The sequence below is a fragment of the Dermacentor silvarum genome, chromosome 1 (assembly GCF_013339745.2).
Source record: "Dermacentor silvarum isolate Dsil-2018 chromosome 1, BIME_Dsil_1.4, whole genome shotgun sequence".
Classification (NCBI taxonomy): Eukaryota; Metazoa; Arthropoda; class Arachnida; order Ixodida; family Ixodidae; genus Dermacentor; species Dermacentor silvarum.
The window spans coordinates 73333156-73591497 of record NC_051154.1 but is presented as its reverse complement, the minus strand read 5'-3'; the positions used below and the strand labels follow the sequence as shown (position 1 = coordinate 73591497).

At 43.8% G+C, this 258342-nt stretch overlaps 10 protein-coding genes across 27 annotated transcripts; 5 read left to right on the top strand and 5 right to left on the bottom strand.

Annotated features, from left to right (window-relative positions):
- Nucleotides 1-19937: 19937 nt before the first annotated feature.
- On the bottom strand, nt 19938-34170 carry LOC119466022 (uncharacterized). 3 transcript variants are annotated; one of them, XM_037726515.2, is made up of 4 exons: nt 34116-34170; nt 27385-27478; nt 25039-25104; nt 19938-20418 (listed from the first exon to the last, which is right to left on the bottom strand). In XM_037726515.2, exons 1-4 carry the CDS (start codon nt 34129-34131, stop codon nt 20232-20234), a joined length of 363 nt encoding a protein of 120 aa, XP_037582443.1. In that variant the 5' UTR covers nt 34132-34170; the 3' UTR covers nt 19938-20231. The 3 variants fall into 3 exon arrangements, 2 of the variants coding, with proteins under 2 accessions (XP_037582443.1, XP_037582451.1); XR_005194991.2 differs by lacking the exon at nt 34116-34170 and having other exon boundaries at nt 27237-27526; XM_037726523.2 differs by lacking the exon at nt 25039-25104.
- Nucleotides 34171-34356: 186 nt separating this feature from the next.
- LOC119466015 (protein C19orf12 homolog) lies at nt 34357-53940 on the top strand. Its single transcript, XM_049669683.1, has 2 exons — nt 34357-34900; nt 49543-53940. The coding sequence occupies exons 1-2, from the start codon at nt 34741-34743 to the stop codon at nt 49800-49802; spliced, it is 420 nt and encodes a 139-aa protein (XP_049525640.1). The 5' UTR covers nt 34357-34740; the 3' UTR covers nt 49803-53940.
- Nucleotides 53941-60163: 6223 nt separating this feature from the next.
- LOC119466007 (uncharacterized) lies at nt 60164-69867 on the bottom strand. The gene is made up of 2 exons (XM_037726492.2): nt 69580-69867; nt 60164-62558 (listed from the first exon to the last, which is right to left on the bottom strand). Exons 1-2 carry the CDS (start codon nt 69752-69754, stop codon nt 62263-62265), a joined length of 471 nt encoding a protein of 156 aa, XP_037582420.1. The 5' UTR covers nt 69755-69867; the 3' UTR covers nt 60164-62262.
- Nucleotides 66106-99392, top strand: LOC119465958 (tumor protein p53-inducible nuclear protein 2). 4 transcript variants are annotated; one of them, XM_037726450.2, is made up of 5 exons: nt 66106-66233; nt 87521-87683; nt 88895-89027; nt 90088-90311; nt 97580-99392. In XM_037726450.2, the coding sequence occupies exons 2-5, from the start codon at nt 87566-87568 to the stop codon at nt 97756-97758; spliced, it is 654 nt and encodes a 217-aa protein (XP_037582378.1). In that variant the 5' UTR covers nt 66106-66233; nt 87521-87565; the 3' UTR covers nt 97759-99392. The 4 variants fall into 4 exon arrangements, with proteins under 4 accessions (XP_037582378.1, XP_037582383.1, XP_049525605.1 ...); XM_037726455.2 differs by lacking the exon at nt 66106-66233 and adding an exon at nt 70192-70489 and having other exon boundaries at nt 90247-90311; XM_049669648.1 differs by lacking the exon at nt 66106-66233 and adding an exon at nt 70204-70489 and having other exon boundaries at nt 87525-87683.
- A 6624-nt stretch (nt 99393-106016) lies between these two features.
- On the bottom strand, nt 106017-115760 carry LOC119465921 (uncharacterized protein F13E9.13, mitochondrial-like). Of its 6 annotated transcripts, none has more exons than XM_037726413.2 (7): nt 115482-115536; nt 115328-115410; nt 112906-113130; nt 112361-112547; nt 106774-106924; nt 106551-106678; nt 106017-106304 (listed from the first exon to the last, which is right to left on the bottom strand). In XM_037726413.2, the coding sequence occupies exons 3-7, from the start codon at nt 112957-112959 to the stop codon at nt 106108-106110; spliced, it is 717 nt and encodes a 238-aa protein (XP_037582341.1). In that variant the 5' UTR covers nt 112960-113130; nt 115328-115410; nt 115482-115536; the 3' UTR covers nt 106017-106107. The 6 variants fall into 6 exon arrangements, with proteins under 6 accessions (XP_037582341.1, XP_037582350.1, XP_037582327.1 ...); XM_037726422.2 differs by having other exon boundaries at nt 115324-115410; nt 115482-115515; XM_037726399.2 differs by lacking the exon at nt 112906-113130 and having other exon boundaries at nt 115482-115758.
- Nucleotides 115761-116300: 540 nt separating this feature from the next.
- LOC119465906 (uncharacterized) lies at nt 116301-163616 on the top strand. 2 transcript variants are annotated; one of them, XM_037726390.2, is made up of 20 exons: nt 116301-116485; nt 116551-116723; nt 116816-116925; nt 116997-117058; nt 117128-117185; nt 119735-119912; nt 123679-123792; nt 126341-126435; nt 130664-130730; nt 138526-138640; nt 138725-139009; nt 139107-139241; nt 139320-139442; nt 139509-139597; nt 147485-147573; nt 152808-153227; nt 155339-155387; nt 155475-155588; nt 159022-159087; nt 163499-163616. In XM_037726390.2, the coding sequence occupies exons 1-20, from the start codon at nt 116455-116457 to the stop codon at nt 163559-163561; spliced, it is 2436 nt and encodes an 811-aa protein (XP_037582318.1). In that variant the 5' UTR covers nt 116301-116454; the 3' UTR covers nt 163562-163616. The 2 variants fall into 2 exon arrangements, with proteins under 2 accessions (XP_037582318.1, XP_037582310.1); XM_037726382.2 differs by having other exon boundaries at nt 126335-126435.
- Nucleotides 163617-164291: 675 nt separating this feature from the next.
- Nucleotides 164292-165096, bottom strand: LOC119465995 (39S ribosomal protein L13, mitochondrial-like). Its single transcript, XM_037726480.2, has one exon. It carries the CDS (start codon nt 164959-164961, stop codon nt 164416-164418), a length of 546 nt encoding a protein of 181 aa, XP_037582408.1. The 5' UTR covers nt 164962-165096; the 3' UTR covers nt 164292-164415.
- A 314-nt stretch (nt 165097-165410) lies between these two features.
- On the top strand, nt 165411-173840 carry LOC119465947 (eukaryotic translation initiation factor 6). Its single transcript, XM_037726431.2, has 7 exons — nt 165411-165607; nt 166158-166243; nt 167046-167221; nt 169004-169114; nt 169873-169938; nt 171505-171686; nt 173691-173840. Exons 1-7 carry the CDS (start codon nt 165501-165503, stop codon nt 173698-173700), a joined length of 738 nt encoding a protein of 245 aa, XP_037582359.1. The 5' UTR covers nt 165411-165500; the 3' UTR covers nt 173701-173840.
- Nucleotides 173841-173842: 2 nt separating this feature from the next.
- On the bottom strand, nt 173843-179282 carry LOC119465976 (cilia- and flagella-associated protein 418-like). Of its 3 annotated transcripts, none has more exons than XM_049669603.1 (7): nt 179036-179282; nt 178911-178974; nt 178757-178809; nt 178619-178684; nt 178377-178525; nt 178146-178298; nt 173843-174160 (listed from the first exon to the last, which is right to left on the bottom strand). In XM_049669603.1, exons 1-6 carry the CDS (start codon nt 179152-179154, stop codon nt 178201-178203), a joined length of 549 nt encoding a protein of 182 aa, XP_049525560.1. In that variant the 5' UTR covers nt 179155-179282; the 3' UTR covers nt 173843-174160; nt 178146-178200. The 3 variants fall into 3 exon arrangements, with proteins under 3 accessions (XP_049525560.1, XP_037582396.1, XP_049525562.1); XM_037726468.2 differs by lacking the exon at nt 173843-174160 and adding an exon at nt 177325-177541; XM_049669605.1 differs by lacking the exons at nt 173843-174160; nt 178619-178684 and adding an exon at nt 177325-177541.
- Nucleotides 179246-254835, top strand: LOC119465875 (zinc finger protein ZFAT). Of its 5 annotated transcripts, none has more exons than XM_037726355.2 (21): nt 179246-179316; nt 180854-181092; nt 181665-181826; nt 187132-187299; nt 193357-193525; nt 197459-197624; nt 198704-198977; nt 207101-207348; nt 212736-212936; nt 215451-215651; nt 215816-216010; nt 220875-221070; nt 224567-224745; nt 232318-232566; nt 233337-233564; nt 233977-234257; nt 237430-237586; nt 239476-239631; nt 240398-240550; nt 247991-248309; nt 254643-254835. In XM_037726355.2, exons 2-20 carry the CDS (start codon nt 180921-180923, stop codon nt 248300-248302), a joined length of 3867 nt encoding a protein of 1288 aa, XP_037582283.1. In that variant the 5' UTR covers nt 179246-179316; nt 180854-180920; the 3' UTR covers nt 248303-248309; nt 254643-254835. The 5 variants fall into 5 exon arrangements, with proteins under 5 accessions (XP_037582283.1, XP_037582290.1, XP_049525543.1 ...); XM_037726362.2 differs by lacking the exon at nt 179246-179316 and adding an exon at nt 179372-179648; XM_049669586.1 differs by lacking the exon at nt 179246-179316 and adding an exon at nt 179731-179979.
- Nucleotides 254836-258342: the final 3507 nt, after the last annotated feature.

Genomic DNA, 258342 nt, shown 5'->3' with positions numbered 1-258342 from the left:
ACGTCCCGTACAGAGCGACAGTTTTGGTTACGCACGTGGTATGATCGTGGTATGTAGCGTTAAAGAAGCCCGCGAATACACGCAAAATTGCCGCGCGACCTCCCGCTCGAGGCACTTGGCGTGTATTCGCGGGGTTCTTTCACGCTCGGAAAAAACACTTTTATGTCGCACGTATTCACCAACAGAAAGCTGTGTCGGGAGTTTCTCATGTTGCTCTACAATTTTCTCATTCACACTTTTCATCTCATTATAATATTTCATAAATTGGTTAATTAATTAAAGCTAATTGCCTAATTCTGTGGAATGATAAAAAATTATCTGAGTATCTCCAAGTAATGGCAAAAAAAAACATTACCTTGGTTCTGTCCAGCTACGTAGCATTTGCATATATTTAAAGTTTGCCCCAAGTTAAGTGAAACACCCTGTATAGGTAGTAGTGGCCCCGTGAGCCCGAGCTCGCAGAGGCCTCCATCATGCATTCGATGTTTATCCATCGACATCGCTTTTTAAGAACCACCTTCACACAGAGCAGTGCGCGACTGCCGCCACTCTTGTCACGTTGCCTCTCTACGTCACATCACTGCGCTGCTTATTTCCCGCTCTGTCGCGTTCACTCCACCTCTGCTGCTCCGCCGAGGACATACCTCCACGCATCGTTGAATGCCAAGTGTTGATCTGTACAATGCTATCGCCTTGAACGACACCTTTGAGGAGACAGATACCGTGTACTGGTATCAGGATCGGCCCACTTTATTAACGAAGGCCAGTGAGTGCCCTGTATAATTCTATCGCATTAAAGCAGGTAACGATATTTCACGTGCTGACGTGTTTCTGTCAGTCAGAATAGCGTGTATTGAGCCAGCGGCGTTACACCGCATGAAAGCCTTGAAGGGTGCGTTTACAATTATCATGATCCTGCAAGCTATTACAAAGTTTCATCATAAAGCAACTTCCGACAACGGGGCTTCTCCCGCTCAATACGAGCAAAAAAGAAAGCAAAGATTTCGTGACTGCAATAAAGTTTCTAGAAAGTATGTCTGCACCGCCGTTAAGAAATTGGATTTTAACGCGATAGCGTTAAGGGCCCCGTGTCGCAGAAAATCCGGCGTCGGTGTTGGCGTGGATGTCGGCGTCCGTGGCGGAGAAAATCATCCCGAGCCACCCTGACCGCGCAGGCCCTCCGCGTGGCGCAAGTTGTTAGTGAACAAAAATTGAATTTCTAACAGTGAAATCCGTCAGAAAAATAGTGAAGTACGACTTAAGCACAATCTACAGACATCGCGGCGTCGGACTGTTATTTGAATGCACGAGAAAACATAATTCTATTAGGAGGAAACTCAAACACAAACCCCTTTTGCCAGAATTTCTACCATAGCAACAGCGGCGCGCTCGGGTATGCTACTTGCGAAAATGTTATCCAGATGGCGCTCGCATCCTCGGTAGGTCAAATTGGGACTTGGCCTGTCTAATGCGTTTTGGACACGCGCGCGCGTCGGGGCAATAGCAAACAATAAAATAATAAAAAGGTCCTAGGGCATTCACATTTTAGTATAAGACGACTTATATTGCCCCTTGAAAAACGTGTTCCCAGCAATGCATTTCTGTTTAAAAGTGAAGCCGACTTTAAAGGGACACTAAAGAGAAACCGGAAGTTGAGCTTTAATGGTAGATTATCCTATCACAATCACAGTCATACCATTCTTACGGCGAACAGATGTTTAATAAGCGAGAAAATAGCGAAAAACTGAAGGATAGGTGCTGACGCCCCTTCGAATTTCCCGCACTACACGCTCGTGACGTCGGAGATTACAAACGCAGGCCGGTCGCTATTGGTCGAGAGCGATTTATCGCTGTTAAAACGCAAAATGAAATACACCTTAAACGTACATAAACAACATTTGCCAACTTTTTAAACCGTTTCAAGCGAGGAAGTACAAGTTTAGCGCAAAATTAAATAAGAAAAAATGGCATGGCGATACATCCGGTCGTGATAGTTTCGTAGTTTCGTTTTTGGTCCATGCATCATCGCGCGCGCCTGTTCCGCTCTACAGTGTTTGGTTGCGTGTTGCGTGGCTCGAAAAATGTTGATTTCGCGGGAAACAGCCAGAGAATGCCTCGTGGGTGTAGTGTTGAGGGCTGTATAAATGGCCCAAGGCGCTTGCTCAGGGGCAGCGGCAGTGTTGACTCGATTGTGTCCTTTCATGTGGTGCCGCGCGGTGAGCCCCGGCTCCCCGGCGTTCGCAATGGCTCAGTGCTCTGCCGATGATAAAACGGCAAAAGAGCCAGAGAAACCGATGGTGTGCTCTCTGCATTTCTCGCGCTCGGATTATGTGTATAATCCTGCCCTCGGAAAGTATCTTGGTGTGCCCCAGAGGCCAGTCCTTTCTCGAGCAGCTGTTCCCTCAATGCGGCCTTCATTAAAACCCCCTAACGGTGCCCCTGCAGCAGCAAACTGGCGGCTCGGTGAGTGCTGAATGTCATTAAATAAAGCCACTAAATAACCATACCGAGTACGTGCGCAATTTTCTACGCTTGTTCTGTCGGGAACATCGTCGCCTGGCGGACCGGACACACGCCTTCCGCCGGCGAGGCCTGCGGCTCACTGCCATCGCACGCGGAAACACCTACCGCTCGAGCACGAAGGATCATTTCGCGCTCCGTTTCACTGAATATCGCTGAAATGCAGTCCTGCTTCCCTGGCGAGCTCTTCGTTGCAAGGTTCAGCGGCAGCAACGGTATCCATCGCGGCGAACGCAAACGCAGCGACCATGCATGCAGCCATGGTGCATCCAGCGCCTCGGCCGTTTACGCAAGCGGTGACGTATCATGGCGCATTCTGATTCGCTGAGAGCAATGAAATCTGTGACGACACTGCTTCAGCGCCAAATCTGGGGTGAGAGAAATTGACGAAGAGATATTTGGTCTTTGTTTACGAAATTCTCCGCTAATAACTCATACTTTTGCACCCAACAAAAACTGCATGCATTCCTGAAGGTCCCTCTTTTATTCCAGCTGAACTTCCTGTTTCGCTTTAGTGTCCCTTTAAGGGGATCGGTGTAAGCTTGGTCTTTGTAAGCTGGCTTTCCCACGTTCTGTGTTGCAGTGAAACCGACTCAAAGAAAAATGCGATGCGAACGGGTCCCGATAACGCTATCGCGTTCCACTGTTAAAGGCGAAGCTTAAGCATCCTGCAATTTTTTTTTTTTTTTTGAAATGAGTGCACTCAGGGGTCCGATTCACAAAGATTTTCATCATTTATAAGTGTTTATCATTGGTATGCTGCCTTTGCTGTCACAATTGTCCGACGGCCATTTTTGCGAATCGCACTAGAATAGGAAATACACATACAGAGTAATATACTTCAGATATGGCTGACCTCTCTGCCTTTCCTGTAAATAAACTATCATCCTACTGGATATTTACTAAACACACGAAACCAACAGCAAAAATACTTCGCGATAAAATTTTCATATTGGCGCGACCATGGCCATGCACGCACGGACTGGAACACGTCACTATAATCACCAATTTAAAAGTCGAAGTCGATAACAATGTTAATAGCGCACAACACGACACGTTAAAAACGACAATCATAGATGAGAAATGACACAAGTCCATTCCATTTCGCTAGACGTCGTATGCAAATTGAGGGCGCCGATCGCGATGGTGGGCGTCTGTGTATTCTGCATAAACACGCCATCATCTGTGGACATTTGCGAGATCCGTTTTGCACGCTTTCGTGTGATAGTGTCACTATAGGCTCCCTTCAATGGTCAGGCGGCGCAGCGATCGGCTCAGCCGTCAGCGCCGCCGTGTCAGTTCCGCGAAACACCGAGGCGGCCACTTCTACGAAGGCATGCTTCTGCGGCGCTCATTTGAAACAAGTCGGGCGTTCTAAACTGTAGTTTTTAAAGCAATTGAAAACATTGAAGCCCATTTTCGACCACCGACACTCGAGAGAGGACGTCAACTTTACGACAACAACCATGTATATCGTGTCAAAAGAGTAAAGAGGACGGGCATCGCAGCAAAGTTCTTGTCACGACAAATAAAGCACGTTTACGACGTCGAACTCAAAGTAAGTGAACAAATAAATAATTGATTCCGCTTAAGGGGGCAAATACGGCCGTAGACGTTTTTCAACTTTCATTTGTATCTTCAGTATACTTCGAGCGTGCCTTGCTTATCACATTTGTCGAGGTTTTGGCGAGTTGGAAGGTAACTTGAATTATTCTTTATGGCGCTTTATTCTCCGTTGACAAAGTGCCTCGAGCATATTCTGGTGTTGTCATTCGGGCTCCAGTGTGAGAGGTCATCATCGCTGAAACATAACAGAGAGCAATCAGCTGACACTAAGCAACACCTGAACAAATGTGTGCTAGCGTGCGCGAGAGAAGTGCTATTTTGCGAATACTCGATGTGTGCTGCGGTGCACTCCAGCCTTAGTTCTGTTGTTCTAAACGCGAGAAAACGTCGGCATGAATGAGCCCGGTTTCAGCAGTCGCGTCTTGATCCAGGCGCAGAAAGGAGCTGCACGTTGGCTTATTAATGCACAACAAGAATTACAGTGCGTACAAAGGTCCAACGCGGAGCGCTTACGAAGCTAGATTTGACACATAACAACCACTGCGCATTTGTTTTGGAGCGCGAATAGCTCACCAATTATCCAAACCAATTTACAGCAGCGGGAATCAGATCACGCGTGTTTATGCAGTTGTCGCTTTATTGTGCGTTTTCATGGATGCTGCCTTGTGTTTTTTTTATTTTTTAATTTTGCGTTTGCGTCATAGTTCAACAGAAATTCGCAAGAGCGACTCTTACTTGACGGCCCCAACCACGACGATCCACCTTCAGCCACCGGGTTCCTCCCCACAGCCTTGAAGGGAAGCGGCACAATTTGATGCCGACATCCCCTTCGCGGTTGTGAAAATACCTAAAGCAGCAGTATATGCGCATGTTATTTTTGTTCACACTTCTCACGGAGGAGCTGCCGAGTGGTCGCGGTGAATCCATTGAAAACTCTGAAAAGGAAGCTTTCAGGCAGGCCTGAGCGCCATACGGACCAAGGTGAAATGGCAGTAAGGGCCTACTCGCGGGTGCTCACCGCCGCTGCTAGGTGGCGCGACATGTACAGCCAAACTGCATTGCAGGGTGCCTATAGCGTGCAACATGCTGTCAATTCAGCATCTCGACGCAGAACTTGGCAGAAATAATTCTGTAACGGCGTCATCAGCGACACGGCGCATTACCAAAATGAAAACACATCTGCACCCTGCTACGGCTCGCCTCTGTAATCAGCATACGTGTCACGCGGTGGTGGTGGTGGTATAAATGTCTTTAATAAAAAAAAAACTGTGTGTGGCTTAGCTCGGCTATGCCAGGATATACGTAGCATTAGCAAAGGTTCAGCTGAAGGTCCGAGTCGCACTGGCGCTTTCGCTGAGTTTCACAGTATATTCAGTCGATCGGCGAGCCTTGACGTCATCGACGGCGTTTTGTTGTTGCTGCAGGGGTGGTCGGGCACGTCGCTCAGCCTCCTGGCGACGCCGCTTTGCTAGACGTTCGTCCCTTTGCTCCAGTGTCTCCGCAGCACGTTTAGCCTTCTTCTGTTCATTCCTCCTACGCTCAACCGCTAATTGCCAGGCAACTACTTCGGGATCCGATGAGTCAAGCTTCTCCGTTCTTCTGCGCTGTTGAGCAGCATTTGCGCTCTCCTTCTCCATGGCTATACCACACTGGCAAACGCCAGTCAGAAGCGCAGCGGCTCCAGCGCCGTGTCAGACGGCGACTGCACAGCGAGCGCGCCGGCGCCAGCGCGTCTACCACGGCTACGACGTCACTCCTCTGGAATGCGCAGACCGGCGGCGGTGGGTCGCGGCGGCGGCGGCGGAGTGCGCGAGAGGTGCCTGCTGCGGTGGCTCCGGTGCGCAAGCCGTGTGACATCACTGATCCTTGCGCATGCGCAGCGCGGCTCTTGATGTGCCGCGCGAAACGGGCTTGGCTAGGCCAGTGTAGCTAACGCTACAAAAAAAGAAAAGAAAAAGAAACACACACAAAGGCGCCAGTTGCTCTCGTGCGCTTGTATATGGCGGCCCCAGCGCTCCCAAACGCGGCAGCGCCACTGCGGCCAGATCGAGCATATTCCCTGTGTTCCCTTGTCGGCGCATTGCCCGTAATGTATGAAACTCTATGCTTGCCGAGAGCGGCTTGGATCTCGAGCCCCGCTTGCTCTTTTGTGGATACCGAAGGATTAGCAACATTAACGATCGAGAATACTTCAAATGAAGCTGTTTGGTTTGTGGTGCTGACTGTGCGCCGCTAATCACATATTTCGTGATGGAAGAAATCAGCAGTGCCGCACTTCGAAAAGTGCGTGGCACAAATAAAAAGCGTGGAATACGACGTGCGTTTAGACGTGAGCACACTGTTTTCTTGCTATAGAAAGAAAACAGTGTGCTCACACACAAAAACAGCTATGTTACGATAATTACCGTAATGCCTACAGGCATTACGGCTATTATCGTAACACCTGTTTTGGAGTGCTTGCATTTTACAGCGAAGCTGTTAAGGGCTAGTTCCCCCAGGATGGTGTCCGCGTGTAGAAAAAAACTATCATCATTGGCATTTCGGCTACATGCGCGTGGCGGTTTCCCGCCAGTTGTGCCTTAGCACAGGTGTCAAAACGGATGACTAACATGACTGATAGGTCATGACATCAATAACATCACACGCTCATCAGTTACGTCACGATTAAGATAATAAAATCACGTGTGGCGCATACCCGCATTGGATATACCGGTATGAGCCAGGCATAAGGAGGAAAGAAAGAAGGAAGGAAAAAATAAAGAAGGAAAGTAAGAAAGAAATCACGTGTGGCTCATACCTGCGTTGGATATGTGGATATATGAGCCGCCGAGAGCAGGAGCGGGAGAGATCTCACAGGATCCTGACGCTGCCGTGCAGTGTGCTGCGGATATATGAACGCTGTGGCTCATACGCTAGTCTATGACGATGGGGCGAACTTGGCGCAGCAAACGCACTACTTGGCCATCGCGCCGGGCGAAAACAAGACGCCGGTGTCCTTGCTATTTGACGAACATGCCGAAGACGCTCAATATAATCAATAATGATAATATATAAATTCACTATAGCAATATTCACTAAAGCAGACTCACCATAGGCACAGCTTCACTGTCTACCATCTTCACAGTAGTGGAAGGGCTCTGAATTTTTAGAAAGGTATACGTTTTATCGCTAGCTTGGCGCGTCCGCTTCGCCCATGCACGGCACGTATTAGCTATAGCACGCTGGCGTATTAGCTAGTTTGGCGGCCCGGCCCGGGCTCTACGCTAAGAGAAAGCGGGCCATGCCCGACCCGAATTCAAAACACTTTTCTTTCGTAAGTGCTCTTTGCTGTCGGGCGGCCGCCGTCGCTAATACGTTGTGTGTGGGTGGGTGTGTGCGCGAGTGGGCGTGTGTGTGTGTTTAGATCATACAGAATTTTTTTTTAAGTCGCTTGTGGCAGAAAGCGTAATTGTAGTCCTTGAGCTGGATTACTCGAAGCGGTGGATATTAGCCGCACGAGAAATCGAAATGCATAATTGACTAATTAACAAAAATTCATGAATTCTCTGACAGTGCGTCAAAATACATGTCGCGGCGCCGGCGCGGTACCCGGTGGGCACAGCAAGCCGTGTTTTTATAGCATTCCATTATGACACCATTCATTACAAGTTATGATTTCGTAGCCCTTATTATGGTGGTTAGAAGGGGCAGTGTGAGCGCCGTGGGAGAGGAGCGCACACACACACACAAAAAAAAAAAAATGTCGCTGTTTCGCCCGAAAGGCGAAGCATCGATTGCGATAGCAAATTAGAAGACTATACTATACGAACTAAGGATAGTAGTTTTATCGGCCGTATAAACTTGTAAACACCGCTTACTAAATTATCAAGCACGGTGTCACGCGTGCACAGGTAAACATGAACACATCTCGCTCTATAACCGTGGAAACTGGCTGTCAAAACGCTGGAGTGCGGAGGCGCGGTAGCAGCAGCGAGCGAATTGACCTTCGTGCCGTCACTCGCTTCAAAGTGAACTAAACGTCGAAAGCGCAGCGCATACGAAGCTACCGGAACTAGTTGCACTTTGTTCTTATCGCAGATCGCTTTCAAGATACGGCGGCCGGCCGGGGCCGTAAGCAGCCGCCGCCTGAGTAGAACGCCCCCCCTCCCTGTGCCTCAGGCGCTTCCGCCCCGCCTTTCTCCCTCACGCGCGCGAGATTGAGCCGCGATGATCGGCTGACCCTCGCAAGCTTTCTCTCGCACATACAGCGTACGGCACGCGGCGACGATGTTACCGTGTTTGGACTTTACACAAATCCTCGCAGCGACGTCCACGATTACGGCGATGGTAGGAATGCGCTTGGATTGTCCACATAATTGCTATCGCAATAAAATGCGATGACAATTTTGACCGCCGCCAGGGCTGCTCGGGGGCGCTGCCGTCGTCGGGACCTAGTAGGGCGTAGGGTCCCGAGCGCGGCGGCCGTGCGCACGTTGAGCCAGCGCGCCAGCGTGCTATGTGTTGGCGGTATTCGCGATGTGCACCGTTTACTGAACGCGTTACTTTGTTGTGTGACGCAGAAGTGAGGTGTAGCAGCGTCATGCTTTAGAAAGCAGGCACGTGTTTTGTACGCGGCTGAAAAAATAAGTACAAATTGCGTGCAAAAAAAAAGTAATAAAGTGATGTTTTTCGAGCTCCGAAGGATGCTTTGCGACCGAAGTCGGCCCATAATATAAAACGGAGATACACAGAACTCATGGCTGCGTCGTTTGTAGACATCACTTCGAAGCAGCGTTCATCGAAAGCACTTATCACCGCATGATCAGTGGTGAAGTTGTGGAAATACCGCACGATCAGTCAGCCGCATCTGTGTTTCCGTGTGCGCCAAAATATCATGCAGAAAAGAAAGAAAGCGCTGTGAAAAAGAAACTGGTGTAAACTGGTGCTGCTGACTTTCAGAGATGTAATACCCCTACTACGGGGTCTTTAAGGAAATGAAATGATGGGGATGGAATGTAAAAATGCTCGTCTACCATACATTGTCTGCACGTAAAAGAACCCCAGGTGGTCAAAATTATTCCGGAGCCCCCGCTACGACATAAAACTGCACATAAAACTACATAATTTAATTTGAAATTACAACATCCCAGTAAAAAAAAAATGCTCAAACCAGTTGGAAATTTCCAATCGGAACGAATGGGACACCCATTGGAGAAATCCCACAGGTCCAATAGGACGAATTGTTTTTTGAACACCCAATTGGTCTCTGAATTGGACTAGTTGGGACCCACATGAAAATCAAAGAAAATAGGGGGGCGGGGGGGGGGGGGGGATATATTGGCCCCAACCTTGATTTGACACACACAACGCGCGCGCGCGCGCACCCGTCACACTGCATACCCCTTCTGTAGCCACCATACTATAAACCACTTTTCCAAGGGCGCCCGCCATCATGTGGGACCCTACGTGGTTGCTTAGTGGCTATGGTGTTGGGCTGCTAAGCACGAGGTCGCAGGATCGAATTCCAGCCACAGCGGCCGCATTTCGATGGGAGCGAAATGCGAAAACATCCGTGTGCTTAGATTTAGGTGCACGTTAAAGAACCCCAGGTGGTCCATATTACTCCGGAGTCCCCCACTACGGCGTGCCTCATAATCATAGCGTGGTTTTGGCACGTAAAACACCATAATTTAATTAATTAATCATGAGGATGTGGCCTAGCTCATTCACGGCCCCATCTAACGTCGAATCGGGCACGGCGTCAATCCTTCGAATACGTGCAGCCGGCAGCAGTGGTACTTAGCTGTGAGAGAATATAGTCATTCCACAAGGCTGTGCTACCTTTAGCACGACATTTAAAAAAAAGTATTGATCTGTATCTTCACGCCCACATTTCGATATAATATTATTTTCAAGTGCGTGCTGCCTTGCGTGCTATAAATAAATTCTCAATGCTAGCGCAATGTTTATTATTCATTCTTCAAGCACCCATGACGGAATATACCTTGGCAGTCAACGGATTTCCGGTGAGCTATCCACAGAGTCAAAGACAATTTAATGGAAGCTAGGGAGTGACATATGAATTAAAGAACTTGCGCACAGATGCAAGCTGCACGTTCACAACGCACACACATCTTTATTTCACCCCACAAGAAAAAGGAAAAGAAAGCAAAAGAATGAAATGCGGATTGACTGAAAGATTTCATCTTGCAAAGAATGGCTATCTGAAGGGGGAAGGGAATTGTGTCTTTGGAGGGGAAGGCGTGCTGTGAGGACTCAGGAGTATGATCTACAACCAAAAGGGAGACTCCACTCCTCCGTAATTCGGCGCCTTATTCTCAAGGAAGGGCTTTCTCCACGCCGTTGACGCAGTTTTGTAGAGTTCTGTGCACCCCCACATTTTGGATGTTTCGCGCGCATTCGCTCGTGTCGTCCCATGTTCATCCTCTCCAGCGAGAAGAAGAGAATGGCGAATTGCTACTCCTACCCCACACCTTTAGCAGTTACCGCGGTTTTAAATGCGTAAGCATTTCTATGCATACCCAACGAGGAGACCCGTCCGTCACGTAAGACGATCGCTTTCAAAATAGGGCCTGAAGCAGCGAACGAATTGACCTTCGTGCTGTCTCTCGCTTCAACGCAAACTAAGCGGCGAGAACACAGCGCGGACGAAGCTATCAGCACTCGGCGCACTTTGTCCCCATCGCAGATCGCTTTCAAGATAGGGTCCACGCTACGTGGACTACGTGGCTATGATACGCCGCCGCCGCCGGAGTACGGTTCATAATAGTTCGACGCGGATGGACAAGGCGCTAAAGAGCAATAACGGCTTATATAATGATCGGAATGTCATCAGCGCACCTGGCGCCGCTACCTGCAGTAGTTTGCGTGCGTTTATCAATTCCCCTTGCGTCGCCGTCCGCAGCAGTTCGAGTCGCAGCAGCGCTGTCGTTTATACTGGTCGGATCAAGTTTCATAACATTGATAATGACACCTGGCTTCGTGGAGATGAGTAAGTTGCAAAATGCTATACGCATGCTTAGACAACTCCCAGAGGAGTTTCTGCGTGAATTTTTTTTTCTTTTTCTATGGTCACTTTCTCCTCTTCATTCCTTGCCCGTGAAAAAGGTTTGTTCTATTCGTAGCTGTGATGCCCATTTAAAAAACTGACCATTGACTTTCATAATGGTTTTCCCACTTAACCACAATAGCCGATTGAGCCGATCAAGGCAAGCAGGTTAGTCAAGGATGCTCTGGGTAAACGACGACAAGATCTAAATTGTATTTAACCGCTCTTTCTTGCACATGCGTGAGGAGCTGTGGTTGCGAGACGGAAATGGGCGGACTTTTGGTCCTTGAGATCTGTCTTCGCCTAGGTACTACAGGGGAGAACGTCGTTTGCTCCGTTCGTCCCTAGCCGAGCTGGCAGCACAGAATGCGTGGCTGGCGCGGCTATGAAGCCATCATGGAGTTTTTTTTTTTTTTTTTTTTTTTCCTTCCTCGATGGAAGCCATGCCCTAGGTTAGTTTGGTGCATTTGTTGCTACGGTAGCTATTGTGGGCGAGCTCCACCACTGGAAAAGCTGGCGCCACCGTCGGCGTGACGTGGTGTGACGTCTGCTCGGAAGCGCCGAAGGGAGCTGAAAACGAAAGTTTAAAGTCCCACCTTCCTTCCGGTTCTGATTAAGTGGGGATGTCTTCCCGCCTCGGGTGTCCGCTTGACAACACTTGAAAGCACTATAATAGGTAGTGGCTGCCTTTGAATGCGTCCAAAATGGTAGGCCACGGCTCGGTGCCGCAGCGCCGGACGTACGCAACGGAGCCCTGTGTCAGCCTTCACACGTACCCGCAGGCCAAGAATCTGCGTGTACCTTGGATTGCGAAACTTAGAACCGGCAAGCAGCCATCTACAACTCGGGTGTGTAGCAAGCACTTCCGCGAGGGAGATTTGTGCTATGGCGTTGGGGCTGCGATGTTCGGCGAGTAGCAGAAAGCGCACACTGAGAAGTTCGCCCGCGCGCGCTGCCCGGTTAATGCCATGACGATTTTCTCTATGAACTTGTTCATGCTAGATACTGGCAAGTTCACCATAATGGAAAGGGAACGGTAAGAAGCACATTAAAGAAAGGCATGGCATATGCTCATGTTTGTGTGAGCACCAAACAATGAATGTACTGGATTAACAAAGCGAAGCACCGGGAAATTCCTCGCTGAGAAGACCGACCAACATACAGTGCGACGCAACTTGAGAAATAACGATATTGAAACATCCAAGAATTTAGAAGAAGAAAAAAAAATGATTGAATCGTCGCGATGGCACATCACGAGTAGCCGTATAGCGTCGAAGTCCCTAGTTATAACGAAATTATTTTTGAACAGCTCTGATAGCGTCCACGCAACAATGGTTGCTTGTGTACAGTCAAATGTTCATATGCTGCGGCCTAAAGCTCACGGCACGGTGCGAAAACGCGCGAAAGAGAAACATTGTGCGCGGACATGCATGCATGAAGCGCAGTCGGTCGCTGGGAACCCGTGCGATCGCTGCATTGAGGCTTCATTCTGGAATGCTCCATTTGGTTATACAGACAGCACACTGTAAGAACATATTTCATATTGTCTGCTCTTTCCCGAAACGAAGACGGCGTCACCAAGAACGGAAGACGACGTCACCAAGAACGCGCCACCTTCGACAGCTGTGATCAAGAGAGTATTGTCTTTCTTTAGAGACAATGAACTTCGGTTGTTACTGAGTGACTATAGAAGGGCGGCTTCGTGATAACTCCGGCTGCTGTCTTCAACAGAAAAGCCATCCAGGCTGTCGACAAGAACTTCGTTCTGGCAAACGATAAAGCTCAGAAGGTAAAACGCAAAGCCGTTTCTTTGTTGGAAAATATAGGCCTCACCAAGACTGCGAAAGAAAGAGCCCCCCCCCCCCCCCCCCCCCCCCCAGCAGTGTCATTACCGGAGTTCTGTTACCCACATAATTTGAGGATTCGTTTGCGTTGCCTCTAACTTTTCACTTATGTTGTGGGCGCGGACGTGCACGGCTTTTAATTTATAATTTCGCTTTATTTCGGCAAATCCTGACAATAGGAGGACAAGCGCATTAGAAGCACCAGCGGCGGCCACCTCATCCGTGTTTCCTGACTTCAATGTTTTTTTTTTTTAATTTTCCGCTGAGAACACCATGCACAAACACAATATATTTAAATATATATATATATATATATATATATATATATATATATATATATATACAAGCCAAAGTTTATTATATTTTTTAAAGCGAAGGAGGTAGCCAACTAAATGGATAGCCTATGCCTAGAAAATGAATATGTTGATGTTTGTTCACCTCACTTCAAGTTACTTTGCATGCTTTTTTGACCCTGAAAAAAACCTGCAGACTTCAGTGACCCCTTCAGCAGAGTCTTCTATCAAAGGCGCGTGAAAAGCACTTGAGTGATATGTGTCACAATATTGATTCTCTTTCCAGTAAGCAATGCTAACGACTGGCGACAAAAAAAAAAAAGCAAAAAAAAAACTCTTCTAATTATTACAACATTTACGCGTTAGGGATGGAAACATCGCCTCTTGCATGCAGAGGCCATAAATACGGGTGTGTCAGCAAACACTTTAAAAAAAATGTTAAAGTTGTCTGTGGCAGATAGCACAATTCTAGTTCATGAGCTGGTCTACTCGAAGAGGCGGACATTACTTGCACAAAAAAAAAAATTGAAATGCATAATCGACTAATCAACAAAAATTCATCAATTAGTTTTTTAACATATTAACTTATGGCCCATGTTGCAATTTACAAATTCTAGCCGTGGAGTTTGCAAGGCGGATGCACTAGGAACTAATTCTCAGGATGGCACCAGTTTCGAGATATTAATTCCCGAACATTGCGGAGACATGCATTGCCGTTCCAGTTACTTTTGTGCTAAACCGCCGTGGTTGCTTAGTGGCTATATGGTGTTGGACTGCCAAGCATGAGGACGCGGGATCAAATCACGGCCACGGCGGCTGCATTTCGATGGGGGCGAAATGCTAGAACACCCATATGCTTAGATTTAGATGCACCTTAAAGAACCCCCAGGATGGTTTAAATCATTCTAGAGTCCTCCACTACGGCGTGCCTCATAACCAGATCGTGGTTTTGGCACGTAAAACCCCATAATTTATATATCTATTCATACTTTTGTGCTTCGATGCATAAAACGACGTTTTGTTAAGAAAGTGACTGGCACGACAATGCATTTCTCCGCAAAGTGAGAGAATTAATATCTCGACACTGGTGTCAGCCTGAGAATTAGTTCCAAGGGGATCCGAACTCCACGGCTAGAATTTGTGAATTGCAACATGGGCCCATATGGTAATTAGCTAAAAACGGAATTGGTTTATTTTGTTAATTAGTCGATTAAGCACTTCAATTTTTTGTGCAAGTAATGCCCGCCTCTTCGAGTAGACGAGGTCATGAACTAGAATTGTGCTATCTGCCACAGGCAACCATTAAAAATTTTGAAAGTGTTCGCTGAAACACCTTGTACTCGTATATAGAATTCACTCAGTAGCCGAAATGATGCCAAGCCGGATTCACTCGAAATCAGAATAAATAGAAATCTAGAAGTCATGCGCAGCAGCGCTTATACTCGGACTCAAAGTAATAAAAAAAAGTGCAGTTTGGTCGGGAAGGCGAAGCAGTATTAGTGATAGCGAAATAGAAGACAATTACTCGAAGGAAGATTCTTGCCGTGTAAATCCGTGTAAGGATCGCACCTGTGTAAGGGCCGCACCCACAACTTGACAGCCAGTATTCAAAAAAAAAAAAAAAAAAAGACATCCAACGGAGAAGCAATCGCGTTCCGTGCGCAGATTCTGATCGGGCTCAACAGCGAATTGTCGCGCGCAGCGTACTTTCGCGCGTCGCTACTGGATGTCGTGAGGAGGCGATCGCGGAAGTTTACGGCGGATTTCATACTCGTAGTCGGAAAAATGAGGTCATATGGCCCGGTCTCTTGAACGGCCCGTCAAAATCGCGACAGAAAAGTGCGGCCTTTACACGAGTCTATACGTTAATTAGTTATAGTGGCCATATAAATTGTAGTAAACATCCACCTAAAATTAAAATAGCAAGCATAGTGTAATGCACGGACCACGGACGCCGGCAGCGGAGGCGAACGGTTCGTACAGCCGCGCGATTCACCGCAACTCCCAGCGCGAAAGACTAAGCAACACCCCAGGGGCGCTCCGTGCTAACACGACCATACGATACCCCCTAACGCCACAGTTCTGCGGAGACGAGACCACACTTATGCCACATGATCTACGAGCAAGAATCTATGTGAACCCCATCCCACGTCATATGAACCCTCACTTCCACGTGAAACGGCGACAAGCCCGAGCAGCCATCCCGCGCGAAAGGCAGGAGGACGCAGACACATACTTTACTGACGCGGGCTTATACCCCCGAGGTCAGACAGCGACTCCTATACTTATGCGGCTGTCTCGACAAACCGGGGGAGACCGATCGTAGCAGCAAGCGCCGCGGCGGAATCCGCGGCCATAGCCCTAGCCATCCGAGACGCTGAGGCCAAGAGCCAGTCGGCTTATATACTCACAGACTCGCAAGACGCCTGCCGGCTCTTCCTTCGGGGAGTTCTACCGGCCGGGGTCCTTTGCATACTAGAACCAAGCCTCCAAATGCATGGACCACGGGATAACCTGGTGTCCCGCGCACACCGGAGTGGAGGACAATGATCGGATCGGATCGTCTGGCTCGAGTTATAACAGGCTGAGCCGCGATACATACCGCTCGAACGGACGCCTCTCCGACACCCGGCAGCACACCGAGAGACATACTTGAGGCACAACGACTAGGAAGACGAACCAAAGCTCCATCTCACCCCAAGCTCAACAGGCGACAGGCTAGGGACTGGCACCGAATATAGACAAACACCTACCCACACCTACATAGACTCAACAAAATGTTTCCCGACAAACACAGCGACATATGTCCATGGTGCGACTCCACCTCGACACTACAACACATCACTTACCAATGCACGCAGCGTCCGGCAGACGCCGTCTCGCCGCTACTTCACGACACACTCAGCAATTGGTCGTGGGAGGCACGACTCTCCGAACTGGACTTGAGAAGCCAATTGGCGACCCTCGACCAGGCCCGGTGCGCCGCAATAGCCAGTGGGGCCCTGGAAGAGGGGCTCCACCCACAGTAACCAAGCACGATCTTTATTTCAATAAAGTTGTTTTTCTCTCTCTCCGAAAATTAGATTCATCATCATTATCTGCCTATTTTATGTCCACTACAGACGGCCTCTGTCAGTGATCTGCAATGACCCCTGTCTCAACTCTGCAACACTAGGGGCTCGGAAAGACAGCCCGGCAAGGAAGACGGCGGGCATGAAGTTAGCAGCCATCCCTGCTCGCCCTTGATCATTGCACCCACCAATGATTACCCACAATTAGATATGGCACGCGGGCCGCATAAGCGTCAGCCGCGCACAGTCATTCACAGCTATATACGGCAGGGCTAGAGGAGAAGACGCGTGCTCTCCCTCCATTCGCGTTTGATTACGTGACCTACAACTAACCCGAATATTGAGCGCGTGGGAAGATAATGCCCATCAAGCCGCCATATTTTTTCGGCTCACTGTTACGTGCTTTTTCCCACTCCCACAGTGTATGGGTCGCTCATTTATATGACTTTTCGATTTAATACGAAACATCACGGCGATGACAACAGCGAAAATTTGCCTGGAGTGTCGGTATAATTACTTTCGCCATAAAGCGAGAAACAGAAAATTGTTAGCAAAGGATATATATATATATATATATATATATTGTAAGGCAGCAGCACAGCTGTTGTCTCGACGCCTTTATTCGACTGAGCCACGCGCTGAACGAAGACGACGCGCACAGTGATCATGATTATGTACAGGTGAAGAAGATGAAGGATGAATATTGTGCTCACTCTAATTACCCCCTCGCGCGGAAGCGGCCAACCTGGCAGTTGCTTATAGCGGTGCGGTACGCCGTTGGAATGGCTTTAGGCGCGAAACATGGACGATTTCTGTGCCACGGTAGCGGCCATCGGAAGGCGTGACGGCGGGAGTGACGCGGTAGTTGATGTACATGGATATTGTGTCAGAGAGAGTTCGATGAAAGCACTCTGTGAGGCCATTAGTCTGAGGATGGTAGCATGGTAGTCGTCTTATGGATGGTGTTGCATGTGCGGAGGACGTCCTCGAGTAGCTTCGACAGAAACGCCTTGCCACGGTCACTGAAAAGGACCGTGGCTCTATGTAGTAGAAAGATGGCTTCCAAGAAGAAAGTCGCAATCTCCTCCGCGGATCCTGAAGGTAGCGCAGCTGTTTCGGCGTACCTGTTTAAGTGGTCGACTGCAGTGACGACCCATCTCTTGCCGCTAGCTGATAATGGCAGCGGTCCGTAGAGGTCAATCCCGATGACTACGAATGGAGCGTCAGGACAGGGAAGAGGTTGCAGCAGTCCAGCCGGAGGTGAAGTGAGCCGTTTGCAGCACTGGCAGAGCGAGCAAGAAGCGACGTATTTCGCTACGCAGGTGGCAAGTCCAGGCCAGGAAAAACGACCGCGGATGCGTTCATAGGTCTTGTGAAAGCCAAGATGACCAGCCGTGGGATCATCGTGAAATGTCTTCAATATCTGTTCCCTGAGTGATCGAGGAGCGACAGGAACCCAATGCTGTCCTTCGGGGTGGAAGACATGCCGGTATAGGATTGAGTTTTCACACTTGAAGTTCTGTAACTGGCGACGGGCTCGTGCGTTAGGAGGAGGAGATGGGCCGTGAAGGCGTTCCATAATTGAGTGGCAGTAAGCGTCGTTGCGTTGGTGGGACGCAAATGTCTCAGGGTGGAAAGAAGGAAGACCGTTGAGAGCGGCAAGTGAAAGAACTGCAGAGGAGGAGGAGGAAAAAACTTTATTAAAAATTTCAGGCAGTAGATCTGAAGGCCTTGGCCTCTAGGTTGCCTCGGTTGAGGCGACCTGCAGAGCCCAGGTCGTAAATTTTCTTGGACGGTCTTAAGAGGGCCTCCCAGGATTCCTCCGAGGGAGCTGGCAGTAAGTTTTTTCGGAGGGGGCTTGGCAGAGCATCCCCATAAGATATGATTTTGGGTGGCCAGCTGGTTCTGGCCACAATTTAGGCAAGTTGGGTCCACCTGTCCGCACGTAATATATGTCAATCTGTGTGGGCAGGGGAAAGAGTCAGTTTGTATCTGACGTAAAATCGTGGCCTGTTCCCTGGATAGCTCCTTATTAGGAACTAGATAGATTTTCCTAACCTCTTTGAAAAATCTGGCAAGTTCATTAAATGTGGTCGCTGGCTCGCTCCAGAAGTCCACCAAGTCTGAGGAGCACCCCGCTCGGTTGTTTAAAGGGCAACTCCGGCGATTTTTTGACCATGTCGAGCTAATAAAATATTTAGGTTCCCGAGACCCTCCTGTGACGCACCTGATAGGAGAATTGTTCCGCAAAGTCGAAAATAATTTTAAATAAGCAAAAAAGCGCAAAAACGAAACCGAAACCGGAGCAAGCAGCCGAGCGAACCTCTGCGTGTGACAGACGCGCGTGCCACGGTGGCCACGGACGCACAGCAACATGCTGCTCGCTGCATGACGCGCGCGTTTTTTGCCGCTAGCGTGGCCGTACCCTTATAAACGGAATATCTATGAACCAAAACCAATTTTAGGGCCACAACGCGTCATGGACACCATCTTTATATAGCAAATACAGATCTCAAGGGCCATACTTTTGCTGGCGGAAACCGAAAATACGTCATAGTTGTCGCCCCCAGCACTTTGGGCGGCTAATGCCATCGTCAAGCCACCAAGCCAAGCGACATGAAAAGTCAAAGTGGCCGCTCAGGCCGGCGCAGGGTGGCAGTTCGCAACGTATGATGCGGGAACGGTCCCACAGTTGCGACGCAACAGCGGGGTTACCAATGCATTGAGTTCTATGGGAGCTGTGCCGGGACCGGTCGAAAACGATGTAACAGCCAGGCAAACGCAGCCCCCGGGAACGTAACAGCGAGGTTCTAATGTAACACTATATGACGCTACGACGCCATCGTGACGCTCACTCTTCGTTTCCGATGCCTCGCGCTTGTGCGAAACGACACGCGTCCACGCATCCGGTACCTGGTGTGACATTCCGAGGATGAGTGCTTCGACGAAAACGGAAAACGGGTGCGCGTTACAATTGAGGGCGCGTTAGAATCGAGTAAATACAGTAAACGTTTATTTTTCGAATTTTCGTGCCGAACCTGCATATAACGAAATCCTCTTTATAACGAAGTTTTTCGGGAATTTGTCAGTTTCGTTATATCCAGGTTTAACTGTACATGCTTATGGCCTGACAGTATCCATGGGTGCAGACAAGCACCCCCTCTCCCATTAAAAAAAAAGATAATAATAATAAAGGCAATAAAAACAAGAAAGCAATGCAGCGCTGCATTGCTTTCTTGTTTTTATTGCCTTTATTATTATTATCTTTTTTGAGCATAAAATCTCAAGTATAAAAAAAAAAGAAAACCAAACAAAAAAAAGAAAAGAGAAAATCCACGTGCACTCATAACCACAACCAACACAGGAGTGCTTGTCAGTCTGATAGTGCAGGCCACTGTCTTGATCAAAAGTGACATAATGCTTGCTAAAGGTATTGCTCCTACTTGCCTCTGAGTGAAATTAAAGGAGTGCGCACGTTAAAGAACCCCAGGTGGTCTAAATTAATCCGGAGTCCACCACTATGACATGCCTCATAATCAGGTCATGGTTCTGGCACGTAACACCTTGCAAATTTTTTAACTGGAGGAGTGCTGATGAAAGTGTCACGGTGGTTTTCAATGGTAACGAGTTCCAATAACTCTCCTGACAACTGGTGCTAGTAATTACGAGTGATGAAGTAGGTGCTATGAAATTGCAAGTTCCATTTGTGCTGTCGTTATGTGGTGAGACAATTGGCTTGCTGAAAGTAATTTATTTGAACCTATGTGCTCTCTTGCAAAGTCATTAAAACATCTGTTGGTTTGTCCAATATATACTTTACCACAAGACAAATTGGGCTGCTCGGTTCCCTGTCTTCTCATCCATGGCTTCTAGGGTGGAACACCCGGAATCACCTGTGGCCCTGCAGTTCAGCTTCATACGGAGACTGCTGCAGAGCCCATGCCAAGGCTTCATCTTCTGTCTGCAGGTGAGACACACTAGCACGCTGGCTTTGTGCTTCGCGTGTAGACACTGCGGCCACTCGCTTGAGGACGGGGCTGGAGGCTTTCTGCTGAAGTCTAGCCACTGCGGCAGCACTGTAGGGCACAAGAAAAGCGTGCGATTTTGGGGACGTTCATACAAGCAGTACTGTACATCACACACTCAAGCGCAGAGCCACCATCAACTCCGGCGCAGCAGCGGCGCCACAAGCGGGCGTGTCACGTCCGCGGGCACCACAGGGCACCACCCCAACCAGCACCAGCACAAGGTAATTCAAGATAAATTTTTACATTAAAATAAAGTTTTACTGATGCATCTGGTAAATGACATCTAAAGATAGAATGTTAACGTGTTCTATGTTCTTTTTTTGCAAGACTTTTTGCTCAAGAGCACCATTCACCAGAAAGCATATAGGCAAAGCACAAGTACACAGCCTTGCTTGGGGCTGAAGCGACAATGCTGACACCTGCCCTCACTGCAATTCTTAAAATTGTGAGTGAGCCCATTCATGTAAGGCACGACTGCAACCTTTTATATATATATATATGCTTGCATAAGGATTAGGTACAGCCTCCCGCATTTTTAGCTATATCACGCGAACGTCCATCACGCACCATTTTAGCGCCTTTTGAGCGGCGACAATCAGCGAGACCGACAGAAGTACTCTCAAGTGCACTAATCACTCTCTTGTGCAAGAGTCATCTAATGCGATGTTCTCTTCAGGATGACGTACGACCATATTATAGTGTTCTTGCGCGATATATGGTAGTTAAAAATGCGGGAGGCTGTACATTAACCTTTCCTGATTCAATGATTCTGGTAGGAATCATAATATCTTGCAAGAAGCACCCAACACTGACAAAAATAAACAACAAAAGTACTTTCAGGAATGTGGGTGTCAGCAATGCTTATTACATAATTTGTTGGCTTTGTCCTGCAGATAAATATGGCTCTTGAAACTTCACAAATGTCCATAGGTCGCATCACGCTGAGGTTAGGTCTCTGCACTCTATTTTTGGAGCCTGCTGCTTAACCCCTTAACCGTTTTATTATTTGGACAATTTCTGTGCCCAAACTGCTTATTTTTTTTAAATTTGATATTAAATATTTTTCTTCTAAAAATCAAGTTATCAGTGTCGAAAAAAAATCAAGCACATACTAAGTCAAATTAGCATATTAAAGTATATTATAAAGGAGGCCAGCTACCTGCTAGTAATCAACAATAAAAAACAGAGCAAGAGTGCTGTTCGGAAAGCTTTATCAAGTCATCAGGTAATGTTATATTGAATGCCCTTACCAGGGACGCCTAAAACGGAAACCGAGGAGCCTTTGTAGGAATGTCCTTCACATCGATGCGCCGCCAATGAGGCGCACTCGTAATACTGTCTTCTGAGCAGTTTTTTTCATCTGATGAACTGCTAATTTCGAAGTCATCGCTATGTTTCGCTTCCAGAAACGAAGCAAACTTCGGTTTCTGAATCATTATCATCCAAAGAGTTGGGCGACGGCGAAATGCTTCTTTTCCGCGACGACGGACCAGAAACGCATGTATCTCCTCCACCAAATGCCATTTTTTTAAACACAAGTTTCCCCCCAAAGAAATGTGAAATGGCGGTTGAAAAAACAGAAATTACCTGCCCAGTGCTGCCATCTGCAAAGCGACACACCAACTAGCCCATAAACGAGCGTGTCTCGTTCAAAACACTCATCCAAAACCGTTTTGGGACAGTTCGGCAAAGACGAGCCGTGCTTGTCCGAAACGGTTAAGGGGTTAATATAACGTGCCTTGGGTAGCACAAAAATGGTCTTCGTATAATCTGCAGCCATATTTCATGCCATTAAGATTGCGAATTAAAATGTCTGAAGAATCACATGTCGCTTACAACACATATCAATTTTTGGCAGTTTATGAGAAAACCATTCGATTCATTGCAAAATCTACAGTGGGAATTCCTAAAATGTTTCTTTGACTCTTGACGTTCAGATGCCCGTAATATAAAATTTTCAATTCATTTAAAAAAAATTGGACCGGGAACAGTTAATGCACACAGCCTCATATTTGTGACATGCAGTGCCAGGGTATCACATGAAGAAACATTTAGAAAGTCATCACAGCATCTAGACAACACTCTAATTCACGATCTAACTCAAGCACTGAGCCATGTGCTTGGTTTGGTTAGTCAGTGCTGGAACCACCACAAACCTACGCACCTCAAAATGCCCAACCACAACCTCATGCAGGTTAACCAATTCTACACTTTGTAGCCATTCAGCTGTTGCAGTGGCCTCAGCTTTCAAGCAGGACAACATGTAATTTGCTGATTCATGCCTCTGCCAAATTTCTGGGGATCCAATTGCCCAGTGGTTCAAGAACTGAAATGCAAAGGCAAAGGTTGATTCTTCAATTAGTAAAATACATGTGGGATGTGGGAAGCAATCGGCTTCATGAATATGCATGTTGTGCTTTTTCAAGAAAGATGTTGAAACTTCTCCTTTTTTTTTTTTTTTTTAAAGGAAATACTGCAGTAAAAAGTGAAAGTGCACAGTGCCGTAGAGATGATGAGGAATTGCAGAAAGATTTCAAAAGAGAGGCTAGGAAGGACATTATACAGTTAAACAAGGATATAACGAAATTGACGAATTCCCGAAAAACTTCGTTTTAAAGAGGATTTCGTTATATGCAGGTTCAGCACGAAAATTCGAAAAAGAAACGTTTACCGTATCTACTCAATGAATTCTAACGCGCCCTCGATTGTAATGCGCACCCGTTTTCCGTGACCAAAAAAGAGGGGAAAAATCCTTTACAGTACCGCGAAGCTCATGCTTTCATACAGAAATACAACTATCGCTCAAGATTTACTCCCAATACACTAAAGTTGCGATGAACAAAAAATTCCCAGTTTCGCCCGAAAGGCGAAGCATTGATTGCGACAGAAAATTAGCAGACAGCTATACGAAGTAAGGATAGTAGTTTTATCGGCCATATAAACGTGTAAACATTCGCTGTTTAACTAAATTGGTAGACTACTAAGCACACGTACTACAGCACATGGTCGAAGCTACGGGAGCCTGGTTCGAAGTATAGTGTTCTAGAATAGTACACTGTACTCGAAGTGCGTAGGAGGTGGCCATATTGAAATGCCGATGGCGATATGGTAGCGCAAATTTAGGGTCGCGCAGGCAATTTTTGGAGCCGTTTTATCGCGAGCGGGAAAGGTCACGCCCGTGGCGGCAAGATCGCATGGTCGAGGAATGCAGGCCCGCCTCGCGCACACACGCACCCACGCACACGTGCGCTCGGTCTCGCCTCACAGTCGCCGTGAATTCGAGCGCGCCAAGCACGACGCCGCTGCTTTGCATTTCGTCGCGGCAGAGAAGGTGCTTCCGGTTGCTGTTCGCGCAAAAAAATGACAAAATTTGGGGTGAAATCTCTACGTTGTCGGCGGGGAAAATTCATTATTTTGACGCAGTCTTCCGCTGCCACTTCGTTATGTAGAGGTCTCAAATACATGTGCTTCTATGGAGTAACGGCGGGGAATAGAAAAACTTCATTATATCCAGGAATTCGTTATATGGAGGTTCGTTATAAGCAGGTTTAACTGTATAGCTAAAGCAATACAGCAGAACCATTAATCCTGAGGTTCTAGGCCTTCCACTGACTCACAGTGAGGACTTGTGGGTAAACGTTGCAAAGATTGCCATGTCAATTGGTACTAATGTTATAGCTAATAACATAACCATCACACATCATGGACCATAAAGGAATAAAAACAAACACGATTTATCGCATAAACACATAATTGATATGCGAGCAGGCGTGAACGGCATGAATCGTGATATTGGGTGTGGTGACGGACAAGTCGCACTAGCCAGTGTGACCATTGGTCGCCAGGTGCAGTCGATCACGTGACCTCTGTCAATCACCAGTGACAATGCAGCCTTTCACACAATATGTCACATCGCACTCTAATGGCTGCTTGAATTATTTCAAAAGTTGGATTATGAAGGTTAACATCCTGAAACGTACTGCACAGTGGATTATGAAAGATGCAGTAGTGGAAGACTCTGGATTCAGCGAAGCATTCAGATTTCAAGCAGTCAGCAAACTATTGGGAACCACCATGCAGGCACTACTTTGACACACATAACTCACACCTAATATGGCATCCCCATCACATCAAAATGCATTGCACATATTAGATGGCAGCTGTGTTGGCTAGAGGAAGTAGACAAAACAGTGCTTATGTCCTGCTAGGGAGCAGGAGCCAGAACTGGTTTAGAATAAAGGATGAGTCAACAGCTAGATTATCCATGCCTCAGAACAGAGCACCTGAACATCTTTGCCCCTGGCAGTGTTGAGAGCATAAGACATGACACCAATGCAAAGACCAAGTTGCCTGGTAAAGCCGACTCCAACTCATGAGATTCTTGATTTGTAAAACGCTGAACATATTTGGCTCCGAGTCAACTCGCCACCTATCAACCATATAGTGGTTGATAGGTGGCATTCTGGCGGAATGCCACCTATCATGTTGCTTGCAACTTTTGGAAGGCTGGGTTTGCCTGCAGCAAGCAACACCCCTCCTCCTCCTTTAGATGCGTCCATCAGCAGAAATGCTAACATTCTCAATGTATATGTTCAATCTTTTTTCCACAGATGTGCCTCTTACTGCACTGTCAACCCAATCAACAAGCATTATGTCATCGGTACGTACCTCTGCACTTGTGCAGTAACAGGGAGAGCTGAGTACCCAAGTGAAGCTTTGTGAGGTGATTCTTGGCTGGATTGTGCAAAGCAAATTAACTAATTAGCCTGATAGCAGATACAAGCACAAGTACACAACAGGAGTGTCTGTCAAATGTCTCAGGTTCACACAAATGACAGTACCCCAGGAACAATGATTTTCAGGTAATTTTAATAGAAAAAATTACTTTGAAATTTATGCACTAAGTACCAAAAACACTGCCTTTCAACTATAAGCGTCTGAATCACAATGTGTCATGTAGGCCAGCTGGAAAAACATCACAACAGGATTTTTCCGAGTGTGAAGCAGATATAGAGACAACCAACACTCCTCTGCCTAGGAAACACCTATTGAAGCAATGGCTCCTAAGAAAGCCTGTGCCACTATCCAAATAATCAAGAAACAGCAATGAAGAAAAATGCAACAAAAAGATCACATCAAACTAGCTCAGAGTATCAAAAATTGGCCAACACTGTCAGGCCTGCCTGCTGGAAAATGTGTTGCAGCAAGGTTCAATCAGTACAAATGATATGCAAGGAAGTGATGTCAAGGTTCAGACGCTGAGCTCTGCTTTTCTACAGGACCTTGGTGATGGAGCTATAATAAATGCCCTTCTGACTTTGCCATTGTTTTGACTACTACTATGGTTTCCTGGAAAACTGGCCTTCCTGGCAACTCAAGAGGTCAGGACATCATTGTAGCACAGTTTCAAGCTAGTACGCTGTCTTTCACTTACGCTCTCTGACATCATCAATTCAGGTCATCTGACAGCGAATATTTCCCACAGGACATATTAGCAACCATGGTATTTGGTGAGGTAAGAAATGTGGAAAATAGCTGGAGGTGGAAGCAGTTCTTTTGATCAAGTATTTAACTGAGCTTTTAACTTTGCATGGCTTACATGTGCAGTTATGTCTTCGTCATATCTAAATTTGTACTGGGTGAACGCTGTACTTCTGATAGAGAAGTCAGATCAAAACAACACAGTGGCGTGATGAGGAAAGTGGACAGTACAATTGTTTTAAAGCATTCTTTCATGCTGAGTACTAAGTCGCAAGTTCGGTATTGCCAAAAAGCAGCCAGGTCAACTAGATCAACAATGGACATAAAATGCCAAATTAAACGGCAAAAGTATGAAACAAGACCTATGAGACCTATAAAGCTGTGAAGTTCTTTGAGGCATGTGTGCACTTTGGGAACGTGGCAAATGTGTGAACTTTCAATGAACAAACAATTTAGTCATTGAAAACAACTTATTGTCAGGTATAATAATTAAGTTGTTTGGCGCCAAAGTGAAATTTCATCACACAGGGTTAGAGGCCTGCCTATAAAAAAAGAAAAACTAGAAGCTCATTCCCTTACTTAATTTTGATACGCTCGAGATTCCATACCCTGTGATTAAATTGACTATGGTACCTTTATCAAGTCATCGGGATATAAACCTAGGTAAGAGAGACTTAATGCCAGTGATTGCCACAGAATAGGCGAAAGCACAAGAAATAATAAATGGCATGCTCTCACCTGAACGGTAAAAAAAAGAAGGAAAGAGAAAAGAAATGACGGGTGTGGTGTCAAAGAATGAAAAAGAAAAAAAAAACATGGAGAAAAAATTATGGAGACACAGTCATGCATCATGCGAAAGGTTGTGGTTTCTGCAACTGTTCGCACAAGCCTTGACACTGTACATCATGTGCCAAAAAATGCTCCATAAGCGGATGGCTCAATCACTTTGCAGTTGTCCTAGCCTTAATTTGTGAGCAGCAAGAGCAGGACGTGTCTCATAAAAATAGCTGAATTTGCAGTGCTTGCTTGCACTGAACCACATGTAGCATCCTGTGGCTCCTGAAGTGTGTCGGCTATCTCGAGGTGAAATGTACCATTAAGTCTGATGCAGGACAAACTCTGATACACATGCATTCAGCCAGATCTTCCAGATTCAGAAAAGAGTGAAAGACCAGAGGAAAACTTGTAAAACTACAAAATGGCAACCTTATTTGATAAATCAAAGTTGTTTCCACTAAGAAGCACCTGCACCGACAGAAGCTGTAAGTTGCAGTAAATATTAGACTTAAGAAAGTGAGTGCACCGATATGCTACACCCAATAATAAACACAATTTCAATGCACGGATAAAGGCAGCCCTGCCTCGTCTGAAAACATTGTTCTCACCTTTTGCTCGCCTGTTTGCCACATAAGGGCTGAGGATTAAGACAGAGTCTCACTGTTTAGTGCAATGCCTTTGTCACTGGCTGGCCACAAATTAAGCATTAACAATGAGGTGTAATATCAGCATTAAAGTGTTCTCTTCAGCTCCTACTTTGTGACTGATGAGCCCGCTGTGTTTCCATAGGGCCGGATCCAGCTCCGCAGGGTCAACACTAAATTCCAGTTTTTTACAGGAGCATGAACACCTGCATAAATAAAGTTTTCTATTTTTTACACACTGCAAGTAGGTGCCCAGAGTTTTATTGCGATAGCAATTATATGGACACTCAAAAGCAGATTTCTGCCGTCGGCGTCGCCGTCGCCGTGAGGTTCCGTATGACGTCAATGGATATGAAATCGTCGCCGCGCGCCGAACGCTGTATGTGCGAGTGAAAGGGCGCGAGGGACGCGCGCTCTCACGGGGAGTGAACGCACGGCGGAGAACAAACGCGCGTTCTGCTCTGTGCTCCCTTAAGGGCTGCAGAAGTAGGCGTCTCTTTCCTCCTCTACAATCACCATATATGTAGAGCAAACGTGCCTTCTTCCGACGCACGAAAGGCCGTGGGGGGGAGGCGACGTTTAGCTGCGGCACCAAGTGCCTATTTATATCAGAGGCTCCGGCAACAGTCACCAACGCCGCAAGCATTTTGAGCGAACGCGGGCAAAACGCCGACGGCGTCGACAACAGTTCTGCGTGTTGCCGGTGCCGCTGCATGTCCAAGTTTATACAGCTGATAAAGCTGCTATCATTACTCCGTATAGCTGTCTTCAAATTTGCTATCGCAATACATGGCTTGCACTGACGTCACTTCCGCCAATGCTGGGTTAGGTTTCCGCCATACCGGAGCACCCGGATACGCCACCCGGAGCACCACCATATGGCACCACGCTGTTAGTCGTATGCGAATGGCACTGTTTTGCAATGGCTATTTGCGCAGTTGTTGGGTGTTGCAACCGCAGTAAAAGCAGCTCGAGGAAGGAGTCGGCAAACACGAACCTTTTTCGGCTTCCGAAGGTTGTGGAATGGCAAGACGAACGAACGAAAGCACTTAGCTCGAAGCGGCGCAGCCTGTGGCTTGCGCGTATCAAGCGTGCTGATCTCAAGGGCGATCTCCCAAACATTCGAGTGTGCGGCGCCCACTTCGTAACAGCTAAGCCTGCGCAATATTACATAATGCGCACTTAACGCTGCACTATAGAATCACATTTGTTTGCATTTGTAGGAAGACCGTCCAAGCTCTGAAGAAACGAACCCGGACTGGGCGCCAACGCTTTTGCTAGGCTACAAAGCAAATAATGAAGGCACTGCGCGCTACGAGCGTGCTGCAAGGCGATGGTTTAAACGAACGACTCCCGAGGTTGACGCGGTGACCGCTGCACCGGCAAGAGCTTTTGGAGTCGGCGAAACGCCACCCGAAAACCGCTACGACGACGGTGACGACGACCGCACATACACAGACAGCCCGTTGAAAACTGTTGAAATCAAAACATGCATGTAAACAATGCAGAAATATCGATCCAAATAAAGCATGGAAAGTACGCACATCATTCTCCCAGCCACAAAACACTCGGGCAAGCTGCATATCCTGTTTGAAAATTTTCAGACCCTAGCACATAAACTCCGCTTTTACGGGATTGTTAAATGGACAGTATCAGTTCGTTTCTTCTCTGCACCAAGCTCCAATCTTGCGTGTCTCCTGCACGTACCACTGACTAACCAGGGAATGCCTCTGAATGTTATAAACAAAATGCGGCATGGAAAACGGGGGCTGCAGCCTGCATCTCCTAGTAGGAGCACCTTTTCTCCTTGCAGCCGCTTCGCCTACAGTGTTTTCACCCAACCGCTTGTGAAGTAGTTGTGGGATTCAAGCGATTTATAAGCCTTCATTTCCTCTAGTGTCGCGAAGCTTGAAGAGAAAACTAGGCAGTTTACATTGCATCCGTGTGAGACCTCGGGGAAAGCGCTAACGTCCATCGTCGTATCCGCACTCAGTCGCAACGTGTACGGGTCCACATCGTCGCACAGTTTCACTTTTTCTTGATATCGTGCACGCGCCGAACCGATCAGTCCTGCGTAAAATGCCTCGTTAAACGCAGGCCTACTGTAAACGGGTGGCATTTTTCGCGAGGAGCGGTGAAATCCGCTTAGAAAACACAGTGAGACCGCATAAGCGCACGCGATCAGATGCGAAGGCGGCGCGCGCGGTGCTCCGGCATGGCGCGGACGCAGCGGCGCGGGCGGACGTGACGTCACGTGCAAGCCATGTATTGATGCTTCACCTTTCAGGTGAAACTGCGACAACTTTTTTTATCAATCTTTTAAATCATGGACACAGGCGTACGTTATCCTTTTTATTTAATAAAGAGGGGTAAAGATCGACGAAAATCTCTTGAACGTGAATGTGTTTTCAAGATAGCGCCAACCTTTCCCTTTCCCTCAAGAACCACTTATCATCATCATCATGTGTTTTCTATTTGTAGTCACTTAGAAGGCTCGAGCTACAGTGGCTAGAATAGGGAAGTGTGATTACCGCCCAGCGGCTCCTATGGCAACCACCGTCGCCGCTTGTGATGCATCCGCCAGGGGGCGCTCGCACTCGTTTATACAGGGTGCTTATAAAATGGGAAAACAAGGTATCTGGGCCTATAGAGATACAGCAGGGGCTTAGGCAGGGGTGCCCTCTGTCACCTCTGTTGTTCATGCTGTATTTACAAGGATTAGAGAAAAAATTAGAGAGGAGCGGACTTGGCTTCAACCTTTCCTATTTCAAGCAGGGAGAATGGATTAAACAGTCATTACCAGGACTGATGTATGCAGATGACATTGTACTTATGGCTGACAGCAAGGAAGACTTGCAGAGATTAATGGACATCTGTGGTAAAGAGGGAGATAGCTTAGGTTTGAAGTTTAGTAAAGAAAAATCGGCAGTCATGACTTTTAATGATAATCAGGGCAGCGAGCATAGGATACAGGAGGTTACGCTGGAGGTGGTGGATAAGTACAAATATCTTGGAGTGTGGATAAACAATGGGGCTGAGTACCTAACGGAACATGAAAAATATGTGACGGCTAAAGGTAGCAGAAATGCAGCTGTGATGAAAAATAGGGCACTGTGGAATTACAATAGGTACGAAGTGGTGAGAGGGATTTGGAAAGGGGTGATGGTCCCTAGTTTGACTTTCGGCAATGCGGTCCTGTGCATGAGATCAGAGGTTCGAGCAAGGTTGGAAGTTAAGCAGCGAGGGGTAGGTAGACTGGCTCTGGGAGCACACGGAAATACACCAAATCAGGGGGTACAGGGTGACATGGGATGGACGTCATTCGAGTGCAGGGAAGCCAGCAGCAAGATAGAATTTGAGGAGCGATTGAGAGAGATGGCAGAAAAGCGGTGGGCAAGGAGAGTTTTCAGTTATTTGTACATGAGGAATGTTGATACAAAATGGAGGAAGCTGACCAGAAAACTGTCAATCAAATATTTGGACTGCAGGAGGGGTGCAAACCAGGAAACAGCGGTTAAGAAAAAGGTTAAGGAAACAGAGAGGGGTCTGTGGAAAACAGGGATGCAGACGAAATCAGCACTGGGCACATACCGAACTTTCAAGCAAGAAATTGCCAAAGAAAATATCTACGATAATTCTAGGGGAAGCTCTTTGTTGTTTGAAGCCAGGACGGGAGTATTGCGGACTAAGATGTACCGAGTCAAGTACCAAGGTATAGACACGTTGTGCTGTGCGTGTGGAGAAGAAGAGGAAACGGCTGAACACCTCATACTTTTCTGTAAGGGGCTTAACCCTACAGTGCAAAGCAACGGGGCTGATTTTTTCAAAGCATTGGGGTTTAGGGACAGTGAAGGCAAAATAGACTTTAAGTGGGTAGAAATAACCAAACAGAGGTTATCTGATTGGTGGATAAAATTAAGGCAGGGGTGAAATTTCACCCACCACAAAGTACAAATTATGTTAATAGCCATGGCTAGGTGGCGTATGCCACCGCCCGATTTAAAGGGTTCAGCCTCATCCATCCATCCATCCATCCACGTCAAGCTGCGCGCCCGATACGAATTGGTCCGCGAGTTTCTCCCGCTTTCTGTTGGAAATTCTCGTGCGAAGTAATGTTTCGTGCGGTGCCGACAAGTGCTCAGGGATGAGCTGCCGTCAAAGTCACTGTTTTGTGCCTGTCTGCACGACTGGTTACAAATCGTGCAAAAAAAAGTCGCTCTTCGGGGTACCGTAAGACGAGGAGACGTACCGAAAGTGGCAGCGCAACATACCTCGGGTGGACAAGCCACTCGAACGAAATGCCGCTTTGCGCGAACTGCATTTCGATCCGCAGTTTGTGTCGCGTCACTTTGAACACATCATCAGTGGTGAGCTGGTGCGCCTGGAAAGGAGCAGGCCATTGCTACAGCCGGATGCGATACTGACGATCTTTCCAAACGTCCCCAAGTACATCTCCAAGCCAGTGCCTAAGAAAAGTAATCCGAAAGAAATGTTGGATCCACAGTTTGCACCTCCACAAAAAAGAAATAGCGAATCGACGTGGCCTCCCCCGACACATATCGGATGAAGCACCCACGCTTGCCGCCAACTCTGAATTACCAAAATGTGATCCTGCCTTCCAATCAGTGGGGTAAGCACGTTTTTTTCTGAAACTTCCCTTTTTGTCGCATATAGCGTCTGCATACTGGGGCCAATCATGAGCTTGCTTCACGCCCAAAAGCTTGTGCTGTTTCGTTGTGGGGACAGCATGATCGAACACTAAGTGTTTGTACGTGGTGTCGAGCTCTCTCTTGATGAGCACTGCGATCATCCATCCCTCCTAGAGGCTGTTGACAGCATGCAACTCTGTTCTGACGCTGCGCGGTCGGTGGAGTTCCCTCTTGCGCGCAGCTCCAACATGACAAGCTGGTATGAAAGCCTCTACCCCACGAAGTGGAAGGGGCTTGTAAGTGGCCCTGAGAAGTGCTGCATCGCCTCCAAGTACCTCAGAAGGCTATTGCTCAACCAGAGGTGTCGACCTAGGCAGCTAAAGCGTAAGGAAAATTACGCCAGGAAGCTATAGGCAAGGACCCAAGCTACGGTGTGCCGCCTAAGAGCCAAAGCGAAAAGCTTGGACGAGGCTCTCGCGCAGCAAAAACAGGCAAATCACGCGATTGAAGAAAGTGCACTGCAGAAGAAGATCGAGAAGCTCCCACCCAAACAGAAGGCAGCAATCATGCAGTGCTTTGAAGCTGCAAAAATGATCAATAATTGCACCATATTTTGCTTATAACATACCAGTTTTCAAGAAATCTTGCAAACGTGAAAATATTGAGCGAGCCAAGGCAACTTTTATGTAACATAATCATCGGTGCATGCCAATTAAGGGCAGTTACATATATTTAAGTGAAATCCGATTGCATCTTTCTTTAACGAACAACTCGGACTCAATTCATCTTTGTAAGCAAGAACAGTTGTTTTCGTTCAAGCGTGCGTTTATAGACAGTAATTTGGCGCGTAAAATAAGACCGCAGTGAAGCAAAACTCGAGGCGTGTCCGCGCGGCCTCCGAGGTAAACATGCCAAGACGGCCTAGATCTCGCAAGCAAATGACGTGTTGTACGCGAATTTATAGGGCGCATATGTCGCTATAATGTTGCGGCGATCTTCGCGAACACGAGTGGCTGAGCAAGATGTGCCATTTGAGGTAAAGAAAAGGAAATTCGCATCGCGAATCGGGGCGCTTATCCGGCTAGTCGATCGTCGGGCCTGGTCGGGCGACGTGATGATGATTTATTGGCATCCCCTTTGAAACGGGGCGGCGACAAATAGTCACCTAGCCTGCTTGATTTAATCAGGTATACTATACATGTTCTTTATCTTGCATTTTTGTATACCTATCATTATTTTTCTTTTTCAAAAATTTACCTTGTACTGCTGCCTATGATTTTAAGAGATCAGGTCGCATCCATCTTTTCCCTACTGAATACAAGCGTCTACGTGAATACAAGCGTCAGCGCCGCCTTGCGGCTGCATCTGAAACGCGCACGCGAGCGGCGGGGCCTTCGTCACACTTCCCTATTCTAGCCACTGTACTCGAGCGTTGCATAATGCCGGTTCCTTACAGTCGCAATATAGGTAACCGGCTTCGCCGCAATGCATCGATGTTACGTGGTCAAGCACACGCAATGTATTGCAGTGAAGCATAACAAGAGTGTAAAGGGGCGCACACCGGCCGTCACGTCTCCTGTCACAGTACAAACACAGACACGCCTAATAAATGTGCTGGCAGGCCTTCAGATATATTTCGGACGTGGCTATATGGTGATTTGAGCGCTTGTTTCGGCCACCTAGCCGGAGATTAAGTACGCGTTCTATAATATACATGTGCACCTTAGAATAACTACACTGTAGAATAACTACGAATCTGTACCACGTAGTCGACCAGTGTTGCTGTACAGCTTTCGCAAGGGTCTACATAAACGGCTATATAATATTGCATGACGGCGTTCATTTTTCTTACTTTAACATACAGGATACGAAGTGTGTTTCAATTAATCGAAGCGTTTTCGTAAACACATCGGCGCGGCGTAATGCTTTGCCAGTGTTGCCGTACAGCTGTCACAATGGTCTACGGGGCATGGCGACGTTCAGTTTTGTTACTTTCACATACAAATATGTACAAACAGTTGCATTCATAAACTGTTTCCTGAAGTGTGCGGTATGCTCAACTACATTAATAAACATGCATCGGCACAACGTAGCCATGATGTCGTCCAAGAAGACACCTGGTTCTAAACGTATCTCTCTGCGACTATCTGATTTTAATATGCTACACCGTCGCAACAAAATGCCACAAGCTCACCTGGGCACGGCTTCATCGCCGCGCCAGCCACGCATTTTCTGCTGCCAGCTCGGCTAGGGACGAACGGAGCAAAAAACGTTTTCCCTCGTAGTACCGTAGTACCTAGGCAAAGATCTCAAAAAGTTCCCACATTTCTCTTTCACAACCGCTTCTCCTCACGCATGCGCAGAAAGAGCGGTTAGATCAGTCGGGGAGGCGTTCGTCGGGGGTCGGAGCAGCTGGTTCTTTATTACATTTGTTTCAGGGTGAGTGACGTCAGCGGAATCACATGGCGCTTGTTTACGTTCGGCAACGGCAAGTGTCGCTGAACTGGCTGAAAGGCGCTTGTGTATAGTTTTTGTTGTTTTGAATGCCTTGGCAGCGCCTCATCTGGTTGAGTACGGTTACACGAGACTCCGCATTTGCTTCGTTCTTCTCAAGGAGGAGAGGCGTCCGCCAATGAGACGTGGCAACGTCGCATTAGTTTTCCTCGAAGAGTTGCGAGGTTGCGACGCATTGTCGCAATTGCTTCTGCTTAGGAAGTACCGGGGGGGAAAAATATTTACTTTTCCCCAATTCTCTTCAGCACAAGTGGACCTCGGCCGCAGTAGCGACCCCGGATCTTCGTTGCAGATTGACCACAGACATGCCTGTCAAGAGGGACGAGATGTTGGATGTTCTGTGCATGGTGTCAAAAGAAGAAAATTTACGAGTGACATTCAAGCATTCAGCTAAAGGAGGTCTTATCACTGGCGCAACTGCAATGGTAGCCGGTATTCTCATGGGACCAGTCGGGCTAGCTGTTGGTGAGTGCTTTTACAAGTTGTTCCAGTATCCCATTGAGCTATCTTTTAATGCGTTGGATAAATAATGCTCGGCGCTGAACGATATTTCTTCGCTGCAACATGAAGTACGAGTCTGATCTGGAACCTTCGCATGAGGTATGTGTGCTGTTAAGCTGCACGCTGCGTACAGGGAAGAATCAACTGTTATGTGCACGTGTTCGTCATTCACGCTTTGACATTATTATTATTTGTGTGTGTGTGTGTGTGTGTGTGTGTGTGTGTGTGTGTGTGTGTGTGTGTGCTGCTTTTAACGTTGACTGACGCCTGCATCAAAACGGTGGGCTGCCTATCCTCCCATCTCATCCCTCATGACCCTGCGCTCACTTGCGGAATGTAGCACGTACGTACCTAGCTCGTAAAGGGTACAGCCCTCGTTATTTTGAACGTGAATATGTTTTAAATAGAGTGTAGTGGGACGAGCGGCAGGGGCGGCGCATGCTTTCAAGTGAGGCGCCCGACGTGGAAAAATACTGTCATAGAATAAAGACCAACTTTGGCGGCGCTGCGATCGAAGGGGGCTTTAAGTGAACTTAAGTGAATTAGGTTGGATGGATGGATGAGGCTGAACCCTTTAAATCGGGTGGTGGCACACGCCACCTAGCCGTGACTGTTAACATATTTTGTACTTTTCGGAGGGTCAAATTTCACCCTTGCCTTGATTTTAGCCACCAATCAGATAACCTGCGTTTGGTTATTTCTACCCGCTTAAAGTCTATTTTGCCTCCACTGTCCCTAAACCCCCAATGCTTTAAAAAAGTCAGCCCTGTTGCTTTGTATTGTAGGGTTAAGCCCTTTACAGTAAAGTATGAGGTGTTCAGCCGTTTCCTCTTCCTCCCCACATCCACCGTACAACATACATCTTAGTCCGCAATACTCCCGTCCTGGCTTCAAACAACAAAGAGCTTCCCCTAGAATTATCATAGATATTTTCTTTAGCAATTTCTTGCTTGGAAGTTCGGTATGTTCCCAGTGATGATTTCGTCTGCATCCCTGTTTTCCACAGACCCCTCTCTGTTTCTTTAACCTTTTTCTTAACCGCTGTTTCTTGGTTTGCACCCCTCCTGCGGTCCAAATATTTGATTGACAATTTTCTGGTCAGATTCCTCCATTTTGAGTCACCATTCCTCATGTACAAATAACTGAAAACTCTCCTTGCCCACCACTTTTCCGCCATTTCTCTCAATCGCTCCTCAAATTCTATCTTGCTGCTAGCTTCCTTGCCCTCGAATGACGTCCATCCCATATCACCCTGTACCCCCTGATTTGGTGTATTTCCGTGTGCTCCCAAAGCAAGCCTACCTACCCCTCGCGGCTTAATTTCCAGCCTTGCTCGAACCTCTGATCTCATGCACAGGACCGCATTGCCGAAAGTCAAACTAGGGACCATCATCCCTTTCCAAATCCCTCTCACCGCTTTGTACCTATTGTAATTCCACAGTGCCCTATTTTTCATCACAGCTGCATTCCTGCTATATTTAGTCGTTACATATTTTTCATGTTCCATGAGGTACTCAGCCCCATTGTTTATCCACATTCCAAGATATTTGTACTTTTTCCACTACCTCCAGTGTAACCTCCTGTATCCTATGCTCGCTGCCCTAATTATCATTAAAAATCATGACTGCCGATTTTTCTTTACTAAACTTCAAACCTAAGCTATCTCCCTCTTTACCACAGATGTCCATTAATCTCTGCAAGTCTTCCTTGTTGTCAGCCATAAGTACAATGTCATCTGCATACATCAGTCCTGGTAATGATTGTTTAATCCATTCTCCTTGCTTGAAAAAGGAAAGGTTGAAGTCAAGTCTGCTCCTCTCTAATTTTTTCGCTAATCCTTGTAAATACAGCATGAACAACAAAGGTGACAGAGGGCACCCCAGCCTAAGGCCCTGCTGTATCTCCGTAGGCTCAGATACCTTTTTTTCCCATTTTATAAGCACCTTGTTACTTTTATAGATATCTTTTAAAAGATTACTTACTCCATCTTCCATATCTAGAGTGCCCAGTATGTCCCACAAATCCTTTTGGATTACACTGTCATAGGCTCCCTTGATATCCAGAAATGCGAGCTATAGGGGCCTGTGTTCCTTTTCCGCTATTTCAATACACTGTGTCAATGAGAACAGATTATCTTCTAACCTCCTTTGTTTCCAGGGCCGCAATTTTGTAGCGATGCCTTATGACTTATTTTGGAATAGTCTTATCATCCACCGCTCACAGCCGGCTGATCCTGTTGATAACGCAAGCGGGCCGTCGCTCTGACCACTGATAAAGCGCGATAAGCCATTATTACTTTAAAGGCATCGCTACAAAATACCGGCCCTGAACCCATTTTGTAGTTCCCCCAGCAACTCCTCGCCCTCCACCCATGCCTGGAGTCTGTCCTTTATAATCTGCATCACCACCCTGTAAACCACTGACGTCACTGTTATGGGATGGTAGTTGTTTATGTCGGCTTTGTCCCCCTTTCCTTTATATGTCATGCTCATCCTGCTTAGTCTCCACCCGTCGGGGGCTTTACCATCCATTATCATTTTGCTCACTACCTCTCTTAATGCTTTCTTAGGTTTTTGGCCCAATGTCTTTATTAACTTAATTGGGATGTCATCAGGACCTGTCGACGTGCTACTAGGAACCCCCTTCTCTGCCCTTTCCCACTCGCTTTGTTCAAGTGGAGCCACTGCACTAACCGGTCTATCCTCACCTAATTGAGCACATGCTACGTTTTGTTCTTTAAATTTTTCTGTCATCATTGTTCTTATATGTTCCATTGCTTCATCTCCCTCTAGTTGAACACCTTGAGCTGTAACTATAAACCTCTGCTCTAGGCTAGTCTTATTACTCAAGGAGTTGAGATGTTTCCAAAATTTCTTCGCTGTTTTTCTATCCTTTTTGTTTACTTCTGATAACCATTGGGTCCCCTTTTTTCTAATCTTCTCATTGATCAAATGTGATGCTTCCCTTTTACAGTTTAAGAAGTTATCCCACTTTCTGTCTACATCAACTTCTGGTTCACCCCTCTGCTTTGAATATCTGTTTCCTGGATGCTTCCTGACGTTTCTCTATGGCCTTCTTAATCTCCTCATCCCACCAGCTCATGGGTTTATGTCTTCTGTTCCCTTTGGGCCTGACTTGTACCTTAGCAAGGTCGAGCTCAAATAGCCCTGTTTGACCCTTTGCCAATTCATACTTTTATGAATGAATTCTCCAATTCCACCCCCTTTTCTGCTGCCCTCTGTTGTATTGCAATATTCCCATGCATAGTCAGGATTACAGGATGGTTGCTCCATATCTCTAAGATGTGTCTCTACAAACGCACATACCAGCAGCTTTTCTTGCCTTACTTGCTCGTCTATCTCCTTCCACTTCAGCCTATTCCTGCCAACTTGCATGTTAATATACCCTATGTCCGAAGAACCTTGCCACTGGTGCCTATGTCTATTTCTTCTCCTACAGACTGTACTTTTCTTGAATATGGGGCCTCTTCGGGTCCGTCTTTGTCTACACTGGTGGGCTCAGGGCTCTGGGTCCCCCCAAAAAGCCGTTGCCGTTGGAAACTGCTAGCGATACTGCGCGGCAGGGTCATTCGTACTACTTCGCGCGCTGGTATTTGCGTTCAGACCACTCAAATGGTGTTCATAATTGCATATGACATGTATTTATGCCTTAAGAATAAATTCCTTTCTTTATTTTCTTTATTTTCTTTTTTAATGCCGCTCGGTGATTGTGCGTGCATTGCGGCCGCAGTGTCGGCTTTCATTCTACTATGTTATTGTATGGTTCCCTTTGCAGAACAAATATTTTTCTCGTTCTTCGAGCAGCATGTATCTCTTGTGTGTATTGTTGCGCATATAGTTTTCCATCGGTACGTCTGGGGAAACGCAGACGAAGAAACATATGTAACCCTCCTGCTTGCCGCTTCAAACAAGTAAAGCATATCTGCTCCATCCGGCGCCTCGTACTCAGATTTACGGGAAGCATTGTTATAGATAAAAAAAGAGTAAACTGCAGCGGAACATTCTATTAAAGTTTCCGCCTACCTTGCATAACAGAATGCGGAGTAATTGGTACGGGGTCATTTATTGCGGTCGGACCTCGAGCGCGGAAAACGGTTTTAGTTAGTCATTCTATATGCTAATCTTTGGCCGTAAGCCATACATGTAATTTTTTTTTCCAGTCGATACTTCAAAAAAAAGAAAAGAAAGGAAGCCTGCGCGGTAGCCTAATTAGTGGCTATATAGTGGATATGGCGTTGCGCTGCTAAACTGGAGCTCGAGGGTTCAATCCGTGTCGCGGAATTCGACGGGATTGAAATGGAAAAAGACTCGTGGTACTTCTATTTAGGTGCACGTTAAAATCCCCAGGTGGCGAAAACTAAACTGGGTGCCTCATAATTATATCGCAGTTTTGCCACGAAACACTGAAGAATTTGTTTAAATAAAAAAGAAAAAGCAGGTGGCTGCGTTCTTCGACTTTTTTCTAGGGCTGTAAACAAAATAAATTATTCTCGTGTCTGATTTCCGAGAAAAACATGTTACACTTATATATATTATACATAAATGTAATGCTCAACTAAGGAGCTTGTATATTATGCACGGCTGCTTTCAGTTATCCAATGCACTATCATAACGACCATAATGAAACAATTAAAGGAACGGCATGCCTCACATACAAATAGAGATATGTGCAGATCTGTTGCGTTTGTTGAAGTGTGGTACCACATGGAGCACCCAGTTTTAATGGGTTGCAAACAGTTTTCCATGTCCGAATCCAGTTAGCAGATTTACAGGCTGCCCCAAAACGGGGCGTTTATATTGAATGACAGCTAGGAACATGTTAAGTAGGACTTAATAACACCCGTGCATTAATTCTCTCAGGAACTGCACCTCTGCGCAACAGCCACGACTCTCCGGCAACACAATCATTCGGAATAACAGTCTTCACTTGCATCGGTCACTCACCTTTGAGACTTCAGTAGTGCTGTTCTGCATTACATTCGAACGGAAACGACTATTCGGCGTCGTACAATATATATATATATATATATATATATATATATATTACGGTTTTGCCTGATATGAGTATTATTTCTGCGAATGAGAGTTTTAAGTGCAGTATTCACTAATAAGTGTGTTTGTTACTGCAAACACGTGTGCTTATTCCGGTCAGGAGTACTCACTTTTTCAATTAGTGCATTTAGAATATTTGTTACTTTTTCCCTTACATATATATCATGAATATATATGTCTATGTACCCTTTGATTTAATTACCTAGAAATACATTCGCCATTTTTCGTGCCACGCAGTTGATAAACCTGGCTTATTTCACTCTAACATTGTTTTCTTCATTCATTGTCCCGGATCAATATCCACCAACAAGAAGCGCGTGTAAAAAAAATGACACGATATCAATAATAAAATTTTGTTACGTAGCTTCATGTTGCAGAGATACCAGTTGCTTTTAGAAGACAGTGGTAAAAACAGCAGTTCACCTGGCTAAAACTACATTTGGTACTGGCCGTCAAGAGTCATCGGCAACTAAAACATTTAAAAAATGTACTGCACAGATGTGCGAGAAAAACTGGGCATCCACCAGCGTCCGCGTAGCGAACACGCACTCGCTAGCAGACGACGAGCTTGACAACGACAGCAAAATTGAAGACGTCGCGTTGTATAATCCATGCCTCAAATATATGTTTCGCAAAATGGTGTAAGCAGAAATTTGCAGTTGAAATAAAGCACTACTTTAAGCGCGTACTATGCACAATTGGCCTCGGCGCCTGTACGTTGAATTTGCTGCGAAGCACGTCTCCGCCCCAATCCAATTCGCTTGCAGCGCCCTCGCACAATTTTTTCACACGCGGTGCCTTAGCGGGAAAGCGCCGTTCGGCCCACTCCACCATTGTCTAGTACACTCTAGTTTTCAATCAATTTTTTTAAGTTACTGATGACTACCAAGTTCTATGCCAAGGACACGTGTGTGTGTGTGTGTGTGTGTGTGTGTGTGTGTGTGTGTGTGTGTGTGTGTGTGTGTGTGTGTGTGTGTGTGTGTGTGTGTGTGTGTGTGTGTGTGTGTGTGTGTGTGTGTGTGTGTGTGTGTGTGTGTGTGTGTATTGTAACTACATATATGAAGAGACTGTGTTGCGAGAGTTCACCGTAGCCCTTGAAGTAGGGCGGTCCACCAACTGAATTTGTTAAGCAAATAAGATATATAGAACGCATTCATAATTGTAAACTTCCTCCTTGCTTGTATAATACTTGATAGTCCTTATAGAATACACCAGCATAATGTCAAATGGGCTCGTTGAATAAGCTGTAATTGCCAAATTGTATTATTTTTCTCAGCCTCTAGTTTGTAAGAGGTCAACAAAACTTCTATCGACTAATTGATGCAGATCTCTTAAAAAAACTAACATCAAACACAAGGAAGGCGTACAGACAAGTGCTATATGAGATGTATGCATCTATAAAAACCGTACGAGTCAGTGCTTGCTAACCCTTCCTCTCTGAAGGTAACTTGTCTCCTTTCTTCTTTCATTCTTTCTTTTATTTTATTTCTAAGATTTATATCAGAAAAGCTTGATGTATGTTCTGATGTGCGTCCTGATCGTATGCCTAATTATACACCTGTATGTCATCTCATGCCATACGCACCAGCCAGAAACTCGAACCTCTCCAATTTCTTTTTAAAATTGTGGCTGTTTAGTAGGTCAAAAGAAATGCATTCTCAAAATTTTTTGCGTGAAAAAAATTTTTTTTTCTCTGCCTTAGCGCCATTTGAATTCTACCGTTAAAAGCAAAACATGATGCTCAAGAAAATATACAGGGTGTCCCAGCTAAATGTAGCCAATGTTTTAAAAATGACGGAGTGTGCTAGGAGGCTCAAACCAACTCAGTGGTGTTGAGTATCGTGTGTCCTAGTCTGCGGTATTTTTTTTTTCGATTTGCAAAGTCAATTAATTAGTATAGACGAATTGCCTAACTTTTTAAATATTGGCTTCACCTAGAAAGTGCCAATACGAAAGTTGTAGATCACATTTAAAAATGGCCGGCTGAAGTGTTTGCAACCAAGTACTATTGATGGAGCTTCTTGTAATTGCCTTTAAAGAAAGCGCGTGATAGCACCATTATTTCAGAGCCCCCGGACGACCGACCAGTAAAGGACGTTGTTTGCATGCTTTTTTGAGACACTCGCTTGCCCTGTCGCGATCGGGCGCATAGAGCGAGCGGTGGTGATGAAGGTGTGTCGCGCTTCGAGGTGACATGGCATAAACATATCATTCGCTCCAATTATGGAGCGAATGATATTCGCAACATTCACAATCCTTGTTGATTTGATTGTTTTATTTCTTTATTTGGCTGGATACAGTCATTGCCAAATGAACCACGTTTGAAATTAATATCTTTTGGATATGTTCGCAATCAAGTACATCTGTTAATTCTTCCTCATTACAATATTAATCCTTTATTAGCATGTACGACTATGCAGAAACAGTATTTACTGTTTTCCCAAAGCAATATATATATATATATATATATATATATATATGTTATAGTTAATAGTATTTTTAATGAAAAACGTTAGGGTCGAGGAATCGTCAGTTTCCAAGCACGTTATTGAAAGATTAAATCACTGGGAGGACCGGCTGACTTAAAAAGCAACGTTCGTCAATGCTTTCTGCAACACCATGATACTCATTGTAGAAGCTTCAGCGTGCGCAATCTGTCTGCAGTGTGCATCATCCCAAGTGAAATCCACTGCGCCGCGTCTAAAGCGGCCACCACGGCTTCACTTACTGCGTGTTTCATGCCGTTTCTGTTCGTTGTTGCTCAGAGTGGTCGGCTGCGAGCACGAAGGCGCGGTGGCGCCACTGTGTCTGCACAGAACGGTGTCTACTCCCGTCGTTTGCAGTCGCCAACATTTCGTAGGCGCATGCACGTTTGCACTTGCCATCTGACACTACTAGTGCAGGCGCCTGAAGGGAGCTGAACAATAATTAAACAATTGGTGACCGTGCAACAGTGAAATTTCGTTACAGCCAGGCGATCATAAATCAACTACATCCATAAGCTCAAAGCAACCCACAATGACGTGAAAACCAAATATTGTTTTACGCTGTACACTCGCCGGCAAGAATTTTTACGCTACAGAAAAATACACGCACATCCCTTGCGATCGGTGCTCTGTGTCAGTCTTGTCGAGATTACCCACACCGATTAGAAATTTTTAAGCTCCATAGAGCCTGGCACCCTTGTTTTTGAGGGCAAGGTCGGCAGACAGCCTCTACAAGCTATTAAAAACATAAACAACATTTTAAAGCCACAAAATTTGCGATAATAACCAACCTTTTACAGCACAGCGAAAGCTTGCGATGCACGTCTTTGAGCCCATAAAACCCCTGCTGCCCCCTGGCGACCAGACTGTCCTTCATGGCAAACTCCAAGACATTAATTGCTCACTCGGACATACTACAGAGGATAAAAAAAAAATCCATGCTTATTTCAACTGTACCTTGGCTGTTGAGTTTCTAAGGTAGCAAACTGCTCAGACTGCTTATGCTGACGAACAAAATTATCTTACAACTATGAATTGAAATCAACAGGCATATTACTTCTACAAAAATGATTTAAATGTGATACGCAATCCACTCTCTCTGAAAAAAAAGCAGTTTTCTGGGAAACTCGTGACATAGTTGCTTTGGAAAACCTAGGTAAAGGAGCCTTATATATATATATATACTGAATTAACAATGCTTGTTGGTGCACACACTTTTTCTCCCCCCCCCCCCCCTTCCCCCTCATTTTTTGTGATTGATACATGGCTTAACACAGTTTCAAACATGTGCATTAACATCTCTAATCCAAATCGGACACATCTTTCAGAGCTACCTGACTGTGCTTCATCTGTGTATGTGCAAGAGTACACAGTTGCTTCATCTTCACTTGTCAGTCTGCATTTCACAGTGAACCACTGAGCTAACTATTGTGTGACAGACATACTGTTAACGTCCGTTTTTGCTGGTGCCCACAATAACTGGTGCGATACATTTGGCTCCAAGCATAAACAGAAAATGTGTATTTGTTTATTTTATTTACAGATACTAACGATCCGAGACAGGAGCAGGAAAATAATAATCATTCAACATACAATACACAGTAAACATAACAAGAAAAAAGCAATGTAACCATAATCCTACTGTTGCAAATATTAAAAAAAAAGAGCAGAAAAACATTTGTGAGTTCATGCGGTTACAATGTGTGCTGGAAGACACTTCCAATCACTCACTGATGAAATAAAAACAAGTGTTTGTAACAATTTTTCGAAAAAGTTTCTTCCTTAATATGTCTATCCACACGTGATTAGAACTCAAAAGCTTGTCTTTCTGACCTTACTAATGCTTAGAAACTTATAAAGGGAAAAACTGGCATCCACTTGGACTGTAGCATGATGCTACAAAGGATGGTGCATGTGGGTTTCTCAAAAGGAAAGCTTTGAAGAAGTTGTCCTGGTCCGGGGATTGAAATCGGGACCAAAATCATTCCTGGGTGGTCACTCTACCATTTGAGCTAACCAGGAGGCAAGCAGATTGCAGGGCGAGGCCAAATTGACAACTCGAGCCATAGAGGTACTGAATATGGCAAACCAGTCCTACGGAATACCGCAAGGTATTGAAAAAGTTTTACGAAATCTACCTTGGCAGCCTTCCACAGAACTGACTTGTCATGTTTAGAAACTGTTTTTTCCTTTCTGACATTTCAACCTCACAGAATTTATTACCGTGCCAGCATTAGGGGCCCCGTGTCGCAGAAAATCCGGTGTTAGCGTCGGCGGCGTGTTCTGCACAAGAAAATAATCTCGAACCACACTGACCATGCAGGCCTTCCGTGTGCCGCAGAGGTTCTGGTGAGCTAATTGAATTTCTCAAAGGAAAATGCGTCAGAAAAATCGTAAAGTATAACTTAACCACAACCTACAGGCATGATAGCGTCGGATTGTAATTGGAATATATGGGAAAACATAATTCTGTTATGCGGAAACTCGAGCACAAACTCCTTTTCCAGCATTTCTACCATTCACACAGCGGCGTGCCCCAGTCGGTGGTCCTTGCAATAACGCCATCCAGATGGCGCTCGCCTCCTCGGCAGCAGTGCGTCGAGACCAAGGTGCAGAAAAAAGAAAGCTGTAGTTGCTGGGAAGCCTGACAGTCGGGGGTCTTTGAATGCTCTCGCGTTCCACTCTTAAAGACGAAGCTTAAGCGTTCTCCAAATTTTTGAATTGCCACTTGCCTTGCTGCCATTTAAGGATATCTCATGGACTTCTTAATATCTCATGGATCACTTAACACACCTTGATATTATTTAGCCATGTAAAATTTTGCATCTAGTGTTAGCTTAAGTCACTAAATAACCACTTTGGATAACCTGTATTGCCACAAAGTTTAGTCTAAAGGCTTCACCTTGTACCTTGAACCCTGCTGAGTTGGCCACTAGGTTCATTATAGTTGGTAATCATGCTTGAAAAGCAGTGAAATATAGTTGTAGTGGATTCAAAGCTTCAGTAAAGATTAGAACTCCACCCCCAGAAAACAGATCACTGACATTTTAAAAGGGTCGTGCTGCCATTGTCATATTTAGTCTTTATCAGGCAAACAACAAACAAGGTGGCCAACCAAGTCGCGCTTAATTTTGTGGTCTTCATCATAGCTCACTTTGGTTTGAGCTGTCTGCAGTGTGCTGATGGCACTTAAAAAAGGAAATAAAGAAAAAGAACATGCTTTGGAATAGGAGACTGTAAACTCACATTGAGAGGCATAAGGCAAGTACACTTTGCAAAGATAGCAAAGGTGGTAGCTAAAGTGCGCCTTACTCCATAGTGTTATGGAGAATCAACAACAGTGCGAAGACCTTTCTTTTTTTGTGGCGAAAAATATGTACGCATGTAGATTGCACAAATTTTCACAGAAAACCAACCACTGAATGTGTAGTTAACTTGTTTAAAATGGCATTGTGTGGTGCAGAGTGTTAAGATAAATGTTTGCACCACCTGATGGGTCATCCTGAATGTACTTACAGCGCAAAGCAGAACATTGACAAAAGCAAGAAACAACATAAACAGCATGTTGTCTATAATTTCCGTCCGTGTCCGGTTTTGCAACGCAAGTGCATTCAGGGTGTAAAAATTTCATTATATTGACTTTGTTTAGTTACAGAGACTTAAGACAGTTGCTTGATCAAGTGGAATTGTAAACTAGGGCTGTGAAATTGATCAATTAACTTTTTGAATAATTGGTTGGAGCTTTAATTGTGATTAACGTTGTTGATTGCAGAGAATTGGTCAAACTCACACAAGCAAAATCAGGCAACTGCCAGCCCTGACATACCCATTCCGCTTGCTCGCCAGCAAGGAAGGGAATGATAAATTGAGCTACAACGTTACGACCACGATGACACTTGTCGGTTTCTCTGGACAAAAGCCACCCATGCACATTGCACCTCAAGCCAGCGAAGGAGAAAATCAGACTCTGCTGTAGCTAGCTTATAGTACATGGGTGTTGAACAAATTATCGGTGACGCACTAAGAATGATTGTCCTTTCCATGATGGGAGGATGAGGAAGTCTACTGCACCTTTCAAAGCGTTTTTGCAGAATGCAGGTGTCCAAGTGCCTGGAACACAAATATCTTTACCTCAGCACGAATCATCTAGCAGAAAGCAAACCTTTAGTGCCTCACCAACAGTAAGTGGCTTAGCAAATCTGCTCGTTCGCTAAAAATTTCTGTCCACATGCAGCGCTCGTCCCATACAGCAGCATTACCTAAACTTTCTTGCCATTGGCGTGTTTCTCTGCACCGCTGGCGTTTTTCTAGTGTTCAGCAAGGCGCAAGAATGAATGAATATAAGAGCATGTTTAGTCATCTCGCAGGAATGTTTAGATTTAGAGGGAACTCCAAGCTTGAAGTTAGTAATCCTAGACAAGTTTACTGCGTTATATGCAAAAAGGCATTTTTGTGCAGTGGGAGCATCACTATAGTTAACTATTGCATGCAAGTGAAGCACCTAGGCTTGCCAAAGTATCAAAAGTCGCATGAGAAAAAGCAGGCAGCCATAGACACCTACTCCGGCCGCTCGCAATCAGTCCAGAAGGAAGAAAGTCTAGCGCAAGCTCTTACTTGATGGATCATTTCTGTTAGTCAGCCTCTGACTATTGTTGAAGACGCCATACTAGTGAAAGTTCTCCAGTCAGCCTTGGACTCTCCATACCAGCCACCGTCAGGTCATGTGATGAGTGCTAATGTGGACACCCTGTTCAACGCAAAGAAGTGGAGGCTTCAACAGAAATTTTCCACAGCCAGTTCCACCAGTTCAACAGCTGACTTATGGACTTCAATCACTAATTATGCCTACCTCGGCATCTTTGCGCATTGGACTAACGATGGGCTGGGTGCTTCACTTGGAAGCGCTGCAGGTTGGACACGTAAATTAATGACACACAGCTAATCAATGTGTCCAAGAGGTCTTGCAGACTGCTTTAGAATGGGGAAGTGATAAAAAGGTGGTAGCAGTCTGCTCCGACAATGTGCTCCACTTCTACTTTGGAATAGAAAAGGCCATTTCCGGAGTCCGAAGTGTGCAGTGCACACACTGCAACTGTGCATTCACAAGGTGCTTGATGGGACGGGCATGGATTGGCTGCTAGCTATCAATCGGTGCATTGTAAGCCATTTAAGCACGGCTCCAAGCACCAGTCATTCCTTTCAAAGCATTCAGCAGATCTAGGTGCACCTCGAAAGAAGCTCCAACAAGACGTTGCCACATAGTGGAACAGTAGATAGAGATAAACGGCCTGCTTGAACTTATTTAGCCTTTGTGCCACACTATGGAAGATCATAGTGGCAGCAAGCCTCCAAGCCTCACAGATGTGGTTTAGGACATATTAGAGAAGCTGCGGGATACCTTGAAACCTTTGCTTGATGTGACTGAGCTCCTTGGGGGGAAAAAGCATGTGACTCTGTCTGTTTTGATACCGGCCTTAATGTTACTGTTGGGACTCGGGTAGCGTTTAGGCCGGTGATCCTTCTGCCAGATGGATGAGTACGTCCGGGAGTAAAGCGAGACAAAAAAGGGTTTATTCTACATATTCACAGTGGCTCCAAATGTGGAAGCCCGCTCCATGGGAGAGCACTTTGAAAGTCTTGAAAGTCACTTTTTTGTTAATACGTTTTCAATAATCCCACTCCATGCATGCCCAACTTTGTACCCCTGTATAGCACCACTGTACATGCCCGTCGTTTTGATGACTTTGACATGAGTCATTGTATGAGTTGACATTCATGACGACACGAAATCTGTGCACGCCTGTGGTCATGGGCTACTCACGATTTACGAGCTCGTTTTCACAGCCTTGTTGTATTCACTTTTTTTAATAATTCCACTCTGTGGACGCGCAAGTTTCCATTTACGTGTTCGTTGTATTCTTTTTTTTACTTTGTATTTTCTTCTTTTTCACTTTGTATTTTTTCTTGTCTCTTTTCACCCTTACGGCAAAAAGGTATAAATTGAGCTCTGTGTGCTTGTACACGCACTCTTGATGAAAGCCGGACCCCGGGTGAAACGTCAGTAAAGTCTTGTTATGTTTTTCCTACGTGCTTCTATTTTTTGAACTACTTCTGTGCCGGCTCCTGTTACTCTTTACTTCACTAATATATGTATGTATATATATATAATGTTTCTTCTTTTTTTCCTGCGACCGAAAGTCCCCCTCCCCCCTTCGCTTTACATTTGTGATCCCATTATTTACGTGCAAATACGATATATCTTCAAACTAGCCGTGCTACAGTTTTTTTTTAAGCATATGGGAACTTAATTGTACTTGTAGTAAGGGAAATTAAGTACTAGAAGGGCTGTGGCACAAAATGTGATAGCAAATCCATATATTGCAACACAAAAAACTGTCTTGCAGGATGCCCACACGATATGGAAATGGAAAAAGCTGCTTTTTTTTTATTATTCATGGTTGACAGACGACGATACACACATTTATTAGCAGGCAACTGTGACTGCCTCTCGGACTAAACTGCAATGGCAGCCAGTGCCTGCTTGAAATAGTGAGCACTGAAGTATTAAGTAATTTATGGTTTCTTAAAGGCTAACTGCAAGAAAATTTTACTTTCGCTGAATGGTTATAAGTGTAATGTATATACTATTGAAGCAATCATGGCAAAAGTGCAGGGCTGGTAGTTGTCTAATTTTCCTAACAGCCTTTAGATATCAGTAGCACCTTAGCAGATGACGCGTGCACCTAGTGGTTAGTGGATGTGCCACGAAATCTTGGAGGTCATGTCGATTAGCCACGCTGGTTCTTAAGATTCTAAGTTGTGCATAATTTCTAGGGAGTGGTAATGTCAACGGGTGTTTTTATTTCAGTTTTAGTACAACAAACACCTACTTTTGCTAGTTTTGTGTTATGCATCCATTCATATTAAACCGTGAAATTTTGAAGGGTTAAGCAATTGTCTTGAGAATGGTCTTAAAGCAATTCACCTTCCCCATCCACAAAAAATCGTCGGGCGAGTGGAAAGTGATGCACCTGCGTCTTTCTTGCAGGTGGGGCTCTTGGAGGCTGTGCAGCTGCAATAATGATGCAAGACAAGTTTGTGTCCGCTGCTGAGATTATCAGCAGCATGTCTGATGACCAAAAGGATGACCTCATCACTGCTGTTCAGCGAGCTTTCGCTGAAATTGAAGTTGCGGATGTTGTGGAGTTGGCAGCTCTTCTATGTGGTGATATTCATATCAAAAAGCGGATCATTCGTGCTATAATTGACTATTTTCACAGTCAGATGCGCTTGGAAATTATTGACTGAAGATTGTTACCTTAGAAACACCACTTTCTGGAGTTATGCCGCCCATGCTAGCATGATCTCCTTTGTTCTAAGCTGTTTTGGTGTGTACATATGTAAGTTCATATTCATATGTGAGCAGCCATTTTCTTTTACAACATTGCTCCACAATCGTCTGAAACATGCAACATGGTCAACTAGGGAGGGAATTTTACCTCCATGCACTGGGAAGAAAATTTTGTGAGTCAAATGATGGCCTTTAAAAATCTTGCTGATTACCATTTACTATTCAAATTCAAAATGTTTAATACAGAGCCTGCTGAATAAGTCACTTGAAAATTGGCGATATATTTACATGTGTATTAAAGTGTCAATTTTAAAAGCTTCTGTTGAGACACTTGGCCAAGCTTAATTCATTGCTATGCCAAACAATTAAATTTGAGGCATTTAGCTTTCAATATATGCAGTGTGACCATCATTTGATGAACAAGACTTGTTCATGCATTTCATTTAAGCTAAACTCGAAAAGCAGTCATCAGTGCTAAAGAAATCCAGGCTGCTTGTGCAGGCATCAGCTAGTGTGAAAGAGAGTGAAGCTGAAAGAAAAAAAATGTTTGAATTAAAGAATATCGCAAGGTAAAATAATGTTTGAGCATGTGAATGTGCAAGGCACACACTAGTGCCTATCGTAACAGTGAACGTGCTGTCTCAGGCAGCAGTGGCACATGACACTGCTGATGCTTCTGACTAATCTATTCAGTTCTTTTAGGGACATGAAGGCACTGAAGGATCTATAATGAAGCATAAATTATTTTGTATGTGTTTTTTTGCATGTGACAAACTGCCAGACTTCTTTAATAGAGGGATTTGGAGCTATCAAGTGAATCAAGTCATATTCATCAATATGCACATCATAGTATCATAGTAGCCAGCACCTTGTATGGGTTTGTTTATATTTTGTTTGTTTGCATCTCATTGTAAGTTTCTTTATTTCCTAGTGTACCTAGTAGCAGCAGTTTGGAGGCTATTGGCAGGGTGCAGTGCGACAAATGTTTTGAGAAAAGGTGAGGTGTCAAATTGAACAAATTTTTCATTACAATTATGCATTATATGATTTTAATTAGCATCAAATAACACTGCCAACATCTTTTGTCTTGTGTAATACTTCTGTTACATGGGTAATTTGTGTGTCGTGCCATCCTTAAAAAACATAAGAGTGCAATGAGTTGTTTGTAACTCATTCATATGTAGATGCAACATCATAGCACTTGCATTGCTGAGTATTGCAAAGCCTGGTGCAAGAACGTTATAAATAAAACCAGTAGAATTGGACTGGGAGCCAGGTATCATTGCCAGAGCTCAGCAGACACACCCACAATGCTATTATGGTGTCCATTGTAGAAATGCACATTTTTATGCACAGCTGCACTGGTTTTGATGTTGGTTATTATTATTTTTTTTTGGGGGGGGGGGGAGGGAATGATGTTATCTTGCTCCCAAGATAACATCATTCAGAGTAAAATCTACATTAGCAATTTATGGGTTGGTGAGAATGACAAATTTTTTTTTTTTAAGTGCCAGGTGTCGTGCTCTGCATGTTATGTTAGGTTGCCACGCATTTTTTCCTGAAGTTTTGTGTTCGTACTGTTTCATTTGTCTTATGCAATATATGTTCCAACCAGCCCAATTCAGCATTTTGATTTACTGTGAGGGATTGCAACTGATGCCGGAACTTTTGTCTTGAGAAGCCAGTTACAATTCGCTCATAATCTGCTTTACCTGAATGTAAAACTAATTAATTAAATTCTGGGGTTTTACATGCTAGAACAACGATCTGAGGCATGCCGTAGTGGGGAGCTTTGGATTACTTTTGACCATCTGGGGTTCTTTAATGTGCACTCAATGCACGGTACATGAGCATTTTTGCATTCCACCCCCATTGGAATGCGGCCGCCACTGCCAGGTTTGAACCCACGGCTTCGAGCTTAGCTGCGCAGTGCCATAGCCACTGAGCTATGCGGTGGGTCCTGAATATACAGAGCATGCACACACACACCTCATGTTGTTAGATAACTGCGAGGAAAGGTAAGATGTGCATTTGTTTGGTCACATAGCTGAAGTGTAGATCGAAGTAATTGATTGAGGGACACTTGCTAGATATTTGTATTCAGTCCAACATGTTAACTACAAAGTGTATACTAACCATGGCTGCTGTCTGGCATGTGTGCTGGGGGCAATTTGGCCCTCTTTGGTATGACAATGTTTCTCTGTAATACAATTCTACACTCAGTAGATTTAAGCTTTGTTTTAAAGGGGTTTTATGTAGCTGTAACCAGGGTGTCAAAAAAAAAAGAAATACCGGCTCGAGCTGGGTTGAACACGCTTCGATTTCGTTCCAGTTCAGTTCTAGTTTGGACAAGTAAAAATTTATGACAGTACCGGTTCGTACCACTGAACCGGTTTGCAGACTGGTTCGGTGCAGTCCATTTTATCTTGCCCCATGGAGCTACACAGTACTACAGACTTCTCCGCATGGCTCATGTGCAAGTTTCATCAAGAGGAGGCAGAAATTTACGAACGAATTACACAGATACAGGGGAATTTCCATGTGCGTATTAACTACAGGGGTAAATAGTGAAAATACCTGCATTGCCATAAGGTCTGCTTGGCTTCCACACTCGTTACTTTGACAGCAGCAGAGTCGGTTAATTTTCGTTTTGCTTTAGCTTTTTAGTACAGGACTGGTGGTGAGCGAACTGTGGCATGGGTGATCTATGGTGTCGAAGACAGCACAAGTTAACATTGTATTACATAAATTACAACTTCAATCTTCTAGTCTGTAGCAAAGAAGGAAGCCAGCATTTAACATTTCGCTCAGTTTCCTGCTTTTTTTACAAGCAAGCGAGGACTTCGATGCTTCTGAAATAAGAACAAGGACGGTTTCTGCTGAACCCTATATCGATCTTTCTTGTGCATCTGCACGTGTGCGTAGTCTTGCACTGGCTAAGGGCAGACAAAAGAGTCAAAGCATATACATTGTGCCCCACGAATAACTTCTACAACTCGAAGAGCATTGTACTGTGCTTGCCTAAACACAAAATGTGTGTTGAACCATGGCACGTGACAAAAGCAAATTTCACATGCCGTGTACAGCGGCGGTTACCACTTGCTGTGAATGTGACGGCATTCATTAGCAACCACAGTGTTATGGTTATAATAAGTCATGTAGCTGAACTCGTTGATATCCCTCGTCGAGGACATCATCTTTTTTACTCTTTGTGTTTATCTAGTTTATCTAGTTTTAGTAACAAGTTAACCTAACAGCCGAATTGGGAGCATCACCAGAATTGTTGATTCTCCGGAGCCCTTGAAACAACTTTTTGGCCGCTGAACACAACTGCATGGCTAAATTCAGAAGTGCAAGCATCTATCCCGAGGTGGCCATAGTTACCAGCACTTGCCAATCTTCTATACCATTCTTGCGCACAGGGCAACTCATGAGTTGCAACAATCTGCTAGTAGGGTGCACCAATTGAAAAATTAAGTGGAATCTCGATGATACGAATCTCACGGGGTCACGAAAAATATTCGTATTAGCCGAAATTTGTATCATCGAAACACAAGTAAAACTAGCTAAATTAAAGAGTCGGAGGTGAACTCACTCTGGCACACGCACATAAAGAGCATTATTTGCAGTATAGACCACTTGTAACGTAACCGTTTATAGTGCAGAACTGGCTACAACACGGCCTTTTCCGACTCCCGTTTACCCTCCAATAAAGCTCCATGTATACGCATACCGCTTAGAATGCAGCCGCGTGCGACGAAATACGGTTATAATCCGGCTTTCGTGGGAAAATCTCGCCGACAAGGGCGGTAGCGAGCACGCTTCTCAACGAGGTGCGGCCACCGATGGGAGAGGAGATCAACGAGGGTGATGCGGAGACGTGGAGCATTAGTCCAAGGGCGATAAAATCGTTGCCGCGCGCCGTATGTGCGAGTGAAAGCACGCGGGGAACGCGCGCCTTCACGGAGAGTGGACTCGACTTCCGTCGCCTTCCATCGCGCGAAAGGCCGTGGGGGTATGGGAGGGAAGGGGGGGCGACGCTGTGCTGCGGCACCAAATGCGTATCTTGCAACCGGGCGCAAGGGTAACTGGCGACGCAATCTCCTACGCGAAAGGAGCAAAGCGGGAAGGCAGCGCGGGAGGGAGAGAGGGGAGGGGGGGGGGGCTTCTACTCTGCCAACAAATGCGTTCTTGTACTTTGTGCCTGTGCCGGCTGTCGGTGTTGTCGCGCGCACCGTATCTTGAAAGCGATCTCCACACGGCTCTGACCTTCGTATGCGCTGTGCTTACGCCGCTCAGTTTCTGTTGAAGCGATAGACCGCACGAACCTTCGCTCGCTGCGGCGGCCGCGCTTCCCCACGAAAAGCAACAAAGCGCCACTGCTTAAAACTGTTCATGCCCAGTTGCGGGCTCCGCGCTGTCCGGCACCGCGTCCACGCCTCCGTACCAAAAGAGAAAGGGAGAAAGCGCGTGACTGCGCGCTGTTCTCTTTAGCGGCCGTCGGTGGGGCGGCGTTTATTCGTATCAACCGGCGCGGGTCGAAAATCGATTTGTAACAACCGTTCTCTAGCACGTTGCAAAGTAATGGGGCTCGGCCGGGGCCACAGAAAAATTTGTATTATCCGGAAATTCGTATTAGCCGTGATCGTATCATCGAGATTCCACTTAGTTATTCGAAGAATCATGAAAACTATTAAGCACCCGTTGTCGCCTTATATGCATTAACTGTTTTCTTTCTTTTTTTCAAGATCAGTTCGGTTTCAGCCACATACTGAAAATATCGGTTCGAGTTCAGTTCCTCCCAAAATCGCGGTTCGGGTTGAAGTTTGGTTCGACACCCTGGTTGTAACAACAATTATACAGGGTCTGTCCTGATGTAATCCTGAAGGTAATGTCAGTAAGGCCATTAAAAATAATTTTTTGAATTTACTGTTACAAGTGTTTAAAAATCTTCAAAATAGTCTCCTTTTGCGTCAATACATCGGCTCCAGTGAGACTTCCAGCTCTCGAATGCGTTGCGGTAGTCCTCCTCTGGAATGGCCTTTAATGCTGCGGTGCAAGCTGCTTTGATCCCATCCACTGTCCCAAAATGCTTCGACTTTCAGGGGTGTTTTGAGGCGTGGAAACAGAAAAAAGTCGGGGGGAGCCAAGTCCGGGCTGTACGGGGGCTGGGGGATCGTTGGCACCCCTGCTTTAATCAGGTAGTCGGTGACAATGAAGGCACTGTGGGCCCGCACATTATCGTGGTGCAACTTCCAGTTGTCTGCAGTGTCCAGCCGGATGCGTTGAACCCTGCGTTTCAGTCTTTTGAGGACTTCCACATAAAATTTGGAGTTCACAGTGGTTCCAGGTTCTACAAACTCGTGATGAACCAGTGGATGTAAAAAACAATGATGAGCATGATCTCGATCTTTTGATTTGCTAATCCTGGCTTTCTTTTGGCGAGAGGACGAGTGCGTGTGCCACTCCGATGATTGCCTTTCGGTCTCCGGGTCATATTTAAATGCCTATGTCTCGTCACCTGTAATGACGTTGTCCAAAAATTTTCGATCACATTTGCACATGTCGAGGTTTTCTTGGCACGTTTCAACGCAGCATGACGTTTGGTCATCAGTGAGCACTTTTGGAACCATTTTTGCGCACACCTTCCGCATGCCGATATCGTTTGTAACGATTTCATGAACTTTAGTTTTCAGAATGTTTAACATGTTGCCCATTAAACGAACACTTAATCGTCGGTCTGAGTTCATCAGTTCCCTCACTCGTGTCACATCATCAGCGGCAGTGGTCGTGGATGGCCGTCCGACGCGGTCTTCGTTGTCGACCTCTTCCCGGCCTTCCTAAAAGGCCTTGTGCCACCGAAACACTTGCTGATCTGACAGGGCATGTTCTTTGTAAGCAGTCTTGATCATAGTAACAGTTTCTGCAGTGGTCTTCCAAGTTTTACGCAAAACTTGATCGCAAATTTTTGTTCTACCGAGCGCTGCATTTTCACTTGCACAAGAATAAAAAAGAACTCTCACGGACAGGCCCATCCTATACTCAACAATGCTCAGAGCACACTAAGCAACGGAGTGCTGCTTAGCTGGGTTCCCCCACTACCAGTTTCAACCGGTTAGACCGCGCTCCGACGTACAGTCGCATCACAATAAATTCACTGACATTATTTGCAGGACAGACCCTGTATGTGCTTTTATAGTATTAAAAGACCACCACAATAAGAATCATTTAGGCTAGCAATGGCTGGTGTTTTGTGCACAGTATTATACAAGTTCCCCTAGCTTAGATACTTCTTTTTTGTCAGTGTTCATGCAGTATAACAAGTTTGGGAATGACTGTCATTAGGGGTTGGCATGCGTTTGTCTGAATGTAGGGGTATTGTAAATATGAGCTTATGTTCAGACTTCTCAATGAAAAAAAAAAAAAAAAAGGTTTTACTTTTAGATACTAACAGTGTAAACCTTGCTAGTATCGAGCAATTTACTCATTTTCTTTGTTTTGAGATTTTAGGTAACCAGTATAAATATCATTCAACATATATATGTACACCTTAGATATGTGTTGAACAGCATTGACAGTACAAAGCACAGTGTATGTAATCAAGTATATTGACTTGATTACTTTAGTCTTCTTTAGTCTTCAACATTGAAAGCAATTAAGAGATATTGGGGATTGAAAGTTTGTGGGAATGCGTGATTGCATTTACCTATATGCATACGTAGTTCTGACATTCAAGAACCAGAACAGTGACTTAAAATCGGGCGGTATCTCTTGACATTCAAGATGCGCACCTCTTACATGAACCTTTAGAATTTGAGGCGTGTTTCCCCCCCCCCCCCCTTTTTTTTTACTTCCAAATTTTGAAATACACGCAAACATACTTAAAATTACTGTGTTAAGAAGTAGCAGACATTTTTCTGAAGGGTCTCATTGTTAGAGCATTTGGCCGTGCAAAAATGCTTTGCAATAAAATCCTCCACATGACAGATATGACAAGTTTGCCCACTGCTGGTTTGTTTTGGTCTAAAACCATCAAAGTTAGCATGCTTTGGCTTTGTCAGTTATTATAACTCAAAATAATGTCCATGTTCAGTTTGCATGAGAAAATTCTGAATGTTTCACATATGTTCTGTTATGTACAAAGCCCTGTTATGTGGTGCAAGTGCCTGAAAAAGCATTGGCTGTGATAAAGCTGCCTTCGTTGTGTTTTGTAACATCTTGTAGACGAGTGCAGTGCAACTAGGGTAGCCAGTGCCACGCGTGGTCTGTGTGCCAAAGAAATATTGTTGCATTATGCATTGCTGTGTGATTGTGAACAAGTGTTATGTTGATGCAATAAACTTTTCTAATTGATCTTATAATGAAGGTGCACTTCTATCAAACTGTCTTATGGCTGTGGTTTCACGCTCATCTGCCAATGGTACTAATGGAGTGTTGCAGTTAGGTGGTACTTCCTTCTGTTTCCACAGAACATTAAGTCTGAACCTCCTTTTCACAGATGATTGTGAAGGATGGGACAAAGCAAAAAAAAAAAAAAGAACACAGGGTGTTTGTGTTGCTGCCTTCTTTTGCTTAGTTCCCAGGGAATCCGCCACACTACTGATACACCTGTGTCCTACAAACTCACCGAAGTGACCATAGAACTTTCATTTTCGAGAGCATAAACTTGCACAGTGCTAGTGAAGTACTTTACATTTGCATGGGGATGGGGTTTTTGTTTGTTTGTTTTTCATCCATAGTGTGTCACAGGCTGTGGGAACAACCTTGACAAGTCCGGCATCCTTTCTTGTAATAGAGATAGCTGGAGGTGGGGGGGGGGGGCAATGTTAGTGACAGTCTTTTTAACGCGAAAGCATTGAGGGCCCCGTCTCGCAGAAAATCCGGCATCAGCGTAAGCGCCGGCGTCATTGGCAGAAATAATCATGCCGAACCACATCATCTCGAACCACCCCGACCGGGCAGGCCCTTCGCGTTGCGCAACGCGTTAGTGAACAAAAATTGAATTTCTCAAAGTAAAATGTGTCAGAAAAATCCTAAAGTATGACTTAATCACAACCTACAGACATGATAGCATCGGATTTTAATTTGAATATACAAGAAAAAAAGCCTGATAAGCAGCCAGGGATCTTTGAATGCTGTCGCGTTCCACTCTTAAAGGCGAAGATTAAGCGTCCTCCATTTTTTTTCCCCCCATATTGTGACTTAGTGTGCAAGTGACATATCTCGGAAAGAAAGAAAGTCAGGATGGACGCACTTTTCTTTAAGAACTTTCATTTCAGAGTTTTCATGCAAAGTAATTATGCCCAGAGGTTCTACTGTTATCTATATAAAAGGCAAAGCATAATTCGAACTGGAGGACAGTGAAAAGTGGATGTAATGGAGTCCCAACAGTGTTACCTGCCACTTTATTGAAAAGCTTCTGCGCTGTTATTGAAAATACCTACATAACCATATGAATCTTCTGTTTTGACCCTACATTTGACCACATGTTCTAAATTTAGTCTCAAGAGCTTAATTTTGTGACTCATTCTGGTGCACAGAAGGATAAATATGACACAGAGCACCAAAATAAGCCATATCCTTTGATGCCTGGAAGTCTCACTGGAAGCGATTTATCGACGCAACAGGAACCTATTTTGAAACCTTTAATGTGTTGCACAGATCTGATCAGTAATTTAATTTTAATCGACTCGATGACATTACTTTCGGACGTACCCTGTACACTTGACTGTCATCTTTTGTCGCCAAGACAAGGTTGCCTGTGCTGTTTTCAACGCCAGCGGTCCACGAGTTCCACGGCGTGGGTTTTACGCCGCCTCCTTCAAGAGATGATGCCACGCTGCATGACCAGGCCGACTGCGTCCGGCATGCTGCGGATGGTTGTTTGGCCGAGACGAGACTTGCAACGAGGTTCAGTTCAAAACAGGTTCATTTTGGCTCAGTAAGCTTTCAGGCCTGCGTGACGGCATCAATCTTCTGTGCTGGTAGCCATTTCATGCTTGCATCTACTTTTTATTATGGGAGAGACAGTTTTATTTAAGTCTAGCTACTTTGGTAACTAACTGCAATTTTTTGTGCCTAACCGTTTTCATGTCTAATCATTTTCATTATTCGATCCCAAAGATAGTGCAGTCTAACATATTGGTAAAAACTTCAGAGTGGTAGAGTACCACCGATCCTACGTTAGCTAAAATTGCAGCGTTAGTCCAATCATAAATGTTTCAAGATATATGCGACACATTTTAATCATTACTTTCATCCTTGTTTTTGCTTTTGATGCACTAGCTTGGTGCACATTATTGTGTACACAGTGTCTGAAAGGGTTAAACATTGAATTAGAGCACCTGAGTGGTCACAGGGCTTCGGCACAGCTAGTGTGAACAACGTGCTTATACAACCTTCGTATGCAATCTGCCTTTTAACAGCGGAGCTGTTTAAGACGGGCGTAACGTGTTAACCACGAACACAAAATGTGGGCCGATCCTGGCGGTATTGCAGGAAGGGTCCAAGCGCAATGGCACATACCCATGTGAACTAGCGAAGCTGAGCCTGGCTAAGTCTAGCTAAGCATGGTTGGGACTACTTAAGCTTAGTCAGTCATTGATATCCAATCAATAGGTAATCGATCAATAATAAATTCTGGAAAATGCCGAGGTTAACATAGTAGTGCTTAGCCTAGCCCAAATATGTGGCCAATACCTTGCGCTAGCCAATCAATAGCTAATCGATCAATAATCAATAAATTCCAGGGAAAATGCTGGGAATGATTGGTAGTGATTAGCCTAGCCCAAATACGTGGCCAATATATTGCAATAGCCAATCAATAGCTAATCTATCAATAATCAAGAAATTATGGAAAATGCTGGGAATGACTTGGTAGTGCCATATATGTGGCCAATACCTTAAGATAGCCAATCAATAGGTAATCGATAATCGATCAGTAATCAATAAATTCCGGAAAAGCGTAACCCGTAAGGCCAGGACCAGCTAGGTGTTGATCAGCTCCACTATTTCTTTAGCCTTGCGCCACTAGTGTAAGCTACGCTAATTTTTTTGTCTATGCATTGCTGTAAAATTTGTGGCAACCATATCTAGCACAAGGCAAGCCACAAACAAGTTGCTCCAAACTGTTGCCTTTCAATGCACTTTATAACCCATTTCGAAATCACTGCGGTCAGTTAATAAGAGAGAGAGGTAGAAATAGACCCTCTTCGTAATTGTAAAGGTAACATTCTAGCAAGACTGTTTGCCATGGCCGTGTGTGTCGTTTCCTGGGACTGTTGCTGTGGTGTTATGCATTCCATATCCAAGAGAGAACTTGCATTTATGTAGACATTTTATTTGAGTGCTCACAATAGCTGCAGAATGTAACAGCACATGGTGTATACATAAAGCCAGTATACATTTTTGTGTATATGTATATATAACGCAGTCCTGCGTAATAAACATATCTAATTAACAAAACAAAAATAGCTTGTTCAACACATGGAGCAGCAACAACCAGAAACTATAACTAGTAATCGACATTAGGCTCCAAATAAATGTAATCTTTCATGATTGTACACTGCTTAGTGCCTCAAGTACTCTCAAGCCTTTCTTGTATAAAATTAACTGCATATAAAGTATTTCTTTTTTCCATGCTTCAATTGCTAACAGCACGAAATAAACAATGCTTATGCTATACATAAAAGGCATTTAAACTAAAATGGGCGGTCAAATTTCACCACATTCTGTTAAGAAAAATGTGCAACTGCTCACTCCTCTTCAACACAAACAATGGCAGTGTATCCATTGAAGAAGAGGCTGTTTGAAAGCAATACAAGGAAAATAAATATCAACAAAAAGAAAGGCCATGTTATCTGGCAGTTTACAGTTATCAAATACTACTATGATTCTTGCATTCGTTAAGGCTTTCTTACAGTGGCAAACGGTTCAGCAAAAATAGCTTTTGGTACTCGTGGCTGTAGTGTTGCAGGCTGTCATGTCCTTAGAATAAGCTGTTCTTTTTGCTACAGTTTACTGAGATGTAAAACAAGTATTGCTTTTAAATGGGTGCAACATGGCTGATGAACTTTACTTGGATGATGTAACCCGCTCTTAAAACTGCTGCATATATGAAACAATAACAATGAAACTCAGGGCAACAGTTCCAACCAAAAGGCAATCTCCTCTGAGGTATACAGGCGCAAGCATACATGACTAAAAGCATTGTTGAAGTAGTCCCTGAGATATCTCAGTGTATTTTCAAATTTAGGTTTTGCTGTTATATATATATATATATATATATATATATATATATATATATATATATATATGTATACATAAGCTTGATTTCTTTGCAGGAGTGAAGTGCAGGTCACGAAAAATACCATCAGAACTTGTATTTTGTAATGCTCCATTTCATTCTACATTCTTATCAGTCTTCATGACAAGTGACCAAACCCAGTGATAATAGTGGTGCTGCGGTGTCCAAGCTAATAATCAACAACTGAAAAGAATGGAAAATGAAATGGATCATTAGAAAATACAGCCCTGGTTCATGATCATAAATGAAAAGGAACACATACTGCTTTGCTACAATGCCCAGATAAATTGTAAACTTTAATCCCAACACAGTATTCCATAGCTCACCCTGGTTTAAGCAAAACAAAGGACTGTAGCCATTAAAGCTTGGACATGCAGAAGCATAAGCTATTTTCAAGTTTGCTGGCGAACTCCACTTACCTACACTGTTTTCTCTGTTCTGCTCACCCAATAATGTCCCTTGCATACCAAATATGCTCATCCTGAGGGGAGACTTTATTTTCTTGCCTCTTTTCACATTGTTTGATTTTTTTTTTTTTTTTTTGGCCTCCAAGATGTTCGTGAAATGCAACATTCGAAAATTTTTTTCTCATAGACATTCTCACAAACAATGCAAGTTAGTGAAGGATCACAGGATTCAAATGTCCAATGTATTGTGAATGAATCGGACCTTTTTGCCCCTTAGAACAATGGCAATCTCATGGTATCTCAGACAATGGTACAAGAGTAACCACATTTCAATCAGCCAGGGTAGAACATGCCCATATTTCACAAGGAAATCTGCACAGCATTAGGAAAATTAAAAGATGTGGACGAAAAAGAGTGCACACGCCTACATCACAGGACACGAGCAAATCTGCAACTTCTTGAAGCAAGCTCGGTGGCATCTCATGGAATAATTTTTTCCTGAGCCTGGCAACACTGCCTTGGGGAAAGGCAGTGCGGCAGCTTTGGGCTATCAAGACAAGGAGGAGGCGGTTCGGAAAGCAGCTGCTACAGAGCGAGCCATGAGGAGACAACACCAACAAGCGGAGCTATCATGCCCCCTTGGGGAGCAAAGGGTCAGGGTAAGGGGAATGGAGCAGGAGGCTGAGAACAACTGCAGCCCAGAGCTCAGGCGGCACCTCCGCCAGCAGTCTTGAGGAAGTTGCCCAGGAAATTTTTGACAGCGCTAGTGATGAGCTGCTTGACCATTGCGTTCTCAGTGATGAGCTTCAGCAGCGCCTGTGGGTCCTTGAAATCTCCAAATTTGGAGATGGTGCTCTGTATGGTGTCAGCCAGGTTGTCCTTCTCCTTATCGGGCAGCTCTCGGATCACGTCGGCGGCCGGGCGCATCTCCGCCTCCTTTCCACTGCTGCCACTGTCCTTGCTGTCCTTGCCGTCCTTGGACCCACCGCCAAACATGCTCCCTGCACAGGCACATAGAAGTTACTTAGGAAATACCATAGCAGACCTGCAGTAGTCTCATCTAAACTGCACATCTGAACCCCAACAATACAGAGAACCCAGAAGCAAACCCAAGAGATACTAAGTCAGCCCTTCACTGTTCTTACCGCAGATTGATTCAGCACGAGTGCGAAAATTTTGCCATTGCCTACACGCAGCTGCACAAAGCAAGGTGTATATAATAGCTGTTAATGAACCTCTGATGCTTCACACAAGTGACAGTAAGTTGTGAAGTGATGAAGTAGTGACAGAAACTTATTACCTTTGCCACTTGATGTGTATGGTAACTTACCATTACTCCTGAAAAGAACTTTACTCATAGGTAAATTTACCCATGGGTAATGTATATATAATATAAGCATGCCATTTGAAACGACAGAAACTTATTACCTTTGCCACTTGATGTGTATGGTAACTTACCTATTACTCCTGAAAAGAACTTTACTCATAGGTAAATTTACCCATGGGTAATGGATATATAATATAAGCATGCCATTTGAAACGGGGTGGTGGCAAGTGACCAAGCTTGTCCTTTTTGCCTTTCTGCTGGGATTTGGAGCTTGTGTTAACAAGCCATTGAATGTTTATGAAAGTGCTTCGTGCAAGTGTGGCTCCCGCTGCGATCTGCAGAGCAGCCCAGTGGAAGGCGAGTTGCCATGCAATGGCTGCCTCAATGACAGTAAGGTCCCTAAATAAGTTATACAGTACACTTCCATTAATTGGACTCTGGTTAGTTTGATTTTTTAGTTCGTTCAATCCCGGCTGAAGGTCCCAACAAATACCCATGCATTTCTATAGAACCAAACCTTCGTTATTTCGATCCTAAAATTGGCCTTCGCTGGATAACTTGAACTTGACCAGTCAGCATACACATGCCTGACCCCTATGGTGACCCTAATAGCGACCCCTTTATTAGCAGCATCTTTCTCGGCGAAGGTTAGGCGACTGAATGCATTGAACAAGTCATCTCTCGTCGAAAACGCCTGGCCTGTCCTAGAAAGATTTTCAAGCAATAACTGTAGCTCACAGTGTCCGATTACAGTATTTGCTCGATTCTACCATGCACTATTGTTTTTTTGGGTTTTTTTCGTGAGAATTGGGCCGTAAATTGCCTGCGCAGTGCAATTGGTCACGATGATTGAACAGTCTTCGCAACCGTTGTATGCTTTACAGCATGACATGGATGCATTGTGGCGAAGTTGACTTCAGAAAACGGGCCGTCATTATGCAACAACTTTTCCGAGCTGAAAAATCCGGTGTGCGTTAGATTTCTAATTTGTTTAGGAGATTTAATGTCATTTTTACGTTAGTTTTCTACTTCGAACACACAGAAAATGGGCACGCATTTGATTTGGTGGTGCGTTAGAATCGGGCGAATATCGCCAAACAAACCAGTGGTGTGTTTTGTCGTTTTTTTTCTGCATCTTGTTTAATTCGACCCACCGTATCAATTTCCTTGGTCCCGTGACGGTCGTATTAACGGAAGTCGACTGTATGACAGAGGGCAACAGCGCCACGGTTTTCAACAACGTCGTCGCCAAGAAACACGAAAACTGAGCACCCATTATCCCAAATGTGCCGAGCTTTGCGAAACACGCGAACAGACACAAGTGCAGCGTCACGCTGCTGCTGTTTCACCAATCGTAGTGTCGCCAATGCATCCCAGAAACGAAAATTTTCCATATAAGCTGCGGGAGGTATTCCTGGTCGTCAAAACTCGTAGCCTTATTACAGTCGTTTCGGCCATCGTCACCTAGCCAGACCTGCCTTGATGCAACGATGTCGCGCTGCTGCGAGTACACTAGGCACAAAAGGAAGCTGTTCAAGAATGGGCGGACCCTGTTGCGCAACGGCTTGCTCAGCGTCGATGGTAGAGAAACGATCTCTAAAGCCCTCTCAATACATACGTTCAGCTCTCCTGTAGCAAACAGCGAAATTGCGCCTTTACAGCCGTTTTAAATGCGCTGAGGAAATATTTACTTTCCTGGGACTTATCCCCCAACGATGATCATCAATCGCAACACAATTCCTTTATATGGATGGACTTTATCTCCTCACGGCGATACGCGCATGCCATTCGTGACCTAGCTGGCGACGATTATTGCCAACTGGAAATACCTTCACTAATTAACATTTTGAATTAGATATTGCGGCATATAATTTTCTGCAGACGTAAAACTAACCATTTTTAAAAGGCCGCTTCCATCTTCTTTCAGGTGCCAAGTGCTGTTCCAAGATATCAGTTTACGAATATAGCAATCTATTAACGATGCGGCGCCGATTTACAAAGGTACGATGTCAACCAATCACGTCAACCAAATCTACCGGCATCAGAGTCACTGCAAGGGCAAAGCCTCGCTATCTGCCACAGACGATTACCAACAAGCCGGCTTTATATCAAAAGCGACTTGGAGGGTCGACCGAACCCATTGTGTGCAAGATTATACAGCCAGGCTGTTAGCCTCGAACACGCACAGTTGAACATTTTTGTTGCGCACAAAGTGCAGCCATGTTGAGGTAACGATTCCCTCGGAAAACTTCTGTTCGTCATGAACGTGGCGATTTAATCGCTTATCTGCGGGTCCCTCTTCTGCGGGAGTACGCATGCATCCGTTCTTCAAGATCTGAGACATTTCCAGCGCTTCAGAATAAACACCGTAGAAGAACAAAGAGACGTAAACTACAGGACTCTCCTTCTTCCTTCTTTTTTTTCTTTCTTTTTTTTTTTTTTTGAGCGCAGCTCTTAGGCGCCCGTTCCTGCGTTGAGCGTCCGCGTTCATTGGCGTAACCGAGCGAAGTGTGAAAGAGCGAACGTGGTGCATAGTGGGGGATGAAAAACAGCGATAGCGAAGAGAGCGCGAGGAGGAGAGTATGGCGAACGGGTGGAGGAAAGCGGAGTGCCGCACGAGACGTGCTCTACAGCGGCCACCAGGCATGCGGCGAGCGCGTTTACCTATGATACCATATATGGAAACAAAGCGATGGCGTGTTCTTTCGGGCTCACTGCGCCTGCGCCGCCACCGCTAGAGAATGCGCGAGCGACGCGTTCCTGTGTTCACGCTTTCTTTCTGAACAATGAGCGACGCAACCGGTGGAAATGCTTCGTCTGCCGCTGCTGCTAAACGAGCTGCCCGAGCAGAGGCTCAGCGCCGCCGCCGACACGACCCTGTCGTTCAGAATCAAATTCTTTGCCGCAATATATCACGAATTCAAAACACCTAAACAGCTGCGCTCAAAATTCGCATTAGAAAGTATCGCAATCGTCGGTGAATTTTTTTTTTTTTTTTTTTATATATCTACGGTGTTTATCGCCGGGAGCGCTGGAAACGTCTGATTTCTAAGTTCGAACTAGCTTAGCTTCTTCAAGAGTGATGAGCTTTTAAGTGCATAAAAATGTGGCTGTACAAACACGCAATTCGTATGTTTTGAAACAACCGACATAATAGGGCGGCGTTCATGTTTAATTGCTGTGAACGAATCCGTTCTATGCGGCGCGCGTGCCAGTCAACCAGAGACGGGTGCACGTGCGGTGCTTTCGAACGCAAGCAGCTGCGATTTCAATTGCCAAGACTACTACGCACTGCTGGTCGGGTTTCACTGTTTCCAAGCTCCCACTTGTGTGTTTCCAGCGACAAAAGGTGAGTTCTCAATAGGTTTTCACAGCCCTGTCTGGGACGTTGGTGTGCCTCTGTCCTAGACCAAGGTTGGGGCTATAAGAGGGCTACATCCTCGAGCTTCAGAAGAACAGTGTCCACGGCCGCTGCTCGTTGAGCAGAGACCGTGAATACTCGTGTGTAGACACCGCTTAATTGCATCTCGCGTTCGGCAGGCGAAGCAGCTGCTGGGGCATCGAATCAAGCATGACGGGGCCGGCAAAGAAGTGAAAAGGCCAGACATGCAGGAAAGCAGCTGCCGTGACATCAAGCGTGATGGGGCCGTCAAAGAAGTGCAAAAGCACGTTTCAAACAGAACTGAACGTTCAGAGGCATCGATCGAGGCAAATTACCAGCCGCAGAAGTCCTCAAGTACTAAGAAATTTGGTGGACGAAGCTATCCCCTGTCACCATTCTCTGTAGATTCTGCAGATCGAAAGACCCGGAAGCCGTAATAACGAATACCTCCTCTCACGTAAACATCATTCATAAGATATATATTCATTCCCTTCAATCACGGTGTGTACAGATGTGCGGAACATATGCTGTGATACTATGCGTTTAAAAATAAGAGGAGCCCTAAGTGTACGTTACCAACAAGCAACAATCTGTTCCGATGTGTAGGCTTTATTTGGGTTGGGTTTCATAAAGATCAAGCCTATATGTTGTGGTGCGATTATATATATATATATATATATATATATATTCGAACAGGTGGTTTTTTTTTACACGTACCGCTGTTTATGCTTCGTATGTATCCCCGCGAATCAGAATGCCCTCCCTGCTGATATTACGACGACTCTGACATTAGCGCTTTGCTCTATAACCGCTTTTATTCTTCGTAGCTCGTCCTGCTGCCTTAGCTACTCATTGGTGCAGCGCCGTCGAGCAAGACCGAGTGCTCTTCCGGGTTTCGTCACCACGGCACCTGCTCGCTAACTTAGCAGACTCCACACCCTACCCCTCTACTTTTCTTTTTGGATAGGCACTTCATTGCGATCCGGCCACGTGCACGCTATTCCCGCGCAACGTGGTTTTGGCTAGCCACTATAACGTGGCGCTCAACTATTCCCCGTTGGGCGTCCAGTTTCTTTTGCATCTTTGATGAAGCTGCCTTTAGCATCTCATTTAGCACCCCCCCCCCCCCCCCCCCCTAACTGGTCTAAAACCCATAATATAGCATTGATGATGGGGCAGGCGTTCTCTCGGCTTTCAATAATTTTTCAGATTCAAATCGGCTGGCAACGCTTGCGAAATGCACAGCTGTCTGCAGGCGGAAAACAGCTGCATAACAGCTTTTATTCTTACCGTGCTGCGTGTGAGCACTCATTTTGAAAATTTGGCCAATGCGGCGATCTAATTCAGGCGCGAGTATTGCTCGCAGCTGCAGACAAGCCGCTAAACGAATCATTCTCCCCCATCCCCATAACTTCCCTCTTGCGAATGCCTCACGGCAGTCCGCTTACGAAACGATTCCAGCTCTTCCGTGGTTCGTGAAATGTGACTCAGGTTCAGGTGTGGTAACTTTCAGGCCAGCGCCATCTCGCTCCTCCTCCCAGCCGCTGAGACTCGCAGCCGCGAGGGCGTGCGCGAAAATGCGCAGCGCACGCACAAACCGCCTAAACGGCGCCCCTTTATCGTCCACGTTATCGCCGAAAAGTTTCATCACACAGCGTGCGGAATGCGCAGCTCGAGGCCATTCCGGAAAGTTACGTGGACAGCATCGTTGTGTTGCTCGCTGGGCCGCGCCTTGTCATCCTCCTCTCTGTCCTTGTCGCATAGCGGACATCATATACCTACATAGCTTCCGGTTAGCGTACACACACAAGCACGCCGTCAGTAACACTGCGTGCATGTCGCGTTATGTTAAATCAAGCGCGTTTGTACTATTAGCAAGGTTATATGGCTACGTTTGTTTGGTGCTGGGCCTGGGCTTGTTTCCAGTAAGAAAATAAGTTTGGGAGATAATGGCGCTTCTTCCTACGGAGACACGATACAAACGAAACACGGGCGGGGCTCCAACAAGCTTGCAGCAACGTGGTCGCCACCTTCCCCAACGTGATGCGTTCGATCGTCCCCTTTTATTTTTTTATTTTTTTTCTGTACTGTAATACATGGAATGGAATTTCGCAGCAAGATTCCGCAACACAAAAATAGGCAGGCTTCTAATTAGTATTTGCTTGATGAGGCCGATATCAAGCCATCGAGCACCTGGGTTCAGTTAAGCATCCCCATGGCAACCGACGCCGAAATTGTGTCCTATGAGCGCAAGGAACGCGCGCACTCGTTTACCTAGAGAGAAGCGACTATATCGGTTATACGACGGAACAATGCGGCTTTGAAATGACGCTAATGCCAGCCGACGACTTACGATCTTTCAAACAGAAAAGAGCAGGAAGAAAAAACACGTTATGCTCAATGTGCGCGCTCATTATGGGCGGAGGCGAGACGGAAATACGCGCCCCTCCGCTACAAGAAATAGTGCAAAGAAACCGGTGTTGTTCCTCAAGCGTCGTCTAACTTGCATTACAAAATTGACACTGGACTCAACATTCTCACCCTCACACGAAGGAGCATGCAAAATATATTTGTCTTAAAACACATTTGAAATAGTAAGTAGAAAACTATGTAAGTGAATAACTGCCATATGGTTATGCCAGAAATGCCAACACAAACTGATCATTACCATCACCTCCATTACGTCGGATAAACGACGAAAGCGGGCACCCGATAGTGCGCACCATATTTTTTTTAGACGCGGAAGGCGCAGATGTGCGTTGTCAGTCTCACGGTTGCATTATGCAGGCAAGGGGGTTCTGCGCGAAGGGCTAAAAGACAAAAAGTAATAATAAAACACAAAAAAGAATCTCTCCTGATGCACTGAAAACTGCAGAATCTATTACGACCGAATAAAAACGGGAGAAATGGTTATATAATGTGGCAGCAAGATTCAACTTCGGCTCCAAACCGTCAATGGAAAAGCGAGGCCGCTAGATATGACAGGGCGTGTCCACACCGGTGCTTCTGGCGTCCACTCTGTGGTCAGAACAGAACCGCGCCAGACACATGGTGTTCAAGTGTACACCTTCGTGGACTCAATGAAGCAAGAATGAACTCGTACCTCTCATTGAAAATGCACCAAAGATGCTCGTACGCCAATACCAAGGTCACGAGGCGCCAGGAAATTGCGTTAGCCTGCCACTTTGGAATGTTCGACGAAGCATGCACGACTGACCACAGAATTCAGTGGTGCTACTATCCTTAATTACCACCCGCGCTCCAGAGGAAAAAAAAAAAAAAAGACATTGTGAACGTGTAACGAGATACGAACCAAATCCGCCCAGCTTGTTGAGCATCTTGCCACCGATAGCTGAACCGGCGCTCTTCGCGAGGTTCTTCTTGGCGTCATCGTCTCCCGAGGCTGCAACTTTGATGTTCTCATCGGTGCAGAGCTGGCAGAGGATGTCCTCTAACTCCTTAGTACTCAGCTTGTCCAGATGAGCCATGCCTGACGCCGGAATTAACGACTGGGAGAAGCTGACCACGAAGAGTTGCTGCGCGCTTACAACTGAGCCGTTCGGGCTGTGCGGAGGAATCAATTGGCCTTGACACAAAAACTGCGCCAATGCGGCAGCAGAAAGCGCCCGGAAAAAGACGCGCTTGTTTTGTTTGTGAAGTTTTGGATGCTATGTTTTCGATAAGTAAACATTGTGTATGTGTAAAAGAAATATATGATAACGGCTAAATAATAAATCAGCGCTATATAATCTGTTATGCGTATCTTTTGTAAAACGTTCTTTGTCAACTACCTTAAACGTCACGTCCGGCAAAAAGCGCACTTCCGGAAAAGGTATTTGTTTTCTCTCTATTTGTTGTTTCTCTTTTCCAGCCGCTCTCTCCGTTTTTCTGTTCTCACCGTTGTTTTTTCGCCGCCATAAGTGAGCTCCAGGGAGCGTGCGTCATCACGTGACCTACGATCAGCTGGTCGACGCCGATTGGTTGCTCAGGGCACTGACGGCCAATCGTAGCGTCCCCCCTTGACAACTGTCGAGCGCTCAGCAACAACAACAATAGCAAAAAGTTGCCTCAGCTGTGTGTTCACTGTGCAAGGGTCGCTAGCTGGACGTAAGGCTTTGTTGTGGCACCCACTGACGTTATTTTACGAGTACTAAATGCATTGTAAGTCCTCCTGCTGACCAGAATCATCGTCTGCCATCGCCAGGAACACCATCTTGACAAGGGTGAGTCCGTACAGTTTATATTTCTCAGTAACGGCACGGAGGTGACCGCTACAGTTGGGTCATCCGAAGGTCCACACGGTTATTTTCATCGTTGTGCTTTGTATCCAGCCCTGACTTCAACTGGCCCAACGCTTCAGCAATCGCCAGCACTTTAGCTATAAAGTGTTTGTAATGGATGGAGCGGAATTCGGTTTTCGCTCAGTTGCCAAAAGGCGCATTGCATGATCTTAGTCGCTTGTTTGTGTCTTGTGTATACGTGGTACTGCATTTGTTTTCAACGTCATGAATGCCCTTTATTCAAATGCAAAAACGAAACGCTGTTCGTTCTTTGTTTTTACCCCGCGTCAGTGTTTTAACCAGCGCCACATATCCGCGAGTGGCTCCGCGCGGAGAACGCCAATGGATTAGCCCCGGAGCAGCTCGGCTGTTATGGGGGGAAGAAGGGGGTTCCGGGGCGTTCCCTGTTCGCGAGGGTCCGCGCAGCCAGCCTTGGCGAGCGTGCTGCCCCAGCAGACGGCTCCGTGCCCGTCGCGAACGGGGGCAGGCTGGCCGACTCAGCGCGCGCACTTTCGCGCAGGTGTAATATTCTCGCCGCCGAGAATCTCCATCGGCCACCGCCGAGGCCTTGGCGGCACCAATAATTAGTCTTGCGTACACATATACAATCCCGTTGCTGTGGGGACCTGGTACGTGAACGACCTGAACGGGCTCGTTCTGTCTAGTCCAACGCGCAGCTGCTACACTGCGGCGAGCGGCATTCGCAGCCCGTTCTCGGAGCCGCTCGCTTATCGACATCTCGACATCACTCCAAGCGCGGTTCGGTTTGGGAGCGCGCTCAGTGTGATACACGGGAGTGGGAGGGAGAGGGCGATCGTGCACCCACCACCAACGTTGCTTGGTTTCACTCATTCGGGCTTCATTGCGTCAGTGCCTGCGCGCATTCGCTTGTTCCCTGCCTATCGAGGGTTATTTCCGAGAATATGCGGGCTGCGCGCTTTCGACCGCCTATTTCGGGAGGCTAGCGTACGCTGGCGTGCTTGTGGGCTCGGCGGAGCAGTGTGCCCCTTCGACTTTGCATGACAGTTGCAAGGTCGCGTAGCGCGCGAACGCCGTAGCAACTGGCCCCGCTGCAGCTGAGTGCGCTTTCGTGGACACCGCGTCCCCCCCCCCCCCCCTCCTCCCACTCTCTCCTGCTTTCAGCAGTGACGCGGGCGTCACTCTACCGTGGAACGACTGACTCTGGCTCTGGCAACGAGCGAATTAACACGGCCTAACTGCGTGAAATTTATAATGCCTAGATGCTATATACGCTGTCTATCGTTGTCCCTGATTCACTGCACCGACGGTAGGGTCGAGACATGCCGTGGCGGCGTTCTGTACTACCCCGTGATCGAAATGTGCAGTTTGTGGCCCACTTTATCCTGTACTACTATTAAGTAGTGTCAGTACTTGCATGGAGTTACTGCCGTACGTGGTAAAGAGAACGGCGCGAAGCGACAAACTATCAGCGGGGCTGAATTTGGCTGCATTTGAAGCTCCCGCAGCTCGGGCTTCGTTGCATAGCACAGAAGCTCTGCTGGAAACAGCGCTGCCTTGGTGTGGTTGCTTTACACGGCACTCGGATTTTGTGCGCTAGTGTCAGCTGAATGTATTTCGGCGTGGTCGGAGCGGCAGCGCTTGGCTCGGTATAAATGTGTAAATCCGATGATTTTTCAAAAAGTTAAACGAACACTTGCAGGGCTGCTTTTGCGTACTCCAGCAGTTGACTGCGCGTACATTGAAAGCAAACCAGCGGTGATATGTTTTGCGGCAGCGCCGTCAAGCGCATTTGAACACGCGCCTATCGGCGGGCATGTGCTCATGTTTGACGCTGCCTCTTGTAGCTCTTAAATTTCTCATGGATATCAAGACATCAGTAGAGGGTATATCCACGCAAGGCGCGTGTCTTGCCAAACCTATCCCTTCGAGGGTGTACGCCCCCTCAGGTTGACCGCGGCGCGCTCCTCAGCAGGATGTTGCCAAAGCGTTTTGCCAAACACTGTGCGTTTAGCAAAGGTGTCCCCGCTTTGACCTTGGAGTGTGGAGGGGCAGATTGCCAAGCGAGACTGCAAGTGCCGTGCTTATTTTGTGCGACACGCGTTTCTCTTTCGAGACCGCAGTGGTGGTGCGCCAATGAGCCTTCATCTTCGCGTTCGGCTCGAGCCGCGCCCCGCTCTATGAAGTGCCACGATTATGCGAGGAAAGTTTCAAAAAGTCCGTGCACTTTTACATTGCGAACATTCTTTTTTCTCGCGGTTTGTTTTTCTCCCTCATTAATAAATGGCGCGTTATTCTGCTTACGATCGGCACTTTTTTGTTCTCCTCACCAAGGGACGTAGAAATAAGAGCTCGGAAGTAAACAGGGCATGCGGGCGCAATGGCGTTATACATGTACTGCCGAAAGCAAACCCCTCTTGTTGTGCGATTTTTAATGTCGTTCATCAAAAAGCTCGGTGCTTACAAATCTTTCGCTTTGAGAACTATCCAGAAGTGATTTGGTTACAGAACGAGCACGTATACGTGTTGATCCCGTCAACGACACTTATAATTGGCTGAACTCGCTGATCAAGGGCGAAGGTTACCGAAAAACAGCAGCAAATTAGCCTAAAACTGCCCGATGAAATTACAATAAACATTCCAGAAAAACAAGTTCATTTAGTCTTCACTGAGAAACTCGCGGAAGTTTTCATCCGTTTACTGCTTGTGGAGTTGTAGTTATTAAGCGGCTGCGCTTCGTGTAGTCTCAGAGGCAGAGCTCTGGCTACGCGGGATTTCATGTAAACGCAGTATCTTGGCGGACACGGAGTCACTTGATCGGCACTCTTCTAGTTTGTTTTTCCTCGCCCTTCTTGCAAGCCGGTGGTAGACGGAGGAGCATGCGGGCCCTTCTCGAGGACAGATGAGAAAGGAATATATCGAGTGCGCTGTGCTTGCCGGGCAGTTTATTAGGACGACGACAAGTGGCACGTCACTTGAGACTCTGGCCCAGAGCCAAGCGAGTGAGAGAAAAGGTATGCAGAACCGTTTGGTCGGAACGGAGAGCTTGACCTGCCGTACGTGGTTTGCGGTTAGACTGTGGTGGTTCTCAAATTAAGTGATGACTCACGTACGTCATCTAAATATGTTATTACAACTTAATAATAATAATTCTAACATTATTTGAGACTGCCTTTGAGAGCTCATTACGAGATGCAATGGTGATATCCGAGGGGAAATCCTTTGATAAATGCGTTTACACAAGCACTTCACGACGCGCTTACGGTATGTCATTTACTGTGAGTTGACACATATAGCGCTAATATATAGAGTTCTAAACGTTCGCATGCGCCAGGTCTTGTCCATTCTACACGACACTGCACCAACTTGCCCAGCTACAAGTCCTTTTGAGACTCTAGTCCATTGAGCTGCGTAGCGTGTTCCAACTATAACGTCATTTTAATGGAACTGCCGTAATTATATTAACTGGCTTAGTACATTATGTGGAAGGTGGAAGAACTTTCATGAAAGGGGAAAAGATTGTCATTCCTTTAAGTATAGCATGAAACTACGAAAGAGATTCATTAGCCCAAAGGCGGCCGGTGGTCTCGTGTTCGATCTCCCTATAGGCCTGGGCGGAGTTTTCTTCAATTGCGAAGCTTTGCCAGGATTTTTCTGATATAGGAGGACAGATCACTTTCGTTGGTGATGCAGTAGGGCACTCCATAGTGGTAGCAGTGGGGGGGAGTTCCCCTCCCTTCAGCCTTTCATGAGCTGCCCCTGCCATATAGGTTTCCTTCATACAGCTTCATACTTTCAGGGGGATGACACTTTTTTTCCTTTCAACGCCTGGCTCTCAACCTAAATGTCAATGACTTCGAACTGCATCCAGAGAGTTTTTTTTTTTTTTTAATTCTGCTTAGCGGGTCATTTTATGATGACAGACCCGCCATAGCGTTACGCGAAGTCCTGTTCGGGGTCTGTTTATGACTACTTCCATTAAAATTGGAAGGGGTGAGTGAGTAGCATGTAATAGAATAATCTATTACATTGTAGAAATTACAAGAAACTGAAACCATAAAAGGATGTGCGACACGTACGTGTCCCCGTTTATCCTGCTATGACATTCATTCAATACACTTTAGTATAAGAGTCGGGAGCTCAAGCAGCACATGCTAAAGTGTATTGACTGGATGTCATAAAGTTTCGCATCTCGAGAGCTCAAGCAGGACGAACGGGGGCGGGGGGGAATCCGTGCAAGCGCTGCTCTATTCTAGCATTATAGCGTTGTGATGTCACTGATATATCTAAACCTATAATTGGTATACATTGAAACGAACACTCCCCCCCCCCCCCCCTGCTTTAGGAAAACAAATACAAATAAACGAGGAACATATCACGAACGAAAGATTAATATATGGTCACACACGTGCCAGGTGACATGCGGCTGCCGTGCGGTATCTTCGGGTCAAACTTGGCCACATACTAGATGGTTACGCAGCGTGCGGAGATCTTCGGTTGCTGTGAAAACAAAGCTTTACGAAGTCAACTATCATATGTGAGCGATATTTGAATATGTATATTTTGTCAGTCCAGCGGCTGTCGTGACCTTCCTTAGCCCTTGCCGAAAGCTTCGAAGCCTCGCCGCGCGTTCAGAACCATCGCCGGGCCAGATGATACCCCCGCGAAACGTAGAGCTTTCATGCATGACCTACGAGATCCCCATTGCGCGATGGGAAAACCCGCGCGCGCCGCCCGATCTCGGAGGCTTTGCTCCAGGCATGGAACATTAAAAAGCGCTCCATAAAACTGTAGACAGAAGATTGAGAGGGGCAGACCTCATTCTCTTGCTCTTCTGAGCTATAGGAGCGCTACGGGCATGCTTCGGTGGCTTGTAGAGACCGGTGACGTACAGCCTTTGTCAGAAGTGTACAGGCGCACCTGACACCCCAGACCTCTGGGTGGTGAGTGCGAGAGTTCTTTTCATTCCCCAAAGAGTAGGGAATGATGTATGGTATATATGCCACATGAACGCATTCAACCAGCGTGTACCCAGCCTGGCGGTCTCGGTAAGCTTGCTCTTTGTGACTCGAGCAGTGACTTGGAACTTTCGGTACAAGAGCTAAGCTATAAAATCAGGTATTCTCTCTTGTACTAGATCCCCCAGCCGTATGTCAGAGGAAGCGCAATTACTTTTGGGGACCAATGCGCTGCCGCGTGCACAACCATTGAGGCAGCAGCTACCTCGGCATCGGATGCGACCTCTGCGAATGCTCTGCAACTGGCACTCCTTGGAATCTATTCTGCCACCGTGTCTGACTGACTCCGGTACGCTGCCGAATACAATAGAGCGGAGGTTGCATCCTTACTACTTATGACATATGGGGCTGGCTCATCAATATTATTTATTTGCTCTTTGTGTTGCCGCTCTCACGGTCTCACTTACACCTTTTATTTGGCGAGACGGCAACTTGAGAAGCCTGAAAAGCTTCCTCGATCGAGTTCATCTTACCACAACTCGAGAGCACTACATCGCGTGCTTTCCGCCAAGTTTTGTGCCTTATATATATATATATATATATATATATATATATATATATATATATATATATATATAGCGAGAAAGGGAAAGGGCGTAATTTGTTATATGTATTTTTGCCTGTTTTGTTATATTGATTTTGATCAAATTAGAGATAGTGACATCCAATGGTGAGACGTGAGAAGTGATGAAATGTTTTGCAGGCGACGATTTACACTTTTCGTAGCAGTGGTAACATCACAATTAAGGTAGGGACACACCGCACACGAACAGATCGAGTTGGTGATTGGCCCAATATTCCTGTGACGTAAGGATCACGGCTCTTTTGGAGAACGCATATGTCGCCGAGCTCGACTTGGACGTCGCCAAAGTACCGCCCACAGAGCACACTTGCTCATCCAGAGTACAAGACTTGCAGCAACTTTATAGTATATGGGCTAGTTCACTTCCGAGTTCAAACGTTGATTTTTTGTACAAAACGTGCCATATAAATTTTAAATCGGCTCGCGAGCCTGTGCACATTCCCAGTCTCGGCTAATTCAAAAAGGTCTGAATGCCAGTATTCGGAAGAACAGCGTTTTTGCCCGCATTTCGTCTGCTGAGGGACTGCAATTAAGCGCCGTGACTTTTCATGCTGCTCCTTAGAAAATAGTTTCTTAAAATAATTAGTCGGGAGAAACCACAACCGTCTGTGATCGTCGTTGTTGATTTTTGTGAGAGTCGTCGTCGGTCGATCAAAAGACCAAGCATTTCATTGCTTGCTCAACTTTCCACACATCCGAACGCATGCCGACCACAATTCCACACTTTGTCACGGCTCTCGTTGACAGGGCGATATCAGGCGTCATTTTCTTGCCGCGATAGAAGGGACACGCTCGAGTGCCAGCCGAGTGAATCGTTTTCCGTCGGCGCCATCCGTGTGGAAAGGCGCCCCTCCTCCTCAGCCCCGGGTCGCACTGGGAAAGCCTGCGGCAGTGTCCGCGATGCTTTCGGGTTGCGCGGGTCGTCGACCGTGGCAGCGGCGATGCACTCCCCTCGTCCAAGGGCCCCCCCGACGCCTTCCGACGGGCCGTCGCCAGTTGCGGCTGTAGTGACGTGCCCTCGCTCTGCGCCCGGTCCCCTTGGTCGCACGAGCGGGGCACGTGCGCTTCGTGCGCTGCGACCGCGCCGCCTTCACGCTGTTGCGCGAAGCATTGGGGGCAGCCTCGGCATGGTCAGCCGTGGACATAACCAGAGAGCCGTTCGACGACATCGTACATCGCGGCCTTCGTCGTTGGTGATCGACTCAGTATAAAGCGGACCCTGCACAGGCAGTGAGATCAAAGGCGTGGGCGGGCCGGTAATGTTATCACATTACAGTCGCTCAGGTGTAGCATCAGGGGACCTGTGCGGTGTTCATTTTCTCTCTCACTTTCGTTGCGGCAAAGCGGCCCGGACGCGCGCGTTTGTGTCGGACGTCTAGCGGCACATTTTTGGTCGTACCCTTGGTTGGCCATTTACTTTTAAAATTGCATGTGAAAAATAGCACCGTATATATTATGCCTCCCAATTTAGTAAGGACCGTGTGCGGCGGCCGTCCGTGCTCTCCGATAAGCAACTCCTGTGCGATGGTCAGGGTGATGCTGTTCATATCGGCCTGTTATCTGATTGTTTGCTTGCTTTCGGTTCTCCGGGAAGTCCCGGAACACGAGTAGCCTTGGTGCGCACGTTTCGCCCTGGCGCCCGCGCTCGTGAAACCTGCCGAGAAGCAACTTGCTTGTTGATCCAAGAAATGTTTGACACTCCATTCGAAGCTTATATACCAGTGAACATGCACCTATCATTTTTAAGCTTTATTCAATTTTTAAAACTCGCCTGTGGCAGATAGCATAAATCTTGTCCTTGAGCTGGATTATTCGAAGAGGCGGACAATAGCACGAGAAACACATATTCAATTAATTTTTAAAAATCACTAATTCTCAATTAATTACTTTACGGGCTGCTGAGCACGAGGTCGCGGGATCGAATCCCGGCCACGGCGGCCGCATTTCGATGGGGGCGAAATGCGAAAACACCCGTGTACTTAGATTTAGGTGCACGTTAAAGAACCCCAGGTGGTCAAAATTTCCGGAGTCCCCCCCCCCCCCCCCCCCCTACGGCGTGCCTCATAATCAGAACTGGTTTTGGCACGTAAAACCCCACAATTAATTTTTTTTTTTACTTCACATATTGGAATTTACGAATTGTAGCCGGTGAGCTTGCAAGACTTGAAATGAATTTCCAGGATGACACCAGTTTCGAGATATTTCCCAAAGTGTGAACGAAATACATGAGCGTTCCAGTTACTTTTGTGCTTCAATACATAGAAGAGCGTTTTGTTAAAAAAAGTAAGTGGAACAACAGTGAATTTTTAGGGCAAGTTTGATGGCGCATATCTCCAAGCTGGCGTCATTCTGGAAATTCATTCCAAGTGGATACGCCCTGCAAACTCGCCGGCTACAATTTGTAAACTGCAATATATGTGCCGTAAGGTACGTAATTAATTCAAAAGATAATTATAGTGGACATGTGTTAATTAGTTGTATATGTGTTTCGATTTCTCGTGCAAGTAATGTCCGCCTCTCTGAATAATCGAGCTCAAGGACTAAAATCATGTTATCTGCAACAGGATTTTTAAAAATTCCATAAAACTAAAAATTTATCACCCTGTATGTGCACAAACACACAATGTCAATTAACTTCAATGACTTACCTATCGTTTGACTATGTGCAGTCATTCTCACATGCATATATATATATATATATATATATATATATTATATGCATACAAAATTTGGCTCACAGAGTAGTACCTTCTTCTTTCTGGGGTTTTACGTGCCAAAACCAGTTATGGGCCGGTATTTTGTAGCGATGCCTTATGACTTTTTCTATACTAGTCTTATCATCCACCGCTCACGGCCGGCTGATCCCGTTGATAACGCGAGCGGATCGTCGCTCTGACCACTGACAAAGCGCGATAAGCGCGAAAAGGCATTAGCACCGGAAAGGCATCGCTACAAAATACCAGCCCTGATTATGAGGCACGCCGTTGTGGACGGCTCCGGATTAATTTTGACCACCTGGGCCGCTATTTTGTAGCGATGCCTTTAAAGTAATAATGCCTTTTCGCGCTTATCGCGCCTTGTCAGTGGTCAGAGCGACGGTCTGCTCACGATATCAACGTTGATAACGCGAGCGGACCGTCGCTCTGACCACTGACAAAGCGCGATAAGCGCGAAAAGGCATTATTACTTTAAAGGCATCGCTACAAAATACCGGCCCTGGGGTTCTTTAACGTGCACTACAACGCAAGCACACGGGCGTTTTTGCATTTCGCTTCCATAGAAATGCGGCCGCCGCGGCTGGGATTCGATCCCGCGACCTCGTGCTCCACAGAGTAGTACCAGTAGTTCAGGACAAATAGATAAAATTTTATTGCAAGATTTTTAACTTAACGAAAAATCTAAATGCTGATCTTCACTGATCATACCGAACTATAAAGCTATCTTATTCGAGGACTCAAATTATAAATATGCTACTATTATTATAATTACTTTAATAATTATAAATATTATTAAACTATTTTGTTGTTTCTTGGCTTTACTCAGATAACTTCCACTTGCGACCTATTGGGACCATTTGGCGTTTAGTTCCAATTCCAATACAAATTCTAACAGTATATATGCATGCATAACCTTAGTCTGCTATACTCACCTTACCGGGATAAAAATCTATCTGTAATTCGCCAATACATACTAGTCTATCAGCAAGCACTATCACACTACAAATAAACAATTTTACTACGGCTGATATAATGAACTCCTATCAGACTAATAAATGTATCATACATCGAATACAAAAATTTATTACACTACAGCAAATCTGTATTTTCGCCGGGGAGTGCGCTTGGTTCATGCATATCACGCCGTGAACGCTACGGCCGCCTTCCGTTTTTGCCGGCTGTTCCTCGCGCGCGTCGATCGTTTTCTCAAGTGCTTCGCCTTGCTTTCGGCTCTGCTGCCTGTCGCCCAGACAACCATAGGCTGAGCTACCGCTGGCAAAAATGCAGCTTGTCACAACTAGGCCAGCGTCTTCGATCGCTACCGCCATGGGCCGGGACCTGTATATATCGGCCAGTCACAATTAAATTAAGCAATTATTGTGCATCGGTGGATTAATTATCATGAATAATCCACACATATCTTGCCAAACTTCCGTGCATGTGAAGATCACGATTGCGCACGTTCCTGTCGTAGAGCGGCCGGGACACAACGCGCTCGACAATGGGAAGCTGCGCATATTTGGAGCACGAGTTGGAACACATGACTTACATGCATAGCCCACATGACAGGCGTGTAGGTCGTATGGTATCGCCCTGTAGATAAGCCTAGCTGTTGCAAGCCTGACCGCGCAGAAAATCTAGCTCCTAGGCCATCAGCGTTTTGCCGTTGTGTGCTTCCCGATAACGTGTGGTCCAAAAGCCCTGAATACAATTATTAACGATAGATTTCCATTGAATCAGCGGCGTGTTTGACGCTACATGTGTAGAAATGTGCGCGTGCATATACAGGGTGTTTCATTTTAGCTGCACCAAATTTTTAAAAATTGCCTGTGTCAGATAGCACAATTATAATCCTTGATCAAAACTACTCGATGAGGCGGCCATTACTTCCACGAGAAATCAAAACGTCGAATTGAATAATTAACATAATTACGCTAATTATCATTTAATGAATTATTTTACCGCACATCTTTCAATCTACGAGTTATAGCCGCTGAGTTCGCACGCGTATCCACTTAGAACGAATTCTCAGGACTGAACCAGTTTCTAGATATTAATTTTCAAAGTGTCCGACGAAATGCATGGGCGTTCCAGTTAACTTTATCCTTCAATGCATAAAACAGCGTTTTCCTCAAAAAGTTAACTGGAACGCCCATGCATTTCGTCGGACACTTTGAAAATTAATATATATATATATATATATATATATATATATATATATATATATATATATAGAAACTGGTTCAGTCCTGAGAATTCGTTCCAAGTGGATACGTATCGCCTTGCGAACTCAGTGGATATAAAATTCGTAGATTGAAAGATGTGCCGTACAATAATTAATTAAAAGATTAATTAGCGTAATTATGCTAATTATTCAATTAGGCGTTTTGATTTCTCGTGGAAGTAATGGCCGCCTCATCGAGTAGTTTAGATCAAGGATTATAATTGTGCTATCTGCCACAGGCAATTGATAAAAAAAAATTGGTGCAGCTAAAGTGAAACACCCTGTATATTATACGAATGTTTTACGGAATCTCTGGATTGCACTGTCAAATACAAGACTCTGATGAGAGCTCTGATTATCGCGTTTAATTGATTTATCATTGCCGACTACGCGCAGTGAACAATCCCGGACAGTCGACGATACCGCTGTAGTACAATATTGGGACTCGCGAAAGAGGAGTTGAAACTGGTCGGAATATATATCGTAATCGATGGATTTAACGTATGTAGCCCATACAAATCATGCACGCGGTTTTATATGCTTTCCTCGCCGCAGTTACGTTGAGAAATGCAGGGCGAGCAGCTCAAAAGAAGGAAAGCAGCAGAGCTCTCACGCAAAAACGCCGTACCCTGCGAAGATAAAACGGCCGGCGCTTGTCACGGCAGCCACAGCTCGCGGCGCTTTGCGGCATGAGCTGTTATTGCAGCACTTGTTTTGAATCCTTAGCGCAGCAGTGAAAGGCCGCCTGGAAGGAATGTGTGTTATTGAGCCACAGGGGCGATGGAAATAGCTCGAGCCATGGCAGTGGCTGCGGTGATGAAACGCCGCAAGCCCGTTCACGTGCACAGTTGGCAGAGCACAATTGCCCCTTCGTGTGCGTCGGGCTTCCATGGGTGATGAGCGAGTTCAGATATTTGACTTTTCATTCCCCCCCCCCCCCCTTTTTTTTTTTTTGCGGTAAATGAAGGTTCTAGACTTCGAAACCCTAGAAAAAATGGCTGCGGCTTAGCTCTGCAGCTAACCCTGGATATGCAAAGCGAAAGCTTGGTTTAGGGCTTTAGGCTGGTTAAGTCTTTGTTTCACTTGGTTATATATCCTTTGATTTAGCATACACTCATTGTTAAGCCAGGTATAAATTATAAGCCGACAAGTCCAAGCGTTTTGCGAGCCGAACGGCTCGCTCTTCCTCAGTCGCGCGCTTGGCATTCCGGACCCTCTCCGGGGATGGATGGATGGATGTAAAACTTTATGAACGTCCTGAGGTACGCGACTCAGCGCGCAGCGGGCCGCTCCCACGTTGGGACAGTTAGGCTGAAGTCCCTATATAAGAAAAGTACCGCCATCTACTCTTTCCTCCGCCGCCTCCTCTCCTAAAGCGCTTGCTTTTTTTTCTTCTTTACTTTTTTGCTTGCGAAAGCCAAGTCGACGGTGGCGCACCTAGAAAGTCCACGTTGAAGCTTTCAGGCCGGGCGCGCGCCGCCGCCGCCGGCGACTGCGGCTGCGAAGAGGACTTTCAACATGGCTCTGAGGCGGAAAAAAAAAAAATAAAATAAAGTGAAAAGCGGCGCGCTATCATCGTCCAATCAGAGATACAGGAGAGAGAGAGAGAGAGAAGCGGCGTTTATCAATGCAATGCCTCCGGCATTGATCAAAGGATGGCTGTACTTTTCTTATATAGGAAGTCTAGCCATGCCCGACTATGTGCCCGACCGCCGCATCGTGGGCCCTCTGGACAGCGTATGAGCTCGCCGGGAGATATCCGCGGGGTGGTCAGACGCCGCTTGCCGACGACGGCTCAAAGCCTCCCGCGCAACGCTCAGAGAACACGGCCCGGCCTCGCCCTCATCCTGCTCCCGCGTTCGATATAGCGTGAGAGCCCTCACACTAGAATCGGCACGTCGACGACGAGCCCTTTCCCGAGCGCGTTCGCATTGGCGTTGTTCAGACGCGTTAGGACACGTTGTCAGTTGCACATGAATGGCTCATACCCCCTTAAGCAATGACTCATACCCCCGTAAACGCGTGCTCCCCATTACGACGACAGAAGAGAAATGAAATTCTACGCTGTAATTGTTAGCGGCAACGCAGCCAGCTGTGGAAGTAGACGACGACGAACGCAGGAGCAGGATGAAAGCGAGCGCGGCGCTGCTCTTTGCTTGGCCATAACCTCCTCGATGGCCTGGCGCGCGGCGAGTCACGTGGTCAGGCGGCGACCCAGCTGCGGAGAGCGCATGCGCCAAGCCGGCGGCGGTGGCTAGCGCACGCGGCGAGTCACGTGATGCGTTGCCAAGGTTACGGCGCAGCTGCGGTCAAATGAAGGTCAAATTGCTGGCGATGGCGAAACTCGGCTCGACTAGGTTATGGCGTTTTTCACTGGTCGATCTGGAGCAGTTTTTTTTTTATTTTTTAACACGAAAGTGTTTTATGCCGGGGTCCACCAAGACTTCACTGACGTATTTCCGTCACGGAAATACGTCATACGGAAATACGGAATGACGTTCTTACAATGTACACGAACATAATACAAAGAAAGAAACCAGAAGAAAAAGTTCCACAAACATGCAAAATTTGGAAATCGAACCCACGTCCTCTCGGTCCGCGACGATAGATCGCCGAGCGTTTAACCCATTGCGCCACAAACGCATTTGCAGAGAGTTACACAGACGCGCCTTATATATCTAACACTCCTCCGTGTACCCGCGCTCTTGCTCGGGGCGGTGCCGCCGCCTACGAGCAGAAAAGAGAAGTACTGCATTATGACACTAACGCGCACCGACAGTGAACGCTTCGGTGGTCTCAGCACTACGACGCCTCGATGCCAGCATTCGAAGGGACGCTGGCATCAAGAAGCACTACCAACGCCACCTAGGTGGCGTTCACCGTACTCAGCACAGCGGAGCGTGGCCTCCGAAATTAGCTCTGAAAATATTTCTGAAGTTGATCGCGGAGGCTGCAATTACGACGCGCTGTACGCGCTGATTTGACTCGGTGACGATTCAGTTACGTGCTTTGTCTTGCGCGTTGTATTAGTGTGTCAGTTACGTGCTTCGTCTTTCGCGTTGTGCTAGCGTGTGCAGCGTAGTGCAGCTTCCATATGCACGACGGTTGCTCATGGTCATCGACGTTGGTAGTCGTGATGGAGGAGACGTGCCACCAGGCGTCAGCGTGGGTGCATCAACGCCTAAGGGCGCTTTAGCCACAAAACACCAATAGACATTATATATCAATGTCCAATAAACATTACACTACTTCTGTGAAGACACGTTTCACTTTCGTGTTCTATACCGATTCCTATATAAGAGGGATCAACCACATTTTTTTTCTGTTTTTTTGCTCCGCAGCGGCGAATCCAAATTTCACTGGTCGAGCTGGAGCGGGTTCGCGCTTTCCACTGGTCAAATCAACTCGCTCCGCGCCGGATCGATCTCACTTGCTGCGCTGCCGAGGCGCGGATTCAGGCGGAAATAGGACGAGAAGCATACGTCACTTCCACTCGTTGGGGGAAACCAACTTCCTAGAAAGCTGTCTAGGAGGTGCTGGGGGAAACACACAGAGCGGAAGTCGATTTTTGTGACGTATGCGCACAGACTTCCGGTACGATTCAGCGCGGAGCATTTTCGCTCTCCGCTGGCAAATTAGGATTCGTAAAATTCGAGCGCTCGCTCCAGGATTTCGGCGGCCGCTCCAGATCGACCAGTGAAAAACACCATTAGTAAAGCTCTCGCTTTAAAGAATGGTGGAATAAGCCTCAGCACCATAAATAATATACTTGTAATTGTTGTAAGCAAACGGATCAACATTTACGCTTGAAGCATTGCACAGATGACTCTCCCTATGCTTGCACCAGGCACCGTAGCATCAACTGTCTCAAAATTTGCTTTCTTGGAATTGTGGTTGCGATTCCATCTGCAACACCACACAAGTCTGCCAGCCCTTTTTTTTTTATGTTATGCTTGTGTGAACGTGCGTGCCTGGAAGCAGCTGGCATTATTGGCTTTGGAAACAGCTTTAGAATCATTGGCTCTTTCACTTGCCGCTCTAACTCATGTCTTGTACTGTAATATGCAAGTTCATTTATTAGCATAATTACTATTATATCTCTTGAAAAATTATACCTTCACTGCAAAATGCAAGGGTTCTTTTTGTTCTGTTATGTAGCGTATCCTTCAGAAGATCTTTGCCAAAGTTATCTTTTCTTTTACAGTAACTATATGTTTCAGGTAATGTAATGCTCCCATTATAAGATATTGTACCATTTGTTAAAACATTTCTCCACTACTATTTTTAGGACATCAGCTATTCTCATTCTTGGCATGCAAAGTTGAAATATCAGGTAGCTTTGTACACCCCAGCTATGTAAACAAATGAAAAAATTCAGTGCAATAACCAACTTAAAAGAGGTTTACCTTGTGGTGGTGAATACATTTTTCTATTCCTTCAGTCTGGAAACAATTTCTGATGCAAAGTAATTAAGTGAAAAGTAACTCAAATGGCATGCAGTAAGTAAAACTTGCTTCTAAGGAACGGCAGGATGTATGAAATTATGTTTGATAGAATCAGGCAATCGCAATGTATTCAAATGCACGCTGCATTTTTTAATATATCGTACGTCATACGGTACATGCTAGCATGCTGAGCTGTGCTGTTACTTGTCTCCATTGACGCACTGGCTCCAATTAATAATCTATGTACAGTCGCAGGCAAAAGTTTGGAGACCATGGCATCAGCAAAAAATTTAAACATATTCAAGCACAGCTCTGCGGCCTCGAATTGGCTTAATACGTTGTATTTGTCAAACACGTGCACGTAGGCGTGCACTCTTGATTTCAGCCGAAATGCCCAGGCTGCGCAGAAAAAAAATAATATCGTGGCACCTTTGGTCCACAAACTTTTGCTCGCGACTGTAAATTCAGGCAGGTGCGGAGGCATGTATATTGAAACAGAAATTGATAACCTACTAAACTGTTCATTCTGTGTTGAAGCAACCTTATTCACCAAAGTTAAGCAGTGAGTGACGCAGGTTATGTAGACTTACGTTAATTAGATTCCAGTTAATTCGATTTTGGTTAGTTCGATCCCGACCGAAAGTCCCAGCCGGTGTCCATGCATTTCTATGGGCCCAAACATTCGTTATTTATATCCTGAAATTGGCCATCACCGGATAATTCAAAGTTGATCATGAACACACTTGACCCCTATGGTGACCCCTATAGTGACCCCTTTAGTGGCAGCATGTCTCTGCGTAGCTTAGTGGACAATGAATACGTTGAACGCACGTCATCTTTTTACCTGCGCTAGGAAGATTTTCAAGCAATAACGGGCAACTCACAATGTCTGGTTACAGTATTTACCAGATTCTAACACGTGGCTCTTTTGAAATTGTCTGCGCTGTGCAATCGAATGCGCAACCAAAACCGCATTTGCGGGGTTCCTATGCTTTACCGCATATAACAGATCTGTATTGTGGCGAATCTGACTTTAGGTAACCCCCCGCCATTGTGCAACACATATATTAGACCCTTGCCAATTTTTCTTGCTAAAAAGTCGGGTGCGCGTTAAATTTCTACATTGTTTAAGAGCTTTAATGTCATTTCTGCGTTAGTTTTCTACTTCGGACACATGGAAAGCAGGTGTGCGTTTGATTCGGAAGCGTGTTAAAATTGGGCAAATGCTGCCAAATGAATCAGCAGTGTATTTTGGCGTTTTTTCTTCATCTTGTTTAATTCGACGCGCCGGATAATATGGTCAGTTTTGTCAGTCCCGTCAGCGTGGAATTAACAGAAGTCGACTGAAGTAGCAAAATTTCTGAAATAGTGAAAACCTATGTTCCCTTCACACGTGAATTATGATGGACTGTCTATAAATGTGTGAAATTTACAGAACTTTCTTCCACAGCTTTTGACACTCTATTGCAAGAACGACAAGGTGGTAGGATGTTTCTTTGGGTATTTTCTAGTGAGTTATCATAATTAGAGAGTAATTACATATCTCTTTATTGTACAGTCAGACATGTTGTGTCTTTACATAAAAATAATTGAATTACAGGCTTGAAGCACATGCACAATTTAATTATTGGCTGCATGCATTTGGAGTAAAGAAAAAATATGCTTTCGACATTGCTGCTAAAACGCGGCACATCGAACGTCCCGTCAAACATGGTAGTGCCTTTGGTAAATTGGTCATCTACAGCAATACGCAGCACTTTGAAGTGAAATGAAAACACATTCTAGTATGCAGGTGGTTCAATTCAACCAAAGCTCAGAGTCCGTTGCTTTTTCTTCGCGTCCATATTACCACGCCTAAAGGGGATATTGGTCCAACTGGTTCAGTATAACAGGGTTCTTTTGGTATATTCAGTAGCAGGAGTCCAGATGAGATAATTTGCCCACCACACTGTGTGATGTCCACTGAAAGTTTGGATTAAATATTTCACATTGCTTTTTCTTTGTGCAGGTAGGCCTTTGAAAAGTCATCAAAAAACATTGTGCATCGTGAGTCATGTTGAGCGGCATTGCTAGCTATTTTCTCAATGCCCCACCTACTCCAACGCCTGAAGATGATGTTAATTACCGAACCATGGAGGCTGAAGATGACTGGTTGCTTGTGGATGTCACAGGTAAGGCTAATCTCCATGATAGAAGCGTGTGTTATGTTGTGAAGTGTTTGTTACGTTAGGAAACAGACTGCAGTAAAATAAGTTTCAGCTTATATCTTACAAAAGAAACTGTGGTTGGCAAGAAAGAAAGCAGTCTCAACAACTGCTCAACAAGCCTCACCAACCCTAGAACATTGTCAGCAGCACCTAAACGATATGATAGTGTACATTCAGAACTGCATAATATGAAGTATATTGCAGATTAGTAAAGATGACATGAAATAGCTTGCATAACAAAGGCGTAATAAGCATAAACAATTACAATGATACAAATAACAAACATCCGATTTGGTAGTGTAGTTATGGTGACAATCATAATTTGTATCATGCAACTCGTATGTGCATACATAAATACCACAGTGGAATTAAATGTGCATTTTCAAGTGTGGTCAAGATGAAAAATGTATTACACACGACTATGATACAACGTACTATGACAAATTCATTGTTAACATCTACAAAAAAAGTAAAAGTAAAGGAGAGTAATATACAGTACAAGCTTTTTTTAGTCCTAGAAATGTGTTGTGCAGGGTAGCAAAAGGTGTTGAGTTTAATTTTTCATACAGTGCATTATCAAGAGATTTAGGCAGAATATACTTGAGCATCTGAGAACCGTAATGTGTTCTGCACATAGGCAAACATATAGGTAGATGCTTCTATGTCACTTTTGATAGGGTGTTTAGTGGAATAATAGCTTCAGTAGTTGCAGTCTGTTTCCAGGTGGAATGAAACGGAGTGCAGCTATTGAAACATGATAGTGTGCCAGTGTGAGGCCTTAGTGTACAGCTTGTGCTGTGAATTAGAATTTTAAGCAAAGTCTCATTCATGGCTCTTTTAAGGTGCCGCATATGTGTGATTGTGATTCTGCTAATCTTATGTTTTTCACTATCCCCTTAGACACGTAGGGTTTGATCACTGCGGTGGTAAATGCAGGTAATCTCAAATGCTTGGATTGTTGCATTTCACTTGTCAATGACCGCACATCTTTAGTCTGGAAAACATTATTTTGAAAACAACTAAACTCACATTGTTCATTTTACTTGTCTGGATAACAGCCTTGCTTTACAGTACAAGTGGCACATAGCATTATGAACATATTGTTTGCCATTGCTTGTGCTAGCAGCATAGTTTTCCTTATGAAGGCATATATTATTTTGTTGACACTGGTGCAGATGGGGACAGTCCACAGCTGGAAGTACCATGTGAGCGACCATGCAGTCTTCCCACCACCTTGCACGTGGCTGTGGTGGACTCCTCTCAGGAGGCCACACCACCATCAAGTCCCTGTCCCATGGACGGAAGCTGGTAAGGAGCTCTGCCTTAACTTACAGCTTGAAATCAAGACATAAAGGGGCCATGACACGGTCATCTGACTTTTCTCAGTTTATCACTGTAACTGTGAGTAGAGGGGTCAGCATGGTTATCTATACACAAAAAACTGGGCTCTCAGTGCACATTTTAACTAGAAATTTCAATTTGAAATCACTGCCTCTAATCTTCTATTACTGACAAGGACTGCCATCTTGGCATGAATTATGTGACATCAGGAAGTGTGAGGTCACCGCTGTGTCGACTGCTTCGAAACAGTCTGAAATTTTATCGGTCGTCTTGCACTGCACGCTCTGGCCCCCAATGGTGCTGCAAGGGCGTCACCATTAAATTGCGCCCTCCATTATTTCATTTGCTTAATGAAAGTAGCACAAAACAGAGAACGGCCTGCAGAAACTATCTTGGGTTGACCACTGAGACGCACATGCATAAACGAAACAATGCATGGCTACCATGATCTATTTCCAGCTCCTGCAATTGCTTCCGGCACCTGTAGTACAAAAAAGAATGTCCTTTGAGATTGGCTTCCGTTACTCCGAGGGAGCCATAGCTGAGGGTGTGAGTCATTTTGTCATGAATTAGCGTTGCCAGACTTTGCCAGACTGCCGTAAAATTCAACTGTGATAATAAAAAATATAAATACACATTTTTTTACCACACTAAATGCACTCAAATTTTGTCAGCTTGCTGTGGAACGTGTACGGTTCAACATGCAATGCATAATTCAAACTTGAAGCTTGCTGTGGAATGTGTACGGTTTAACATGTAATGCATAATTCAAGCTCGAAAATATGGTGTCATGGCCTCTTTAAGCAGGCAGTCTGCAAGAGCAGGGACAAAGTTGAAATCATTGGCAACATTCAGGAGCAGAGATATTAAACTCCGTAATACTCTTGGCAAGGTAAGGCACATAAAAACCAGGAAAGCAAGTGGAGTACAACTTTTGAAGTTGAGACATAAGTATCCCCCTCAGCCTATCCGTGCTCATAAGGAACTCTCTAGTCGAGGTCAGCACAATATGTGTGGGCACGTGCAGGTATGTGACACCTCCGCCGTGCTTTGTGGCACGGCGGCCGGTGCACTTGGAGACGTCCCCTCTGGAGAACCTGCTCATTGAGCACCCGAGCATGAGTGTGTATGGACCACCGTGTCTGCGGGGTGCACCACTGACTCCCCCGCCTTCCCCACCACCCAGCACTGCAGTCCCGGCCAGCCGCGCCCTGCCTGGTCCCAGGCCGGCCGCACTGGCTGCCAGAGCGGGTGAGTGCCAGTTGCTTGCTTTCTTAAGCCTGCATCACTCACATTATAGCTATGCATCATTATTATAGCTGTCCGTTAAGAAAGCCTGGTCCGTAATTATGGACTGCTGAGAGTTCATACTTGGCAGTAAGAAGTGTAGGATACGCATTATCTGTTCACTTTAGTAACCTTTTTCTTTTAATATGATTGTATTGCATGCATCACTCGTAAGTAATTAAACAGAAAAAGGACATGACATCTGAGCTGCTTTCTTGTGTCAGCTTGATTGCAGTGCAAGTCATGTTTTGTGCAACACAAAAACTGCTGTCATGTTTGAAGCTTAAGTGCACATGCATTCAGCAGAATGACGGTTTGATTCCAAATGTCTTTCTGTGTGGATTATTTATAGATGTGTGACATATATGCATGCTTGCATGAAATTATTTGCATAGTTTAGTACATTAATTTGTTACAGTTGAACTACCGCTATGCATGCACTGTTTGTTCTTTGCATTTCGCATCAAATTCACACATGCTACGCAAATTTTATAGTAAAAATGCCTATATTGCACAACATAGAAATATGCTCATTTCATTTAGTATAACATTTTGTGAGAAATTAGGCAGTAGAGTAGAAGCTGTTGAGGAATCAGTGCCATGTGGAAGCTGTGTGGCCATATGAAAGGGGACATGACCTACAAAACTTTATTAATTAAATAAAGGAAGATTGTGTGTCAAATAAAATAATGTGTATATAGATTCACAATTTAAGATGTCACTACTGAAGGTGGCAGAAGTTCGCAAATCATTGAAGCAGACATCTAGATATTGAATGTAAGGACAACAAGTGTAGATTGCTTGCAGACAATTCTGAGGTCATTTTCTTACATTGTTACACAAGCACTTTTATTGAACCACATCATTGAAGTTCAGTGAAGTGTTAAGGTATTTTTCCGTATGTGTTAAGTCCTTTGAAATAAAATGGTACGTCTGTAGCCATGGGGTATGCTCTGTAGTGAGTACTGAGATTTTTTTCGCCTGACATCAGATATCATTAAAGTGATGCAGTTTGTTGGTTTTGGTCTTTAGGAAACTTCTAAGCATGTGAAAAAGAGAAGTGAATACTTGGCTGTACAAAATCCCCTGTCTATTTGTTATACTTCGCTAAACATTACTAAATTAGCTATGAGCGTGAAGTATTGGGAAAATGGATGGGCTCAATTTTTAGTAACAACCATTTGAAGACTATGAAACTAAGGAAAGCATAGGAAAAATTACCTTTTTTAATGATTCAACTATGGAATTAATTATGGATGATTGTTTACTTTGCAATAAAATGAAGGGAAAGGGAAATAAAAGTGGAAGTAAAGACAACATGCCACTGGAGGGAACACAACCCAGAACCTCTTGATGCATGTGGATGTGCTCTAGCAATTAAGCCATGGGGACAGCTGTTGCCCCAACTGCTTTCTTCGACATTATGTATACATGTATTTATGATCTATCTCTGGGAGTGTAAGCCAGCACCACTCACAGTCATGGTGGAAGAAGTGGAACATTCATTGAACTGCAGACGTTATGTAGTATCGGATCTTAAGAGCAGGCAAGTGGCCAATAAACCCTTGTATGCTACCCCAAGGCATCAAGGCTGCCAGAGTCAAAATCGTTGCTGTGTCTTCTCATGTGTGTAAGGGGGGAGTGGGGAGATGTGTGCGCGCTAGGAGGGGGGGGGGGGTAGGTGTAAGGGGGCAGGTTATTTAGTACATACATCTCTTCTACTTGGGCTGCGGCGGCTGAGCGCGGCCGCCCATGCCCTATCTTGGAGGTGGTCTGAAAAGGCTGGGCGACCCGGGATAGCTGATGGCTTCGTGTGCTTTGTGTTCTCACACGCCTAGTTCACATAGAAGTGAGGTAGCATGAAGGGGAATTTGCTCGGCGCTGCTGCCGCTCTTCATCACACCAGCGAATGTCCGCAGTCATCGATTGAGATGTGTTTGTGTTTGCCTGTGCATGAGTGACGGCATGCTTGTTAATTTATTTAGTAAGCAAATGTTTACAGCAGTTTATGCAGCAGGTAAAACTACTAACCTTATTTCATATAGCTGTTTAATAATTTGCTATGGCAATCAATGCTTCGCCTCTCAGGCGAAACTGTTTTTTGTTATTATTATTGACTGCAGAATTATGAATGAGAGTTGACTTGGCGATAAAATTCATTTTATTAATAAACAAAAAGAGGAACAAAAGTGGATGAAAAAGTAACTTGTTGCCAGTGGGAACCAAACTGACAACCTATACCACTATGGCTGTGAGTGGCACTGGTCAACACTCCCAAAGCTAGATTATAAATATGTGTACTACATAACTTATATCCATGAAGGTGGTCAACTAAACGGCCATCATTGTAGCTCAGTTGGTAGGGCACTGCATGTGCCATGTAGAGGTACATGCAAGTTCGATTCCCACAGGCACGGCCGCTGGATAAAAAAAAAAGGTGCGGCCTGCTGCGTCGGGCGCGCTGCTATGGGAGCGAACGTGACGGCCGTAGTTGCATTGTCGGCCGCTTGGCTGTGCCGAACGGCACTACCTGAGCGGGATGGAACGCTTCGGCTTGCACGCGTGACGGCGTTCCAAGCGCATTCCTGACGCATTTGCTATGCCAATGCCAGATAACAGACCCCGGCGTGTGGTGCTGCAGCGGATCACACCGTTTTTGATGCATGCGGCCAACAAGTTGCCTTTCTCCCACCTTCATATCAGTTTTCCGTAATCAAGAATATAAAGAGCACAGTATTGGGCAAGCTGGTTAAGATTTATGGTTGGGGGCTGTGCAAGGGCCGAAGGCAAATAAAGCACTGTGCTTGTCGTCTTTGGCCCTTGTGCTGCCACCAACCATGAAGAATATAAAGTTGAGTGCAAAGTAAACCTCGTCCATAATTAATTCAATAGCTTAATAATTAGAAAGGAAATTTTCCAATGCTTTCTTTGGGTTTGTTGTTTGTTGGCTTCACATGGTAAATTAGATATGGCGTTCTTTAAGAGCAGTAGCATGAAAAAAAGAAGAGGTTAGTTTATCTGGTGTTTCCAAAGTTTAGCTTGCTCTCTGGGATCCATAGTGTGTGCTAAGGTTAGCTTTAGAGGCAGATAGTGCATGCTGGCATGAAAAAAGTTGAGAAAAACACTCCCACTCCTTTGCAATATGTTTAACCATGTTTCGTAATCTGAGATGGACATATTAAGAGCATGACAGGTAGACCATATAATGGAGCAATTTTTTATCCTTTTGTCAAGTTGGCTTTTGTTATGTGTGCGAAACATTTTTAGAAAAATAATTTGTGTGCTAGGGTGTTTATATTGCGCTTTGTATTTATTTCAAAGCGTGGCAGTACATACTGGTTGTATCACTAACTCTCTCCTATCATAAAAAATGGGGGATTCGAGACAAAAATACATTTTGCACTGCTCAAGATTTATAGCAGTGGCAGACATCAGGTAAATTTGTTTAAATAACTAAGGTTCACTAACTAATTTTTTTAAGCTGGTGAGTGCTCGAGGTGTGTCTTCTTAGCAGAAATCCAGAGACTAGCACCAATTTCGACATATTTGCCCTCAAACTTGCAGTAAAATGCCATTGGTGTTCAAATTATTTTTCTTGAAAGCTATTCTTATGTATTGCACGAAAAAGCAATGTTGTACATCAATGTGTTCTGTGGTAGATTTTGGAAGAAAATTCTGTAAACTGGTGCTAGTCGCACAATCCTTAATAAGTAGACATAAAATTCAGCACTGATCAGCTTCAGTTCTGTAATGTGAAAATGCTTCTAAAACGAATTATATTAAATGTTAAATAGCACACTTTGTTAATTTAGGACCTTATTGACAATTATCTCACAATTTCTGATTTCTGCTACTGCTAATCATTGTTGGTTCAACGGGCTCAACTACTCAACTGGAAGAAGTGCATTGACTGCTCCCAAGCTCTGTGATGTCTCGTGCTAGGATTTATTATGTAGGAATATTATGTATTATGTAGGCTGATTGAGAAGTTCCCACTGCTTCTGTGTTTCTGAGCTATAAATGAGCAGTGCACACAAATAAATGTTTCCCACACATATTCATCTGAAGCATTGTTCTGCTGTAGTGCCGTCCACTAGTAACATTCAATAATCATATTGATGCCTATTAGTACCCATCCACTGCATCATATATGGAAGGTCTATAAAATTAGGCCAGATGAAACAACATGCAGCGATAACCACTAAATGTTTTGTTTCGTCGTCGCTATTGCTATAAGTGGACCACACTGTATGGAGTGAAATACCTTTAATTGAATGTCTCGTAAAGAAAGTTCACAGTTTAATGAACAACTCGGAAATCTTCATGTCACTAGCAAGCCCATATGTTTGGTTTTCACTTGAATGAACATTCACATGAGTTAACAGCTTCTTAAGGGCCTGTGTGTTTGCCTGTATGTAAGAGCTTAGCTGAGATTAAGCAAAATAAGCTGTCATTGTTTTCTTATTAATATAACTATGACATTGTAACTATGACTGATATAACTATGACTTGTCATAAATAATAACTTTTTACTGTTCACAAGTATTGCAACTGCTAGGTTTGAGGCAAAATCATCATTTTGGGTGGCCAATATTCACACCCGTGGCAGACTTCAAAATTTGTGCAATTGTTTAATTGCACTGTTTTCACAACTTGCATAGTGCACCCCCTGCACTCGTAACAAAACACTGCATCATATACTGGAAGCTCAAAGATACACCAGAAGTTATAGTTGTAATACAGTTAAACCTGCTTATAACGAACCTCCATATAACGAATTCCTGGATATAACAAAGTTTTTCTATTCCCCGCTGTTACTCTATAGAATCACATGTATTTGAGACCTCTAGGTAACGAAGTGGCAGTGGGAGACCCCCTCAAAATAAAAAATTTTCCCCGCCGACAACCTAGAGATTTCGCCCCAAATTTTGTCATTTTTGCGTGAGCAGCAACCGGAAGCACCTTCTCCGCCCCGACAAAATGCGAAGCGACGACGTCGCGCTTAACGCGCTCGAATTCACAGCGACTGCGAGGCGAGAGCGAGTGCCCGTGTGCGTGCGTGCGAGCGTGCGCGAGGCGGGCCTGCATCTCTTGACCCGGCGATTTTGCTGCCGTGGGCATGACCTTTCCCTCTCCCTTCATTCAAACCTGATCCCGCCGCTTGCTGCAGCTAGCCTAGCCCGCCAAGCCGGCACTCTTCTTTTCCTGTTGATGTTGCCGAAGGAAAAAAAAAACATTTTTTTTCAATGTGCTGGCAGTGCTACTCTTTGGTTACTGCGCAATTCTCTGCGCTTCACTTCACTAACCTGACACTAGGTGACACTATACAACGCTACGACGCCATCGTGTCGCTCGCTCTTCGTTTCCGACGCCTCGTGCTTGTGCGAAACGACACGCGTCCACGCATCCAGTGCCTGGTGTGACATTCCAAGAATGACTGCTTTGACGAAAACTGAAAATGGGTGCGCGTTACAATCGAGGGCGCATTAGAATTGAGTAAATATGGTAAGCGTTTCTTTTTCAAATTTTCGTGCCGAACCTGCATATCACGAAATCCTTTTTATAACGAAGTTTTTGGGGAATTTGTTAATTTCGTTATATCCAGGTTTAACTGTATATGAAGAATTTATTTCGTCGATGGCATCACAGATTAAAAACCGCTTCGCCATGAAACATGTGTAGTGGAAGATTTTAAGACCAGACTACTTATGATAGTTTCTGGAGCGTTACTTGCTAAATATGAAGCATAGTACAGTATCGGTTTTAAAATATCTGTCCCTAAACTTGTGGTAAGATACATTAGTGCTCTGCCTTATTTTACCAGAAAGCTTCCTAATGTGCATTACGAGAGAAAACTATTCTGGACACCAATGCATCTTGTGATGGACTTTTTGAACTTATCTTGAAACTAGTGGTGACAGTCTCAGGATCCCAGTAAACAGACATGCTTTGATGACTGACCATCTTCAAATTTCACAGAACATATGCCATTAACCAATTAGTGAGAAAGTAATCAGTCAAGTTGGTGATTATAACACAAATTGTGACATCTGCCAATGGTATAAGTTTTGTCCAGCAAAAATTGACATTTTGTCTTGGATACCTTAGTTTTGATAATGGAAGATGGGTCACTGAAACACCTTGTATAATATACCCCCCTGATTGCTTAAAAGCAGTCGTTTTCAAAGTTGGTTTCTGGGGCTGTGGCTGTGCTGGTGGCATTTTTGGAATCTGTGAGTGCCCCCCAGACAAGTGTGCAAGATCCCTTATTGCTGCATTGCTGCCTCTATATTTCCTTAGGGCAGTCAAAATTAAGCTGTTTCTTCTTCTTTTTTTGCTATAACAAATATCTGTGAGCAGGGAATCTCCCGTGCCCATACAAAAAATAAGTGTTCGAACTGGTTGGAAGAACAGCAAAAAACTTACGACTGGTTGCAAGTTGGGGCCATGCAAGTACTCTCTACTTAGAGAATCCCTCGCCAGGTTTGGGCATCGAAAACAGGCGCTTGCGATGCATACGTCACATGGCGATTATTGTGTCTGCAAACTATTACACCAATGTACTCTGTGAAAACAGCTGAGAATTCAAACAAAAGCCTGCACGCTCTTCTTAAAAGAGCCACTCTGGCTGCAAGTGAGGTGACATCACATGCATGGGGCTTCTGTGTCACACTGCTGCAGCACACAAATGGATGTGGGAACACTTGGGGATTCCTGTGAAGGTGCAGAGTGTGTAATCTGGAAATGCCACAGAGCAAGAAGGAGGTGGGTCTTGTGGTCAAGACAATAGAAGAATAGGGAGGGTAGCTCATCTCCTCACACCACTGCTTTATGACATTTTATTTACTTCTATCTCTGGTACTGCTAAATGCTTTTTAAAAATTTTTGTGACTGAGTGCTCCCTGAGTGACCCTTTACAACGCCTAGTGTAAGATTTTTGATGGGGGCCTGGAGAAGGACCCCTAAAGTAAACCATATGCACTCATCACACTGATACGAGTGCTGCTTTCAGCCACCATTCCTGTGCAGTAAAGTGTGAACATCATCAAAGAGACTGCATATGCATAGCCAGGAGTATTTCAGAGTTTAATTAAAGCTGGTAACACCTTCCTGAGGCCAAAAAGTTACAAAACCCCTCCTGAAGGGGCTTTCTATAAGCTATGTGTCTTTGAGCTGCTGGATGTATGGTGTCGGGAAGAGGCTTTTCAAGGGTACATGTGGCAATTGTCCAGGTTGGCTGGAACAGCTACGGCCAAGTCAGCGTAGCCAGGTGCAGCGAGAACAGCGCCAGTTGGGTCGAGGCCAACTGGAGCGGCAGAATCGCACAGTGCAGACTGGCAACCGACACCCCAAACGCCGCGATCGCACTGCTGCACGCCGCTCAGGAGCCAACAACAATCGCAAGTGCTAACTTGCCATCACTGCAAAGAGACAATAACTTTGGCACTTGTGCGACCGGAGGAAGAAAACAAGAGGACAAATGTGATGGGGATTACTGGGGCATACGAAATCTACTGTTACGACACTGGCCTGCTTAAAGGAAAAGAGCCAGTGGAGGGTTGTGGCTGGAAGCAGGATCTGTGCATTACACAGGCTGTGTGCACATAGTGCTGTTTCAAATCTGTATCATGTGGGTGACATTAATGAACTTCATAGTGAGCAAATGGTGGATTGATTGGTCAGTGCAGAAAAGGAAGCTCATTTTTGCAAAGTTAAAGGAAAGTATGTGTGACCGAAATATGTACTCAGAAAAGCAGCACAGCATTTGTCAGAACTGTCAATGACCAGTTTCATAAATGGGAGATATCGGAAAAGCTGCATAACTAAATTTTTGTCTTTGGAACTGCTGTCTCATGGAAATGGAAATTTTATTGGCATTAATGCAGTGTGCCTCCCATAGTTGAAACAGATCAGCACCATACCACTGCAAGATGTAATGTTAATCCCTGCATTGCAAACAAGGTGTGCACTGCATTTTTCTACAATAAAGAAGATGAATTGTTAGTTTATGCACGTGTAACTTAGCCATTATGTTAGTAAGCAACAGCTTATTTGGTCATTTTTTTTTTCCTGAGAAAATAGTTTGCCACCTGTATTGGGGGGCACCATACTTTCCCTCATTCTCTTCGCAGCTCACAACAGAATTTCTTGCCTAGAAACAGGAACTGTTGGACTAGGCTGCTCTGTCTTCTCTAGTTCACTAAACCTCACTTGTGTACAATGCCAAACACACAGTGCATACAGAGCACTTGTCCACTTAATACCGAGCAACACAATTACTAGAATTGTCACGTATAAAACTAATTTAGTGACTTTCACTCACTTGCAAAAAAAAAAAAATCTCTAAAGTAGAACAATTTACTACAGCAACAGTTAGGCATTGCCTTATGCCTGAAGTGGATCTAAAGTGTGATACTTTATGCTGTTTTAACGGGAGATATGCATCAAATTTTTCCCCCTATTGTAAAGCTAGGGTTATAAACCTTAAGCACTGATAGACGTTTGCTTTCTCTTTCCATTTGTCATTTGTTTTCGTGTAGTTTCTGCTTTTCTTGTTTCTAGTGTCATACAGTGTTGAAAGACTGACTTTTTTTGCACACTTTTTTTTATAGTATTCTTTTGCATTGATTTTTCATTTTATTTTATTGCTGTAGAGTGCAGTTGAGCAAAAATTTTGTCCACAAACTTGTTTTTTTAAAGTAGATAATTCTGAGCACTTGAATTCCAGAGTCCTTCCGTAGAAAACAATTTTTTTTTTTTCTGGTGACATTATGCATTAGAAACAGAAGATGTTATGCATTAGAAACACTAATACATCAATTTACATACACTGGGACACAAAGCTTCCTTATAATATGGCAATTGTACTTGTGAAAAGAACCGTGCACATAATTTTAGAGCCAATGTGTAGTGCAAAATGAGAAAGCTGCACTTTAATGTGATGTAGGAACACTGAAATTATGCTGAAGGATACACATTTCTTGCTGTTTTTATCAAATTTTGCTATGATTTAATGTCTAAAAGGAGGGTGTCCGAGCACAACTTAATTCAAGCAAAAAAGAAAAAAAAAGAACCTGAAAATACATTGTTATTTAGACAGCTACAGTCTTTTGACTAGCGCCTCCCCTTATTTAATTTGCCTTCAAGCAATCTTGCTGATGCTTAATCTGTAAGAGTATTGTATGCAGCTGCCACCAATACATTAAAGCAGAGATTTCAGCAGGTACCCCCTTCCTTATTTTTCCTACCTTGTTCTCTTCTCCTTGGTCTGTTTGAATATTGACCTCATGCACAGAAGAAACCTTTATGCTGCTTACTAAGAGGACTGCTAACAAATTAGCCATTCTGGCATTTCAAAAAGTAATCGGAGCTAATGTGCGTATGTTGAAGAGACATTCTTGAACTGTTCTTAATGCACCACTCTAGTGCAACAATTCCAAACCAATATAAAGCCTCTGTGAGGCAGTGTCTCAAACATTGGATGTGGAGAGACAAGAATGTGTACATATATAAATACCCAGCAAAACTGCTAATCTCACTGTACATAATAACAAGCTTTTTATTAAGCCTTGAAGCAAAGCAGAGTGATATTGAGTTCTGCCATTGTTGCAATTTTTTCCACCTGCTATACTGTTAGGAGCATTTATGGTGACTGGGTCACCTGGGCTGCTACAAAGATGGAAAAAAAAAAAAAAAAGAAATATCATTAAAGCACCAAGTCATCTGAAAGCTGTGAAGAGCACATTGAGAGCCACTTTGCTCTCTTCTTGCAGGTATGAAGCTGAGGTGTATACCCATGACTTGTTACTCTTTGCACCCAGATTTGCCTTGTCTTCTGATTTAACTGAGCTTTTAAGTTCCCATTCATTGCACTCAGCCTGTTTAGTGTATAAAGTTAAATAAAAGCCCAAGTGCATGAGTTCCCCCTCCCCTCCCCCCACTTACCTACCCACAGAAAAGAGAACTCAAAGAGGTACAAAAAAAGTGTAAAAGATTAAACATAAAAAAAAAATAATAACAATAACAATAAAAGCTTGGTAGTGCATGCTGGTATGTTGAACTGCAAGAGAAAAAAAAATAACTTGATGTTTTAGCTTTGTAACCTTGTGCACGTAGGTCGCAAGAAATGCATAGCTGTAAAACAAAAAAAAAGTTATAAAAGCTTGAAAATGCATGGCAAAAGAAAAAAAAAAAACAAAAAAAAAAAGAAATAAAAGAAAAATAAGGCATTAAAGTTTATCAGTGTGAAGTAACTTTCAGATGGCTTTTTCCCCCCTAATATATATAGATATATATATATATATACATATTATACATAGTGTCTTAGCTGCAGGCTAACTATTGTGGATGTGTGTAGTATGTGTAAATAACCACATGAAACTCTTTGTATAAATGTGTGTGTATGCATGCACAAGTGTATGCCAGCTATGATGACTGCTTCAGAAATGCCTTTACACTGCCATCACATATGATAACAAAACAGGGCACCAATGGTTTGCAATGCACAGCAGAGGTAAAGGCTGGCAGCACCAGAGTTTTTTTGTCCCAGTAAGAGCAGCACACTCTCTGAAATCGCACCATTCTCCTTGCAAGCAATTAATGCTGTTCACAAAGTTGGGCACCTTAACAACTTTTCGCATCGATATCACTTTGATAGGTGCTGTGGCCAAATTATGCTCATCAACCAAGCTGTTTGAGTGCAGTGTACTAAACCTGTGTTTTTTTTTTTTTTCATTTTACTAGCCTCGCTGACAATGTGGCTAGAGCTTACCAACTTGTGAATAGTTGCTGCACATACTTGCTACAGTGCAGCTTCATGACCTCTAACCTGCATTTCTTGTAATAAATGCATAAATCTAGTTGCTCAATAAACTTGCAGCCTTTTTGTGAGCAGTACTTAATTTATGGAGTAAAGTAATTGGTTGAACAAACAGGCCGTTCTGCATTGCTTTGAGTTTGGAAGTCCTCTTCCCCTACCACGAGCAGTCAAGCAGTCACATGGTTTTGTTGTTGTGCTATAAGCCACAGCACCTTTGGCACCTTCCTCACGAATCCGTCCCTGTTATGCAGAGCTTGCGCAAACATGCGGAAAAACACATTTTTAATAGTCCACTTTTGCTTTCTAGCTATTGTAACTGTTCTCATGATAGGCCAGTACAATTCTCACCTGAATGTGGCCTCTGCTAATAAATAAAAGCAGTCAGTCGTACCTTAAACACTGGCATTGCATAGGCCTGTGCAGTGCTGAAAAGTGGGCTGCTAGCACTTGCAGTTGGCCGGATGGCAGTGCAAATGACATCCCACCTCCTGCATGCTTGCCTCTGTGTCGACCTCTCAATAGGCACGTAGAGTTATGGCCCTAAGCATGGTATATTTTTACCTCCATACTATAAGGCCGTGAAAATGATTTTGCATAATAATTATTTAGCCGTGACAGATTGCAAAACTTCTTTATGCTATTAAGCTATGTCCTAGTTATTATACTATTAAATCTCTCCTAAAAGAGAAACGTGTGTATCCAGCCTTAAGAAAAGCCATACAAATCTAGGAATGTCTCTCTTATGTGTCTTCCAGTTTTTCTAATTTGGCAGTGGCTTTGAATGCATTACAAGAAGTAAGGCCTCACACCAAGGCACCTGGGATTTAATAAATGTTATACAGACACCTCTAGGGACAGAATTATCAGCATGGTTATTTAATGCAACACGGGGTGGTCTGGCTGCCCTAATATGCTACATTTTTAGTAGCTTTTATACCTCACACAGATAATTTGCTTCTTGGGTTTGCATATTTTGGCCTACAAAAACAATGCAAAGCAGTTTACCTATACCATTGATCTAATGTGTTTAATATAAGTGCCAGGCCTGCAGGTTTTTCTTTTGACATACTTGTTATCAGGCACACAACTTATACTGAAAGCCCAATACACATGTTTCAAATACATTAATATTATGTAGAAGTATGTTGGGATTGGACAGCTAATGTGCTTGGAGTCATATTAAGGTTGTATTGATATTGTTTTTTTTTTTTTCGTCTGGGTTCCTGCCACACAGTGCATATAGGATAAGAACTGCTACACACCTCTTCCTCTTCCATAACTCAGTCTAAAAATTCAGCTTCTCTGCACTGCAGTCTTTCCATCACAGTAGTGACAAAGCCCATCCCTTTAGCCAAGGGTCAAGTGGAGCTCCAGTAGCCAGTGCAACACCCTTGTTGCAAGTGATGTCATTGTTATGCTGGTCTTAAAAATGTGATGCTGCCACGGTAAAAGAAAAATGTAGAGAAGCTGACATCTGAATTATGGAAGAGACATACTATATTCAAACTAGTGATCCAACTATGATCGTAGTCCAAACTGCCCCCCCCCCCCCCCTTAAAAAAAAAAATATAGTCACGAACAACTGCCAGCTGCCGGAGGATGGATAGGCGGGCGAATTTGTATCACTTCATTTTGCTTGCTGTCCCAAGTCAATCTATGCAGTGAAATATATCTCTTGGAACTTTATTCTCTTTGGACTCCCGCGCACACGGGTCTCGAGGGCAACGAAGCAGCTGACGCCGCTGCCCGCGCGCTTACTCTCCGGGCATCGCCCTCACCTCCCCTCGATGCGGACTCCGAACCCAATCCGGCTTTTACCTTTAAGGAAATCACCCAACATTACCAATTCGGCCACGCAATCTTTCCTAAGCCCTGTAAGGGCCTCACGAAGGCGGAGGAGCGTTTTCTCCTTCGCCTCTATACTAAAACACTGCTGTGCCCGGCAGTCCTAAAACATTTCGACCCTGCTTGCACAGGGGAGTGTCCACACTGTGGGGAAAAGTCTTCGGACATTTTCCACATGGTGTGGGCATGCCAATCCACCCCGCACCTTCCCCCTATACCCAACCCTATCCGGGAGGACTGGGAGGCGGCCCTGCTCGGCTGCTCCGACCTGGCGAGCCAGAAGGCCCTGGTCGTGCGTGCCCAAGCCGCGGCTATAGCCAATGGGCTTCTGTAATGAGGAGCCCACCTAGTACTTATAAGGAACGTCCCTTAAGGATCGGTCCACACCCTCCCTGTCAATACTTTGACCAATAAAGTTTTTCAGTCAGTCAGTCAGTCCAAGAGTCCAAGCACAGCATTCTTTGAAAGACTGCTACATCTGAGTACCGGTCGGGCACTTCTACAGAATGGTGCATAAATTGGAGTGCAAGGTACATGCGACTTTGCTAAACCGCTGGTTCATTCATGCTCAACCACACCACTGATGGATCCAGAAGGAAAGCCGGGGGGGGGGGGGGCTGCCCCCCCCCTCCTCCCTTTGAGACCCGACGTGTCAACACTTCTCGCATATGATTTGGCCATGGTATATACTACGTTGAGCAGAAAAATTTTAGCACTTTGAAATTTCACCGCGCAATGAGCCAGACAGTGCTAGACGATGCCTTGGTTCTGTGTCTGCAAATTCTACACTTTCTGTTTGGCATTGCCATAGGCAATGCAGACTTCTGATTTAAACTTAGTGAAACAAGTGGGTAATGCACCTAAATGTGGTGTTAAAGTATAGCCGGCCAAATCTTTAACTGACTCGCACAAGCAACGATTTTCTGTGCACCAGTGCCTTACAATAAGAACAACCTAACAAATGATGATACAATATTCACGAGCTTTGTGAGCATGAGTTAACCTTGCCCGTTTCGCAAGTTCGTTCAATCGTAATGCGCTGTAAAGCAGAAAAGAACAGCATTTACATAAGCTAGCTAAAGATTTGGCCGGTTGTACATTCACCATGAAATACCATCTCTATTTGAGTGCGAATGAGCCACTGGTTTAGCTCGAAGAGTTGCATAAACCTAGCGCTCATATTCAAACAACATGGTACATTCCCCCCCCAACTGCTGGTTTCTGTAACACTTCATCCCTAACACTGTGGAGTATATGTGATCCTCCTAGATGTGTTCCAAGCTCAGCCCATGAAAAATCTACATATGTTGGCACAGTGCCAGCTCATTCCAAGCACCTAATAATCTGTGGTAGAATGTTGTTAGAATGGCATGTGCATATGTAGGATTAGGGGCGTCAAGCAAAGCCTAACATAATGGGCAGCCTAAGCTGCATATCCTCCAGTGAACAGTTGGCTGTTGCAACCCAGCCTTGCACCCAGACTCAGTCCAGCCAACTTTCTTTTCTCTCTCTCTCTTTTATTATTATTATTATTTTTTGCTACAGCATACTCTGTTGACACCTTCCTGCTGTGAGATGTGTGACTGCATTTGTGAGCTCAGCAATCCTTGGCTGTATATATATGTACAAAATAACACAGCAGGAAGGAACCAAAAGTCTAGTCTGTGGCCCTACAGTGTATAAAAACAAGCCCAGGAAGGAAAAATGTAAGTGTGAAAAAAAAAGAAGGGGGGGGGGGGGGGGCAGTCCAGGGGGCATGCCAAATGTGTGCATGTCAAAATAATGTTACTTCATTTACGCAATACTGACTCTCTTGAGACACTGTGCTTGCGTCAAACTATGAGTAAAGCTGCTAGAAAACATTTCATGCAAATAGCCATGCTTCAAGCATGTTCACAGCAATGTCTTTTGCTGGATTCATCAACAGCACCGAATTCAAGCGCCTTGCAAAAGTTTATCTCTGGGTTGTGTGTCTGTCAAGCTTGTAATGCTTTCTTTTAACAAGTGGATACTCCTGAAGTAAAATGAGTTGCAGGCATATACTGAATTAGCCATACATGTGAGGTGCACTTTTTTTTTTTTTAACCTTCTGGTACACTGGGCAAAGCGCAATGTTGTTTCACTTCCACCTATTTTAGAGGTGGTGACCCAAATGTTAAATATTTTTTGTGTGTGATTTTTGTTCAGTCAGTTGACTAATTATACATCTTATGTTATTGCATTTTGTTTAGTGTACTTCTTACTTCCAAGCACTATTATAACCTGTTTATTTAAAATCATCTCAGAAAGCTTTTGAACACAGTAATTCTGTACTTTTGTATGCGATGAATTATAAAATGCAGACAGTAATTTATTTCTTTGCTTAACTTTAGCAATGCAGATCTAAAGAATGAATGTTTACAGAAGGCTCAACTGTTGCTAAGTGAGTTTTCCAGGAGCTTAAGTTTTTGCTTTGTGGATGACAGTATAACATATGGCAGGTGTCTTACAATGTAGCTACAAGCAGAAAACTTACAAAGAGCACCAACTTTGATTTGAGCATTTCATACCTACTTGTATGACATTTTCTTGTACCTGTGTAGTCTTACAGCCTCAAAAAGTTACTTTAGCTAAACCTTTGTGCTGAGTATAGAAATATGCATATGACTGAAAGTTCTGTTATCAAATCATGTGTCGTGCTGTCTACTATTTTTTGTGCACATAGATGCAGCAGATATCCAACCAGAACCTATTGTACAGATCGATCATGCTTCACTGCTGATGCACTTACAAAGTGTACTCACTATGCATATGTTGTGTGGTACTGTGTCACCAGGACATACCTAAAATGAAAAATGTTTTATAGTTTGTGCACTTCACATTGACAGCACCCAAGACAAAGATACTGTGTGATGAAACAGTTGTTAACCATGAACACTGTACGACTGTTATTTATAAAATGATGGCCAATATTCCAATAGGCTATTACTGTGTTTAGATGCACACTGAGGAAGATGGGAAGAAGAAAGAAATTAAAACTTTTATTTATGCCACATCCCAGTACAAAGCTGTCTTCATTTATTGTGTGTTTAATTCAATTCTGCAGAGTTGAGATGCCTATAATGTTTGGCGTAGCATGTGTATCTTTTCCATGAATGCCTGTACCTGTAAGCCATTCAGTGTGCCACTCCAGGCATTTCCATGCTTAAACGATGATCCCACAATCACTGCATCTGCTGCAGAAAAGTCTTGAATGTTGCTCTCTGTAATTCCTGATCCAAGCAATACGGGCACTGTTGCTTCCGCTTTCACCTCTGCAAAGCAGTAATACACACAGTCACATAAATAGCTCCCATTTCCAAAGGGCTGTAATACAAGAATGCAACATGACAGAGGCTTGTGTCTGTGGATAATTAGCAGCAGCCAATGAGCTGCCACATGTGGTTGCACTGCATCAAAAGACAAAACCATGCTGGCTACTAACTTTGCTAACAGAAGCAGCACATGCACTGGAATCTTCATTTAACTGCAATACCAAGCAGCATTTCACAAAGGCACACCTTGCAGTTCAGTGGCACTGGGTGGCAGGCCTGTAGTACCTCCAGTCAGGATGATGCCATCACATTGAAAGAATTCAGCTGCTTTCATTGTTTCCAGGACACTGATGTCACTTGTAATTGCATGTGAACTGGCCAGGACGAAATGACATGTTGACAACAATGAGATATTGCTGGATATACTAGAGCAAAGACGTGATGTGAAAAAAAGTGATCTGATGCTGACCAGTGTTTTTTCTTTATATCGGCAAACACAAGAATGTCCTCGGCATCAATAGTGCGTCTGTAGCGCAGTAGCTCGCCTGCACAGGATTCCATAATACCTTCATCTGCCACATGCCCAAACACGAAGCCTTCAGCACGCACAAACTGGAAACCTGCACACAATTTGGTTTGTGAGCTCCCAGGAACACATTTTGTTCTATGTGTACAAAAGTGAAGGCCAAACCAAGCATGCTTTATCAAATTTTATTTTTTACATAGAGGTATACTTTCATACAGTTGTGCCTTAGTTTCTAATTTCACACTTCAGTTTCTAACCAATACTATCCGTAAAGGGGGTTGTCAGTATTAACGAATCTTTTTGGAAAATAGTAAAAACATTTACTGTAAAAAAAAAAGCAACTGTAATTAAAGTTTGCCTCCGTGTATTGCACTGCAAATTGTAATTGAAATTTGACAAAATCTGAGCAACTTAAGTGCATTATTCTGGTCGGTGCTATCTTTGAAAAATCAAAGTGCAGTTGGAAGTGATTAGCAGGCCATGAGGATTGTGACGGCATGCTTCGTGTTGATGGAATTTCCAGTGACAAACCTCTCACTCAAGGAATGTCAATAAAACAGAAAACAATGCTGTAAAGATAGCTACAGCTTTTTGTTGAAGCTAGCATGTAGCAGAAAAAGCTGTTCTGTCTCCATTGACTTTACACACGAGATGTTGGCAAAACGGCTAAAGGAAGTGGAAGGCCCAGCTTTCGACTTGAGAAATTGTGTGCTTCAAAAAGCATGTGAGCACTAAAGCGATCATGTGGTTGCTGCAACAGTCTACACTGGTAAGTCTGGTTATGCATTATATGAACTTCTGTGGTCTATGTGCATTTCTGACCTGTCCTTGGTCCAGACAGCAAGTTTACATACATTAAAGAGGCGCAAATGCATCAAAAATTTTGGTGCCTGCCTTTAAAAGCTATTCATAATTTGAGTCATTCATACTAACAAAGGTCATAACAATTGGCACGACAGTATACCCAATGTTTCAGCTAAAACATTATTTATTAAAAAGGATGCACTAGAGACGGGGGTATTTTTTTTCAGCAACACATCACTTGGATTGGTGGACATCAGAAAGTGTGAGATGATCACTAATCACCTCTAACCAAAATTTAAAAAATCTTTAAGTAGTTTCGGAATCGTGTTGTACTTGTAGAATCGGAGTTAGTCAATGCTCAAGGCATTTTAGCAAGGGCCTCAAAGCTAGTAAAGTCGACTCCCATTAATTCAAGCATTGCGGGACCACAAAATTTGGTTTAATTATTCGAATGGTTGAATTAAGAAACGGCTGCAAAATGAACGAATTCAAAAAGTTTTTATTCGTTTAAGTAGTCTGTTGTCCGTAGTCTGTTGTCATCAACAGACTACTTCAATACAGTATTACAATAACTATACATGTTGTCATCGGTTAGTCGCCCACAGACCTCAATACTGTAATCGGCACTGACAAAATCCCCAAAAGAGAGGTCGCTCGGGGAACAGTGCAAGTCATAGTCATCATTGCAGGACAGGTTGCTGCCATCACCGCTATCACCTAGGGAAGCAGTAGTGCTGTTTGCCAAATTTCATGTTTTTTAAAGCTTTTAGTAACCCCTGAAGGAGGGGGGGGCGCAGGTGGGGTTCAAATTAACTGAAGCGACAGGCTTTCCTGTTCAATCTAAACTAGTTTTCTTTCCATAGCAATACAGTATATTGTTTCTCGCCGGGACTTCCCAGTGCGTTTGAATTAAATGAAAGGTCAATTTAACTGAGGTCGAATTAACAGGAGTTAACCGTACCAGTTTGGAGAAATCCAGCTGCAGATTTCTAGTGGAATTCTGTTGTATTTCCAGACAATCTTTTGTGCCGTGGAACAAAGCTGTGTAGGAGACCAGTGTATATTGCGGAACATTTGGGTATGAAAATCTCGACTGGCGGTAACCTCAGGATTCCAATTGGGTTCTATTTGGCAACTGCAACATGTGCCTGAAGATAGTTAGAGACTTGATCAAGTTAACTAAATAATTCAAATCTTATAATAATTTTTGACTCCAGTGACTAATATGTTGCTGAAAAAAATAATTTAATTATCTACTGCACTGTTTTTAAGAATTAAATCTTTGTAGCACACCCTGTATGTAGGAACCTGTTGTAGGGGTAAAAAATATTGACAATTTCGAATACCAATAGAAGAGTCCTTGCTATTCAATTTATAATCGATTGAACAAATGACTATTCAGAGTTGTGAATGTTTGTTTCTCTTTGAATATAAAGGATAATAACTCTTGTAGTGGACTCACGAGGAAGAGGCCAATGCAGGTGAGTATTGTTCAAAAAGATTCTGTTGCAGGACAGATGCGGTTGTTGCACAGAGGTATCAGTTCCTGAGTAAACTTGCAGGGCAGATAACCTCTGCTCATTAATTTCCTGTCATTCGACAAGCATGCCTCGCTCGGAGGTTTCGGAAGTGTTCTTTAAGTGGGGGGCTCAAAGCATATGCAGAGGCAGGAAGGGAGGGCTGAGCCTCCTCGTTCCCAAGGACCGGGGTGCCGTGGCGCTATCTGTTTTATCTGGCGTTTTGCAGAGTTTTGCAAGGAAGCAATGAAGTCTCTTCTACATGACGTGTGGTGGTTCCGTGCATTTCATGGCTGACACGTGGCTGGCGTCTAGGAAAGGAGGCAATGCACAGGGTTACTGCGCGAATTATTGTGCTCTGTTTAAGAGGGCTATGTTCCTTTGTGCAGCGATCACACGGATCATGTGGATATTTGTTCTGTCTTGCGTAAGGATAACAGAAGCCTAGTCCTGTGAAAGAATAATGAAAGCTGAAGGTTGGGGAAAAGGAGATCTGAGCCCCCCCCATTCCCGAGGACCGGCGGGGGATCAAGCCCCTGGCCTCGCTTTTAGGCAACCTATATGCAGATTCGATACCTTGATTTAGGCATAGCAATTTATTATTTGGCATCCCTTTAAAGCAATGTGCAGGGTTGCAGTATTACACTGCTCTCCTTCAACCAAAACAACACACTTAAGTGCAACCTGGTGACGTGCTGTTCCCTTGTTTCATTACTGTCATTGTCATGATGCACCATATAGCAAAAAGCAGTTGTTTTTCATTTACAAGCATCTCAGTTGACCGGATGTCCAGTGGTGAACAGCATTATATGCATATATAAAATAGTGTAAAGAAATGTTTTTTTTTCTTTTTTGCCAAACAGATTCTATGCAAACATTACATTTCGCTTTGTTTAAGAAAGAGAAAATATTCTATATTTGATTTTATACTCAATTTGTTCTGGAAATTTTATTATTCAAGCACCTGATCGATGTCATCGATACTTCCTTATCGATATGTCATTGTGACCATCCCTGGTCATGTCTTCATTCACCAGACCTCAAGTTATTGCTCGACCCATCTTCTCTAACTTGAAGTAGACTGTTGGGCAAGTGATTGCTATCCCCTATATATATATTGACCTTTCTATGCCAACCCCTCAGATATATCAAAATGTAAGGTTATTCACTGAGACTAACTTGGCTCTGATCTTGAATCGCCTAACATTTCATTTTGGCTTGAACCCTACTCCTGACCTTCGGGCCTCATCATAGGTGCATAAGGCTAAGCTGCATCTTGGTCTCTACCTCCTCAGACTATGGGTTGCACAATGTAGGATAGAACGCTAAGCATCCATGGCAGCCCTCCTCCATTCAAGCAAAAGTTTGCCTTCATCATCTCGCCATGGAACCCAGATGATAGAGCCTGTTAGATGGACTGGGTTTTATCCTTGGGACACTCTTCATACACGGCATTTTTTTGTTGTACCTCAGGCCACAGAGTAGAGCTGCTGACCATCTGACCCCATGGAAAGTGTCGCCTTGCTTCAAACCTTCCACTAAATTCATTGCTCAGAGATGTGCACTATCACAGAGACATTTCTTGCTATTTGCACATTTGGCATCCTTGTGTCTTGCCAGGCAGGGGGCCCCTTATCTTGCCAACAAGTTTCACATGGCTCTGTGCTGGCTCCATTATCCCCTTCAGGCGCTGTGTACACAATTTTGTACACCGAAATAGCATACCAAAAGAAAAATCAGTGATCACAATAATTGTAATTAAAATGTGCCGCATGCATACTGAAACATGGACCTGGCCTGAAAGTTTGAATAATATGTGTAAAAGTTTTTAGTAAAATGAGTTTTAAGGTAGACGGCTGGGTGTTCATGCTCAGCGTTAGTAAGTCTTCATGTAACTGGTTCACTTCTTTCATTGTTTCTCAAAATGTTTTACGCCAGCCATATTTTTCGAGTGACTGGATAGGTTTCTTACAAGTATGCTAGACATGAAACAATTAAATTTCTAATATATGGCATTCCAGTAGAGTTCTTGCGTGGAGTCCACAGTTTGAAAACATGACAAAGCTCACTGAATAATTGGAAATTTTTAATTCGTTATCCAGCTGTGCAATTTTCACGATGGTGAAAAGGCAAGAAATGTGGTGAAACTACATTAGCATTGGACAGAATTCATTTGCATCTGAAGGGGCTATTGTTTGACCTTTCTGTGCTTACCATTGCCTGGACTCTAGGGGCTCTATGAGAGAAATGAATATCGTACCTGATCTTCTCTATCTTCACATGGCCTACCCACCCATATACAGGGAAACATGTTTTGCCAAATGTTCTAGATGAGACAGGTTCTTGGTCCAAAGGCTGGAGCGCTTACTGGAAAAGGCAGCCCTTATCTCAGTAACTGGTCATCAAGGCTGCTACCAGCTGCAAAGCAGACCTTTGTCACTTACACTTTATGGTCACCTTGTTCTGCATAAAACTCTATGAGGCCTTGGCATCGAGTCTTCTTGGCTTTGCCCAATCATTGAGAAACTTATTGTCTGCACAGATTCGACCCAGTGGCAAAAGAACTTTGCAAGGACTTAACAGATCACCTTTCTCAGACAAAATGTATGCAGCAGTGTTGACATTTACATACCCTGTGTGAATAGGCCAATCTTGCTACGTTCAGAGAGCACGTGAATCTAACTTGCCACATCCATGACCTTGGTAGTTCTTGCCACTTTAGTTGGGTTCAAGGTAGCCTCGAGTAGAATGCCAAGGTAAGCATTATCGTCTATTTCGTCAGAGGATTTCTGGCAGCGTATATATCCTCTCATCATGGTAAAAAAAAAAAAAAAGGGGGGGGGGGGGGCGAGTGAAACAAAAAGAAAACTATGTGCTTCAAACCTCGGTAACTGCAGCTGCCCTTCAGTCCATTAAGGGCTACTATTACTAATGACATCCTTTGTGTCCTCATTTGTTTTCCCCAGGTCACTTTTAAGCAGACTGCCAATTACAGATCTCCAACCAACATATCTGTTATCGCTCTTCCCGCAATACTGACACCTATAATGACTGCATAAAACAAATTCTGTACGTTTGGTTTCAGATGTTTTCAAGCATCATGAATGAATGACGCAAAATGTGGCCATTCAATCACAGTGGAAACAATCGAGTAAAGCATAATCACTAAACACATTGGTTCTTGCAAAAAGGCATGGGAGAGGAATTACCTGTGGCTGCTGCAACCGCTAGTGCACTTTTATTATTTCCAGCAAGTATTTGTACACCACAGGGCAAAGAAGGAAGTATCCTTTTTACTTCTGTGCAGACACGTGCCATGAAGGCAGTCAATTCTGGCCCGGCCTGATTAGGTTTGACATAGGGAATGTCAAACATATTTTCAACAAGGACACCATCCTGAGGAAAGAACACACAAAAGTATTTTTAAGTGCACTGCTGGTTCTTGGTTTAGAATTCGGGTTTTAAATAATAAGATGTTCAAGTTAAGTTAGAAAACTGGTCGTAGGTTTAAAGGGCCCCTAAAGCACCCTGAGCTCGAAAATTAGTTAAGTGTACTAGTTTACAATAAACACATAGCCGAAGTAATTCTTTGTATTGGTGCAGTACCAGTAAAGTTACAGGTGTTTGATGAATGACTACGTGGCCACCGCAGTTCCTCTCTTGCCTTAGCTACCCTCCTAACTGACCCTCTCTCCTCCTTGCTGTATTCTCTTGCCAACTCATGCAGCAAAAGCTACGTGTCGCGTCAGCATACCAGAATAAACGCTCCTCCACTGTCCGCGCGATGCCGACTGAATGGAAACTTCATAAAAAGGTTCAGTGGCACACAATGGGTGAGCCTCCTTCCATTCTCGGAACACACACTTGGTTCTCGTCATGTCGACACTGTCGTCCCTTGTTGACCAACCAATCGACAGCTTTCACCCTCGTGACGTCACCTGGTGCACCCTGTCCGACATCATGGTGTACGAAGGAGGCACTGGAAAGGTCAGGAGAGGAGCACGGGACTGTTTTTTTAATTTGCAGTGTCCCACGCGGCGCATAGCGCTCCCGCATTTGCCAAAGTTGATCGTCACGGCATCCTGTACTCAATGCGTGTGTTTATTAGACATGTGCAAAAAAATGCCTGAAGTGGTTTAGGGGCCCTTTAACAATGCACAAATCTAAAAAAATGGTAGCAGTGCTAAATATACTGTTTTCATGCATGGCCATTTATGCACAATATGAGTTTATCCTGTTCTTTTTCTTGCTATAAATTTTGATGACCTACTCGAATACATCGTGCACAAAGCAGAAACACAATTGTTACACGTACAACAGCATTACATTACTGCAATAATGCGAATATAAGTGGGTTGTCTCTGAACCTCCTCACAAACTTTATTAATTTTTTATTTATTCAATCTTGTACAAGATCATAGCAGGGTGGATGCAAACAGGAGTTTTGGAAGAGAAAAGAGCAAAAAAAAAAAAAAGTGTTTTTATATCAATACAAAGCACAAACTAAAATCAAGTGAGGTGGCTGTCAAACAAGGAGAGTATATCTTGCAATACAATATCATTAGTAAGATTATTCCAATCAAAAACAGTTGTAAGAAGAAATGAGTGCTTTAAACAACTAATTCAGGAAGTTACCTTTGTTGTCTTACTGTGTCACTTCTGAATAGCATAACCCAATGAATATGCAAGAATATCTGAAGTATTGATATTGAAATGACTATTGATTTGCTGAAAAAGGAACTTAAGGTGACAAACAGTTTGATTTCACAACAGGTAGGAAGCCACTTCGTGTTAGCAGCTCACTGACTAATGTCTGACCGCAGGAGTTGCAGATGATCTCAAGGCTTTCTTCTGTACTTTTTCTACTTCACTAATGTTACGTTTAGTGAAAGGGTTCCGTATTATTACCTGCAGCATATTCCAGCATTCGGCAAATAATTGTTTTATATGCCAGGAGAGGAACAGCATAGAATCACATGTCTTAACGAGCGCTTTAGAAAAAAAAAAGAGTTTGCAAAGGCAGTAATTACTGGTAATAGTGTGAATATGCTTGTTCCAAAGTTAATTATTAATGATCCATAATTCAGGATATTTGTATTTAACATCTAATAAAGAAACATATTAGTGTTAAAGCGATATAATTAACATAATGGGTTTTTATTCAGTGTTCCTTCATTCATTGTAATGAACTTCCATTTGCCATTTCTGACACCAATTGCCTTGTCAAATTCATTATTCAGCCCAATTTGATCCACAGCTGGAGGTCTTTTGTGTACAGTAGACAATTGTCAGCATACAATTCAGATAAAATATTGGTAAAAACATCATTAATGAATAATAGAAAGAAGAGTGGCTCAAGGACTGAACCTTGGGGGTATGCCAAGATATAAGCAGGGATTTGCCAGAAGAGGATTCATATTAAGGAAAGAAATTGTTGCAGATTGTAAAGGTGAACAACTTTTTGATTGTAAAGGTGAACAACTTGTTGTGTGAGAAATATTATTGTAGGCATTTTGAAATTTCATAAAAATTGCACCTGCTTGCTTTTCTTGAGTCAACGTGGCAGCAAAATTATGGATAATTTTGACCATTTATGTGAAGTTAAATAACCAAGGTGAAACCCTTGCTTCAAAGAACCCTCTACTTGAATTTGGGGGAATTAAGGGAGTGGTGGTAATAAGAGGGGGGGGGGGGGGGTGCTTATAAATTACACAATAGGCTCGGAAATGCCGAGTTACAAGCACCATTAGAGAGTTTTGGCGTGTTCGGTATTCGCAAGCGGACTGGGCGTTTTACCGGAAGAGCGGAGGCGAAAACGTGAACAGCCTGCACGGCAAGCTGCGTAATCACGTTGCTGCCGAAAATTTACACCAGCAGCGAAGTAGAATACACTTCGTTACTGTAATATTAGCTCTGTGTTTGTCTGATAGACATCTGCGCCACTAGGTGGTTGTTGGATCATGCAGGCCGTAGAGTATACAGACGTACTCTAGCAGGCCGTAAAGCCCGCAAGCCGTTCACGTTTGCGCATTGCGCCTCCGCTCATCCGGTAAAATGCCCAGTCCGCTCCCGTTTACGCGAATGCCGCACACGCTAAAACTCTCTATTTAACAGAGCATGTTTAGCATATTGCTTAATTTGCTAACTGGAGGATAATCATACGGCTACATACGTACAACACCGCATTTCTTGTACACTTCTGCTTCTTCACAAGCGGTCTCCACAATCTGACTGCATTTCATTTTGTTGAAAGGTGTACCTGGAAAGGAATTTGCGTGGTGTCATTACAAGCACGGATCGTCGGATCCGTACAGCAAGTTTATCACAAACCTGGTAAAGCTGGCACATGTATCATGCCAATAACAGCACAATGCGTGGATTTGAAGACTTCGCGAAACTTAAGCAACGAAGTCATTTTTGGCCGACAGGCATTCCCAGTCTAACAAAACAGATCGTAAGTCGACGTTGCTATCACCGTGGTTGCGTGCTGATATGACCGGGTGATACGCTGTAGCAGTTTTGGTTTTGTTGAAGAGCTAGATCACTTCCAACAGCCACGCACCTCTCAATGCTCTAAGTATTTTTTTTCCCCCGCTTTGACGCGCCCTGAGTCATTGTGCCCAACGACAAAGTCCAACCAAGGCGTTGGTCCAACTAAGCGCTGGTCCAGCTGCAGGACCAGCGCTTAGAGCATTGAAGAGAGAAACAGGGAGGTTAGCCAAAACGGCTGGCTAGGTATTCTGTGGGAAGAGACACAAGTGGCGCTGGGTGATCGCTGTGGGACCACGGTTAGCGCAAAAAGCGCTCCGAGATCGCTTTTCAATTTTCAACTACAGGCTACAGCCTGGCACATGCCTAGCATCAGAGGAATGCATCTGACTTGCATTGCCACAAAACGTTGGTCATTCGGAAGCATGCAAGGTTCTTCCTACAAAACTTCGTAGTTTCCTCCAGAAATACATCAGCTCCAAAATGCGTATCAAATCATAGCCTCCGCTATGATCAAACAAGGTATCAAACGCACAAGCACCAGCCCCAAACCGATGATTCGTCTTTAATTTGCCGTTTGCTCTAAATCTAGGCAGCAGTTGTACTAGTCTGGGTACATTGATTCAAAATCTTCGCGCGTATGGCGTATGTTGATATGGCGCTAGGCGCGCGCGCGCGCGAGGCAAGTCCGAGCAGTTTGGCGAACGTTGCGCGTGTTGCCATTCTCTTTCTTTATTAGACAAGAACATGTGCGTAACATGAGAACTTTGTGTAAAGCGCTCCGTTTGCGTGCAGTTTTTAGGCATCTTTGATCATGAAGTGGTGGTGCCTGTTCCTCATCAGAGGTGCGTTTGGTTGTTCTCGTGTGGGCTTATATTGCGACGTACTATAACAAACTGTATCTTGTTAGATGATGCAGGAAAGGATACTGTGGAAGAATATTTTCGCCGTTTGAAAGTGCTGACAGCTTCGACGTCATGGAAGGTGCGCTTTGCTGCGAATCACTTGCTACCGCTGATGCCCCATCAAGAGATTCACTTCGCGATCTTGCCATTTCTCCTGAGCACCTGTGAGGAACTTGAGGTACATACTTGTTGTTATAAGCTTTCGGTTAGCAAGCAGAGGGGGATAATTAATTTTTGCCCTTTATAATTCTTCTCGTGCTGCTGCTGAAGGTGTCGTGGAAGTCGAGCAAGCTGGGTTCGTTCGAGGGCGATTTGCAAAGCTGGCTAGACAACCTTGCAAGGTTCAAAGACACCCATGAGTTTCCATCTCAGCTGTCGTCGTATGTATTCTATTATGTCTGCTTGAAATAAAGGATTTTGCCTGCTCTTCAACATATGATGTTTACTTCAGGGCCGAAGGCGGCAGTGCTGCAAAGCGCATCCATGACCTGCTCGACAAGTTGCCAATCCCTGGTATGTTGCGCACAAGAGACACTTCCAAGGAATCATATTAAATGTGACTTTGTTTCGTTTTCGTTACAGGAACCCATGCCTTTGATGTTATAATTGATAGAAATCTGTTTAGCGACTTGGATGTCAAGTAAGTCACCGGTTTGGTTGTCAGGTTCCGTTCCGAAAACGCGAAGCGGGACCAACATACGTCTTCAACATTATTCTGCCTACTCCTCAGACTTTTTTGCTGCAATTTCTCGGTTTGCATTGTTGCCTCACATTCATACTTGGGACTTGGGGGGGGGGGGCACAGTGACTCAAGAGAGTCTGGTCCCATAATAATTACGAAATGCAGCACCAATATTGTTTTGTGGTGCACAGCTATATAAGTGTATGTAAAGCATTTCCGCACCATTCAATCTGTGACTGAGGAGGTCAAGGCAGGCCTGGGTTGGTAATTCATAACCGATTGTGTTTAAGGTCTATGCTCGAGTGACTCGAGTGCGAAGAGACAGCACTGACAAGCAGCCGCTACTGAGACTCCATATTCTGTGTTCGCTTGCTTTCCCGCTACAGGCTGTATTGATGATGGTGATAGTGAGGCCATCAAAACAAAAAATGCACATAATGCTACATTGTTTAACAGCAAAAATAAAACCATGGATGAGGAACCATAGAAAAATGCCTTTTTCAAGGTTTTAGTCAGTGCATGCCTGTCCTTCACCTCATCCGTGCTTCACCTCTGCTATTAAACAGTGATTTAGGAGGCGTGCTTTAGTTTGTAGTATTTCTTCACAATTTTACCTTTTCACAGCCTCTGTCACACAGGCATTTCAGGTGCAAATTATGTGCAAATTGAGTACTGCTACATGGTCAAGCTTGCTCAACATTGATCCTCCACACTCAAAAAGTTCAGTGCAGGTTGACTTCTAGCTTTTTGTATGGCAGGTATTACTAAATTACTTCACGAGATTTGCATGCAGAAGCTACAGGCTTTGTTTTAATAAATTTGCCCGTCTGACTTGGGTATAACTCTGACCACTTGAGGATCATCAACCTGCTACTCAAATATAAGTGCATTGGTTAAAAAAAGAAATTAAATTTTGGGGTTTTACATCCCAAAGCCACAATCTAAATCTGAGGCACACCGTAGTGAGGGACTCCGAATTAATTTTGACCACCTGCGGTTCTTTAATGTGCACCCAATGCACGCTTTTGCATTCCGCCCCCATCGAAATGTGGCCACCGTGGCCAGGAATTGAACCTGCGACCTCGTGCTTCGCAGCGCAACCCCATAGCCACCAAGCCACCACGGTGCGTAAGGCACTTATCATTTTGCATTATGCGCCCAGTGTAATTTGATCACTGTGGTCAGGAATCATACACATGACTTGTTCAGCAGCAGAATGCCGTTGCCACAGAGCCACCACAACGGTACATTGAGCACCACACTATGGACACTACAGCTGCACACACCGTGTGTGTTTGTGTGTGCGTGTGTGCGTGCATGCATGATATCTTAGCCACTGCCAGCCCGCCCATTGTGGGCAGTGAGAAATAGATAAATAATGATAGCAATTGCCTGTGAACTTCGACCCCTGCCACCCAAAACTTTTCTCAAGTTACGACATCGTTGAACCTTGAGTCTAGTGCAACGTCGCAGAGGACAGTTGGAAGCAGCGGAAGGGCAGGAAAGACGAAGTGACATTTGTCGAATTGATTCTGTTAGGGCGAATAACTACGGCCGGTGCCTTAAGAAGGTTGTGCCATGGGTTAGAGTCATGTGTTCTGCTGAGTCACGGCACAGTCAAAGGGTAAAGAGACCTGCAGCACCGAAAATTCACTTGTGCAAGGCGGCTGCATGATGTCCCTCAAGTGGTGCTCATGGTCATTGAATTAACTCTGTTCATGTGTGTCTTTGGGCTCGTAATAGGTGTTTAATTTATAAGTGAATGCTTATTCCACTTAATACTGCCCAGAAAAATATTATCCTTACCTTGCGTAATATTCTAATACATGCCTGCCAGCTTTTATGGTTTTATCGCAAAATGCCCAATTTTTAAAGCTTCCTTAAAATTGCCATATTCACACCAAATATTTTACAATTTTTAATTTCTGCATAGTTTAGGGCAAAACTGATTAAAAAAAGATATAAATACAATGAGTGATATTTTAAAGCTCCATTTCTTATTGCCCAATTTTTATATTTTACAACTTCCACTGCAGTTTCTTTAAAATAAGGTTGACCCAATTGTACCTTGCCATCAATGTCAATGCCACACCCTTTAGATGAAACTAAGAACTTTTTTAAGCATCCATTACTCGTGGTTGTGAATTCAAATCTGAAATCTTAAAATGTAGTGAGTAGATTTCTCATCAAACATTTTGTCTCACTGAGCGCTTTCTTGCGATGCATGTGGGCTTAGCCACTACAGCCTATTGAAGGCAGTTTGGGTGTGCTCTTTCATATTGCTTCAGGGGTACCATTTCTACTATGTATCATACAATGTGTGCACAGTCTGTCGTAGTGTGGCTCATAGAGTGGCATTTCTTGCTTGCATTTTGTGCATCTTTTTTTACTGTGCTGTTTAGGTCCCTTTATTTAGATTTAGAAGTTCAAAAAGTAAGAGCTTGTGGCATTCAATAATAGCCTGTGCTAACTTCTGTTTCCTTTGGTCGCTGCCAAAATTATTGCAGAACCAACGTCTTGCTCTATGGTTCCCTGCTTAGAGCGCATGTGTGGCATCATGCAGCTTTTAGACCTCTGGGAGTTGGCTCTAACAGTTCACAGCTCAACACTTGGTTGGATCACCTGGGAGTTGCTAGCGTTGCCCTTGAAGCTGCTTGGATTCCCGTGTGGAAAGGAGCTGTCGCTGTGAGTCCAGTAATTGTGTCTGAAAGCATTCTGTTTGTACTATAGAAATACAAGTACATTTCTTCAACCTTTCAATTACTTACTGTATAAACCGCAATATAGGTCGGCCTGGAATATAGGTCGACCCCTTCTCTAGACTTGGCCAGATGATGTGCAAAAGATCGCCGTATAAGACGAGGGGCGACTTTAGCTGTTATTTTGGGGGAAAAAGTCTGGACCTATATTCCGGTTTATACGGTAGTCTGATAGAAATAAAAAGGAACAAGCTTACTATAACTTATTCAACTACAACTATAGAAGGCTGCACCTGATGCTGTTGTGGTCACCATGCTGAAAAACCGCTAGCATGACGAAAAGCTGCACCAAAAATTGTTTTGAAGGACTCTGGCTGCAAATTAACCCATTAGTGTGCAGTGTACTTTCTAAAGTACAGAAAAATTATTTATTTCTAAATAAATAAAAAAAAAACACAGGCTGTTTGACTCAGTTGCCTATTTTGTTATTAAGGGCCTTGCCAAGGTGACTGCATTGTTGTTTATGTGTCTGATTTACGATATCCTTGATCTGCTCTTGACCAAACTTAGAGAAGTTGTGAATACAGCAGCACTGCTGTGCCCACAGATGAATTATTTTTTATCATGTTTAATGTATGCTTCTGGAAGCTGAATTTTATGCGTAAGTTTTAGAAAAGAATGCCATAAATGATGAAGATATGACATTTTTGATATACTGTGCATTTTTGTAACATTGCTGTGGGACAACACCTGTCCCACAGGTAACTTGAGGACATGAGCGAAGATGGGACACACATCCCTCTGTACACCTTGGGCTTCATCCTTTCAGACTCTTAGGTGATTACGGCTTCTTATGGAAGGGTTCAAAGCACGCAAAAGGAGGCACTTGGCAGGCTTTACACATAAGCTTTGTGCGTGTTTCCTGCGAAGTTTTTGAGCACCATTGGCACCTTTTGCGGGTAGTGGTGGTGCACGGGTAGTGCCCTTTCCCGTTGAACCGAACCTCTGTTGGCACCGCTGTCATAATTGAGGAGCTCTTGCTTCCTCTGCGCTGAAAGCTCCTCCCATTGATGAGCTGTCTGCACAGTATCACCCGAAACAACAGGTATGTCATGCCGTTTCAGAAGTAGTGCTGGATGTCATCAACCACTACGTTCAGCATATTTGCAGGCAGCTGAAAACAATGGCTCACTCTCATGCCAAAGCTGTCTACAATTGATCTAACTGCATCACTAGAGTGCAAGAAAAAATTTTTTCACTTACTGGTCAACTTATTCGTGGCGCATGAGCAAGGAAATTCACGCGCTTGAACAGCGACGACAGCCAAAAAACATAAGAAAAAGCAAAACAACTCGAACTATTAGTGCACCATACCAATTCAAATAAAAACTAAAAATTATATTTGCTTTATCTTCTAAGAGATGGCGTTACCTGTTTCTGTGGGGCTACGTATGTCCCGCTGCGCACTTGGGGCAGCTTTCGCTTGTTGTTGCAGGTGATACATATATGTCCCAGTGACCAACAAAGGGTTAATGCAGGTGTACTTTATAAAGTATGCTGGACTTTCATGTATGGTAGAAGGGTTTCCTTGTTCTTGAAATGCATGTGATAGTTTTTTACCTACCCTACTGCTGATAACATCACACGACCTGCATTTTTTTCTCCCTCTTTTCTTCTGCTTACCTTCTAGGGCCTTGCGGAGTAGCATGTAGGTGAAAATACGCTGGCTGATCACTCTGCTTTTTCAGCAAAGAGCCTTCTCTCTCTCTACCTCTACTTTGGCAAAAACTTTACCTCTAATTTTTTTTTTTTCCTGGCTAAAAGAACTTTCGATTTGGTTGCAGGTATGAACAAAAAATGAGGATCACATCAAAATTGTCATTCCTCCCACTCCCCTTTTTTTTTGTCAAAAAAGACGACAATCCATAGTCAATAAAATAGCAAACAATGGCAATTTGTTGTCTGCAAGCAACCAACAATACATCAAAAAGAATTTAGATATATATTTTATGAAGCTTTTTGATAAAAGAGATCATTTATCATGATTTTAATCCAAATTGCAAAGTCAGTGGGAAAATAAATAAATGTCAAACAGTCTGTATATTCCTCTATAAATAAGATCACCTATGTAATAAAAGGGTAATCCCCAATCGGAATCATATCATGATAGGCCAGACATTTCTAACTGGAATGCTTATTTGGATGTCGCCAAGCAAAGCATGCAACAAGATTGTAATGCAAGAAATCGACTGCCAATGCAAAGAGATCAGTCATGCTTAATAATTTTTCCTCCATTAAACCAAGTTCCCTGTGTTTTAGAATTTTATGCCTGCATCCGTTATAAAATATTGTATCTTCATCTGTGACAAAAAATTTAGTCACTTTAGCATGCGCCAAGTGGGTGAAGGCGAAAGCCTGCACGCTCAAGAGACATTCATTAAATTGCTTGACATTCTCATTCGAATGCATTGTTACGTATTACTTGTTTTTTCCGAACAAAGGTCGTGGGTTCGAGTGCTTTAATTGGCGCTACCTTAATCAACTGTGCCATTACTAACCTCGCCCTAATTAACACCAAAGTTCGTGGGTTCGACTGCCACCAAAAGTTGAGGATGCGATTTCTACCAAAGGTCGTGGGCTCGAAGGCTTTTATTAACTCTATATTTATTAACTGTGCCTTAATTATCTTCACCTTAGCGCCAAAGGTGGTGGGTTCGACTCCCATCGAAGGTCGTGGGTTCGAGTGCCTGAATTAACTCTATCTTAATTAACACGATGACGACAGTGACCCGCGCACCATCAAAATTATTGCGTGAGCATTGCTTGCTTGACCCGCGCACCATCAGAATTGTTGCGCGAGCGTTGCTTGCTTACTCATAGAAGACAATGACGACGGTGACCCACAGACCATCAGAATTGTTGCGTGAGCGTTTGTATATAAGCAAGACACGATGCTGGGTCAGTGTAGAAAGTGAATTGCTACACCAAGTTGTCATCGTGTACAATTTCGTTTGATGACACGGTTTTCACTCAAGGACATTGAAGGATGACTGAACCTGAATGTTTAGCCCCACATGCCTCTCTGAAAGCAACACCAAGACCCTTGCCCATTACCTGCGTCAGTCATATGCCACTTGAATTGCACAGTAAAAATACCACCTTAAAGAAGATTAATTAGCAGTAAAATGCTAATTCTGCCATGAGGAACCTAATTGGGCCTACATAAAGTTTGGCGTGGATCTTCGTTGTAAGCACTAACTTTTAAGACATTCTGGGATATAAAACACGTTCGAGGCCCTGCATCAGGTTTTTCTACTCAAAGGCCTAGCGTACTTTTCAAAGTACACCATTGCATCTTTTGAAGGAGTAAGGCAAAACTCATGAAACGTTCACAATGCAGTTATAGAATGGAAATGTCTGTGGATGCCAAAATCAATCAAATTTGTGAGTTAGAGTTTTCTTGGACTTAATGGGCTAATCTGATCCTCTTATCTCTAGCACCTCATGGGAGGTTTCTGGTGTCATGTGCGAGCCATCTTTGCACTAAATTGTCGCATTATAAATTGCTGCATTAGTATTGATGGCTGTCTTTTACAGCATGTAGAAAGGCATAAACACATGCTTGTTGGTTGCACCCTTCTTTCTTTCCTGTTCTCAAGATTGACATAGATGAGAATTAACCTCAGCCTTCTTATTATGTTTTTTTTTTTATGTGCGTGGTTTATTTTATGTTCCTTATTTCTGCGGAACAGGTTGGGAATAGTGCACCATCATGCCACTTTGAGCTTCAGTGCTCTGTTCCTGCTTTTGAATTGACAGCCTTGAACAAGATTTCAGCATCTTCTGAGGAGAAACTTTTAAGTGAGGTAAGTTGCTATTTTTGGTACTTGATGGGCAGCTGCATGGATCTGTAGTCTTCATAGATACTTGTGATAATTACAAACTGAAGGATAGTCTACTGGTCTCCATACGTCGGAACATTGACATCAGGTTTAAAAGAAACTGTAATGCAGAGCCTTGGAAAGTTGGGCGTTTAAAGGCCAACTACCGTATTTTTCGGTGTATAAGACAGCTTTTTTCTGAATTTTTCGTCGGTGCGTCTTATAGAACGGTGCGACTTATGTAATTTTTTTTTTTTTTCGGGAAAACTGTCGTCAAAATCGGATTCGATGTTATAGCCACGCGAAGCGCGCTGGTTGACTTAATTGCTACGGGTTCTGTGCGCGCTATCTAAGTGCTAGGTTCTTCTCGTGATCGAGTTCCCGAGCGCCATGCGATAAGGACGGAGCAGCAACGCAAGCGGCGGCAGGCCGACCACGAGTCGACCGTCCCCGAAGTCGTCGCTTCTGCAGATCGCTGTCAAGATACGGCGCGCGCCACTGCGCAAACTACGCAGTTGCTACCAGAGTGCGATAAGGACGGAGCAGCAATGCAAGTGGCGGCAGGCCGACCATGAGTCGACCGACCATGAAGTCGTCGCATCTGCAGATCGCTATCAAGATACGGCGCGCGCCGCTGCGCAAACTACGCAGTTGCTACCAGAGTACAAGCCGTCCCCCCCCCCTCCTTCCGCGCTGCTTTTCTCTCTTGTGCGCGATTCGGCTCACCGTCGCACGCTTTCACTCGCACATACAGCATACGGCATGCGGGGACGATGTTAACGCCCTTGGACAAATTTATACGGTACATCGCGGCTACCACGACGGCAGAAATGCGTCTGGAGTGGAAATATATGTAACCCATACGCTTGCGCAGGACCCGCGTTCACAGAGTGAAACGTCACTTTTTTTTTTTAAATCGCTTACCGAATGAACAGGTGCGTCTTTACACTGGTGCGACTTATATATGTTTTTTTCCGGAAAAACTGCTGTTTTGAGGGGGGTGCGTCTTATACAAAGGTGCGACTTATAGACCGGAAAATACGGTAAAACAAAATTCTAGACTGCATCAAAAGCCTAGTTTCAGGTAATGTAGTTATAGAGCTATCTCAGTGCAATATTTCTGTATGGAATACAAGTGGATACAAAAAGCTTGAAAGGTAGTTGTTTTTCATACCAAAACTAAAAAAAAAAAAGAGGCAGCCATTAGCATTCGATAGAAATGATGCAAAATATAGAGTGTAGAAAACCAGTGTAGCGCCTTGGCATCGCGTCCGGGATCTTTAGCATGCTGCGGATGCCACCAGGAGATGCCACCTGGAGGCCATGTTCTGGGATCTGTGTCATATCCGCAAAACTCCAATGGCCCGTGTCATCTGATTAGGTGCTAAGTACCGCTAATAAAAAAAATTAGACAATTGCTAGCCCTGCAGTCTGCGCAATTGCTTCGATATTATATACGTACTACTCATTTATGGCCAATTTAGTCTAAGTGAAATATTATTGCAGTTTACATTTAACCCTTTGAGGGTCGCATCTTTTTTTGAGAAATGCATTCCCCCCCAAGGTCACATTTTTTTATTGGAGATATAAATTTGTCAGAGTGACTTATTTCAAGATAACACTTGCAAATAATTTTTTATGTGATAATAAGCGATTTTAGTGAAACGATTCTAGAGTGAGTGAGAGGTTTGGCTATTCTTTTTGGGTTAACCTTTTATATTTATGAGCTTGAGCTGTCCACATTGACACCAATCATATTGAGAACTAACTAGAGACAGTGTTGGTGCCGAACAAGACTTTCAACTTTGCCTGCCTTCACTTTCAGCTAACTTCAGCATCCTTGTATCCGTTAGCATATAATTCTTTTAAAGACAGAATAACCGATGACAGTAGAGTCATATAACATACCTTGTCATGATCTGTACACATACCTCGTCATACACAGAGCTTACAAAGGTAAAATTTTTATGCAACATTTTGGCTCCTACATTGGATGCTTCATCAGATGTTTGGGCTGAAGGTTTTCAAACAGAATGCAAAATTTTACTTTGGTCAGGGCTGTGTTTATGAGCTACCAAGATGTTAGAGCAGATTTGAAAACATCGTTGCAAAATGCAAAACGAACAGTTGCAGAATGCAAAAAATAAAGGCAAGCATTCTGTTTATTGTTGAGACATTCACTATCTCGTGTTTAGCAAGGCTAGCCTCCTATAGAAACATGGGTTGCCTACAATAAAATCCACTTATCAATACCAACCTGTGCTACAGAAAAAATGTTTGTCTGGCATGTTTTGGACTATTAAATGCTTAGTGCCTAATTTTAGTAAGCTAGACTTTAAACCTAAACTGTAGCACTGTCTAGTGTGTATTGACAGAAAAATGCTTGTCTGGTTGAAAGTGGAAATGGAGGAGAGGAAAAGTGGCATAGTCATATGTTTATGAGTATAAATCACTGAGAACATTTGTATAAGATTATTTTCATAGCACACAACACTTTACTAATGGTGCGCTTTTTTTTTTTCTGCAGTTTCAGGAAAATGTGGTCTGGAGTTCATATCTAGAGATCTTGGAGGAATTTGCTTTTAGCAGCCTTCCGATGCACTTGGTCATTCCTCTTCCTTTTCGACTGTATCCTTTGCCACTGCTTCATTTCAGCATTGTTTACTTTGAATGCAACGTAGTGTGGATATGATAAATACAGCTTAGTGCCATTGGAACTTGTCAAATAGTGTTTAGGTTTTGATTGCACAGAACTTGACTGGTCTTAACCCATTATGACCCATGATAAAACTGCCAGTGTGATTTTCATGAATGTTTCACATCTTTAAAAAATTGTCGAGAAATATTTATTGGTTCTCGAGCTAAAATGGGGTGTACTACATCTAGTACACTGGGCGCTTGGTGTTTCAATGGCCAAGACACTTGTCTTTGCGCTCCTACCTCCTTGTATGATATTTTTTTGAAGCACCCTTTTTTATGGCACAAAGTGACTGGGCACAACTCACTTTAAAAAAATATCGGCATACTTCAGTGATTCTTCTGGCTTTGAACTCATTTAATGTGACAGCAACAAGTTCTCGCAGTAGACACCGCCATCTTCGCAAGAACAGTATCGTCTTCGTTCACTACAATATTGCTTGCTGTGGCCTCCGAAATACATGCACAGATGCCACGACTCTCGTGGTCCGTATGGTATGCAAGCGCTTGTGCAAATCACCAAGCGCGGGTGTTGCACAGTTGCTCAGTGGTTAGCGTGTCTGTTTCCTAATAGTGTATTGCCACAATGGCAGGATAACCCGTGGTTGCAATGGTAGGCAATGTTTTGTTTTTTTTGACCTGAGGAGGATGATGGGGTGGCCTTACATTGATAGCACGGCAGTGGCAGCGTGGTGACGATGACGGCATAACGGAAAGGCTGGACACAGTGAACCGAGTTTTGAGCCTTTAACACGAATACTGACATGGCATTTTTACTTTTCATTCCTTGTGTTAAATGAAAGTTGTTGAATTTGAAATCATAGAAAAAATACTGGCAAGCCTCAGAGTGCATTTCCTTTCCACAAAATAGATGCAAAGATGGGGGGGGGGGGGGTGCGTTTAATATGTGGAGTAAAATTTTGAGCAAGTTTTTTCCACGGCCACCGCTAAGCTTATTCTATGCTGCATTAACATTACATCCAAAGTCCAGCTACTGATTAATGAAACGGACATAAGTCATGTGAACTAGCCGAGTCTTTCATTTTATCACCTTGAAAAAACACATTCTAAGTTGGAATGCTTTCTCCTCCGCGCCCATTATCCTTATTAGAATGTTCTGCGCCTTTCCCCTGAACTGTCAAGCTCTACGGCATGTCAAATTTCAGTGGCATTTGAGTCACATGCCCAAGTTGCGAGAGCATGAAGTTCTTGTCTTGTTGCATTCTTATCACAAACTGGTGAAAGTCCCGAATTTTGCTTTGTACGCGGAAGGCAGCCACTGACACATCTTCCTTCAAAGGGAAAGCCCACGCCACTGCATGAAGCGTGTCGTTCAGTCGCTGCTTGCCTTGTAGCCAGGATGCCCTGCTTCCTTGCAAGACAGGGAGGGAGCCTTATTCTGTATTATTTCAATTGGTACAGCACAGCAGTCGCTCTGAAGGCTTCTGACGTGTTTAAGCACTGCTTCTTCGACCTGTGGATAGTGGCTGGTCTTCGGTCCGTGAAAAGCCCAGCGTGTCTTGCTGGTAGCCTTTAGCTTTTCGTAGTGACTTCATCGATGCCAAAGTGCCTTTACTCAACAGCTTTAAGCTTGAAGCTGACACTGTAGCTTGTGTAACTCCCCATTACAACATGTGCCGGCAATCTGATCACTCTACGCACGTGTCAACACGTCCAACGGCCCAATCGAACTGGCAAAGAAGACATAAAGGAACACCTCTAACACTTCTGCAGACGGCGCTAGCTAGTGCTAGGGATCATGCTGCATTCACATTTGGCCATTATCATCAGTTGAAATCGAAACTAGGCCACTTTCTCAAGGTGCTGAGTTGCAAAACGTCACAATGTTCTGCTTCCACGTGACCACTTCCTGCATCATGGTGTCATGACATATACGCCTCCTAAGAAACAAAACGGAAAACTTGTTCATAGAAAAGCTATTATAGCAGATATCTGAGCGAGCCAGAGTAAGTGCCAAAGTGTCCCGATATGTTATAGTACTCCCATGTGACCACCTTCTGCATCATGACACATACACCTCCTTAGAAAGAAAACCAAAGCTGGTTCATAGGAAAGCTGCTATAGCAAATTATTTAATGTGCTCTGAGGCTTGTGAGTATTTTTTCTAGGGTTTTGAGGTCGACGACTTTCATTTAACACAAAAAAAATGAAAAGTCCAAAATGTCAGTACTCCTTTAACTGCTGTTGCAGTAAAGCAAAAGCTGTTGTGAATAGGATGTTGTCGTGACTTTAAAGCTGCTTTCATCAGGTTGATCTGCATGTTGGTCAAGCTTTGTGTGCCATTCAGTGCTTCGAAAGTAAATGGAATGTTGCAGTGCATTGGCATAGTACACTGCTACCTTATATGTAACAATCTTCTTTGGGTACAGCACACATTTCATACTCACTGTAGATTTAGGTGCCCTTCTCCAATGCACTACTCTGAAGAAAAAGAAAAGTATTAGTGCAATTCATTGCTTTTCTGCCTTGAAACGCTCCACAGCTTTAGAGACAGCCTTGCATTACACCCATGTGGATGGAATATTTGATGGCTGAAACTAAGAAAAAAAGCAATGCTTTTCAGTTTTTAGCCATTTAACAAATTTGTTACCAACAGATGTATTTTTGTAATTTTTCAATTAATCCATTAAGGACCGGTTTCTTTTTTTTTTTTTCGTGTTTGTTGCAACAAATGTTATTTTGTATCGTATCTGCGTCTAAGTAAGTCACATAAAAGCTTTCATTGTGAACGCGCTCTTAGTTTCCAAAATATGACCTGTGACCGTCTGGTCACGCTGGACCTCTGGGCTACAGCAAAAAGCACAAAGGGACAAATTTTATTTCAGGCCTTGATAAATCGCAACAAATATAATTAGGGATCTGTGGGATATTTATTTAGTGTGGTATGGTTCGCAGCATGGCATGCACATGCTGATGTCACATTTAGTGCACTGTGTACGCACCGTGCTGTTGCAATGGTCTCCAGTGCACCAGCACACCTGCGCCTATTCCCGTTAGGTACGGCTCCAACAAAGCGGGCCACTTTGTCATATCGTGCACTACAAAAAGCAATGGCACCAGGCTTTGACGTTCTTTCATACCAGGTTCTTTCTGCTTGTTGTCCCATCTTGTGAGGTAGCTTTGGGCAATTTGCCTCGGGAATTCAAGTTGAGTGATGTTGGACCCTGTGCTGCGAATAAGCGTCAAACGGTTGCTTATCTCCACATCCCAAAGCCAAGTGAATATTGGACACCACCATTTCTTGTCACGATTTGCGATCCGGTAGGCCCCTATGTTTGCATCCACCTGGTCTGTGCCTCCCATAAAGTAGTTATATCGGGCCACAGCACCTGGTCGGGGCACTTTCATCTTCTTTGAGCACGGGAATACCTGTCTGTAGAAAACATGGGCTCTACACTGTGTACCGTGCTTGCAATTGTTACAACAGTGTTGTCCATCTAGCGCACAACGATTATCCTGTCGTCGGAAAGCGCGTGATCTTCGTAACCACGGGGCTGGCGTTGGACAAAATAAGGAGCCCAAAGGCCCAGCGTGACCATATGGCAACGCGTAAAGTAACACGCTCGTACACAAAATAAAAGAACATTAATCTCTCCCAAATTATCACCGGAAGTCACATATTGCATGAGGTATACAGAGACATGTGGATCAAGCTATTGCTGAAATGTATACCGAAAGAAAAAAACATTTACCCAGGCGAGCGTTCCATCTCGACGTCATGAACTGCAAACCACTATTTCCGGCCTTCTTGAGCAGCTCCCAAATAAACATAGACAATTTATACAACATGGTTTCTGCAATCTGTACCTTAAGCTCTCGAAAGGCACGTTGGGGCAAGTGGGATGCGGTTTTTTTTCAACCTGTATAAATTGAAAGGCTTCGTGCACATCTGCGTGACCATATGGTCACGCTGGTACCTAATTGGTTAAAGTCGAAAAGCTGGAACCGTAATATTTACCAAAGAGAACCTGGCCGTTTTCATGTGCTGTATTATGTCACTTGTGGTTCTAATCTTACCTGTCATAAATCTGCACTATTTTTCATCAAAGTCACCAGGGGTACAACTTCACTTCTACAGACACAACAAACATTCCCCAATTATCTGTGTATATTATTTGTCTTAACCTCATCCTCCTAGTGTGCCTATATCAACTGTTCACAGTATGGCAGCAGAGTTTCTGAAGTGCCAAGCAGCTGATCAAGAGGTGTGTATGAAGTTGTTATGGTGCAGTTTTTTATGAACAAAGGATGAGTAAGACAGCGAAATGCAAATGTTGGTTCTGAACATTGCTGGAAACTTGAAATGAATGCATACACAATACTCATGCTCTCAAGAACTGCAAAAGTGCAAGACCAAAAGGAACAAAGGCAAATTCAGATGGCAAGGAAATATCACTAACTGATGGAGTAGATGAGTGCGCATTTCTTTTTATGTCATGAGACAGGTGTGTGGTTCACATATACTTTTTGTGCATGTGTTCGTGTAAAAATAGCCATCAGTTGTTTGGCCCTTGACTGTGAATGAAATTGCAGGTCTGCTGGTTTTAGGTGCATGACTATACATGCCAAAGTCAGATATATAAGTGCTGATCATTTTGGTGATATATTGTCCTTATGCTGTTTATTCTAGATTTTAGCATAGTGGCCTTATACTCTGCTGCTTTACAAGATTGCAAGCAGCAGTATTATAATGTAAACATTGTCGGCATCAGATGATACAAATTGCTTTGCACGGTTGCGCACTGCCAGTTTTTCTTTTCTTTTTCTGAGAAAAGTGAGCAAAAAAGGCAGCGGTTCTCCTTTTCAGTCATTGAGTGATAAAAATGTAAGTAAAAAAGCAGCTTTAGGGATTTTGAGCCGTAGCTTCAACATTGAGGTTCTGCATTTCACTGTCCCTCCAACCATAAGTTGATTTCTATAAAGTATGGGTTACAATTCACTGATGTTTCATTATGAATATGTATCATCTCCTATTCTGAGTGGCTTCAAGATTGCTCCAATTTCCTTGAAAATCTCTGGTTTGTTTGTGGCTGTCTTATAATTGTCAACATCTCAAGACAATACTGGTTACTACACCAGGTAGTTTAGGCACAGCTTTTGATCGCTTACTAAATCCTACCACACAGTAAAGGTGGAATTTCTGTCTCTCTCTTTTTACAACCCTGCGCACGCATGCACACATGCATGGGTGTTTCTGTGAAGACAGACAAGTAATCTGTACAAATCACTTGTGGTAGATAGCATAATTTTAATCTTTAAGTTGTATTGCTCAAAAATTTATTGCTTGAGAAACATTTATTACTTGCTTGAGAAATTGAAATGCATACTCTACCAATAAGAAAAAATTTAATAATTCAGCTTTTAACATTACGGCGTGTATTTATTTTACAAATTGTAGCCAGGGTGATTGCAAGATTAATTAATTTATTTATTTACTTATTTAACACTACTGTGAGCCTTTTGCACTGGCTCATACAGGAAGTGGGTTGTAAAATATTTACATGAGCTTGGGAATAAAAGAAAAAAAAGTGTCAACACTGCAGTTCAACACACCAATAAAGTTTCTTTGTTTCCTGTGAATCAAAAAGGAATAACAAAAAGTGCTCATAACAATTGCACTATTAGTCATGTGACGTTATTGTTGTTACGGGGTTCAATGAACTACCACTTTTCAGTGCATTGCAATAAGTACAACACAAATCATAAGTAGCATAGAAATTCACATGTACCGTTGCCCAAGCATTTATTCTACATATGATATTGTGAACTATGTGCTCAAGAACTCTCATGCGCAACCAAAATATGGCTCCAATTTTGCAACAAAGCCATCCGCAGAATCTGATTCAACAACTTGCTTTGGCGACGCATTGCAGATTTCAATTGCCCAGGGGGAAAAATGAATAGTTGAATGTGTTGCAGTGCATGAGATACTGCCTGATGTGTTTATGATGACAGGTTCTGACGGAGTGTCGATGCGGCGGCTGTATGTAATCTCACTTATTGATATTGTCATGATATAACACAAAAAGAAACTTCATGACAGCAACACGGCGCTGGAAAACAAGGGTAGGCAGTGCTGCTTGGTGTCTAAGAGCACTTACGCTGTCATGCCTAGAATATTTAGAGTATGTAAATCTACACTTTATTTGCATACTTTTTCATTTCTGTGTGAGTCCTTTCTGGTGTGGGTTCCACAGTGTGCTACCATACTCAAGAATTCGCCTTACTTAAGTTTTATGTGCCTTTAGTTGGATGGTGCTGCAGTTCATTTTTTGTGTAAGAAACTGAGTGTAGGGAAGGCTTTGTTACATGTGTTATCAATATGAGTATTCCATTTAAACACACTTGTAAAGGTTACGCCTAAATATTTTATTGTGTCATTTTGTATTATATCGTTACTCATTAATCTATAATTGAACTTAAAGATTGATTTCCTGTAAATTATGGTCATATATTTTGTTTTCTTAAGAATAATTTCCATTCCTCACATCAGTAGCGCACCCAGGATCTCTGCCAGGGGGGGGGGGGTTGACAGTTTGCCAATACCATCTAAACAGCACTAATTTCGATTTCTTCACCGTAATTTTTTTTAAAATGCGCTTTTTGCGAGTGTATAGACGATTGCACGTCTTACATCTTAGTTGCAGTACTCAAATGCGTAAGGAAAGAAAAGGGGTTAAACAAAAGGGGGGGGGGGGGTAAGTCGGCCTCAGGAGGGAGGTTACAACCCCCGATCCCCCCCCGTCGGTGCGCCACTGCCCCGCATGTCACACCAACGTGCTATATTCCGTGTAGTACTGAATCTAAGCTGGTCATCAGTTCCTCGCACACAAGTGTAAATTACCAAGTCATCAACAAAGAGCCGCAATTTCACTCCATTTTCTGTGCAACCAGCGATGTCATTAACGTATATAAGAAATAATAATAGTCCCAATACGAAACCCTGTGTAACCCCTGAATAAACTTCGAGATTATCAGTCACTGATGATCAGAATTAGATCAGATCAGATGATCAGAACTCAGGTCAGAGTTGGAGATGATCAGATCAGAGTTACTTTCGTGCTTCAATGCAAAAAACTGTTTTGTTAGAAAAGTATGTGGAACGACAATGCATTTTTACTGCAAGTTCGATGGCGCGTATATCGAAAATGATGTCATCCGCAGAATTCTTCAAGTGGATATTACTTGCAGGCTCACCGGTTGCAATGTGTAAATTGCATTATGTGCCACAATCTGAACAGTTAAAAACTTAATTAGTGAATTCTTGTTGATTAGTTGATTATGTGTTTAGATTTTTTATGCAAATAATGCCCAGCTGTACGAGTAGATGATCAGCTCAAGGACTAGAATTGTGCTGTCTGCCACACGTGATTTTAAAAAATTATGTAGTTCTCGCAGAAACACCTAGTGTATCTACCGTACAGTGTAGACCGCTTATAACGTAAGTCACCAGAGTCGCGAATATCCGCACTATGAGCGGTACCGCACCATAACCAAAACAATGATTTTATTGCGATAGCAATTATATGGACACTCCAGGCACATCTCTAGCTGCCGTAGCTGTTGCCGCGAGGTTCTGTATAAAGTCCAAGGGCGATAAAATGATCGCCACGCGCCGTATGCTGTATGTGCGAGTGAAGGTGTACGAGGGTAAGCCGGTGATTGCGTCTCAATCTCGCGCACGCAAAAGAGGAAAAGCAGGAAAGAAGCGCACTGTCTTCCGTCGCGCGCATGGTTTGAGGGGGCGGAGGGGGTGCGTTTACTTTGAGCGCGCACGCCTGCCCACAGGGGCCGCTGTTTCTTGAAAGCCATCTGCGACGTGGGCACAGTCCGCCGTGCACTGTGTTTTCGCAGCTCAATTCACTTTGATGCGAGCGGCAGCACGAAGGTCAATTCGTTCACTCTTGCTGCCGAGCTTCCTCACCATATGGTTCTGAGAGCAAGTTTCCATGGTCATTGAGTGAGATGTGTTCATGTTTGCTTGTGCATGCGTGACACCATGCTTGTTAATGCACAGAGAGCCCCGGCAACGGATGTGCTTTCGAGCGCTGCCGCCATTATGTCATTCTGCCTGCACCTCTCGAGGAATGCTGGGAAGCATGGCCGGTGCGGCTTGGTGCGCTGGGCGAAAAATACGAACGGAGCTATTCATGCGCCAGCAACGTTTAAACATGCCCGATGGTGCGAGACACGCCGGTTGTTCGCCACCATGACGTCGCGGAGCTCAACATACACACTCGCGTTAAGTTGGAGTATATCTGCGGCTTGAGGGGAGCGTTCCCTGCCTCAGTTGACTGCGAAACTTCGAGGCAGCCGCTCTGTAACTGGTATTTCGTCTCCCGCAACTGCACTATAAGCGATACGTGTATACATGGAGTGCTATGGGAAAATTAATGGGAGTCTGAAAAGACCGTACTATATCCGGTCCTGCACTATAAGCAGTTACGTTATAAGTGGTCTATACTGTATATAGAATTTTAGCAATGCTACCAGGTAAACAGAACAAGTATTTAATTTCAACAGTTTCGACTGGTGGACCAGTCTTCATCAGGGTTTGCAAAAAAGTGTCACTTCAGCTCTGCAGCAGACAGCGTGCTTGGCCATTCTTAGGGGGAAAAAAACAAAAAGAAAAAAAAAATACAAGAGATATGTCAAACCGAAAAGGAACAGTGGTGACACTGACTCTTTCTAGGTGCTTTGACAGTTTACAGCAGTTTACGGCAATGATGCAGGGCAACAGGAAGGCAGAATGTTATTGGGTATCCTTTTGGGAGTGACCATTTCCCTATAACGTTGAACATGGTGAAGCATTGTGACTCTCCTCTGCATGTCCCTCGATGGAAACTAGCCTCCACTGAATGGGATCATTTTAAGGAATCAACTTATTTATCATGAGATTTTATTAGTTATTTTAGTATCGACAATGCAGTAACATATTTTACAGCTTTTATTATTAACGCTGCAGAAAAGTTCATTCCAGTAACAAAAGGTCAGTCTTGTAAAAGACGTGTACCCTTGTGGGATGAAAAATGCAGAGATGCGTGGAAGAAACAAAATAAAGCTTGGGGAAAGCTGCATCAATACTCATATGTAGAAAATCTTGAATTGAAACACATTAAATCAAAGGGGCGGCTGATGCAACGGCAGTCTAGGAGAGCAAGCTGGGAGAGGTTTTTCTCAAACAAGTTTTACATGCAGGAGGCGGAAGTTTGGAATAGTCTCGGAATGGCTAAAGGGGCAGCAAATCCACCTGTTGCCCTTGGTTGATAACCGAGGGAATACCTTGGAAGACCAGACCGATGCCCTTGGCGAACACTTCAAGCATGTATCAAGCTCCATACACTACTCAGAATCATTCCTTAAATACAAACAAGTAGCAGAACTTAAGTCACTGGGCCGTAATGATGACTGAATGAACCATATAACCGTCCTTTTAATATTGCTGAGCTAAGAGCTGCCTTGAGCATATGTAGGAGCTCCGCTCCCGGAGCGGACAGAATCATTTATGACATGATTAAAAAACCTACTCACTGACAACACACAGATGCCACTTTTGGCACTTCTCAACTGTATTTAGGCTGCTGGATACCTTCCATCCCCGTGGAAGGAGGCTATTATTAGAATTTTGAATCAGTGCAAGAATCCTTCCTTGGTGGCAAGTTACTGCCCGATAGCTCTCACAAGTTGCCTTTGTAAGCTTTTTGAAAAAAATGATTAATTGTTGACTTATACGTTTACTTTAACTAAACAATATGCTTGATCCCTATCAGTGTGGCTGCAGAGAAGCGTGGTCCACAACTGATCATCTTTTGCTCGTTGAGGGAAATATCCATGATGCGTTTTTACATAAACAGATTTTCTTATTGATATTTCTCAATATGGAGAAGGCACACAACACAACGTGGTGTTATGGAATCTTGCGAGACTTGTAGGAAACCGACATCGGTTTGAAAATTCAGTTTCGGTCCAGAAGAAGTTTGTACCCAGTGTTCAAGGGCATTAGGAAAGAGGAAAAATTAAGCATGTGCTCAGGCATGCAATCTTAAAGTTTGAATGCATGAAACGAGTATATGTTCAGCATGGAATTGACGAGCATCATGAACAAAGCTTAAGAAACCACATTTATATTACAATCACAAACTGCTTGCAATCAGGATGAAATTAAAGTAGGGATGTAATATAGTCGAATTTTCATACTGAATATGTTTATTTCTAAAGTGTACACAAATGTGCGGAGGATACAAAGGGTTATAGAAGTGATTTATGTCCTTGAAGGCACCTGATGCTACTTGCAAGTGTAACTGCTGTAAAATGGGAAGCTTATGAATATGTTTTTACAACTTGAAATCAAAAGGATATTGATATTAAAGATCCCCTCACCAGGCCCCATTGGAAATGTTAGTTATACAGTGGAAGTTGTAAGGCATCATCTAGGGAATGTTTTAGTACTGCAAGAATTTTTCAAATTGGTTCATTATTAGAGGAGCTAGGAAAATATAAACATACAGCATTGACATGCTATATATAGCTATATAAATATAGCAGTGGCAGAAACTGAGTCACATTTTAGGCACAAACTCCACCTCCTTTTTTTTTTTTCTCTCTCTCTCTCTTCTGTTCCTTTTTTGCTGAGCAGCAAACTTCCAGGGGCAGAATTGCACATTCTGCATTGGATGAGTTACCGGCGTGCTATATTCCATGATGTTGCAGACAGTGTCTTTTGTAGAGGCATTTGTGCGTTGCGACCTTGAGTCTCTGGCAGGAAGCAGGGCTCCCTCCGAGAGGAAGAAGACGCAGGCTTTCGTTTTGAGTTCCAGCTGTTTTCGTGTGATGCAGCCATTTGAAACAATGAAGACACGGTTGCCACTGTGTGATCTATGTGCCACGCTTGTCTGTTTACAATGCACATACCTGGTGAGGGGCCCTTTAATCCCTTCCATACCATCTTATTATTCCGAATTCTGACCAAAAATGGCCTGATTATATTTAAAGATTTCAGTTGCCAACATGTTTTACTGCCTCGTAAAGAATAAATTCACATCTGATTCCTCTGGCCCATGGATTGTGTGCTGCCATCTACCAAAACTGCGACTAAGCACTGAGACAAAACTAGGCTAGTCCGTGGCATTGCTAGAAAATGCTAAGCTTGTCCTTGGCCGTTTTTACGAGAAAAGCGTGGATGAACCCAGCTCTTCCAAGGCACAGAAGGGTTAAAGGGAACTACACTCAACATGTGGGTAACTTGATTGATTGTATGAATTGATTTCATCTGCATTAGTAAATTCCCCTTCAGCAATACGAAAAATATCACTCTTACCATGAACAGAGGCTTGGTAAGCCAGAAAAAGCTGCAAAAACGAAAGACTGGTGGTAACACTGCCTTAAAATTCCCGCACCAGCGTTTTAACACATTTTGCACATGTTATTCAATCTTGCAGCACAATTCCAATCAGAAGTGCTTTAAGATGTATGTGACACAATTTAAATGTCATTACTTTCATCAGTGCCTTTGCTGTTGATCCACAATCTTGGCATATACAATTGTGTACACAGCGCCTCAAAGGGTTAATGTGGTGAATGAGGCCTGATTGGATAAATGTTCGTGACCACATTCTTGAGCATTTTCACTAAGTCGTGTAAGTGTAACGTTAGGCAATATTGTATGCATCATAATGGCATCACCTTGAGTTCTTAATTGGATGCCATGATGCTGACACAGCATAGACAGTGAAAATTAGGGGCAGGACTCTGCGCCTCAAGAATGAGGTGGATGCGCGTGGTCCGAGCACCTGCCCACCATGCAGTGGTTTGCTACTGGCGAGCTAGTGCGTGTCATCTGGTGCAGGGCAAATGTTTGGGAGATATGACCACATGCTAGGAGATGCTGGTGGCAAGCTTAATTTTTGCCTTCAGTATGGTTTGCATTAAGGATGATCTTGATCTGTGTAAAGAGGATGGAGCCTGTTGCTCACCATATTTCGATATTTCTCCTTTGACTAGAGGTGTGTGACTGTGCGGCTGTCATACTGGGATGATGTCGAGCTCAAAACAAAACCCTCCAAGCCCTCTACCTCACAATGGCGGCATAGTCTACTGATGGAAAGGCCATTGCAGCGTGAGTATGCATTTCCCTATTTTGATTGCTGTTTGGTTGTTAAAATTAAAACTTAAGTTCTTGCCATTCATTTACCATTTACAGCTACTTTGGTGGTTGACCAGTGCCTTCAGGAAGCAAGTGGCTACTTGCATTTTATATTAGTATCAAGTGGCAGCACGTCACTTCTTTTCCCTTTGCGGAAAACGCCTTCATCAACACCAGAAATGTGCCTCTATTCTGGCCGGGAGGGAAGCTCCTTGCCACCCATTCCTGAAAGTGCAACTGTTGAGCTGCTACAAGACATCCCAGTTATTTGCATGAGCAGCATTCTTGAGTCCGTGCATCGCATCAATTCCCTCCGCCTTGCTGCACTCGGGAATTTTATTGGTTAGGCACAATTCAAATTATTCACTATTCTATCTCTTTCTCTCTGTCTTTTGTTTTATACTGTTGCCAATTTCAGTGCATTAATCTTTTTCTTCAGCTAGTGGCCAAAGTACTGGCCTTCAGATTGAAGAACTTGAAAATTCTTTCGATAAAATGAGTGTGGAAGAGTCCGATTGGGTGATTGACGCTTCTGAGAAGCCTTCTGTGAGCCCATCTGACCACGTGACATTTGGTTAGTCTCTTTCATTTGCCAACACTTAAGCTCTATTCACTATCTGTTGCACATATAAATTATTTCTTGTTTCCATAGCATCTCTCGGTGATCCTTCTGACTGGCCTGAAAGGCGGTTTCTTGTTTCTGAGTCATTAAAAGGCTCAGCGTCTGGTGAAAATCGCACCATGTCGAATGCAGGTGGTAGCCCTGGCCACAAAAGTAAGTGGTCATCTTGCAATGTCATTGAAATTAGTTACTATGCCGCTTGTATTCATTCATTTCTAGTGCTTTCCATATCAGCCGCTGAGATAATTAAACTGTTTGATGAGTCTGGGCGTGCCAAACGGAAGCCAGTACACCCCGTTCATGTTGTGGTGAGTGTAGAAAATTTTTGCTGTAATTACATTTTGCTTGTGTGTACTCAATCTGAAAATTGAAAGAGCTAAACTTTCTTTTTTAGTTAACAAGATTTCACTAATTAAGTTTTTATCTAATTACTTTAGGGCACATATTGCAATTTATGAATTGTAGCCGGTGAGATTCCAAGGCGTATCTATTCAGAACAAATTCTGACAATGACACCAGTTTCGAGATATTCATTCCCAAAGCGTCCGACGAAATACATTGGTGTTCAAGTTATTTTTGTGCTTCAATGCGTAAAACAGTGTTTTGTTCAGGAGTAAATGGAATATCACTGCATTTTTAGTGCAGTTTTGATGGCAATTATCTCGAAACTGTTGGGACTCGGGTAGCATTTAAGCCGGTGATCCTTCAGCCAAAGGGATGAGTACGTCCGGGAGTATGAGCGATAGAAAAAAGGGCTTATTCTACATATTTACAGTGGCTCCAAATATGGAAGCCCACTCCTTGGGAGTGCACTTTGAAAGACTTAGCTCACTACATGTTTGAGTACATATGAGAACATGTCAGGACACACCACTGCACTCAAGGTGTCGCCTTATAAAGCATTCGTCTTCCCTAGTTGACCCGACTAGGGAATCAGATGACCTTGATGCGGCCAATCAGCGGGGTCATATTGTTCATTGAACTCCGCCTCTAATGTTGCACCTTCGAAGCAAGGACGAGGCAATCCGGAAACGGTTGGTTAACACTCCTTCCACGAAAGTCGGTGGCTTAGTTTCTTGCCCTTTGACGATCATCTTACCAGGGTCGGGAGAATGGCCTTCACGCTAATCCCCGCTTCTAACGAAGGGTGGCGGTTGTCGTCGGTTGCTTCTAAGTGAGCGTCTTTGTCCTCACGTCACTGCCGGTGTCGAGCCGTGTCGCCAGGTAGGCGGCCGCTGATGAAGGGGGTGGCATCGGGGGAAGCACCCAAAGAATGCGCACTGCCGAGTTGGGGCGCTTGTTTGCCCGTCTCGTCGGTGTCGGGCACTGTCGCCGTCTGGGCGACGCTGATGCAAGGGCCAGCCTCGATGGGAAACAATCAAAGAATGCGCCCGGCAGATTCGGGACGCAACAAAACTGGTGTCATTCTCATAATTCGTTCCAAGTAAACATGCCCTGCTATCTCACATGCTACAATTAGTAAATTACAATATCTTAATTATTATAATAGTTACGATTTGTTAATATGTTAATATTATAATTAGTGAAGATTTGTTAATTAGTCTATTATTTGTTACAATTTCTCATTCAAGTAATGTCCACCTCTTCGAGTAATGCAGCTCAAGGACTAAAATTGTGCTATCTGCCACGGGCAATCTTTAAAATTTTTGGGCAGTCTTCACAAGAACACCTGGGGCCGTATTCTGTAACGCTTCGGTTTTTGAAGGATTCGGTTTGGCGGTGGCGTCACATTGGGGCGGTCCGTTGACGTAATGAAAACAAGTGAAAGGACAGAGACCAATCGGCGCGAAGTTTTCTTTTTGTGGCAGTGAACGTCACAAACCGAGTAAAAATATAGCAATTTACGAGCGCTTCTTGGTAAATAAAAATAATTTGTTCATGGTATTGATGAGGTTTACGTTTTTCATCATGAAACGCGTGTGAGTTGTACTGGCGGTGAGTGACTTAACGAATTTTGTTTACTTCGGTTGACCCATTTATGCCGCTAGGTGGGACGTCGTACGCTAACTTCGCGTTGCGGCCAAAATACACACTCAAGTTCCTCGCACAGTCGGAGCGCTGTCTCTTTTGAGAATCTGAATTGTCGCCGGAATCCCTCGTCTTGCATCTCAAAGGCGTCTTGTCGACGTCGAGGTTGTCGCTGTCTATCACGGAGGCTCGCTAAAAGCACGATAACAGGCGCCACAGGCACCGCACACGCCGTCATTTTGCTCCAAGTGCCGCGATCTCGCCCGTGCACACGGCACGCACAGGCTCTGCACACGGCACACCGCGCTTCGGATCAGACCGAAGCAGTGCGCGCGGCTTCGCTTCGTAGCAGACGACAAATTCGGTTTCTGCGTGATTGACATGTGCGTGACGTCATCAAAAAATGCGTTCGCGCCCTGAGGCGATGGCGTCACCCAGGCGGCGACCAATCGCTGCACGCAAACCGAATCCTTCGAAAACCGAAGCGTTACAGAATACGGCCCCTGGTATATGTAGGGCACTGTGTTTTTAGAGTGGCACCGTAAGCTTTTGTACTCATCTCTGTGACAATGTAGAAAAAACTAAGGGACACAGCTTCTGCACATGCATCAAATGACAAAATAGTTAAAGGGGCCTTGAAACACTTTTTGAACATAATAAAAGACGTTGCTGATTTGTAGACGAGGCTCCTGTGAACATGTGAGCGAAATATTATTGCACTGCATGCAGCAGGGAATTTCCAATCTCGTGCCAGAAAGAGTTAAAAATCTCTTGCTCTCTTCTTTGCAATGTCGGCAGCAGCTACGTTGCAAGCAAGAGCAAGCGGGCCCAAAAGGTATTGGCAGGTTTTGCGATCATGAGAACATTCTCAGTAATGCTATTATTGCTAATTTTGAGTTAAATAAATGAAAAATATACATGTCTGTGATCTAAAAAAAATTAAAAAAGTATTTCATCTTTGCTCTTCTGGTCTCAATTGACAGTTTGGCTTAATGTTGCAATTTCTCCTCCAATCATGTGAGGCGGCACCTGGTGTATTGCGTGCATGCTATTTTAAACATTACGTGCCTGAGTCAGTCACTTGCCTCTTACTGAGTATGCTATGACATTATACTTGCCGATCCAGATTGTCGTCTCCCAGGTCACACTTACATTTGTTTGCACGCGCTAGCTTGCTTCTACGCGTCTTGCGCCTGCCACATCTCTCAAGCGACAGCGCATGCTTACTCCTGGCTAGACGTCTTGGCAGACACCTCTTCATATTTAGCTATTGATAACACTTCGAAATGCGCAATTTGGAATTGGCTACTGTCTGTAGATCAAGCTGGTACAGGACAAAGCCGGTCTGCACCACATGGCATGGCCAGAGTGGAGCACGTACTCCAGCCCTGCCATGCACATAGCAAATGTTGCACTATGCGCGCAACAGTTGTGCGTAGCTGCATCTTCTGTGTAGCGTAGATACTGCAGCTGCCATGGTGTGTCGCAACAAGCCCTCTCGCTGTTGAGACAGACGCTCTTGACAACTGTGTGCTCTGATTGGTCTCTGGGCAACATAGCTCCAGACCACGGTGTAAGAATAATAAAGAGAGGTGCTGACACTATCCCCACAATGCGTGCAAAAGCGCCGCCCGCTCGCGTCCAGATTATGTTCGGCTTGGTTACAGCTCGGTCGGCGCCGTCCTAGAGGGCGCTGCGGAATGCGGTCCCAGCCTCGGCAGCAAGGCGCATGCTGCCACTGCTGTGTCTTCCTGCTTGCATGTGTGGCCGCGCTGTTTTGAAGGCACGCTTTTTGTTGGTGTGCATTTCATGAGCTTGTGCTTGGGTATTGTCACCACGGGCACTTGACAAAGGTGGCAGCGGCCTTCTGAGGGGCATTTGAAATAGGTAGAGAAGAAAGTGCTTCGTTCCGAACTGCAATTCTGGATACCGGAGCGTCTACCTTTAATCAAAGTGCTGTCTGACAGCCGTTTCATTTGTTAATTTATATCGCGGCCACACTGAATTCGCGCAACAATGCTTGAACGGTTTTCTGAGTGTAAATGGAAGCAGCAATAAGTATGAAATACAAGATTTTCTGGTACAGTCACTGTTTTCTTCTGATCGAGGAGTAGCATGTAGGCTAATGCTTTTATTTTTTTAATGCTTGGTTGAACGGCTAGACCGGACGAAACAAATTGTGCATGTGAGCGTAACTTGAGTGGGCCCCATCGATCCGTGTTCACGTCATTCACGCCTCCTCAAGGAAACTTCATGTTAGCGAAGCATTAAGCCTGGTGCACTTATCACTTTAATCTGAAATAACGAATTTACTGCGCGCTTTGAGTTTTACTCAATGCACTACGATTGAAAATTTAGTGGAGGCAGAGCAATGTCAAGCCGCCGGCGCCGCTAAGCTGGGACCGCTGGCCACGGCGCCATCTATCGGCTCGCAGCAGAGCTACTCGGTGCACCCACGCGCTTCCGAACATATTCTGGATGCTCGCACACGCCGCAGTGTCAATACCTAAATGTTCTTACACCGTGCTCCAGACGCACGGCGTTGTGAGGCAGCCCGAGTACCCATCTCGCGTCGCGAAAGTGCTTCGCAAGCCTGGACCGGAAGTGGCATCGTAAAAAAAAAAAAAAAAAAAACACACACACACACACAAAAGAAAATGCCCAACTTTGGGGCGGTGCCTTGCCATCTCTCCTGTGCAGCTTGCAGTGCATTAATGGAGACGGAAGAAGAGAAAAAGCCATGCACCAGTGCTATGGCACCCTCTAACTCTGCTCATCCTCGAAGGATTAGGAAAATATTTGTGGCAGGAGATTTGTGATTGGCAATGCACTGCTATAATGAGGTCATTCTGTGATTACTTAGAAAGGTGTTTCAGGGCCCCCTTAAGATACTCAGTATCTTGATGAATTCATAGGTATAGAGATATTCTATCACCCAAACCCTCTGGTCCAGGCAAGATGATATAAAGTCAAAGCTCTGCACCAATTATCTGCTCCAAGTGTTAAAGCATCAAATTGATTGTGAATTCATGGTCAACCAAGTAGAATTTGTGCCAACATGTTCCCAGATAGAAATGGTTTATTGCATACTATCTATTTCTCTAGATTTTTGTTTTGGTAAGACTAAACTGCGAATAGTAGTAGTTCTTATGTTTACCGCAACTGCTGTGGTAAACAAAATAAAATGGATATTTTGTATTTGTTCTCTTCAAGATGAAATTTAGGGCTATAACCAGTAGCATGGACTATATCCAAAAGTGTTTTCACATGTACCCTTTGGTTTGACTGCATTGTCACAGAAAGTTGTCTGTGAGGGAGAAGTACCACAGTAGAAGACACCATGGTGCTACTGCTTATTATCTGGTGTTTTTAAAAATTAATCTAAAGCCTGATACATAATTGTTCAATATGCTAAAGCATAAGAAAAGTGTAGGAAATATAATTGCAGGCCTTGACAGTTCAATGTTGCTTTCTTGACAGAATGATAAAAAGACGATGGTAAAATATTCGGGGAGATCTGCGTCACTTTTTTCTTCATCTGGACTTAGCTTTATGCTGCCACTACGGCTTAAGCCCCTTACCATGTTTGGGCATTGTAAACAGACAAACGTGGCACTTAGATCATACGGAAGCAATTGTGTATGCAAATTTTAAGGTGGCAGCATGGCGTGAAAAGGGTTGAAATTTAAACTGAAGCTTGTGCGGCCTTCCTCTATAGGGACCCCCGCTTCCAGCCAGAGAATCAAGGTCACACACACAAATGTCTCTACATAAAATGCACTCCCTGCGATGGCACTGATGGATGGATGGAAACAACTTTATTCAAATCCGGCGAAGTTTAATGACCCGGGCTCAGGTCTCCCATGAGGGGACTTCGAGGCCTTGCCTCGTCGCCACTGATGCGGCACGTGACCTCGGTAAATTTTCCAATGCAGAATGCGTAACCGCCACCGGGAGCGCTCCGCGTAGCAACAGGAGAATGGGCTCGTGATGTAAACTTTGAGTAGATCTGGGGCCGTCCCTCAGCTCCTGTGAGGGTGAAGGGAGAGCAGGGAAGAAAAGTTGCTTGTGGACACTAGTCGAGGAAGAAGGAGAAGTGTCTACATCGGCAGTCAAGCTCGCCTCTTGGCAGTTAGTGAGTGCGACAGTTCAATTTCTCCTATCTCATGTAATAATGAACCAATTTGAAAAATTCTTTCAGTAAGATGCTCCCTAGCTGGCACAGTACAACTTCCAGTGTAAACCAAAATTTTCAATGGGGCCTGGTGAGGGGCTCTTTAACTCCTTTCATCTTGTTGCCAGTTCGTGACTTTATCAATCATTGTGGCATAGTGAAGTGCAAGGGGAGCAGTTGAGAGGTGTTTTGAGGCATGGACAGCGAGCAGACAGGATTGATGCCAAATGCAGCAAAGATAGCTGTCTGCTGCAAAAAAAAAAAAAGAAAAGAAAGAAAGAGAAAAAAAAATTGTCACAATTTTGACCATTTTATGGGAGGCTGGGTAATTGTCGCTCAGGTCTGGAAAAAGTATCCCATGTGGCATTAGCTGTATGCCTGCTCTTGTACGTTTGGCTAATACCCGTTTCACAGGTTGCATGGTTTAAACTTATTTTCTGAAGTGCCATCCTGGTAGTTGACCTGATAGAGTCAGAAGATACGTTCAGAGTTTGTAGGTTTCATCGAAACCTGTAAGAAACCGTTGAATTTGAGAATGTTATGTCTGAAAGGAATATTTCTTGAACAGTCTTTGAAATGAGTGAATTGAGTGGTTCATTAAATATTGTGTGAACTTACAGAATTTATGCTTTTAAGCAGCATAGGTGAATGCTGCTTGGAATTGCTGAAGAAATCAACTCCAAAGTTTCTTGCATTTTATTTTAGTAATACTTCCCAGGTGTAAAAGCATTTATTTGATAAAGTGATAATTAAAAAATCAACCACCAATCTATTGCACGTGAGAATAGTCGCCAGCTGCGCGAGTTGGTACGGATTCACCTTTTTTAACAAACTGCATGGTAGGACAGGACACGAGGAAAGAAGTGAGACAGACGAGCGCAGTAACTGAATTATTGAAAGCATGTAATCCACCTTAAATAGTGTCCAGCCTAGGTAACGTGTCACCATCAACGTTAACAGTGTAGCAAGAAAAACCTTTAGATAATACCTTTAAAAAAATAGCCTACACTTGGAAGGCCACATGAGTCAATGGTAGCATGTGGAACATAGGTACGCGTACTCCATGTCAGATAGATTAATCGACAGGTGGCAAATGCACCCCGACGGGTGGGAAATGCACCCCTCTCCCTTTCTTCTGATGTGGAAAGCCTCTATTCTCTTACGGCTGATGAATCAGCTTTCCCAGGAAATAACTTCAGCGTCCTCGAAAACAGGCCTACAACCGCACTCTCAGCAATGTGCTGGCAAATGTAAACCTGGGCTGTTGGAAAGCGATCGCTCATGCTCCCTTAATCTCGCGTTAATACATCTCCCGCTCTTTCTGATATACGTTTTACCACACATTAAGGGCAGCTGATAAACTATGCCTATCTTAAATGGCACAAGCTCGTCCCTATGTTGGATATGGCACTCATCTCTCTGTGACGTCCTGGCACAATCTTTTTTTTTTTTTTTTTTTTTTGCCTTAATAAATTACAGACCTTCGACAGCTTAGCTGTAGCTGAAAAGGCTATGTGTACACCATCCTTTTTTCCTATCTTCTTCAACCCATGGAAGAGGCGATGAACATACGGAATGACTGCGAATGAATGTGCATCTTTGACCTTCTTGCTGTCTTGTCCTTCTTTAATCATGTGTATCAATTTTTTTACAAACTGAGGCTGTCACGTGGTCTGGGTACCCAGCGATGTTTAATCTTCCAGCCTGCTTCTGAAAGCTATCCTGCATTTTGGGAAAACATGACTGCGCTCGTTTGTCTCACTTATTTCCTTGTGTCCTGTCCCATCGCGCAGTTTGTTAAAAATGATGAAACTATTGCACATTGAACAAAAAAAAAAGGTCCCATGAAGGCAAATATGATATTTTTGTGTAGTAAAGAAAATGTGGTTTTGTGGGCAGTTTCTACATGAAGTGTATTTTTATATTACATATGATCATATATAGTATTGTGTTTTAAATATCAGTAGCCATTAAGTAAGTAATGCTCTTGTAATAATAATTGAAACACTTGCAACAATTATTGTATCTTTAGGGCCAAAGCACCAAGCCATCAATCTCTAGGAATCAGGTGGAAAGCACGTATTGGCCAGATGTTCTTCAGTGCAAGTATCATGATATGTAGTAAGTATGTAATCATTTGTTGTTTAACCTTGCAGTGATTGCTGCAGTGCTAGGTGGTAATCACCTCAGCATTTAATGTCACTGAGCAAGATCACCAGCAAGATCACCATTCATGTGCAGTTGTTGGACACTGTTACCTTTCAACCAGGAATGCATAAAAGAATTCTCAACTGAGGGTGCTTTCTATAGAAAGTAAGAGAAATTTATATCTTGACTGCTGCGATATGCCGAATTTGAAGGGCTGCATCGTTGTGCCATGCTTCCAACCATTGTTAATATTGTTACGCGAAGGACGAGTCAGTAAGACGAGCAACTATTTACAGGTTATATTTACAACAGCGGTTGCAGTGCTGACTGATTAGATTCACAGCGCAAGCCCAGTTCATTCTTCCTCCTCTTTTCTCGAGTGATGGCGCCCGCGCTCCTCGTTAAAACAATCAAATACCACACGCGTGTAGCATAATCCCCCGGCGGCAGAAGCAACGTCCCAGAGCGTCTAAATGTCATCACTGGGAGGGTGATACTGGTTCAGTGGTGTAACGTGCACGATATCACTGGACTGGGAAACAGATGGGGCATCAGGGGCGATCTCGTAGGTGACGGGAGTCACGGCACGAAGCACTCGGTATGGGCCTATCATAAGAAGCCAACAAACAATGACACCAAGGACAACATAGGGGAAATTACTTGTACTTACTAATTGAATTAAAGAGATGATGAATTAGTGGAAATGAAAATGGATGAAAAAACAACTGTCCGCAGGTGGGGAACGATCCCACGTCTTCGCATTACGCGTGTGATGCTCTTACCATTGAGCTACCGCGGAGCCGTTTTCCCGTCCACTTTCTGGGGTATTTATGTTTTACAACTAGAATTAACCCTGGGAGTGTTAGCCAGCGCCACCACTCACAAACCATTACAGCGGATGTGGAACATCCTTTCTGCCGCAGGCGTCACGAGCACGTGAGCTCCGCGGGAATGTTGAGTGGTTGAAGGTACCCAGCAGGGAGCGTCGATGGTGTCTTGCATCGCTGGCATTTCTCATACGCAGCTACGTATCTTCGAATGGAGCGAGCGAGCCCTGGCCAAAAGAAGCGTCGGCGGATGCGGTCGTAGGTACGTGACACACCGAGGTGACCGGCAGTGGGGAAGTCGTGAAGTTCGTGGAGAACAGCCGAGCGAAGGTGTTTAGGGATCACAAGAAGTAATGCTGGGCCGTCGGGGTGAACGTTGTGGCGATAGAGTATGCCATCTTGAAGTGTGAATAAGCGAAGGGAGCTGTCGGCAAGTGACGCTTCCAGGCGGTCAATGATGATACGCAAGGACGGGTCACGGCGCTGTTCGTCGGCAACATGGACCAGTGGAAAAACAGAGAGAACGCAGGCGTCGGTGTCAGGTTCAGACGTAGAGGTCGGATCTTCGACTGGGTAGCGAGAGAGGCAATCTGCGTCCTGGTGTTGGCGTCCCGACTTGTACGTCACTGTGTGGGGATATTCTTGTAGTCGGAGAGCCCAACGACCGAGCCTGCCAGTAGGATCCTTGAGCGACGAAAGCCAACACAGCGCATGATGGTCTGTGATTACTGAGAAGGGCTTGCCATATAAATATGGGCGGAACTTTGAAACAGCCCAGACGAGAGCAAGACATTCGCGCTTGGTAATCGAATAGTTGTGCTCTGCAGTTGTCAGGAGCCGGCTAGCGTAGGCTATAACGCGGTCGTGTCCTTGTTGCCGTTGCGCTAAGCCATAACCATAAGCCTATCCCATAACCACTGGCATGGGTTCGGACCTCTGTAGGTTCCGGACGGGTCAAAGTGGGCCAAGATCGGTGAATTGGTGAGAATCGGGATAAGGCGTGAAAATGCGACAGCCTGAGGGGAACCCCACATAAAAGGCACGTATTTCTTCAGAAGTTCAGTGAGTGGTCGAGCGATTGCTGGGAAATCTTTCATGAACCGTCTGAAATAAGAACAGAGCCCCACAAAACTCCGGACGTCTTTGACAGACTGAGGTACAGGAAAAGCCGTTACTGCTCGAACCTTCTCCGGGTCGGGTTGTACTCCAGAAGCATCGACGAGATGACCTAGCACTGTAATGTGTCGGCGCCCAAAGTGGCACTTCGATGAGTTTAATTGGAACCCAGCCTTGCGGAAGACAACAAGGATAGCTGCGACGCGTTCAAGGTGTGTCTCAAATGTGGCAGAAAACACAAGGACTTCGTCGAGGTAACAAAGGCAAGTTGACCATTTGAAACCTTGAAGCAGAGAGTTCAAGCAGGCGCCAACCACAACGTATGTTACGGTTCCTAGTCTCCGTGACCGTGGGACATTCTCCGCCCAAAATGGCATTGACGTCGACGACTGGCTCAGCATGTATGAGCGTGTTAGCCAAAGCCACCACTTGGACCCTGCCATCATGCTTGCCAATGTGATCTTTTATCTGGACAGGACACCGCGTGTCTGGTTTCGCACCCATGATGTCGAGCTCTCCAGCTGGACATTTTCAAACAGAGGCTTCGCGACCTATTTGGCAACCCACCAGGTCGCCAACAAGCTGCATGAAAAGAGCTTTCCACCCGTGTCCAGTCGTCGACCGAATCGTATGTCTCCTTCATACAGGAAGTGCTCGCGCTTTTCCGGAAAGTCGACGAGCATATGACCGAGGTTGACAAGGTGGGCCATGTCCTAAAAGGCATCGCGGACGACGCCTTCAATTTGCTTAATAACGACGTTTCTACTGTCGACGCCATCGTCAAAGAATGTCGCTGCGTCGTCCCACAGTTTTCCCGGCTCCCAAACACCCCTGCCACATCCTTTTGCTCTGCTCTTACCGGCACACGACCATTTCAAGAGAATGTCATGCATATCGTTCACCGTGAGATTGAAGCGGCGAGTCCGGCCCCCCTAAATCCATGACCCCTAGACGGTACCTTTGACCAAGTAGCCCCCACTATTTCCGTTATTCAAGCAGTCGTGCAGCAAGAAATTGCAAACCTTGGCATCCCTACCACCTGCGATGTCTCCCGACCTGTTTCTGCACCCATTCCCATGTGCACAACGTGTAATAACCAGTATTTCGCTCCCAGACCACGCAATCCTGCTGAATGGCGAACCCCAGACGACAAACCGATCTGCTCCTGCTGCCACCGAGTTGGTCATGTTTCCCGCTGCTGCCGCACTACCTGGATGCCACCGTACTGGAGCTCATTCCCTGCTCCTCGCCCATACGGCGACACTCGCCGTTACTCACCTCGCCGTCTGTACCCTACTTCTGATGCCCCTGACAGCCGCTCCCTGGTGCGATCGCCGTCGCCTCAACGCCGTCGCTCCCCGTCACCTTAACCTCTAGCTTTTCCTCACCAAACCGCCGGACGGAAAACTAGGCCTTGATGCAACAATATTACCGAAGCCTGCTAGGCGTGCAACAAAATGAATTCTATTCAAGAAATGGTTCTACTTGCAATGCTCAATTGAGGCAAGCTTTTGAGGCAAGTCGTGCTTTAATTGCTTTGGCTCCAGATTTCACAGGAGTGAAGCGTATTTCTTGGGGGATGTATCTCTGCATTCAATATTAGTATTACTACTTTTTAATGACACTCTTTCATGGGTTGGAATAAAAGTTTTCTTTTTTCTGAAAACTGGGATATATGGCACTACTTCTAAGATAATGGCATTTAAAAACATGAGGTAAGGTTCTAGGCAATATTATTGAATTTAACCTCATACACTTGGCCTGGGTTTTATAAACCGTGTAATGTTGAAGAAAATCCACCGCTACACATAGATTTCAAGAAAATCTGAGACCATGATCAGTCATGTAAAACGTTTACGTCTGCACGAATTCTTTGTAGTTTGCCATTTAAATTGTTACTATTCTTCTCATGGATTCATATTGCTGGTTATCAAAATGCTAAATATTTAGGTAATATGAGGAGTGCTTGAGGATTTCGCATAAATGGATGCTTTAGCTCTGATCCTCTTTAGGTGAAATGAAACACCTGTGAGGCACAGAAGTGCTGTCATTTGGTGATCACTGAACAGACATACTCTAGTTTGTTGCACAAAGAAGTGAAATTTAGTCACTCTTAGAAGCATGATTTTATTGATGGCCTTTTGGCATTGGTGAAAGAATTGCATGTACTACATGTTTGCAGTTGTATGTTGACCAACATGGTCCACGCCCACTTCTTCATGAGTTGTTTTCAGCTTGTGCATTACATGTGCAGCACATGAATGGTGCAATAGGTCATTGTTTTAACTCGCTTTAACAACTAAGTATGAGGAATAAGATGTCCTTGTTTTTAAGATAGTGTCGTGATTTTTATCATCCTCAAATCTAGCAGGGTGTATTTCATCGAAACATTTTGTCTGAATAAGAATGTTGTCTGAATGTGTATCGTTTTTTTCGCAATACAGGTGAGAGCAAAAGTTCATTCATGTTATAACGGGTGTGTGAATATTTGAAATCGGCGAATATTCGTTCGCATTCTTTTTTTTTTTTTTTCAAATATTGTAGCTGTGAGGGAAAGAAAAGGATGGAAGTGAGAACCATTCCGAATGATCCCTCTGTAAAAAAACCTGGGTAAATAAATGGCCGCTGAGCTTCATTATGAGCGCTTCGTCTACATCTATCTACACTGTCCCTGTGTCTTTTGTGCAGAATACCAACTTACCCAAACTTACCAAAACAGAATACCAACTTACCCAAACTTACATTCTTTCTAAATAAAAAGACTGCTTTCACAAGTTTCTAGAATGTGACTTCTTTTAACTGCAACAATTCTTAATTCTCATTCTCAGTTATCATTGAGAATGGTTCTGTGGATGCCTGTTGATAGCAGTACTGTGTTTGAACTTTCAAGCTAATTTGAATAAGTCAGAACTAGAGCTTCTTTGCAAGCAAGCAGCCTGTTATGGGCTCCCTGAAATAATTATTTTATCATAAACATTTGAACTAGTGAAAATTGATTTTCTGAGCCTTACATTAAGTGTATTCTAGAAATAATGTGACTTTTTGTTCTGTTATTCTATGCACCAAACTTGGCACTATATAGCTTTATTAAAATGAAATGCACTAGTGGCTGTCATGTGGCTGTAATACAGTTACGCTGCTTGTAACGAATTGCAATATTCATGAAGACTCGGTCAGCACACTCAATAATTCAATATAATTGTACCTATGTATAATGATCTTTAGCTAATTGTTCATTGCACAACTTTTGACTTCTCAATGCAGTTACAACACGGACTCTGAAGTGTTGGAGAGCTCCTGCTGTGCAATGCGAGAGCAATGCTTGGTTGACGAGACAGCTACTACTTGCACTTCTAGTCTGGAAAGTTCAACACTGTCCCAATCCAAATCCAGGAAACCTTCAAGCAAGGCATGTGTTCCTGCACGCAAGAGTCCTCGAAAGCGTAGTCTTAACAGGGACCGAACCACACAGCAAGGCCACCAACAAAAGCATTCTCTCTCATCAGCGTGCAATGATCGTGCTGGATTGGCACCTCTTCGTAGGAGCCCACGAAAGGCTGCTTCATCTCAGAACTTGCAACGGATTCCTCTTGTCCGGAATAGCCCGCAAGCGGCTGCTTCTCCATTCCTGCTTCGAAGGAGTCCACGTAAAAATACCAGAAAGCGAGAGTGTGATGAATCAAGGTGTGCCGGTTTTATTCTCTTGCCTAATTTCAGAAAAGATATGAGCACGTGGAGCATGTGGTTACACAGACAGCGAACGAGGTTATAGAGGTATTAGGGCCAGCACAAATACAGTGCACAGGAGATAGATGGCATGGAAGCAAAAACAATCACACAGTGCTCATAACGTCATGTCCTGCCGAGCTGCATGCCATGTTTCTGTCAAAGTATCACAAAACTTTGTGGCCCAGCCCCACAAATCAACTAACTTGCAGCAAGATCGTAAGAAAATCATATTTTCACGTGAAAATGCTGAGATTAGCATCACCTCTTGGAGCAAAGCTAACTTTTAGATTAGTTTTGTCACTGTCTGTGCATCCAAATTTGTTGCACGTGTTCAGTGTGTCCTGTATCATGAACTGATGCAATGTGTACAGTTAAACCTCAATGTAGCAAACACAGATATAATGAATTATTGGATATAATGAAGTAACTACAAAATGTTTCTCGTTGATATCGGTGGATAGCGAACATATACTTGCAACGAATATTGGATATAACGAAGGTATTTTTGTGTCAGATTATAGTGAGGTTCAGCTTTATCGTGTTTAAAATTACCGTTCTGCATTGTTCGCTTTGCTCCGGTGTAACATTTATGCTACCATGAAGTTGGATATCTCAACACGCTAGAGCACTTCTGTATGGGCACTATTTATTTGGCTGTTAGAGATATTGCTAGATGTCTTATATGACTTAAGCAACATTGTTTTTAGATAATTGGCACTGGTGTATAACTAGTATCTAGGCCATTTACTCACAGGGGAGCCTGAACATGAGAAAGAATGTTTACAGAAGAATAAATAGAGGTTCGAGTGCATACGGCAGGCATTACCAAATCATGACTAGCAGCTTACCGCAGTTCTTGAAAATAAAAGTGCATGATCATTATTCCATTATACCAGTAATAACATATGGGGCAGAAACTTTGAGTTTAGCAGAAAAAGCTTGAGAAGTTAGGCCTGTGCAACAAGTTATCGAACAAAAAAAAAAAAAATTGTGGGAGTAACATTAAGAGACGGGAAGACAGCAGTGTGGATTAGAGAGCAAATTGGGGTAGCTGATATTCTAGTTGACATTAAGAGGAAAAAATAGAGCTGGGCAGGCCATGTAATGCATAGGGTAGATAATTGGTGGTCTATTAGAGTTGCAGAATGGGTGCCAAGGGAAGGGAAGTGCAGTTGAAGACGGGGGAGAATTAGGTGGTGTGATGAAATTAGGAAATTTGCAGGCATAACTTAGATCAGCTAGCGCAGGACAGGGGTAATTGGAGATCACTGGTAGAGGCTTTCATGCTGCCTTCGTCCTGCAGTATCATCATATGCTGATGATGATGATCCTTAAACTCTTGTGGTTAAGCCTCAGGATTTGACGAACAAAAGTGGTTTTTAGTTTCACCAAATAATTTTACTACACCTGCAGTTCTGAAAAGTGCTGAAAAGTGGTAAAAACAAATAGTAACCTTGGCTCCACATGCTTCTTTAAATACTACCTTAGTTGCAGGCAGTGTTTTCTGTTCACCCCCTCTGGTATTCGATCTCCTCTTTTCATGTTTCCTTGTCCTGTACTGTTGTCAAGCTGATAACATGTATGTATGCATGCATATAAGCGCTCTTGCAACACATGCACATGCAACGCATGAACTGATGGACAGAAAGACATGGGCACTTTCCTGTACAGTTGTTTTCAAGCTAATAACGTGTGTGCATGTATGTACATGTATACACACATTCATGCACAGATTCATGTATGGACAGGTGGACAAAAAAGAGTGCATATCCCCTAGTAGTACATGCTCATGGCATATGCTGTATAAATGAATAAATATAAAGGAAAATGACAGCACCCCTTTGCAAGTGCCAATTTTTAGCATGTGGTGCCCTTAGTCACAGAGGAGTACCACTAGATAATCCTTATGGCAGATTGGTGTTGTGCTTTACCTGTGTTCTGTCACTATTTTCAAATAAGGGGCCTTCATGTACGGTTTTTCTCAGTAGTACATGCATTCAGAAGTCCCCTTCTTGCATACATTGAATGTGTGGAAGAACAGAGTGCTTCATGTGTTCTCATTGCAGGAGAGAGACAGTTGATCCAGTGAGTGGTACAGCAGCTAACCTACGATTGGTGAGTCATTGCATTGTTTGTAGAAATTGTTACAGCTATGCAAGAGATGTATTTGAGATTTTTCGCTTGCTTTATTTTATTTCACAGAAACTGCGAGTAGCGGTGGCGAATGCCCTGGAAAAGAATGGCGTAATTCAAGGCAGTCCCCTGTACAAGCCTTGCGGCAAAAAGCTTTTTGCCATCTGTAGTACCTTTGCTCAGGTGGGTACCTGTTTTGAAGCTGTTGGAGCATGACAGTGTGAAAAAAAAAACAAAAACAAAAAAACTATGTGTCTGTAGTACATGCAGCGTTTCTGAACTTCAGGGACAAATGTCTGCATTGTTAAACTTGGTTTTGTGCATTAGACTCTGTAAAATGGTAATTTTGCAATGTTTGCTAAATTGAATTAGATGGAATCTTAATTTTTACTGCACTGTGTGGCATTTGGCACAGCTTTTTTATCATAATTTCATTCTTAAAGCACCTTTTAAGCAGCTGCATTTTTCTGTAACTTGTTTTCAATTGAAGTAAATTGCCATAATTGGACCAATGCTTATAGCTTATAAACAAATGCAGACAATATGTATCTGTCTTTTGCCTACCCCTTGGCAAGTGTGCTTGTCCTCCTCTTCTTTTTAAATTTATTTTCTCTCGAGAGCAGGATAACCCGCCGTGCTTACATTGGCTTTGGCGTTGCACTGCTAAGCATGAGGTCGCGGGATCAAATCCTGGCAGCCACGGCCGCATTTTGAGGGGGGGCGAAATGCTAAAACATCAGTGTACTGCATCGAGTGCACATGAAAAAACCCCAGGTGATTAAAGTTATCCAAAGCTCCCCACTACAGCGTGCCTCATAATTAGATCTAATCAGTCTAAATAAAAGATGGAGCCATTATGGCTCTCCAGAATTGATGCAGAACCCACGATGTTGAGAACCAGTGCAGCAACTGGGTACCACCTACGACATTGGCTGTTGATCGCAGTGCGCTGGAAATCCCGGAGGAGGTCATGGTCTGAGATATGTGTCATATCTGCTAACTACTAGGTGCCCGCATCAAGTTAAAGGCTATTCATAAGAAAATCAGACACTACCAGCCTCTGCAGCTTTGCCAAGATTGTTTCAGTCGTATTACTCGTATATATACTACTCATTTATAAACAATTTTGCCAAAGTTAAATTCTATTGTAGTTAGCCTTTAACAATACTACTAACTAGAAAATAGTGATAGTATCGTTTATGTTATATGTGCAACTGTTGACGAATGACAGCTTATTCCATATCTGGGTACTTTCTGGATACAGTGGAATCTTGTTGACACGATCTTCATGGGAACCAGAAAATAAAATGTATCATCCGAAAATCGTGTTATCTGAGAATAATCGTATATATAAGAAAAAATTGTTTATAAGGAAAAAATGTATTATGCAGAATCGTATCAACGAGATTCCACTGCATCTGGTTACAAATTACGTGTTATTGCATACTTTCTTTTTTGTTGTCTGAACGCATTGCTGTGGCGTGCACTGCACATTTCACAAGCAGTAACAGCAGCAGATTTCTGAACATGTTCCGTTACTGGTGAGACCATAGCCTAGCTCATGGAGTTCTGATCTCAGAACGAGGATCTTATAGTTAAATTGTGTACATGCTAAAAAGGGTCATCTAACAGTTTTGAACAGCTAATAGAGGCATACTTGGGAATCAACCGAGTTTCATATATACTTAAAATTTTTAATTTTTACTCTGTGTCAAAGCATTTTATTGAGGTTACAATGGTTGAGAAGGTGCTCCAGAGACTGTGGGAAAAGTGTGGAACCAACAGTGAGATCTTGTCCAATTAATTTGATTGTTCCATGCTGATGGGCATGATTGGAAGCCAGGAGTTACTTGTGACTGCACTTACTGGATGCATTGTAATGCAGTTCTTTACAGCGTATTTGTCTTTCTTTCGTGATACAAAACAAAAAAGTGTCAGTCGGAGAGCGGCTTTAGTTTTGTGGGCTCGGGGCTATGTCTTTTGAGCAAGAGAAAAAAAAGAGGGGGGGGGGGTAGTAGATAGTGGCAAAGAAGTGAACCGCAAAACATACAAAGAGGACGGAAGCTAAAACAGTGCCGCATGCTGGCGTGTCACTGAAAGAATCGTGTCCTCTGCAGAAGGAAATCCCAGCTTCGAGAGTGCTTCCTGCCTCGGTGGCTCAGTGATTACGCTTCTCTGCTGCCATGCATGAAATCGTGGGCTCTATGCTCAGCAGCGGTGGCTGCATTCCGATGGGGGCAGTATGCAGAAATGCTTGTGTACCAAGTTTGGGTGCAGAATAAAGAACCTCAGGTGCTTGGAATTCATCTGGAGCGTCTCCGATAGCTTGCGAGTTGCTTTGGAACATTATGCCCCATATCTTAATTTTTTCAAGTGCTAGGAAAAAAAAAATGGGACATGAAACGGCAACCTTTTGCTCTTCGGTAATGCACTGATGCAAGGTGCTTTTGGAAAACTACCCACCTTGGTGGCCCAATGACTGTGGCGGTCTGCTTCTCAGCACGAGGTCTCGGGTTTGATTCCTAGTCCCAGTGGCACCACATATTCAGGTTTAGGTGCACGATAAAGAAGTTTATGCTGTCAAAATTAATTCAAAGCCTTCCACTTTTAGTGTCTTTTATAGCTCAGATGTTGCTTTGGAACGTGGAACCGAATCTCTCAGCCAGTCATTCAACTGGTTGGTGAATTGGACATTTGGACGATCGGGTCTGGTTCCTATCCCGTCCCATCATTATGATTTTTCTGGTGATGTCTTGTATGCTGAAGACATTTTGCAATGTCATTTAACATACGAAATAAACATGGTTTGGCACTAGACCGTGTTGTCATGAACATCTGATCCAAATCCTATACACACACCATGCAGTCTACAGCTTTGCTAGAAATTTCAGAGACTACTAGCTTTTTCTTTTAGCTTCCTGAAATCCCCCCCCCCCCCCCACACACACACACATACACACACATTTTGTGTATACTGCTTATAAACTTGATGGCCATTGGCTGAATTTCTTGAGACATCACAGCTAAGCAGAAGCAAAAACAGAAATGTCACTGGTTGCATCGTGTAGTGTCAGGGAACAACACCACTGCGCTTTGTGGGATGATGGGTGAAGCACGGAGGGTATGGTTCTGCGTGAGCATGGGCGCACGGCTTAAAGTATAGTTAAAACTGCAAAGATGTGGCAAGGGCAGCACTTGGTTGCTGATAACTTCACTCATATAAGGTGCATACAAAACCTATTTTTGGAATATTTGTGAGAAAATGTCCTTTAATACCAGCCATATTAGGTAGTGCAGTTTGGCCATTGCATTTGAAGCACAATGCCAGTGATTCAGTTTCCTTTTCAGTTTATTTTTTAGTTTTTTTTTCGTTTCTCCTGTCATACTTCTTGTTTCTTAAAGTTCTTCTTGCATTGTTTGCATTGGGCCAATAAGAACTACCTATTCTGACATTTATTGCTCTAGGGCTTTCTTCTGCTTTTCACTCCTGGTAAAAGTTCATGTTTGTTTCTGTTTTTCCTCTTCATTTCTGCAGAGTTGTGTGTGTGTGTTGTTCTTTTCTCTCTTGTCTTCTTTTTTGTGATTACTCACACATGAAATCGCTGTGGTCTTACAGGATCTTGTTGGCAGTGGTCGTACCAGTGAGTTGTTACAAAAGATTGCAGATTCCCATGCAAAGCAGGTGTGTATATATTTGCATGAGTCTGTAATCCACATCAACTCTACTGTGCATGTATGCTTAATATAGTGTTTATTATCACTGTTTATATGTATGTGCATCCTGGAAATGCAAACCTTTTCCAGTGACATTGGTCTGCTGTTCGATCAACACGTGCATACCTATCTGATTGGGGGAAGTTTAGCATGAGACCAGCAGATGAGCTCCCATTAGTGCACGTGAGGACAATTTTGCAAGGATTCTCATATAGCAGAATGAAAGCGCACTAATGGGCTTGCTGTTTGCCTACAACAAAGTAATATATTGTAAATAAGAAAGGGAAAGGAAACGGAAAGGCCATCGGGCATTGCAACTGTCTCACTTTTCGGTGGACAGCTTAACTGTTTACTGCAGCCATGGAAACTAAGCAACCTGAGCTTACTCTTCATCCTTATTTTCATTTGGCAGATGAGCAGCAAATCGTACATGGTTGCTCTTTGCCATTGTGCATGCTCCGATCAGCTGCCACAACTTTTGGTGCTTAGTTAATAATAATTTTAGATTCAGATTGAGTTTATTTTTGGTGTTCACAACCAAGGAGCAGCCTCATAAAATCTACTACACCAAGCATCTTGATGAAGATGGCTGCCTCCTCCTTTGTTTGCTTTGTAAGAATTCTGTAAGAAGTAGTATTTAATTTTATTTTATTAGTTAAATATTTATTTAACACCGTAGAGGCTTGGGCTAGTCGGTACGTACTTGACAGGGGAACAGCGCAAAAGACAAGAAAGGAGATACACACCAGTGGTGACTGACGAATGAATTCTTTATTCGAAAAACAACACAAATATATACCTAAAGAAAAGAAGGGTACATCACAAGAGCGAGACACCGATTAGATTTCCCCCAAATTATTGCGGTTGTTAAGATATGTTAGTTCTGCCTCTTACATATCTTAACAACTGCAATAATTTAAAGTATTTAAAGATTATCAGAAATATTTAAAGCTGTAGCTCTCTCTAATGGGATGGGAACGGAGAAATTGTTTTTCTTGACAACTACTGAACCGATTTTGATTAGGTTTGTTGCATTTAAAAAGAAAAGTTGAAATCTAGTTACTGTTGAAAGTGGAATTTCAATTTATGCCATAAATTTGTTTAGCATAATTATTGAAATTGTAAAATCTAAAAGTTAAGTATCAAGCTTACAACTCTGTAATCAGCATTGAAAAATGATATCAGAATTCTGTAAAAACTGCACCTAATAATGCATGATGCCGACACTGTTGATGTATTATACATTGCTTTGTAATATATGTCCCTAATTTGTGAGTAGGGACTTTTGCAAAACCCTCGCAAACATTGTAACAATTTAACATAAACTGTAAATTCATGTATCACATTTGTCCACATGAGATGCTCTAACAAATGCTCTTACAGAACTGCAAAATCTGTTTTTAGTGCGGAGTTATGAACTTGTAAACTTTGTGCTTCTGGTATTTTTTTTATTTGCCGATAATTTTTGTAAAAAATTTGAGGTCCTAAATCAAAATTGCATGTCCTAGGGTTGCTATAATTTAACTTTCTCTATCAAATGGAACAAATTTCATTCAAATCAGTCGAGCAGTTGTCTCGGAAAAGAATTTATGCGGTTTGCATGTATTTTAATGGGGAAATCGGAGTTGACACTAAACTAAAGCTTCCTCTTAAAGGGCCGCTCACCAGGCCTGGCCATTTCGAATTGACAAGCGCAGTGCATACAATGCACGCTAACGATCGTGCCTGCAAAGTATTACACCGCTATGCACCGCAAAACTAGCTGAAATTTCAAACCAAACGCTCTGCGTCCTTCTCCTCGCGGGCGCCGCACTCCCAGCCGGAGAGTCGACATCACTCGTGCAAGTGTGCCTACGTAGATCTCTGTGCTATGACGTCACTCACAGTGGCACGTGACTTTGAGAATTATTCAAGGCAACAGCAGTTATTTGTTTGATCTCTTGCTCCAATAGACAAATTAAGGTTTAGAGAAATAATAAAACCTACAAACTGAATGTCTGCGTGTCTTTGTTTTACTTCGTACCGTAGCAAGAGAGATGTACTTCCGTTTTGCCTGCTTGTTTCTATGTCGTGCAATCATGAGCGCAGAGAGCGACACTATGTCATTTTCTACCGCGTTTCAGCGCGCGATCGCGTTGTGTGATCCACTTGCGTGTGCCTTAGTGTAGCACTGACTTATACCGCTAGTCAGGTGTTCTCGTGCACAGCGTGCAAAATCATGCGCTGTGCGAAATGAGACTAATGTAACAGCTTGGGCATGCAAGACCGTCAGCGGAAGTGCGCCGCACAGCAAAAAAGCAACAAAAAAATAAGAAATACAAAAGGAAGAAATAGAAGGAGAAAAAGAATGCAGAAAAAGAAAAGAAGGCGAGGCTCGTGACGTATGCATTGCGCAATCTTTGAGCTCTGGTATGGAAAAATGCAGGGAAGGAATTTTGCTTGCGGAGGCTAGACGGGACAAGTGGAGAGGGTGTCCATGTTGGCAGTGAAGCTCACCTCCTGAAATCATGGGTTCGCGGCACTGAAATATTTCTATGTCAGCTATCAATGAACCAATTTTTAAAATTATTGCGGTAGAACGCACCTTAGAGGGCACGTAACTTCCAGCATATAACCGAAATTTTCTATGTGGCTTGGTGAGGGGCCCTTTAAGACAATGCTTACTGTGAGCTGATGTCACCCAAGCAGCACTCACAGCATGGCCATCAGCTATGCTTGAAGCTAATTTTGTTTTCTTTACATGATATAAATTTGTAGTTGTGTGCATAAGCTTTTTGCAAAGTTTTACATTTGTATCCCAAAACAACATGGGAGCATTGGGATACAAGGAGTTTTCAAGCGCTGTCCTGTCACTTGCAGCACTAGTAACACACACACACACAAAAAAATATATTGAAGTTGCATTAATAAGAGCAAATATAGTGTGTATGTGAAAACTTTATTCAAAGAGGTCTGGAGGCTCGACTTAAGCCGAGGCGGGCTGCTCCCACGTTGGCACTGTCAGGCCAAGCCCTTCAGCGACATCATGAGCCCTCTGGACAGCCCTGAGTTGATCTTGAAGCAGTGGGCTTTGGATTCTTTTTTCCCATTGTGTCCATTCTTCCAGGAGGTTGGGAAGAGTTGTGGGGCACCCCGCCAGTATATGTTTGATTTCAATGATGCCATTACAATCATTGCATTCCATCCTAATCTCCCTCCCTGGATACATTTTGTTAATGTGGTACGATTGTGGCCATTGTAATTAATATGCAGTGAAGTTTAGTATAATGTAAAAATCAGCAACTTGCTTCACTACAGGATATCTGCTTCCTTTCCATGTGGTCGACACGTTTGTGTTGTCTAAAAAATTGAACTTCGCTCCATGTAACTTGCATTTTGCACGAAGAATACCCTGTAGTCTTTCTTTCAGTGGCCTGCTACTGGACTTTTTTGTCTTTGCCAGCGAGTTGAAAGAAGACACTTTCAACTGCCACGCTGGAATGTAGCAAGCAAAGAGGCTTGTTCTTGGTCTTGCTCAGAATTGGGAATATTTGGCAGCCATTAGCATGCTTCACAGCATTCACACGTTTCTGAAAACATTTCTAGCACTTGTCAGAAATGGTAGACCAAGTTAGTGTTGCAGAGCAGCATGAATTTTTTTCATACTGTTTGCCAGCTGCTTGAAAAGGTGATTTGAGGAAAATCCTTTTCTTCTATACTAAATGAGGAAGAGCTGTGTTGAGAGCATAGCTATGGCATACAAGAGTTTGCAATGGCTGTGTTTGACCAGCTTAACCCTTTCCCCACAAAGACAAACCAGGCTAGTCATTGAACTACGTACCGCTTTTACCGAGGACAAGCTGGGCTAGTCCATGCTGTAACCGACCAACACAAGTTCGGCTTCACCATACATGAGTTAGTCTTAGTACAAGTTATATTGGCGTTCAATTAAGTCATAGTACCGCTCTATTTTAGTGCAATGAGCACACCTTCTCAGCTACTAGTTTTGAAGCTGAGAAGGTGTTTTGAAAGTTTTGAAACTGAGATGTTTTTATTAGTACTGCAGTTAAACAGTCAGTCTATTTTTAGAAATGATTTTTTTAAAGCCCTGTTTTAAAATAAGCATATTCAATGATTTTTTTTTTGCTTTATTTGCATATATGTTTGTTTGAACCAATAAAAACAATCTGTATACTTGGGTCGTTTTTTGCAGAGTGTGCTCAGTAGTGAAAGGGGTTTAATGGAAGTCGTATTGGCTGTATACGCTTTTTGAAGAAATGGTTGTGTTCTGTGTTGTTTACAATGGTCACCCAACAAGGCTTTATCATTTGTATAGTCTTCTTTTTACTGAAAATAGTACTGCATAGGAATTCTCATATCTATTGTTTTGTTTTCTACAGGTTGTAAAGTTTGAAATGCTCAAGCCTGGACACCGCAAGTCTGAGACTCTGGGAACCAGTTAATGAGATGTTACGTTTTTTAGAATAAAAAGTTTGTTTTGTATTTACACAACCATAACCAGCATGGCCCATTTCCCTGAAGATATATGATGGTATTCAGTCTTTGTAACTGGGTATACTGGAAGCATTTGGCAAATGAAAGGGTAATAATTGGTATGTATACAGATGCCAATGTGTTTCACCTAGGGTTGCCACCTGTCCAATTTGACACAACTGGTTTTCTGCAGATGCCTGTTCAACATTCTCAATGGCATGCATTTGCTAGTATTGCAGTCAACCTTGGCTCAAGTTGCAAAAGTATCCACGAAGCAGCAAACGTGAAGCAAGCGAACTGGGCGATTCTCAATCTCTCTCTTTTCTTTTTTTTTCATTAGGCGTGGGTGACTCTTATTGTGGAACCTAAAAATGCTTATATAAAGTTGATTATGTAGCTTTCGAGGTCTCTACTGTTACGTGGACCTTCAAGCCGTGCATTAACAGTTTTCTTTACGCATGCCTAATCAAATTAGTAGATTTTATTGTGGCAGGTGGGTTGCATCAGCCGGGGAAAAAAACAGAAAACCTCCATTATCCGCCAGTGATCGCTCGACACCACTGAATGAAAGCGTCACGGAAGGATTAGTGGCGGACAAGGGACAAGTCTGCCCTTTCCTTGCTGATTAGATGACACGAGGCCTTGGCTTCGCTGCATTAACATATTTTGCAGCAGATTACCTGATTAACCTGCAACAGCTGGAAGTTGTGAACGCTATGCATTCACGTTTAATGTCTGCAAACAGAAAAATGTGCTCAAGATGTACAATTTGCACAACTGACAGTTCAGCTACATCGACCTGCGAACAGTCATGTTGGTTAGGCTACTGGATAACGTAGTCGTCAGGGTAGTCAAAGACTTTCGGGAACTTGGCCTGCTCTTCTTCGGTGTACTCTGCGAGCTTCTTGGGCACACGCCGGAGCTGCCTCAGTTGACCCGAGATGTTTTCCATTATTTCACGAGGTACCTTGTCGTCTGGATACAGATGCAACCTGGCCATCCGGGGCCGTCTAGTTAGGTCACCTGGCAGAGCCCTGTATACCGCTTTCCAAAGAACTTTTGTTGTGTCCTTGTCCTGCACTTGCCATGCTGGAGTCCAAGAGCGCCCGCCAGCGAAGCGTGTATCGTGGTAATACATACGGTACTTCCACTCGTACCACGGCATGGCGATTTCGCTGCAGTTCGTCACCACAACGTGATCGCCGCAGTCACTGGAGGCGAAGTATATCGGCTTATGTTTGCCTTGCAGCACATTGGAGATCATCTCGGCGGACTGGAACGGGTTCTGCCATCGTGCGTCGTACAGAAGCCAACGACGTGTAAACGTTGCCCACTGCTGCACCCGTTTAAAATTAGATAATGCACCCATATCAAAACAGGGGGGGAATTCGCACTTTACAATACAGTGAAGTCAGTGGCACATGACAAAGAATCAGCGCAGATGAAATTCAAGTCGGATTCTATGTACTACACACTATGGCCACGCGCAGTTGAACTAAACTAATAACCGGAACCGGAACCACCGGAATCACGGTGGCCATGCGGTGGCCGGTACAGCGTTTACTACAAACACGCATTACTCAAAATGCCCAGCGCATGACATTATTTTTATTTTGTAAGAAATACTGACCTTTATTACAAAATTCTGCTGTTTTACCGGTTGTTCGCTCCACGGCTCATCTAAAAACGTTGCTACAGCCGGCCTCGTGTTGATACTTAGCACGACTCTCGTAAAATTACGAAACCCCTCAGCTCTGTGACTCAGCCAAAACGTTGGACAGCCGACTGAGCGTACCGCTAGGGAACGCTGAGGTCTGTTGCGCTTGCGCCTGGAGCGCTGTTTGTGTCGCGCATCCCTTGTGGTTATCACTTTGGAAGAAAAGTTTGCGTATTTTGTTAAGAGCGAATATGGCAGTAAGAGCCCAATTCGAAAACAATAACGAGATTGGCGTCTTCGCTAAACTTACGAACTCGTATTGCTTGGTGGCTATTGGCGGTTCAGAGAACTTCTACAGGTGAGCCTTTTCTGCTCGTCCACGTGCGTCGTCAGCGACGTGATCACCGAAGTGATATGTGCATTTACTTCCAAACCTCAGCGAAGTCGCAGACGTTGATACGTCAATGTGTATTTGTTTAACTGTCGAACATTGGTGTGTTTGCAGAAGTCTAGGACAAACTTTTGTTCGGCATTTCAGAGTAGGAAGAAATATTAAACGTTGCCTGCAAATGTCGCAATTGGAGGGTGTCAAATCTGTGATGTGTGCCAAAAGTGGTAATTTGAAAAATAAATAAATGATGTAGCGACTTGTAGTTGAAGCGAGCCGTGGTTTGTAGCTCAGCGAAGAAGACAAACACGGTTGTCTCGTGAAAGAGTGTTGGGAGTGCATGCTAAAACAGGTAGTGAGGTAACTTACTCGTGCGTGCAACTTTTGAACACTGCAGCCGAGGGTGACGATTTTCTTGCGTTCCTACTCCCCCGCATATGACAATGAATAATGTCGCAGCATGTCAAATGTGCGATTTTACTCGCTCTTACTGAAGAATACGCGCAAATGTTCGTTGCAGCATCTTCGAAGGCGAGCTTGCGGATACCATATCCGTGATCCACGCGTCCATCGCCGGTTGCCGGATAATTGGACGGCTTACTGTGGGTACGTCGGTTCTGGTAATCGGTGCTTGTTCTACTGTTTTAAAGCACCATCTTAGTGTGCGCTGCTTCTACGCATATTTCACCCATCCGAAACGTATATACAAGATCGACTGTAGAATCTTGCTATGAATGTTCGGCTTTGATTCCATCATTGCGTTACATTCCCGCAAAGTTTGTAATGTACCGAGGTGATATGAGTGTACCAATGGTTTAACGAGTCTTTAGGATATGTGAATAACCGAAAGTAACTGTTAGTGAAATAGTTGAGGTGAATGTCGACCTTACGGGGTATTTTGACTGGCTAGGTTATAACATATCAGGTGTTTCTAGTACGAACTGATTTTTTAAAAGCATTAGGTGGATTTATGACGAGGCGGACATCACTTGTGTGACAAGTCGCAGAGTCAGGTAGCTAATTTTACATGAAAAAGATCGGGTGGTGCGTTAGTGATCCTTCTGTTTCTTTGTACCCAAAGGAAATACGATTCCTTCCTGTTCCAGGTGGTTAATAGGGCAATGTGTCGCTAAACTAAGAAAAATGAAACGGGGGGGGGGGGGGGGGGGGAGAAAAAATTTATTTTAGTGGCGTGCTAAGATTTTAGTTTTTGGGCTCCTAGGTTAAATGAAGTACTGGCATCATTTTTTTTTTTTTTTTTGCTCTGTTATCACGGTATGGAGCCTCAGTTCCCCTTTTGCGAGATGGTTACAGTGTGGCTTGCAACCACTGTTTTGTGCTAACCAGCACAAATGTAGTGGTAGTGGGGTGTGCACTTTCACATACATGTATTGGTGTGCATGCGCAGGTAATCGCCATGGCTTGCTGGTGCCCAACACCACAACTGACCAGGAACTTCAGCATCTTCGAAACTCTCTTCCCGATAGCGTAAAAATACAGCGGATTGAAGAACGCCTATCAGCACTTGGAAATGTCATAGCCTGCAATGACTATGTTGCTCTGACACACCCCGATTTAGACAAGGTTTGGGTCTTTGCACACATGCATTGTAGTTTTGTGCTTTAATATCGATGTTTCCCAGGATATTCTCTGATCTTTCGTTTTTCTTTGCCTCTGACCTACCCCTTCAATTTTTAGTGGTAGGCATGAAGCATGCTCTCTGGAATGACCCCTCAACCCTTTTTTAATTAAGCATTCTTCACGCTCTCTGTTGGGAATAGTGCACAGTTGTGAAAATTTAACTCTTTTGGTGTCTGTTGTTTTTCTGATGTGCACTAAATTAAATTTCTATCAAAGTAACGCATTAGCAGGCTTTAAATTCAAATGTTATTCATTGGTGATACATTGGTAAAAATTAAAAAAATTAATTTGAAAACTCAAATTAAAACTTACCGTATACACTCGACTAAGGGCCGTGCTCGTGTAAGGGCTGCTCCCCCCAACTCGGCAGTCCAAATTTTGAAAAAAAAAAATCTCGCCAGCAAACGGCACACTCGTGAAGGCTTGTCTTGCAGAAGCTCGTACGCATCTGGCGGTCATCCCCGGCTGTTTAACAAGCATGCTGCAACCACTGAATGCGTATATTAATAGGCCGTTTAAGGCACACTTCAGACACCAGTACTCTGAATAGATAAAAGCGGGCTCCCACGAGAAAACGCCGTCTGGACGATTAAGGAGGGCGTCACTTCAGCTGGTCTGCTCTTGGATTTTAAATGCGTGGCGGGCAGTGTCCACGGACATTATTGTAAAGAGTTTTAAGGTCACCGGGATTTCCAATGCCATGGACAGCACTGAGGACGATTGGATACATGAACGTGCGGATTACCCGAGCAGCGGCGACGAGCAGAGCCCGAGCAGCGATACCGATGAAGGCATCTTGCGAGGATGTCCGTAGCTAGACGCCAGATATCCCATTGTTAGGTATATATGGCATGATTAATTAGGTCTTTCCATACGTGGATCGAAAATTGAACAAAAATTTCACACTTCCGTGGAAGGGCCGCACCCCATGAAAATCGCAGAAAAAACGTGCGGCCCTTACATGAGTGTATACGGTATTTTAACTAGTATAATTAGTTTTCCTAAAGCAACATGGCATTTGTCACTGTCATTGGTCAGTGAAGACACTCATAATCAATATTGATGTCCTCTGAAGCAGAGTTCTTAAGTTCTTGAATTTCTGCATTAAAAAATGAAAAAAAAAAATGCAGGCTTTTTGTGCCAGTCTGTTATGTTTGAAAACGAGAGACTTTAGCAACACCGACAGTCGACAAGCTTTATATCATGCCATCAGTCATATAGAAGTGAAACGTACCATAAAATTTTAGTTTGACTGAATAGATGGTGCAACCAGTTTACAGATGTTTCCCATTAACGAATTACCTCGGGTGTTGCCAGGGGTGTGCATCATATGCCAGATGAGTATACTCGGGCACATCATTTAAAGGGTTACTAGAGAGTTCGAGATTAGGAGACACAAGAGCTTTGCATAAGATAGTCACTTGGGTCCCAGCAAAATCCAAGCAGCCTTTGGGCTCTTGGATACAGTTCACTTAAGTTTCCTAATCTTCATCTCTCTAATATATTCAGCAACTGCTGTGAGCTTAGACATTCGTATAGAGCACGTAGTTTATTTAATTCGACTAGGTAAGCTTAATGTAAAAAAAACAAAACAAAAAATGTGTGCTACTTATGTGCAACTTCAGGCTAGAATAAGAGCTGTTAGTTGCATTATAATGATTACCTTCTTGGGCTTGTGCTTCTGCTTTAGAAATAACTGCCTTTTTATGATGTGTACTCTTTCAGGAGACGGAAGAAATTATAGCTGACGTACTTAAAGTTGAGGTGTTCCGGCAAACAATAGCTGGAAATGTTCTTGTTGGCAGTTACTGTGCCCTCAGCAATCAAGGTGGCCTGGTAAGAATACCTTTAATTTGCAGTGTAATGCTGTTGAACTCATTTTTATTGTTAATGATCTAGGCTTCTCAAGCTTATGACAAACTGTCATGTTTTTGTATGGGTTTTTTGCTTTATGGGGCATGCAATAGAACTTTTTATTCACGTACGTATGCACATACTTTCAGAAATGAAATAAGTCAAATGTTTTGAGAACTAGGACCTTATTCTAGATTGATAATTTTTCTGCTAATGCTGACTGGCTTAGCAAACAGGTGGAATGTCTCTCTCTCCAGTGAGGCATCATGCCCCCTGCAATTATGGTACCTGCTTCTGTATAACTTACTGCATGTTTCCTTTTATATGAACTTCAATATGAAGTTAGAATTATTCTTAATTCTAGAGTAGGAAATCTTTAGAATGCCGGAAATTTTAATTTACTTCAGTGTAAAATGAGCAGGCTTTTTTTTTTTTTTTCATGGTCTTGATTTTGCCCAAGTTTGATCTCATAATTTAAAAGAAGCAAGTGATTGGGTGTCCAGCATTGCAGTGTATCTTAAACCTTGATCTGCCCAGTAGTAGCAGCAGTTGAGTGAACGTAGAAGTGGCTATTATTAGATACGCCATAATGACCTTCATTGAACTGATTTTGTTAAGAGCTATTAGCTTTTCTGCGATTTCTGTGAAGTGTCACTTATGCAGTTTTTGATAGTATTTAAATTGTTCATGATAAGATCAACTTTTCAAGTGTAATTCTGACAACTTTACCTTTCGTGAAGGTGCACCCGAGGACATCCATTGAGGACCAGGGAGAGCTTTCCTCCCTTCTACAGGTCCCTCTTGTTGTAAGTAGCACTCGTGTGTCACATTCAAAGATATCTGTATTACCAGTAGTATTGGTTCACAAGTGCAAATGGCGGGCTGCATGGTGTGATGCAGTGTGGGCCCTATGTGTAGATAGGCAATGCCTTTAATTTTGAAATATAAAAGGAAAAACCATCCCGATTGTGTTTTTTTTAATTTGGCATTGTTAAATACCCTGTATGACAAACACGGCTTAAAGTATAGTGTCTTAATTTGAGCCACTTGGTGTGTCAAAGTAATGCACATTACTGTCTTAGCTGTTTGTATGTGCATGCATGTGCTCCTTAGCTGACAATTCTCATGACTGCATGAACTGTGCTGCACAGTCTGTAGCTGAACAGTTCTCATTTTCTAATTACGCTTTTTCATTGCCTTTCTGTAGCACTGTTTGTGATGTTTCCTCAAAGCAGACGAGCTCTCTTATGCCCACTAAAGCTTTGCATCATGATACACAAATAGCGTTCTGAAGGTTGATGCACAGCTTCGAGTGATGATCTAATAGCATTTATGCACGACTTCTTCGCATGCTGCAGTGTAATCTTGTGACAGTCGCACTGACACAGTGCGAGTGCACAGCACCTGCTAGTTTCCCACAGGTTGCTAAGATCACAGCTTTGTGCTTTACTTGCTTGGTTATGCTTGTATGCACACACATGCTTGCCTCTTGTACTGTTGTGAGTAAAACTGCAAAGTTCATGGCAGCATTGAAAATTTTGAAATTTCTTCTGGATAGTCAGGGCTGTGCAGACTGGAAGTGGGACATGCACTGCATTGGTCGAACATGCACACATGTGTTTCACCACTTCATTTCAGGATTAATGCTGGGCTGTGAAAGAAGCTTTTTTGGAGTGCCAGTGGTCTTTAAACTTTTGCTTGCGGTTGTACATTTTTGTTGAAAGTTCTGATGCCATGGCACGTGCAGGCCACCGGGTCTGTAGTCTCTATAAAACATAAGTTGCTCTAAAGCCCAGGAGGTGGTAACCCTTTTAGGGTCAATGACGTAAATATGCGGCACCGCAAACAAGTTCAAAATGGTTGATGCCATATATTTATGTACGTTTAAAAAGCGCGCCAATTTCCGAACTTTTTTCTTTCTTGGCATGTGCTGCCACTATGTGGGAATACAGGGAATTTTTTTAACGTGCCTATCTCTTTTGGTTTTCATTGTATGGTTTGTTTGCTCCAGCGCGTGTACTACCTACCGCTTGCGCATTGGCAGGCGTGTGGCGGTTTCGGCTTCTTGCGCTCGCAAAACTGATGGCTATCTCATTACTAATCACTCAAAGGGGTCGCATATGGTGAAAAAAAAAAAAAAAAAATCAACCTTAAAAGGGTTAGAGCAGTGCTCCTGGCTTTTCTCTTCGGAGTGGCTACTGTTGCTACTTTTTGCTTATTGTGATAAGCTTATTGTGCTTATGGCAATAATTTGCTTATTGTGATAAAGTGTGCTATGATTTTAAATGGTGCAAAATTCTGTAATGTGCTGTTGTGGGGGGGGGCTACAGTGTGTCAGGTCAGGACTGACAGCATGCTTTGTGTCTTTCTAGGCGGGCACAGTGAATCGAGGCAGCGACGTAGTGGGTGCAGGGATGGTGGTGAATGATTGGTGTGCTTTTTGTGGCATGGACACTACAAGCACAGAGCTCTCAGTAGTGGAGAGTGTCTTCCGGCTGAATGAGGCTACTCCAGCAGCCATCACGACCACTATGAAGGCATCTTTGATTGAGAGGCAAGTTGGCAGCATGCAAGGACGATACCTGTGTGACTGTGTTTTTCAAATTCCAACTGTTCACATTTGGAAGATTGGTTGCAGTTATATTTCAGCCCTTGGAAGTAGTCTCAAACTAAAGCCAGCATAGAAGGGTGTTTATGTTGTGAAGTGCAAAATTACACGTAATCGCTGCACATTTGGCACACAATTGATTGAACCATACCTGAAACAGCACTGCTTTGCTCTGCCATCTCAAACTAACCATTGTGCTTAGGTATAAGGACAAATCTTAAAAATTATTTTTACAACTCGTGATGTTGTGAAGGTTGGAAAGATCCAGTTCGAACGACAGGTCCTTTGCACTGAAGTTTCTCAGTATAACAGCTTCATATGAAGCAAGAATATGACCATTACAAGGCTGTCCTTTTTCCGTTTTTTGCTGGGAGTGGTTTTCCAGCAGGTGTACGTGTCGTGAAGCAGAAGGTGTTCACATGGGAGCACAACATTGTCATGTTTTGGCATTCATTCCGGCTGGCTCGCTCGGTCGTCTGTTATGCTGCTACATTGGACCACGCAACAATTAGCACCACAGCAGACAACCGAGCAAGCCGGAAAAAGTGCCAACACAACATGATCTTCTGCTCCCACGTCACCTTCTGCATCATGACACACACTGCATGGGAAACAAAACTGAAACTGGTACGTAGAAAAGCTATTATAGTAAATTATTTAGGTTGCTCCGAGGCTTGCGAGTGTATTATTTCTAGGCTTTCAAGTCGAGGACCTTCATTAATGCAAAAAATGAAAAGATTGCGAGTTTTATGTCGGTAGTCTTTTAGCTTTCTGTTCCTATTCTGAATCCATATGGTGATTCTGTCTGATGAAACCTCATAATTGGCTCGACGCTTTTGTCCGCGTGCTGTATTGCTTTCAACTAGTACTAATCCTTTACAAATAAAAATTAAATTTAGAAAATTGAGTTGGCATATCTAAATTGCTGATTTTTTAAAAACTTAAAATACTGAGCCTTTGTTATACAGTAGGTAAATGGTGCCTAAATGTTATATTGATAAAAAAGTAATGTAGGTGTAAAGGTGGGCATCTCGGCAAATGAGTGGATATCTCTTTCAGGCCCAATTAATTGTGTCCATTGAAAATTTAGTTTCATCACATTTCAGAATCATGAAAACCGTGCAGCTGCAGTACCAATTAGGAATGTTCAATTCTTCAGTGAGCTTAGTGAAACAGAATGTGGACGCCATGCGAGAACTCTTTGCAGAATGTCAGATATGAGCTTATCAATTATATGTCATGCGTACTTGTAAAGCACCTATGCAGTCGCTTGAGAAGTATATGCCTAATGTAAAATGTGAAACCAACTAAAAAAAAAGGGGGAACCCACTACATGTAGACAAACTGATACTGAAGGCTTGTATCCCAGCAGTCTACTTTCCAACTCATTTTACTAAAACTCTTCACCCTTATTATCCAAACCTGCAGCACAGGTCCAATCAGAAGTGTTTCAAGATGTTTGCAACACGTCTTAAAGATCATAATTTTAATTGGTGCTTTTGATTTCGATGCACTATAGTCTGATGGGTATATGAACTCTATGGGGAAGTTCTTGGCCAAACATAAGTGCATTAACAGACAATGCATAATTCTGAATGCAAAATAGCCTTGTACAGGCTATGTTTAGTGATACCAATTTCACAACTGAAGTATGGATGCAACCATGTGAACTTAAATAGGATTTTGATTGGTGGAAGCTGTGTAGCTGCCCAGTTTTAGATTTACAATGTGCAATGGCTACTCTTGCATTTTAGGTGCAACACTATATTACACCTTTGTCTTGAAATTGTGCTAGCATTTTTCTTTTTGTACGCTTCAGCATGTACAAGCATACTTTCATTTCTCATAAGTTTTACATTATAAGTGGCCTTGGATCACATTATACTTTCACATCTAATAGTTTGGAATGAATGTCTCAAATGACTGTTTTGTACTGTTTTGTCATTTCAGTATGACTTGATGCTGGTGTGCAGTCAAGGTGGCTGACCATCCAAAGGTGTCCCATGTACAGTGAAAAAACGTGCTCTCTTTTATTCTTTTAGCACAAATTAATTAGTGAACGTACATTGAAAGACATTAAATGATGCTGGTTGCACAGAATTCAGTTTTGTGCTTTATTTTGTTTTGGACTGTAAATGCGAAATTGCTCATGACATACAAGATTTGGAAGTCGCAAGCCATATTTTTATTATACAATGTAAAGAGAAGCTAACACACAATATTGTTTCAGATAGAGCCACAGATGTAAACGTTTTAGCTTACTGGAGGATGTTCATATTGGCTCTCTTGTTTGTCTGCTATACGGCTACTCGTATGGTCCAATGTAGCAGCACAGCAGACAGCTGAGTGAGTTGGAGTGAAGGCCAAAACATGGTGTTCTGCTCCCATGTGAGCACCTTCTACGTCATGGCATACACCACCTTGGAATTAAAAAAAAAAAACTGGTTTGTAAGAAAGCTATTATAGTAAAATATTTGGTTTGTCAGTGTATTTTCTAGGCTTTCGGAGGTTAAGGAACTTCATAGCAAAAAAAATGAAAGTCATAAATTTTATGTTGGTACTACTCCATCAACTAGCCTAACATTTTCTTCTAAGAGTGGCTTATTTTGTCTTCCCACATGACTGGGAAGAAATTTTAAGCTTTCCTCAACTGTATGCAAGTTTTTACCAGTTTTTCATTTTGAATAGTAGCAACCTCAAGTACACAATGAAAAATAAAAATATAGCTGCCCAAAATGATTTGGGATCAAAATGGCAGGTGATAATCGCCTTTCCTACTTCAACATTTTCAATACAGCGGTTGGTGCTGCTCGGGCAGCATTGCAAGCTGCCAGAGCATGACACCCAAACTGGTGACAAACCAATGTCTCATTGCAGCGATGTAACATGCGTCTTCTGTGAGCTTCCACTCAACCCTTTCACGGGTGACATCAAGCACAACACCCACCTGCTACAAGCGTGCAGCAAGGCCATGTGAAGCATTATTTCCACCACAGGAATGTGTTGCCATTATCAAGCACAACACCCACCTGCTACAAGCGTGCAGCAAGGCCATGTGAAGCATTATTTCCACCACAGGAATGTGTTGCCATCTTACAGGAACTTCGAGAAAGAAAAAGCTGTGCCCTGTGTTGCCATAAAAGTGGCTCTTCAGCACTTCCCATGCATTGGATCTCAGCGATGCTGTCTGCTTGATCATTTTATATGATTTGCGTCTTGAGAAGGCATGTGAAAGCTTTGAAATAATTTTCTTAGCAGCAAAAAAAGGGTCCTTTATTTAGAATTTGCTGCGAGCCTGTTTTGCTCTGAATATGTGCCAGCACTGCAGTACAGGTCAGCAGAGAAATGGACAGGGTCAATTTTTTCCTGCTTTGAGCCATAGAAAAGCATGCCAAGAGTTCTGTTATTTTAGCAATGTAAAATATATCTTTTTCTTTCTGCTGTGCACTTATTGGGCAGTGAAATATTTCCACAAAATTACTTGAAAAAAAATTTTTTTTTACAGGAACTTTCGTTACCATGACTTGTGTCAAAACGTGTAATAAGTAGACTCCTGTGCCATGTACAAAAAATTTGCCTGTGAAATCGGTGATTTTTTGGCATACTTTATATGAGCAAAACCTTGGCTACAGCTATGCTAACGTGGTGAGGTATACATAGAAAGGTAAAACGCTGTCCATCCGAGGCGATATGCGTGTTTGTATGAAATATTGCATATTGCTTTCAGAATGTCTTGCACTTGAGACTCAGGCCGAGGGCAACTTGCTTGACAATTTGTCTCAATGGAAAATGCAGTGGGAAGTATTTGTGGCTGTGGTTGAAATAATAAGCATTGAAAGAAAGTAGCATACGACGAAAAAACTAAAAAAGCAATGTTCTTGACTGTACACAACACTCCTGTGTGTTCCTTGCAGCCAGTCCCTTGTTGGTAAATGTGCTTCTGTGGGAGGTTTCACCTCTTCTGTAATGCAGCGATTTGGGCTTGTTGGTATGACATTGTGAGGCTTATAGTGCATGAAAAAGACAAGGACGAAGGAAGGGGTGACACACAAAATATTGTGTGTGTCACCCCTTCTTTTTTCTCGAAATAGATATTGTTGCAAGTTAGCGCCTGTGTGCGTCACCCCTTCCTTCGTCCTTGTCTTTTTCACGCGCTATAAGCCTCACGACTTCACCTCTTCTGCTACTTCGAACGAACTATAAAGAGAATTTGTACTATGTGATTCTTTGAAAGTAAATCTTTTTACTGTGAGACATTAAATGACAGACAGCTCTTAACTGCTGGAGTTCACTTGGAGATGTTAAAGGTGATTGTGTATTTCATTCTCTTTAATAATTTGGAATCCAGATTTCTTGCACCATGTTTTGTTGGTTTTACACTCATTTAATTGCATGTTTCTCCAAAAACTGGTGTTGAGAAACATCTATTTGAGCTTGCTGTGTTTTTATTGACATTCGTATAAGCCAGTCGTAAGCATTTAACTATCTGTTCAGCTTGGCTTGACTAACTGCCATCTATAAAAATAGGTGCTCAGAATGGAGATGAACGAATGGGCTTTTTGCCTCAGCATGGCTCTTTTCTCTAGAAAAGACTCCCGAGTGTGCACACAGAAAGCCATCATTGGACCTCACAAACTTGCATCCCTGTGCATTAGAATGCAGTCTCTTCATGCCAGGACTCTTTGAATGGTTTCAAATTATTTCCCTGGTGCAAAGTGGCACCTAAGGTTTGGATTGTACACCACCATGGTAAAATATACAGGTGTGTGAATGCACATTGTTGAAGCTCAGTCTGACTCGATTAATGTATTAAATGACGGATGTCTTCAATTGAAACTTGTTTATTGTAACCAACATCTCTGAGCCAGTTTGGCTCTTCTTCCAATTTGACGACAGCGGCTGTCCTTAAATAGGTAACGAAATGGCGATGACAGCTATATAGATATAGTTTCTCTCCTTGGCTAGGACTGTAAAGCATGGATGTACCTAGTCAGATTGTCCTTTAGCAGTTAATATTATGAGGAATGCTCTGTATGTGCCAGTATCCAATAGAAGCCATTTCCGTTTTATTTTAATTATCCCCCAATTTCAAGTACAATTGTTTGTTGTAACAAATTCAGTGGTCTGTGCCTATCCAATTGTTTGGTCACAACACTACATTCTCTCGCGAAGTTTTGAATGCCACATTCTCTCACCGGGTTATCTGTTTCACCAATATACATGACTGCAATCTGCATGAAATAATATACACGGCACCCTGGGCTTTGTTTTGCTGGGTCTTTAGGTCGTCGGCAAAGGCTGTCCTTTAAACATGGATGCATTCTATTTGTCCACTGCCAGATGGCAACGGCAGTTAATGTGAACATGCAATGTGAGAAGTCAATGCAGTGATGCTATAATGGTGATGTTTATCAAGGGAAGAATGGTGAGGGGAAATTTCATGTAGAGACAAGTACAATGAAAAAGACAGTGGTAAAGTTGACCATTATCTGCCAGTTTCATTCCTGTGTCTGTAATGGAAACTGGCGTATGTGGCGACGCACGCATCATTTCAAAAAGCTAGTTTATGTTGGCACAAAAGATGTATGCATGCAATTGTGGCCTAATGGTGAGAGCATCAGGTTGTTGCGCTGGAATGCTGGAATACCCGAGCTTCGATCCCATCATCAGCCACGTCTTTTATTATCTGTGTGTGAGCTATTTGGCAAGACGGCAGCACCAGCCATGGTCAGCAAAGTCCAGGAGAATTCACAAACGAAACTTCACTTTAAAAATGGTTTGGTACACTGCTGTGTGGCACCCTGCAACAAACATGCGGCATAAAAAAAAAAAAAAAAAATTACTCTCCGTTCCTGAGCTCAACGATGGGCATAGAGATGCTATGTTTGATTCAGTGGAGAGTAAAGCAAAGACTCAATATAAAACACTTGGAAAAGTGTAGAATACTCAGTTTTGCAGAATAGTAGCTCGCTACTGCTGTATTTGCTGTTGTAAAGTTTCTGAAACATTTACAACATACTAATTCATTTTGGTTCTCTAAAATATATTGAGATGGAAACCACATACTGATGACTCAAATGACTGTTTCAGGTAATTAAAAAATATGCACTAACAGCAATAAAGAAAATGCAAACTGCTGACACCTAAATATGTTGCTTTGTTCATCGCTTTTTGGCAATACCTGCCTCAATGTAATATCTATGGTCCATATACTGAGAAATTGCCTCTCAATACTATGATGTTTCCTCTGTATTCTTGACATGTTCTCACATTGTCGAGACATAGGATGGCTTGCGTGCCACAGTAACGAGAGTCGTACATTACCCCACACTAGATACAAAGGGCATGTATAACCAAAGTGCGAGTGAACCTTGGCCACGAAAGTTTGCAAATGAAGGCACCAACCCTAGGCAACTGTAGTAGCGTGCATCTCCCTTGCAACAGCTTGTATGGGTTTTCCCTAATGGCGAGCACACATCCAAGGAAGCCTTTCTTGTTGCGCTGATGCAAGTGCTGCTACAGAGCGCCAATGGCACTGACAGCAATAGGCCCGCCAACCTGCACAGCAGCATAAAGCACACTAGCAGGTTTTCTTTCTGATGTACATTAAGGTTAAAAAGTAGATTATTGTTGTACCAAGCTTCCGGAAAAGCCTTGAGCGAAGTTTGCTTGCATCCGGAACACTGTTTCTGAAGAACAGGTAGTCTGCTGTTTCGTCCCAGGCAAAATCTTCGAATACACTAACTTGGAAATCACACTTGCAGCAGTGAATATGGCTGCAGGCCCTGTAATTAATTTATGAAACATTACTCGCATGTCGCTTCGTATGAGACACCGAATTCAAATGTATGCCGGTGGCTATATAATGCGTGGTGAACCTCTTTGATGCACTGGTCGACACGCCAAAGACCACATCTGTGCCGCCAAGGTAGACCACATAACACCTAATTAAAATAACATATATTGCGACAAATGAATAATATTGTGACGCGACAGAGCATATTAAATTTACTTACTGGATATTTCTGCCACCGAATAGCTTACTTTCGGTGAGATCACGGTTAGGAACCTGCATTGCGGTCCCCCCAAAAAAGTAAGGACGCGTGATGAACTACATGTGTGCAACCGCTCACAGCGACCGCTTGCAGGTTACAAATGTGTTGTACATACGTTGAACTCTGGAACTCTGCATATTTCATTTATAGCTTCTTCAATGCTATCGTCAGAAGATGTTCTGAAAACCAATAGCTCATCGTGATGCACATTACCTAGCGAAACAAGCTGCATGCACGTACCCAGCTGTGGGCGCAGATGCTCGTTGGCACATCCGTTCACAGTACTTTGCTTCGACATCGTCTAGAAGAGCATCTATGTCGTCTTCCATGCGCATAGAATTAGCGAGAAACTGTTGCATTCAAGCTAAAGGAAGTTCATAACACAGTACAGCAGCTAACCCGCTGTCGCTAGTTTATGCAACAACGCCGTTGTGGTTGTCATGACAACGTCTTGCGGTCACGTGGTTTCTCATTGTAGGCCGCTTGTTAAGCCTACTGTGTACTTTGCGTACGAAGTTCAGGTAAGTCAGAGAGTACTTACATGGGCGTAAAATTTCTCGGCTGTTGGCTCTATATCGGCATGTAGCAACATTTGTTTTGTTATTCATTGATAATTAAATTTGTTCGCTTTCAGCATGATGTATTTGTTAGCATAAGACGGAGGTTGAGATATTTTGCGGAGGCGAAAATAACCGAGCAGAGGCTGTGACTGAAAAATGGCCGCTGATTCGTTCACAGGCACTGTGAACAAATTTTAGAGGACGTCTTTCCCCATCTGCAATTACAAATGTGCCATGCCATGCAAATCAATTTTTGTGAAGTGATGTACTTCTTTCAGTTACATTTTGTAATGGTGTGACTGCATTTCTGTTTTCTGGTGGTGCACGAGCCAAGGTCCTGCGTGCGAAAATACGCAGTGCTGGTAGTGGTTTTAAAAATGACGAGCAGACGATTCGACATCATTTCGGAGCTTCTTTATGCAGTACACCGTGTGCACAATTGGCATCAGCCCCGGCAGATTTTGTTTCTTAACTTAGCTGCGCATGCTGAAGGGATGAATGTCGCTTAAGTGTTGCTCAAACGAGCGAAATAAAGTATCTTTGCTGAGTATTCATGGGTGTCTAAACGTCACCTTGATAGCGGTCCTTGCCCGTATTTCGAAAAAAATTGCATCTCCGTCAGTTGTGCGTATTTATGAGTGGGGACTGTTTGTGTGTCAAATCTTTGCGAAACTGTTTGTAACCCATGTTTTCATGGTCGGAGAAACTGATCCTCTAGATGTTCAACTGTATGTGCACCGGGTTGTACTGCACCGCTTGTTTTCAGTAAAATATCACAAGAGGTTTGAATTTCTAAATAAACTTAGTGCTTGTTTTGTGACAGTCACGGTATAGCAAGAATCATTTCGTGTATAATCGTAGCCTCCTTTATTTTGGCGTATGAGTTGCACACGCTGATGTGCGCGTTGTCTGGTGCACATATACATTGCTTTAAAAGCTGCGATAAACAGATATAAACTAATCACCCGTATTTTCTAGTTCGTCATTACTATGTGATGATGTAGTTTCGTTATTTGAGCTCGCATAGAAACGCCAGTCGTTACAGGAACTTATGTATCCATTCATTCCCTACACTATTCACTACTTGCCAAATTAAAGTGATTTATACCTTCATACTTGGTAGGCAACTTTACATGATACTGTCCATTTCTTTTTCTTTATTTGGTGAACTGTGTCGCGAGTACATTGCTGTGGTATTAGCTTTATGGGTTCTTAATACCCTTTTAAAGTACATTTATAGCTTCGCATGCTTTTCTATGCATGTAACGAAATGACATAGTTTTTGACATGCTAAAGTTGTATATAACTCTCCTGCCACATCTATCAAATAATCGCCATTTTAGATAATTTGCAGTCTGCTTTTGTAATTAATCACATTAGCATTAAGTGGCTGCCTCAAAGGCACAACTATGTTCTAGGTAGCCTAATTACCAAGGTGGGATTTGTTTGCTAGTACTAAATGTTTTAATGTTTTTGGTGACTTTGTTTCATCATGCAGTACCCACGGCCTACATGCACGAAGTGCGGTGGCTAAACCATTGCTCTTGGAATTGCTCAGCTGAACCATGGATGTCTTCATATGTGGTGTGTGCCACATGGGCTTCCATGACATTGGCAAGTTTGTGGAGCATAAGAACTCCCTGGGCTCCATTAGCTGTGGCCACTGCACTGCCATATTTCACACCGAAGATGAGTTAGCCCAGCATGCACTGCAGGAACATGCAACAGAAAGCCAAGGTGAGTGCCTCTGGCACTAGCCTAGTGGTGCAGGTTGATGGTGAAAATATGCTGGCCATGTGTCTCTCTTGCTAGACATGCCGTATGCGCAGTCCGTTACAAAAGCTGTGTGGCAGTGTAAGTGAATGATTTCCTCATTTTATGGATACGTAAGCAAGCATTGAAACAAAACTCTCACTGCTAAAACTTTCACTTACTGTCCTATTAAATACATTTCACAGCACAAATAAATGTGTAATGTAAGATGTGTGGTGATGGAAAAGTATGCTTCACAGTAGTGTGAGAGTTATATAGGTTTGCCCACTGGATCAGGCTTTTGTTCTTGCTGTATAAGTTATACACTTACAGTAAATTTCGGCACTACTTATGTCTGTCTGAAAGTATATAACATGCATTCCACTCATTCTCTAGGCATGTCTGTGCCAGCAGTGTTTAGCTGTAGGCGTTGGTCCATGAGAACTTCTCCACTCGTCTTAATGTTGACAAGAATTGTCAGAGACATTCTGCATTTTTGCCACAATGCAAACAGTCTGTGATAGACTGCCTCGTTATAGTACTTGTTTCTATGGTAGGGTCTGAACCTGCTGACGAGGAAATGCCACTTGAACAGCATATGGAGACTGAGCCATCCACTGAAGGCAGTGAAAACCACCTGGCCTCTACCAGTGACAGTGGCGCTGGAGCTGACTCGCAGACCATCGTAGTTACAGAGGGTTTCTCATTCGAGGCCACAGGTATGCGCTTGTGCTTTCAATCAATAGTGAACAGCATTATTTCATAATGTATACCACAGATGATATTGCACTAAGATTGTTATCATTCTCATTAATTTCCAGGCATCCAGCTGTACAGAATTGTTGCATGTGTTAACTTCTCAAAAGTAATGTCTCAGCAGCAGCCTAGCAAGTACGTTGACAGAACGCGGGTGGTTGCTTGGGCTAGTTGGTAATTCATGGTAAAAACTACGTACAGCGTAAAGGACAAGGACTGACAGATACGACAAACACTGCGCTGACTTCCAAAAATTAGAAGTCAGTCAGTGTTTGTCGTCTCTGTCAGTCCTTGTCCTTCGCGCTGTATGTCGTTTTACCATAACAGCACGCGTACTCAGACTTATGGCTTGACACTGTGACGAATCCCGGCCACGGCGGCACGTAAAACCCCATAATTTAATTAAAAAAATTTTTGTGACACTGACACTATTTGTTCAACTCCTTTTCCGAGTGGAAATTTTGAACTGTAATTTATGCTGGGCACCTGACCAGTCTCTGTTAAGTGGTTCTATGAAACACACTTACAGTTGCATGTGGGATCATTTGAAACTGTCAGGGGTGGGACTTCTGTGCCAATTATGCCATTTTGATACAAACGCAGATTCCTGCGCCAAACTGCGCCAAAGACAGAAAATTGGCCGAAATTGTGCCACGCTGCGCCAGAACGGCTTCGGCATGTGTGCTTCGGCAGTGGCCGCGAACAGCCAGCGGATTCTTCTGTGAAAAAGAGTGCGGCTGTTCACATTCTGCAGACCGCACGACGGCGCCTCCCGCACAGTTTCTCGTGATTTTCGCGCTTATAACATTGGACTTTTTGGTGCTTCCGGCAAGTGGATGGCACGCGCGCGGCCACTCTCGGTTGTTGTCACAGCTGTCCAGGGCAGCTGTATTTAGAGTGTACTAGAATACGGTTGAGTAGGCGGAACGGCACGGCGCTCCCTAGCTGAGGCGCAAAATAATGAAACGCAGGCTCAGGGCACTTCGAGCGAACTATATAATAGGGAGGCGCACGCTGCTGCGGGTTAAGCAAGCGGGCGTCTCTGTTCCCAGGGCCAGTATACCGTAAAAATATTCCAATCTGTTTTATGCCCGCATGGGCGACGCCTGAGCCATTTTGACACATCGCGAAGGGCTAATGGTGGATTTGGAAAGTCGCAGTTTCACCCGAAAGGCGAAGCATCGATTGCGATAGGAAATTAGTAGAAAGCTATGCGAAGTAAGGATAGTAGTTTTATCTGCTGTAAAAACTAGTAAACATTTGCTTACTAACCAAATTAACAAGTATGGTGGGACGCGAGCACATGTAAACATGAACACGTCTCACTCGTTTACCGCTCAAACTGGCTGTCTAAATGCTGGAGTGAGGAAGCGCGGAAACAGCAGCGAGCGAATTGACCTTCGTGCTGCCTTGCTTCAACGCGAATTAAGCGGCGAAAACAGTGCGCATGAAGCTATGAGCACTCGCACTCTGTCCCCATTGCAGATCGCTTTCAAGATAGGGCCCGCGCTGCCGCGCTATACGCAGTAGCCGTCGGAGTACGCCCCCCTCCCTCCCCTCCCCCCACGGTGCCTTGCGCGCGACCGAAGACGGCACACTTCCTCCCCGCTTTCCTTCCTCGCGCACGCGAGACTGAGCCGCCATCGTCGGCACTCCCTCACACTCTTTCACTCGCAGCGCATGCGGCATTCGGCGTGCGGCGATGATGTTATCGTCCCTGGTCTTTATACGGAACATCACGGGGACGACGATGGCAGAAATACGCCTGGAGTGTCCATATACTTGATATCGCAATTAAGACAGATTGGAATAGTTTTACGTTATACCAGCCCAGGGTTGATTGCCGCTCTCTGGGTCCGAGGTGACATATGGTAACCCAGAAATTATCTTAGTGCGTCAATTGGACCGCATAATTTGAGAACATTTTCTGCTATCATCATGAGCGTTGATGTGGGAATATATAGTTTGATTGTAGTACCACCGATGTTATCGGCTTTACAGGAAAACATACGCCGTGCCAGGATACAGAGGCTACTTTTATAGCTAGCGGTGAAGTTAGAAGGGCCTTGCCAGACATGACCAGGGGAAAAGCTCCTGGAGAAGATGGAATAACAGTCAAGTTAATCAAAGATGGAGGTGATATCATGCTTGAAAAGCTTGCGGCCCTTTATACGCAATGCCTCACGACTTCAAGTGTACCAGAGAGCTGGAAGAACGCCAACATTATACTAATTCATAAGAAGGGAGACATTAAAGAATTGAAGATTTATAGACGCATTAGCTTGCTTTCAGTATTGTATAAAATATTCACTAAGGTAATTTCCAATAGAATCAGGGCAACACTTCAGTCAACCAAGAGAGCAGGCTGGCTTAAGGAAGGGATATTCTACAATGGATGATATCCATGTCATCAATCAGTTAATCGAGCAATATTCTTAGTACAATCAACCTTTCTATATGGCTTTCATAGATTATGAAAAGGCATTTGATCCAGTAGAGATACCAGCAGTCATAGAGGCATTGCGTAATGAAGGTGTACAGGAGGCAGACGTGATTATCTTGGCAAATAGCTACAAAGATTCCACAGCTACCTTGGTTCTCCACAAGAAAAGTAGAAAGTTACCTATCAAGAGAGGGGTCAGGCAAGGAGACACAATCTCTCCAATGCTATTCACTGCATGCTTAGAAGAAGCATTCAAGCCCTTAGACTGGGAAGGCTTAGGAGTGAGTATCAACGGCGAATATCTCAGCAACCTTCGGGTTGCAGATGACATTGTCCTATTCAGCAACAATGGGGACGACAACAATAAACGATTGAGAACCTTAACCGAGTAAGTGTAAGAGTGTGTTGAAGATTAATATGCAGAAGATGAAGATAATGTTGAATAGCCTGACAAGGGAACAAGAATTCAGGATCGCCAGTCAGCCTCTAGAGTCTTTAAAGGAGTACGTTTATCTAGGTCAGTTACTCACAGGGGATCCTGATCATGAGAAAGAAATTTACAGAAGAATAAAATTGGGTTGGAGTGCATATGGCAGGCATTGCCAAATCCTGACTCGGAGCTTACCACTCTCATTGAAAAGAAAAGTGTACAATCATTGCATTCTATCGGTGCTAAAATATGGGGCATAAACTTGGAGGTTAACGAAGAAGCTCGAGAACAAGTTAAGGACCGCACAAAGAGTGAAGGAACGAAAAATGTTAGGCCTAATTTTACGAGACGGGAAGAGAGCGGTGTGGATCAGAGAGCAAATGGGGATATCCGATATTCTAGTTGACATTAAGAGGAAAAGACGGACCTGGGCAAGCCATGTAATGCGTAGGATGGATAACCGGTGGACCATTAGAGCTACAGAATGGATACCAAGAGAAGAGAAGCGCAGTCGAGGACGGCATAAAACTTGGTGTTGTGATGAAGTTAGGAAATTTGCAATAGCAAGTTGGAATCAGCTAGCGCAAGACAGGGCTAACTAGAGATCGCAGGAAGAGGCCTTCGTCCTACAGTGTACATAAAAATATGATGATGATGATACGCCGTGCCGCCGCTCGACCCACCCTTCCATATTCTAGTATGCTATAACTACAAGGCGTGCTTCTACTACACGCTTTGTGTGGGTTTATTCTTTGTTTGATCGTGATTTCGAAATGCGCTGCCATATTCCATTATATTACCAAAATTCCGATGGGCCTGCTCCAAGTTGCTCCAAAATAAAATTTACTCTGCTCCAAGTTGCTCCAAAATGCAATTTTGTCTGCTCCTAACTGCTCCAAAACGTAATTTTACTTGCTCCAAAAATTGCTCCAAAATGACTTTAGACAATCCCACCCCTGAAACTGGCTTTGTTTACGAATATGGTGCCAGTTGAAAGTGACCTACTGGTCTTCTACTGGTTAACGTCAAGTTGCTCCACAAATGCACTGGAAGGATTTTACCCCTATGTGCCAACTTGTTCCTAAAGGTTTGATATTTAGAACGTAATTTTTTGGTGAGCTCCTACTTTTCACGCATTTAATTTGTTGTTGCACAGTGTGTGGCAGAACAAAATGCGCACTGAACTCAGCTGGCTTCATTATAGTTGAAGTCACAGTCACATGCTGTTGTCAGTGCCATGTTGGTTGCATTGTACATATGAAATGAATTCGATCTGCATGAAGAATTATATGTTGTTGCATATCCCTGACAGCCAATTGCTCCCAGTAAAATGTTAACCTGGCCAGCTGTAAATCACCTGGTCTGAGGTTAAGCTAGTGTGCAACCAACTGCAAGCCAAAGGGTCCCATAGAATCTTAGCTTTGTTGTGAATAAGAAGATGAGGCACAGCAGCATGCCTTGCAGGCATCGTCATCTTTGAATCTATAAAACCAGCAGTGGCCTCCACGCCCTTCCTCAACTGGCTTTCTCAGCCACTGTTGTCCCATCCACTACAAGCTTTGTCCAAATTGTCCCATGCCAAGTTAAGGATGACTGGTCCTAATGGTGATGTCGGCTGGGTCTGCTTGACTAGTAACTTGAACCAGACGACTTTTAACTGGGTCAAGCTGAAACCATTTTTGTTTCCAACTGGCCTCTGTAAAAAAAAAAATTCTCTGTGTCTTCACATCAGTTTTTGTTCAAGGTATTCTAGTCAGGAGTTTAATAATGTAGCTCAACTGGTTGAATATATCTGTTCGCATCAACAGCCTCTTCAGGAAAAAAGAGGCAGCAACAAAACAAGTTGAAAAGTATTGAGCACAGTTCTCATCACAGTGTTGCTTGTACATCATGTAGACACAAACTATTTAAATGTTATAATATATACTATTTAGTGTTATAAGATATGTTGAGTAGAGCTTAATGATGTTATGAGGAGGTAGTAACAGCATACTATTTATATCTCTAGATGTTTCTTTCTGTACTTTGGCATGTATTTTTCTAACTTCTGGCAGTTATTTTCATTTTTTCTTGCGCTAAGTATAGTGGGACGCCACAAGGATGGAACAGACACTGAAATGAAGTGGACACGAAGAACACTGGCAGTTTTCATATCCCCCCCATCCCCTGCTATTTCTGACCGACTAAAGTATATTTGAACATGCAGATTTGGTTCTAGAGAAAATGTGCTTTTCATTGCTTTGAATCTTGAATATCCACACACTGAATGAGAATACATACAATGATGATTCTTGTTTGTTTTTATTTTAGAAAAAATGCTTGTATGTGTTCTTAAAACAGCAATAGAAATTGCTAAGTGCAGGTTGTTAAAGGGTTTCTTTGTTTTTTTCCGCAGATAACAGTGTGGTTAGCGACATCTTTGCCTGCAGTCTGTGCCAGTGTTTTGCTTTGAGTGAAGAAGAGATGGTGAATCATGTAAATGAATGTCATGAGCGCAATGTATCTAAAGGCTCGGAAGATGCTTCTCCGTTATACTGCCGACTGCAGCAGCTGGGTTCTACTGGTATGTCTTTTGTTGTGCATAATGATTTCCATCTGTGTGTGCAGTTTTGTCTCTGTTGCGGGGAATGAAGTTCCGTGGCAGGGCATTCAACAGGCTAGTTATAGGTGGGGGGAAGTTACCAAACAAGCATGGCCTCCCTAGAAATCACCCTGTACCATGTCACATGATTGGTGGGCCATCTGTGCAAGTGGCTACCTCACATGAATGCTCAACTGAAGCACTCTGGTTAGAACAGAATTATGGGTGCTGCAAAATTGCGGGAAAAATGATGAAAAATATTTTCCACCAGCTCATTCTTATCCTTAAATGTATATCTTACTTCGCAGTATATTCTCTCAGATGCCATGTTTGCCATGTTTGGCAGCCATATGTTAAAAAAAAAAAAAAAAAATGAAAGAGTCAAGCTTCTTATTAAAGGAGTACTGAAAAGTTAGTCTTGCATTTTTGCTTTATGAGATAGTGGCCAATTGCATTATTGCTCTTTGGGGCCTCAGTTTCTTGAAATGTGTGAGAAATTATCAAACACCTTGTCTTTTGTTGCAACCAGTTCAACATGTATGTCACGTGCAGTCTGGCGGCTTCTGTCGTGCTAAGGAGGTTTCCTCGTTACATCACAGAAAATGGAAGTGGTGGTCATGTGATAATTCAGCTCAGTGCAGCAGTTGCAGGGCACATCAGGTCCGTTCAATTCAAGCGTGGTTTATTGTACCATGTGCCAAAACTTGCGGTGGGCTGCTGCACTGCAGGCCTCGATGGTGACGTGGTGCAGACGAGGTGCTTCCGTGGTGCAGGGAACCTCTGCACCTGCTGGTGAGGGGTTGCTGCTGGCGTCACGCAGCCAACAGTTGCTAGGGTGATGTTTTCTGGCATAGTGGTTGCTTCCAGAGGGTGTGGAAACGTTGCCCAACCTCTTCAACAATACTTCAACATAGCTAGGATAGTCTCTAGTACTTCAGAAGTCATTGCAGACATTATTGTAGCTGTTTTTTTGCCAGCTCCTGTCAGATTTGTTTGATTATCTTCACTTTCAGACAGTGACATTGTTCATGGTGCAAAGCCGTGGGAGTGTCTTGGAAATACACTGAAAGCTTGCACTGAACTGAAAAAGTGACCTCATGTGCCAGGCCACTGAGTCATTTGGCTGAGCAGACAACACAGCCTGCATCTTGGCATTTGATTAAAAAATGTGCTTTAGCAGCATGTGCAACACCACATATATGCTGCATCGGCAGCACTTGAATTTTTTGGCACCGGTGCCATGAATCATGTGTAAATCAAACGTAACCTTTATTACCTTCTCACAAAAATGTTTAGGCACTCAGTGGGCCAATAGGGGAGAGAAGGTGAGGGCTTGTTGGGGATACTCCATGTTCTGAGGGAATGAACAGCAGAGGATGAGGCTTATCCGGTATTGAATGCAGAGAAGTGCCAAGTAAAGTATGGTGCCAATGTGGTGGCGTGCACTCAGCCTTTAGAGACATAGTCATGGCGTGGCTTGTGTCTACTGCATTGAGATTACTGATGCACACATCAGCGGTTTGTGACCGCTTCTTTAACACCACCTCCAGTTTCCATGATGTATTAATGAGCCCTGCCTCAACACATACTATGCCATGAAACAGTGTTCTGCTTGGCATGCATTTTGGCTGGTTGCAATAAAGAATCCCAAAATCATTTGTCGCATGTTTGAGTAATTGAATACCCTTACTGCAGAGTTGGCAGCTATTTGGGGCACCAAATTTTATGCCAGTAATTTGATAAAACTTTATGTGCTCTACAAACCTCCTGCTTTAACAAACAAATTACAATTCCCTCCACAAATATACATTGAGCTAAACAGTTTATCTGGTTGATAAAAGGTATTAAAATTACTTCGAGTCTTGTTTCAATAATGAAGTACTTTGCGACTCCTTAGGACTTTGTTAAATCGATAAAAAAATATTCAAATGCGTCAAGCTTTGGTGAATTGTAGTTAACTGGAGCAGTGATGCTACCGCTGTGCTAATTGTGCCGCACTGTGGCGAGAGGCGAAACCTGCTACATCTTGCTACATTTCAGCAATATATGAGAAATCTGCGCCCACCCTGCGCCGAAAAGGTTGCTCGGGCTTTCGAAAACGGAAATATTGACCTCAAGCGCTGTTTCTTCGCACCATCGAAAGCGGCATGTCGTGCATGGACCTGCGGCTGTGTTAGCTTCGCTATTGGTGGCTTCGCGATGTACTGAGTCAAGCCTACCGCGAGCCCCTGAGCGATCGCGCTGGTGCCGGGCCATACCCCGTGCTCCTCTCCTGTGACCAATATGAAATGGTGAGCGAAGTTTTGGACACTGTACGGTGTCTCGCTCGAATTTTCGAACATGACGCGCGCGATGTCGCAGGCATGGCGGCCGTGAACAATTTTTACGCTATTCAATTTGTTGCCTATCCTCTGTTTTTGTTGGTGAGGAGATTTCACGGCTTTAAGAATGCCGTACGGCCGCTACTAAGATTCTGGTCGACTCTGCATCAAATCAACAACTTTCGCCGCTGGATACTGACGAAGCACCGCTGGTTAGGACTAGGTGCACCGTACGGTCGTGACAAAAATTCGCTGCCAGCCGACGTGGTGGTGGGCAGCAGGTCGTCGCAACAAGGTGGCCTTCAATGTGTTTGCACCAGTAAACCACTTTGGTGATTGGGCGTGAGATCCCGGGTTAGGCTGGTGGCCGGAAGCCGAGATTGAGTTGGCAGGTGACATGCCGGCAACTACCGTGAACGCTTTCACGAAGTTTGTTTTTGCGCTTACTAGACGGAATGGCGAAAGCTCGCGTGTAGGCAGAATGCTCCGAACTGAATTCGTGCGTCACAGCCTAAGGGAAAGACTGCGCTGCAGTTGTGCCGCTAAGCAGCGCCCCCTACGGCGAGTTTGTTGGTTTCGAGTAGGGGGAAAGGTAGCCGTATGCTGCTGAAAGCTCAAGAGCGCAATGGAGCTGCCGCTTTCGCTTTTGCTGCGGTTTGGATTTCGGCGAATTTCAGGCGTGCAAGAATTCTTTAGGCCAAGCACTCTTCGAAAAGGCAGGAAGCTCAACGCCCAGTACTTTTACGACGTGCAGATCGCAGGGACTATTTCAGCGCGCTGCCACTCTTAAGTTTAGTGGATGTCATATGACATTGAAATACAGGAAAGTTCTACGAGGCATGTTCGCATGATTAGCGACAATGAATGGATGAAGAGAACCCAAAATGATCTGCAATAAACGACGAAACGGAATCATTAAAGGTCCATGGTCCTCCGACAACTGCTGGCCGCCGCGTGGCCATTGGCGACCCAAATTCGCGCGTTCGGGCTGCCGTGCGCTTATGCCATTTCTGCAGCACAGTCAATCGCGCAAGCACTTTTGCAGCATGCACGGCAGTTACGCTTAATTTTCAACATTAGTCTCCACAAAATTATTCAAATTGTGTATGTGCGCGGTGGCAGTTCACAAATTCACATGCTGACAGCCGTGGTTTTGCAATGTGCCCCGTGTTGGCTGCGCACTCCGAAACTACTTTGGGTTGGTATTTGCTGACCTTGACGGAGCACTTCGTAACCTTGCCTGGTTAACCTCATTAATTTGTTCGAGGAGCTCGGCAGGTGAACAAGCCACATTGCTTACCCTACGTGTATAGGTTGTAAGTACCCTACATGTATATGTAGCAGACAGCGTTTCTCTTGCGTACTTCACACGTCGAATAGCACATATCCAACACTCCTGTCGCTCTGCTTCATACGGCTTTCTGGGGAACCGATAGAACCACACATCAAGATTACGACCCTCATGTTCATAACAATTTACAACCACCCGCTGGGGTAGCTCAGTCAGCTAAGGCGTTGCGCTGCTGAGCTCGAGATCGCGGGATCGAATCCCGGCCGCGGCGGCCGCATTTCGATGGAGGCGAAATGCAAAAACGCCCGTGTGCTTGCGTTGTAGTGCACGTTAAAGAACCCCAGGTGGTCAAAATTAATCCGGAGCCCTCCACTACGGCGTGCCTCATAATCAGAACTGGTTTTGGCACGTAAAACCCCAGAAAGAAGAAGAAGAAGAACAATTTACAACCGACAATAACGGCGGCTACCACGCGTCGGGACCGCACACTGCTCAGCGTAATCGTCAGGTGCCCCTGCTTTTGACGCGGTTTGTCAAAACAAAGCGCTCGCTTTCCATGTCTGACGATGCAGGCGGTAACGCACAAGGTTGTGCGTACGTTTCCAGCACTTTTCGAGTCTGAAAACTACTCGCAGAATTCAATACAAAGCACAAAGCGAGCGAGACCTCTATAACTCAAGGAATGCCGTCCATCTTAACCTACCCAGCCAACTTCGTTGCACGCCACCAGGATGCGCCACAGTACTTTCAAAGCTCCAGTGCGTCAGCTCCAATGTGACAGTGTTGCACAATCAAAGGTCGTGCGATGCACATCGAGCTACTCGACAAGCGAGAGGGGCGGTGCACCGACCGGTGGTATATCAGTGAAGCACAGCACAGGGCAAAATTAAATAAATTTTTCATACTGCTGGCGTTCTAAAAAGCATTGAAAACATTTTTATCATTTTGGACTGCCCACGCGATTACACGGACGTTTTTGCAAGAAATTAGAAAAATCTGTGGGTGACTGTTTTCATCAAGTTTGACACTCAATATGCTAATTTCACATTCAGAAGCAGAAGCCCCGACGCAAAGACGAACATACCATGTGAAGGAGGTGATTATGTGGCGCGCTAGCCTAGAAGCCTGGCTGAGCTGCTGGCAGCTGCGCTACTGACCTTTCTCGGCTGACATTTCCCTGCAATAAGCTACGTCAATTGGAGGTTTGAAGAGGGTGGGTGGGAGAGGTCTGTCTAGACTCCCGCCTATATGTGAATGCGAAATTAACCCACAGAGTGTCAAATTTGATGATGAACATGTCGGAAGCGATCTTGAAAAATGAAACAAAATGAAGTTGACCTCGAATTGATCACTCAAGTTTTTAATATAAACATATATACTAAATCATGAAATAATAATTAAAAAAAACATTTTTATTAGCCTGCGCTACTCGTTCGCAAAAGTTGTGTATGCCAAAGCAGACAAACTACCTATGCAACAACTATTTCCGTCGATAACATTAGTTTTATCAAAATTACTGCTATTTAGAGGACTATTGCATTGTGACAACGGAAAAATAAAATAAAAAATCGCCAATTCTATTTAGGTAGGTAAAGCAGTGTGCACCTGTTACATTAGGCTCTGCTGTATTATCAACATCCCTTTTTCTTAAGAGTGCTCCGTCTTAAAGGATACATTTATAGCAGCAAGATCACACTAAAGAATATCAAAATGCCTCCAAAGTCTGCATGTAGCACATCCACGTGCTTCTGGTCTTTTTCTACGCCACTGAAGTGGCTTTTTAAGCGCATCTTGGGACACCACCGCTTTGTTGCAGTCCATAGTAAGGACTGCGGTGAAGGGAGGGTGGAAGGGGGCCCATTGTTAGTGTTTAGAGTGAGTTTATGAACCAGCGACCACTTACAGCCTTCACATGGCTTGCCCACTGTAAAAACTCCATATAATATAGTTTGCAATCATTTTTATAAACCTGCTCCGAAAGTCCATTTTACTGCTCCGAAATGAATTTTTGGCTGCTCCAAAAGCTGCGCGGAATTGACATGGGCCAGTAGCATCACTGCTGGAGCGATAGCTTGGTTTTGGTTGAGGTGAACTGCAACTGTCTTATTAAGTGCTCAAGATGGAGCCAGGAAGGAGAGGCACCCTACCCATCTTTCCCCCTTTGTGCATACCTATATTTCTGCCAAATGCTTCCTGATCAATGTGAATTTATGCAATCATGTTGAATTGCTGTTCTTCTTTTCTTCTTTTATGCGCAAGTGTAATGTCCATTGTATGCAGGCCATGTAGTTGTGTCTGAAAGAGCTCACGCCATCTATGTCACCTTGCTTCTTTTCTTTGCTTGTCAGTGTCTCAAGCTGCATGCGCTATACTCCATAATCGAAACTAAAAAATTTTATTCCTCCTCCTGCTGCCTGATGCATACAGTTGTAACAGCTCCGGGCGAAGAAAGACGGACACTGCGCGTGCTTCCTGTGGATGTTGAGGAGCCTCCCACACAGCCCACAACACTGCACTTAGTAGTGGAAGCTACCAGCCCACCTGTGCCTCCAAAGCGCCGCAGAGGCCGTCCACGCAAAGTGGATCAGGTCCAGAGGTATTGCTCGCTTACATTTTATGCACTGCAGTTACAAGGTCACCTTAATTTGTCTGCTTCTTTTGCACCAGATATGGACACTGCTGTATGGAGTGCCTAATGTCTACATTGTGCAATTGCACTGAATCACATGATGTGGTACACCCATATCAGTGTACTATTGCATTCAATATGAGCTGCAGTGAGCGAGCTGTACCCAGAGTGGCGCTCTTGAGAAAAACGTGGAGAGGATTTCTCTATTCCCGTAATATGCGTATCCCCTGCTTGCCGTCGTCTGCTTTCTTTGCGGAGCGATAATACACTGGCTCGCCGAGCACTTGTCACTCCATCATGAAAAAAAAAAAAAAAGATTAGTTGGGAAGCTAGGGTAGTGGTATAAGAACATCCGCTCTGCTTGGCTGGCCAGTGTATTATCGCTCCAGAATAAAAGCGGATGGAAAGCACAGAGGCATGCACATTGCTGGAATCGTGAAACCCTCTCCACTTTTTTCTGGGGAGCGTTGCTGTGGTCATGGTTCCCACAATGCTCATATTGAACACAATACCAGTACATCTGCAGTGACATAAGGGCCTTGTTGTTTGTTGCAGATGGTTAAAAGGACCTTGAAGTTATTTAATTCCATCATGTTGGAATGTGCTGAATCAGTAGGGGGACATATTTTGCCTGATTGACATGGAATTCTTTAGTCGCAATAATGTGCAAAAGGTTCAATATTGAATGCAATGTGAGGGGGGGGGGGAAGGGGGCCCACATGCTGGCTTTGGCACAAAGTGTAGAGAAAAATTAGTGATCTGGTAATCTGAACATGCATTTTCTGTAATTTTAAGATTTACAGGCATTGGTTATAAAGATAGAGTGATGGGGTTGCATGGAGAAGGGTGATAATTAAGGATGGGTGAATATTTGAAATTTCGAATATGAATAGAATAGACTTCCTCATTTGGTTTGTGTTTGATTTAATAATTTACTTTTTGAAATGGTTGAATATTCATTTCTCATGGAATATGAGGGATAACAGCACTTAGTTATTTGTGTATGAAAAGAGGGAGACCGACACAAATAAGGGCTGTTTTGAATGATTCTCCTGGAGGAGAGTTGCATAGAGGCACCAGTTCCTAAGCAAACTCATGGGGCAGATAACTTGTGTTCAATAATTTCGAGTCATTCAAAAAGGATGCCTTGCTTTTAGGCAGCCTCTATACAAATTTGTTGTATCGATTTAGACAAAACACATTATTATTTGGCTAGTCTTACCATGGTTGATGACTGATTGACTTGTGCGAGGCGGAACGATAAGTTAGTCTCCACAGCCACAGTTTCTTTAAGCCGGTCAGCCATGGTGCCAATGGATCTCAGGAGCGGCAGATAGACGCGGCCACTCAGAATGAGCGCGCTAGCGTGTTCTTATTTTGCGCTACATGCACGTGAGCTGTCTTCTTCTTCATTGGCTCTGTGATAGTTGCGCCGCTACAGGGTCCCCTCATAGTGGATAGTATGATTGAAATACATACAAAAGACATGCGAATAGAGAGAAGAGATAGTAAAGCCTATACACATTAGCGGTAATTCAAAGTGTCTATTGATGCCTCTGTCACATGTTAGCTGTATAGAGTGCGTGACAGAAAGATGCGTCAGGATGTCAGCGGTGGAAGCACAAAGATGTGGCTTTGAGCTGTGTGCCTGCATGCAGACAGGGCCGCAGGAAGACCATCTGGACACTATGCGTGCTGTCTTCTGCGCTGAGGACGTTGTCGACGTCTGCGTGCCCAGTGTGGTGCAACTCGGCAAGCAGAGTTTTAGTGTATTGGCTGGTTCTTGGTGTGTCTCAAGGGAAGAGGCCTCAAGCTGAAGAAACCAGAGGGCAGAGCTGCTCCTGCTAAAATTCGGTAGACCAGGCATCCACAGGAGGTACGAGCACAGTGCATCGGAAGGCTCCCCTGCGGCTGCTTGTGGTGAAATCACGGAGCCTGGAACGCAGTTCCTCTGGCAGCTCCTGCTACGTGTGGTAGTATCGCAGCAGCGGGTCTTGCACTTTGTTGATATGGAAGTGGCTGTCCAGCTGGATGAACCAGATGTCCGACATATCGATGTAGAATTCCCGGACACATACAAATGCGGGACGTCGGCTAGAACGTGCAAGGCCATGTCAGTCTCGCTTTGGGAGAGTCGCTGCATTGATGCTGGCATGGCTGAGCTCGGTCGTCCGGTGCCACCAATTTGTGGCAGGTGGCGTGAAGAGGTAGCTGCTGCAGCCACGGTTTATTTAAGCTGGCAAGCCATGGAGCCTATGAATCTCGGGCGCTGCAGATAGACACGGCTGCTCAGGACAAGCACGTTAGCGTGTTGTTATCTCATGCTACATGCATGTGAGGTGTCTTCTTCACTGGCTCTGGAGGCTATAGTTGCACTGCTACAGATTCATGGGGTGCTATTATCCCGAGCTTGAACTAAAATGGCCCAGTTATATTTAAACACCCTAGTTGTCAACATGTTTTACGTCCTTGGAAATAGGAGGGTGAATCAGAGAGTCATTGCCCCTATTTTTATTAGCCAAAATAAGGTACATACAGGTAATTACAAATATACATCCTATTCTTCGTACCTTACAATATTTTACACATAGTCGCCACACTGGTTCAGACATTTGTCCCATCGCAGTACTAAATTTGAGATGCCCCTGTGGCATAATTCTTCCGGCTGACTGTGGAATCATCATGGGACTGCTGTCTTGGCTTCACGGCCTTTTGTGAACTCACAACACCACCACCTCACACTTCTCAAAGTGAGACACCTTTCCCCATATGTGGGCTGCATTTCCCTGTGGATTTCGATGGGCGTTTGTCCTCTGCTCCATAAAAAACTAATCACACTTCGTTGCTCGTACGCCGTGGACGGGTGAAGCACAACCGCCATCTTCAACAACTGACAGCAGCGCCGTGCCGCGGAGCTACCGGCAGATAAGGCCGGGCCAGTCCAAGAAAGGTCCACGGCTGCGAATGGATATGTTAACTTCGCATTTACAGCCGTATTTTGGCTAAAAAAAATAGGGGCAAAGACTTTCTGATTCGTAATAAATTTGCGTCTGCTTGCACTGTCCCTTGGATTATGTGCTGCCGTCTACCAAAAGCCCAACTAAGCACTGAGACAAAGCTAGCCTCATCCATGGCATTGCTAGAAAATGCAAACTACCGCTGACGAGCAGAGCTCGCCTTTGACTGTTTTTAACAGAAACATGTGGGTGAACCCAGCTCGTCCAAGGCATGGAAGGTGTCAATGGCCCAAAGCTGCAGTGAAGATTTGAACGATGCTGCCGTAGTGCAGGGTTCTGGATTAACTTTGGCCACCTGGGGTTCTATAACGTGCATCTAAATTTAAGTACACGAGCATTCTTGCATTTTGCTCCCATTGTAATGCAACTGCTGTAGCCCTTTGTATCCCTCTCAAACAATGTGTGGTGCTGTAGTATGACACTTCTCTCTTCAACAAACAACACGGTGTGCATTTGGTGACGTGCAGTAAAATTGTTTTTCATGTACAAGCTCCTGCGAACAGCATTACTTACATGTGTGAAATATTGTAGATAAGCACCTTTTACCAAACGGACTCCAAGGAAACCTTGTTTTCTTTGGTTATAAATGAGAAAATAATATTCAATTCAGTATTCGGAGGCTGTTATCTCTAATATTCGTATTCAATTTGATTTAGAATTTTCGCTATTCAAGCACCCCTAGCAATAATTTTTCTTGAAACCTGAACCAACTTTCTGGACTTGAATATTGAAGGAATGGCAGTTAGTGTAAGGACTGTTTGATGTTGTGCTTAATTTTCAAGGGTGGGCATGGTCATTCGTAGATAGAGTGTTGGCTTGGCTATTTTTCTAGTACTTAAGCCAATCGCAGGATCTCCTTGTAACTTATCTGGGCAATTTGCAGGCCAGCACCAGTTGTTGAAAAGGTAGAAGAAGAACCTGACACACTTATAAGAGGGCAAGATGGCCTCTTTCATTGCTCTCGTTGCAAGCGAGCCTTCTGCAAGGAGCGACACATTCTGGGCCACCGCTGTATGGCCAAGGGTGACTATGTTGACAGCTTTGATAAGGTGAGTGTCAACCAAAGCTGGATTTATTTTTTGTTGTAGGGGCTAAACCTACAATGCAATGAATACTATTTCATGTTTTTGGTGCTTATTTTTGGGCAAAATAAGCAGGTATTTCTTGAATATTTTTAGTTTTTATTCACCTGAAATTAGGGGTGTGCAAATATTCAAAATGTTCGAATATTATTGAATATTATATTTTTAATATTTGTAATTGATCTGAAAAATAGATATTCAAGAATCTTCGAGTATTCGGTTGGATACAAATATTCGAATCAAATTGAATATATTGCTGGCTGTGTAGGAGCAAGCACGGTTCTTAGCATTTGTTTCTTGGGACGATATTGTGTTGAATTTTGTGATTTCATGCTGCTAGCGAAATTTCACCTGTGAAGCACACTTAGCCACTAAACATCTAAACTGTGCGGGAAAGCCAGCCACTCAGTCGCGAGGGTGCACTTTTTGTGTGTGTGCGTGCGTCCACCCCCAATTCTGAGCTTATTGCTTGACAGCAAGTGTGATGAGTGGCGATTGGCACGGGGCCAAATGCCTCCGAGCTTACGGGCATTTGCTGTGGTATAATAAGACTGGGGAGGAGAGCTAGTGGGATTTACTAAATTTTTGAAGTTAACTTGAGCCAAATAAACAACGTTTTAGTATAATAGCTTACTAGTCTAATTATATAAGGTTATTTAATGTTGACAATGTAATTGCAATCTTCCAACGTAGCAAATTAACCCAACTTGCTCTTAAATGCATGTGCATATTATTCAATATTCGAAGCTAAGTATTCGTATTCGATTGGTACTTAAAAATTTTGATATTCGCGCACCCCTACTGAAATACAGGATCGCAAGCAACTATAATGATCAACTTAGGCATATTTATTTAACTTATAAGCCCAAGATGCACTCATATGAACAATGTTTACCAATACTTTTGCCCAAGACAGCTTCTACTCATCCATGCCACAGTTTCTTTGCTTTACTTGACAGTAACAACCCAGATTGGACAATTAATTTATTGTGAAATGGGCATCTGATTGGCGGGAGATAGCTGCCATTACTGTTTTGGTTCTGCAGAAAGACGAGGAGGGCAGTGTTGCGCCTGATGAAGATGCCAAAGATGGAGACCCAACAGAAGACTTTCGTTTGCACCGAACCAGTGAACGTGAGCCGTGGACTCGGGGCCGTGGCCGTCGAGGCGGACATAGAGGTGGTCGCCGAGGTGGCTTTTGCCGAGACGTCTCTGGCAGCCCACATCATGAGGCAGTTGCAGGGCCTGGTGAAGCCAACAAGGAGAATGTTGTGGGCCAGGAGCAAGCTACAGCTGAGAAATCTGCTGAAGAAGCCTCGGGTGAGGTCACACATCCAGCAAGCATACTGTTTGGTCATGCAACCTTGTCTGGAGACAGAGGCATTCTGGCATGGCGAGTTAGTTTCAATAAAAGCTGCTTGTTAAAAAAGGTTCGATGCGCCGCTAGCTACTGTAATACAGTTGAACACACTTATAACAATATTCAAGTGCCATGAAAATTTTATTGTTATAACCTATAATTGTTGTAACCGGGTTGCATGAAAAAAATAAAAATAAAGGCATGGCATAGCTGTTGTGAGAAAACTATAATGGCAGGGACGCCAGTGCCCCTTCCCACCACCTTCCTCCATTCAGCTGCTGGTTGTGTTGACTCGTTTAACTGTTCAACACACTCTGCTTCTCCAACACTCCTATTGCGTGTAACAAGCCGCGGCTGTCGGCGTTCAAGAATGGCACTGCTCTAACAACTGCAAAACAGGGTCAAGGGTGGCAAGTGACATGCAAGCTTCGCCAAGGCATCTCTTTGGTGGCCTCAAAAGGGGCCTTTTAAAAAATGCAAGAAGGTTGCCGCAGCAGCCTCTCACTTGAGAAGTCCAGAAGAAATGCTGGGGCGAGATCGTCGCAAGCTTCTCGCCACGTACCTCTCGCTGGCTTGCACGAGAAAACCCTATGTCTGTCAGCTTTGCTTGCTTTACACGAAGCTTTCCGACATTCTTTTCAAAGCGAGCCCAGTGACAGTTTTGGCTTTGCGCACTGTACCATGCAATTAATTAGGTGCTATACAGTAAAAGCTCGATGATACGATCACGGCTAATACGAATTTCCGGATGATACGAATTTTTCTGTGGTCCCGGCCGAGCCCCATTACTTTGCAACGTGCTAGAGAACGGTTGTTACGAATCGATTTTCAGCCTGTGTCGGTTGATACGAATAAACGCCGCCCCACCGACGGCCGCGAAAGAACAGCAGTCACGCGCTTTCTCTCCTTCTCTTTTGGTGCGGAGGCGCGGCGCCGGACAGCGCGGACTCCGTGACTGGGCGCGAAGAGTTTGAAGCGGTGGCGCTTCAAGAAATAAATGCTTTTTACGTACATGTGCCTGAGTGAGTTCACCTCTGACTCTTTAATTTAGCTACAGTCGAATCTCGTTAATTCGAACACGCTTATTTCGAACATACCGCGTACCGACAATGCTCTTAGCAGCGCGCCAAATAACGCGGCGGCGCCTCCGACCGGCATTGCTCCGACACCGCCATAGAGCAAAAGCTCAGGAGAGACCCCTCAATGCCGCGCGCGAAGGAACGGGAAAAAAAAAAAGAACCCGCGGCGGAAATTTCCCTCTCTCTCAAATTGCAAGATCGCCGTTTCTGCATCGCGCCGGAACAAGCGTGTACGTGCCGACTAAAGTGTTCTAGACAACCGTATTCTAGCACACACTAGTGCCGACGTCTCAGCCACGCGGATAAAATGGCAGTGAACCCTTCTCCTCTATTTTCTAGTCACATGTTGAACTTGCACGCTGCGGCAGCAGCGCAGAGGGAAGCAGCGGCGGAGGCACAGTCGGGCCAACGAAACTGCAACGCTCGCAAACGCTCGCTTCCCGATAACGGCAGAAAACGAAACTTCAGGGGGCGGCTAAAATAAGCTGGCGCCAGCACGGCGGCGGGCGCGCACGTAGATGTGCGCGCGGAGTCGAAGGTGAGAGAGCTACGAGGGAGTTGAGAGGGAGGGCGAGGGGAGCCACCGAAGCGGCGGAGTTGACGCGGCCAAATCCGCTTCCCTGCCGCCCTCCTCCCTCACCTTCGACGGTCTCCGCGCGCACCCGTGTGCCGGCGCCGCCCGCTCGCTCCCTGAAGCTTCGTTTTCTGTCGTTATCGGGAAGCGACCGTTAGCCGGCGTGGGCAGTTTCGTGGCCCGAGCTTGCTATGCGCTTGCGCGCCGCGATATTTCACGACTCGCATCGTTCGTGCATCGTGCTATGGTGCACGAATACTTCAAAAATACGTCCTTTTAATTCGAACAAATTTTCGGGCCCCTTCGAGTTCGAATTATCGAGAGTCGACAGTAGTTTTAATTGTGTTTCGATGATACGAATTTCGGCTAATACTAATATTTTTCGTGACTCCGTGAGATTCGTATCATCGAGCTTTTACTGTATTTAAAGGGGCTCTCCTTAGTTTGAACTCTGTTTTATTCGAATACATTTCCGGTCCCTTTGGAGTTCGAATTAACCAGATTCTATTGTATATGTGTTTGGAGGCTGTCCTCTGGTTGCTCATGCCGCAGAACAGACAATATAATTTTTGACATTCATGCTAAACAGCAGTCAAGTTTATTACATTTGTTCCACAACACTCCCAAAGTTGACCGTGCTTGCGATGAAAGCACAGCAAAAGAAGGCAATGGCAACCACTAAAAGCAAATACTATCTTAACATGTAGTGTCGTTGAGCAGAATTACGTGCAGGAAGAGACGAAGTGGACAGGACAGACGCTCACTTACAACTGAAATTTAATGAAAAGTTTCCAGGAAGTGGAGGGCTTCACATGCGCAGTCAGGAGGCAGATACAAAACTCAAACATAATGACATGCAAAAGTTGTAAAAATTTAACGCCCAAGGAGATAACTAATTTCTTTATCCGTCAGTGCAACTGACGGGACACTGACACACGAGGCAGATTGTGCGTATATCTGGCCAGCCTCAAAAATGTCGGTTCTTTGCAACGCCACCTCAACATGTTGACACCTGAAGGCCCCTTCAAGTTAAAGAACTTGGACCTACCTGCACACATCAAGATTGCAGTTGCACTGCACTATTCAAAGATGCAACGATTTTAAACAAGTCTAATGACAGACTGGTGAGGGGAATTTTTAAGGCTGGCCAGATGTACACGCACAATCTGCCTCGTGTGTCAGTGTCCCATCAGTTGCGCTGACGGATAAAGAAATTAGTCATCTCCTTGGGCGTTAGCATTTTTACAACTTTTGCATGTGATTATGTATGAGTTTTGTACAGTACAACCCCGCTGATACGTTTTTCACGGGACCATAAAAAAAACAAAAAAACGTAACGGCAAAAGTCGCAATTTCGCCCGAAAGTCGAAGCATCGATTGCAACAGCAAATTAGTAGACAGCGTAAGGATAGTAGTTTTATTGTCCCCATAAACTTGTAAACATTCATTAACTATATTAACAAGCATGGTGTCAGCGCCCACAGGCAAACATGAACACATCACACTCGATGAGCGCGGACACGCGCTGTCAAATGCTGGCGGGAGGAAGCGCCGCCACAGAAGCGAGCGAAGTGACCTTCATGCTGTTGTCTATTGCTTCAACGCAAACTGAGCGCCGAGAACACACAGCACGCACAAAACTACCAGCCGCCGACGTACCTGCACTGCCTAGACTCTGTCCCTACGCAGATCGCTTTCAAGATACGGCCCGCGCGACCGCGCGCCGCCGCACAGTACACAGTTGATGCCAGAGTACAGTACAACGCCGCCTGCTATCCCTCCCTCCTCGCTCCCTCGCCGGTGCCTCGAGCGCAACGGAAGAAGGCGCGCTTCCTCCCTGCTTTTCTTTCTTGCGCGCGCGAGATTTAGACACGGTCGTCGGCTCCCCTCGCACGTTTTCACTCGCACATACAGCATACGGCGCGCAGCGACTGCGTTATCGCCCTTGGACTTTATACAGAACATCTATGAGCCAAAACCAATTTTAGGGCCACAACGCGTCATAGACACCATATTTAGATAGCAAGTACGGATCTCAAGGGCCATACTTTTGCTGGCGGAAACCGAAAATACGTCATAGTTGTCGCCTCCGGCACTTTGGGCGGCCAATGCCATCGTCAAGCCACCAAACCAAGCGACATGAAAAGTAAAAATGGCTGCTCGGGGTGGCAGTTCGCAACGTACGATGCAGAAACGGTCCCACAGTTGCGACGCAACAGCGGGGTTACCAATGCATTGGGTTCTATGGGAGCTGTGCCGGGACCGACCGAAAACGACGTAACAGCGGGGTTCTACTGTAACACTATACGACGCTACGACGCCATCGTGACGCTCGCTCTTTGTTTCCGATGCCTCGCGCTTGTGCGAAACGACACGCGTCCACGCATCCACTACCTGGTGAGACATTCCAAGGATGAGTGCGTCGACGAAAACAGAAAACGGGTGCGTGTTACAATCGAGGGCGCGTTAGAATCGAGTAAATACGGTAAGCGTTTCTTTTTCGAATTTTCGTGCCGAACCTGCATATAACGAAATCCTTTTTATAACGAAGTTTTTCGAGAATTTGTCAATTTTGTTATATCCAGGTTTCACTGTACAGTTAAACCTGCTTATAACGAACCTCCATATAACGAATTCCTAGATATAACGAAGTTTTTCTATTCCCCGCTGATACTCCATAGAAGCACATGTATTTGAGACCTCTACGTAACGAAGTGGCAGCGGGAGACCCCCTCCAAATAACGAATTTTCCCCGCCGACAACCTAAAGATTTCGCCCCAAATTTTGTCATTTTTGCACGAGCAGCAACCGGAAGCACCTTCTCCGCCGCGACGGAATGCGAAGCGCCAGCGTTGCGGCGACTGCGACGCGGGCCTGCATCCCTTGACCCGGCGATCTTGCCGCCACGGGCGTGACCTTTCCCCCTCCCTTCATTCAAACCTGATCCCGCCGCTTGCTGCAGCTGGCCTAGCCCGCCAAGCTGGCACTCTCCTTTTCCAGTTGATGTTGCCGAAAAAAAAAGTTCTTTTTTCAACGTGCTGGCAGCCACTCTTTGGTTACTGCGCGAGTCTCTGCGCTTCACTTCACTAACCTGACACTAGGTGACACTATACGGCGCTACGACGCCATCGTGTCACTCGCTCTTTGTTTCCGACGCCTCGCGCTTGTGCGAAACGACACACGTCCATGCATCCAGTACCTGGTGTGACATTCCAAGGATGAGTGCTTCGACGAAGAAACAAAAGATATTGACTCTTGGAGGACAAAATGGCCATCTTGGACGCCGTTTCTGGAGGCCAAGAAAAGAACGATGTAGCTGCCAAATTTGGCATAGCAGCTAGTGATTTGTCCACAATCTTAAACGCGAAAGATGCGATTCGCAGCGCTGCGGAGCACGGCATGGACGGCATGAAGTTGAAGTCATCAACATACGCCGACGTCGACAAAGCTGTGTTCACATGGTTTATTAACATGCAGGCACGAAACGTACCCATCAGCGGCGCTGTTTTGCAGCAAAAAGCAAGGGATAATGCGTTCATCCTGGGCTGCAATGATTTAAAAGGGAGTAACGGGTGGCTCGAAGGTTTTAAACGCAGGTACGGGATTGTCGGCAAAGTGATCAGTTTCTTTTTCGAATTGTCGTGCCGAACCTGCATATAATGAAATCCTCTTTATAACGAAGTTTTTCGGGAATTTGTCAATTTCGTTATATCCAGGTTTAACTGTATTTATAATTCAATTTCAACGGTAAATACTGGCAATATTAAAACCGAGCACTGCAGGAGTGCCGGAAAGGCAGCCCCGCTATCATGTCAGACCGAAACGCCCTGTGACACCAACCATGACGAAGTTTGAAACAGAACATTTTGGTCAGTCGCGGCAGCTACTGATACGGCACACTTTGCCTGACAAGCATGTGCTGCTGAGTGTCGGGTCGGGATTTGCGGTGGCATGCTATCAAACTTTGCCCCACACTTCTTTACAAGGCGTTGCCGTCTGACACGCAGCAGGATGCAGACAGTCTCCATAATGCCTGGATTTGGCCTGAAATTTCGATGATGGATATCTCAAATAACGTGCAATTTTATGGAATTCTAAAAAAATGGGTATGCCATAAATTGTGATGCCCTACAAGTTTACCAATAAACAACTGCCCCAAAGTTAAAATTAGAATAGTTAAATAACAAATATTTGTTAATTAATCTTTTCAGATAACTTAATCAGCGACAAAGTATTTATGCCTTGCCATAGAGCTCATATGCGAAGACCACAGGTGTATCACAGTCATAGTCTTTGAATAAAAAATTTGTCTCATCTAAAGAAACCCTCTAGATGAAGGTGGAAGTACATATTGTTTACAGTCAAGTTGAGCATCTATGCGGTGTGTTTTTGTTTGTGACAATCAATGACTTAATTATGATAAATTATTCCACTTGTGAATTACAGATATAATTACCAAGGTGTCAATTAAGATGTTGTAGACAATTATAAGAAACATTGAACTGGGATTTTGCCAGCAAGGTGCTAATTGCATGGTTATTCTTTTTCGGTGGAAAAAAAAAAGCCTGCAGAATATGAAAATACCATGTGGCTGTGCACCCTCCCACGTCAGAAAGCAGCACCCTCAAACAGACTCACTCGAAGAAGAAATCGTTAGATTAATTACTGCTTTATCTGTCATACCAAAGACAGTGCTTCACAATGCCCTTTTGCAGTTTTTGTGAACACCTTTCAGTGAGCCTGTTTGATGAAGACCCTGCTTTCTTTTAGGGATGGATGCATAGTCACACTGTATTTTTTGCATTTTGCATTTCTTTTTCAGCGGGAAGGAGAAAAAGTAAGCATGCAATTAGCACCTTGCTGAAGATATCCCCAGTTCGATGTTTCTTATAATGGTCTACAACCCTTTAATTGACACCTTGACAATTAAGACTATAATTTACCCGCCGAGGTGGCTCAGTCAGCTAAGGCGTTGCCGCTGCTGAGCACGAGGTCGCGGGATCGAATCCCGGCCCTGGCGGCCGCATTTCGATGAAGGCGAAATGCAAAAACGCCCGTGTGCTTGCGTTGTAGTGCACGTTAAAGAACCCCAGGTGGTCACAATTAATCCGGAGCCCTCCACTACGGCGTGCCTCATAATCAGAACTGGTTTTGGCACCTAAAATCCCAGAAAGAAGAAGAATTAGGACTATAATTTATGAGTTAATAATCATATGTGATTGATTATTAACAAAGCATAAATTACTGGTGGATGCTCAACTTGACTGTTAACTTGTTTCTGTGTGCGTAATACTGATCCATCTTTTTGGAAAGCGCAGTGCATGATAGTTGAGACATCCTGTGTGTTTTTTTCTCATGTGGAACACTTAAAAAAAAACTCATCTCTATGCCCCTGCCATTTTTGCTGATAGGCTACATGGCTAGGCCGACATTAGCAGCAGGAAAAGTTTAAACGATGTTTTTAATAATTATGTACAATGTGCTAATTAGCTTTTTAACTACTAGCTTTAGGGCACATGTTGCAAATGCAAAATTATTGTTGTATTTATTATTGTCATATAGTGTGAAAGGAATGCACTTGTGCTCCCTGTTCTGTAACTAATGTTTTCATAGCAGCATACTTGTTAAGGTAAATCCATGTAATGTGTGATAGAACAGGGCCTCCTCTGGTGCTGTATTTGACAAGTGTATCCTGTGCAGACAGTGTGTAGGGTAGTCCAAATGTCTGAACAATGATGTAACTGCTGTTGCCGCTAGTGCCTCATTGTTGATAGTATAGAGGGCCAGCAATGGACCTGACAATCAGCACCATGCTATTCAACACATCTCCTATAAGCAGCATGCTGAACATGCAGTAGCCACTGAAGGTTTCAAGAAGCCCTTTTTGACAACCCTTGTAGTGATGCTGTAGCCATGTGTGACTGATGTTGCAAATACTCTGTGTGCTTGCTGTGCTAATGTGTTGCTATTGGATGTCTTTCAAAGGTATTTAGTGAATTCTTGGGCTGTTTTTTGCTGTGCCATTGGCAAACTTTGACAAGAAGCTTAAAGAAATAAAATAAAAAACGTTGAATCAAAGGCCTTACTGTCAAATGATTTATACAATACTTTATAAATTGCCAATTTCTGTGCTACCATGGCTGCAGTCATTAAAACATTAAGTAACTAATGGAGGGTATTAAAAGTTCTACAGGAAAACTTCTGTGCAGTGTATAACCTTCAAGGCAAAATTGCTCTTTGCTTTCTGGAGAAGTTGGCATATTGTCACCATTTCTGTGGCATCGTGTTTCATGGTAAAAAATTTGCTTGTGATGTTTTGAATGTCCTTTACTGTAGCTTTTTAATTTATTTTAAATAGCTGCTTTAGATCTCTGCTGCTTGTGAGTGGCTTTCACCACTGAGCCTGTGATGCAACTGGGTTTTTGTGCAGAAGAAGTGGAGGAGGTGCCTCCTCGAAAGCTGCACTGGCGTGAGGACCCCCGACATGTGCCAGTTTTCTCAAGGGATGAAGAGAGGGTGGCCTTTGAAGAGCACTTAAACCAGGTTGACCTTAGCTGCGTCGACCACTTGTATACACAGCACCAGGTGGCTCAAGAGATCACATGCCCACCAGGTACCCGTCCAGCTCCCAAGGAAGTCTGCGACCTTCACGTGTTCTCCTGCAACGTTTGCAAAAAGGTGGCATGTACCGTTCTTCCCTATCCTGTTTCAGTCACACTGCTGCCTGTTCCTTTGTGGACTCCACTTCAGCTCTTGATTAACAGTGTCTGAAACTCTCATTTTCCTTTTGGTGCCATAGCAGCCCAGGCTCAGAGTAATAGATTATTGTCCTGATATAATAGGCAGGATACCTTGGTAAAAGTTATCCCAGGAAGCTGATGGTGGATGCAAAATAATGGAGAGCATATTGGTGTCTGTTCAAATTTTTTGCATGAAACCAGATGCTTGTAGAAAGGAGGGCCAAGAAAATATTGGCTGAATATGGTAACTTTTGCTGAAAAAAAAAAGACTGAAAGCCTGAGCACACTTGTGAATAGGAATTGCTCACACTTGGCAGCACATACAGTCGAACCTCAGTGTAATTAACTTCAATGTTACGGAATCCACGACATGATGAATCTTTCTCATTCCTTTTAGTTCCATTGAACACCATTTTTTCCTTGTGATTTAGCTATGTAATTTTGTTGTGCAGTTTTGATATAATTTCATGTATGTACCTGGAGCCTTTGTCACAAGCAAAACAAGAAAAACACTGCCTGATATTGCAATCATCATTTGTATGCATCCTTACACATGCAAGTGTTGCCGATGAACTGCAAAGAACACCATCTGTCGAGCGGAGGACAAAATGTGCCACTTCTCAATCTGTCATGCTGGTATGAAAATCTGGGCACATCCCACTCGTGCATGTAGTTTTGACATCTGTGCCTAAACACACCAGGAGCCAGTCAGAACTAGAAAATGCCAACCAGGAGTGTACTTATATAAGTGCTTTCGTGATGATGAAGGGAATGATTTTCTTGGTGTTGTCACATGGTGTGGTTATTGCAAACAAATACCACAAACGATGTTATGGTGATCTTGGCCTCAAGACTCGCTACACATGTGAAAAAGCAAACAAATGGGCAGTGATGATGATACATGGCATCATGTGATGGTGGCAGCTAACAGTAAACAGAAAGCTTTTGATCTTGTAATTATCGGGGAGTTTTTTGTTGGATTGTGTTCATAAATGCTTAATGACAAGGTGCTATCCACCAAGGTTGTTCCGGGAACCTGTGAAGTAATTTTTACTCCTGAAACATTGAAACGTTGAATTTATCAAGTTTACAATTGCACAAAGTTTTTCACTGCAAGTAGGACTTCGTTATACCAAGGTTTGAATACATTTATAGTTATGTGCCACAGGTATGAAATAAATATCATAAGAAGCCAACAAACATAGACGCCAAGGAGAATATAGGGGAAATGACTTGTACTTACTAATTGAATTAAAGAAATGATACATTAATGGAAATGAAAGTGGATGAAAAAACAACTTGTCGCAGATGGGGAACGATCCCATGTCTTCGCATTACGCGTGCGATGCTCTTACCAGTTGAGCTATCGCGGCGCCGTTTTTCCATCTACTTTCTGAGGTAGTAGTATTTATGTTTTACTACCATAACTAACCCTGGGAGTGTTAGCCACTCACAAACCTTGGCGGCGGATGTGGAACATCCTTTCTGTCGCAGGCGTCGCGAGTGCGTGATCTTTTTGCAAGGCAACGGGTCTTACGCCAACGCACGGCGGAAAGCAAACGCGATTGTCGCACGAAAGGCCGGGGGGGGGGGGGGGGGGAGACGCTCCCACACATGCTACCTGAAGGCATCAGTGTTGCCGTATTCGAGACCCTCGTTATGTAATGAACGAGAAGAAAGTGAACCGAGGGGCCTGATTTTATTAATTAGGTATGAAATAAAGTTATAGAGATCACTGAAGTAACTTTTGCGGATAAATTGATTCATGATAGTACTGAAAGTCAGTAATAATGTGTCAGCTTTGATCTTGAGTTTTCTGTACTACGCCTTGAGCACTTTGACTTGTTGACATAGCAGTGTGTGTGCCCTGCTGTGAATCTACACGTGAGAAGGTAATGACAAAGCTGCACTGTCTTCTTATCTGTGCTGTTGTTTTGACAATGTCACCATAAAGCAACAGTGCAGCTTTCAGTGGGCACCAGATTGCATGCTGGAAATTTTATGAATTAAGAATTGAGCAAACTTCTTGTCTGGAAGGCACATGGCAAAGAGCAGCTGGGGCTTCAGAATGTTTGTGCTAATATGTCAACCTGAGCTTGTCACACTGCCGAGTGTTTCTACAGTGTAGCTCTCAATTGGTTTCATTGTATTACAGTAAAACCTCATTATAACTAAGTTGAAGGGGGAGCCAGAATTACTTTGTTATATACATGACTTCGTTAAATACATTACTTCGTTATATACATTATTGCATGTACTGCTCTATGAATCTCTATGGGGATTTCAAGGGGAATTGCACTTACTTTGTTATATCCATTATTTCACTATATCCCGTTTCATTATACATAACAAGGTTTGGCTGTAGTTAGGCTCAGAAAAGTTTGATTATGCAATTTCGCAATTAACTAGATATTGAAAACTGTTAGAAATCTGTCAGCCCAAGTTCTTCATAAACTCTCATGTTTTCTTGAGGTTAGATCAGAGCTTCAGTGAAACTTGCTGACAAGTACTTTTATCACTGTGAAAGTGCCAGAGGAGCACACAATTACTGTGGCTTTTATGGCAACACAACACTGTCATATAGCTGTGATTGTGTTATGATTGCTGCTGGGATGCCTTGTTTGCTTTGTACTGGACCACAATGCTTACTTCAGAATAGGCTGCAGCATTTGCTTTTTCACATCGTATCCATTATGAAGAATTTGTGAAGAAAAACAAGAAATAAAACAAACTACTTGAACTACAGATTTTGCATTGATCATACCTTTATGTGTTAATTAACAAATGGTAGGAAAGCTATAGAAGATTTAGTTATCAATTTAGAACAAAAATGTATGGTTCAGGACTGTCTGCAGCACCTCTGAAGGTAGGAGTATATAGGGTGTTTTTTCTTTTTTTTTAGACTATATACACAATTTTTACAAATCGCCTGTGGCAGATAGCACAATTTTAATCCTTGAACTGGATTACTCGAAAAGGTGGACATACTTTCATGAGGAATCAGAATGCTTAATATAATAATTTCAAAAATAATTAATTAAGTTTTTTACTAATTACTTTACGGGACATATTGCAATTTACGAATTGTAACTGATGAGTTCGCTAGGCATATCTACTTGGAATGAATTCTCTGGATGATACCAATTTAGAAATATGCAGTGTCAAACTTGCAGTAAATGTTCATTGTTGTTCCACTTACTTTTTAAAGATGATGTCATTTTATACATTCATGTACAAAAGTATCTGCAACGCCAATGTATATATCTCGAAACTGGCATCATCCTCAAAATTCATTCCAACTGGATACGTTTTGGAAATTAACTGGCTACAATTCGTAGATTGCAAGTAATTAGTTAAAAGTTTTATGGGGCACAGATCGCCTCACGTCTTCCACTTTAGCAGAAGTGCGTACTGTATTTATTTGAATATAAATCGAGGTTATATTTCCCGGAATCCTTAGCTGCGAAGTCACCCCCCCCCCCCTCCCTTGCTACCTTAGATGCAAGGCTGATTGATTCGGGTACTATTTCAATATGGCAGCAGCAGCGCCACATTTCCGGCGATCCAGATTTTAGACAGCAGCACAGATTCTAACAACATAAGCCATTAGGCAGTGCCATATTTTTTCGCGCATAACCAACACCTTGAATTTGAAAAATTTAACAGTAAAGGCAGGGTGGGGTTATATGTCAATTCCACCTTGAGGTGTGACTTCACAGCAGCGTGAATTTCACATTAAAGTGTGGCTTCACGGCAGTGTAGCAAACGCTGCCGTAAAGTCAAACCTTAAAGTGAAATTTTCGCTGCTGTGAAGTTGCACCTCAAGGCGAAATTTGCGTGTAACTTGCACCAATTATTCTAATTATTTCGGGGGCTTCCGATTATTCAGTATTTTGGGCGATCTCTGCTGAGTCTGAATAATCCATTGGCTACTCTATATCGCCTTATGCACCCTTGCCTTATAAATGTGACTGCATTATACAGCAGAACCCCGCTGATACGTTTTTCACGGGACCGTAAAAAAATGCGTAAGAGCCGGGAAACGCAAGAGCTGGGAAACAGGAAAAATTGTGAAATGGGAGTAGTGTTGAACTGCACACAATATTATTTGAATTCTTACGTGTGAAAAAAACAAAACAAAAAAACAATCTTCTAGGATGTACCATTGTGTCTCACACCTTTGAGTGGTGGTGGAGTTCAAGTATAATTTCGATCAGTGTGCAGCATTGAATGTGTTCAGGGGCTCGCAGGCTATTGCAGTAAGGAAATGGTAGAAGATGCATGGATCAGATGTGATGTAGACCTACTGTCCCGAGTGCCCTGTGTCACCTTCTTTTGCTAGGTGACTATGGCCATTGCAATGCAGTGAAAAACTGGCTTTTCCAGCAGGTGGAGGCACTGAAAAACAGCTGATTCACATATTTGGGTTGAATGACTGCTTGCAGCTTTGTCTGACCTTGACATCTAGCCATAAAGCTAGAAACTTTTTCGCAAATGTCGGAAGGTCCTCAGACTGCCATTTGAGAACCAGTAATTTTGGTGATAGTGTTGCTACAAGTATGGAGAGTTCAGCAACAGATAGTTGTACTGTATAGTAAGGTATCATTGTATTTTGGGCACTGCACTTAAGTTACTTGAATTGCTTATGTCACACTCCTGTTTTGCGGTTACCGTATTTACTCGATTCTAACATGCACCCAATCTTTGCAGCCAGAAATGAAAAGAGCAATGCCCTTGATTGTTCACTTACGAGTTTTTCATAGCAAGAGAGAGAAATGTGGCTATTTCTCGCTAAGAAAATTTATTGCATCGTTACTCATCGTCACTGTTGGAGGCCTCCTTATCGCTATTAACCACCGAGATCCTTTAATCTTCAGTGACATCTACGACATTACAGAGAGTACCGCATTTCTTAACACCTTGGAGACGATGGCAGCCTAACCATAGTGTCTAGAATATACTTACAGCCTAATGAACTTAAGAAGCAGGCACAAACCTATGCAGCTCATACAGCTGCAAGGGTGTATGGATTGGATTACAGAACTTTTTTAATGCCAATGGTGACAGCTTTTGTCACTATTGGAGATTTATTTTCGTACTTGAATCTAATGTGCATGTCATATTTTAGTAAACTTTTTGAAAAAAGATTGCCCTTTAGAATCGAGCAGATACCATATGTGGGCTGCTTAATTGCTGACTTTGTTGTACTCATTCATAGTTACAGCATAATAAAAATTGTGCTTTGTATTTTGCTTCAATTTCCTATATCCAAATGCTTATTTCAGCAATTCACAATTCCCCCCCCCCCCCCCTTTTCCTTTTTAGGTATTCAAAACACAGTCACATATGAGGCTACACTGCCTGATCCACACAGAGCTCAAGCCATTCACCTGTCATCAGTGTGATTTCAACACCAATGCCAAAGGGAATTTGTACACACACATGCGTAAACACACTGGAAATTACTTCAAATGTACCCAGTGTGATTTTCGGAGCTGCAACAGAAGTCACATGGCTGAACACGAAGTAAGTTTTTGCTTATTCGTTTGCATTGTATATAGAGGAAATCCTGAAACATTGTTGAAACATAGTACACACACTTTACAATGAGGTTCTGCCTACGATTTATCACGTTTGGACCTCCTCCTGTGTGTATGTTGGTAGTGGATGTTACTCTTCTGTGTTTTGGAAAAAAATAATGGTTGATAGCCCAGAATAAGCCTTAGTAGCCGTCGTGCTTCCTCTAAGACACATATATATTTTTTTTCAACTCTGCTGTAAATTACATAGCCTTTACAGTTTCAAATACAAAACATCCCCAGAAGGCTGGGATATCCTAGAGTAGAAAGTAACAACAGGTGTTGCTGTAGTTTCCAAGATTTTATTACTGGTGCCAGCTTTTCAAGCTTTGCTGCAAGATGATGTCGCATCGAGTACTGTTACTTAGTGAAATGGCTGGTACTTGGTAGTCGACAAATGACTTGGAATAAGTCTGCAACTGACTTAATTATCCTGGGCAATCGGTGTTTGTAGATTATGAAAGTCCACCACAGATCTTGGCCCAAGAACTAAAGCTTATTTCTTTCTGGTACCACTTCTACTGCAAATCTCACTTACTGCATTACCGAAAGATGCCATTGTAGGAATCTGTTTGGCTTTGATCTGGATTTTCTGGATTGAAGTAGGCATGAATGTGTTGGTCTGCTTATTTTACAGACTATGTTATCCACTGAGTAGTGTAATAGGGGATCATGCTGGGTTCCCACGGTGGGCGGAAGTTCCACCGCTCCATTTTACCGTCCACCGTTGCGGTTTATTGCCCACTGCTCCAGTTGACTGGTCGAAATTTTTTCTTTTTCTTCTCGCAATCCTCGTGTGTTTCCGTATCACATGGAGAAGTCTTAGAAAGAAAAGTGATGTGCAAGTTGAAAATGTCATTTTTCTGGTGCCCCGTCAACAAACATTGAATAGAAAATCGGGTGTCGGGAAGTGCGATTGCTCCGAGGAGCACGCAACTAGCACGACTTTCTGTTCATGCAAATCCACCATTTTGGAACCATCATCAAGAGGGGAAAAGCTTCAGCTATCCACAGTGCCTTATTTTGTTGTGTGGAATTAACAGCACAAGAAGTGAACAAAACACGAAAGAAAACTAGCATCGCGATTCATTTCTGCTGCCACGTAGACACAGGAAGCGCTCCTATTGGCTGATGCAGAATTTAATTGCCAGCGCGTATTTCGCGGCATTTTGACAGCACTGCACTGTACATTTTTTTTGTCCTGCTGAAGTTTGGCGATTGCGGTCGGACATGTCACTGGCTTGCGTTGGTTTCGTTAATGCATCCAAAGTGCGAAATTGTTTAGCTTACAATTCAAAATAACGAAATGGTGGTGTCAAAAAAGAGAGAGAAAAGGGGGGCTTTGTTGCATGTGTAAGCCCCCCCTGGTCGCAAGACGTCCACCCCTAAAAAATTTCTCTGGAGAACCCTGGGATCACATTATAGTGGGAGAACAGTAAACCTTTCATTCTCTGCTGCATTTCAAAAACACCCACAAAGATTCATTGCAAATTTACCTTAACAGTAATGCTATATGGCTAAAGATTTTACTGCGATAGCAATTATAGGGACACTACAGGTGAATTTCTTGGCTTCATCATCACTGTGATGTTCCGTATAATGTAAAAGTGTGATAAGATTGTGCCTCGTGCGCCATATGCTGTGGATGCGAGAGAAAGCATGCGAGAGTGAACTGACAAGGATGGTGACTTGATGAGTGCAGTCTTTCCGTGCGCCCAGTGTTGGAGTTAGCATGATCAAGCTCGTGCGAGGGGGGTCTCCCCCTCTAGCCCGGCCATGGCTGTGCATGGCTTTCCACGCGGCTGTGTGCAAGCGTGGCCCATGCACTGTATCTTGGAGGTAACTTTTGGCGGGTGCAAAAGCTAAGGGTGAGCGAAGATGGCTGGTGGCTTCACGTGTGCTGTGTTCTCGCGTGCCTCGTTTTCGAACTTTTGTAATCTCAAGTTTTCAAGATGTGGCAAAATGAGAGGTGGGCACGAAGCATTCGCACCTGCTGCTGGCGATGTGTTGTGACACCGAGTGTTCATGGTCATCAAGGGAGGTTTGGCACATGACACCATGCTTATTAATTAAATTAGTATTTAATTAGTAAGCAAATATTTACTGCAATTTATACGGCGGATAAAACTATGAACCTTACTTTGTGTAGTTGTATAATACTTTTCTATCACTATCACTGCTTCACCTTTGGGGCAAAACTGCAACTTTTTACTTTACATATCATGTAATACTACATGTAGCGTTCGAGGTATGTAGTACATGTAACATAACATGATGCATGTTATGTTTCACTTCAGATGTTTAACATTTCAATTGAGAAGTTAAGAACAAAAAAGTGTTCCAAGAATGTCACTGTTTTTAATTAATTAATGTGCTAATTTCAGGTTTATACCTTCATATTATAGCAATTATAAATCTTGTCATCGATCTCCTTGACACCTTATTAATATGATCATTTCAGGCAACGCACAGCAGCGTTAGGCAGCGATGCGAGTTGTGCAGCAATGATTACAATACGATCAAGTCCCTTGTCAACCATGTGCGCAAGTACCATACAAGTCCAGCGGGAAAGCGATATCTGGCCACATTTCAAAGCAAACAGCTTCAGAACATGGCTGTACTGCATGTGTGCCATGTTTGTAATCGCAAGTTTAAAAAGAAGGTAAGTGGTTTAGTGCCCTAGCATGTCACTTGCTTCACAGCTCAGCAAAATTCTTGCTGTTCATGTCTGCTGTTTTGCCAAAGAAAGCGTTCTGCCTATGTGAGCATTCCAGTAGAATCTTGTAAGAGTAGACTGTGTTTAACAATTGCCATGCTCTTGCCCAGGTGGATCGTGATCGACATTTGTTTGTGCATAATGTCCCTGAGCCGCCCACTGCGTACCAGTGTGGACTATGTGGATACCAGGCTTCACGGAGAACCTACTTGGAAAATCATTATAGGAAACACCGCCTTGTGTATGTCTGCTCTGTGTGCTGTGGTTTGCATCTGAGTGCCACAGCTCTTCGAACACACTTACAGGTTTGTGTACTGTTGCTGTTAAGAATGAGTGTAGTTTTCAGTGCGATCTGAAGATTGCTGCAGTCAAGTTGACAGTGCACACTGGGCTGCATATTGTATTCAGTGACAGTGCATGTTTTTATGCTTAAACTAGGCCATCAGCAAATTAATGGCTAGGAAATTGAACTTCTGCAGTAGATTCATTTTTACCGGCATCCAAGGTGTACATTCCTTGATAGTCAGCTTTTTTACAAGTATGCATGAATTTTGCCTTGCAGAAATTCTGCAGAAGAATGTCACAAGGACTGTCAGAGGAATGTCTTTTGTTTACCATATTTGTGGACACACTCAAAAACTCAAGAACATATGACATAGCTCTGTTGCTGCAACCTTAGCATTTAAATAACTTCTTTTGAATAAGCTTTTGTGATGAAAGTGCCATGTTGTTTATTTCAGCCTACTCGGAAACCGCTGTGGCAGAAGTGTGTTTTGTCATCATCTTGCGATGAGCTAACATCGACTGTGACTGCAGGCTGTCACCAACTCCACAAACACAGCTTCAATTTTATATCCACTTGTAACACAAAGGCATTTTTGAACCCTTTTCTTGTGAAAAAAAGGCAGTTGTAAGAATCGGGTAAATACAATGATTGAGCGTTCCTCCTTGATAAGTGAGCTGAATGCAGCAATTAGGCAGTTGAATGCAAGCATTGTTCATATTATTGACAATGGTACTTTTTCCTACAGAAGAAAATTCAGCATGTGCATTTTCTCCACACAATTGTACATGAAGTTGTACTCTCCACCACACCTTAATGCCATCAACTTGTACATCCCAACACTTTGTTGAACATTCTTGCTCCTTTACATGTCCCAATCTCCATGAATGTCCTATACTGTTGACAAGACTTTTGCAACTCCCTTGACTCATCAGCCCTAGACATTTTAGTTTGGTTAGTGTTTTCTAAGATCTTGGCATTATATTCTTGGTTCCTTTAACCTACCGTCCTATCTTTTGGCAAACAAAAGAAAAATATGATTTGATTTTTTTTTTTGCATGATGTACAGAGACCGGGCCATAGGCAAATGCCTATTTGTTCCCACGTGTCAAGGCCCCATCCTTTTGGTGTATGAACATGAATTATGGTTTAAGAAGTGATTTATCAGTGACTTTATAATGCCTATTTCTATCCTTCATGCCTTTATATGCTCGTTATTGCTTTTAGCACCTGCAAATGCTTTCTGGGGTGCTTTTTCTTTCAGAAGCACATTCGATTACTTTTTTCCACAAGAACTGGCAGCATTGGCAAATGCTGTTGCTAATGGCTACGCACGTGTCAATGCGACTTGGCAAACAAGTATTTGTGTTGTTAATGTTGAGCTTTCGAAGACCTCTCACTATATGCCTGACACTGGTCTACAATGCTAGAGAAAAAGATTACGAAAAGTCTCTTTATTCGGCAGTGAACTTCCAACTCCATGTTACACTGCAGGCGGGGATTTGAGAGAGAAGGGTTCAAAATATTAAGAAAGGGCTACTGTAGACTATGGCTAGGAAGGACTGTTGACTGTAAATTGTGCTGCATGTATGTTAGGCAGAAGCGTGAAATGCTCAATAGAAATAGTGTTGACTGTAGTTACGCAGTCCTCTTTTTTGCCGCCTCCCCTCTTTTTGTTGTTGTACAGGCATACCAGCCAGATTACGGCTCGTCCAAACTCTGGCATGGATTAGCAATAAACTTTGCCTCTCACTTTGCCCTACCACTCTCTTTTTATATAAATAAGTGCATGTAAGGAGATACACCTGTGATCCAACATGTAATAAAAAGATGGTGGAGGTGGCCAAGGAGATGGAGACTATGCAGCCATGGTTTATTGAAGCCAGCCAGTCATGATCGTCCAGGGTAGTGGCAGATTAATGCAGCTACTCAGGTGGGGCACGCTAGCATGTTCTTTTTTGTGGGCAAATGTACCTGCGGTGCTCTTCTTCCTCGACGGCGCTGCAACCAATTGTCACGCCACTACACAGGCTCACACACAGTGCGATTGAAAAATATGTACGAAAAAATCACAACAAGAAGAAGAGAGATTATGCATGTGCGGCAGTTCGTACACACACTCCTGACAGGCTCGGTTTCAGTTTCGCACTAAAAATGACTCAGAACTCATATTTACGGCTTTTGATCTGTTTTAAAAGCCAATTTGTTATGAGCTCGTCATTAGCTACAAACATCCAATTTGCATTGGCAGCCTAACATTGTTAAAAAAGTTAATTAGGCTTCTAATGATCCAACAGGGAGTTTTCTTTTGTCTGCCCTGGTTGTGAATTTTGTCCTGCAAAAAGTATTACCGTGTCTCGAATCCCCTATTTTTAATAATTAGAGACAGCTATTACTGAAACACTTTTAGGCTGTAAATGTTACAATCACTACTTTTCACAAAGTGCGCTATGTTGAACTTTGCATTTTCAATACAGTATAGACCACTTATAACGTAACCGCTTATAATACAGGGACCGGATATAATACGGTGTTTTCACACCTGTTAATTTCCCCATAGCACTCTATGTATACGCGTATCGCTTATAGTGCAGTTGCAGGAGACGAAATACCGGTTACAGTGCGGCTGCCTGTAAGTTCAGCAGTCAACCGAGACGGCGAACGCTCCCCTCAAGCTGCAGATATACTCCGACGTCACGGTGGCGAACAACCAGCGTCTATTGACCCTTTCCATGGCGATCCCGTGGGCACTGCCATGTTTCATCACGTGGTGATGCGTCCATTGCTTGCCTCAACTGCCTTTGGTTGCCTCAGTGTTTACAATGGATGTGCATGACGCAGGCGTAGCTTAGCCAACCTCTGTTTAGGGCGATATCATAGATGGTGACTGGGTGGACGACACGAAGCTTTGTCCACAGCTTGAGAGAACATGGAAATGCGCTTTCGGAGCTGATTAGGCTACGTCCAAACGGCGCGAGCAGCGTATATGGTGCTTGTTCTAAAAGTGGGGCTAAATATGTATTCCAAGCGTTCCAAACTTTCCGTTCATGAATTGAATCAGGATTAGTGTGTTTGGCTGTTCGTTCTTTATTTGGCAAATATTTTGAAGCAGCAGCTTGTCACGTTTCTGACTCAATAAAGTTCCTTGGTGCGGTCACTACCTGATTATTTTCTGCCTAATCGCTCGCGGGTGTGCTCAGTTCCGGTATATTTGTTCTTGCTGCACATAGGCTTGAAACGTAGCTTTTTCGTACATTGTAATACCTTCTAGCAAAGGTGTATTATCGCTAGTAACTCGCGTACTCTTGTGGACTGTCACGAAACATGCAGCTTCGACCATTCGTGCACTATCGTTGTCGTCCGTAATTTATTGTGCTTATATAGTGTGCATATACAAGTGTGTGCCCAGTCACTTATTCTTGACACGCTGGCGATAGAGTGGGCGTAAGCTTCCGTGCCAGTTGGAGTTGATGTGTGTAGATACTGTGCGTGAAGCTTACTATGACAGGAAGCGGCGCTACTCCCTATGTCATTGTTTAACGAGTGGTACTGACTCTTGCCGACATTCTGGGACTGAAGCCTTTTTTTTTCTTTTTTTAAGGTTAGCGATAAAAAGCTGGCGGATGAGCAAATTTCTGTATCCTCGAGGAAAGCCGTACATCTCGAAGTGCCGCTAACACGGACGGACAGTTGCAGCAGTGGTCTGCGAACTTGGCCACACAGATTCATTCTATTCCTTAATATGCCAGTCGCTATTTTTCTAGCCAACTACCGCACACGTCTTCAATCCAGCATGATTGGAGCACAGTGTGTTAGCAAAAACTCAGTTGCATTTTGACAGCTGATCGCACAGAAGCAAGTAGAAGCGGTAATGGTTTCGTATTCGTGTGCTGTCGCTGAGGCCACGTGCGTCGCGCTGCCGAAAGTGTCATCTCGTTTATCTCAAAATAACTGCTCCGCGAAAAGGTTCAATACTCCAACGACACAACGCAACAGGCGTCTGGTGCCGTCGAGCATGTTCCAACGTTGCTGGCGTGTGAATAGCTCCGTTCCTATTTCTCGCCCGCCGCGCCGGCCACACATCCCAGCATTCTTTGCGTGGAGTGGGCAGAATGACGCGATGGCGGGAGCGTGCGCGGCTCTCTGCGCATGAACAAGCATAGTGTCAGCGCACACAAGCATAGATGAACACATCTCACTCGATGACCGCGAAACTCGCTGTCAAAACGCTATAGTGAGGAAGCGCGACTGCAGCATTGAGCGAATTGACCTTCGTGCTGCGTCTTGCATCAATGCGAACTAAGTCGCGTAAACACAGCGCACGGAGGACTGTGCCCGTGTGTGATGGCGGCTCCGGCAGACGCGCCGCGGCGGCCCGGGCCACCCAGAGTAGAACGCGCCCCTTTCATCCCTGCCCTCCCCCCAGAGCCATGCGCGCGACGGAAGATGGCGCGCTTCCTTCCCGCTTTCCTCTTTTGCGTGCGTGAGATTGAGCTGCGATCACCGGCTCACCCTCGCACGCTTTCACTCGCACATACAGCAAACGGTGCGCGGCGACGATTTTATCGCCCTTGGGCTTCATACGAAACGTCACAGTGACAGCAGAAATGCGCCTGGAATGTCGTGTAATTGCTATTGAAATAAAATAATTGTTTTGGTTATAGCGCGGATATTCGCGATTCCGGTGACTTGCATTATAAGCAGTCTATGCTGTACTATGTTCAACCAAAATAGTTATCATGCATGCAGTACAAGGTATATTTATGTGCCTCTGCTTGTAAAAGAATGTAATTAATATAGGCTAACAGCATTTTCAACAGTATTTTCATCATCTTGCTTTAGTATACTGTGCCGTGGTTACAGTTGTTTGTCTTTGCTTTCATTAGAAAGAACATATAGAGAAGAAGCGAGATGTAGCAAGTGATCCTAAGTCTGACTCCAGCATTGAGTGCTTTGTGGCTGAGAGTGGTCCAGTATCTACTGCTGAAGAAACAGTGCCTGCACAAACCAGCCCTGAGCAGAGTGACACCCCTGAGCCAACTCAGGCCAGCACACAGTCTGATGCTGCCCCAGAAAGTGAAGGTATTGCACTGTATACAATGCTCCGGTTATTTTGTATCTGTCGATGAAGCATTCGGCTATGCATGCGTAAATGATTTAATTTTAGGACGAAAGAATCGCAAGCACTGCCGTTTGCTCTGCTTCCTGCAAGGTTGTCCTTCTTTGTTCCATTATTGTTTTTAATCAGGCATCCTTACCTTTTTACAGGGGCAATTAAGAGAAATACCAACTTATATAGTATTGCTAAAAACTAGGGGTGTGTGAATACCGAATAGTAGATTTCGAATCGAATATTGAATCATGAAAAAAAAAAAGCCGTATATCGAATCGAATATTGGAAAATTTTTCACGAAATTCAATGCTTACAAATTTTGGGCAAAAAAATACAGTGCTGCACATGCTCGTGTGTCTACTAACATTGCATAAACAAGGATGATAAAAGATATCAGTAACTTAGGTACATAGAAATAAAGATATATGGTACAGTCTACTCTTAATTATTAAAGGGAACACTATAGAAATAATATGCCAGCACTGATTACAATTCACTTCTAGTGTACGAAGGTTTGTAAAATATTTTTTTATCAATAGAATTTCTGTTGAATACAATCAAGCGTTTCTTTTTTCCTCTGAAACTAATTAATTATGACATTCTTTTGGACCGAACACCAATGAGGTTCTCAGTTTAATAGTGGACCTGTGTTTTGCAGCACTATTTTATTTGTTGCATAGAAACCCTTTCTTTCCCGTTGTTCTCCAAAATACAAAAGGGCTAAACCAACTTTACGGCAGTTGGGTTATCGTAAGACGAATCTGCGCGACAGACTAAAGGACCCCATCACGTGATTTGATCACCGCCTCGCGCATAGCCGGCCGCGACAGTAAAGAGCAGGCGTGGTCTGCGCCGTTTCATTGCCAGGTTCGGTGTGATTTAATGCCTGTCAGATAATTCGAAATTTGGAGGGTCACGGCAAGTTTGCGCGATGCTTGCTATCCCCCCCTTCTCCTCCTCCTTGTTCATTGCCGTCTGTCGCGTTCCTTTGCGAGGCGGTTTGTTGTCTCCGAGTGTCACGCGGCTGCTGCGGATAGATCTGCGTCGATTATTCACCAAACCGTAACTTTAGTCGCCAACGCCCGATGAAGCAGCGCCAATTAGGCCTAATGACTCGGGCAGTGTGGCCGTGATGAAAATTTGCAGCTGGCTGATGTAACGGGCTGCAAGCCGTCACGGAATGCTTGCCGCTAATATGTTTGTACGGGTGGCTATGTTTGTACATCAGTGATCGATGGCTGTTGAAGCGACGTGAAGTTCGTCGCCGGGTATCCAACACGAATCGGCCCGATTTTGGCACATGCTTTCGCACTTTACGAAATACGTGCTGCTTTTGTTGCCGTTCCCGCTGTCCGTGTCGCGTTGTCATTTCGATCGGTCCTGTCGATCTGGACGAACCTTTCACCGACAGAGGTGGACCCGGCTGGCGCGGCGCCGATCCCCGCATCGGGCCGACGTCGGGGAGCGCTCGCACTGACGAAGTCCGCTACTGCGTCAGCCGGGGCGGCCCGTCCGCGGCGCGCTCAAAGGCTCGCAGCTCCTTTTGCGCCGAAAACGAAGTGAAATGCTCGCTTGGGCGGCATCGGCCGCGTGGGGCTCCGCGGTGCATGCGACATGTGGCACTGCACCGGTCTCAACACAGAATATATAGGGTATTCGAAAAATCAAATAGATGTTCTATTCGGTGATATTCAAGTACTCGCACAACCCTACTAAAAATAAATTTTTCAAGTACCAAGATGATCAGTCTTACTGCAAGTGGTACACTCTAAAAAAGAAAAAAAAAAGTTTACACCATTTGGGTAGTTTCTTGTCCCTAATGTGCGCATTTCCTTTCTTTAACGCTGCGAGTCCGGTACTTCCCAGTCGCGAACGGCACGCGCGTTATCAACGTGACAGTGCATTCTCGACAGGAAAGTAGCGAGCGCCCAAGTTTTCAAGAAAGGAGACGCAAGCAAGGCAGATGAAGATTATTGTTTGGGGACAAGATACAACCCAAAGGGTGTAAACTTTTTTTAAAGTGTACCTGTTAGGCCAGACAAGATAAGAAAAAGGTAGACAGGGGATGATGCCATGAGATCCTCGACAGTTCGCCATGACATAATAGATATTGACAGTAACTGCACGAGCGCAGTTAATTTTCTGCTAATTAAGAAGCCTTATGTTGCATTCTAAAAGAACTGAAAACCCAGCATAGCATGTTTTAATAACATTTTAACAACTCTAAAGGCACAAATATGCTTCAATACCTTCAAATATGTGATTCTGTACCGACATCCTTGTACTGCAGTTTGTGTGCCAAATTAAAGGACGAGGAAAGTCTGGCCTTCATTCTCTCCACCAGTGATCCTTTTTCCACAAAATAAATTCAGATCATGTTATGGAAGGATACTTCATCAATTTAAGCTGATTTGATTTCGTGTTGTTTTTGGTGTCCCTTGCATATGTTCTATAACTATAAGGTAGCATAACACACTGTGGCCACCTTTGTTACTTGTCTTTTGCTTTTAAAAGATCTTAATTAAGCTACCTCTCTTGGATGCAGTAAATGAATGCTCACAGTAAATTTTTTTTAGTACATTTTTCAATCATATTGCTATTCTACAGTGGCAGTATGTCACTAAAATTTCCATTTGAGAATTGTTAGCTTTGCATTTATGAGGCCCATGACACCTTTATAAGCACAAGTGAAATTTTAAAGACTTTCACCTCATGCTGTTCACTGTGGCATTGTACTTGGCACCAGAATGTTTATTACTATACCAGAAGTCTTTCTTTTTGACTGTGCCAATTTTAAGAACTAATAAATAATCCATAGCATATTGTCGCTTTCTTCCACTTTGGCCGGTTTACTTGAAGAGGTGGAGAGTATGATGCATGACAAATCATAACCTGCAGGTTATTGATTATCTTATTTGTTTGTGCACTACTGTCGGCCTGAGTGACAGGCTTTAGGCAGGAGTGTGCAATACAGAATAACTACACAGTAATTTGGGTAGTCGGAGGGTAATTGTTGCACGTATTGTAGACTAAAGAAACATTGAATTGGAAATTACTGTCATGTAACAATGAGCCGTCATACCACTTTTTCGTAGAAACGATCTGATTAAGAAAATATTTTTGAGATATGTGTTGCACTTGTGGAATTGAAAGCAGTTAATGCTTGAGGCATGCCCAATTAGTAGGAATTCTATTGAGATACTATCTGTTTTTAAAATGTCACTGATTAGCCACTTGCATAGTGTGATTTGCAGTGCAGTGTGTCCAGCTTTTCAGGTAATCTAGCTTAAGTGACAGAATTGTGTGAACCACAGGCGATCTGAAAAAATGTGTGGTTAAAACGAATGGAAAACTGATACATGTCTCGACTGTAAAATGGGCATGAAGGTGTTATTGCTTGACTGTAATTTGCTTTTAATTTATAGTAAACAAGAGTTTGTTGCTTGTTCTTTTGCTTTTTTGAAGCGAGCACTGAAGCAACGGTGTCAAGTGATGCAACACTTGAGTCGCTTTTTGCTGATTCGATCGGCCAAAGTTGGTATCTTCCTGAACCTGATGGCATTGCCAGTGGCTACGCCAACATTCCTCAGGAACTCACTGAGGGCTCCCAGGAGTGTGACCCTGATACCCCTACTGACACACAGGTATGTGTCTTGAATTTGTCAAATTTTTATGTAATGTGCGATTATTGTCAACTGAAGGCAGTTAAGCCTGTCTAGTTCAATGATTACTGCAGGAATCGTAATGTTCTTGCAGGAAATACCTGACAAAAAAAAAAGAAAAAACTGAAATGTGAGTGTCAGCAGTGCCAATGACCTAATTTGTTGACTTTGTGCAACAGATAAATATGACTCTTAATGAATTTTCACAAATGTCCATATGTCGCTCAATTTTTGGAGCCTGCTGCCTAATGCATGTAACCTGCCTTGAGTGGCACAAAAATTGTCTTCAAACAATCTGTGGCCATATTTCACACAATTATGGTTGCAAATTTAGAAGCTTAAAGAACCACATGCTACTCACAACGCATTGAGTTTTTGGCAGTTTATGAAAAAAACCTTTCATTCATTGCTAAAAACTCCAGTGGGAAATTTTTCTTTACTTTTCCCTTACTTTTGCCATTCAGATGCTCGTAATATAAAGTTTTCACTTAATTAAAAAATGCAGACCAGGGAGGATTACCTAAGCGTCGGTTCATTAATTCTCCAAATGATGCTACCACTTTGGTGCTCTATGATTGGCTTACATAACTTGTTTGGTGGCTCTTAGCTTGTTTTGCTGTGTAACATGGTGACAATTGTGATATTGTGCAGCTTTTGAGACTACCTCTCAAAACTGATGCAAGGCACTTAGTTTCTTGCAGATGGTTATACTTTGAGCACTGACTGACTTCAATTGTGCAGTCACAACATGCCTCTAAAGCTGTAATTAAATTATATAATTAGTAAACATGTTAATTGATTATATTTTTGTTACCACTCAAACTGTGATTGTATCTGCAGCTTGTTCAGAAAAAATTATAATTTTGTCTCACATCCTCAATTTCTTGTAATAAAGATAATCGTTGCTGAAACGCCTGGTTCAGTATAGACCACTTATAATGTAACCGCTTATAGTGCAGGACCAGATATAATACGGTCTTTTCAGACTCCCGTTAATTTTCCCATAGCACTCTATGTATAGTAGTAGTAGTAAAACTTTATTATATTCAGAAACCAGACAGGCTCCTTCCTACCCCAGTCCCCCAGAAGGGGTAGGGGGTTAAAGACGGAGTTTGTCCAGCAGGGTGGTGCCCCTGTTCCAAGGCCCCACTAGCACGGGTCATCCGCTCAGCTCGTTGGATCAGTCGTAGCTGATCTTCCAGGGCCGGGCTAGACAACAGCGCCTCCCAATCGTTCCATGTGCCGTTTGTTTCGTGCTCTTCTCCGTCTTCTGCACTCTCCCACGTGATGTGAAAGAGTGTTGGTGTTGCTCCACACCACGGGCATATGTCACTGTATGCCGTGGGGTAGATCAGGTGGAGTGTGTGCAGATTTATGTAGGTGTTCATCTGTAATCTTCGCAACACGGTTGCCTCCGCAGCGCTGAGTTTGCCGTGTGGGGGTGGATAGATCTTTCTATTTTCTCTGAAGTGTTTCAGAATTGTTGCAAAGCAAGGGCCTAGGGGTGTAGGGTCCTCTATTGCAGAGTCCGGGGCGGCACGGTGATTTGTAAAGCCTCGAGCCGCTTCGTCTGCATGCAGGTTCCCGGTGACGCCCTCGTGCCCCGGTGCCCAGGTCACAGTTTGGATGTATTGAACCGTGGGGTCTCATCCAGTCCCGACAAGCATTCGGAGCGCCTGTGCTCCAACTTTGCCCCTTAGATAGTTTTTGCAAGCTTTCTACGAGTCTGTGATTATTGTTAATGGAGCTTTTCGCGTCCAGCCCTCTTTTATTGCGAGCGTAATTGCAACCTCTTCTGCTGCTGTTGTAGAAGCGCAATCTATTGAGGCACAGGCTGTAATTTTCCCTCTACGGTCCGTGACCACTACCACCGCCTTCCTTGCATCTGTCTGATAACGCGCAGCGTCAGTGAATCTTGCCGTATTCACATATTTCGTCATTTTTTCCATGTATTGTGCCCTAGCCGTTTTTCTTCCAGCATGCAGGGTAGGTCCATGTTATTTGGTATGGGGGATACCGTGTACCATTCTCTAAGTTCGTTGGGTATCTCATTAGTTTCTTGATGTTTTTGTATTAGTGCATCATGCCTTAACTTGCTTAAGACTTCTCTGCCTGTTGGAGTCTGGAGCAGGCGATTTTCTTGTGTTCGTAGCTGTGCTTCGGTTAATTCTTTAATCCTGTTGTGTAGACCAAGCGCCAGTAGCTTGTCGTTTGAAGTACAGTAAAACCTCAGTAATTCGAAGGTCGCCGGACCGCGAAAATTCTTCGAATGAAGCGGATTTTCGAATTAACCGAAATGAATAATAAAAAAAGAAAACAAGCAAGAACTTGCCGCAAAAAGAAATCACTTTTATTTTCCATGTCCGAGAAAAATTACTCAATGTAATCACCGATGCGGATAACTTGGCGCGCTGATTCGCCGCCCCTAGTGCCATGCTTTCCAGCTGGCTCAAAAAACGTAGCATACAAATATCACCCACACTGCACTCAACAAAGTTGCGGACGATGTTCACGGAATCGATAACTGCCGCGAAAGCGGGCGTGGTGGTGCTTGACTCCAAAAATTTGGACTTGCTGGATATTCCAGACTTCAAAAATGCACCGTCAGGGTTCCCATTGAGTTCATGCATTTTCGCACCCAATTTTTCGGACGAATTGAGACCCCCAAAGTTCGATTTTGCGGACTAAATCGCTCTTTCCGAGCCGCGCTACCGAATCTTGGAGGCCACCATGTTGGATTTTGCACTGGCTTGGATTCCAGTGGCTCGCTGTACAGCCTCCAAGATTGGAACACGCGCTATCAATAGAGAGCTCGCGCAATCCTCCAGTCTCGGAGGCCATGCCCGCTCTTCCTTGGCTGACAAAACGCTCCAGAGTACTGCTCTTTTTCTTTTTTCTTAGTATATGCGCTCAGCACTATCGTTGTAACCATTTATTGTGGGATCTTCTTTTATTGCGACAGCAATTATATGGACACTTCAAGCGGATTTTCGCCGTCGGCGTCGCCGCCCTGAGGTTCCATACAAAGTCTAAGGGCAATAAAATCATCGCTAACAACTGCGTACTTAGCGCCAGGGCGGTTTCTCGCGCGCACCGTATCTTGAAAGCGATCTCCAGACGGATCTGACCCTTTGTATGCGCTGTGCTCTCGCCGCTCAGTTTCCGTTGAAGCGATAGACCGCACGAACCTTCGCTCGCTGCGGCGGCCGCGCTCGTTCGTGCGCGCTGACACCACGCTTGTTAATTCAGTGAATTTTTTTTCCTCTCAAGTTTCGGTTGCTATTTTGAACATGTCGTGTACACTGAGCAGGTGTCTCGGAGATCCATGTCTCAGTGATCGGCACTACTTCGTATACCTTCGCGAGAGCTAAGCGGTGCGAAGCTCGTTTCTTGGATCTCCATGACGAGCTCCGTTGGCGGAGATCGCCAACGCGGTGACGTTCGTGTCGACTGTACACGGAAACGACGTCATTGCTGCACAAATCCAAGCAAGTCGATCCCCTCCAAGCGTAGTATGAGGCACAGCATTATTAGAGATTTTTTTAAGCCGCACTAATAACTTTTTTTTTTTTGGCCGAACGAGTTTTCCGGACTATTTTTCAGTCCCCACGAGCTCGGAAAATCGGTTGGCGACTGTACGGAGCGCCCTAACCTAACCGCCGCACGTTGCTACTAGCTGGAAACTTCGAATTATCTGAATAGAGCCGCGCGGGCCATTCAAATTATCCGGTAGAATTTGCATTGAGAATGACGGGACCGCTCAAATTCTTCGAAATAACCGAAATTTCGAATTAACCGAGTTCGAATTATCGAGGTTTTACTGTATTTCGAGGTAATCTTAGAGCAGTTTTGTAGGCCATTCTTGTTATTTGGTTTGCTTTTTCTTTCTCTTCCCTGTTCATATTATGATAGGAGAGTGAGTATGTGATGCGACTGACGACGAGACTTTTTACTAGTCGGAGGTAATCTTGTTCTCGCATCCCCGTACGATTGTTTGTTATACGGGCGATCATGCGTGAGATTTGTTGCACTGCTGATTTGAGAGTATTTAGTGTATGCAGGCATCTCTGATTAGCTTGCAGCCACATACCAAGTATTCTTATGGTATCTTTCTCTTGAATGATTTTTTCTTCTAGCTTGACTTCCAGCTTTAGACTCGAGTCCGTCCTTAGTGATTTTCTCTTTCTAGAGCGGATAAGTTCCGACTTTTCCGCTGAGCATTGGAGTCCCCATAGTCTCGTGTACCCTTCTATGGTGCTAGCTGCCTGTTGTAGTCTATCTTCTTTCTCCACTAGGCTACCTGTGGTTGTCCATATGGTTATGTCGTCTGCGTATATCATATTTTGTAGACCGGTGATTTCTTTGAGTTGTGTTGCAAGGCCTATCATGACAACGTTGTAAAGTGTAGGTGAAATTAGCGCCCCTTGTGGTGTTCCTTTGTTTGGTGACCGAATGGTGTTGGATTCATAATCCCCCATCTTGATTATTGCAGTTCTCTGAATAAGGAAACTGTGGATGTATTGAAATATTCTCTGTCCACAGTTAGTTTCCTCCAGCCCTTCAAGTATTCCTTTGTGATTGATGTTATCGAAGGCTCCTTTTATGTCAACAGCCATGGTGACATTTTCCCCCACCTTTGAGACGTTCGTTAGTACTTCTTCTTTTAAGAGTAGCAGGATATCTTGTGCTGAAAGGTGTGGGCGAAAGCCAAACATTGTGTTGGGCATCAGTCCGTTGTACTCAAGATGATTTAGGAGCCTTGACCAGTGCAGTCTTTCAAAGATTTTTCTAAGCAGGGCGTAAGTGAGATCGGTCTCAGGTTCTCGATGCTCAGCTTTTTTCCTGGTTTAGGCACCATGACCACAATCGTGTGTTTCCATTGTCGTGGCACAGTGCCTCCAAGGCAATGTTTGTTAATGTATTTTGTGAGAGCTACAATGGCGTCGTCAATTAGGTTTCTGATCATAACGTTAGTGATTTGATCTGCACCCGCAGCCATCTGTTTTTGTACTAAAGATCGCTGCTCTGACTTCTGCCTCCGTGAAAAGCTTGTCTAGCTCAGGTTGCGGTGATCCTTTATACCTTCCGTGGTATGGAGGTATCTTCCCGTCTTCCCCAAAGCATTTTTGATGGATGGCTTGAATGAGATCTTCTTTTGCGCCAGCGTATGAGTGTATTAATCTTTCGATGGCTTTACTGTTTTCACTTTTTGTCTTTGTTGGGTCAATCATGGCTTTAAGTATGTTCCATGTTTTGGCCGTACCCAGGGTTCCGTTGAGGGAATCACAGAATCTGGCCCAATTGGTTGAGTCTAGTTGATTGGCATATTCTTCTGCATGCTGGGTGATATCTTTGATTTTTGCCTTTAATTTGCTGTTACGCTTCTGCCTTTTCCATCTTTTTGTAAGGCTTCTCCTTGATTCTCAGAGATGTAATAGGTGGGAGTCGACCTCAGGCGCTTGGTTTGTTCTTGTTATTTCCTTTGTGCACCTTTCTTTCTGACTTCTTATCTCGTCACACCATTCATTTAAGTTTGCTATGTCTGTGGCGGTCATCCGTTCTTCCAGTGATTTTCTAAACGCATGCCAGTCTGTTATTTTGGCTGCGCCAATCTTTTTACGGATTTGGTTCGTGTGTATACGCGTATCGCTTATAGTGCAGTTGCGAGAGACGAAATACCGGTTACAGTGCGGCTGCCTGGAAGTTGGGCAGTCAACAGAGATGGCGAACGTTCCCCTCAAGCTGCAGATATACTCCGCCGTAACACGCACGTCGAGCTCCTCGACGTCACAGTGGTGAACAACCAGCGTCTATACTCCAATGACATGACACAACCGGCGTGTCTGGCGCCTTCAGGCGTGTTCCAACGTTGCTGGAGCGTGAATAGCTCTGTTCCTATTTCTTGCCCGGTGCACCAGCCACGCATCCCAGCATTCCTCGCGCAGAGTGGGCAGAATGACCCGATGTCGAGAGCGCGCGAAAGTGCATCCACCGCCGCGGCTTTCTGTGCATTAACAAGCATGGTGTCAAGCGCGCACAAGCAAACATGAACACATCTCATTCGATGACTGCGAAACTTGCTGTCAAAACGCTATAGTCAGGAAGCGTGACTGCAGCAGTGAGCGAATTGACCTTCGTGCTGCGTCTCGCACCAACGTAAACTAAGCCGCGAAAACACAGCGCACGGTGGACTGTGCCCCCGTCGCAGATGACTTGCAAGATACAGCGGCCCCAGTGGACATGCGCAGCCGGCTGGAGTAGAATGCGCCCCTCCCGTCCATACCCTCCCTCCGGAGCCATGCGCGCAACGGAAGACAGCGCGCTTCCTTCCCGCTTTGAGCCGGCAACCCAGCAGGGATTGCCGGCGGTGACAGCAGAGATGCGCCCGGAGTGTCCATGTAATTGCTATTGAAATAAAATCATTGTTTTGGTTATTTTATTTATTTTATTTTATTTTATAAATACTGCAATCACCATGCGGTGATTTTGGCAGGGTGGTACAAACATAATACATACATTGGTAAGTACACGGAATGCACATGTTAATAAAAAAAAAACTGTTATTTAAATAAATGCAAAGCATACAGGTGGGGCACACGCAAAGTTACACTAAAGAAGTAAAACACTGTTACTGCAAACATGGTACAAACAAAATAATGTCACTGTAAACATGATAAGAAAGAAGTCAACGTTGGCGCAGAGACGACGTCATTTTTTAGCTGATTCCAGTCCACTATTGTGCGCGGAAAAAAAGAGTACTTAAAAGAGTTGCTGCGTGAGGCAAAAGGAGTTATAGTGAATATATGTCTTTGTCGAGTGGCATATCCGGAGGAGAAGGCTACAATATTTGTTATGTCTATCTTATAATGCCCCTTTATTAGTTGATACAAGAACTTTAATCGTGAACAACGATTTCTTTGTGCCAAGGAAGGAAGATTAGCCAAAGAAGGAAGATAGTGTGGATATTCGTGACTCCAGGACTTACGTTATAAGTGGTCTACACTGTGTATGAAATTATTAATATTTGCCTAATTTTTCTAATCAAATATTTTCCTAATCAAATCATAACCTGAGCTGAACCGAGAAGAGTTTAGTTATTGATACTTTGAATGATTTTAGTTTTTACACAATTGTCCTTAAGTGATGAAATTGTAACTGAACTATGCCTTTGTCTGCCTCATTCAGATCTGCCATGTTGAACATGACAGGTTATGTTATTTTTGATCTGACAGTTGCATGCTTTTCCCATACTAACATCTTCAACAACTTGATGAAGGTGTATCTGGTGGCATAGTAAGCACATCTGTTTACAGTAATTTAGCACTAGTCCCAATTAGAAGCTTCATGATAATGGTGTGCAAACAAACAAGCGATGTCACAAGAAGATGATGACTTGAACTTGTCAAAAAAACAGCGTCAAGCTGAGACTTCCCTTGTTCGTGTACTGTTGATCAGTGCGTTGCATTAAAGCGCATGTTGAACAATGTACAGTGGATTTTGTAGATGGCCTGGCCCACAGCAATGGTGCTCCTGCACTCATGCTTTGTGTTGCAGGTGACCTCAGCTCAGCAGAGTGGACCCCTCAGTGGTTCTGTGACGGGGCTGTGGTCAATGTCGCAGCTGCACTACAAGCAGCTCAATATGGAAGTTTATTCTAAAATTCGGGAAGTATTTGGAGAGGAAGAGTGTCCCGACTGTGGTCGCCTCTTTCATAGTCGCATTGATTTGGATCCCCACCGCCTTACCCATACGGATGACAAACCCTACAAGTGTGGCAAATGCACTTATTCTTCAGGTTCCAAGGTTGGTTCACTCTTTTTTGGTTTTTCTTTTTCATATCTTTTCCCTGGCTGTAATGCAGGATCAAATTCCAGCTGTGGTGCCTGCATTTTGATGGGGGTTGAATGTTAAAATGCTCATGTACGTCGATTTAGGTACACGTTAAGGGACTCCAGATGGTTAAAGTTAAACCAAAGCCCCCCCCCCCCCCCCGCTTCCCCCCACTACGGTGTTCCTCATAGCCAGACTGTTGTTCTGGGTTTTAAAACTCCATCAGTTAATTATTTTCCATGACATTTGACGCAAAGTGGAGTGTCCATATATTGCTCAATGATAGAGCTGTCATCCTATGACATTAGTGTTGGCATACATGTTCACTCAATCAGAAGCCACATTATTTTGACATGGTAGATGCTGCATTAGCATGTAGCCTCATGTTTTTACGCACATTGTCACTACAGAAATTGTAGTATGTTCTAATCCTAAAGGATTCATGGTAGTGTGTGACCTTTTACCTCTTTATGCAACTTGTTTGCTGGTTTTGTGGGTTTTGTGTTTTCGTTTTCATTTAATTCTTATCCCGCATCTTCTTGCCCTGGTAAGTACTTAATGCTAAACGATTAAAGTAGTCGTAGTTTTGTTTTTTTATATTCACTATCTGTGATCAAGTAAATTTACTTGAGAGATATGAGGCCCAAGATGAGGAATCTGATGGTGACACTTTTGGACCATGTCTAAATAGAGCATTGTTCTTGCTTCCTCTTTTCTTTTTTTTTTTTTTTTCTTTTTCGTAGGACAACCTGAAGAGGCACCAGGAGACTGCACATGAAGGGCGCACCTTTCCTTGCGAACGATGCGACTTTGTGGCACAGTCTCGGAGCTCGCTGTTCCAGCACCGTCAGAAGCACACAGCTAATGGTGGTCAAGGCCGGTGCCCAGTGTGCCAGCGACAGTTCCCATCTTGGCGCATTCTGCGTCAGCACTTGCTCTCCCAGCACCCAGATGCACCACAGTTGTTTAAAGTACGGTGCAATTTCAACCAGCAGTGTTTCAGCCAGCAGTGTGTCAGCCAGCAGTGTTTCAGCCATTATTCATGATTTGGCATGCGCCTCTAGTCTTGCACCATAGGGGTACACCCTAATGCATCTTAGAAAAGAGCATGCAAGATCATTGTTGGAAAGAGGACAACCTCCAAGTTCATTGAACTTGCCTTTGTTCAGTAATGGCCTGCGTTCAGCACATTCACATCTGCCAGAGCATGGATGAAGTGAGGCAACATTGGTAGACTGAACTAGGTTGTAGATACTTTAAGCAGAAGAATGAATAAAAGCTCAGTTTTATTCTTTTTTTCCTAAGCTTTCCTTCCCCACTCCCCATTTCCCCATTCTTCTTTCCTCTTAGTGCCGTTAGCTATAACAACTTACTCTACTTCAGGTACCTGGTGGTCCCCCTCGAGTGATGGGGCGCCTAGGCCGGCGCACCTACAAATGCCCATACTGTGGTCGTGTGTTTCATCGTTCAAGCACTGATCTTCAGAAACACATGTGGATTCATGAAGGCGTAAAGCCATTTCAATGCCCAGACTGTCCATACCAGTGTCGCAGCCGCAATAATCTCAATGTTCACCGTCTTACGCACTCCAACGACAAGCCACACCTTTGTGACCAGTGTGGTAAAGGGTACAAGTCTAAGGCTGCTCTACGCTTGCATACTCGGTAGGTTTTGCTGTAATTCTCCAAGTAAAGTGCGATGCAAATAAGGAAAGTTTGCACCCACATATGGAACAGTCATACTTTTGCAATTAGCACTAAATCTAACTGTAGCATTGTTTTTCTTCCAGCCTTACTGTGGGTATCTGCAGTAGGGCCATAGTGATCATGCTTTAAATCACAAAGGTGGTCTTTCTCTTCCTTTGTCAAGCTTGACAAGTATGTTCCACATGGACAGATTGAATATGTAAAGAAACGTTTGCTTTTCTCTTTGACTAAGCACTCGCCCTATTTTTAGACAGAAAGAGCCTGAAGAAAAGCTTGTTTGCAAAAGTGTATGCCCCTTTTAAGCCTGTTTCCCACTGCGAATCTGTGACACGAAATGCTTCGATGAGCAGTATGGCACTACTATGTCAAGAAATTTATTTCACACATTGCAACATTGATGCAGTGATTGCCACTCTCCCAGCAGTGATTGAGCATATGTTTCCACTAACACATCAACAAGTACAGCTGCAGTGCTAAAAGACTAGCACAAGCGACCGATCACCTGATCAAATAAATTGCGGCACGCGATGCTGTTGTGCCCTAGCACGCCGAAAATGATAGTGCCAGGCATTCCCTCTTTGAAACATGAATCATGTGGCACTTTCGATAACAGTGTGCATAGGAACAAGAGCGCCGCGTACCGAAATTTCCCTGCTGCAGTTATCGGACACTTGTGGTAATCTTTTTTCGCTGTAGCTGTACATCACACACTGCTGCCACTCTGCCATTGGTGAAGTGCAGAGCTGCTACAAAAAATTCCACTGAGTCCGAATTTCACCATGCTGCTGTAGCTGCTAGAGAGGGTCAGCTCCTGCAGCCGCTGTGTCCAGAATCCTAGAAAATTTGCAGCAATATGAAATGGCCTCTAGGTTTTTGGATGTGAGCTGTTAGCATTCAAGCCAATGTCATGTAAAGCCTTTTAATAAAAGTAGCATTGCAATCAAACTCAATGTAGCAGAAGGACCATTTGTTATTGGATGCCGTGAGGAGCCGAAGCAGCTTGAGTGGTGGCATGAAGAACTCCATGTCAAGTGGCAGTGCGAGTGAGGGAGTGTTGATGATGGCGAGCAGTAATTCACCAAGCCAACCATATTTTATTCTTTGATTGAAAATGTTGAACTGACCAATTTCGTGTTTATTAGATTATTTTTCTATTGCAGGCTTTGTAATGTCATTTGCTTTAAATTCAAGCACCTGTCACTTTTGCAGTTGTGGGCAAGAAGGGACATTTAGATTTGAGTAAATATGGTCATTGTAGTAGATGTTTCAGCAAGGGCTTTAATTCCTAAAGACACTGAAATAAGTTTAAACGGTCTTTTTTTTTTTTTTTGCAACAGCAATGTTTTCTTTATGGTAGCAGATGTTGAGAAATGTGCAACATCGAGAGCAGTGTGACCAAAGTTATTTGCTTTTTAATGAGTTACTTTTGTACGTGTATAATGAAATTGTGGAATAGAAGTCAGCCTCTGTACAAGGCAGCTTCATTTAGCAGGAATCCTTTTATGGCTACCACATTTAATATGTTCATCCTCAAAATTTGCTGTAAAGTTCGCTGGCGTTACATGCATCATTTTTGCCCAAGGCCTTTGCCATGCACTGTCAGAAAATGCTATGTGGAATGCCAGTTATATAATTATGTTATACTCAGTATGTTAATACCTTAAATGTGGTGCTACTTTTTGGATTCATTGTAAATGGACTTTATTTGTGGGATCGCAGGTTCTATTTTTTGTCATTAGTTACCAATTTCACTAGTAAACTTTAATTATTTAATGAGCATATTATTGTCACAGACTTCTTGATTTCCACTGTTACAAATGTGTTGCTGAAAAAAAAAAAGGGGGGGGGGGGGAGCTTTAGCTTTACTACACTGTCTTTGGATTATTTGTTAGGTCTTCACTGAAACATCCTGTAAATGCTGAATGCGAGCACACCGAGTGTGAACACACTCAAGAATGTGTGCTAATATAATATGCTGCTGAGTCTGTGTGTACTCAATCACATGTCTGGACCGAATGCCTTTGTTCTAATTTAGAAATGTTTTGGACAATGCACCTTAGTGTCTTTTATAGTTATGTTGCGGCAAGTAGCAGTCGCTAGGAGATTGTGCAGAGCAACCTTTAATTTATAATTCCCATTTTACATGTTCACTGAGATGCACTGTTGTAATTTGGAGAAAAAAAAAAAAGTCCCTGTAGAGGTGGTTGAATAAAAAGTTACTTTCTGGGCTAAGAAACAGTTAAATGCCTAGGAGAGCTTAGTTGGATGCACCTTATATAAGTGAGCTCCTGCTGCAGCTCTGAACAATGTGCTGCATTTCCAGTAGAAATGTGCAGTATGAGTGAAAGCAGTGATGATGTCCTGTAAGCACACCATCTAGCTTGCTGTGGAAATATCTTGCCACAGATGCCTGTAGTTGGAGGCAAAAACACAGCATAACAAACTAATAGTACTGCGATGCCTTCCCTATAATTGTTGAAGCAGCTATTCTCAAAATATTTTTCTTAAGCAGCATCAATCTGACTTACCTGTAATGAAGACTAGCTTGTCTTTTCCAAATTGTGGTTCCTAAATTAAGCAATTAAAGAGCGTTATATGCTATTTCAGTTTGCCCTACTATATTTTCTTGTGACTGTTTCTAGTACTAGCTGACCATATAAACAGACCTTTCATAAAATATTGATGCGACCGTACGAAAATGCAAACTTTCACTTTCTTTCCTCAGTGGCACATGGCTTGGAGTATATAGAATAGGATGAATGTATGAATTCAAAGGCATTTTAATTTCTCTTAGAAGCTGAATATTGCTTATTGACTGTAAGTTAATGTATTTAAGGCAAAACATTTCAGAAGCTACAAATTGCCCACTGACTTAATTTAGGCTACTCAAAGTTTAATCTCTGTGCTAGACATGGTCAGCAATCTGCCTTTTGTATGCCATTTCTCTGAAAGATTTTATTCATGCAATATTGATAATGCATGCCTATATGCAAGCCTATGTGTTTCTTTAAAGCTTCTGCTCCCTCTCCTGCCTTTTCCATAAAATAAATGGCTGGCTACAAACATCCCCTGCGTCAATGATTTCATTCTTGCTCACCATTCATCTTATTCCTTTTCTGTCACATTGCAGGACACATGGTCGAGGTGCACTTTACCCTTGTGACAAATGTGAATATACGGCCACCCAGAAATGCCACCTGAAACGTCATCTAGAAACTCACGACATCATACGACGCTATATCTGCGAGCACTGTTCTTACTCTTCCAACACTATCAATTACATGAAGGTGAGCAAACCTGTTTTTGCATTTTAACATTATAATTCCACAAGGTCTCTCAGGGCACTGGTGCTTCAAAATTCTAAGCCTTTCTTAGCATTTCTGGCACATTACATCACTGAATTAATAAAATGTTATTTGCTGTATTCAAAGGCTAAATTGTGCTTCGTTACATTATGTTATACCATGTTGCCTTGTATTCTGTGCTCTCATACCACAATATAACGAACGTGAATGTAAGAAATTATTCAATATAACGGATGAGAAGAAGGCTAACCGAGGGGCCCAATTTTTGTTAGTCACAACCATATGAAGCCAACAGATGATGAAGCCAAGGTAAGCATAAGGGAAATTATTTGTTGTTTAATTGAAAAAAACAACTTGCTGCCAGTGGGAGCCAAACCCACACCCTCCACATTACATGTGCATTGCTCCACCAATTGTGCTGCGGCGGCAGCTGTTCCCACGTCCCCAATAATGGGCATTTATGCATGTGTAAAAAATTCTTATCCGGAGAGTGCTAGCCAGCGCCACATGTTGGTCTAGCTTCCACAGGTGGCTGGTTGTTTTTTTCATCCACGTTCATTTCCCTTTAGCTTATCATTTCTGCACTTCAGTTAAAACAACAAATAATTTCCCCTATGCTTTTCATGGCTTCATTAGCTGTTGGCTTCATATGGTTGTGGATATAACGAAGTAAATCTAAAATGTCTCTTGCTGATATCAGCATAAAACAATTTATGATTTTAATGAATATCAGATATATAACAAAGGTCATTCAATTTTCGTGTTGGATGCAACTTTATTATAATGAGGTTCGACTGTATTCAACCTTTTTTTCTGCCAAGTGAAAGAAAAATTGAGTTTTAAAAGAATATCTCACCAGTCTTAGTTGATCTAATGTTGCTCCTTTGTGTCTCCTAAAACACCCTTGGTTAATTAATATTCATTCTATAGCATAATGTGTATAGTGTTCAGTAAATTTTGTTGCTTGGCTTATTGGTTCATAATGGTTCGGAAAAAAGGTACTGTGCAAAGCAGATGAAGATGAGAAGGGAGAGACACAAACTAGCGCAAAGTATAGTTGTGCTTAATAAGTGATAAGTAATATAGCGGTATTTTATATTACTTATCACTTAAGCACAACTATAGCATATATAGCGGTACAGGGGTAATTGGAGATCGCAGGGAGAGGCCGTCGTCCTGCAGTGGACATAAATATAGGCTGATGATGATGATGATGAATATAGAGGTACTTAAGTATTAATTGACATAGTGTTGTAGCGCATAAATTGAATGCATTCTACACTAACTTGAATATGTTTTAAAATTGAGATGAACCTTCTTGCAGAATTTTGGTAAAGAAATTACAGATGTGCATATTAATTTGCTGCATCTTTTTGATGAAGTAGTTTCTACTAACACAGCAACACTGTTTAACAGATACATTGAATAACAGTTTTCATGAGCTTTGAAGACAAGTTTTGGTAACTTCTGCCTTAGAGTAGTGAGCATTTTCAAAACACAACTTTGTTATATAAAAAAGTTGTGCAAGTTATTTATTAAGGAACAGTTGTGTGCTTCACTAGGATGTGCGTAAAACTAATTTTTCACATAACTTTGCCTGTAAGTAGGTAGTGACAGCCCAGATTGAAACGTCTCTGTGAATCACTAACCAGCTATGAAAACTGGTGTAGTATGTGTTACAATCAATCATCAGTTCATCACTGCTATACCATGAAGCTGGAAAGATATAGGAGTTGTTTGCATTCTAAAGTAGCATCGCAGAAGTGAAAATAGGTAGAATTCTTACGTGTTTTTATGCATCTTGTGTTAAATTTCTTTTGGACTTTATGTGTTCACTTTCTTTGTTTTGCCTCTACTGTGCTGTCTCATAGGTTCACTACAGCCGGAAACATCGTGGGGAGGTTTTCAATCAAAATTCAGTCGTTGCTGATCCCAGTACAATCGAGCAGCAGAAAGACAGGGTGTACAAGTGTCTTAGTTGCTCTTACATTTTTGGCAACATGAATGACATGAAGCGGCACCTTAGGGTGAGAACCTTCACTATGATTGTCAAATCAGTTATTTGGCATGCATGCACATTTTCATAATTCTACGCAGCAGTAAAACAGATTGTTTCTTTTAGTGTATCGTAGGACAGTTAAAAGCTGCTTCCTGCTGTTTTGGTATTTTGTTTCATGCATACTCACAAGTTTTCATTAGTACATTACAATTGAGGCAGCACGAAGCTGATGGATTCCACTTCGAAACATGTTCTGCAGCTGCATGCCAGTTAGTGCTTGATAAGTGCTGCCAAGTGTAAGTTGCATAAAAATGAGCCGTGTCTGATGAAGGTGCAGCTTCCTGGCAGTTGTGCACTGCATAAAATCGAAAGGAGCCTGTGTTCTAAACACTGCTAGGATATGCAATATTTTGGGATGCAGAGTGTCCTGTTAGTGGTCAAGCGTCTTATTCAGTTTTACTGGCACTTCTGGATCCCTCAGCGGGAAGCTTATGTTCTAAACTGGTCTCATCATTTCAGAATTACATGTGAAGCCACTGACTAGGGTTTGCACGCAGTTAGCAGAAGCACAAAATTGGGATTAGTCACGAAATCATATTTGCTTAGGGCTTGCTCATGTGTGTTATTCTATTGTTGAATATATAGATATAGATAGTGCCAACTGATCTGTAACAGTAATGCCCCCTTGTGTTGGTACTATTAAAGATTTATTGCATTAGCAATGACTTCAGCTTCAGTACAGCTGATGGGTATTGTAGACTGAAGCATGCATTTTGTAATTTTGGTCAATGTAGCTCAAACATGGTGTGTGCTTGGAGAACTTGGACTTGAGTGTGGAAGAAGTATCAGCAGATGCTCTTGCCTCAGAAGCAGAGGCAGCCGCAGCTAGTGCTCAGCAAGAAATGACACTGGAGCCTGCACCTAGTGACAGCAACCAACCACTTGAGGTAGGTCGACTTGTGTCAGCAAAGAGTGTTTTCTAGAAGGTAAACATTTGACTAAAATCAGTCTGGTTGGGGAACATTTAAACTTAGGCTAATTACACAATGACAAACCAACTAGGTCTAACGAATTCAACCCACCATTTCAATCAACTTCCGACTTTTTCATCATGGGTGCCCTTGGGGAGCTACAGCAGCTTTTTATTATCTGGCTGGCAACTTAGTGGTGATTACTGCAGGAGGCAACCTTGTGAAGGTCCTGCATGTAAGAGTGTGCCATGGTCCCAATGACCAGTTTATTGTCCTGGCAGTGTCCTAAATGTGGCCTGAATCTGCCATGACTCAAGGTATAGCTGCTTCCATATGTTGGCCTCAGATATGTTAGTGGGACTTTGTTTAGCAACCCAATATATATTACTACGTGGGTGTGCTGATAAATGCATCTATGCAGTGTAAGAATGTTCCTGTAAGAATCATGATTTTAAAAAGTGGGCATGAAAACACGGACGCTAGAGAGACAAAGAGGGTGACATACTAAACACCAACTACGAATTGAAGTGTTGCATGGTGGTGGAAAAAAAAAAGAAAAGAAAAACAAAAAAACTACCTCGGCATGCTCTAGTGAACGCAGTGCCAACTTATTATCAACCAAGGACACACAAGGTGCGTTTACATGAATGCGACAATAGCGCATCGCATTTCCAAGCGCATTTGGGAAAGGTGATGCGACGCCGTTTACATGTAGTGCATTAACTCTCCCGAGAATGTAGCGCCACATGCGTGAGTCGACTCCCGCCCGTAAATCTACCGTCACCTCGTGCACTAATGCAATGCGCCTTCCTAGCGCATTACCACTGTTTACATGAATGTGATGCACTAGAAATGTGATGCGCCACTGTCACATTCATGTAAACGCGGCTACACTTTCACTCTAGAAAAATAGCGGTTCAGGCATGACAATTCTTTATCAAGGATAATCGAACCCTGGCTTACACATGAGCTACCACAATTACTGCTACATCATGCCTCAGCCATAAGGTGCACTTCTTCATCCCATTGTGTGAACAAACTTCATTATATTCAAATTTGAGAGTACACCACTCAGAATCAGCTCATGGGGTGAGGGAGATGCTAGAGCAGCTTTATTTTATGCCATGCTTTTACGTCACACAGAGCTTGGACAGAGAGCCACGTTTCGCGGTGCCGTGTGCCTAATCAGGTAAATTGAACTAGTAATTCAAAGTCAGTTATTTCTGTCTACATAGCTATGTTGAAATGTAGAAACACAGAACTAGACTTTTATGACGATTCCCATCAACTTCCCATATAAACATGTGCCTTAAAGATGATAACTAAGATGGTTTTAATGCAGTTATTTTAATTAGTAAATGGATTGCTTTGGTATTTCTCTTTCTTTTTTCTTTCTTTTTTTTTTCTTTTTGTACATGATGCCCAGGGTTGATAATTAAGCTGTAGTAACTTTTGTAGGCATTTCAAAAACAAGTGTTTGAAGTAAAAAAAAAAAGAATGCTGTATATGCATGCCTCCAAATAGATGGTCTATGTAAATTTGTAGTGCAGTAATGCATAATTCAATTTGGGCTGTATATTATCTACCTTCAGATAATTCAAACTTGTAGTGGTTGAAAGAAGAATCTGTTGTCTGTTGAAATTTGAAGTAATGATGCGAGTTGACTAACTTTGGATTCTGAAAACTCTTGTAGCTCTTGCTAATATGCATTAAAAATGTAGGTTAGAAGACATACGCTTCCAGCAAAGGAATTTTTGCTGTAGCTTTTTGCCTTTCACAGTTACTGAAGAATTATTTGTGCAGAAGCCACAGGGGGAATTTTAACAACAATAAAAGTTGTGTAAGGTGACATGTAGGAGGAGGCTAGTCAAATATACGGGATGATCATTTTTATGTTTTCTAGGATTTTTTTTAATCGCCTGTTGCAGATAACATAATTTTAGTCCTTGAGCTGGAGTATTCGGAGAGGTGGACATTACTTGCATGAGAAATTGAAACACATATTCAACTAATTCAAAAAATTACTAATTAACTTCTTAATTACTTTACAGCACATATTGTAATTTATGAATTGTAGCCGGTGAGTTTGCAAGGTGGATTCACTTGGAATGAATGTTACTTGGAAAACTTAATAATGATCACCTCTTGTATCACATTATTACTGTGGGCTTGTGTTTACAAATATCTTTATAGTACTATTTAGAGTGAAGTCTTGGGCTAGGACATTTCAATATAGCAATGTCTATTGACAGTGCATAGGCAGGAAGCTTATTTATGGACCCTTGAAGAAGCTCCAGCGTCTTGTGTTCTTGAGCTCATAAAAGACTGAACAGTCATCTGTTCAAATATATTTTTTCCAGACAACTAATATTGAGTCATTGCTCCATGAAATCCCCACTTCCCGTTTGCATCATGGACAATTCTTCTGAAAAAGAAATTATCGCACAGAACTTTTTCATGGTCAAGGTTAGGCTTACATCATTCACCAACACAATTTGCATCTTGCGTTTCATTTCAACTTTCCATGTTAACTCCTGAAATCTTGGAACCTTAGTTGTCCAAGAAGGGGTACCATTAATTGTCCAACCTTTCTTGGGGTTCGAGTTATAAGCACACTATCATTACTATGTCTTAAAGAGCAGCGCAAGTGATCAACAATGGTCAAACAAGGTATGTCTCTGGAGTCAACAATTTGACAAAGGGACTTGTCTTTGTCAGGGCAACAACTGCTTTCCATGGCAGTGTTTATAGCTCGCTCTCTCCGACCCCCAATGGTGGAGGAGAATAAGCAGGTGGGTAGAGTGGTGTGAGGGAAGTTGCAAGTGTTCAAAAAGGGAGTTGTGATAGTGATGGAATGGGCGAGGGGCAAAGTGGTTGTGCTGTTGGTTGAAGAAGTATGGTTGAAATACAAAGACGAAAAAAAAAAAAAAATCTTCAGGTGTTACCAGGTGTTTGTCGCTCTGGTGGGCTTAGTTGTCTCAGAAAACGGGAAGTAAGATGAGATAGGTTTTTGCCAGCTGAAAAATGAGCATTAAAAAGAACAATAATAATTTTAAAATGAGATTAGAAGAAACTGAGTTGTATCAAGAGATGCCCGATCATGTGTAAAGAATCGCAAATGAAAGCGCTGAGTACGAATACATGTCTTGTCAAAAGATGAAAGAGACAGAGAATAAAGATTAACCAAATATGAAACAACTAAATAATGAGAAAAAGACAGTGAAATTCAACACAGGGGGATCAAGAATAATTGCCTAAAAAACATATATACTATAAATAAATAAATGGCTTGCGAGAAAAGAATCCTGATAATTGGGGTGGGGGATATGATTAGCTCTGTTCCAACTAGAGGTATGTCCGCAAGAGTATAATGAACAGATTCAAGCGTTCCCTTTGAAACATTTAAAGCACAAGTGCTATGAAATCTCTAGAATACTTTTTGTCCCATAAAGGCAATTTTGCATTTTTTTGCCATCAAAATGGTGATCTCTAGCTCACAAACAAGGCTGGGATAATATAACAATTCTATGTAATGCTATTCCTTTTACCGTTTCATCAGTGGTCCGAGCAGGGCTTCACCCTTGTTAGCAATGGGATTGGCTGGACGTGAATGGTAGATGCTAAGAAAGGAATAGAATTGAGCCAAAAGAAAAAAAGAAAAAAAAAAGATTACTGCGGTACACTGGCTCAGAGGAAGGCAAGTGGCCTTCATATACCACCAGGGGCCATGTTATAGGAGGTAGTATCTGCTTGTTAGCTTCAAAGACCTTTCGAGAGCTTCCATCTTTAGTAAAATCTTTTGCCTTGCTGCCATAAGGTGAGGCGGGACTTTGTCTGGTTCAAAATACCACCCACTTTCTCTTTTTGCGTTCTTTGGATAATGCAGGTTTTTAGCTATTAAAAAATATAACACTAGGATATGTGCTACTTCTAAAGACCCTTACCCCTGCTTAGGCCACTGAGCCATCCTTTTCATTAAAGTTCATTCTCTTTCTCTCTCTTTCTAAAACACTTATATTAATCGTGAAAAAAGGTGAAGGCATGCAGATATGGACACAAGAGAAAAGAACCAGACAACACAAATGCTGACTATCAACTGAAGGGCGCACTGTGACAGAAAAGAAAGTAGACACAAAACTTATCTGTGCATGCTTGGGTATGGTAGCGCCACCTATCAATCAGGCACCTAATTTCTTCTTTATGCAAGTTAACCAAAGGCTGGCTCACACTTGTGCTTCCACTACTAGTATTGATATGCCTGGCCTTGACCATTAGATGCGTTTCTTCGTTCTTGCGCCTCGATAAAATAGTGCGTTCATCGAATTTTGCCGTGCATTTACAATCTCAACAGTGCAAAGAAAGATTAGATGGCGATCCTGCGGCTAACGACCTATTATGCTCCATTAATCTCTGATTAACACACCGGCCTGTCTGCCCTACGTAGAAGCGGCTGCAGATGAAAGGAACACTGTATACCACACCAGTACGGCACTTGGTAAATTTGTTTGTGTGTATTACAAAGCACATGTCAGTCTGCCTTTTGTCTTTTACCTGCTCATTCTTTCCTTGCACGGCAGCACAAATCTTACCTAGCTTATTGGCAGCCGTAAGAACAGCATTAACACCGTATCTACTTCCTACTTTCTTTAGCCTGTGCGATAAGGAATGGATGTATGGAATACCTACGACTCTTGTTATTATTGCTTTCTCCAACCATGTTCAAACTTGACGAAATGATGGACTTTTTTTATGCGTTCAGCAACAGTGGCTACGGCAACGCGAGGATAACCTATATCTAATAGACGCGTAACCTGCGCATTAAAGCTGGCACTCATTTTGTGCACACACAATTTGGTGAGAGAGGACTTAAGGCATGACATGGCAATTCCGTTTTTTACAACATTAGAATGCTTCGATGAAAAGTTTAGCAACGGTTTTGAAGATCTCAGGGAGTACTGCCAGCACGCGTGGGGCTCCTGAAACGTCAAGGAAATGTCTAGAAATTTTATTGTGCTACATTGAGGCAGTTCTTTAGTAAACTTTAACCCTTCATTTTCTTTAAATTGTTCACCTACTGAGTTAACAATAGATTCAAATTCATCCCTACTACAAAAATCAGGTAATCATCCTCGTAACAAAATATCTTAATAACAAGGTCAACTAAGGCATCCTCTTAAGTATTTGTCAATCTTGCTAAAGTATAGATCCCTAAGGATAGGGGCAACATTTGAACCAATGCAAATTCCTGATTTCTGCACAAGGATGCCTTCTCTCCACCCAACCACATTGACTTTAAATACAAGGAAAGAATTTCCAGAAAAGCCCCCACACTTATATTAATCCTTTTGTTGTCACATCCACTGTAAAGTTGGTGTTTTACTGTGTTTTACCTCGATTTCATGTATTCGTGAAGCATTGGTGCACAAAAACTATTTGTCTTGGACACAAGTTTAGGTTACAGGTTTGCAAACTTTTTGTTGTGTGTGTCTTCCTGGTTATGTTTGTTTATGATGGCACCTGTTGTTTTGAACGTATTTCACATCTGCCAGAGATCCATTTAGAGCCTCTGCCGGTGTTGCTGAAGCAAAATAACAAAGGAAGGATTGCAGAAGCAGAAAATGCTGCAGATCCAACGAGTTAGAATCTATATACAGCGAAGCTTTGTGTGAGTGCATAATGAGTCGAAACACAAGTTTGTGTTTATTGGATGTCCGCACAAAGTTACACAGAAGGCTTTATGCAGGCATTGTAGAAAGGCTAATGCAATGCCGCTGCTGCAGATGCGAAAAGGCGAGCTTTCGGGTTCTTTTTCTTTCTTTCCCCCGCACGGCCAGTGCTGCCGCAGATGCGTGCACCATCTGGTGGTGGTGCAAGGAAACCAGCGGTGCGCGCGGCACACATACTCCTCTGTGATTGGTTGGCCTATTCGGCAAGAACAGCCAGGCCACAGCACCCACGGTCACGAAACTCGGCAAGGTTCGCAAAGAAAATAAAAAAAAGGGTACACCAGAGCTGACCATGAGAAAGACTACAATTCTGGACTGTTATGAGAACTTAAACAATTTGAAACTGCTTTGTTTGCATTTTTTTCTTCAGAATGCAGTTTAGGACACTTTTGTAGCCATTTCTAAACATGTACTGGGTGTATGTAAATGAAACTTAATGGACGTTTGAGTTAGTACCTCTTACATTTCTAGAACATTCTATAGAATGGATAGCTGACTGCTAATGACAATCTTATAAACAAATTAAAAGCATGTATGGCAGGTGTATTATGATAAAAAGGGGAAAAGAAAAATGTTTTGCCTGAATTTTGGGGGCTCTCTACATGACTTTAGATTCATATGCATAACATAATATTGACCTTGTGCAAAATTTGAAAACTCTGCAAATAGGGTGTTTGAAGAAAAAGGTACATTTGTGAAGAAACAAAAACAAATATAACAAAAATTTTTGGAAGTTTGAATTTCATAAACTGTTCCTCTCTCACCACTTCGCTTACAAGAATTTCTGCTATAGCAGCTTCATTCGAGGACTTTTGTACTGGCTCGCACGGTATGCCTTCCAATTCCTCTGTGCGGCCTTCATCTGTCATCACAGTTGGCGCTGCACCCTGAGCTGAGGTCACATCTGTGTCTTTATGCTTCATTTGACTCTGGTGAATTGATAGGCCCCACTCAGTGTTAAAAGTTTGCTGGCATACCGTACACTTAAGCTGAGCACCTACATTCTGAGGGGCCACCGGAAACACCATCATTCTGGGCACGAGTACACACTCCACCACTCCTCACACTTAGTGCTAGCACTGCCACTTGGCAGCGACTTTCTTTTGTTTTTCTTTTGTCCATTTTGCCAAGTGATAACTGGCTTAGGGACAGCACACTTTGCCAAAAATGCCTTTGGTGTAGCACCGAAACTCAGGTAATTTGGGATACAATGTCATGTATACGAGAAACGGCTGCAGGGGGAACCACGAGCAGGTACCAATAGGAATTCCTAAAAAAAATTTTGTAAAGGTTGGATGCCATTGGTGTGTATCTTTCACTAGTGGTACTTCTTCTCACTGTTGCTTTATAAAATCTCTTGTGCAACACCACTCAAAAATTGTGCAAACCCTATGTTCTTCATCTCAGTGTTCAGAGTCATCTCAGAGCAGAGAAAAATGAAGCAAGTAGCTCAGTGCCTGTCATCATGTCGTAATGTTATGCCAGCTAGCTATGTTCCTTCAAGTTAACTTACAAGCAGGCTTGTGTATTTTGTTTACATCTTTAACAACACGAGTCATGCCTGCTGGCAAATCACTGGCGCATTATTCTTATTATTAGTCTGTGCACATTATTCATGCCGAGTGGCAGTGAGCCTGTAGTGCTGCAGCTTCTTTTTCCCTTTATTTGAGTGACTGAAAATTATGTGCAGGTGCCAACAGAAGCAACTGTGGAAGAGGAAACTGAGGAGGGTGCAGTCAGCCTGATTCAGCAGATGGTGGAGCAAGGGACCCTGGCAGCAGGCCAGGAAGTTACCTTGCAGACACTGGATGCTGATGGCCTGCTAACAACACTGAGCCCTGAGGCAATCATTGTGCGTGAGCAGGATGGCCAGCCGCTGCTGCTGGGCACCCAGGGTTCCTACCTCATTCAGTATGTGCAACAGGAGCCCGATGGCGTCGTCCTCCAGCAAGGACCACACCAGCAGGTCCAACAGGAGATCATTGTTGAGCTTACACCATGATCTCCAGGTGTGTGCCTGCCACCATAATTCGTGCCAGTATGATGACCATCTAGACAAACTAACTTCACCTCGACCTACCTTACCTCACCAAGCCCAACCTAACCATACCAATACACTCCGTGCACCACCTGTAGAGGTGCAACACCGCCATTTGGCAGGTTTTAGAAGCATTCTTGGGAATGACGATACAATTGCCTGCTTCTCACCGTCCAACGAATGTGCCCCAAATGCTCGGCCCGTGGCAACATCAGATGCTCAACACCTTTTTTGGATGTGCCCTCAAATGCAAGTGATCAGGCTTACGATTTTAAGAAAGCTGGACTGAATCCAGACGTACCTGAAAACTAACTCACCCATTATGTGATGGACAATGAGTTCACAGAGACATTGCTGCAGTTCCTGCTCAGTGCAGAGTTGGAAGCTTTTATTCTCTCGAATCCTCCCAAAAATAAATAAAATAAAAATAATAAATAAACAGTTCTTTATCTGGAGGATGCAGAATAATATCGTTGTGATGCTAACTGTGTGAAACCAACTGTGTGAAACCAACTTCCCTTGTGAGCCCAGGCCCTCATGTGTTCAAGCTATTCACAGTGATGCAATTTGCAGAAGCAAAGAACACAGTGTTTTACTCTCAACAGCTGCAACCAACACTACCTAGAGAGCCATGTATCAAGAGACTTGGATAAAAATACATCTCGTTAAGTGCTTTCATATGTACTGAATAAAAGCAGATAATGTTTGAATAAGCAGGATATCTTGTACCATACCTGGGGTGCAATCGGAGATTTTTGTTCGTAACACGTTCTGTTCAGTTGCTGTGACGCCACAAAGTGGCAGTATGCAAAATTTTTTGAGAACGGGAGGGAGAGAGCAGCCATTCAGCAAGCGGTGAACCATTCCATAGCCGCAACTGCCATTTGAATCCAATCCAATCCACCAGACGTACCATGTTAAGCCGGTCTCACAGCGAGCGGATGACCACTCGAACTTCACATCTCTTGTCACATTCTGCTCCTAGCAGACGATGTGCTCATAATCAAAATGATTGATAGGAGCGTGTTGTCATTTTGACGTCACCAAAAACGACGAACCCCGGACGTTTGTCATCCGGGAGTTCACCGTTTGCCGATAGGCTGCTCTCTCCCTCCTGTTGTCGCAAATTTTGCATACTGTCACTTTGTGAGGTCGCAGCAACTGAACAGAACGCGAACCAAACAAAGATCTCTGATCGCGCCTCAGTGGAACTGATGGTGGTGCGATAATGGCCAGGAGCAGTTTTTGGGCTGTGATAGAGGAGTGTAGAATAGAAACGGTGTGTCCACCTAGAAGCAGTCAGATACTCTTGTATATTTTGAAGATGAAAAAGCATTTGATTCAGTAGAGATACCAGCAGTCATAGAGGCGTTGCGTAATCAGGAAGTACAGGAGGCATATGTGAATATCTTGGCAAATATCTACAAGGATTGCACAGCAACAATGGTTCTCCACCAAAAAAGTAGAAAGATACCTATCAAGAAAGGAGGCAGGCAAGGAGACACAATCTCTCTATTACTATTCACCGCATGCTTAGAAGCACGGTGTAAAAAAGGAAGGTGATCCGACGGCGGGGCGAGGCGCGGCCACTTAGTGTCTCTACGCACGCCGCTGCCGCAAGGGGAGCACCTGTTTTGGGGGCCACTTTTTCGCTCGCTTTGCTGGCGCTTTTATGGGCACGCGCGGCAGAAGTGCTTTATTTCGATGAATATATGTCGTTCGCCTGCTTAAAACGACTCTACTTGGTTGGAGGAATGTCCCTTTATATTTCTGCCGACATTCCGATTGACTCCAACGCGGCGAGCAGCGGTAAGCGCAGCGCGCCGTCTGCTCGAGCAGACGACGCGTCTCTCTCGTGTTCGAAATGACGGTATTTTGACTGTAAGTGGCATGAAACCTTCTACCTGCTCAGGATTTGGCGTCTAAATAAAGAAAAATTGCATATCTTTGGGTACGGGTGTTTAAATGCTGACGGAGGTCGTAAATTATGCACTGTTGTGCCGCTTCTCCAAGGCCTCCTGAATACGTGCTGCCCCTAGCGGCGGCGCTCACTTTCGGTCACACGAAGTGGCCGCACTCTCGCCCCAGCGCGGGTGCGCCGTCGGGGCACCTATCTTCTTACACCGTGCTTAGAAGTATTCAAGCTCTTGGACTGGGAAGGCTTAGGAGCAGTAGCGCACCCAGGATCTCTGCCAAGGGAGGCGGGGGAGCAAGCACTTTGCATAATATGCAATTTCCTTGCTTTAGCCAGAGGAATCCAACAGCAAATAAAATGCCTAATAATTATAGTAATGACACCAAGGATGATGATGTTTATGATGCTTCAGCGTTTTACTCAAAGTAATTTAAGAGTGAATGAATAAATACAAGACAGTGATGGAGTGTTTTTGTTAATCAGGAAAATTTGACCTCAAGCCACCTCCTGAATTGTAATGATAATGTGAACAGAACGCTGAAGGTACACGTTGGACTGGTGGGGCTGGACGTGTATGGGGGGGGGTTACAACACCCGAACCTTCCCGTCGGTGCGCCCCTGCTTAGGAGTGAGGATCAAGGGCAAATATCTCGGCAACCTTCAGTTTGCAGATGACGTCCTATTCAGCAACAATGGGGACTAATTAGACCAAATGATTGAGGACCTTAACCGAGAAAGTGTAAGAGTGGGATTGAAAATTAATATGCAAAAGACAAAGATAATGTTCAATAGCCTGGCAAGGAAACAAGAATTCAGGATCGCCAGTCAGCCTCTAGAGTCTATAAAGGAGTATGTTTATCTAGGTCAATTACTCACAGGGGACCCTGATCATGAGAAAGAAATTTACAGAATAAAATTGGGTTGGAGTGCATATGGCAGGCATTGCCTAATCCTGATTGGAAGCTTACCACTGTCGTTGAAAAGAAAAGTGTACAATCATTGCATTCTACTGGTGCTAACATATGGGGAAGAAACTTGGAGGTTAACAAAGAAGCCCGAGAACAAGTTAAGGACTGCACAAAGGGTGATGGAACGAAAAATGTTAGGCCTAACGTTGAGACAGGCAGAGAGCGGTGTGGATCAGAGAACAAACGGGGATAGCCGATATTCTAGTTAACATTAAGCGGAAAAAATGGAGTTGGGCAGGCCATGTAATGCGTAGGATGGATAACCGGTGAACCATTAGAGTTACAGAATGGATACCAAGAGAAGGGAAGCGCAATTTACGATGGCAGAAAACTAGGTGGGAAATTTGCAGGCGTAAGTTGGAATCAGCTAGCGCAAGACAGGGGTAATTGGAGATCACAGGGAGAGCCTTGGTCCTGCAGTGGGCATAAATATAGACTGATGATGATGATCTTGAAGATAGATTGCCATTGTGTTCAGGTACCAAATCCACTTGCGTATTCATTTCACTTTTTTCTGTAGTGTGAACAGTGTAAGATATCTTCTGACTGAAATATCCACCATGTATGTTTATACATATTAAAGGCAACTTTTTTTAAGTCCAGTTATAATGACGAGCAATGCTATGGCATAGTAATGTGTAAATGCTTTCATTTATGAAATGTGGTGTTTATATTATGAAATTTGTTGTACTATCAAGAGCAAGTGAAACTGTAGTGATGTAGGTATGATACGAGTCCAGAGTTGTAAGCCAGGGAGTTTGGTTGGAATTGTAAGGTTTGAACAACATCACACCACGCCAAATTTTTCAGCATAATGACGTGTAGTCTTGAAAGGTTCCTGTGAGATGTTATCAAGTGCAAGTAGTCCTACTTCTACTCAGTGTAGTAGCTCAGTGGCCTTGGTGTTCTGTTGCTGGGCATGAGGTCATTCGTATGATTTCCAGATGTGGCAGCAGCATTCTGCTATAATGGTGGAATGCAAAAACGCTCATATATACCGAGCACATAGGTGCATGTTAAAGAACCCTAGGTTGTCAAAATTAAAGGGGCCCTGAACCACTTTTATCGAAGTGGAGAAAGGCATTCGAAGTTAAAATAGGCTATTTCAGAAATACTTTGCCGCAAAAAGTACTTCAATGCGTTCAGTAGAAGCGGAGTTATTGGCAATCAAACACGGCCTTTGCGGTGCTTCTGCTCCTTCTTCAATGCCTTGCGCCGCAAAGGCTATGACAGAGCGGGGCGTGCCCACAACGCTCCACCTTCTAAATGTCACCGTGGCCCGCAGTTCAAATGTGATTTTGGATGTTAATGTAGAGGCCACTACTTTTGATTTTGGTGCCTATAACGCACCAAATCTAAGCCAAACACGATTGTCCTCAGTGAGCCGCAGTGCGCTTAGCCAGTGGACTCGTCGCAGCAGAACGCAGCTACATGGAACTGTAGTGTGTATGCGCAGCGTTTGCTTTGTGCACGAAAGAGCTTGATTGCGTGCTTGCACTCAAATGCTCCTGTCTGACCATTCTATGTGGTGCGGACCGGCTTTATCCTTCACTAGCTTGACCGACAGATAGTAGCCACATCCAACTTGTGCGTTTTTGAAGCGCTATCAATTAGTCTGCCAAGGCATCTAACCAGGAGTGAGCGCGCACTGGCAAGCATGCATGTGGTCTGACCTTAAGTTTCGCGTGGTTTGAGGTTAGTTGAGCGTTCAAAACTAGTTGAAATTAGCGAGACCCGACGGCTACAACACCCGATAAGCAGGGTGGCCAAAGTTTAATTCCTATGCGGGCGGCCTCGGCCGAGCGCGAGCAGACGATAGTCGGCTTCTTCCAGAAGTACGTAATTATTAATGAAATTCGAAAGCACATTTTCGTTTACTTAAGCCTGTTTATTGAACTTCGTCAGTAAATATACACAGTAACAGTACGAAGAAGCGCTCTGATCCAAACACTTTTCTTGATTGACGTCAGCTATTGGCCAATAGCAACCACACATGGGAATCCATTTTATTACGAAATAAAGTGTCTGGAAGAAAGTAGGGAGCAGTCTTCTGTTGAACAAAGAGCGTTTGAGAGAAAGGTGACTTCGCACTCCGCTTGCGAGCTCCACGCGTCACACACAACTGCAAAACTTGGCTGAGATGTTCACAGCAACGTATGCTATCTGCGGACTATCCCCCCCCCCCCCACACACACACACATTTTTTACCTTGGCTTTATTGATGACCTGTGTATATAATATTACTGCAATTTAGTGAAGTAGATTTGTGTTGTAGTTTCAATATAATAAAGCCTTTGCAATTTGCATGCACATGCTGGGTACCTTGCAAGAATCTAGATAAATTTTTTTCATACACGGCAAACTCCTGCAAGGCTGCCTTTTGGGAGCCATACCTTGCTGCAAACACAGTTTCGGTGAAAAAGCCGCTCACAATGAATGCCATGCTTCAGTGTTGAAGCAAAGGCTGTGAAACTAAGAGCTTGTCATATGCCTGCATCACTTGTTGGCGACAGCTTCCAAGCATTGTCCCACGCCGTCTGCTAGAGCAAGCAATGTGACCACATTCTCAGAGGCATTGTTGTCTGTTACAGCGTCTGAGGAACTCACATGGTTACAGTAGAGGACAGGATCAGTGCATAAATTAGTAACTTTGTTCACCACAATAATTATTTACACATTCAAATTTCCAAATCTTTCTGCTTCTTTAGGTACACTGCCATGCAGTGGTGCAGACACAAAAGTACCCCCATTAGTGAGAAACGTTTCTTGCTAGCGGCCCCCGCGTTGTCGGAGCACCTGTTCTTACACTGAGCTTGCGGCTTTGCCTGTTTCACATGGGTAGCATATATACTGTAGGGTGCTGCATCTTCAATTGCACTCACCAAGTTGACTCCTCAGAATCACAAGTCTCATTACGTTTCATTTCGTTCTTGAGAGCATTTCAAAACGACGGAGCTATTTTTTTTTTTCTGCAGCAACACACATGCACAGAAAGTTGGTCTCCATATTTTACATCGGGGAAATTTGCTGGAGTCCATGATATAAGAGTGAATTAAAATCAGGGCAGGCAAATTTCAAGAATGGCTTTGTGTTTTGCGAGTACAGTCAATATAGTTCACTTCGTTCTTGTGCCCAAAATATTTGTGAGGACCAGCCTTCAGAGTTTGCATTAGTGTAGTACACTAGGTAAGCAAAAAAAATTTTTTTTTGGTCAGAGCAGCAAAATGTTTGGGTTTTATTAATACTGAGAATGAAAAAAAAAATGTTTTGAAAATAAATTTTTCAACAGGCAGACTTAATTTGTGCTTGAAAGGAATATATTTTTCTAGATATGGAAGCCTGTTTCTAGTGAAATGAAAGGTTTGTGATGTTATGTTGAATAGCAGCTGCTGATTTATTGTGGCTTCTCTTCTTTTTCCAGCTTGCAAGCGGGCTTTTGAAAAAGCGAAGACAAAAACGTTCTGCAGCTGTGAAGCCAAGCTACTGCTTCGGGTTGTTTTATCAGATAAAATGTGTTGTGCACATATAGCATTCACAACAGACCAGGCCGACATGCTGGAATCAACGCAACTTCGGCAGTTTTTTTTTGTAAATATGGTGCTCAGGAGTATCAGTATCTCAAAGATTAAAATGTTGCTATAACGTTCTTTTGTATGTTTCCTTTTTATCATAAAATGTGTGAAGATGGGTTTACGTGAGGCTTACCCTACGAGCGACGGTCAGGAAAGGGCACAACACGCTCCTTCACTGCGCAATGCACAAAGATGCTACGGCAGGGTTTGTCGACTCTCCAACATGGCGCAGTGAATGCTCCGGAATGATATCGCCAACTAACACAGGTTTATTAACACAAGATAAAACACAGTGTGACAGTCGCAGCACTTGCGAACAAGGGCTCACCGCGTGCCCGCTGCACTTTAGCTCTTTGTAGACCACAAAGTGCCGATAGATAGCCAAACAGCGTGTACAATTAGTGGAACTATGAAAAAAAATTAGACCATTTCAACAAATTTTTTTCTCAATTCCCTGAAATATAACCTTGTACTTTCGCAACTACTGCTGGGAGATATTGCAATTTCAAGCAGATAATTAGCACTGTACATACCTTAAAGAGTATGTATGCCAAATTTCATTAGTATAGGACAAAGAGCTAAGTAAGCTACAGCACAATGCTTTTTGCGAAAATTTATTACACAATGTATATACACAATATCTTTGCTTAGTGCAGTCTGCGACTTCTCTGATATAGACAGAAGTTTTTGGCCATTAAATGCACATTTTTGTATCTGATATATATGTAACTTATATACACAATATCACTATATTTTGCCATTGTGTAGGAGGCAAGTCAAGAACTATAGCAGCTACATAAAACCTAATGAGATATTTGAAAGCTGTTCGAAAACAACCATTATAATTTGGTGATTTTTCAACTCTCTAGTACAAATATTTTTTTTAATGTTTTTTCGAGGAGTGTCTCCCCTTAAATTTGGTGGAAACTGGCGTCCAAAGGCATGAAAGCATGTACATGGCTACCTCCTTGCCACAATCAGCTGAACATGGCAGGCTCACAGATTAGCACAGCTCTCTTGGAAGTCTGACGTGTAAACTTTTGTCTTGTAAATTTCCCTCTCTCTCTCTCCTGAAAGTGCTTCAACCCTTTTATGACGGCACATATAAATACCACAAAATTTTTTTATTTTCTATATAAATGTGCAAAACACATCGAGACTAAGCAAAGTCAATGAAAAAAAAAGTATTTTGTGGATTCTTTTTCAGCAATTGGGGGGGGGGGACCTCAGGCAGAAAACTGGTAGTGGGCTTCACCTCAAGCCACCTAAGGCTTCGTTTTCAATTTGTATAAGTGAGCTCCCGTCATATGTGAATCATAGGTGTACATTTCATTTGCTTTACATCACGTGTGACACCACTGTAGCTGGATATCTTGCATCAGCCTGTCTCCTCTGACCTTGCTTCCAAAAAACAGTGAGTCGCATGCCAAAGTTCTTCCTCGTTCAGTGTCCAATCTAAACCAACAAATGACACTTGGTGCCTGTCATTCAGTGTTGGCTGAAGACATTTAGCGAGAAACTTCGTACTCAATCCCGAAACTCGGCAAGAAAAACTTTTTCTGGTATGTTGCCCGTAGGCAACACTCGTCAATAAAGGTTAGTTAAGGCCTGCACAGGCACTAAGAGCTGCAACTTAATTTTTCTTTGCTTAGTGCAGTCTGCGACTTCTCTGATATAGACTGAAGTTTTTGGCCATTAAATGCACATTTTTGTATCTGATATATATGTGACTTATATACACATATTTTTGCAATTGTAACACACGAACAGCATTATTCAGGCTGAATAATATTCAGCTTTATATTAAATTGCATTAGATTTGGCCACCTTTTCAAGGAATGTGAACATTTGCTGGCAACCATTACAATTAGTCGTACTAAGTCTAAATGGCTAACGAGTGAAGGGCGCAAGGTGAAAGTCCACCAGATATTGTCAAAAAAATTGAAACGGCGCTTCTATGGCTCGATAGCGATGGCCACTTTAGACGTTGTTGCCAGGGAATTGCCTATGGAAGATTTCTCAGTTTTTTATTGGCCTTATTGGGAGTGCTTTCCCCTAACCCCAGCAAAATAAAGCACTGCACTTCATAAAGGACCCAGACACGAGCACCGCGGTATTGAGTAACCATGCATGCACAATTTTGTGAGCAAGGTTTTCATACATTACAACACAACCCTTTTCTCCAACGCACAGGTTGAGCGACTTTACAGTGTCGCTGCCGGCTCGCTTCACAAGAAAATTTTTAAAAGCAATTCTCAGTGAAGATAATGCATGTAGGGCTGCAGAGATCGTATTGAAAGATCAAGGCAAGCACGTTCTATTTTCTGTATTTGTGAAATTATAATAAAATGAGAGAGGAAAGTAACAAAGTAATTAATTACTTTTAGTAATTGTGCAATTACTTTTGTGGGACAGTAATTGGTAATTGTAATCAATTACATTTTTCAAAAAAGTAATTGTAATTGGTTACTTTTTTTCTGTAAAGTGTACCAAGTCTGGTAGCAGTCCACTGAGCGTGAGAACGAGAAGACACGGGAGCAGAGGTTCCATGTAACGAACTCATTACAGGCCTGTGAGCATCTGCCACAGTGATGAAACGCTCAGAGGGAGAGAGCTCGGGTAGAGAGGGTGCCCGGGGGCTGCCACTCGGGCAGCCAATCGGTGCATGCCGGTGACGTGCTTACGTGGTGACTCGTCGGCAGAAGTGTGTGGGAAAGAAGCTCCAGTGCTAGCCCTGTCCACCACGTTGCCAGCGGTGTGGTGGTTCCCGGAGATCAAGCCTGCCGCCTCCCGTGAGCTGGGGGATGAGGTATCAGACGGCCCCTCGATCCCCACAAATGTCGCCACCCACAAACGTAATTTTCACAATCTAGCCATGCTGCCTTGAACTATACATGCCCCTTGTGCATGTGTGTGACCACCTGAGTGCACCTCATTCTTAACTGTGTCCAGCTACCTGCTACAAAGTTGGTTTTCATGGCTTCTGTGCTTTCTATAGTTTCATTAGTGATGCTACACTGGAACACCATGCATGCCTAGTTAAGACCAAATGACAGAATATCAACTGGCATAGACAGCACAACTGAAGACAAGGGAAACAGAAAAGTGGATGCACTGCTAACAACTCAAATCGATGCAAAACCTTATTGACACAAATTGGAACAAAAGACACATAATACATTTAGCAATTAAAAAGGTAGCCCAACCTTTTGTAGCAAGCAGTACAAAGATGGCTGATTTCTAATGCAAACAACAGTGTGCCAACACAAAAGCTGAAATTTTTAAGCATGACTGCAGCCCCAAGGATAATACGCACATTGGTGCTACATTTCTTGTTGATGACGTCATTATGTTCAAAAAGGGCACTCCACACAGTAGTAGTGAATGTAATTTATTGTATTTACCAACAACAAAAGGGGGAGAGGAAAGGTCATGGGTACCATAACTGTCATGACTTCCTAATGGACACCTGAACTGTCCCGCGGCCGTGGAAAAGATGCAAGGGGGGGGGGGGGGGGGGAGAGGAAAGTTGCAATAAAATAAAAGTAA

Coding starts and splice junctions, on each gene's coding strand:
- LOC119466022 (XM_037726515.2), bottom strand. Junction 25,105..27,384: donor GCGGGCTCATCAGTCACAAA/GTAGGAGCTGAA, acceptor TGCACAATCCAG/CCAAGAATCACCTCACAAAG. Junction 20,419..25,038: donor GTTACTGCACAAGTGCAGAG/GTACGTACCGAT, acceptor TGTGCCCTACAG/TGCTGCCGCAGTGGCTAGAC.
- LOC119466015 (XM_049669683.1), top strand. CDS start 34,741: ATGCCTGTCAAGAGGGACGAGATGTTGGATGTTCTGTGCATGGTGTCA. Junction 34,901..49,542: donor ACCAGTCGGGCTAGCTGTTG/GTGAGTGCTTTT, acceptor TCTTTCTTGCAG/GTGGGGCTCTTGGAGGCTGT.
- LOC119466007 (XM_037726492.2), bottom strand. CDS start 69,754: ATGGCTCATCTGGACAAGCTGAGTACTAAGGAGTTAGAGGACATCCTC. Junction 62,559..69,579: donor CAACAAGCTGGGCGGATTTG/GTTCGTATCTCG, acceptor GTGCCTGTGCAG/GGAGCATGTTTGGCGGTGGG.
- LOC119465958 (XM_037726450.2), top strand. CDS start 87,566: ATGTTGAGCGGCATTGCTAGCTATTTTCTCAATGCCCCACCTACTCCA. Junction 87,684..88,894: donor GTTGCTTGTGGATGTCACAG/GTAAGGCTAATC, acceptor ACACTGGTGCAG/ATGGGGACAGTCCACAGCTG. Junction 89,028..90,087: donor TGTCCCATGGACGGAAGCTG/GTAAGGAGCTCT, acceptor GGGCACGTGCAG/GTATGTGACACCTCCGCCGT.
- LOC119465921 (XM_037726399.2), bottom strand. CDS start 115,566: ATGACTTCGTTGCTTAAGTTTCGCGAAGTCTTCAAATCCACGCATTGT. Junction 115,411..115,481: donor ACATGTGCCAGCTTTACCAG/GTTTGTGATAAA, acceptor ATTCCTTTCCAG/GTACACCTTTCAACAAAATG. Junction 106,305..106,550: donor CAGTGCCACTGAACTGCAAG/GTGTGCCTTTGT, acceptor ACTGCTTTGCAG/AGGTGAAAGCGGAAGCAACA.
- LOC119465906 (XM_037726382.2), top strand. CDS start 116,455: ATGAAGTGGTGGTGCCTGTTCCTCATCAGAG. Junction 130,731..138,525: donor GCCAAGCAGCTGATCAAGAG/GTGTGTATGAAG, acceptor TCCTTTGACTAG/AGGTGTGTGACTGTGCGGCT. Junction 159,088..163,498: donor CAGATTCCCATGCAAAGCAG/GTGTGTATATAT, acceptor TGTTTTCTACAG/GTTGTAAAGTTTGAAATGCT.
- LOC119465995 (XM_037726480.2), bottom strand. CDS start 164,961: ATGGGTGCATTATCTAATTTTAAACGGGTGCAGCAGTGGGCAACGTTT.
- LOC119465947 (XM_037726431.2), top strand. CDS start 165,501: ATGGCAGTAAGAGCCCAATTCGAAAACAATAACGAGATTGGCGTCTTC. Junction 167,222..169,003: donor CACACCCCGATTTAGACAAG/GTTTGGGTCTTT, acceptor GTACTCTTTCAG/GAGACGGAAGAAATTATAGC. Junction 169,939..171,504: donor TTCTACAGGTCCCTCTTGTT/GTAAGTAGCACT, acceptor GTGTCTTTCTAG/GCGGGCACAGTGAATCGAGG.
- LOC119465976 (XM_049669603.1), bottom strand. CDS start 179,154: ATGCAACAGTTTCTCGCTAATTCTATGCGCATGGAAGACGACATAGAT. Junction 178,975..179,035: donor GCATCTGCGCCCACAGCTGG/GTACGTGCATGC, acceptor ATTGGTTTTCAG/AACATCTTCTGACGATAGCA. Junction 178,526..178,618: donor TCGACCAGTGCATCAAAGAG/GTTCACCACGCA, acceptor AATTAATTACAG/GGCCTGCAGCCATATTCACT.
- LOC119465875 (XM_037726355.2), top strand. CDS start 180,921: ATGGATGTCTTCATATGTGGTGTGTGCCACATGGGCTTCCATGACATT. Junction 212,937..215,450: donor GTCACATGGCTGAACACGAA/GTAAGTTTTTGC, acceptor TGATCATTTCAG/GCAACGCACAGCAGCGTTAG. Junction 237,587..239,475: donor ACACTATCAATTACATGAAG/GTGAGCAAACCT, acceptor GCTGTCTCATAG/GTTCACTACAGCCGGAAACA.